The 284,819-nt window shown below is 37.3% G+C and overlaps 7 protein-coding genes and 1 pseudogene across 17 annotated transcripts; 4 read left to right on the forward strand and 4 right to left on the reverse strand.

Annotated features, from left to right (window-relative positions):
• The first annotated feature begins 14,226 nt into the window (after positions 1–14,226).
• LOC135781564 (progranulin) lies at positions 14,227–31,576 on the forward strand. 2 transcript variants are annotated; one of them, XM_065292129.1, is made up of 5 exons: positions 14,227–14,319; positions 18,799–18,975; positions 19,062–19,199; positions 19,311–19,440; positions 20,087–20,659. In XM_065292129.1, the coding sequence occupies exons 2-5, from the start codon at positions 18,799–18,801 to the stop codon at positions 20,098–20,100; spliced, it is 459 nt and encodes a 152-aa protein (XP_065148201.1). In that variant the 5' UTR covers positions 14,227–14,319; the 3' UTR covers positions 20,101–20,659. The 2 variants fall into 2 exon arrangements, with proteins under 2 accessions (XP_065148201.1, XP_065148211.1); XM_065292139.2 differs by lacking the exons at positions 19,311–19,440; positions 20,087–20,659 and adding an exon at positions 30,951–31,576.
• clxn (calaxin) lies at positions 21,175–22,811 on the forward strand. The gene is made up of 6 exons (XM_065292117.2): positions 21,175–21,282; positions 21,478–21,633; positions 22,021–22,125; positions 22,219–22,370; positions 22,474–22,578; positions 22,675–22,811. Exons 1-6 carry the CDS (start codon positions 21,216–21,218, stop codon positions 22,726–22,728), a joined length of 639 nt encoding a protein of 212 aa, XP_065148189.1. The 5' UTR covers positions 21,175–21,215; the 3' UTR covers positions 22,729–22,811.
• rbm48 (RNA binding motif protein 48) lies at positions 22,801–24,506 on the reverse strand. The gene is made up of 5 exons (XM_065292105.2): positions 24,349–24,506; positions 23,998–24,188; positions 23,767–23,912; positions 23,009–23,556; positions 22,801–22,912 (listed from the first exon to the last, which is right to left on the reverse strand). Exons 1-5 carry the CDS (start codon positions 24,472–24,474, stop codon positions 22,841–22,843), a joined length of 1,083 nt encoding a protein of 360 aa, XP_065148177.1. The 5' UTR covers positions 24,475–24,506; the 3' UTR covers positions 22,801–22,840.
• LOC135781572 (progranulin-like) lies at positions 24,796–83,471 on the forward strand. Its single transcript, XM_073812796.1, has 5 exons — positions 24,796–24,978; positions 80,795–80,889; positions 81,564–81,740; positions 81,839–81,976; positions 82,733–83,471. Exons 3-5 carry the CDS (start codon positions 81,564–81,566, stop codon positions 82,871–82,873), a joined length of 456 nt encoding a protein of 151 aa, XP_073668897.1. The 5' UTR covers positions 24,796–24,978; positions 80,795–80,889; the 3' UTR covers positions 82,874–83,471.
• LOC135773669 (zinc finger MYM-type protein 4-like) lies at positions 39,249–46,548 on the forward strand (annotated as a pseudogene).
• A 145-nt stretch (positions 83,472–83,616) lies between the features above and the next one.
• LOC135781515 (zinc finger MYM-type protein 4) lies at positions 83,617–111,820 on the reverse strand. Of its 3 annotated transcripts, none has more exons than XM_065292077.1 (28): positions 111,439–111,820; positions 100,992–101,124; positions 99,549–99,965; positions 99,077–99,114; positions 98,842–98,970; positions 97,689–97,764; positions 97,236–97,443; positions 97,016–97,145; positions 96,694–96,909; positions 96,449–96,602; positions 96,233–96,348; positions 95,914–96,132; positions 94,499–94,649; positions 94,211–94,386; positions 90,188–90,344; positions 89,947–90,063; positions 89,806–89,864; positions 89,586–89,700; positions 89,337–89,446; positions 89,059–89,230; positions 88,777–88,980; positions 88,353–88,465; positions 88,106–88,253; positions 87,258–87,409; positions 86,944–87,049; positions 85,466–85,705; positions 85,263–85,386; positions 83,617–85,122 (listed from the first exon to the last, which is right to left on the reverse strand). In XM_065292077.1, exons 1-28 carry the CDS (start codon positions 111,757–111,759, stop codon positions 84,915–84,917), a joined length of 4,509 nt encoding a protein of 1,502 aa, XP_065148149.1. In that variant the 5' UTR covers positions 111,760–111,820; the 3' UTR covers positions 83,617–84,914. The 3 variants fall into 3 exon arrangements, with proteins under 3 accessions (XP_065148149.1, XP_073668896.1, XP_065148164.1); XM_073812795.1 differs by lacking the exon at positions 111,439–111,820 and adding an exon at positions 103,850–104,228; XM_065292092.2 differs by lacking the exon at positions 111,439–111,820 and adding an exon at positions 102,427–102,799.
• Positions 111,821–114,682: 2,862 nt separating this feature from the next.
• Positions 114,683–147,160, reverse strand: LOC135781509 (zinc finger MYM-type protein 4-like). 7 transcript variants are annotated; one of them, XM_073812789.1, is made up of 28 exons: positions 146,325–147,160; positions 145,137–145,326; positions 132,747–132,966; positions 132,563–132,609; positions 132,306–132,470; positions 132,143–132,209; positions 131,820–132,045; positions 129,735–129,861; positions 128,797–129,012; positions 128,533–128,683; positions 123,096–123,211; positions 122,791–123,012; positions 122,516–122,666; positions 122,235–122,410; positions 120,714–120,882; positions 120,483–120,635; positions 119,969–120,006; positions 119,669–119,816; positions 119,473–119,579; positions 119,044–119,215; positions 118,742–118,948; positions 117,155–117,264; positions 116,490–116,643; positions 116,202–116,353; positions 115,960–116,074; positions 115,641–115,880; positions 115,432–115,558; positions 114,683–115,344 (listed from the first exon to the last, which is right to left on the reverse strand). In XM_073812789.1, exons 1-28 carry the CDS (start codon positions 147,143–147,145, stop codon positions 115,137–115,139), a joined length of 4,995 nt encoding a protein of 1,664 aa, XP_073668890.1. In that variant the 5' UTR covers positions 147,146–147,160; the 3' UTR covers positions 114,683–115,136. The 7 variants fall into 7 exon arrangements, with proteins under 7 accessions (XP_073668890.1, XP_073668893.1, XP_073668894.1 ...); XM_073812792.1 differs by lacking the exons at positions 145,137–145,326; positions 146,325–147,160 and adding exons at positions 145,580–145,817; positions 146,079–146,161; XM_073812793.1 differs by lacking the exon at positions 146,325–147,160 and adding an exon at positions 145,580–145,718.
• A 3,893-nt stretch (positions 147,161–151,053) lies between these two features.
• sfpq (splicing factor proline/glutamine-rich) lies at positions 151,054–183,124 on the reverse strand. Of its 2 annotated transcripts, XR_010545187.1 has the most exons (12): positions 182,374–183,124; positions 181,698–181,886; positions 181,285–181,586; positions 181,088–181,183; positions 176,221–176,417; positions 176,038–176,122; positions 175,847–175,961; positions 175,714–175,762; positions 175,496–175,602; positions 151,996–152,048; positions 151,811–151,885; positions 151,054–151,150 (listed from the first exon to the last, which is right to left on the reverse strand). XR_010545187.1 is itself a non-coding variant. In XM_065292260.1 (10 exons), the coding sequence occupies exons 1-10, from the start codon at positions 182,965–182,967 to the stop codon at positions 170,039–170,041; spliced, it is 1,845 nt and encodes a 614-aa protein (XP_065148332.1). In that variant the 5' UTR covers positions 182,968–183,124; the 3' UTR covers positions 167,904–170,038. The 2 variants fall into 2 exon arrangements, 1 of the variants encoding a protein (XP_065148332.1); XM_065292260.1 differs by lacking the exons at positions 151,054–151,150; positions 151,811–151,885; positions 151,996–152,048 and adding an exon at positions 167,904–170,149.
• Between the last annotated feature and the right edge of the window lie 101,695 nt (positions 183,125–284,819).

Consider the following 284,819-nt stretch of genomic DNA (forward strand, 5'->3'; position numbering starts at 1 on the left):
AAACGGCTATGGTTTTTGGAGAGATTGTGGACACAAGCAAATATTTTTCAAAATGAGGCTGGTCTATGTCAATGCTGGTTAAACCAACAATGTATTGATAATGTAGCAATCACACTTTTTTTTTACAATTGATTGAATTTGTTCAAAGTTATCAGTATTTAGGTTCTATTGACAATAAGTTAAATTTTGAAATGAATATACAGACTGCGTAAGACAGTGGTTCTCAAGGACTTTGCTGCCGTACCGTGGCTGCAGCAGGCGCAATGATATTACGCAGCGCCCGAAAATAGTCCCCTTGGTGTCTTTCAATAGCAGGGGACTATTTTCGAGGAACTGCGTAATATCATTGCGCCTGCTGCAGGGTCAAGCTTTAAATAGGAAAATTATTGAAACTCTTTAGTTATTTTTGGGCGCGATGCTAATGGTCTAATCGGATTCAATGGATTATGCTAAGCTATGCTAAAAGTGCTAGCACCAGACCCGGAGAATGGCTAAAAATCTAATTTAAGTTTAACTAGGGAGCTGAAAATTGAGTGTTCCCTTAACCCTTTAAGTGACGCAGCCCTGTTTGAGTGGGGGGTGGTGAACAGGTGATGTATACCTTCAAATTAATATAACTCTGGCATTGTTTTAGTCTAGAAGCCAAATTTTGGTCTTGTTTTAAAGAATACACTTTCACGTTTTTTACGGAAATCTCTGGAGGTGAAAATATATATATTTTTAAAGCAGTTTACATTTATTTGTAATAAATAAAAAATGCAATATATTATTTTTAAAACATTATCAAAAAACTGAGGTTTGTGTTGGTTTGCTGCGGTTTGCTGCATACTCTTATCACAAATGAATAAATTACAGTTACTGCATTATTATTAGGCTACTGCTAAAAGGTTTTGAAATATGAAAACTACATTCTTAGACGTTTCCAACAATATATAGTTTGTCGTGATAGATTAACATTTACATGAAAAATATTGAAGAAAACTTAGGTGTCCCGCTCACGGGACAGCGACAGTTAACGGGTTTAGGGGACTTGTGGTGTAAGTAGAAATTGCTCATTCTCCACAGCAAATTCACCAGGGCTGGTGGTACCCATATGTACACCAGCAGTGTACATTTAAAACTGGTAATTTTGCTGTGTAAGTTAAAAACAACAGTTCATTATGTAAGGTCTCTATACACCACTGGAAATATAGTTATGTAAATTATATTGCATTTCTGTCAATAAATGGTACACAATGCATCTTTAATATAGTCAGGATATCAGTGACTTTTTTATAAGGAATAAATTAAATCTATTTTATTTGTTGTGTGCCTCTTTCAAAGTGGTGAAAAGTTGCATTAAGGGTCTTTGTACAGAGTCCCCTTAGTGATGTTAAATAGATATAACTTTTCATATTTTCTCTGTGCTGTAACTTAATATAAAAGGAAAAGATGTATCTTGAGGTATTATTGATATTGTATAGTTGTCTGTCCTATATGTGATACATGTGTGCTATGTGGTAATTTCCATGCTGTCAAACAAATTGCCCCTAAGGGGACAATGAAAGGTTGAAGTCTGAAAGTCTAACTCAAATGGAGAATGTTCACTATGATGATCTTACAGAGATACTCTTACAGAGAATGCTGTTTCTGGGGTCTAAGACACTGGTAAGACAAGGTTTTACAAACTTTTTTGTCTTATGTATGACCACAGCTCCACCAATAAGATTTAAGTACCTCTTCACTGACGAAAACATATTACCTCAGGTGAAAAAGTAGTACACCTCCATAGTGTACTTAAAGTGCTTTATTTTCACACATTAATTTTGTAATTAACATACTAAAAATTCATCTTTAGTAATTCTTAAGATGTTCTTAAGAATATCTAAGTGTACTTCAATGTGATATTTTAAGACACCATAAATATGAACTAAAATGTGCTAAAAATGTATTTAAAAAAAATGAATTTAGGGACCACAACTTTGTATAAAAGTGTTACCTAAATAATTTTTTTTAATACAGAGATAGTATGTTAAAAGTGCATTTTGGTTCATATTCATGGTGTCTCAAAATACCACAGTGAAGTAGACTTAGATAATTACTTAAGATAAATTTTTAGTATTTTAAGTACACTATGGAAGTGTTTCCCCTGGGACATGTTTTATAACTTATATAACACTTGATATTCAGCATTAATACTATTTATTTGTTTTCTTTCTAGACATCGATATGAAAAAAGCGATATGTTTTATCTTTTTGTTGATAAAACAATAGCAAATATTTTTTGCAAAAAAGAAAAAACTAAACCTTCCCCAGTATGCCCTGGAAATACATTTGGTAAATTATTGTATTTGAGAACAGATCTAGCATCAAGAAGAACCGTTTGGACAAAAAGGTGTTAAGGACAGATGCCTGGTCTTCACACTCGTTCTTTGTCTCTGAAGGAAGACTGGAGCAGACCAAACAACAATGACATCATTCTAGATCATAATGTGGCACTTCACTAACTCTCCAGCAAGCTCAGTTCTGCAGAGCGGCAGCCCAGATATTTCAGTCCTAAAACACTTTAGGGAACTGTAAAAGTATACGACTAGCTTTAAAGGTTACAGATATGCAAGCGAGAAAACCGAAAGTTAGGAAAAATCTGTGCAACATTCACGAGCTTTTATTCTGAATCTTAAGATCCAAATGTTTTAGGCACAAATCAGGCAACTTTTTGAGAAGTCCTCATTGGAGTGAGCTTGGCGCTATAGTACATAGCTGAGTGCAGGATTTGACATCCTTGATTTCCTGTCACTGGCAGTCACATGCCGAGTGTGTGGGCGAGATACTGTAGCTGAGTGAAAGTGGAATGCGTTAAAGAGGCGAGGCAGAACTGCAGACTCGCTCTTTCTTTCACACACACATAAAAGTACAGTTTTGACTGTCTTAGCCACTGCAAAGTCAAGAATGTGAGGATGTTTTCAGGCAGAGCTGTGCAACAAGTCATCAGGGCTGGGCAGGCTGAGGCCAAGTACTTAGAGAATGAAAGAAATGCCTTTCATGAGATTAGCAAGTCTAAGAAAAAGAAATCACACATGCACGTTTTACTTGTACCATTGTGTATTTATTGTTACTGTACACACATAAACATGCAAAATATATGCACACGTTTGCACAAAAAAAATGGTGTTTGACAACCATAAAATTAAGGGGCTCTGCAAACTTGCCATGCATGGGAACTTAATCTAGGGAATTTTGAAAATATTCCAAATTAGACATTTAGGGCTCTATCTTACACCCGGCGCAATGCAGCGCAATGCGCGACGCAAGTGTCTTTCGCTAGTTTCCACCCTAATTTTCACGTTTAGCGCCGCGTTGTTTAAATAGCAAATGCATTTGCGCCCCCTTTTGCGCCCATGGGCGTTCTGGTCTGAAAATGAGGTGTGTTCAGGCGCATTGTTGGCGCGTTGCTATTTTGAGGCAACTAAAATAGACTACGCCATTGACCAACAAAAACCTGGTCTAAAGTCTAAAGTCAATGGCGCAATGTGTTTTATGTTATTTAAAGAGCGCATTAGTAAAATGCGCCTATAAACGGGAGGACAACGCGGGTTTGCTTATCACAAAGTAGGCTACATGAATGCGCAGCAGCACAAAAATGCTTTTAAATATGAAAGATTAAAGGATTGAATGTAAAAGATTATTATTGAGTCTCTTGGACATATTTATAAATGAGGACTGATTATGAGACGTTAAGGCGCAAAGAGCTGCTTCACCAGCCTGGTAAGTAAATAAATGCTTTGCTTTGAACAAATGCGTCTGTTTTTAAATGTTTTTTTTAATGCTACCTCACGGATTTATTGTATATAATGTACCTGTGGATATGGTGAGATGAGAAACATTTGTAAGTAATGCTTAAAAAACTCTTTGCTAAAAAAACGCTGTCCAAAGTGCTGAAACGTGAGGAGAGCCGTTTGTAATTTCTTTATCTCCTGTTTGTTACAAATAAAGTATTTTTAGAGTACAAACCTTTTCTTACATACTTGTAAATTATGTTTTGATGATATTGGATAGCCATACATTTAAAGCAATTACAAGCCTGCTTTTTACTTCCATGACTAAAAGAAAACGGGTTTTAAAGGTTTTAATAAAAAATAACAATTTCAATACAAGTGAAAAACAACACAATTATTTAACATTAATCTTAAACTGGGGATCGTCTTCCTCCGCTTAGTTTTTCAGTTTACAAAGTCCGTCATTTAAATAGGGATTAGACATAGCGCCAGCGCAACTTGCTTTTAAAGGGGATGAGAGCTGTGACTCTCATTGGTTTACTGCACGTTACGCCCAAAATACTCCCATTACAAAAGGACCTACCCTTTTCGACCATGCGCTCGGCGCAAAAACAATTTTTCCCGTCGTTAAATTAGCAAAAGTGGATTCGGACACGCCCATTTAGACGTTGCGCTGTGCGCTTTAGACAATGCGCTTAGATCGTTAAAATAGAGCCCTTAATGGGAATTTATGTGAAAATGTGGTCATTTATTTAAACTTAAATTTATATAACTCCACAAGCCGTGGATTTATATTTTACAATGGTAAAATGTTGTTGCACCACTGTAAAAAAAACTGCAGCATATATGTCAAATCAACATATATTTTTATGCTACTTTAACTTAAAAAATAAATTAAACAACTAGTTGTATACATTATGGGGTGGTTTCCCGGACAGGGATTAGTTTAAACCAGGACTAGGTCTTAGTTTAATTACAAAATATAACTAGTTTTAACAAACATGCCTTACTAAAAACATACTTGTGTGCATTTTGAGGCAAAACAAATGGCACTGGTGTATTTTAAGATATGTCAGTGCAAGTTGTTTTCAGTTTGGACAGCTCTTACATTTATTTTAGTCTAGGACTAGTCTAATCCCTGTCCCGGAAACCGCCCCTAAGTCAACTTTTTAGGTCAAAACTTAAAATAGTACGTTGAATTAACTTGCTAAACCAAGTTGTTTCAAGCAGCATTTTATACAGTGCACAGTACACAAGTTACTGAAGGGCCATTGAGGCCACACCCCCTGCATGTACTTGCATTCTTCCATAACATGCACAAAATAATGTCAAAATGTCCACGTATATGTATTCACTTAAATGACATAAATTTGTTTAAAACATGCTTATGCTGTGTGTAAGCTATGTGACCGAGGAATGTGCAGGGCAGAATGCAACTGAAATTGCATTAAAGCTCCCCTAACCTAAAAAATGCACTTTTACATGTGTTTCTAGCAAAAATGAGTCACCAGTGTGTGTGCAGAAACATCCTGTTATTATACAAATCCATCTATTCTTTTTTTGTGTAATCTCCTTTGAACCGCAGCAGTCACACAAAACAGGCTGTTTGGGATCCTCTATCAATGTGATGTCACATTGATTACGCCATAAACATATCCGCTCACAGACTCCGCCTTATGAGCGCGTAGATCAACCTTTTGCCAGAGACACGTGTTTTAATTTAGTCCAAAGCACATGTGTAAGCACTTTACCCCCTACTTTGCATACGGGGAGGGGAACAGAAGCTTTTTTGCATTAAAAGAGACACACAAAAAAGCGTTTTTCATTGCAGCCACAAATGGCCATGTTCCATAGCATATAATGAAAGATCTGTGGCGTATTTCAAGCTAAACATTCAACACATTCTGGGGATAATTTTAAATCTAGTTGTTTTTAACTAAATCATGCTGCAAGATTTTTTTAAACTACATCATTTAAGTTCACTGTTATAGGCAACTCGGCAATTTTTTCATATTCCCAGTTTGCTTCCATTAATTTCAGTAAATATATGCACGCACGCACGCACGCACGCACGCACGCACACACACACACACACACACACACACACACATATGAATGTGTGGGTTGGTCTATGTGGTTTATGAGGACATGAATAGTGTATAATGACATGTTTATTATGCTATAAAGGTGGTTTACGGGGACACAGACAGTGTCCCCATAAACGGAAAAGCTAAAAAAACATACTAAATGGTAGTTTTTCATAGATTAAAGACTGGCAACAGGTTTTTGTGACATTGGGGTTAGGGACTGGGGTAGGTAAGGGGAATAGAATATAACAGTTTGGACAGTATAAAATGCATTGCGTCTATGGAGATGTCCCCGTAAACCACATACACCAACATGTGTGTGTGTGTGTGTGTGTGTGTGTGTGTATATATATATTCACATTCATATATATATATATGATATATATATATATATATATATATATATTAATTATATATTAATTTCAATTAATATATATATATATATATATATATATATATATATATATATATATATATATATATATATATATATATATATATATATATATATATTAATTGAAATTAATATATATATATATATATATATATATATATATATATATATATATATATATATATATATATATATATATATATATATATATATATATTAATTGAAATTAATATATAACTGTTACTTCCCATGGAAAAATCCAGCCATGAAAATTTGCTAAAATTTGCAACCCTACATAAAACATTAAAATATTTTTGTCATAATTTAAAATAATGTACAGTATATTTTGTTTTATGTATGCTAAACGTTTTGTTGTGATATCGTTAATATTGTGATTGTTTAAAACTCCCTTTTTAAGGTGTTCAAAACATTGTCACTGGTTTGTTATTTATTATAATATAACATTCATATTCATACATTTTTAAGTGTCCTTATGGCTCGTTATACACTGTGCGATTTTAAATAGTCCTTTAGGATTGTTGCTTGCCAGACTGTGCGATCAAGATCGTAGTTAAGTCCATGTCACACTGTTTGATCTCAGTTTCCATCAATGTCAGATTGTACGAGTTTAAAGACTTTGGACGTACGCAAATAAACACGTTTGTAGTTTTACATCATTGATCGGCGACGACTGGATGAACACACGCTGAAGCGAAGGCTAGCAAACCGAAACAACATCTAGCGTTTTTTTTTTCATGACTTGTCTTAAGCATAAAAAGTAGAAAAAACTAAATAGATGAGTACCTGGCATGTATATTTCCACGCACATGTCCATCTGGCTCTTTTCGACGTTTGTCTGCGTTGGGTTGTTGTTGTTGTTGCACTAATTGCGTCATCGGGTTCTATGCTTCTATTGGTTCTTGATCTGGTGGTTGTCGTAGGGAGATGTCACACAGCAGGATTGTGTCTCAAAATTTCTGACACTGCCACAATTTTGTCGGAGGATAATTTTGATCGCAACGGTCATTAATCGGCTGTCTGTGAACATGTCAACTAAAGATGGTAAATTTTAGCCTAGGATTCTAGGAATCTTTTAAGATTTGAAAATTTGTCCCAGACAGCTAAATTGTGGCTAAAATCTCATAGGTGTGCACCAGGCTTTAAGTGTACAAATACTCTGAGACAAAGTGATGTATTTGTAAGATGACTAAAAGCATGAAGTCTCCTCCCATTTCCCACATTCCCCTTGCACTGTCTTTATGTTGTTTCTCTGTTGCATTTTGAAATCGAAATATGTGTAGTAAAACATTTTTGAAACCCAGCATTGTCTTAAAGAAAATAACATCAGTCCCTTCACTTGGCGGCCATCTTGGAAATACCTGGAAGCTATTTTTTATTTATTTACTTCAATGGAGAAGATTGCATTTCAGCCAAATTTCTAACCATGACAAAATCATGAATGTCTTTAGCTTAAATCAATGTACATTATTTAAAAAATATATATTAATTGAATAAATAAATAATGCATATATTTATACCCCACAGACCATTACTAAAGAAACTTAGTAAATGCGACACCTTTATAGCAAACATTCAGCATCCACTGTATATACGGTGCAGGGCAGCATGCTCTTCCACATCAAGGAGTGAACTGGTCGAAAGATTATCTCATGGTCTCACATGTTGCAGCAGAGAATCGTGCCGTTTTTGGGAGGGAACCAACCCGGTGACTAAAAACGTGCCAACCAGATTGCTTGACTGCAATGATAATAGAAATGAGCGGAGCCTTAGCCGCAAGTATGAGGTACAGTGAGGGTTCGAGTCTTGATGTGTGTCGACAGCCATAAATTTTGTCCTCTACAACACTAGTTGTTGACTAGTGACATGTTCTTCCTCAGCTTTCTCACCACCTGAACATTAAGACATGAAGTGCACAGACCTGATTGGCATCTTAACCTGCATGATCCATGTGTGTGGGCTCATGGAATGTAACAGGCGGTTTATGGGCTCAACATAGTTTTAAAGCAAACACAAGTACAAACACAACTGCCTCGTCCCAATTTTCATAATTACAATATGCCATAAAAGTATGCACTGTTTTTGTTATGGAAAATATTTGGTGCATAGGAAAAGAACAAGTAGCTTACTTGGACAAAAGTTTTATTAAATCAGCTTCGGGTACTTTAAAGTATTCATTTCATATAGCCTACTATTGTATTTAGGATTGAAAGTATGCGATCTGGGTTGCAGGAAATCATTCTGCTCACTCATCTTGATATCTTTATTTGACTGAGTAAGATTAAAATAAAATGGACGCACTGTATGCATCACTTATGACTTCTGATCTATTTCTATTTGATTACATATGGCAACATATTTTCATGCCTCTCATATCACTCAACAATCTTGCAACTCCACATGGTATTAAAGGGGGGGTTTAATGGTATTTCAAGCATTCTGACTTATTAACACAGTTATAGAGTTGTTTCCTCATGCTAAATGTAGGCAAAGTGTCAAAAATGCAGTTGGGCGTGTTTCAGAGTATTTCTGTGCCGAATGCACTTCGCCAGGGTTCGTACAAGTTTCGGCTAATTTTTTTCGATTACGGTTCTAACTGACGTTTCAGGGGTTTTCGATACGTATCACTTCTTTATATGGGCTTCCGCCGGAAAACTTCCCCTGGAAAACCCCGCCCAGTCGTCAGTCAGCGGGAGACGCTAGAGCTTGCTAACAGCTTATCACGCCACTCAGCTTTGTTTAATTTCAAAAGTCAACAATGGCACAACAAGAAGTGTGTTTTTGGATGTAAGGAGAAGACATCCAGCCTTATGGAAACAATGGATATAGTTTATTATCCGGATTAGCAGCGGAGTTTTGCGTGTGTGTGTTTGATGCGGTGGATTTTCATGACGAGTTACACGCGGTAAGTAAGACTTCTGTATTATGTTGGAAATAGGCGCGTGTATATTATATAAATGACACGAACATGTAGTGAATCATAAGTTAAAACAGTGTTGTATAGTGTTGCATGACTCGTACTCGCTCCTCCCGTGTTATAACTCCTCCTTCTTCATTTTTTCGTACGTTATCGGAAAGATTCGGTAAAGCTAATCTTTCTTTTATAAATCTGATTAAACTAAAGAATCTTCAGAGATATAAAGGATGTCATACTACTCCATAGGTACTCCAGATTAATATCAGAAATGCAGAAACAGCGTGTGTTACGTGAGCTTTAAAACATGTATACAAACATAAACAGTCAGATTGTGTGATGTAACAGTCAGCAATACCTCATATTCGGTGAGGTGGGTTCAGACCGAGAGACTGGCTGTGCAGTGTCACAGATGGTCTTGGCTCAGCCTGTGTCTTTCCATCCTGTACAGTGTTATCACAGAGGCCCAATGCTTACGAAGCCATCCAAGCATGGGATAAAGTGTGCAGGTGTGTCGTAAAACAGACTCGCATGTATAAACTGATTTAGATACAAACAGTCACACATTTTAACATGTGCCTCTTTGTTACTGTACAGGAGATTGTCTTACAGTTTCTCTCTAAACTTCACACACAGTCTGTTTTAACTGTTAGCAGCAGGCCTGTGCAGTGATTCAATGTCGCCATCTTGAGGTTGATTGTTATACACACAAACCAAAGACATGAGCTAGACAAATTGGCTAAGAGCTTGCTTAAAAGATGCCAGTTCATAGAGCGTACCAAAGTGTTGTACATTTTAAAAGAATATGAAAATTTAAAATTGTCTTTTGGGGTGAAAAGGTGTATAGGGAGAAGCAGTATAGAGATAGATGGACGTGTTGATTGACAGCTTCTAGAAGATATGGACATCAGTTTCTCATAGTAAGTGACTGGTTGAAGAAGGGTGTATGTAAGGGATAATCCACGGCTAGCCATGCATTAAAGGGTTTTAATGCACGACGTAGAGGCGAAGAACCACCCGACGCGTAGCGGAGGGTGGTTGCCTCTGCGAAGTGCATTAAACCCTTTAATGCATGGCTAGCCGTGGATTATCCCGCTTATACCTTGGTTAATTGCCAAGTACCCCAAATGCCCCAACTGCCCTATTCTGCCCAAATGCCACATTCTGCCCCAAATGCCCAATTCTACCCCAAATGCCCTAACTACCCCATTCTGCCCCAACTACCCCATTCTGCCCCATCTGCCCAATTCTACCCCAAATGCCCCATTCTGCCCCAAATGCCCCATCTGCCCAATTCTACCCCAAATGCCCTAACTACCCCATTCTGCCCCAACTACCCCATTCTGCCCCATCTGCCCAATTCTACCCCAAATGCCCCATTCTGCCCCAAATGCCCCATCTGCCCAATTCTACCCCAAATGCCCTAACTACCCTATTCTGCCCCAAATGCCCCATCTGCCCCAAACACCCAATTCTGCCCCAACTGCCCTAAATTCCCCATCTGCCCCAAATGCCCCATCTGCCCCATTCTGCCCCAACTGCCCCATTCTGCTCCAAATGCCCTTACTACCCTAAATGCCCCAACTGCCCCATTCTGCTCCATCTGCCCCAAACACCCAATTCTACCCCAAATGCCCTAACTACCCTATTCTGCCCCAAATGCCCCATCTGTCCCAATCTGCCCCAAACACCCAATTCTGACCCAACTGCCCTAAATGCCCCATTCTGCCCCACATGCCCTGTCTGCCCCAACTGCCCAATTCTGCTCCAAATGCCCTAACTACCCTAAATGCCCCAACTGCTCCATTCTGCTCCATCTGCCCCAAACACCCAATTCTGCCCCAACTGCCCTAAATGCACCATCTGCCCTAAATGCCCAATTCTGCCCCAAATAACTTAACTACCCTAAATGCCCCATTTGCCCCAAATAACTCAACTGCCCCAACTGCAGCTCCATCTATTACTCTCTGACTAGGCTTTCTCAAGCCAACATAAAGTTTGTTCACAAACTTTAACCTCATCTAGTTTCTAACTGTAATCAAACTGTCTGGAACTACCTGTGCATTAAACGGTTTTAATGCACACCTTCCAGCCAATCAGAATCGAGGATTTAAACAGACCATGGTATAAAAAGAGAATATACGTTCCTATTACATAACAACATGAACATAGAGTTTAAAACAATCACACTATCACACATGTTAGCCGGAGTGCCCTTGTGCTCCACCAGAGGGCACCCCACACATCTAATTTATTGTAATCTACATTTCCGACATACCGTCACTCAGCCTCATTATTGTTTAACCACATTCAATTGTAGCGCAATATTCTTGTTAACTACGTTTATTTAAACCCCATTTATGCAGTAGCAAAGTCTTGCTAGTGTTTCTGTTTACCTGTGTTTTTAAATTTAGCCTGTTTATGGATTATGACTTTGTATTTCCACAAACAAAAATTGTGTTAAGTAAGTTAAGTTAGCACTAAAAAGTGTCTCACTGGCTTGTTGTAATCATAGGGGAACCATTTTTAATACTAAACAGAACCTATATAGAACATGTTTAGCACCTCTGTGAACAATCATTATATGCTATGTTGAACCATAAATTCCCATAATTGGTTTCCCTATTTGGGCACACTTTTTATGGTGTGAATTGAATCCTTAACCCGTCTTTGAGCAGACTGTGATACACTATCAAATTTTTATATTTGTAGCCCAGACAGGGTCATCTTGTTTTCACCTTGTGTTTGTGATTTGTGGCCTTAAATTTGACTTTCTCTGGGGCTAAAATATTTTTTCAGTGGCTATGCAGGTCATAAGTTGTATTATACAAATTATTATGCATGTGACAATTTTGTTTATTTTTCCAATACAGTCAGTAAGTTTAGAACTTTTATTTTAGTTTTAACAGTTATATGTGGATGTTATTCTATTTATTGAAATTAAAATGTTCAAAGATACTTTAATACTTTGAAAAATCTGCAGTTCCAAATTATTAAGCAAGTTGTAATTCTCCTACAATATGGGTGTGAAAAAAGATCTTTCGGAAGACAAAAAGGGTGCCTTATTTTAAAAAAAGCAAATTACTATAACAATTTATATTTGGTGGATCTAAACAAAAATTTTGAACTATTATACGATTTACGAGTGATTCACAGTACAGAAAGATTTTACTAAGGCTTTTAAAATATATTTTTTTAGGAAAATACTTGGAAAAGCATCAATACAAAGCCACAGTTAAGAAGGAAACATGTAATTAAACCTGTTGGAATCCCCAAAACTCCTTTAATATGGGATCCTTCAGTGCATAGCTGTTTTTATATCCCTCCCCCAAACCAAAACTTGCAAAAATTAAAGATTTGCTGTGAGCTCAGAATACAAGGAGACTATTTTCACACAGTTTTATTCATTGACATGCCATAATATACTGAATAATTTAGATGAATACCATTCTTGAATAGCCACTATATTCAAACAAGACTGTAACATTAGGGAGAGGTGGCAGAGTAATGATTTGGGCTGGAATATTTTATTCATGTTTATATCATATTACCAAAGAGGGTGGAGAAGTGGTTTATTTATACATTCTTCTCTCTTCACTGCTGATGAGTGTATTAACACTTCCTGTTCTGCAGCACCTGTGCCTTTTGTTATCAGACAGTAACCACAAACAAATTGCTATTGATTGGAAGTGGAGAACTGATGCTAACACCAGCATTACAGACAGATGTTATTTTGAAAGATATGATTAAATACACAGGCCAAAATTTCAATTTTAATATCACACTTGGTGTAGCATCTGGAACCAAGGCTTCATTACACCAAATCTTAAAGGCCAAGACAAATTTAACTCTTCAGCTTTTGAATCCGGCATGAGGGGCTTTTACTTTAGTTGATCCATTGTTGTGGCATTGGTGAAAAATCATATATTGTTAAAAGTAAAAGTTTTATCAACTTAAAAAATTACTTCAATTGGTAACGCCTAAATTTTTTTTTTCAACTTAAATTTTCTCACTTTAAGTGAAAATTTTAAGTTGAAAATGTTTAAATATTTTAGGTGGTGCCAATTGAAGTAATTTTTTAGTAGTTTTTTTCACCTTAAACTTTTCCCTTGAAGTTTATACAATTTTATTTTTTACCAATTAAAGTAAGTTTTTAAATGGAGCAGCTTTCACTCTTTACACTGTATGACATAATCAATTCAATGTAAACTGTACATGCACATGTCAAACCGGTCCTTAAACTTATACCTGCCTTTGGCAGTTGCGAGTCAGGCTTGTAGTCACCAGTTTGATTCTCAAGACAGGCAGGAAACGACTGAGGTGCTCTTAAAGGAAAACACCCCCATTTTTCAATATTTTACTATGTTCTTACCTCGACTTAGATGAATTAACACATACATGTTTTGTGTTACTTTGGATTAAAGGCTGTTACTACATGACAAATATGAAAAGAAGAAGTCGTTTGTGATCAAAAAACAGGTTTAACTCTATATTTGGGTTTTGTTTCTCCACCATTTGTGTATAAGACTGACAATTTAAGGCATAAATCATTAGAGCATAAAGTTAAATGTGCAGCATCAATATGCTTCCGTTGATAAAAAGTCCAAATTTACATCTTTATTGATAAATGTCCAAATTCTCAGTCAAAAAAAGAAGTGAAAGTTTTATGTGAAAGTAAAAGTGGTTATGCAGTATTTCATGCATTTATAAAACTGTTGCATAATCACAGAGTAGAAATAGGCAAATTAATTATGCTAAATCTTAATTTGTTAGTCAATTCAACATTCTCACTCTTTTCAGATTTTATAAAGAAACAATAATTAACAACAACAAGTAATACACACAAAAACAATGAACACATACAGACATATGTGGATCAATAAAATAAAATTATATATATATGAGTGTGGATTGAATCTAACAATAAGTTAACAAATTAGCACACAAAAGATTCAAAAACTTGTACATTTATACAGGAAACCTTTATCTAAAGTATAAATCATTGGTAAAATGTAAATGAATAGACTTCTTCATACAGTGGGAGGTGTCACATGCATGAATATATGAGTCAGTTGGAGTCACTGTATAACTTGGCAGAGAAGACAGCAGCACATTGGGATCCGCAGAAGAGGAGATTCACTTAAGTGCAAGGTAAATTCTTTAATAGCACAGAGTGTTTCATTTTTAAATGTACTTAAGTCAATTTTTTCCAAAATGTGTACTTAATCAGAGTTTTTGTTTGGCAAACTTTTACTTCACTTCATGCTGATGCATAACACTGTACATTTTACTCTACTATCAAGTTGTTGTTTTTTTTACCTTTATTACTTAAATTAAAATCTAGTACTAAGTCATACTTTTATTTGAGTAAAGTACTTAAAGGTGACCAAGAATGTTAAACTGTATTTACCTCATCATAGCTGAATTATTAGAGCTCTGTAGCCTATATGGTAATGACATATCGTGAGCCTCAAACAGTAATGTTTCCTCATTCTTATGTAAATCTTGTGCATTCAAAAGTCCACTCAAAAACAGGCCAATCTCAACATAACACCGACAGTGACGTACGTTAACCGTTGAGATGTACGCTCCCAACATTTCTACATACCATATTCTAGTTTTGCAGGTATTGAAAAAAAAAACAAGCAAGGGGGTAATTGGCATAACATGGATATTGTCAGGAATTGGCAAGACAAGAACCCAGGCGAAGACAACAATGAAAAAAAATGAACTTTTATTAACAAAACAGGAAAAAACAAAACCCACGAGGGGGTAAAAGGTAATACAAACAAGATAAATTAAACACTGACTAGACTTACAACAAAAGGAAACACAGGACACTTACTGGACTAATATAAATGTACAAAGACTTGACTAGGATTTTAACAACAGGACAAAGTACTCACAGGTAGATTTAGACAACGCACAAGCACAGAACAAAGAGCACAGGTAGATTAAATAGAGAGAACTAATGAGGGGAACAGCTGAAAATAATAACAGGTAAGGGATCGTGTAAAAAGTGACGAGACACAGGAAATACGTGGTCTTATAAAACAATCCCAAAACCACGTCTCCCACATAAAACATTGTACTGTCAGGACTCTGCCATACTAGAACTAGATATATACAACAAGACAATAAACAGGCAGAATCCTGACAGATATTATTCTTATATTCCAGGCACAACCGGATACCGGAGCAATTCAATCTAAAGTTGTTAGTTTACTCTGGCCATTTCGCAGACAGTTTTTTAAACCTGAGACAAAATAAAGCAGGCTCAGCATTTGATACTGAAAAAGTGTGCAATATGGCCATTACAACCTCCTTTTTATTTTATTACCACATCCATTCATTAAGGAAAGGCAAGGCAAGGCAAGGCAAGGCAAGTTTATTTGTATAGCACATTTCATACACAGAGATCATTCAAAGTGCTTCACATAGAAATGAGAAAACAATGTATAAGAGAAAAAAGTATGTAGAAATAAGAGACACAAAAAATCAAAGATAAATGAATTTAAAATATCAATTAAAAGAAAATAAATGTGATTTAAATAAAAACTATTTAAATTTGTGAAAAAGAATAAAACAGGAATGAAAGTATAAAACAGTTAAAAAAAGAATAAAAACAAGAAAAATAAAAACATTATAATAGTGCATATAAAATATAGCGCAATCAGTCCAGACGCAGCATAGTGCTCATTCAGTAAATGCATAGCTAAACAGATGTGTTTTGAGTCTGGATTTGAATGTGACTACTGTTGGAGCACATCTGATCTCCTCTGGAAGCTGGGTCCAGCTGCGACTGGCATAATAGCTAAAAGCTGACTCTCCTTGTTTTGAGTGAACCCTTGGTGTTTCTAGCTGATGTGATCCTAATGATCTGAGTGATCTGTTGGGTTTATATTCAATGAGCATATCTGCAATGTATTGAGGTCCTTGTCCATTGAGGGATTTATATACCATTAATTATACTTTAAAATCAATATGTAACTGGTAGCCAGTGTAGAGACCTGAGGACTGGTGTGATATGTTCATATTTTCTGGTTGGAGCTGTCTAATGGTCTTTTTGGGAAGGCCAGTGAGGAGGCCATTACAATAATCCACCCTGCTGGATATGAAAGCATGCACAAGTTTCTCTAAGTCTTGTCTGGAAACAAAGCATCTAATTCTTGCGATATTTTTGAGACGATAATATGCTGATTTAGTTATTGCTTTCACGTGACTACTGAAACTAAGGTCAGACTCCAGAATCACACCAAGATTCCTGACTTGATTTTTAGTTTTTTGACCCCTAGCGTCAAGGTATGTCTTCACCTTGAGCACTTCATCTTTGTTTCCAAACGCAATGACTTCAGTTTTCTCTCTGTTTAACTGAAGAACGTTTTGGCACAACTGTTAACTTCATCAATGCATTTGCACAGGGAGTCAATGGGGCTGTAGTCATTAGGGGATAGAGCTAAGTAGATCTGAGTCTCGTCTGCATAACTGTGATAGGCAATTTGGTTCTCTCTCATTATTTGGCTTAGTGGGAGCATATGCTCGAACTGATATATTTTGTTGCCCCAAGGACAACATTTTTCTAAATAAAACCTAAACCCATCCCAAACCCCAACCCTAACCATAACCAAACCCTAAAATCAGAGGGACATGATAAGTGAAAAACAGTGGTCTAGAAACAGCTAATACTGGTTGTAAGCTTAAACTTAAAACAAACTGTAAACTTATTTCTGAAATCTGATTGGTTGATTGAAATGTTGTCCCAGGGTCAACATAATGTTGGCCTGAGGACATCAACCACTTGGCAAAATCAGGAGAGCTGGGAGGCTATACAGGTTGAACAGGAGTGGTACAAATATTGAGCCTTGCGGGACTCCACATGTCATGGATGTCCACTCAGATTTATGGCCACCTATACTCAATTCAATTTTCAATTTCAATTTAAAGAACTTTATTGGCATGATTGTGTCACTTACAATATTGCCAAAGCATTATACATAAAACAAGAAACATACAATAACACAATATTAACAAACATTAAGGTGCAATTAAGCTAAGGTGCTGGGTGATGGATGAAGTACTACTGCAAAATAAAAATAGAATCAGAGGATATTTACAATATAAAGTAAACTTTGAAATATAAACATAATATTATGTATTATGTTATTATGTATACTCACATAATAACCTCTCTCTTCTAAGTATGACCTGAACCATTTTAGGACCATCCCAGAAAGCCCGACCCAGTTTTCCAGCCTGTCAAGAAGTATGTTGTGATCGACAGTGTCAAAAGTTTGCCTGTGTTTGTATTGAGGCGAATATCCTTTATTATCTTTATGAGCGGTGTCTCTGTACTGTGATGTGGTCGGAAACCAGATTGAAAAATGTCAAAGTAACCATTAGAAATTAAGAATTTGTTCAGCTGATTGAAAACAGCTTTTTCAATGATCTTCTTGCCTATGAAAGGAAGATTTGAGATTGGTCTGTAGTTGCTCAATACAATGTTATCCAGGTTGCTCTTTTTCAGGAGGGGCTTAACAACTGCAGTTTTAAAGGACTTTGGAAAAGTCTCAGAGATAAGTGATGAATTTACCACTTCTAGGAGATCTGCTTCTAAACAGTTAAAGACACTTTTGAAAAAAATATGTTGGGAGTGTGTCAAGGGCGCAGGTTGATGTTTTAAGATGCGTATTGTTTCTTCCAAAATTTTACCATCAACTGCTTCGAAATCAGACATCGTAACTACTTTCTGATGTTGTGGTCTGACTTGTCTGAGGATCAGACAAGGATGTGCTGATCACCTTTCTGATATTATATTATTAATTTTCTCAGAGAAGAAGGAAGCAAACTCACTGAATTTGCTGTCTGAGAGCATTTCACTTGGAATGTGACTTGCGGGGGTTGTTAGTCTCTCTATAGTAGCAAAAAGAGTGCGTGTGTTGTTTATGTTGCTGTTTATAATATCTGAAAAGAAAGTCTGTTTAGCTTTGCCTAGTTCCAGATTGAAAGCACAAAGGCTGTCTTTATAGATATTATAATGGACTACATGTTTTGTCTTCCTGCAATACTGCATTATTGCCACAAGGAAATGTGCATATGTCAAGTCGGAAAAGTACTTTTCCACGTCAAAGGATGTGTTTTATAAATCTGAGCGTTGGAGTGGATTTGAGCATACACACGGTCAAATCTGTGCGTAAAACGCTTTATAAATGAGGCCCCTGATACTTGAGAAATATATAATAAAGTAAAAATACTTGAGTACTTTTTGCCTCTGGTTATCTTTATTGACTGTAGACTTTGTCACATTACTTATTATGTCATCAGCTTGTTTATAAAATGGTTATATACAGTTGAAGAAAAAAACATAAGCCCCCTTGGTAAATACGAGTAAAGGATGCTGTGAAAATAAATCTACGATATTTTTCCTTTTAAGCTCAAAAGGAGATATATTGTAGATTTATTTTCACAGCATTCTTTGCTCATATTTACCAAGGGGGCTAATATTTTTGTCTTCAATTGTAGTAAGAAATTGATGTATAGTGTTCTTTTGTTCTTATCTCTTATAATCTCACTTAATATTATATTACATTACACTACACTACATTATAATATCTTCCATGTTTTAACATTCAGATGGTTCCAGTGTTGATGTTTCTAATGGCAGTGCTGGTAGCAGCAGATGATCTCTCAGCTCCAGCAGGATCTGCCTCTCCCTCAGTGGTGTACTGTGATTCTTTTACTTATTGTCCTGATGGGACAACATGCTGTCGGAATCTATATGGGCATTGGTTTTGCTGTCCATTTGCTATGGTAAACAGATTACAACAATGGTTTTACTATTTCATAGTGTTTATTGTTAACATTTTATGATTGTTTTATTCTCCACACATCTTCAGGGTCAGTGCTGCAGGGATGGTGTACATTGTTGCCGTCATGGCTATCACTGTGATTCAACATCAACCAGGTGTTTGATGGGGTGGTTGAATCTGCCAACTTCCGTCCAAACAGCCTCCAAAGCAATCCAGAAAACTGAGGTGTGTTATCAAAACTCTATAACCTTATAATATAATGCCACTTAGCATTATGTCACATATGTATTAATATAAACTGTATAGGTTCAACAATATGCCATTATTTTTTTCCAGTTTGTGCTGATGGATGAAGCTGATAGATGGGAGAATCAGGTTGAGTCTGTACAGTGTGATGTGAATGTCTACTGTCCAGTAGAGATGGTCTGCTGCCAAACACCAACTGGCCAATGGGGCTGCTGCAAGGGTAAAGCACACTAATTTGATTTAGTGTTATGTCTGTAGTTCTCAAATGTTTTCTACATGAGGGCTTCCGTGTGTATGATGCATCTATAGACATAAATAGAGACCACATTGACCTGTTGCTGCAATGTTCCAACATATAAAAGTGAAAAGGGTAGCTGTTTTCTGGATTAAAGGCAATACAATGTACATTTCTTAACCAATTTTATAGCTTTACAAATTAGTATAAAAGTATAAAAACTTCTCTTCAGTTACCTATAATCTCGATAGTAAGACATGCAAAATTGTTCACTGTCATGATGAAAACGTGTCAAGCAGTGATTGTCTTACTTTCTTGGTTAACAATTACTGAATCATGTCATGAATCGAGTCAGGGGCCAATGTGGCATCTGTGATCTATTGGTGCATTTATTTGTGTCCCCCAAAACATATCAAACAGGAAAAATATTAATTTATACAATTCTGTAATATTAGTTATGTTGGTTGGTAGCCTTTTTTTATTATAACGCATTATAATAAATTCTGTAGTTAAATCTGTGGCCCCTTCGGCGACATCTGGTGGCCACCATTGGCTTTGGTTTAATTGTGAAGGTGTTTTCATTAAATGAATGGAAAATAATTGAAAGATAATTTATATTCTGTCTTTATAGGGTCAATGCTATAATGACAACAAACAACTTGTGGATTCATCTGTTACCAAAGACTGCCCGAATCTTTGCTTACTCTTCGCTGATGCTCTATATCGGTCTTTAAATATCCTATATGAAATATATATAGTTCCTATATATTTCATTTTTATATATTTGCTTGAAACATTTGTCTGTTGAGCTGCTTTGCTACAATGCAAACTTTAAACAAATGTAAACTGTTATACCGTATCCAATTAGATCTAATAGACGCAATGTTCTGTAATGTAATAAATACTAAGAAAAATGCGTTGTCAATTCAATTATTGAACGTCTGTTTGCCTATGTGAATGTGTGTTGTGTCTTCATGCGATCATCCATCTATTTGTGTATGCTCGAGGATCTAGAGGAGATACAACTACCGTAAATTACGGACAAATCTCGCGAGATGTTGGGTTTAGGGTTAAGTTTGGGATAAGATGAAAAACAGCGGTTCAAGGTTTTACACCGATATTACCCTTGCAATTTACTCTTGGGCAATATTTTTAAGAATGTATCTTCCTTATGTTCATTTTGTAATAAAGAATATGAATCTTTGTATTTGTTTTTTCATTGCACATTCTCAAAATCATTTTGGTCAGATGTTACTATTTTAGTTTTCCTATGCTGTAAAAAAATATAGAAATTTCAGAGACTATTATCTTTATTCAGATTTTTATTCTAAGGACATTAATCTTGAAAACAATATTTTTCTGGGATGTCTTCTAGGCAAGTTTCATATTCATAAAGCCAGAACCATTCATTCTAAACCTAATTTAAGAATGTTTGCCATCGACATTAAGTCCCTTTTTGACAGTATGACAAAGCCTTTGAATTCAAAAGCTCAAAAAACATTTAATATACCTTATTCTGTAGTAAAGTGTTTGATTGTATTGCGTATGTTCTGTAAATTGTGATGTCCGTCTACCCACTCTTATCTGTTTATTTTTGTTTTATAATTGCTGTTTTTTCGACTATTTTCAACAATAAAAAAATAATTAAAGCAGCGTTCATTCGGCAAGATTTTGGCTGTAGCTACGCACCGACGCATAGCTCCGCCCCATCCCCGTTTCTATAGCAACATTAAACGAAGAGGGTGTAAAGCAGACAGAAAATGTCGGCAATGAACAAAAAACTAATTCAAAACCTTGCCGAAGCGTTATGCAAACAATTCAAACACTGTAAGTATCTAAAACCTATTTGTAAATTCAATTAATGACGGGTTATGTTTTTAAAAACAGTTTGATAGCAGTTAACAGAGCTGTGTCCTTTAAAAACTCAAAGTTTTTTTCATTACCATTAATGAACACCCCATAACATTAGGGTGAGGTGTTCTTTTTTCAGTTATTTGATGCATATAGGTCCATGTTTTGTAGTCAACACAGAGGAGGCGGAGTGTTTGATCAGATTGTTCAATGATCTTTTGGAAGAGCAGTCAGAGAGAAGAGCTGCTCATGGACTCGACCGGGTCAAGTTTAGAAATATACTGCACAACACATTTGACATGACTGACGACATGATGATGGATAGAGGTACATTTCTAATTCGGATTAATAAAAACATCTGTTTACACATCTGATACACCCTTTGATATTATTTAGATTTTTTACATTGCACATGTTTACACAATCCACAAGACACCATAACAACCCAGTTCAAATGTTTAAATAGGCTTGATGTGTCACATCCGGACAGTCACAAATAGTCTCGTTTTGTTAAATTGTCCATTGGTCTTCAGAAAAACCATCCAGGTCCTGCACATACTTTTTAGCACTTTCTGAATCAAGCGTATGCAAACTTTTGAACTGCATGGGTTATTTTTGTACTTTCAGTTATTATTGTAAACATCCGTTATGTCAAAAAGACACCAACTGTAAGGTTCTTTTTTAAACTAACATATTAACCACTGGTACTTTCAGTGTTTCGTTCATTTGACAAGGACAATGACAGCTATGTAAGTGTCAAAGAATGGGTGCAAGGTCTGTCTGTCCTCCTGCGAGGGACACTGGATGAAAAAATAAAACGTAAGTTATCTGCATTTACAATTAAAGCAATGATCAGAATGGCTACAGTATGCACATAAAATCACATAACATCATGTTTCATGTAACAATTAGACTGTTTTGACGTATATGATCTGAATGGTGATGGATACATCTCACGAGAAGAGATGTTTCACATGCTGAAAGACAGTCTCATTAGACAACCCACTGAAGAGGATCCAGATGAGGGGGTTAAGGATCTCGTAGAGATTGCATTAAAGAAAATGGTATTCATAACTTTCACGTTTTGCAATATTATTTTAGGATAATAATGTAGAGCATTGTTTTATCATTATATATACACACGCCATACAAATGTCTTTTATTCAGGACTACGACCATGATGGGAGAGTTTCGTATGCTGATTTTAAAAAGGCAGTCAGAGATGAAAATCTTTTACTGGAGGCTTTTGGCAACTGCCTTCCAGATGCAAAGGTACTTCAAAAAAACTCAAAAGGAGCAACTATTTGTAGAAAAAAATAATTTATTACCTTTTTGAATGACAGACTCTGTTTTTTTTTTTTTTTGCAGACTATACAAGTATTCGAGGGACGTGTATTCCAGAAATCAAATGAATTACACTGAATTATCCACATAAAACAATCTGGGCAATTTGACAAGCAATATGTGTGTTTGAAACAAATAATGAATAAAATATGAAGTGAAAGACTTTAATGGACAGAAAACTGTGATCGTCTTAAATTCTTCTGCGTGGCTTTGCAGTGGTGCCCTTGCCTTGTACAGGTTTGATTTCTGGTGTAGATGAAACCTAAAAAGAAACATGATCATATCAATGTATTACAAAATGTCCATGTACAAAATGTGTATAAAATCTTTACATATACAATAAAAATTAATTACTAACCTTTGTCATTGTTTGACGGATCAAACTGGCGGTTACATTTAGTGAATCATCTTCCATGTCCAACTTGGGCATCTCTGGTAGTTTTGGACCAATTATTGGGGCATTTTTGTCTGTTTCATTAAAAAGTAATGTTTCATCTTCTGATTTTCTTTTTCTGCTTTCTAAATGTGTAGTCCTTGGCATAAATCTAACAGATGGTAACAAGTTCTTATGCTTTTGGCTCAGATCTCTGTTTTGATTACTTGAAGATGAGCAGGGCGTAATGCGTTTCAAATTATTTGGAACGGGAGGGATGAAACTGTGCAGCGAACCCATCTTGTCCTCTGTAGGTAATATCCTTTCAGGTCTCTGAAATTGTAATGGATGTTTAAATTCGTTACACCGATGAAGATCCTCCATAGCTGGTGGAGGCAAACAGGGAAAGTCAAAATTTACATTTTCCTCTCTGGCCTTTTTATAGTCTTTCTGGACCTGAGGTGCTTCAGCTGCAGACATTTCTGTCCGTAAAGTTTCTGTGCTTTCGTCCGGTTGCTGTTCATGTTGCTTTGCTGCAAACAAAACACATCTGTATCAAACCTATAGCAGGTCATGTTTAAAAGACACACATATCAGTTTATAAAGTGAAACATACAACTTGGGGATCTTAATTTTAGGAACTGACAGGTCCCCCATTAACTTACATCAAGTGAAAAAAAAACTTTTTGAAATAAATTTAAATCTTTCATCACAGGCTTGACTAATAATATACCAAAGCATACCATCTTTCTGTATGACTCTGTTCACATATCTCCTCCTATCCTGTAGCTTCTGCCTAGTTTCTTCTACAGTTTCATACTCAGGGGCATAACAGACATGCAGTTGCCCTCCAAAAAAGCTCTTTTCATCCGTATGCCGCTTAGCTGTCCTGCAAAATAACACATTGCAACATAAGTATAAGCCACAAGAGCTTAATTTACACCGTTACAGGACATCGTGTAGTCCATCCTCACCTTGCACTTGTAAGCTTTTGATATTTAAATAAGTAGACTTCAGTGAATTGCTCTGCTGGATATTCATCAAGCGCCCTGTATTCTCCAATCCCTCCATAGAGAGCAAAGAGTTGCACGAGCTCTGTCATCACTCCGATAGCAGGAACACCTTGAACTAATAGGTACCGAGACTCCAAGTTTATGGTGTATACCTGAAAGCAGAAATTTAGATTTAGGCTATGCTATTTAGATTTGGTTGACTGTGACTAAACATTTAGCAACCTGACAGCAATTTTGGTTTAAGTAAGCTAATGCGGGAGATAATTTACAAAAACTACCACAATTTGCAAGAACAAAGAGTTAAAAACGCACCTTTACAGCTTTAAGTCGTCGTCCCTCTCGGTATTTTGGACGGGTAAAAGCAACCTTTTTTTGTTCATGGTGTTTATATACTTTTTGCGTGTCCCAAACAGACGGGTTAGCAACCGAACGGTCCATTTGTTTTGTGAAGTCAGCCGTCAACTAAGCGAGCGACTAAGAATTCGGTTGAGAGATTTTCAAAATACAAGTCTCTGTTTTTATTTTACCTTGATGAGATCGTTTGTTTTTGTGATAATTTAAAAATGAAAAAGTTGATGAATAAATTAATGATTAAGTAAAACATACGCGTTTGTAATTTAATTTATTATGAAATAAATATTTATTATTGAAATAAACATTTGAAACGCATTCCTCGGATGCCGCAGGGATGACGTATTTTTATGCACATGACGTCACCGTCGTCGAGCGGGACTGCGGTTACGCCCACTGAGGGCAAAACAGAGCGGCAGCATCTTAGTAGTGTGACGACGGTGAAAACGCGTCGAAATGGGAAAAAAGTTGTTGTGCGATAGACTGTACTAAAAGATTAACAAGAATTCAGAGCTATCGTTTTACAGACTGACAAAAAACACAGAAAGGAGAAGTAAATTGATAGTTCATTCCAACGTCCACAGACCACAGGTGGGTTGACAAGTTGCTAAGGTCACTATCAAGCAGAGCTTTTACTTTCTACTTAAACTTATTTTTTTAAGTATTTGTATTTTATCCGTGTTTTTCTTTGGAAAACATACAAGACCCTAATAAAGCACAATGGCTGATTTTCATAGCGGCTGCTGCAAAAATGGCAGTAAAACTGACTATTATCAGCTGAAATTGAATGTAGTTTAACCTGATAGCAGTGGTGCACTGTAGAACATTGTACTGAAATGTAGATATAAGCCTATAAAGACCAAAGACGTTTAGATTTAGAACAGCAGTGTTTAGATGGTATATCCAAAAATGTGTTATTATGAAAGAAGTGTTTGCCATTTGATGCAAATGCTTGATTCTGACATGTGTTTTTGGCATTTTGAATGCAGTGTTGCATTTTTAAAGAGATGTGAGCTACTTTGCATTTTGTGTGTGCAGTTTTGAGAATTGTGTGTAGAGTTTTGAAAAAAGGAGACTTAGTTTTGAAAACGTGTGTAAGCAATTGGTAAAAACTGTAATAAGTGGTTAAACATTGCTAAAGTTCTCATTCTCCATGAAACATTTTCTACTGCTTTAAAAGATAAGCCTTTTAACCTTAGGACCATTTTCTCACTTATCTTGGTGTGTAAGGGACTTTGCTAACCTTGGGTATACAGAGTTTAGCATGGAAAGATTGAAAGATTGCTCTATTGCATTATTACAATATCAATTACCGTTATATTGTTTGTATGATTATATTTGTTTTATTTTTTATTATTCTTTCTTTTTCATTTAAATTTTTTTATATTATTTATTTATTCATTGTGTTAAAAATGTAAATGAGCATTCAACTTGTACACTGTGGATGGATATTTTGGATTTGCAAAACTCCCTGTTAATGTCAAAACTTGCAATAAAAAATTAACATAAATAAAAAAGCTGATTCATTCAGTAATGAAATGCTGCCATGTTTTGCTTTCATATGAAGCGTTTAGATGCCGTTAAATGCCACCTGCTTCAAAGATGAGATAATGATATTAACCAAATGCTCGATCTTGGTATATACGTTCATCAAATACTTTCACTTCAAATCTGCATAATTCCTTGTTTCAAGAGAAGCACAATAGTTCTGGTTATGGCTTTAGTGGCTTTGGTTATTTTCTTGTTGGCACGATACATTGCACAATTGCGGTCACGCCAAAGAAAAGGTTAAAATGGAAAAACAACTCATGTGTTATTGCTTAACTTTATCATATGATATAAACTGAAAATAAAATGTTTTCCCTGTATTCAATTGAATTGCATTCTTGCTACATTTTAATATGTATATGTATAGATATGTATATGTATATGTGCATGTCCTCTTTTGGATCTTAAAAAAATGCTTCCAGCCCGGATTTCTAAATCTCTACATTCTCCATAAGAGGTGGACAGTACTCAAGTAAATTTTCTTTATAATGCTATATTTCTTTATCTATTTCTATGGCTATTTCTTTATAAGAGTGTTTGTCTTGGGAAAACTTACTTCACTAAAGCATGGCTAGCATATTATATTGTTTATTCCTCTGTTGCATATAATATTTTAATTTTATACCTAATAATTACATGAAAATTTTATGCTTTCATACCATCACTCAAGTATGTTTCAACATGTCCTTAAATATTAAATGTAAAACAAAAACTTGTTTTTATGAAATGAAGTGCAGTAACGGAAGAAAAAATACTTGAGTTCTCTCCACCTTTACTTTGACTTTAAAAAAAAAAAAAACGATGCAAAGCTTGTCAAAACATTTAGCCCATCATTTGTCTGGTTGTCAGGTCAAATATGTGTTCGAACCTATGTGCATCATGTGTCATGTCAAAATAAGTGCCTGCTGCAGACACTTTTAAAAGACTCGGAAGAGAAGCTTGCTGAATTCACAGTGAAACACAATTTTATTGTAGAAGCATTGTTGATTTTGTTTAAAATACATACAAATAAAATTAATGCATATTTTCAATGGTGAAAGATAAATATCATTTTTTCACAAAAATTAAACAAAATAAATGTAATACCATCTTTTTAATACAGTGGAATACTGAAATAAGGTTGTTATTAAATCATAGTATTCAACCATAATTTCATAATTTTAAGCACACGCTCTTATTGGGGGCTGAGCCCCCTTAAAATGAAAAGCCTAGAATTGTCACTGGTAAATTATTTTGTGAGATCAGGCAAAACAGAAGATGCTGTTACATCCACTGCGTCTATCCATCTGCCTCCTGGCCCCTTTATTATTTTTTTAAAAAACTAAAATAAGGTCACCATAGATGAATTGCAATTGTTCAACTACAATATTTTAAATAAATATTTTAACATTGCACGCATAGGGAATAGAGATAGTGGGAGGTGCCACATGTCAACATTTTATTACTTACTTCTGAGTATTAACAATAACCGCATTTAAAAAGTTATTTATTATTGGGGTTTGGGTTAGGATGTCATTTTTATATAACACAAAAAAGTTGTTCTAACCTTAAAAGAAAGCGAAAATGGTAAAAAAGAAACCAATAAATAAAACAACAAAAAAGGTGCGGCGTTTGAGTGAATGGGAAGGACTGGCGTATCATATACACGCCAAAGTGAAATTTGGCATAATTATCTACTTCTGCTATTTATTCGCAACTCCATAACATTCTGTACAACAGCAAAGAAAGAACCATGGGAAAGTTTTGATTGCACATCAAAGCAGCACGAGTTACTGAATCATTGATTTGGAAATGATAAATCTCGTGCAATCGTTGTGGTAAAGGTTGATTTGTTCCTTTGCAAAATACATTGCAAAATTACAGTCACACTGAAGAAGAGCTAGAAATGGGGAAATGGCTCTCTTGCACATCTACTATTGCTTAATTTTATCATAAGTTAAAAACACGATCAGGGATTTTTTGCCCCTATATCTAATAATATACGGAACAATATAAATATATACAATGTTTATAGTTGCATATTTAATAATATTATAATATGCAATCTACATAAATAAAATATATAAATGGGCATTTAAGGTTTACTGGCTAACTAACTTTACCCGATGTTGTTTTTTCTTCAAATTTTTTTTTATTTAGCATTGTGCACAAAACGTTTCCACATTTTTATTGAAAAGTAAAATGAAAGATTAATTAAGCGCACTGTTGAAATTTAATTAATTTGCCATAGATAAAATGCAATGGTTCAAATAGAATCCTATATTTAAAAAATGAGGAATAAAGTGTTACTAAATTGTAAGACTTCCTATAGTGGGAGGTACCACATGTATGAATTTAAAAGTTGATGGACACCAAGAAAACAGGACATTGTGATCCAGAGAAGAGGAGATTGACTTTAAGAACAAGGTAAATATTTATCTTGTGCAGTTATCTATTATTCACTATTATTCACTAACATATCTTTTGTCATATCAGTGCTATTGTTTTGTCTCAAGCTGCAAACCAGTATTTTTTGTAAGGTATGTTTGTAAAAACTTCTTAAATGTCCTAATATAACTTAGGCCTATAGTACTGGATTAGTCTAAACCTTTTCTGGGAACCTCATGCCCCCACATGTTCACACAGGTGATGCAAATTTTAACATAATCTCTTCTTGTCTCATTGTTTTCGATTCAGATGGTTCCAGTGTTAATGTTTCTCATGGCAGTGCTGGTGGCAGCAGATGATCTCTCAGCTCCAGCAGGGTCTGCCTCTCCCTCAGTGGTGTACTGTGATTCTTTTACTTATTGTCCTGATGGGACAACATGCTGTCAGACTCCATTTGGGCAGTGGGTCTGCTGTCCATATGTTATGGTAAACAGATTACAGCTAAGGTGTAATTATTTTATTTTCTAGTTTATTGTTAGAAGTTTAATGATTAGAAGTGTTTTATTCTCCACACATCTTTAGGGTCAGTGCTGCAGTGATGGTTTTCATTGCTGCCCTTATGGTTTACACTGCGATCCAACATCAACCTATTGTTTGAGGGGATGGTTGAAACGACCATCTTCTGTCCAGCCGGCATCCAAAGCAACCCAGAAAACCCAGGTGTGTTATTATTAGTACTTTATTGGGCAGTTTCCTGGACAGAACTGTAAAAAAATGCAACATGAAGTTAAAACGACTTGGTCTTGCATGGTCAATTCAACCTGCTATGTTTTGACCTCTGATAAGTTGACATAATTTGTTAACATAATTGTTAAAATGACCAAAATGCTGAATTTTTTACAGTCTATTACACTGTAAAAGTTAAAGTTGGATCTACTTAAACAAATGACTTTAATTGGTAACACTTACAAAATGTAAGCTTTTTACAACTTAAAATTTACACTTATGTGTTTACAATTGAAGTAATTGTTTAAGTTAATCCAACTTTCCCTTTTACAGTGTACATTTAAGTAGCTTTTACAAACAAATCTTACAAAAAACAATACTGGTATGCATCTTGAGATGAAACAATGGTACTAATATATGTGTTAAAATAATCACTACAAGGTGTTTTTAAATTAAGGCAGCTTTAAGTCTTGGACTAGGATAAGCCCTGTCTGGAAAAACGCGCTTATAACTTCATAGTAACCCATGCATTTATAATATACAAGCAATACACATGCTTCAGTGTTTATTTGATATTATGAATTTTGTAGATTTACTCTGATGGATGTTTTTATTTGCACTGCATCTTAAAAGGAACACATAGTTTTATGACAATAAAATAACAGTATAAGTTTACATATTTATTTACAAATGCTGTTATTTTCAAATAATTCAATTTAAATGTATTTATACAATAAAGATACATAAATGTCATCCTTTATAAAGGTTATAAATAATATGTGCAATGTATGTACAGATATGAGATATGATGCATCCTTTAGGTACAAATAGGTACATTTTGAAAAGGCTTTTGCATCGTTTTCTGAGGGTGTAGAGCTTTTAATAATTGTTGCAAAGCAGCTTTAGAGAAAACACATTGTAAAACAGACAAAAAGAATCAAAATAGTAGTATATTTAAGATACTAGGACTGTCAGATTAACAACAATATTACCATAAAGCAGTCTCCCAGCAGTGTTGGGGAAAGTTACTGTTAAAAGTTATGAATTACAATATTAAGTTACTTCCCAAAAAAGTAACTAATTGCGTTACTTTTTAGTTACTTTTGCTTTCTTGGCCGAGGCTTGATCTCTTTCAGGATTTGAAGGTGTTTTTTAAGATCGCAAAAATGTCAAGCTCTGGCCTGCCATCTACGTTTATGACTCAAACTGTTCCTGTTCAGGCGCAAGTACATAATTCTATGTTAATATGTTCAGTTTAATTCAGTGCATTATTTTATTTTTAAATTGAATGAGTTAAACTGAAAAGTAACCCGCATTACTTTTTTTAAAAATAACTAAAATATTAATGTGTACATTTATAAAGTAATACGTTACTTTACTTGTTACTTCAGAAAAGTTATATTATTACGTAATGCGCGTTGCTTGTAATGCGTTACCCCCAGCAAGCAAGCCAAAGGAAACAGTGGCAAGGAGCAAAACTGCCATGAATGATGTTTAAGTGTACAAAAGCACTGTTGTTAGATGTCTACTGATTGGTAATATATTCCTGAGATCATTTTTTGTGGTTTAAAAATACATGATACAGTAAAACCTTTTTTAATGTATATTATCTGTCCCTTATAGTGAACAACAGGTCTTGTTTAATCACAGAATGTAATGACGATCATTATTCATTTTGGATTTAATTTTTATATCATAAAATAGCAACAGTTAGATGTCATATGACATTTCATCACAGTTTGGCAGTGTAACGGGTGTTTTAAACATTGAGCAAGCCTAAAGGAAACAGTAGATGTCATATGACTTTGTGTAGCCTATTTCAGTGTATGTCTCACTTTATTAAAATGAACAAAAAGTACACAGAATCAAACACTGTCATATTTTCTGTATAGGTTTAACAATATGCCATTATTATTTTCCAGTTTGTGCTGATGGATGAAGCTGATAGATGGCAGAATCAGGTTGAGTCTGTACAGTGTGATGTGAGAGTCTCCTGTCCCGTAGGGATGGTCTGCTGCAAAACACCAACTGGCCAATGGGGCTGCTGCAGCAGTCAAGCAAACTAATTTGATTTAGTTTATGTCTGAGGTTCTCAAACCTTTTTAACATCAGGGGCCTCATTTATAAAATGCGGCGAAGAAACCATCTTACATTTTATCTTACGATCATACAAAAATGCTTATGTGTGATTCATAAACCGAACGTACGCACAGAAAACGCGCGTACCCCTTTCTTTCAGATGTTAAATCTATTAATCGCAAATGAGCAGTTTTAAAACCCTTTTCGAGCTGCAAGAATGGCTTATATTTCCAAAAACCTGCAGCAATCAGACAAGCAAAAGTGCGTATGTCTGCTCAGACCCTGACGTGGCGCTAAGAACTTTTCCATGACATCTTTTTTTTAAAGATGTAAAATAAACATTAAATAAATTTGGTGTGCCCAATATTTACAAATGTGAAGTTTTAGATCAAAATACCATATAGATAATTTATTATAGCATGTTAAAATTGCTGTAAAAAATAATTATAATAAAAATGATTTTTTTGTCTATGTGGCTGCATCTTTGTGTCCCCCGAAAAAAAACTTTATGACACCAATCTCTATTATAAAATTTTAACCAAAAATTTATTTTGTCTCTAACATTTTTCTTCTGGTTACACATAAATTCTGTATTTCACTAAATGTCAAAAATCTGAGGGTCAATGCTGTAATGGCATTAAACAACTTTTGACCTGTTACCAAAGACAAGAGTCAAAATGTAGTCTACTTCACCTTTCGTCGATGATATATTACATTTTTATATTTTCCTGCACCTCTTTGTGTTCAATGTAGAGCTGATTCTGCAACAATGATGCAAAATTGTGAGAAGCACAACAGAAATAATTTTGAATTGAATTATATCCAAAAAGATTTAATAAACACAATAAAATGTAATAAATTGGAAAAAAAATGCTTTGCCAACTAATTTTGCATACAGTTGTATTTTCTAAATGTGTTTGTGTCTTATATTTATCCATCTGTGAATGCTCAAGTATTTACATAACATGACATATTTCCACCTCTCACTACACGACTCCAACTTTAAACAGAGAGGTTGTTAAAGCAGGCAAAAATGTAAGCAATGAACAAAACGTTTAGAACGGTTTTCAAAAAATAAGACAAAGACGGACATTTGTAGATTTGTTTTTGGTCTTGTTTTGAAATGTAAAGTTATCAACAGTTGATCATTTCAGAAACTCATTCCATCTATCTGGACATCTAGCAAAGTTTCTGATATAAAAATAAAACAAACATTTTACATACTCAAAATAGTGTTTGAAATGAACAAGACCCATCAGTCATTCTCCGTTAACGTGTTTTTACACCGGTCCTGCCAATGTCTTCAGTGTTTCAATGTATTACCAATACTCAATGGCATTAAAATATTTGGGTGTAATGATGCACCACACAACCTCTAGCATTGTGCTCTAAGCCCTTATACACCTTCACAAACATCATCATCATCATCATCATCATCTGACAGAATCTCCATATTTATATAAAAAACATTGCTATATGTTAAGTATAAAGTGAACGCACTCTTAAAATTATAACACTTGAAGAATACACAAGAAAAACTATTTGCTTCTTTCAACCACCAGAATCGAAATCAATGCCAACATAGGATCATCCAGGAGAAATCTTTCCCCGACACATCTCTACTACTTTACAGTCATTTACACCCCGTTCACACTGCCAGCGACTAGCAGCGGCAGAGCGACATGGTTCATTCATTCCATTGAAAGTTTGGCTACTTCCTGTGCCAGTGACCGTTGGTGGCCTGTTTCTCAGTCCGAGTCACTGTCAAAATCTGATTCGAGGAGCGATGTGTCTTCCTGCAGGTGCAGCTGTCTGACTGTGAGGATGCGTGTGAGCATGATCTCCAGAGCCTCATCGCTCAGTGACGATGTGGAGAACCATGTGGGGCTGCTTGGCACGCAGGAGCGTTCAGGGTTCAGATAAAACACGTTTGTGTGATGTCTTACACCGGGTGGGCTGAAAAGAGGGACAAACGGTATAAAACCTTTGACAGGTGAACAAAGCTGCTGTTGGTTAAAATGTGATAAAACAGAGACAAGAGAGCAGAAATGGACCATTTACATATGAAAAGTGTGAAAAAGAACCATATTTTTATTTTACTACTTGTCAATGTTTTATTCCTGATTGAAAATATGTTACTGGAATATAATCTTAACCAAGAGCTTTCAGTATTTTCTCATTAACTTCGAATAAAGCTGTAATAACAGCAAACTTTATTAACATACCATTTCGAGACATAAAACTCGTACAGCCGAACCGGACAGCGGAAAGGATTCTGGGTATTCTTTCTCTTCCCTTTCATCTTCTTTCTTCCTCTTTTTTGCTGGAACGCTCTCTGCTTAGGACAAAACAAGTATTTAGTAATACAATCAACAACATGTATTGATACCATAACTGACAAACTAACCACTAACCTATGCTTGTGTCCTCTTTGTGGGGATAAAAACTTAAATAGACCACACTGATGCTGCCCTGGTCACGACAGGAACGCTTGAAGTGGCCAAAAGAGAGGCGACGGTGTTGCTCTACAGTTTTGTAGTTGAAGTACTTGGTGAAGAAATAAAGCAGCGTATTCAGCAGCACGTCAAGTGAGAAAGCCCCCAACTGTTTACAGTCCCACAGGTACTCCTCCTCTATCCGAGAATAAACAGAACCTGCGGAAACACACAAGGTGCACCACAATTCTTATACTTTTGCACACATAACTCTACACAATTGTGCAGTATAATCAGTGGAACAACACTTTTACAACAACCAAAGTGGTTTGATATATACATGATATTACATGACAGCATTCCCAAAATGCAGGCATCTGCCTCCGAAAAGCAAGACGGCATGTGAATATTGCACTGTCTGTCTGCGCTATGCTGTGTAATTAATCTATTATAAATAAAAAGGATGTAAAGTGGCATCTATTGCATCAACTTCCATTATTTCCTAGGGATATTTGGTGCCAGTTTATCAGGAAGTTGCAATTGTTGTCTTTTATGGCGCTTTTGCATTGTATAGTACCCAACGGTTTTGGTCAGGTCAGCTTTTACCCGATCCTTTTTTCGTACCACCTCGGTTGGGGTTCCAACCAACCCGAGCTGATACCAAAACGTGACACAAAAACACTGTAGATCACTGATTGGTCTGAGAGAATCGTCACTACCAGCGTCATCGCTATAATGTTAAAGATTAGCTTTACCTTCATGCTCGAGTAAACATGTTGTCATCTGTGCTTTACTGTAAGGTCCCAAACTCCCTTTTAGCGATGAAAAACATCCACAGGTTGAGAATCAGGAATACCCAGCACCATAACAGTTTTTTTTCCAGACTTGCAGTTTGTGGGGGGCAGATTCACTACGCGCACTTCTGCATTTTTTCCTTTATGCAACTTTCGACTGACGCCACAGGTGTTTGTATAGAAACTGTCATGTGAGACAGAGGTAGTGATAAACGTGATGTGCAAACATCTATTTGTGGTGGTTAATTTAAATTTTGTGGCAGACTGAGAAACAAATGAATGCATGGAAATGTATAGCATTCCAACAACAAAGCAGTAGGCAGCACAAATATAACGACACGCCTATAATTCCTCACACTGCAAAGTGTTACTAAACTCGATAGAAAAGCTAACCCAGCCAAAGTGAGGTGAGCTGACCTGACCCGACCTAAACCATGGGGTACTACGCAATGGAAAAGCCCCATTAGACACGCTCGATGTCAATAATGAATAAATATAATTTTGTGCAGATTTTTAAACATAGGTAGTGCTTGATCAGACTGCTTCACTTTACTCTACAAGTATTTTCTTTCAGATCTTTCTTTTTTTAAACGGCTTACCACTGGGCAAAAGAATTGGCGTCTGTTATGTCTTCATGTAAGAAAGCAAGCACAGAAGTATATTCCTCATAGAAACTTTAATGTAACTAATAACTGTAAGGAACAAGTAGCATCACATGTGTACACAAGCACAACATTCTCTCTACTTCTTCTTCACTCTTTTCTCTCATGTAAATCTCTATCAAGAAGCTTGAGTGCCATCTAGTGGTGCATTAAAGTAAGGACATCACATATTCCCCTCTTAGTTAAATTAATTATTTCTACAACCAACAATAGGCATGAAACAGAATTAAAGAACATTGAATCTGTAATGTATCAACAATTTCAAGTATATATGAAGTTTTACTAAACTGACATGAAATGGATGCAAAGCAGCAATTATGATAATAAACCATATGAACAAAACTATGCAGTACTTAAATGTGAGTGTGTTTCAAAAGACCATGTCAGTTTCTGTGACTAATAGACATAGTCCTTTAGCCAACCTGGCTCACGTCTTTGACGTTTCTCTCGTGAGCAAGCATCAGAAGATACTGACAATGGAACCTGAGAAGGACTTAAGTTCTCAGCAGCAGTGGTCAGTCCATTATCCTGTGCATTAGCCGGTACAGGTGCAAGACACGATGCATGCCACTTCTTTCCGTCATCCAAAAGGTAGGTGTATGGGCCAACCTTTTTCCTGACCTTAACTGGAGGAGTGAATTTTGGATGAGCTTTTGGCACATGTACTGGCTTTTTAATGCGCACTCTATCCCCTCGATGGAAGGAAAAATGACGTACCCGATGCTTGTGGGCAAAGCGAGCTTTCATGACATCCTGACGTGCCGCAACACGTTTCTGCAGCTGTTCAGGCTCATGAGCATAGGGTGCAGGACTCAGGACATTGAGACTGGTACGCATTTTCCTGCCATGAAGTAATTCGAAGGGGGAAACTCCTGTCACAGCATGGGGTGTAGCACGATAAATCTGCAGGAAATCAGTCACTGTTGTTTTCCATGGTGCTGATTGGAGGATTGCCGATTGAATTGTACTTTTAAGAACTCTGTGGAAGCGTTCAATGGCTCCATTTGCAGAAGGGTGATACACTGATGTGCGAATGTGCTTAATGTCTCTCTCTTTTAGGAAAGCAGCGAACTCTGGCGAAGCAAACTGAGGCCCATTATCACTTACCAAAGTGGTCGGATTGCCATGTCTACTGAAGACAGAAGTAAGAAATGCAATCACCTGTTTTGTTGCAATAGTTGCAGTGAAAGCTACCTCGGGCCATTTGCTATAATAATCAGTGAGTGTCAGAGCGTATCGGCAGTCCCAGACAGCAGTCTCAAAAGGGCCCACAATGTCTATTGCCAGTTTTTCCCAAGGTGCAGAGGGTAAAGGAACAGGCTGGAGTGGAACAGCAGAGGCTTTTGCTGTTTTATCCAGAGAAAGGCATAACTGACAGGTAGAAATTTTGTTTTCCACAAGTGTGTCCATTTTGGGCCACCAATACATTTCACGCAGGCGTTGTTTCGTTCTAACAATTCCCTGATGGCCTTCATGTGCAATGCATACTAAGGACTCACGCAGTTCCGCAGGTACCACCAATCGAGACTCTCTGAACACAAAATCATCTTGCACACTGAACTCATGTCTTAGTTTGTAATATGGGCATAGAACAGGATCCAAAGTAGCAGAAGATGGAGGCCAGCCACGCACCATTTGTGTGCGCAGAGCAGATAGTTCAGGGCAACGAGCAGATGCAGCAGCAAAATCCTTCTGAGATATGGCAGTCGGGCCAGTGGCTAGTAAAGCAACAAACTCGGGCTCTGTATCTGACTCAGCATCTGAAGTAACAGGCAAGGGCAGGCGTGACAAACAATCTGCTGTATAATTTTCTGATCCAGCACGATACTCAACTAAGTAGTTAAAACAAAGCAACCGAGCAGCCCACCGGGCTATGCGCATACCAGCTCTATCAGTCCCTTTTGTGGTCAGCAGCGTCGTTAAGGCTTGATGGTCAGTCCGCAGAGTAAATTTGCGACCCCACAAGTAGGTCCTCCACTTCTCCACTGCCCAAACACATGCAAGAGACTCCTTTTCAACAGTGGAGTATTTCTGTTCAGCTGGGGTAAGTGTTCTAGATGCAAAAGCGACAGTGCGTTCTTGACCATCAGTGCAGACTTGTGAGAAGACAGCGCCTAATCCGTAAGCAGACGCATCAGTAGAGATGACCACTGGCAGCTCTGGGTCAAACAATGCAAGAGCAGGACTATGTACAAGTAGCTTTTTTATTTCAGCCAAGCTTTGTTCAGCTTCATCCGACCAGCAAAATCCACTCTCATTTTTAAGGCATGCACGCAGGGGCATCACTACAGAAGCAAAATTGGGAATGAATTTGTTGTACCATGAGAGGAGACCCAGCAGAGAACGCAGCTGTACAGCATCTGATGGTGCAGGTGCATCAACTATTGCAGAGAGATGTTCCTGGTCCAGCTGAATACCTTGTGATGTCACCACATGTCCTAAAAACTTCAAGCTTTGCTTTCTGAATTGACATTTAGACTCATTCAACAGCAACCCAGCATCTTTGAGACGTTGCAGCACATTCTCTAGCGCCTGATCATGCTCCTGTGGTGTGCGTCCCCACACGATGATGTCATCTAGATAATTTGCAACGTTCTGGAGTCCTTTTAGAATGACAACCATCATCTTCTGGAATGCAGATGGCGCTGATGCCAAACCATAAGGTACCCTGCAGAACCTGAAGAGACCCTCATGTGTAATGAATGCAGTAAGGTCCCGGCTGTCTTCATGAAGAGGTACCTGATGGTATGCACTTTCCAAGTCTATCGTTGAAAATACAGTCGCACCTTGCAGTAATGTCATCATCTCCTCCATATGTGGCAATGGATAGCTGTCTACTATAACTGCCTTGTTGGGCCCTCGCAAATCCACACACATGCGAATCCCTCCCATTTTCTTTTGGACCACAACAATAGGAGAAACCCATGGAGAGGAGTCAATCCTTTCAATTACGCCTGCATGCAAGAGCCGATCCAGTTCTGCAGAAACAGCATCTCTCACAGAGAAAGGTAAGCGACGCAGTTTGTGTCTGACAGGGGGGACAGAGTCAGAAATATTAACCTTGTGTGTAAAATTTTTTACACAGCCCATTGCAGGGCGCTGTGATGTAAGAGTGGAAAGGGAACAGACTGAAGCAGATTGTGGCGGCGGCAGCACAGTGTGACCATCAAATCGAAGCTTGAGCCCTTTAATCAGGTCCATGCCTAGCAAAGCTGTGCCATTTTCCACGACAAAGAAGTGTGCAGGACAGGTAAGGCCATATTTAGTTACAGATGCAGGCAAACATCCTAGTACAGAAATTGGCTCTTGTAGATAAGTTACTAAGCGGGCAGTAGGAGGTTTTAACGGCACAGAGCGAAAATGCTGGTCATACAATTGTTTCGGCATGATGGACACTGACGAGCCAGAGTCAACTGTGAGTTGCAGAGACACAGGTGTAGTAGCAGGTGTGGCCGTTATGGTTACATCACACATTAATCGGTCACTTGGTCCAGGTAGGTACAGAATACAGACTTCTGGTAATTCAATTGAATGAACTGAACGAGTAGGAGCAGAACGGCAAACTCTTGCAAAATGTCCAGTCTTATTACAATTCTTACATTTAGCAGATACAGCAGGGCAGTTCTGTGCGTTTGCCAGATGTCGAGCAGAGCCACAGCGGAAGCATGTCCGAGCTGTCGGAGCAGAAGCTGAGTGCTTTGTAGAGGTATGTGCTTTGGCTTTCGGACGCTGTCGTCCAGATGCAGAAGTGGTATGTATGGCTTGAACTGGAGCAGAGGTGCTTGTAGACATCGATTTTGCCTGTGCATCAGCGGCCTCTAGCTGTGTTGCAATTGTAATAGCGGTCTCCAGTGTCAATTTAGATTCTACTAATAATCTTTCACGAATGCGAGGGTTAGCAATGTTTTCAACTAACTGGTCACGCAGCATGTCATCCAGATTATCAGCAAATTCACAAGTTGTAGCCAAATCTCTTAATGCAGCTATGTATTGCACCACAGTTTCATCAGTCCTCTGTACACGTTTCCTGAAGGCATGTCTTTCCACAACCACATTTCTTTTTGGAATGAAGTGCTCTTCCAATGCTTTAATAGCATCTGCCAGATTGTCACCAGTATTAGGCAATGTATAAAACAGTCTCTGACCTTCAGTTCCAAGACAATGAAGAAGCAATGCACGTTTTCTGGCTTCCGGCCAGGAATCTCCAGTTGCATTAATTACTAACATATAGTTCTGAAACATCTTCAGCCATGTTACAAGAGGTATTGCAGGCTCACCGGGGCAAGGCAAAAAAGGATTTGGAAAAGGAGCACTTACAGATGCCATCTTCAGGTAATCTTGCAAAAAAAAACGTCCTCGTCGCCAATTTTGTTATGTCTTCATGTAAGAAAGCAAGCACAGAAGTATATTCCTCATAGAAACTTTAATGTAACTAATAACTGTAAGGAACAAGTAGCATCACATGTGTACACAAGCACAACATTCTCTCTACTTCTTCTTCACTCTTTTCTCTCATGTAAATCTCTATCAAGAAGCTTGAGTGCCATCTAGTGGTGCATTAAAGTAAGGACATCACAGCGTCCATCCTTTGAGAATGTCAGTCATATCCTGGCAGAATTTGACATCTGCGAATATGTTCTCCATCCGATCATTCTCAAACAGATGCTGCAGACATTGATGACAGCAAGGATGAAATGAAAAACAACAAAGCATTACTAGTGGTAAAAACTATAGTTTGACATTTCTAGTTTGGTACCAATTGGTATTACTGGTACAATTATTAATGAAATCACTGTGAGCAACTGTGCGTGTGTGGCATCTTTGTTTTAGAGATAAAAGATGCTATCAGGGCTGTATTTCTCTCCATTGGGTCGACGGACCTCAGCAATGAACCTGCAAAGGCCGTAGCTCAACTCGGCAGTGCTACACTTTAACAAGTCCTCTTTCAGTCTCATGCTTCGTACTGAGAATGAGAAAGAAAAATGCTGGGTGAGCCCTAGTATAGATTAATCCATATACAAGTTGATCCACACAAGTTAATCTATACACAGGTGGGGGGAGGGGCCATTTGGGATCAGGGAGAACATGCCACTGCGCCACCTGATAAAAATACATTCCTTGAATCCAGTAAGTCATTGTCAAATGCAACATTTAACTCTTTCCCCACCAGAAAATTAAAAAGTTTCCAGCCAGCTGCAGCATTTTTCATGATTTTCACAAAAGTTTTATGTTCTTCTTAAAATATATAAACATACAATATATCAAATGAAAGAACAGCCCCTCTGCTTTCAAAAAAAAAAAAACTTACATTCTACCTTCATTTGTTCTCTTTTTATCACCTCTCAAATATGGGTAGGTTTCTTAAAAACACCAAATTTAGATAATTCCATTTTTGTGAAGGACTTTTGATAGAGATCAGATTTAGAGCGATCCTCAAAACTTACATGGACATACAGATGTTTGCGCCCTAGGGCGATACTTCCGGGTTTTATAAGTCAGTGGTTCTTAAACTGTGGGCCGCAAGATGGTGCCAGGGGGGCCCCAGTTTTATGACATTTTATAAAATAAATTAATAAAAATAAATAAATAAGGCTACTAACAAACAGCACTACTTTGTATAATTTAATATGTTTTGTTTAATTCAAATGTTGCGTTTTAGAACACATTTGTCATTACTTTTCCTTTAGTGGGGCCGCGAAGGAAAGCTCCGTACACACTGGGGGCCGAACGTTGAAAAAGTTTGAGAACCACTGACTGTTATAAGTTCCAGAAGGATATCCTGGTGGATAATAGCAGTATTGCTGAAAGCCAGAAATACTTGTCATTGGCAGATGTTTTCTCTTAATTGACGAGTTTGTGTCTTATAATCATCCATGTGTGAATGCTTGAGTATTTAACATTACATATTTCCATTCCACCCCTCATTACATGACTCAAACTTTAAACAGAGAGGTTGGTAAAGCAGGCAGAAAATGTCAGCAATGAACAAAACATTATGCAAACAAGTTGAACAATTTGCTGTGCTTTCCCTCAATTTTTTTATTATTTTAGAACGGTTTAAAACTCCTACAGAAAATACAGTTTTTCTCAATTGCTTAAATATTAAACCCTATTGTCTGAACCAAATGCTCAGTTGCCTGAACCCGCTGATTGAATCAATCACTCTTTTGGCAAAACCATAAGCACTTTTCACCTGTTTAGACACAATATGCCAACACATTTTCATTGTGATGCACCCGTGCTGCATAATGGTGAGCACAGGTGACAAAAGTCAAACACAATTACAGTTTTTTTTACGATTGCTTACACACAAAACCTTTTCATGTTGCACGATTTTTGAAACCTTTCTGTGAAATGTTCTGTGCGTTATTGAGGTGGAACATCAACTGGCCTATTTCTTCTATTAGAAAGAACTGAAGCTAGTCCAGAGAGAAATTACAGTTTTTCTGAAATGCTAAAACACATTTTTTGAAACCATCACTCTTTTTCTCAAAACCTTAAACACAAATCCCAATTTCAAACAAAATTTACAGAACCCTTGACTCTTCCAGCAAAATCAAACAATTCCTTCAAAACCATTTCACTTGTACTCAAAATCAAACTAAGCTTTCATATCATACACACATAAATCTATAATATAAAACACCAAAGCAGCCATTAGACACTACCTTAAAAAATGGAAAACACAACATCCAGGAGATCTGCTTACAGAAAAATAAATATTTATTGTACATAACAACACACTTGACAAATACTCTTAAAAATCTCTATTACTGTAATCACAAGTGTAGTTCAGTGAATATAGTGAATACTTTACTGTAAGTACTGCAAGTAATAGTAAGTTTTCAAAATGACTGTAAGCAGCACTTGTATTTTGTAAAAAGTCAGCAATCCAAATGCAAATTTTGCCAATTGCATTGTCTCTGGTGTCCTGTTCTTCATCATACTCTTCATCTGTCTCTCAGACTGTTTCCAATTCACACAATTGGTAAAAAATACCATTAGATAAAAGTGTGTAGAATTTTGAGTTGTTGTGTTTACTCGATGATAACTGTGTTGTAGTTGTGTTCAACTTTTGCCTGCCTGTGTTTAGCATTTATAAAACAAGTGCATTGCAGTGTGAAATGTGTGTTTTAGTGAGAAGTTTGTGTTTAGAATTTTGCAAAAAGAGTGCATGATTTGACAAATGTGTTAAGGCCACTATCAATTTGGTTTAGATATTGGGGTTTGGTGTTTTAGCAATTCAGAAAAACTGTAAATTCCAATCTTTATTTTTGATGTGCTGTATTACGCTGTGTTATGCTGTGATTTCTAAAGGAATAATAAAAATATAATAAATATATTTGCTGATACAAATACAACACAATTAAACACTGTTAATTATCTGAACATATATTCACGAAAGGTTTAAACTTACAGGTTTAAAATTGTGTTTGACTTTTGTCACCTGTGCTCACCATTATGCAGCACGGGTGCATCACAATGAAAATGTGTTGGCATATTGTGTCTAAACAGGTGAAAAGTGCTTATGGTTTTGCCAAAAGAGTGATTGATTCAATCAGCGGGTTCAGGCAACTGAGCATTTGGTTCAGACAATAGGGTTTAGTATTTAAGCAATTGAGAAAAACTGTATTTTCTGTAGGAGTTTTAAACCGTTCTAAAATAATAAAAAAAATTGAGGGAAAGCACAGCAAATTGTTCAACTTGTTTGCATAATGTTTTGTTCATTGCTGACATTTTCTGCCTGCTTTACCAACCTCTCTGTTTAAAGTTTGAGTCATGTAATGAGGGGTGGAATGGAAATATGTAATGTTAAATACTCAAGCATTCACACATGGATGATTATAAGACACAAACTCGTCAATTAAGAGAAAACATCTGCCAATGACAAGTATTTCTGGCTTTCAGCAATACTGCTATTATCCACCAGGATATCCTTCTGGAACTTATAACAGTCAGTGGTTCTCAAACTTTTTCAACGTTCGGCCCCCAGTGTGTACGGAGCTTTCCTTCGCGGCCCCACTAAAGGAAAAGTAATGACAAATGTGTTCTAAAACGCAACATTTGAATTAAACAAAACATATTAAATTATACAAAGTAGTGCTGTTTGTTAGTAGCCTTATTTATTTATTTTTATTAATTTATTTTATAAAATGTCATAAAACTGGGGCCCCCCTGGCACCATCTTGCGGCCCACAGTTTAAGAACCACTGACTTATAAAACCCGGAAGTATCGCCCTAGGGCGCAAACATCTGTATGTCCATGTAAGTTTTGAGGATCGCTCTAAATCTGATCTCTATCAAAAGTTCTTCACAAAAATTGAATTATCTAAATTTGGTGTTTTTAAGAAACCTACCCATATTTGAGAGGTGATAAAAATAGAACTAATGAAGGTAGAATGTAAGTTTTTTTTTTTTTTTTTGAAAGCAGAGGGGCTGTTCTTTCATTTGATATATTGTATGTTTATATATTTTAAGAAGAACATTAATCTTTTGTGAAAATCATGAAAAATGCTGCAGCTGGCTGGAAACTTTTTAATTTTCTGGTGGGGAAAGAGTTAAATGTTGCATTTGACAATGACTTACTGGATTCAAGGAATGTATTTTTATCAGGTGGCGCAGTGGCATGTTCTCCCTGATCCCAAATGGCCCCTCCCCCCACCTGTGTATAGATTAACTTGTGTGGATCAACTTGTATATGGATTAATCTATCCTAGGGCTCACCCAGCATTTTTCTTTCTCATTCTCAGTACGAAGCATGAGACTGAAAGAGGACTTGTTAAAGTGTAAAACTGCAGAGTTGAGCTACGGCCTTTGCAGGTTCATTGCTGAGGTCCGTCGACCCAATGGAGAGAAATACAGCCCTGATAGCATCTTTTATCTCTAAAACAAAGATGCCACACACGCACAGTTGCTCACAGTGATTTCATTAATAATTGTACCAGTAATACCAATTGGTACCAAACTAGAAATGTCAAACTATAGTTTTTACCACTAGTAATGCTTTGTTGTTCTTCATTTTATTCTTGCTGTCATCAATGTCTGCAGCATCTGTTTGAGAATGATCGGATGGAGAATATATTCGCAGATGTCAGATTCTGTCAGGATATGACTGACGTGCTCAAAGGATGGACGCCAACTCTTTTGCCCAGTGATAAGCCTTTTAAAAAATGAAAGATCTGAAAGAAAATACTTGTAGAGTAAAGTGAAGCAGTCTGATCAAGCACTACCTATGTTTTAAAATCTGCACAAAATTATATTTATTCATTATTGACATCGAGCGTGTCTAATGGCGCTTTTCCATTGCATAGTACCCCACGGTTTAGGTCGGGTCAGGTCAGCTCACCTCACTTTGGCTGGGTTAGCTTTTCTATCGAGTTTAGTAACACTTTGGAGTGTGAGGAATTATAGGCGTGTCGTTATATTTGCGCTGCCTACTGCTTTGTTGTTGGAATGCTATACATTTCCATGCATTCATTTGTTTCTCAGTCTGCCACAAAATTAAAATTAACCACCACAAATAGATGTTTGCACATCACGTTTATCACTACCTCTGTCTCACATGACAGTTTCTATACAAACACCTGTGGCGTCAGTCGAAAGTTGCATTAAAACACATATGCGGACGTGCGCGTAGTGAATCTGCCCCCCACAAACTGCAAGTCTGGAAAAAATACTGTTATGGTGCTGGGTATTCCTGATTCTCAACCTGTGGATGTTTTTCATCGCTAAAAGGAAGTTTGGGAACTTAGAGCAAAGCACAGATGACAACATGTTTACTCGAGACAGCGCAAGCTAGCATGAAGGTAAAGCTAATCTTTAACATTATAGCGATGACGCTGGTAGTGACGATTCTCTCAGACCAATCAGTGATCTACAGTGTTTTTGTGTCACGTTTTGGTATCAGCTCGGGTTGCTTGGAACCCCAACCGAGGTGGTACGAAAAAAGGATCGGGTAAAAGCTGACCTGAACCAAACCGTTGGGTACTATACAATGCAAAAGCGCCATAAAAGACAACAATTGCAACTTCCTGATAAACTGGCACCAAATATCCCTAGGAAATAATGGAAGTTGATGCAATAGATGCCACTATACATCCTTTTTATATATAATAGATTAATTACACAGCATAGCGTAGACACACAGTGCAATATTCACATGCCGTCTTGCTTTTCGGAGGCAGATGCCTGCATTTTGGTAATGCTGTCATGTAATATCATGTATATATCAACCACCAAAAGTGTTGTTCCACTGATTATACTGCACAATTGTGTAGAGTTATGTGTGCAAAAGTATAAGAATTGTTGTGCACCTTGTGTGTTTCTGCAGGTTCTGTTTATTCTCGGATAGAGGAGGAGTACCTGTGGGACTGTAAACAGTTGGGGGCTTTCTCACTTGACGTGCTGCTGAATACGCTGCTTTATTTCTTCACCAAGTACTTCAACTACAAAACTGTAGAGCAACACCGTCGCCTCTCTTTTGGCCACTTCAAGCGTTCCTGTCGTGACCAGGGCAGCATCAGTGTGGTCTATTTAAGTTTTTATCCCCACAAAGAGGACACAAGCATAGGTGGGTGGTTAGTTGTCAGTTATGGTATCAGTACGTGTTGTTGTTGATTTGTGTTACTAAATGCATGTTTTGTCCTAAGCAGATAGCGTTCCAGCAAAAAAGAGGAAGAAAGAAGATGAAAGGGGAAAGGTGCTAAGGATAAGAGAGAATACCCAGAACCCCTTCTGCTGTCCGGTTCGGCTGTATGAGTTTTATGTCTCGAAATGGTATGTTAATAAAGTTTGCTGTTATTACAGCTTTATTCGAAGTTAATGAGAAAATACTGAAAGCTCTTGGTTAAGATTTTATTCCTCCAAAATATTTTTATCAGGATTAAAACTGTGACAAGTAGTAAAATAAAAAGTGGTTCCTTTTCACGCTTTTCATATGTGATTGGTAAATTTCTGCTTTGTTGTCTCTGTTGTTAGTTTCATCACATTTTAATCAACAGCAGCTTTGTTTACCTGTCAAAGGTTTTATACCGTTTGTTCATCTTTTCAGCCCACCCGATGTAAGACATCACACAAACGTGTTTTATCTGAACCCTGAACGCTCCTGCGTGCCAAGCAGCCCCACATGGTTCTCCACATCGTCACTGAGCGATGAGGCTCTGGAGATCATGCTCACACGCATCCTCACAGTCAGACAGCTGCACCTGCAGGAAGACACATCGCTCCTCGAATCAGATTTTGACAGTGACTCGGACTGAAAAACAGGCCACCAATGGTCACTGGCACAGGAAGTAGCCAAACTTTCAATGGAATGAATGAACCATGTCGCTCTGCCGCTGCTAGTCGCTGGCAGTGTGAACGGGGTGTAAATGACTGTAAAGTAGTAGAGATGTGTCGGGGAAAGATTTCTCCTGGATGATCCTATGTTGGCATTGATTTCGATTCTGGTGGTTAAAAGAAGCAAATAGTTTTTCTTGTGTATTCTTCAAGTGTTATAATTTTAAGAGTGCGTTCACTTTATACTTAACCTAGCAATGTTTTTTTTATATATGGAGATTCTGTCAGATGATGATGATGATGATGATGATGATGATGTTTGTGAAGGTGTATAAGGGCTTAGAGCACAATGCTAGAGGTTGTGTGGTGCATCATTACACCCAAATATTTTAATGCCATTGAGTATTGGTAATACATTGAAACACTGAAGACATTGGCAGGACCGGTGTAAAAACATGTTAACGGAGAACGAGTGAAGGGTCTTGTTCATTTCAAACACTATTTTGAGTATGTAAAATGTTTGTTTTATTTTTATATCAGAAACTTTGCTAGATGTCCAGATAGATGGAATGAGTTTCTGAAATGATCAACTGTTGATAACTTTACATTTCAAAACAAGACCAAAAACAAATCTACAAATGTCTGTCTTTGTCTTATTTTCTTTGTAAACCGTTCTAAACGTTTTGTTCATTTCTTACATTTTCTGCCTGCTTTAACAACCTCTCTGTTTAAAGTTGGAATCGTGTAATGAGAGGTTAAAAAATGTAATGTTATGTAAATAATCGAGCATTCACAGATGGATAAATATAAGACAAACACATTTAGAAAATACAACTGTATGCAAAATTAGTTGACAAAGCATTTTTTCCAGTTTATTGCATTATATTGTGTTTATTAAATCTTTTTGGATATAATTCAATTCAACAGATTTCTGTTGTGCTTCTCACAATTTTGCATCATTGTTGCAAAATCAGCTCTACATTGAACACAGAGAGGTGCAGGAAAGATATAAAAATGTAATATATCATCGACGAAAAGTAAAGAGGCCTACTTTTTGACTCTGTCTTTGATAACAGGTCACAAATTGTTTATATGTCATTATAACATTGACCCTCAGATTTATGACATTTAGTGAAATACAGAATTTATTAATTCTGTGTAACCAGAAGAAAAATGTTAGAGACAAAATACGTTTTTGGTTAAAATTAAAATTTTATTATAGTGATTGGTGTCATATAGAGTAAATATTGGGCACACCAAATTTATTTTATCTTTAAAAAAATTCCCCTTTAATATCAACATGGTTATGGTAGATAACATGTATTTGTACTCCCTATAGATCGTAAACCAGTAAAATTGATGATTAAAAAATAAATGTAAATGTGTTTTAATCCAGAAAAATTAGTCTATTTACTTGATCTCATCGATATGGTGATACTGTCTGTTGGCACATCACAGCAACATGCCAAAGCAGTCATCAATGTGGTCTCTATTTATGTCTATGGATGCATCCTACACACAGGGGCCTCATTTATAAAGCGTGCGTACTGTACGCACAGATTTGATCGTAAAGTGTGCGTACCCAAAATCCACGGCATGACATGGAAAGGTTTTTAGCGCCACGTCAGGGTCTGAGCAGACATACCCACTTTTGCTTGTCCGATTGCTGCAGGTTTTTGAAAATATAAGCCATTCTAGCTGCTCGAAAGGGTTTAAACATTTACAGGTGCTCTTTTATATGTGAATGACATTAATTAGGCGTCGTTTAAAGGCGGAGATCTGAAACTGCTCAGCTGCGCACAAGTTCAAGATCATTTGCGATTAATAGATTTAACATCTGAAAGAAAGGGGTACGCGCGTTTTCTGTGTGTATGTTCGGTTTATGAATCACACGTACGCATTTTTGTATGATCGTACGATCAAATGTAGGGTGGTTTCTATGCAGCATTTTATAAATGAGGCCCCTGTTGTTGAAAAGGTTTGAGAACCACAGACATAAACTAAATCAAATTAGTTTGTTTGACCGCTGCAGCAGCCCCATTGGCCAGTCTGTGTTTTGCAGCAGACCATCTCTACGGGACAGTAGACATTCACATCACACTTTACAGACTCAACCTGATTCTGCGATCTAGCTTTATCCAGCCGCACAATCTGAAAAATAATAATGGCATATTGTTAAACCTACAGAATAGAGAAGATATGACAGTGTTTGATTCTGTGTACTTTTTGTTCATTTTACACTGAAATAAACAAAAGTCATATGACATCACAGTTTACTTTAGGCTTGCTCAATGTTTAAAACACCTGTTTCACTGCCAAACTGTGACATCTAAGTGTTGCTATTTTATGATATAAAATGCTTGTATACTATGAATGGTTTTATACCATGAAGTTATAGGAGTGGTTTTGTGGACAGGACTTATCCTAGTCAAAGATTTAAAGCTGCCTTAATTGAAAAACACCTTGTAGTGATTATTTTAACACATATATTAGTAGTACCATTGTTTTATCTCAAGATGCATACCAGTATTGTTTTTTGTAAGGTTTGTTTGTAAAAGCTACTTAAATGCACACTGTTAAAGGGAAAGTTGGATTAATTTAATTGGAAACACCTAAGTGTAAATTTTAAGTTGTAAAAAGCTTACATTTTGTAAGTGTTACCAATTGAAGTCATTTGTTTAAGTAGATCCAACTTTAACTTTTACAGTGTAATAGACTGTAAAAAATGCAGCATTTTGGTCAAATCAACATTTTCATGTTACTTTAACTTAACAAATTAAATTATGTAACAAATTAAGTTATGTCAACTTATTAGAGGTCAAAACATAAAATAGTAGGTTGAAGTTGTTTTAACTTGTTTTTTTTACAGTTCTGTCCTGGAAATCGCCCAATACTAATAATAACACACCTGGGTTTTCTGGGTTGCTTTGGATGCCAGCTGGATAGAAGATGGTCGTTTCAACCATCCACTCAAACAAAAGGTTGATGTTGAATCGCAGTTAAAACCATTAGGGCAGCAATGAAAACCATCACTGCAGCACTGACCCTAAAGATGTGTGGAGAATAAAACACTTCTAATCATTAAACTTTTAACAAAAAATTACACCTTTACTGTAATCTGTTTACCATAGCATATTCACAGCAAGTCCAATGCCCAAGTGGAGTCCGACAGCATTTTTGCCCATAAGAACAATAAGTAAAAAAATCACAGTACACCACTGAGGGAGAGCCAGACCCTGCTGGAGCTGAGAGACCATCTGCTGCCACCAGCACTGCCATGAGAAACATTAACAGTGGAGCCATCTGAATTGAAAACAATGAGACAAGGAGAAATTATGTAATGCAATAGAAAATTAAAATTTGCAGCACCTGCGTGAACATGTGGGGGCATGAGGGTCCCAGAAAGGGTTAAGACTACTCCAGTACTAGGCCTAATTTATATTAGGACATTTAAAGGGACACTTCACCCATTTGCATTAAGCTTTGTATAGTTAGAACCCCAGACATGTTTTTGAATGGTCGTGCATCATTTCCTCAGTTGCTGCTGAGACAGGAGAAATACAGATTTCAGTGTTGCACTTCCTTCTTTCAATGATGTAAAAATCATAATTTTCCAAATGGGTGAAGTGTCCCTTTAAATGTCCTAATATAACTTAGGCGTAGTACTGGAGACGTCTTAACCCTTATATCTTTGTTGAGGGGGTGAGACTACAAACACCCCTTTTCTCGGTCAAATAGGCACCAAATTCTAAATGTATGTTACATTTCGACTACAAATTTGACCCGCTTTCAATAAAGATTAATGTTTCTATGGGTGAAATGCTCCTTTAAGTAGTTTTTACAAACATACCTTACAAAAAAAAAATACTGGTTTGCAGCTTGAGACAAAACAATGGCATTGATATGACATAAGATATGTTAGTGAATAATAGTGAATAATAGATAACTGAACACTCTATGCTACAGATAAATATTTACCTTGTTCTTAAAGTCAATCTCCTCTTCTCTGGATCACAATGTCCTGTTGTCTTTGTGTCCATCAACTTTTAAATTCATACATGTGGCTCCTCCCACTATAGGAAGTCTTACAATTTCGTAACACTTTATTGCTCATTGTTAAAATATATGATTCTATTTGAACCAATGCATTTTATCTATGGCAAATTAATTACATTTCAACAGTGTGCTTAACAATTAATCTTTCATTTTACTTTTCAATAAAAATTTGGAAACGTTTTGTGCACAAAATATAATTTTTTTAACAAAACACTACATCGGGGAAAGTTAGTTAGCCAGTAAACCTTAAAAGCCCATTTATATGTTTTATTTATGTAGATTGCATAATATAATATTTTATATATTTATATTGTACCGTATATTAGATATAGGGGCAAAAAACCCTGATTGTGTTTTTAACTTATTATAAAATTAAGCAATAGAAGTTGAGCAAGAGAGCCATTTACCCATTTTTAGCTCTTCTTCAGTGTGACTGTAATTGTGCAATGTAATTTGCAAACAAGCAAACAAACAAACAAACAAACCATTCACTCATATCCAGAACTATTGCACAAGTTTTCTCATTTCCAAATTTTAAGTAAGTCAATGATTCATTAACTCGTGCTGCTTTGATGTGCAATCAAAACTTTGCCATGTTAGTCACGGTTCTATGCTGTTGTACAGAATTTTACGGGTTTGCAGAAACAAACAATTAGAAATGATAATGAATGCATATTTGGGGTGCTCCAAACTCAGAATACCCCCCCCCCCCACACACACACACACACACTTGACAGGTACCAGCTGAGAGTGAGGCGATGGGGTGGCAAGGATGCTGCAAAACTGACACAGGACAGATGTTAGGGACAGCTTTTTCTAAAGACCTCCTCGATTAGTTGGGATTACATGATTATTACAGCTATACTGTTTTGGGGATGCAATAAATAACTATTCAAATTTAGTTATTGTTAAAACTCAGAAGGAAAAAATAAAATGTTAGCATGTGGCACCTTCCACTATCTCTATTCCCCGTGCGCAATGTTTAAATATTCATTTATAGGAGTGTAGTTAAACAATTGCTATTTATCTAGGGTGACCATATTTTAGTTTTAAAAAAGAGAATTAAGGGGCCAGGAAGCAGATGGATAGACGCAGTGAATGTAACAGCATCGTCTGTTTTGCCTGATCTCACAAAATAATTTACCAGTGACAATTCTAGGCTTTTCATTTTAAGGGAGCTCAGCCCCCAATAAGAGCGTGCCGTGTGCTTAAAATTATGAAATTATGGTTGAATACTATGATTTTATACTAACCTTATTTCAGTATTCCACTGTATTAAAAAGATGATATTACATTTGTGTACATTTACTTTTGTGTAATTTTTGTGAAATACAAAAAAGGAGATTTTTCACCAGGGAAAATATGCATTAATTTAATTTTAAAGTATTGTAAACAAAAACAACAATGCTTCTGACAATAAAACTGTGTTTGGTAGTTCAGTGCGAATTCAGAAAGCTTCTCTTCCGAGAGGGGCGAATTCAAAATATGTGTTCAGTGCGTCATGTAAATCTATGCGCATCATACATCATGTCAAAATATGTGCAATAAAGCTCAAGTGTCTTTTTTGTCATAAACCCCTTCAAAGTGTCTACAGCAGGCACGTATTTTGACATGACGCGTAGGTTAATGTGATATACATATTTTGACATGACAAGTCAGACAAATGATGGGCTAAATATGTTATGATGAGCTTTTTTTTAAGTCAAGGTAAAGGTGGACAGTACTCAAGTATTTTTATCTGTACCTTATATACCTAACCTACATTTCAGAAAAACAAGTTTTTGTTTTATATTTAATATTTAAGGACATGATGAAACATACTTGAGTGAAAGTGTGAAAGCATAAAATGTTCATGTAATTAGGTAGCCTATAAAATGAAATGTAATATGAAATAGAGGAATAAACACTTTAATATGCTATCCATGCTTTAGAATGTAGTGAAGTAAAAGTTTTATAGAAGAAATATAGAAATAGATAAAGAAATACAGAATGATAAAGAAAATGTACTTGATAAAAACATCTGAGTACTGTCCACCTCTTAAAGAGGATGTAGAGATTTAGAAATCCTGGCTGGAAGCATTTTTTAAGATCCAAAAAGAAGACATGCCCGGGGAAAAGAGGACGTATATGGTCATTCTAATTTATTAATGACAAATCAAATTTCATCATTGTATATTTAATTAATATTATATTATTTATATCCATTTACACAGACCTCTATACATATTACAGTTTTTTTCGATTGCTAAGACACATTTCTTGAAAGCTGCTCTCCTTTTCTCTTAACTGTGAACACAAAACCCAATTTTCAAGCTACATTCACAAAACCTCAGACTCTTCTTGCAAAACCAAACTTTTACCTCAAAACAGTTCAATCTGTGCTCAAAACTGAACTATGTTGTCAAATCGTGCCCCGAGTCAATCAAAATTAAAAACACTACGATACAGTCACTAAACACTACGTAGAAAAATAGAAAACACAATGCTCAGGACATGAAGCTGGAGAAATACAGTTTTTTACGATTGCTTACACACTATAATTAAAATTTCCCCACAATTAGCAAAACCTTACACTCAAAGAGCAAAACACATGGCTGGATTTGCACAACTGTAGCACATTGTCAGCTTTACACTATTTGCAAAACATTACACACAGTGATTTGCAAAACACTAAACACACTTGTATACATTAAACACAGAAGCCTATCAGGATGTCACTTCCTTGCAATTCCAAAGCACTGACTGTCAAATGACCTAACTTATGAGCCAATCTGTTAAACACAGCCATCAGGTGCACAAACACACTATTGCTAAATTATAGACACACCAATCAGGTTTAAGCACTATAAAAATGCAGCAGGTCCTGCATGAATTCATATGTATTGATGAGACAGGGTTCAAAATCACAAAAGCAAGAAGAAGAGACAGAAATATCATTGTCCACCGGGCTATAATCAATGTCCCAGGGCAGTTTAAAAGTAACACCACCCTTCGAGCTGGTTCTCCTTCATTATCATTATGCCAAAATGGGCCCTTAGAACACACCTCACAACACACCTCACATTCTCTCATTTTTGGACAGATTGCACCACATTGTCACAGCAGGTATGAAATGCACCAGATAAAACACACTGTCATCTGGGACAATGTGTCATTTAGCTTTGGTCCAGAACTGGTTTCAACACCATCCACAGTTGACAGTACTATATCTTCCACCATCCTCATTGTTTCTAAACCATATCGAAGAGTTTTTCTCTGCATGGCAGTGGAAGGTTTATGATCTCCAGACTCAGGTACCCCTCATTCAGCCCATGGAGGATGCCTGTGACCAAGTTGACACTGTAGCTGTGCAAGGATGGATTCAACATTCAAGATAGTTCTTCCCACTTGTCTTGCTAATGAGGATATGGCTTGTGATGTTGATGAAATTCTCTGGCCAGATCCAGCCAGGCGAAGAGATAATGTATAGTATCCCCTGGTCACCAGCATACCAACACCAAAACACATTATATGCTGGTCTTGCTGGTATGACCATGAGCATGGGATGCTGGTGCTGGTATGCTGATGACCACCAGCACCAAAACACAACATGGTATTGCTGGTATGCTGGTTTTTCGAGCATGAATGACCGTAGTATTTTCTGTACAATATGGTCAGTTTTTTTCAGATAATTTTTTATGTTTGTTGTTATTTACTGTACTTGTAACCTGTACTGGATACAGTATTTTATTTTTGTCTGTTGTTTGCTGAGCTAACAGTGTCATGCACACTACTGTAGTAGCATGACAACTGGGACTCTCCATGTTGACTGATTTGGAGAGAAATCAATTATATTTTCCTCTGCAATATTGGTCTTGTGTAGTGTTTGGTAAACTATTGTATAGTTGCACTTTCTCTTTGTACTTCATTTGCAGTACTCTAATCAATAAGAATTAGAGTTGCTAAAAGTGTTTTAGGTTAGCAACAGCAGTGTGTAACTGGTTCAAAAAAATGAAATGTCTTATGAAATGTGTGTTTTTCTTATGGTAACAAAATATTGTTTTTTTTTTTGGAAGATGTGTATAGTTTTGACAAAAGTGTTCCATTTTGCAAATGATCTGAAGTGTTGTGTAGGGTTGTGTTAATTGTGTGTAGTGTTTTGACAAACCGGGCCCTGTTTTCAAAATTGTGCTTAAGCAGTTGTAAAAAACTGTAAATGTTTATTGTTCACTGTAAGTTGCAAAAAAAAAACAAAAAACTGTACATTGAGCCCTTGTAAAAAAAGGACAAAACAGAAATCTTGTGCAGATAATGGTCAATCACAGTAGCTCTGATTTCATCAGATATTACTGTTCTTTGTCTTTGCTGACCTCCCCGACCTCCTCTCAAACAAACTATTCCTCTCAGATTTCTATCTATTGTAAGGCCTCACAAACCAGTGCTCTCTGACTGGTTGTATTTGTTCCCTCACATCATTAGACACAAGTGTGATCAATTTTGAGTTGTTGTGTTCAAGTGGTGACACTTGTGCTTTACAGTTTTTTATGATGGCTTACACACAAAATCTTTTCATGTCACACAATTTTTGAAACCTCTCACTCAAGGTGCAAAAATACATGCCAAACCTTCAAAACCATAAGCTATTTCTCAGCCTTTGACTCAGTTTTCAATTGCATAAAACGTCTCGGTCACGTATGTAACCCACGTTCCCTGAAGGAAGGGAACGGAGACATCACGTCGTGACCGACGAATTGGGAACTTGCTTAGAGAGAACAATCTGCTTCGTTTACTACTAAAACGCCAATGAACTTGGCATTGAGATATTTGCATAATGCTGGCGCCGCCCGGCCAGGTGTGTATATAAGCAGCAGGTGCAAATATGGAAATTAGCTTCATTTCGCTGAGAAAGCCGGAAAGTGTGACCGGCCGTAAACAGCAGGGAGCAGACCTGTGGCGACGGGACGGGACATACGTAACCGAGACGTTCCCTTTCAGTCGGTCACTACGACGTCATAATCGTGACTGACGAAATGGGAATCCCCTTCCAACACGCCACTGAGGGCTGACCTCTTCCAGTGTCTGTGTAAAGCCCTCCGGATCCACTTAAGGAGAATTAGGTTTTAAGGCAGAAGGCCGGGCACTAGATGTTCCTTTAACCCCACAGTACTGCCAGCGACTGGGAAGCGCCCTATCTGAGCGGGATAGGAACGCTGCGGAAGCCCCCCCCCCGTTAAGGGCTGATGGTGGGCGAAAGTCAACCGTAGTTGAGGTAAAAAGACAGCCGTGGCTGTGTAAGCAAAGCAGTGCTCTGCTGAGGGAAACGTGGGCTAGTAGGATTAACCCCACAGAAAAATACTCACAAAGGAACATGGTGGGACGCAATGTGGATGCCCGAGCCAAACACATAGGTTAGCGAGGATGCAGCTAGTGAGAGGCTGACAGCGGATGCTCCGCAACATCAGGCTGCCAGGGCAGCGGAGGAAGAACAAATCAAACCATTACGCATTTTTGTTCTGATGGCCTTCCATACTGACACTTATTGTGAAGCACCAGTCGAAGGCTGCAAGCCGACTTGCGAGTCTGTTCTCCGTGCTCCCCCTGATGAGGAAAGAACACGAGAGGAGACAGGCTCGATACGAACACTGTAAAATCTAATGAACATATTAGGTGTCGCCCAACCAGCAGCTCTGCAGATGTCTGTTAGCGAGGAACCACGAGCGAGAGCCCAAGATGAAGCAACACTCCTAGTGGAGTGCGCTCTCAAATTAAATGGACAAGGAATGCCCTGCAGATTATAAGCCAGGGCGATAGTATCAACTATCCAATGAGACATCCTCTGCTTAGTGAGAGCTTTCCCTCTCTGCTGACCTCCATAACAGACAAAGAGCTGGTCTGAGGTCCTGAGGTTTTGCGTGCGATCTGTAGATGGATGCATATAAATCACATACAACTTAGTAGCGTTACTGAGTGAACTTCTTTTATTTACTAAACCCGCATACATGTGTAACCCACACCGCTTCTGGGTCCCCGCATACGTCACTGCTTACGAACCATGACGGGGGTCACTACAACCATAAATATGATCTACATCCCCCTCCTTAAAGATAGATACATTTTAATAACTAATATGAACATTAACTTGAAACCAAGTTATCAGTAATTCAACAGAAGATTTAAACAGCTACCAATACACAACAGTGTATAAGCTGATAAGCTTTAGATATATAACGTAGTCTTTGGAGAGTTAGGCTTTGATATCCTGCCTGACCGGGTGATAACCAGAGGTGGTTCCTGCAGCTGTTCTGTTTGTGGCTGTTCCACATTAGGCTGGGGCTCCATTGGGGGTTCAGTATTGTCCATAACCTGGACCTCTGTTGCTGCTGGTGGTGTATATCGTTCAGGTGTTTGTAAGAGGTGGCGTCTGTTTCTCACATACGTAGCTTCTCCAGCCTGAACCTGGTAACTGTTTGGCTGCGATGCTCTCCCTATAACTGTTGCCAATCTATCATATCCCCTGTTTGTCTGCAATCTCACCGTCTGTCCTGCATGCAAGGAAGTCAAAGGCTTAGCTGATCTGTCATAACATGACTTCCCCTTTTTTCTGGCATGTGTTAAGTCTTCCTTAACCTGTGTTTCCACCTTTGGAATATACATTGCTTTGGTCATAGGAATGAGGGTCTTGGTACGTCTAGAAAGCAGGCGTTGGGCTGGTGAGGGCAGCCCATCTCTTGGAATGTTGCTTAAACTTAATAGTGCTGCATACACATCTGTTCCATCTCGTGCACACTTTTCTAGCAGGTGTTTGGCTGAGCGTACAGCCCGCTCAGCTAGCCCATTAGACTGGGGGTAGTGAGGGCTGCTGGTGATGTGACGGAAGTCCCATGTGCTGGCAAAGTCCAGAAACTCCTTGCTTGTGAAGTATGCTGCGTTGTCGGTCATTAGCTGCTGAGGGGCTCCATGAGTGGCAAAGTGGCTTTAACCTGGTTACTATGGTCACACTGGTCATGTTTGGGAGCTGGTCTATTTCAAACCAGCCCGAGTATGAGTCCACAAGCACTAAGTGTTCTTTCCCCCCCACTCAAAAACATCAGCTGCTGTAAAGGCCCATGGTAAGTCTGGTACATCATTTAATTGAAGGGGTTCCTTTGTTTGGTGCGGCTTGAGGGCATTACAAGGAGCACATTTGGAGATGTCATGTTCAATGTCCTGGTATATGGTGGGCCAGAACATGGTCTCTCTGGCCCTGCGCTTTGTTGCTGCTAACCCCGGGTGACCTTGATGCAGCTGTTTAACATAGTAGTGTTGCAGCGAGTGGGGAATGACGAATCGCTGACCACGTAACACCAGTCCATTGTTCAGTGTGAGTTCATCTCGCATGGCATAGAATGGCCTTAAATCGCTTGGCAGCTTTTTTGATGAATCAGGCCATCCCACTGCAATGATCTCAGTTAAACGCTTACAGACGTGGTCTGCCTGTGTTTCTCGTCGTAGTTCCTCAATTCTCCTGGAAGATAAAACTTCCACCGTCATCACATCATAGTCCTCACAGGTGTCTGCCAGGTCAGTGAGGGGTAGGTGTGCACGTGAAAGAGCGTCGGCTAGATATAACTCTTTGCCTTTTTTGTAGACGACTTGGAGGTTATACCCAAGGCCGCCTTAATGCACGGGCTTACCTGGGCTGAAGCCCAGGGGCCTCCCAAGTTCAGGGGCCTCCCATATTCACGTTCATGATGAGCTGAAAATGTCATATTGTTTTGTAACTTGTTAGGTTTTCTGTCAATCACTCTAAATGCACGTTCCATGGCTGCTGATTGGTCCGTAGTAACTTACCGTGAAATAAAATATCAGACGTAACGGATTTTCCGCGTAGCCTAATGCAATTAAGTGCGCGTTGTCAACTTGGCATTCCTGCATGTTAGACTGAGTGTGACAGAGAAACCGGAAATAATCCATCAACAAATGAAAGAGTAATTTCGGAAATTTCATAATAAGCACTAGTGAGGTGCAGGTCTCTCTCTCTCTTTCGCGCGCGCGCTCGCTCTCTCTGTGCTCGTGGAGCTGAGTTTCTGGCATGCAGAAGTCTCTCTAAACGTGCGCAAGAAACTGTGCCGCCAAATAAAGAATGGAGTTCCCGCACATAATGCTGTTAGTTGTTATAAAGTTTAAGTTTACTCGCGTTTATATCAGTGACGCGTGCGCACCTGTAGCGATGTAGTTTGACGCGGCATTAGCTCACAGTACACACATCTGTTGGTTTAGAAAGACGAGAAAGAGACGCAACGGTAAAGGTGCAAGTCTAAGAAAGAAAAGAGCGACAAGACCATCTCAAATGATCATCCCCTGATCGCACCATTCATATTTATAATCTCCTTATCTAAAGATCTTATATACAGGTATGTTCCCTGTCTGTTTTGTGCATATTCATACGTGTTCGTTTTACATGCATATGCATAAATACTAAATACAATGCATACTATTTCTTCAATAGCCTAAATAAATAACAAACAAGATTCTGTCTATAAACACTTATCTTTTGTTATCATTAATGCATTTAACAAGATTCTGTCTATAAAGACTTCTCTTTTGTTAACATTAATGCATTTTCACTTTAAAACTAACTTTACTTCTTATATTGTTAAAACTGTGGTTAGCATTTAGTTAGTGAGTGGGAGTTTTCTGCAATTTTGTATATTCCAAAAACTATATAAACATAGAGCTTATAAACATTCTCTCACACATTTTGGTTTTATTTTCACCACAAGTTGCTGCGTGTGGTTGTTAAATAAAGTGTCTTGTGTTTATGCTTAAGTGGGCTCAGTGATATGTTAATAATGATATTATGGTGTTTTCTGGGTCAAAGAGGGAAAACTCACTGTTGTATGTCTTGAAAGAAACTAATGCATTTTGTGATGTAGATTACCTAGATATTACACTTTTTTTATTAAATGAGACTATAAATTGAGGGTATGGGGGGCCTCTAAAACCTCTCAGCCCCAGGGCCTCACATTAGGTTAAGGCGGCCCTGGTTATACCGCTGCAGCTTAAGCCTCATTATCTGAAGGCGGGCAGCGGCCTTATGTAATGGTTTCTTCAGAATGGTGATGAGGGGCTGATGATCTGTTTCGACGACCACCGGACGCCCATATATGTAGTCATGGAACTTCAGACAAGCATAAACTAAGGCCAGCAGCTCCTTTTCTATTTGCGCATAATGTGACTCAGTCTCTGTGAGCGCTCTGGAGGCAAATGCAACAGGCTTGTTATTTTGGAGGCAAACAGCACCCAGGCCGTGTTGAGAAGCATCCGCAGATAGCACCACTGGCTGATGCACATCGAAGTACTGTAGTACCGGAGGACTTATGAGGAGCTCTTTAAGTTTGGTGAACGCTGCCATGTGGTGTGCTTGCCAGCTCCATGGCACTACCTGCAGGAGGAGCTGACGCAGTGGTGCTGTGATTTCACTGTACCCTGGGATAAATTTCGATAGTAATTTGTCATGCCCAGGAACCGTTGGATACCATGTTTGTCCTCTGGGGTTGGCATGGAACGGACTGCCTCTGTCTTCGTAGGGTCAGGCTTTATGCCCTGGTCAGTCAGTAGATGGCCCACATATGACACCTCAGACACCCGGAAACGGCACTTATCAGGGTTTAGCTTCAGCTTTATGGCCCGTATTCTGTTCATGACTTGTCTGAGGCGCATATCATGTTCTTCTATTGTGCTACCCCAGACCAGGATGTCATCGACAATGATCGCGCACGGTTGGCCTTCAAAGAGCTGCTCCATGCACCTTTGGAAAACTTCACTGCCCGTAGATATTCCATAGGGCATTCGGAGGAAAGCATATCGTCCCACTTGGGTCATAAAGGTGGTCAGCTTTGATGACTCCTCACTAAGTGGCACCTGCCAGAATCCACACTTTGCATCCAGGATGCTAAACACCTTGGCTCCTGGCATGTCAGCTATGACCTGTTCTATTGTCTTCATAGGGTGATGTGGCCTAAGGAGGGCTTTATTGAGGTACACAGGATCGATACAGAGTCTTACAGCACCATCTTTTTTAAAGGCAGCCACCATGGACGACACCCACTCAGTGGGCTCCTGAACAGGTTTGATAACTCCCAGCTCAGTCAATTCCCCTAACGAAACAAAAATATATTGCAGTATATGGGAAAATATCATGCAATATATTAGGCAACATATTCCCATATATGGGATTTAATATTTATATTTTCCAATATATTGAAATATATGCATACACCATACATGTATATATGATACAAAATATATTGCAAACAAGACCAAAAAGGGCACTATATTTTTATACTATATTTTTTAAATGTAATAGTTTGTCTTTATATGTATGTATGTATGTATGTATGTATGTATGTGTGTGTATATATATATATAAATATATATACATACATACATACATATATATATATATATACATTTATAGAAAATATATTGCAAACAAGATCATATATATTTAGGCGTCAGAGCACGTAGCTCACAATGCTCAAGTAGGAAGCTGAGATCCAGGCGCAAAGAGAGGACAGGATGCATAACAGACACCAGCAACAAGGAGGCTGATAGATAGGTCCTGACCTATGATCCTGACCCACACTCCTAATCAATAGGTGGCGGTAATGCACCTAAAAGTTGTTTGCCAACTGCCAGTAAAACTCAAGAAGAAGAAGAAGGGGGCTGACGTCAGCAGGCTACCCAAGGAAACTTTAAGCTTTACAAGGTACATCGTTTTCAGAGCTGTTGCTTTACAGTTTTTATTGCATATCTGCTAGGAAAGATTTTTGTGAACAAGAGGGGCAGCAGGAGGAAGTAGAGAGTAATCCTTGTTGTTCTGCTCCACAGATGCTGTCTTACAACAGTTTCAGCCAAGGAAGCTGATGTCAGAAAATCCATCAACAGTAGAATCTGCGAGCTAAGACCCCAGGTGAAGAGCCAAGGCATGGTTATATAAGTCGTTTAAATCAGTGAAGAACCAAGATGGACTCCTAACCATAACGAACTGTTCTTTTGACAATTTATTTCTTTGCTTTTCCACGGTTCCCAAAACTTCTTGAAAGTTTGTTTATTATTTATTTATTCATTATTGTCTGTGCATTTTGTTTATAGATATTGTCTTTATATTGTATAACGGCACTGCTGAAAGTTTGAAATGGACATTGATAATTTGAGTTGCTTTATATTTTGTATATTTTTAGTTTAATGGCACTCTTTTAAAATGTAATTTATGTAAATGCAATGCAACACATTTATGTAATGTAATGTAAAGCCAACCAACCACATTTCCTTTGACTGACCATATGCAAAACCTTTTGTGGTTTTAATAGGCCTGTGTAGCTCTGTACCTCTAATTGGGTTTAGTATCTGTGCCTGATTAAAAGAAAATTAAGGTGGCTTTTGAAAGATTACCCATCAATCTGTGTTAATATGTTGTGTAAATGTTTATATTGCAGGTTGCATATTTAAGTATTTATATATTTTATATGTTTCATGTACATATACTGTATATATCCCCATATATGTTCATATATTGGATGTGCATGTTCTCATATATGTACACATATTGTGCATACATTTATAATAAATATGTACATATTTTCAATCTAATTTCACATATATTTAAAATGTATTCCACAATATATCGAACACATATCTACATATATTTAATATATATAGTAGTCAACATTTGAAGTGGATCAAAAACATTCATCAAAGTTGTCCTAAGACAAGAACGGGTACTGGGTATTGGTTTTAAGACAACTTTTAGGAAAGGTTTTGATCGACTTCAAATGTTGACTAGTGTATTTCCATATAGTTGTACATATATTTGTAATATATTCTACCATATAATAAACATACATGCGACACTATATCTGTACATATATTGTTAATACATGTTCCCATATATGTACATATATTTCACATATTTCCCAATTTAATTTTACATATATTTAAAATGTATTCCACAATATATCGAACACATATCTACATATATTTCATGTATTTTCCATATAATTTTACACACGCCCGCCGACAGGGGGGGACAAACGGGTCTGTTGTCCCGGGCCCAGGGTGGGGGAGGGGGCCCAGAGGGGGGCCCAGAACTGGAACCTATGGAATAATTGATAAAAAATAAAGAAAATATTTGATTCATTTGATTTGAAGTTCAGTACGCTCAAAATGTCCTGTCAGACTCAGCACAAGTCCGGTGCTCAGAAAATAAAAGAAAAGAAGAAAATATAGGCCTTATAGAGTAAAATAGAATTTCTAATTATCCCCATTAGGAATCTGTGACCGCAGATATAATCACTGCATCGCGTGTGTTTAGAAGATTGTTCTGTTTGCTGTGAGGTTTTTATGAGAGAAAGCACAAACTATTTAATATTTAATTTGTAAAACTTGATTTTGAAATAAAACTTACCGCGGAGAAGAGAATGAATTCGCTATCGTCTCTATTGCTAAGTGACGCGACAATTATTTATTATTTCAAATCCGTTTACAAGATAAATATACATGGTGTTGTTAAACAGATGAAATTATCTTGATATAGGCTACATTCATTATGAGAAGCCTTTTCTTTTTACTGTTACACTGTAGACAGTAACATATGTAATTTATATAAAACTCTATGGTCGTGACAGCACATTGTCCATTATCTGTTGGTTCATGTTGGTCCAGTTTAATTCAGGGTAATCCTTTAATAAAATGTAATTATAAAATATGTTATTGTTTTGTAATATTCACAGCGCACATGCTCTCAGATCGTTTTAAAACATTTTTAATTATTCTGCAAAATTCCGCATAGATTTTGCAAAAGAAATCCGCAGAAATAGCAAAAAATAACTCCTTACACAGATTCCTTACACAGCTGTACTACTCTTGCAGCAATTAAAGCAGTTCAGATTTGTTTTAAATGGCAAAATAGTTATATTTCTTTTTTATTTACATTTTAGAGTATTTTTGTTTGTTCCAACAAGCGGTTCGCAGCCGACAGCAAGTTGACGACATGTTTGATGGATTGAACTCTCAAATCAACACTTCACTTGTCTATAATAACAACTATATAAAATATATATTTTCAGCATATCACAGTGTTAGTTTAAACGTTTATTATCAACACACACTATTTTTAAAAAGCGGAGGCAGGTTGCTCTGCTGCTCGCAGCTGCAACGGGTGCAGAAATAAAAAAATGAAAAGGGCTATAGCTACAAAACGAAACGAAATAAACATGAAACGATTAAACATGCAACCTGCCTTATCTTACAACTTCGCTATGCATATATATATGTATTATAGATTATGTCTTGGATGCTGTTTGCATAGATTATGCGCAGTATCCAAGGTTTTAATCTAGTCCCCTATTAATATTTTTCCAGGTGCACTGAAGGTCCTGCTGTTAAATACGCAACAGCTGCATTGTAAATGTGTGGCTGGGTGTGCTTATAGCGGACTCGTGCTATAGGTTAAAAGTCTTACTACGTTTGTTTTGCAATCATCGTCTGTCAAAATGTTATTTTAATTAAATTGAAAAATATAAAAAGATGGAGAAGCCTAAATAAGCCCGAGGTCCGCCCGCGTATCAGCTGTGACGTTAAAATTGGCCGAAACCCGACCTGAGGGGTGTAAAAAGGTCGGGTCGGGCTTGGGCTGAAATGCAGGGCTCTACCCTCAGTCGCATTCATTGAGAAAAATGTAATGCATGCTCATCATGAAAGCTCTTTACAAAATAATATCCCTCTGGGCTTTTGGTTCAAAGGCGTGCATGTTTGGAGAAATATTGATTGAGTTTATATGTTTACTTAAATTTTCTAAAGAGAGGAGTAATATTTATTCAATTTTTAGTCCAAACACGGCATAATATTAGCTGAAGTTGTTTTACTGATATTTCCAATAGTCTGTTCATAATTCATACGTGATTATGATATTTTGTTTAAGTATACAGCGTCACTGAAAAAAATGATTCATTGAATTTAATCAGTTTTTTTTTTTAAGGTAAGTGGTTGCAATCAATTTATTTAAGCTACATTTAAACAAAAGTTTTATATTTTATTTTACTTTACTAATCTTTTTGTTTAAATGTAGCTTAAAAAAATTGATTGCAACCACTTACCTTAAAAAGTTTATTAAATTCAATAAATCATTTTTTTCAGTGTACTACATTTAAAGGTGCAGTGTGTAAATTTTAGAAGCATCTAGTGGTGAAGTTGCAAATTGCATCCAACGGCCTAATCCACTGCTCACCCCTCGCTTTTGAAACGCATAGAGAAGCTACAGTAAAACATGTCATCGTCAGAGACAACTTAGTAAAAAAAGTTTGTCCATTAAAGGTTTCTGTAGAAACATGGTGGCACAAAATGGCGACCTCCACGTAAGGGGACCCTCTGTGTATGTAGATAAAAACGTCTCATTCGAATGTAATAAAAACATAACGGTTCATTATAAAAAGGTCTTTATACACCCCTGATAATATAGTTTTGTATATTATTTTGCATTTCTGTCAAGAGATCCTTCTAAAAATTACAAACTGCACCTTTAACTAAATGTTTTATACAATGTATAATATGCAATATTTGTGGGTCCTGAATCTGATAATGCCAAATGTCTTGTTACCAGTAAAAAGTAAGGGGTGGGGGGCCCTCTAAGATTATCTTGTCCCGGGCCCAGGCAAGACTGTCAGCTGGCCTGATTTTACATATACTTTAAATATATTCCACCATATAATAAACATACATGTGACACTATATCTGTACATTGTTAATACATTTTCGCATATAAATTGAAATACAATATTGCGGATATTTATAAATATAATATTGCATATATTTTTAAATATATAAACACATATATTACATTTAATGTACAATATATTGAAAGCGGCAATAATTTGTATATTTTGCAATATACTGCAATATATTACACATACATAGAATATATGTACCAGCAATATATTATTCCATGTATTACCAATATATAATATATTGGAAAATTGAAAGTAAAGTAATATATTGCAATATATTACAATATATTTCGAGCGGTATATTGCTGAATATATTTTCCTTTCATAAGGGTCTGTGAAGCTCCTTGATAATTTTGTCCTTCATTGCCAATGGCACTCTTCTGGGAGCACATATTGTGGGGTGCACAGAAGGGTCCAGCCGCATGTGATACACCACAGGCAGTTTGCCTTCAGTACTGCAATCAAATAGATCTTTAAACTCTGTGAGCTCGGGTGCTCCCTGCTGGAGGTCATGCACGTTCTGACCCAGATGCACAAAGCCCAGTTTGACACTGTCTCTGAGACCCAATAGTGGTTTTACATTATTTTCCACAACGTGGAACTGTAGCGTTCCGCATGTGAAGTTTACATAGGTGACACCTAAAGTCTTTATGATCTGACCTCCGTAAGCTACAAGGTTGACAGTCTGATTGTGGGCATCTGGATCGATGTGCTGGAGAACATCTCTGGACAGTACATTGCAACGTGCTCCAGTGTCAATCTTCACCTTAAGTTGCTTCCCTGTTTTAGAAGTGGACAGCATAGTGAATATCTCTCCTTTATCAGCTGGCATTTCCAGACTTTCACAGTAAAATACATCTGCTGCTTCATCTGCAATCTGTGCATTAAGTTCACTTATCCTGTGTGTCTGTTCCCCTCTGCGAGCAGGGTTAAGTGCTCTGTTTGACTGGAATGGGCCTTGTACCTGCTTGTTGTAGGCACGTGCTTTGCTTGATCTGCAGCATTTAGAGAAGTGATTCCGTTTTCCACATGCATTACAGCGCTTGTTGTAAGCTGGGCAACTGCTGCGGTCAGATGAGTGCTGACCAACACAGTTCATGCATGTGAAGTATCCCTTACGAAAGGAAAATATATTTACCAATTTATTACTTGAAATATATTGTAACATATTGCAATATATTATTTTACTTTCCATTTTCCAATATATTATAAATTGGCAATACATGGAATAATATATTGATGGTACATATATTCTATATATGTGGAATATATTGCAGTATATTGCAAAATATACAAATTATTGCCACTTTCAATATATTATACATGGATATAATATATGTGTTTATATATTTAAAAATATATGCAATATTATATTTTGATTTATATGCGAAAATATATTAACAATATATGTAGATATATAGTTTCACATATATGTTTACTATATGGTAGAATATATTTCAAATATATGTAAAATTATATGGAAATGTACATTAAATATATGTAGATATGTGTTCAATATATTGTGGAATACATTTTAAATATATGTAAAATAAGATGGGAAATATATGTGCATATATGGGAATGTGTATTAAAAATATATGTACAGATATAGTGTCACATGTATGTTTACTATATGGTAGAATATATTTCAAATATATGTACAACTATATGGAAATATATATGTAGATATGTGTTTGATATATTGTGGAATACATTTTGCATATATTTAAAATTAGATGGAAATATATGTACATATTTATTGTAAATGTATGCACAATATGTGTACATATATGAGAACATGCACATACAATGTATGAATATTTTTGGGATATATACAGTATATGTACATGAAACATCTAAAATATATAAATACTTAAATATGCAACCTGCAATATACAAACATTTACACCACATATTAACACAGACTGATGGGTAATCTATCAAAAGCCACCTTTATTTTCTTTTAATCATGCACAGATACTAAACCCAATTTGAGGTACAGAGCTCTATAGGCCTATTAAAACCACAAGAGGTTACATTACATAAATGTGTTGCATTGCATTTACATAAATTACATTTTAAAAGAGTGCCATTAAACAAAAAATATACAAAATATAAATTAAAGCAACTTAAATTACCAATGTCCATTTCAAAATTTCAGCAGTGCCATTGTACAATATAAAGACAATATCAATAAAGACAATATCAATAAACAAAATGCACAGACAATAATGAACAAATAAATAATAAACAAACTTTCAAGAAGTTTTGGGAACCGTGAAAAAGCAAAAAAAAAAAAAAATTGCCAAAAGAACAGTCCATTATCCTGGTTAGGAGTCCACCTTGGATCTTCACTGATGTAAACCACGTACATACCCATGCTTTTGCTCTTCACCTGGTGTCTTAATGCCATTAGCTCGCAGATTCTACTGTTGATAGATTTTCTGACATCAGCTTCCTTGGCCTTATAGGAAACTGTTTTAAAACAGCATCTGTGGAGCAGAACAACAAGTTGTTCACAAAAATCTCTCAGAGATGCAATAACAACTGGAAAGCACCAGCTCTGAAAACTTATATACCTTTTAAAACTTGAAGTTTCCTTGGGTAGCCTGCTGACATCAGCCTTCTTCTTCTTGAGTTTTACTGGCAGTTGGCAAACAACTTTTAGTGGCATTACCGCCACCTACTGATTAGGAGTGTGGGTCAGGAGGATCATAGGTCAGGACCTATCTATCAGCCTCTTCTTCTTCTTCTTCTACTCAAGTTTAATGGCAGTTGGCAAACCAAACTTAAATGGTGCATTCCCGCCACCTACTGGATTGGAGTGTGGATAACGTTATGGTAGTAGTGACCTAAATCCTGTTAATTAAAAAAGTATCTTTTAAGAAATTAAATATTCCTTCAAATACTTTAACCTGCTTTGGGCAATCACCTAATAATGCTTGCATAGACACAACGTTCATTTCCAACTCACTTAATGCTTGAAATAACTTAAATCTTTCTCTATCATACGCCTCACATTTTAATAATACATGTTCAACTGTTTCCATATTTTCTGAGCCACATTTTTCACAATACCCAGTCTGGTGTTTCCCAATTCTGAACATACTTTGATTTAATAAACAATGGCCAATGCGCATTCTTGAAATTAAAACATCCTTCTTCCTGTTTCCAATGCTTCTTCTTTCCAAACCTACTGTTCTTTGAATGTTGTATAAATGTCTACCCTTATTTCCACTGTCCCACTCCTTCTGCCATTTATTCCTAATTTCCTTACCAATTATACTTTTTATCTCAGTCTTACTTAATGCAATTTTAATATCAACTTCTGAAAATTGTATGGCCTGTTTAGCTAAACTATCCACCTCTTCATTTCCCGTCACCCCCATATGAGCTGGTATCCAAAGGAAAGAAATACTGATTCCCAATTGTCTGATTCTGAAAAGACTTTGTAGTATTTCATAAATTAAATCCTGTCTAGCAGTAGAAATACCACTTGCTATACTTTCAATTGCAGATAAAGAGTCTGTGCATATAACAGATCTGATTGGTTGAACTTCTTCAATCCACTGCAATGCTAATATAATTGCTATTAATTCTGCTGTAAATACTGAGATGTGATCTGATGTTCTTTTCAAAATGTTGACTTTAAATAGAGGTATAAATACTGCTGCAGATGTTGTACCAGAATCTGGATCTTTTGATCCATCAGTATATATCTGGATGGCACTATAATATACATGATCTATGTAATCTTGTACTGTTATGCTATCCAGGATTTTCTCCTCATTATGTTTGTCTTTGTGTAACTGCATATCAATAGAGGGCATAGGAAAAAACCAAGGAGGAATTGCTGGCAGCACCACACTAGAAGCAATATTAAAAACACTAATCCCTATGTCTCTAGCCTCCTCATTGATAAACCATCCAAAACTTGTTAGTTTTTTCTGGCTATATTCCCAACATTCCCTTAAAACATTCTTAACTGGATGGTTCTCCAACTGACCTTTTATGTTTGCCCAATATCTCATTCTCAATTTTATCCTTCTCATTCCTAGTGGCATAACCCCCATCTCAACATTAAGTGCTGACACTGGTGATGATCTAATTGCTCCACAACATATCCTTAATGCTTGATTCTGAATTGCCTCAATCTTATCCAGTTGAGTTTTTGAGGCAGAACTATAGACCATGCTACCATAATCTATAGCTGCTCCAATAAGTGCCACATAAATACTTTTGAGCGATTTCCGATATGCTCCCCATTCAGCTCCAGCTAAACATCTCATTATATTTATCACCTTTTTACATTTATCAATTATTCTCTGTATATGTACACTAAAATTCAATTTTGAGTCCATCCATACTCCTAAAAACACAACAACTGACTTCTGCTCCAACATTTCATTATACATTTTAATATTTATAGTAGGGTTAGTTTTCTTTTTTGAAAAACAAATGACTTGTGTTTTTGCCATAGAGAGCCTAAAGCCCCATTTGTTTGCCCAGTTTTCTATCAGATTAACAGCATTTTGAACCTTTTCTTGTACAAACTTAACATTCCTACCTCTTTTCCATATTGCAGCATCATCTGCATATAAGGATTTTCCTATCCCAGGTTCTATCTGAGAAAAAATGTCATTTATCATCAAATTAAACAAAATAGGACTACTGACACTCCCTTGAGGAGTTCCATTTTCAATTTGGTAAGTATTAGAATATGCACTTCCCACTCTGACTTGAATAGTTCTATTTAACAAAAAGTTCATAATCCAGTTATACATTTTACCATTTATTCCCATCATATCCAACTTAATTAAAAGTCCCTCCTTCCACAACATATCATATGCCTTTTCCACATCCAGAAATACACCTACCACAACTTCTTTATTAATCTGAGCCTTTCTTATGTCAGCTTCCAAACACAGAACAGAATCCATTGTGTTTCTCCCTTTTCTGAACCCACTTTGAAAAGGGGAGAAAATATCCCTCCTCTCAATAACATAAACCAGCCTGCTCATTACCATACGTTCCATAATTTTGCATAAATTTGAAGTTAGAGCTATAGGCCTATAATTACTGGGTTGCGTATGATCTTTTCCTGGTTTTGCTACTGGGATAATTACTCCATGTTTCCATTCCATTGGAAGCTTTCCTGAATTCCATACCTTATTATACATATTTAAAATGACAAATAATGAGGGATCCGATAAATGCTTAATCATTTCATAACATATCTCATCCCTACCCGGAGAGGTTTGTTTGGTGCCAGCAATTGCTCTTTTTAACTCAAACAAAGTTAATTCATAATCCAATGGATCTCCAGTTGATTCCTTAACTTGCAATATATGTGGATTTTTCCTCACACTCTGTTCCCTTATCCTCAACATGTCATTTGATAAATTTTCATTACTATGTACTTTCACAAATGTTTGTGCTAGTATCTCTGCCTTCCTACTATCAGCCACAACTACTTCCTTATTATGCATTATCGTTGGAATACAATTTTTTCTTTGTTTTCCTCCCATCTTTCTGATCATATTCCAAACCTCATTGATTTCAATATTTCCCCCAATATTATTGCAGAACTCTCTCCAATAATTTCTCTTTGCTGTCCTGATAACCCTCCTTACACCTGCCTGAGCTTTTTTATAAACAATAAAATCATCATAGCTAAAAGATCTTCTTACTATTTTAAGTGATTTGTTTCTTACTTTTATTGCCACACTACATTCCTCATTCCACCACGGAACAATTTTCCTCCTACTACAAGCCTTCTTTCTGCCAAACACTTCTTCTGCTGTGCTCCTAAGAACCTCACTGATTTTTGTATTTAAAACATCAATATCTTCCAAGACATCCACATTAATATCAGCCATTTTATTTTGGCATATCTCACTATACAACTCCCAATTCTCATATTTAAAATTCCATCTAGGGATTCTTTCCATAACTGTTTTTATTAAGTCTACTCCAACTGTACTACACACAGGAAAATGATCACTTCCAATAGTACTTTCATTCAATACCTTCCAATCACATCTTCGAGCTAAATTTTCTGATACTAATGTCAAATCTAACACAGAATATTTGCATTTAGATAAATTAACTCTTGTGTAGCTTCCATCATTAATGCATACAAGCTCTCCCCAATCAAGCATATCTTCTATAATCAATCCATTATTATCAGTACTAGAACTCCCCCATAGAGTACTGTGTGCATTAAAATCACCACACCACACCATTTTAAAATTCCCAACTCCTCCAATATTAACCATCATATCCTTAGTTAGCTTATCACATGGATTATAAAAATTTATTAACCTAATACTCTGATTTCCTTCCCATACCTCCACTACCACAGCCTCATACTCATTATTTTCTTCCACTTTCCTAAACCCTATACCTTGTTTAATAAAAGTTGCTACTCCACCACCATTTCCTTTATTCCTGTCTTTCCTAATTGATTCATATCCATTAATCAAAAAATTTAACTGAGGTTTAAGCCACGTTTCTTGAACACATATAATATCTGGGGACACTTCACAATTTGCTATAAAATGCTTAAATTCTTGCCCATTCGCAATTAAACTTCTTGCATTCCACTGCAAGATTACAAAAACCATTATGAGCCCCCACATGATGTCTGACTGTTTGTTGCTTGGATCAAGAGTCTCTCATTAATCATCTCAACTGATATGTTTTTTAATTCCAAATATTTTTCTGCAGCTCTAATGATTATCTTAATCCTTTCGGATCTACTTTCAGTCTGTGCTGAACAATTCACCACTTCTGCCACAAAAGCTATGAATGACACTTTATCTTCAATCAATTCAATAATTTTTCTTGGTGTTGGCACTTTACTTGGTTGTGGTTGCATCCTCACAGGGATCTCCTCAGCTATACTTACTTTGGGGGTTTGCTTTACTTTTTTAACTGCTTCAGCAAAGGATATTCCTTCTTCCCTTCTCACACTTTGAACCTTAATTGCATCTTTCCTTGCCACACACCCTCCATAAGCTGCACTGTGTTCTCCCCCACAATTACAGCATTTTGGGGTTTTATCTTGTCCACATTTACCATACTCATGATCACCTCCACATCTTGCACATCTTTGCTTGCCTCTACATACAGCAGCCACATGCCCGTATCTTTGACATTTGAAACACCTTACTGGAGGAGGAATGTACACTCTAACTCCATAGCTGACAAATCCCAAATATACTCTTTCTGGTAATTTGGACTCATCAAAGACCAACATAACTGAAAGACTGTCCATTTTCTCATTGTTTCTGAAACATTTCAAGCGTCTTACTTCCTTAACTGTTGCTCCCTTTACATTTCTTTTAATCATCTCATCTGAAACATCCAAAGGGATTCCAGTTATTACACCTCTCATCCAATTTCTTTCTTCAGGAATTGAGCATTCTACTTTATGACCAATCATTGATTTAAGTCCCAAAGTTGCTTTTTGTTGCCTGCTATCTTTACAAAACAACAACAATCTTCCATCCTTTAAAGTTTTAATATTCTCTACAATCCCTACACTTTCTTTAATTGCTTTTGTTAGTTTTAAAGGGTTGATGTTACTCACAGAGTCGGTAGCGAACTTTATCATAACTTTATACTCCTTCTTCTTCCTTTGTGCCAGTTGACTCCCCTTGTCACTTTCCGAGTCAGACATTAAATCACGACTTTTCTTCCTTTTCTTTGTTTTGACTACATTCCACCCTAAACTTGAATTTCCCCCACTATCTTCCTCAAACCTATCCTCCTCCATTTCCGGATCACTACCGGAATCTACGTCAGTTCCTACCATCCGTACACCAGTCACAAACCAGCCGTTTGCCAACCGCCGTCCATCTATCAGCCTCCTTGTTGCTGGTGTCTGTTATGCATCCTGTCCTCTCTTCGCGCCTGAATCTCAGCTTCCTACTCGAGCATTTTATATATATATATATATATATATATATATATATATATATATATATATATATATATATATATATATATATATATATATATATATATATATATATATATAATATAGTGCCCTTTTTGTTCTTGATTGCAATATATTTTGTATCATATATAAATGTATGTTTCATGCATATATTGCAATATATCAAAGCATATAAAGACAAACTATTACATGTAAAAAATACAGTGCCCTTTCTGTTCTTGATTGCAATATATTTTGTCTCATATATACATGTATGGTTTATGCATATATTGCAATATATCAAAGCATATAAAGACAAACTATTACATGTAAAAAATATAGTGCCCTTTTTGTTCTTGAATGCAATATATTTTGTCTCATATATACATGTATGGTCTATGCATATATTGCAATATATCAAAGCATATAAAGACAAACTATTACATGTAAAAATATAGTGCCCTTTTTGTTCTTGATTGCAATATATTTTGTATCACATATACATGTATGTTTCATGCATATATTTCAATATATTGGAAAATATAAATATTAAATCCCATATATGGGAATATGTTGCCTAATATATTACATGATTTTTTCTAATATACTGCAATATATTTTTGTTTCGTAAGGGACCTCTTACAAACACCTGAACGATATACACCACCGGCAGCAACAGAGGTCCAGGTTATGGACAATACTGAACCCCCAATGGAGCCCCAGCCTAATGTGGAACAGCAACAAACAGAACAGCTGCAGGAACCACCTCTGGTTATCACCCGGTCAGGCAGGATATCAAAGCCTAACTCTCTGTACAAAGACTACGTTACGTAGATATCCTTATGCTTATCAGCTTATACACTGTTGTGTAGTGGTAGCTGTTTAAATCTTCTGTTGAATTACTGATAACTTGGTTTCAAGTTAATGTTCATATTAGTTATTAAAATGTATCTATCTTTAAGGAGGGGGATGTAGATCATATTTATGGTTGTTGTGACCCCCGTCATGGTTCGTAAGCAGTGACGTATGCGGGGACCCAGAAGCGGTGTGGGTTACACATGTATGCAGGTTTAGTAAATAAAAGAAGTTCACTCAGTTACGCTACTAAGTTGTATGTGATTTATATGCATCCATCTACAGATCGCACGCAAAGCCTCAGGACCTCAGACCAGCTCTTTGTCTGTTATGGAGGTCAGCAGAGAGGGAAAGCTCTCACTAAGCAGAGGATGTCTCATTGGATAGTTGATACTATCGCCCTGGCTTATAATCTGCAGGGCATTCCTTGTCCATTTAATTTGAGAGCGCACTCCACTAGGAGTGTTGCTTCATCTTGGGCTCTCGCCCGTGGTTCCTCGCTAACAGACATCTGCAGAGCTGCTGGTTGGGCGACACCTAATACGTTCATTAGATTTTACAGTGTTCGTATCGAGCCTGTCTCCTCTTGTGTTCTTTCCTCATCAGGGGGAGCACGGAGAACAGACTCGCAAGTCGGCTTGCAGCCTCCGACTGGTGCTTCACAATAAGTGTCAGTATGGCAGGCCATCAGGAAAAAATGCGTAATGGTTTGATTTGTTCTTCCTCCGCTGCCCTGGCAGCCTGATGTTGCGGAGCATCCGCTGTCAGCCTCTCACTAGCTGCATCCTCGCTAACCTATGTGTTTGGCTCGGGCATCCACATTGCGTCCCACCATGTTCCTTTGTGAGTATTTTTCTGTGGGGTTAATCCTTCTAGCCCACGTTTCCCTCAGCAGAGCACTGCTTTGCTAACACAGCCACGGCTGTCTTTTTACCTCAACTACGGTTGACTTTCGCCCACCATCAGCCCTTAACGGGGCGGTGGCTTCCGAGTCGCTTCCCAGTCGTTGGCAGTACTGTGGGGTTAAAGTAACATCTAGTGCCCGGCCTTCTGCCTTAAAACCTAATTCTCCTTCTCCTTAAGTGGAACCGGAGGGCTTTACACAGACACTGGAAGAGGTCAGCCCTCAGTGGCTTATTGGAAGGGGATTCCCAATTCGTCGGTCACGACGTGACGTCGTAGTGACCGACTGAAAGAGAACGTCTCGTCTTGGCAGAGGCGCACCTTGTCAACAGGCAAGGCAGGCAACTGCTTGGAGCCCCGAGCCACTAGAGGGCCCCCGAGTTTGTTTCTCGGATGGCCAGCTACACCTGGTAGATGACCATAGATACTCAACATGACTGCATATCAAAATTCCGATTGGATGGAATGTTGATTGACATTGACTTAGCCCAGTCAAACTCCAACCCAGGTGGATAACTTGCCAGTTTCGAAAATGAACGTAGCGAATGGGTGACTTTGTATCATTCAGTCGTGCTGTCGCAGTTGATCCGTACGGATCACGACCCACGGTTTGGCTTGCGATTGCCAGATTAATACGCAAATTTAAATAGGAAAAGTTTATCATTTGCACGTGTTTGAAAGGCTTGCAAATGCTAACACTCAAGTGATTTAAAACAATTTAACCGCAAAAAGGCGCTAAAGTGAGCAGCCTCGTACCCACATGTGGTTTAATGTGTCCGGTCCAGCTCCAGTCAGGCACGTGCCCAAGTGTAAATCTTGTGTGCCCCGGTGTAAATCTCAAGTTTAAATTTCAGCAGTTAACTAGTGCAATCCTTTACAAAGACAATCGCGGCAAAAACGGATCTATATGCAATGTAGTTACCAATCAGTCGCAATGACGCGTACATGCACATATTCATGTCCGCGCGCGTCTTTGCGTTCATTCGCGCACAACCACATTCAAAAGACGCCACGCGAGTGAGTTAGCTTATGAAAACATGACGAGACTAAAGGAAGTTTCTAAATAACAATGCAAATCCTATTTTGACTCGATCATTACTGGCTTCTGTAGATGGACATCAGAAATGTTTTGTGCAAAGCAGGGAAAGGGAAGAAGAAAGGAGAGATGATGAGTTTGAGGGAGGTAAGACAAACTACATCCTCACCCAGTCAGGTCTCAAACATTAGAGGAAAAGTCTCAGGAAAACCTCTGTCAAGTCTATAGAATTGCATTGTTGCTGAGAAAATCCACAGATGTATGTGTTATACTATTCTGTATTTTCAGATATGAAATTAATATTTAGTTTACTAATATTTAACTCTATAACACTAACTTACATAACAGTTAGCAGTAACTTTAATGAGATTATTTAGTATAGCAGTCATAAAATGACTGGTTTCTTAAAATATTCTTGTAAAAATAAGTTATTAATCATTGCTATCATTGTATAATGTAGAAAATATTTCTCTGCTGTCATTATTTCCAAACATGTTAATAATGTTAGGTATGATGAAGATTACACTTGTATATATGTATCTTTCGCAATAACTGTTGCTCTGTAGAATAGTGGGTTAAGCAAAGGACATTGTATAGAAGTTTTGCACACTTCTTGCACACAGGGAATTTTCTGCTTGGGGCCCCCATAGACCCTAGAATCGCCTCTGCGTCTTGGTTATGTATGTCACGTCCCTTTGCCACAGGTCTGCTCCCTGCTGTTTACGGCCGATCACACTTTCCGGCTTTCTCAGCGAAATGAAGCTAATTTCCATATTTGCACCTGCTGCTTATATACACACCTGGCCGGGCGGCGCCAGCATTATGCAAATATCTCAATGCCAAGTTCATTGGCGTTTTAGTAGTAAACGAAGCAGATTGTTCTCTCTAAGCAAGTTCCCAATTCGTCGGTCACGACGTGATGTCTCCGTTCCCTTCCTTCAGGGAACGTGGGTTACATACGTGACCGAGACGTTTTATGCAATTGAAAACTGAGTCAAAGGCTGAGAAATAGCTTATGGTTTTGAAGATTTGGCATGGTTTTTTGCACCTTGAGTGAGAGGTTTCAAAAATTGTGTGACATGAAAAGATTTTGTGTGTAAGCCATCATAAAAAACTGTAAAGCACAAGTGTCACCACTTGAACACAACAACTCAAAATTGATCACACTTGTGTCTAATGATGTGAGGGAACAAATACAACCAGTCAGAGAGCACTGGTTTGTGAGGCCTTACAATAGATAGAAATCTGAGAGGAATAGTTTGTTTGAGAGGAGGTCGGGGAGGTCAGCAACGACAAAGAACAGTAATATCTGATAAAATCAGAGCTACTGTGATTGACCATTATCTGCACAAGATTTCTGTTTTGTCCTTTTTTACAAGGGCTCAATGTACAGTTTTTTGTTATTTTTTGCAACTTACAGTGAACAATAAACATTTACAGTTTTTTACAACTGCTTAAGCACAATTTTGAAAACAGGGCCCGGTTTGTCAAAACACTACACACAATTAACACAACCCTACACAAAACTTCAGATCATTTGCAAAATGGAACACTTTTGTCAAAACTATACACATCTTCAAAAAAAAAAAAAACAATATTTTGTTACCATAAGAAAAACACACATTTCATAAGACATTTCATTTTTTTGAACCAGTTACACACTGCTGTTGCTAACCTAAAACACTTTTAGCAACTCTAATTCTTATTGATTAGAGTACTGCAAATGAAGTACAAAGAGAAAGTGCAACTATACAATAGTTTACCAAACACTACACAAGACCAATATTGCAGAGGAAAATATAATTGATTTCTCTCCAAATCAGTCAACATGGAGAATGTCCCAGTTGTCATGCTACTACACTGTTAGCTCAGCAAACAACAGACAAAAATAAAATACTGTATCCAGTACAGGTTACAAGTACAGTAAATAACAACAAACATAAAAAATTATCTGAAAAAAACTGACCATATTGTACAGAAAACACTACGGTCATCCATGCTCGAAAAACCAGCATACCAGCAATACCATGTTGTGTTTTGGTGCTGGTGGTCATCAGCATACCAGCACCAGCATCCCATGCTCATGGTCATACCAGCAAGACCAGCATATAATGTGTTTTGGTGTTGGTATGCTGGTGACCAGGGGATACTATACATTATCTCTTCGCCTGGCTGGATCTGGCCAGAGAATTTCATCAACATCACAAGCCATATCCTCATTAGCAAGACAAGTGGGAAGAACTATCTTGAATGTTGAATCCATCCTTGCACAGCTACAGTGTCAACTTGGTCACAGGCATCCTCCATGGGCTGAATGAGGGGTACCTGAGTCTGGAGATCATAAACCTTCCACTGCCATGCAGAGAAAAACTCTTCGATATGGTTTAGAAACAATGAGGATGGTGGAAGATATAGTACTGTCAACTGTGGATGGTGTTGAAACCAGTTCTGGACCAAAGCTAAATGACACATTGTCCCAGATGACAGTGTGTTTTATCTGGTGCATTTCATACCTGCTGTGACAATGTGGTGCAATCTGTCCAAAAATGAGAGAATGTGAGGTGTGTTGTGAGGTGTGTTCTAAGGGCCCATTTTGGCATAATGATAATGAAGGAGAACCAGCTCGAAGGGTGGTGTTACTTTTAAACTGCCCTGGGACATTGATTATAGCCCGGTGGACAATGATATTTCTGTCTCTTCTTCTTGCTTTTGTGATTTTGAACCCTGTCTCATCAATACATATGAATTCATGCAGGACCTGCTGCATTTTTATAGTGCTTAAACCTGATTGGTGTGTCTATAATTTAGCAATAGTGTGTTTGTGCACCTGATGGCTGTGTTTAACAGATTGGCTCATAAGTTAGGTCATTTGACAGTCAGTGCTTTGGAATTGCAAGGAAGTGACATCCTGATAGGCTTCTGTGTTTAATGTATACAAGTGTGTTTAGTGTTTTGCAAATCACTGTGTGTAATGTTTTGCAAATAGTGTAAAGCTGACAATGTGCTACAGTTGTGCAAATCCAGCCATGTGTTTTGCTCTTTGAGTGTAAGGTTTTGCTAATTGTGGGGAAATTTTAATTATAGTGTGTAAGCAATCGTAAAAAACTGTATTTCTCCAGCTTCATGTCCTGAGCATTGTGTTTTCTATTTTTCTACGTAGTGTTTAGTGACTGTATCGTAGTGTTTTTAATTTTGATTGACTCGGGGCACGATTTGACAACATAGTTCAGTTTTGAGCACAGATTGAACTGTTTTGAGGTGAAAGTTTGGTTTTGCAAGAAGAGTCTGAGGTTTTGTGAATGTAGCTTGAAAATTGAGTTTTGTGTTCACAGTTAAGAGAAAAGGAGAGCAGCTTTCAAGAAATGTGTTTTAGCAATCGAGAAAAAACTGTAATATGTATAGAGGTGTGTGTAAATTAATATAAATAATATAATATTATTTAAATATACAATGATGAAATTTGATTTGTCATTAATAAATTAGAATGACCATATACGTCCTCTTTTCCCCGGGCATGTCTTCTTTTTGGATCTTAAAAAATGCTTCCAGCCAGGATTTCTAAATCTCTACATCCTCTTTAAGAGGTGGACAGTACTCAGATGTTTTTATCAAGTACATTTTCTTTATCATTCTGTATTTCTTTATCTATTTCTATATTTCTTCTATAAAACTTTTACTTCACTACATTCTAAAGCATGGATAGCATATTAAAGTGTTTATTCCTCTATTTCATATTACATTTCATTTTATAGGCTACCTAATTACATGAACATTTTATGCTTTCACACTTTCACTCAAGTATGTTTCATCATGTCCTTAAATATTAAATATAAAACAAAAACTTGTTTTTCTGAAATGTAGGTAAGGTATATAAGGTACAGATAAAAATACTTGAGTACTGTCCACCTTTACCTTGACTTAAAAAAAAAGCTCATCATAACGTATTTAGCCCATCATTTGTCTGACTTGTCATGTCAAAATATGTGTTCGGTACATCACATTAACCTACGCGTCATGTCAAAATACGTGCCTGCTGTAGACACTTTGAAGGAGTTTATGAAAAAAAAGACACTTGAGCATTATTGCACATATTTTGACATGATCTATGATGCGCATAGATTTACATGTTGCACTGAACACATATTTTGAATTCTCCCCTCTCGGAAGAGAAGCTTTCTGAATTCGCACTGAACTACCAAACACAGTTTTATTGTCAGAAGCATTGTTGTTCGCCTCACTCTCAGCTGGTACCTGTCAAGTGTGTGTGTGTGTGGGGGGGGATTCCGAGTTTGGAGCACCCCAAATATGCATTCATTATCATTTCTAATTGTTTGTTTCTGCAAACCCGTAAAATTCTGTACAACAGCATAGAACCGTGACTAATGGGAAAGTTTTGATTGCACATCAAAGCAGCACGAGTTAATGAATCATTGACTAATTAAAATTTGGAAATGAGAAAACTTGTGCAATAGTTCTGGTTATGAGTGAATGGTTTGTTTGTTTGTTTGTTTGCTTGTTTGCAAATTACATTGCACAATTACAGTCACGCTGAAGAAGAGCTAAAAATGGGTAAATGGCTCTCTTGCTCAACTACTATTGCTTAATTTGATAATAGTTAAAAACACAATCAGGGTTTTTTTTCCCCTATATCTAATATACGGTACAATATAAATATATACAATGTTTATAGTTGCATATTTAATAATATTATATTATGCAATCTACATAAATAAAACATATAAATGGGCTTTTAAGGTTTACTGGCTAACACACCGATGTAGTGTTTTGTTAAAAAAAAATATATTTAGCATTGTGCACAAAATGTTTCCAAATTTTTATTGAAAAGTAAAATGAAAGATTAATTGTTAAGCGCACTGTTGAAATGTAATTAATTTGCCATAGATAAAATGCATTGGTTCAAATAGAATCATATATTTTAACAATGAGCAATAAAGTGTTACTAAATTGTAAGACTTCCTATAGTGGGAGGAGCCACATGTATGAATTTAAAAGTTGATGGACACAAAGACAACAGGACATTGTGATCCAGAGAAGAGGAGATTCACTTTAAGAACAAGGTAAATATTTATCTGTAGCATAGAGTGTTTAGTTATCTATTATTCACTATTATTCACTAACATATCTTATGTCATATCAATGCCATTGTTTTGTCTCAAGCTGCAAACCAGTATTTTTTTGTAAGGTATGTTTGTAAAAACTACTTAAAGGAGCATTTGACCGGTAGAAACATTAATCTTTATTGAAAGCGGGTCAAATTTGTAGTCGAAATGTAACATACATTTAGAATTTGGTGCCTATTTGACCGAGAAAAGGGGTGTTTGTAGTCTCACCCCCTCAACAAAGATACAGTATAAGGGTTGAGACGTCTCCAGTAGGCCTAAGTTATATTAGGACATTTAAAGGGACACTTCACCCATTTGCAAAATTATGATTTTTACATCATTGAAAGAAGGAAGTGCAACTCTGAAATCTGTATTTCTCCAGTCTCAGCAGCAACTGAGGAAATGATGCACGACCATTCAAAAACATGTCTGGGGTTCTAACTATACAAAGCTTAATGCAAATGGGTGAAGTGTCCCTTTAAATGTCCTAATATAACTTAGGCCTAGTACTGGAGTAGTCTTAACCCTTTCTGGGACCCTCATGCCCCCACATGTTCACGCAGGTGCTGCAAATTTTAATTTTCTATTGCATTACATAATTTCTCCTTGTCTCATTGTTTTCAATTCAGATGGCTCCACTGTTAATGTTTCTCATGGCAGTGCTGGTGGCAGCAGATGGTCTCTCAGCTCCAGCAGGGTCTGCCTCTCTCTCAGTGGTGTACTGTGATTTGTTAACTTATTGTCTTGATGGGGAAAAATGCTGTCGGACTCCACTTGGGCAGTGGACTTGCTGTGAATATGCTATGGTAAACAGATTACAGTAAAGGTGTAATTTTTTCATTTTCTATGTTTTTTTGTTAAAAGTTTAATGATTAGAAGTGTTTTATTCTCCACACATCTTTAGGGTCAGTGCTGCAGTGATGGTTTTCATTGCTGCCCTAATGGTTTTAACTGCGATTCAACATCAACCTTTTGTTTGAGTGGATGGTTGAAACGACCATCTTCTTTCCAGCTGGCATCCAAAGCAACCCAGAAAACCCAGGTGTGTTATTATTAGTATTGGGCGATTTCCAGGACAGAACTGTAAAAAAAAAACAAGTTAAAACAACTTCAACCTACTATTTTATGTTTTGACCTCTAATAAGTTGACATAACTTAATTTGTTACATAATTTAATTTGTTAAGTTAAAGTAACATGAAAATGTTGATTTGACCAAAATGCTGCATTTTTAACAGTGTATTACACTGTAAAAAGTTATAGTTGGATCTACTTAAACAAATGACTTCAATTGGTAACACTTACAAAATGTAAGCTTTTTACAACTTAAAATTTACACTTAGGTGTTTCCAATTAAATGAATCCAACTTTCCCTTTTACAGTGTACATTTAAGTAGCTTTTACAAACAAACCTTACAAAAAACAATACTGGTATGCATCTTGAGATAAAACAATGGTACTACTAATATATGTGTTAAAATAATCACTACAAGGTGTTTTTCAATTAAGGCAGCTTTAAGTCTTTAGGATAAGCCCTGTCCAGAAAACCACTCCTATAACTTCATGGTATAAAACCATTCATAGTATACAAGCATTTTATATCATAAAATAGCAACACTCAGATGTCACAGTTTGGCAGTGAAACAGGTGTTTTAAACATTGAGCAAGCCTAAAGTAAACTGTGATGTCATATGACTTTTGTTTATTTCAGTGTAAAATGAACAAAAAGTACACAGAATCAAACACTGTCATATCTTCTCTATTCTGTAGGTTTAACAATATGCCATTATTATTTTCCAGATTGTGCGGCTGGATAAAGCTAGATCGCAGAATCAGGTTGAGTCTGTAAAGTGTGATGTGAATGTCTACTGTCCAGTAGAGATGGTCTGCTGCAAAACACAGACTGGCCAATGGGGCTGCTGCAGCGGTCAAGCAAACTAATTTGATTTAGTTTATGTCTGTGGTTCTCAAACCTTTTCAACAACAGGGGCCTCATTTATAAAATGCTGCATAGAAACCACCCTACATTTGATCGTACGATCATACAAAAATGCGTACGTGTGATTCATAAACCGAACATACACACAGAAAACGTGCGTACCCCTTTCTTTCAGATGTTAAATCTATTAATCGCAAATGATCTTGAACTTGTGCGCAGCTGAGCAGTTTCAGATCTCCGCCTTTAAACGACGCCTAATTAATGTCATTGACATATAAAAGAGCACCTGTAAATGTTTAAACCCTTTCGAGCAGCTAGAATGGCTTATATTTTCAAAAACCTGCAGCAATCGGACAAGCAAAAGTGGGTATGTCTGCTCAGATCCTGACGTGGCGCTAAAAACTTTTCCATGTCATGCCGTGGATTTTTGTGTACGCACACTTTACGATCAAATCTGTGCGTACAGTACGCACGCTTTATAAATGAGGCCCCTGGTGTGTATGCATCCATAGACATAAATAGAGACCACATTGATGACTGCTTTGGCATGTTGCTGTGATGTGCCAACAGACAGTATCACCATATCGATGAGATGAAGTAAATAGAATAATTTTTCTGGATTAAAACACATTTACATTTATTTTTTAATCATCAATTTTACTGGTTTACGATCTATAGGGAGTACAAATACATGTAATCTACCATAACCATGTTGATATTAAAGGGGAATTTTTTTAAAGATGTAAAATAAATAAAATAAATTTGGTGTGCCCAATATTTACTCTATATGACACCAATCACTATAATAAAATTTTAATTTGAACCAAAAACGTATTTTGTCTCTAACATTTTTCTTCTGGTTACACAGAATTAATAAATTCTGTATTTCACTAAATGTCATAAATCTGAGGGTCAATGTTATAATGACATATAAACAATTTGTGACCTGTTATCAAAGACAGAGTCAAAAAGTAGGCCTCTTTACTTTTCGTCGATGATATATTACATTTTTATATCTTTCCTGCACCTCTCTGTGTTCAATGTAGAGCTGATTTTGCAACAATGATGCAAAATTGTGAGAAGCACAACAGAAATCTGTTGAATTGAATTATATCCAAAAAGATTTAATAAACACAATATAATGCAATAAACTGGAAAAAATGCTTTGCCAACTAATTTTGCATACAGTTGTATTTTCTAAATGTGTTTGTGTCTTATATTTATCCATCTGTGAATGCTCAAGTATTTACATAACATGACATATTTCCACCTCTCACTACACGACTCCAACTTTAAACAGAGAGGTTATTAAAGCAGGCAAAAATGTAAGCAATGAACAAAACGTTTAGAACGGTTTACAAAGAAAATAAGACAAAGACAGACATTTGTAGATTTGTTTTTGGTCTTGTTTTGAAATGTAAAGTTATCAACGGTTGATCATTTCAGAAACTCATTCCATCTATCTGGACATCTAGCAAAGTTTCTGATATAAAAATAAAACAAACATTTTACATACTCAAAATAGTGTTTGAAATGAACAAGACCCATCAGTCATTCTCCGTTAACATGTTTTTACACCGGTCCTGCCAATGTCTTCAGTGTTTCAATGTATTACCAATACTCAATGGCATTAAAATATTTGGGTGTTATGATGCACCACACAACCTCTAGCATTGTGCTCTAAGCCCTTATACACCTTCACAATCATCATCATCATCATCATCATCATCATCATCATCTGACAGAATCTCCATATATAAAAAAAACATTGCTAGGTTAAGTATAAAGTGAACGCACTCTTAAAATTATAACACTTGAAGAATACACAAGAAAAACTATTTGCTTCTTTCAACCACCAGAATCGAAATCAATGCCAAAAATAGGATCATCCAGGAGAAATCTTTCCCTGACACATCTCTACTTTACAGTCATTTACACCCCGTTCACACTGCCAGCGACTAGCAGCGGCAGAGCGACATGGTTCATTCATCCCAGTGAAAGTTTGGCTACTTCCTGTGCCAGTGACCATTGGTGGCCTGTTTTTCAGTCCGAGTCACTGTCAAAATCTGATTCGAGGAGCGATGTGTCTTCCTGCAGGTGCAGCTGTCTGACTGTGAGGATGCGTGTGAGCATGATCTCCAGAGCCTCATCGCTCAGTGACGATGTGGAGAACCATGTGGGGCTGCTTGGCACGCAGGAGCGTTCAGGGTTCAGATAAAACACGTTTGTGTGATGTCTTACACCGGGTGGGCTGAAAAGAAGGACAAACGGTATAAAACCTTTGACAGGTAAACAAAGCTGCTGCAGGAATAAAATCTTAACCAAGAGCTTTCAGTATTTTCTCATTAACTTCGAATAAAGCTGTAATAACAGCAAACTTTATTAACATACCATTTCGAGACATAAAACTCATACAGCCGAACCGGACAGCGGAAGGGATTCTGGGTATTCTCTCTTATCCTTAGCACCTTTCCCCTTTCATCTTCTTTCCTCCTCTTTTTTGCTGGAACGCTATCTGCTCAGGACAAAACAAGTATTTAGTAATACAATCAACAACATGTATTGATACCATAACTGACAAACTAACCACTAACCTATGCTTGTGTCCTCTTTGTGGGGATAAAAACTTAAATAGACCACACTGATGCTGCCCTGGTCACGACAGGAACGCTTGAAGTGGCCAAAAGAGAGGCGACGGTGTTGCTCTACAGTTTTGTAGTTGAAGTACTTGGTGAAGAAATAAAGCAGCGTGTTCAGCAGCACGCCAGGTGAGAAAGCCCCCAACTGTTTACAGTCCCACAGGTACTCCTCCTCTATCCGAGAATAAACAGAACCTGCGGAAACACACAAGGTGCACCACAATTCTTATACTTTTGCACACAATTTTTACATAACTCTACACAATTTTGTAGTATAAACAGTGTAACAACACTTTTACATCAACCAAAGCGGTTTGATATATACATAATCTTACATGACTGCATTTCCAAAAAGCAGGCATCTGCCTCTGAAAACCAAGACAGCATGACTGTAATTATTGCACTGTTTGTCTGCACTATGCTGTGCAATTAATTTATTATATACAAAAAAGAAAGACTTATAGCGCCATCTATCGCATCAACGTCCATTATTTCCTAGGGATATTTGGTGCCAGTTTATCAGGAAGTTACAATTGTGCTCTTTTATGGTGCTTTTCCATTGCATAGTACCCCACGGTTTGCGTCGGGTCAGCTTACTTTTGGGGGCTTTTCACTGGGTACATTATGTAGTACCCGATACTTTTTTAGTACCACCTCAGTTGGGGTTCCAAGCGAGCCGAGCTGATACCAAAAAGTGACGTGAAAACACTGTAGATCACTGATTGGTCTGAGAGAATCGTCACTATTAGCGTCACTGCTATAATGTAAAAGATTAGCTTTACCTTCATGCTAGCTTGCAATGTCTCAAGTAAATCTGTTGTCATCTGTGCTTTGCTGTAAGTTCCCAAACTTCCTTTTAGCGATGGAAACATCCACAGGTTGAGAATCAGGAACACCATACAGGTTTGCATTTTGTGGCGGCACGACGCGCACATCTGCATTAATGCTTAAATGCGGCTCAGCAGAGCACGTCTACTGACGCCACCGTTGTTTGTACAGAAACTGTCATGTGAGACAGAGGTAGTGATAAACGCGATGTACAAACATTTATTTGTAGTGGTCACTTTTAATTTTGTGGCAGACTGAGAAATAAATGAATGTATGGGGATACCAACAACGCTCTCACTTGTATGATGTCTTAGCAGTAGGCAGCGCAAATACACGCCTATAATCCCTCCCACTATGAAGTGTTACTAAACTCGATAGAAAAGCTAACCCAGCCAAAGTGAGGTGAGCTGACCTGACCCGACCTAAACCATGGGGTACTACGCAATGGAAAAGTGATTAGACTCGCTCGATGTAAACAGTGAAAAATGTTTATTCAAAAATGTTTTATGCGAAAATATAATTTTGTGCCTAGCTACCAACTTGATCAGACTGCTTTACCCTACAAGTATGTTTTTTTCAGATCTTTCTTTTTTTAAACGGCTTACCACTGGGCAAAAGAGTTGGCGTCCATCCTTTGAGAATGTCAGTCATATCCTGGCAGAATTTGACATCTGCGAATATATTCTCCATCCGATCATTCTCAAACAGGTGCTGCAGACATTGATGACAGCAAGGATAAAATGAAGAACAACAAAGCATTGCTAGTGGTAAAAACTATAGTTTGACATTTTTTGTTTGATACCAATTGGTATTACAAACAAAATTTCCAAAACACTGCAGATTAAACTAAGATAGAAGCATTTAACAGAAAAATGAAATCACTGTGAGCAACTGTGTGTGTGTGGTAACTTTGTTTTACCTGTTGAATCCCCAAGCAGAGATAAAAGATGCTATCAGGGCTGTATTTCTCTCCATTGGGTCGACGGACCTCAGCGATGAACCTGCAAAGGCCGTAGCTCAACTCGGCAGTGCTACACTTTAACAAGTCCTCTTTCAGTCTCATGCTTCGTACTGAGAATGAGAAAGAAAAATGATGGTGTGAGCCCTAGTATAGATTAATCCATATACAAGTTGATCCACACAAGTTAAGTTTCATGATTTTCACAAGAGTTTAATGCCTTCCAGAAAACGTTCTTCTTTAAATATATAAACATACAATATATCAAATGAAAGAACAGACCCTCTGCTTAAAAAAAGTAAGACTTCATTAGTTCTCTTTTATCAACTCTCAAATATGGGTAGGTTTCTTCAAAAACACAAAATTTTAAGCAAAAAGCTATGATAATTGCATTTTTGTAAAGGACTTTTGATAGAGATCAGATTCAGAGCACCTAGGGCAGGAGTGGGGAACCCTGGGTCCTGGAGGGCCACTGTCCTGCAGAGTTTAGTTCCAACCCTAATCAAACACACCTGAATTTCATTTCCAAGTGATCCTGAAGGCTTTAATTAGATTTTTCAGGTGTGTTTAATTAGGGTTGGAACTAAACTGTGCAGGACAATGGCCCTCCAGGACCAGGGTTCCCCACCCCTGACCTAGGGCGATACTTCCGGGTTTTATAAGTTGGGGAGCACCTGGTGGATAACAGCGGTATTGCGGAAAGCCGGAAATACTCGTCATTGATGTGTTTTCTCTTATTTGACAAGTTAACTTGGCTGGGAAAGAGTTAAGCATTGTAAAAATGCTGAACGAAAATCAGTGCGACTTACAGCCATATCTCGGAGTCTCCAAGTGGAGTTGGGTGTTTCTCCAGCGAACCCAGTTCATCCAGGCACTGACACCATACTTGTGTTGCAGTTTGGAGAGGTTAGTTGGGCCGGCTGATGTGTCTTTCACTGCTGCTGCACACTTACTGACCTACATACAAACAAAATACAAGTTTAAGAGTCAAAATGATGATGTACAAGATGTACATCAATGACCACCCCAAAAATACTTCGCTTTAGGTTTGCATACCCGTTTCTTTTGAGTGTAGCCTCCTTCACTGACTTTCCTGCGAGGTCTCCGTTTGACCAAATCTGATATCTGCTGCTCCTGTTGTGTTTCCTCTTTTAAAAACACAGTGCTTTCTAAAATGAAATGAATGAGAGATATGATAAAAAAATATAATACATTTTATACTACGGGGTTGTTGAATGCTTCACTCTGATTGGTTGAGAAATGTTTCACAGGTATGCATAATTTTTCGATAAACACACACCTGACATGTCAAATGTCTCAAAATAACCACCAGAGGAATGTTTGTGGTAACCATGGTATAAGAGGAATAAATGACTGAATTATTTGAAATTATTTAAAAAAAGAATGCACTCCCATCTTTTTTTTTTGAAGATGTATACATAATGTATACATGTGACACATGACTTCTGAGAGCTCTTACCGACTGGAAAATCAGCCTCTAGATCCATCTGTGGCTCTTCTTTTGGGGTGGAGATAAGGGTCAGTGTAGCAGATTTAGATGGAGGCTTTTCAAGCTCTGTGGTTTGATTCAATGTCTGGGCAGAAGAGACCGAATCCTCTTCCCAACTTAAACTGCTGGACAAATCTTCCAAATCAAGGTCGTCCATTATGTTACCAGCCTGGTCTGAGGAGCAAAACAAAGCATGTGACCTAAAGTCAAATATTTACACACATCTGAACATTCATTATACAACCTATTTACCATTAGATGTGATTTGTTTCTCCTTTTCTGTATCCTCAGCCACCATCTCAGCCATCATGATGAGATCCGCCTCCAGAGGATTTTCAGGGATCTTTTCTTTGATTTCCTGGATGGTCTTCAAAATGCTTTCAGTATTGTCCAGAGTTGTGGGGAAAAACAAGGGTACCGGAACCTACAAAGAGACACAGTTCTCAAAACCTGCTATCTGGCATACATTTAGTAGCAGATTTGCAAGTATTACAGCAAAGATGATGAAGTGTATAGGAGAAGAGACGTACTGGTAGTGGTAACCCCACAGACTGAGGAACGTACTGCGTGTAGAGGTTCATGGGAACTGGCACATACACAGGGACTGGCACAGGAAGCACTATCACTTTCGGAGTTTCATCTGCAGGACACAAGATAAGAGAGATCTATAATGAGCTCAACTGGCACTGGTGTCATTTCAACCTCACTGAAAAAAATGTCTACTGTATAACAACCAATCCCGAGCAATACCAGAAAATCAAACAAAAGCTGTTTAGTACCACTTTGCGTCTCAGCGTCACGGGTGTTGGGTTTACATGACGCTGCTTTGTTCTTGCGCTTTTGGATTCGGGGTGGCGGGGCAGAAGTGCTCACTGTGCATTTCTGTTTATTGACCTGAGAAAAAAGATTGCACCATTTACAGGTGAAGTATCACAGTTGTATAAAAAGATCAGTAGCTGATTTCTAATTTCAATGTATTAGGACAACAAACATATTTACATTTTTTTCTGGAAAACTCTCATCGTCTGAAACCTCTACAGTAATGGATGGAACGGAGTCTGAAACAAGACAGAATGTGTGTAATTTGAGCAAGATATTATTCATACACATTATGTCAATGCTTTCAAACAGGTTAGTCACCATCTAGATCTGGACTTTGTCCATTGGCTGCATCCGAGAGTAATGTATCATTGGCAGAGATGGGTGTCCTGGCCTCTTTGATGCCCTTATGGACTGCAGAGGATGCTAAGGTTGCACCTGTGGAAACATCAGTGGCTTCCTAAGAAAATGTCCTTACATGTGTTTAGAGAGACATTTTTGACAACGAATGCTCATGTTTTGCTGTCATAAAGACATGCACTGAATCTACATGAGGACATACCTCGTGCAGGCAGAGATTTCTTTTCAGCTTTAGTGACGCCCTGCAGACTGCAGAAAAACATCAAACAACGCAGGCAGCAGAAATGCTTCATCTCACCCAGCCATTTCACCGTTTCAGTCATCTTCTTGGCCTGCCTGCACATTGCACACTTCATTTCCTGTTAGAATTAGGCAGCATAAATACTTAATATTAGATGAAGCCACACCCACTTCATAATATGCAAGGTGTGATGCACATCAGAACTACGAAGAGCCATGTACTAGAGGTCTTCACAAGTCCACTTAGATCCAAAAACCAGAGGTCCGATCCGAGACCAGAACGGGTATGGGTCTTTTTGTGATTGTTGCGAGCCAAAATCCTTGATCTTTCGGCACGTTTTCTTAAAAAAGCGATGGAACATGCATGATATTTATGTAATATATGCTATAAAAAAACTGCAGGAACTTGCAAAAACTGTTTGCAGCTTTTCATTGATGTTCAGGTCGCATAAATACGTCACTTCCTAACATTCCCACAACAACAGGGGACATGGCTGCGCATAAGGGGTGTGACGAGATCTCGTGCGACGCGAGATTAAATGTGTTTCGTGAGATTACATGTGTCTCGATGTGTTTCTCAAATAAAAGACTGCATCCTTCGGAGGTCGCATTTTTAAGGTGCATTTACTTCATCGCTGTCTTATTAGAGACTATTAACAATTATAAAGTTTACAAATTATTTAGTTAATTTCAAATAGTTGTAATAAGCTCACGACTTGCGAATGTAATGCTCAGTTAATGATCTGAAATAAACCTTGATGACGTATGCAGCCTGCATATGCGACCTCCGGAGGATGAGGCTTTCTGTTTGACCCTTTTACAGTGCATGCATTATATTTTTTTTTTACTGCGTTTGCTTTTTTGTTTGGGCTTCCAATAATGTTCGTTTGTGAACTCGTGTGAAGTCTGAGACGCGTTGTGTTTGTCTGTTGATCAGTGTCAGATGTGTCTCAGCAGATTAAACCCTCACACAGAGTTTACATGATTTAATGTCTGCATGTTCTTGCTCAAAATATAACAGTGGCTGTATCATTTCTAGTGTAAAGAAATGGACATATTGTGGTAATGTAACCATGAGGGAAAGGAGGAATGGTAAGAAGGCGCAAGCAGGCAGCAGGATAGCTTCTTCACGTGAGTTTTATTTGCAAAACTTTTGCAGTCCAATTAAACATCTGTGGCCATACTCAAAAGAAAATTAACATTTTAAAATAAAAAAAAGATAAAAGATAATGGAAAAGAAAAAGTAATTCAATAATCAGAATATGCCATTGTTCTTTTAACTAAGAACAAAGCCCATGTTGCTACTTTACAGCAAACAGACATTCGGCTAACTCACTAGCCCCCAACCTCTTTTTCCAAAGGCTGCAAGCCCCTGTCTTATATAGAGAGGTTTCCCACGTCTAATTACCAGACCGCACCAACTGCATACCCCATTTTACCCACCAGTAAATTAATAAATAAATGTATGCAGAAGGGGGAGAAACTCACATTATATTATAACAGAATATTTATAAAGCATACAATTAACACATTTACATCAAACTAAAGTTATAAATAAAATTTATAACGGTAAAGAAAAACTGCCCGAAACATTAACAAATAATAGTCCCGTCCGGAACTTTAAATGTACATTCATACGAGCACACGACCCCTTAGTACGGGTGTAGGCAAGTTCGGTCCTACAGAGCCGCAGTCCTGCAGAGTTTAGTTCCAACCCTAATCAAACACACCTGAACAAGCTAATCAATATCTTTAGGATTTAGACATCAGGTTAGATTATCAGTGCTTAGGCTAAAATATGCAGGACTGCGCTTGGGTTGTTGCGGTGACAGAATTTTCCCACCGGTTAATCAGCGCGTGACAAACCCGGTGTTACCGGTTTCACCGGGTGGGAGGGGCTTATAAATGGACAGAAGTGCGCATTTTACTTTCACTTTTGAATTAGATTCAACTGTTGTTTAAATCCAGCGCTTGCGTACGCTGCGTTAAATCGCGTATGAATTTGCGTGTAAATCCGAGTGCAACAGCTGGTTTAAGTGCTTGAGTCAATGTGCGCAGGTACTTCTGACAGAAACCTGCCAGTCCCAAGCAGAGCAACCGGCTATTCCTCCATAAAGCGCTGCTTGAATGATGGGTTTATTATTATTCTTAATGAAAAACACAACAACAAAACGATCTCGCCTACATTAAACATCATATATGTATCTTTTAACAAAAACGAGTAAGCACGCGGCTTCTGCCATCGTCTGCTTGCCGCAGTCTGAGGAATTAATGAAATCTGACACCCACAGCCGCTGCTCTGTGACGTGACGCGCGTTCAGCTCCGCTGGATTCAGACAGAAGACGCATTCAGTTGTAAGTGTTTGCTCTCTCTAACGAAACTAAATGATTTAATTACAAGAAAATATCAAAACGACGGTGAAAGACGGTGTCGCGGTGGGCAAGTGATCAAACCGGTGAGAGGCTGAAGCACCGGTAATCACCGTTTCACCGACTATCGCAACAAGCCTAGACTGCGGCTCTCTAGGACCGAACTTGCCTACCCCTGCCTTAGTAGGACGCACAGCACACCCGGAAGCGGATGGCTACAACGCACACACGCCACGGAGGCTGCGACAGGAAAACCAAACATAACACAAATCAATAAATGGTAATGTAAAACTAAACGTGTGTTTTGTCATTAATGTCCGAAAAGTTTTAGAGTTATTTGTATTGAAGTGCGTTGTGATATTTGCGGTTATGTGCACCTAACCACAACTATACACCACCGCATCTCCGTGCGTCATAAACATAAAACTTAACAAGGATGATGATGTCACATAAAGCGGACGATGTCACATAACGTTTCATCGTCACACATATATTAAATATTAATATGGATTTAAACATTGTTTGGCTAAAAATAAGCGTTTCTCTGCGTCTAAAGTGAAAGTGAAGATAGCGTCCGCGAGACGAGTCCACTATCACCCCCTGCAGGCATTTGTTATAATACATACATAATGCTTTTTACTTACAGGCCACAAATGTAATGTGTTTGTTAATGTTGTTTAATGTAACTTGGTTTAAATACTTTATTCAAACCAATTATTATTGCATCTTTATTATGTAATTTTAAATGCTACTGCTCACTTGGGTCTATTTTTATTACCTCAAAATAACAAATTACTTCACTATCAGTTAGCAAAATAATTGTTAGGGCCAGTCCTTGATTAGTTAAAAGTTTTAAAAATAATGTGATTTCAGTTTCTTATTCATTTATTTTATCATTGAGGGTTTCTTAAAAAGTGTAAAAATATCGTCTCGTCTCGTTCTCGTGAACCCAATCTCGTGTTTCGTCTCGTCTCATGGATTAGGTGTCTCGTCACACCCCTACTGCGCATGTGTGAAGTAAATGCAACATTTTTCAACTTTCTGCTAAGATATATATGACTTTTTGCTGCAAAAATGCGGATTATGATATCATGCGAGCAGAAATCTGCAATTTATGCGGCGAAAGTGCGGTGTATAAAAAAAATGCGTCACCCACATAAATATGGGGACTTTGGCAGATTATGCATTGAACATGCGATCGTATAATCACGTTTTTCTGGAGGGACTGTCTGACTGGTGCAAGCAGGCTGGTGACTGCACACGTCGATGCGCTTACTTTCAGATCCAGTAGGGTAAAAAGACGAACTCGGGTCTAATTTTGTCTGGTTTTTCCTTGGGTTGGGTCTTTTGTTAAAAAAAAAAAAATGTATGCAAGTCTCGTTCGGGTAAAAAGTGATTAGAGTCAAAAAGGATTAATTTGTGTGTTTTACTAACATATGATTTTAATTTAAAGTTATTGATGTTTTGCTTTGTTCCATGTACAACACTGTGGACAACATTTGTTGTATTAATTTGTGTTTTAAAAATAAATTTCTTTGGAACCGAAAAGACCTCTACCATGTACCGTATCCGATGTTTTTATACAAAACAAAATAACAGAAACAGAAAAAATTACCTGACGGACCACTGAGGTGTATTTCATCAAGCATTGCTTTCCGCAAAACTCCTCCTCCTTATCTTTAAAAACCCCGGTCACTAGATTCTTAGAGGCAGCGTCACAGTAGAAGCAGTCACGACAGTGCTTCATCCCCCAGTCCTTCACCAGGTTTTCCTCAAAGAGTAACTTGCATTCTGTACAAACAAACAAAAAACAAAACAATTTTGTATGAATCTACTCAACAAGCATCTGGAAGAGTGAAAAAGAGACAAATAAAATAATCTTAATTATTTTCAAAGCACTTACTCTGCCCGCAGAAAGTTCGGTCAACTTTGTTTATCCTTTTCACAATTTTCACAGCTTTAACGTTCTTGCAGTATTCGCAGCGAGCCATGATTTTGTTTGCTTTTTCAAACTCCTTGACACAAGAGTTGTGACAGAAAACGTACATTTTTTTCTGAAAGATGGGATAAATATGCTCTATAAGTTTCCAGGCTCGAGTGTACTGGTTCAAAAAGTTCAAGCTTAAATGTTCACTGAAAAAAGTGATTATTAAAAAAGGAGATTTGGGGGGAAAACCATAGATATGTATAATAAAGGCTAGATGTCTTACAGCAGAGTCTCTAACATCATCATCTGGCGGCCATCTTACCTCAGACAGCTCGCTCACTTGTAGCATTGTGTTTTAATGGTGCACGTGGTTTTAAATGACCAGATCTTGCTCAATTTTCTACAGTTTTTCAAATGGTTTGATTTCTTACAAACGTTATCAACGTGGCTATAATTTTGGATGCTTTAACATGTTTCATAAAAATGATCCATAAGCATGCAGTGTCATAAATACATCTCTGACGTTCATAACAAACCAAACCGTTTGAAAATCAGTAGAAAATTGAGCAAGTTATGGTCATTTAAAAGTACATGCACCATTTAAACACAATCCTCCATTGGCCAGCAACGCGGGAAAGACACCTAGCCTTTATTATACATATCTATGGGAAAAACAGTCAATATGCTAACATTGTTCAAACAGCTAAAGTGTTTAAAGCTGCAATCCAAATGTTTGCCTCTCTATTGCCATCTCTGTTTGAAAGAATAAATTAAGATGAGTAAATGATGGGATATTTTAATTTTTTCTGTGAACAATTTTTTTAAGAATAAACTACAAATGCTTCACCCTGTGCAGCACACACGTGAAAGAGCAGACAGGTACTTACAAATGTGACATAATCACACAAAGGTAAACGACTGTAAAATCCCAACTGCTCAAATGATAAATCATAATTATAAGCTTACCGATGCGAATCAGGGTATGGTAAAAAAAAAAAATTTGTAGAAAAGTTACGGATTGCAGCTTTAAAAGAATAGTTCACCCAAAAATTAAATTCTGTCATCATTTACTCACGTTGTTACAAACCCACATACATTTCTTTGTTCTGATGAACACGAGCAAGATATTTTGAGAAATGTTTGTAACAAAATCATTCGTGGACCCCATTCACTTCCATAGTAGGAGAAAATAATACTATGGAAGTGAATGGGGTCCACGAACGGTTTGCTAACAAACATTTCTCAAAATATCTTGCTTTGTGTTCATCAGAACAAAGACATGTATACAGGTGTGTAACAACATGAGAGTAAGTAAACAATGACAAAATTTTCATTTTTTGGTGAACTATCCCTTTAAATATCTCATTGATCTGTCTAGTAAACAAAAGCACCTCGAACTCCAGAAGCTGTGGCTTGTGTATGAATGACAGTAGACATTGAGCACAAGGGAGTCTGGTGACCGACTGATCGGGGCTACTAGAGGAGCCGTTCTTCACCGATGAGCTGGACCCGGCAGGGGCAGGTTTGGGTGCAGGTGGTGTCAGTGTAGGTGCGCTTTTTTTTGTTGAGGCATTTGTTTCCTTGCAAGATTTTGACTTGTTTAACGATGCCTAAACCAAAGCAAAACAAAGTCATACAGTAAGTAATAATCACCGTTATATTCTGACAAAGCATTTTAAATCAGAAAGATCACACCGGACTGAACTCTACCTGATGACACACTACACAGGAAAAAGAGCAGAAGTTCTGAACGGTTCCATTAGAAAAGGCTTGATGATACTGCGGTTCTGTAATCATCTTGCAGTTTTTGCATTCCACGGCAGTGTCTGTAATTCCCAAATTTCACACATATTATCTCTTAAATTAAAAAATAACTTTAACAATTCAGTTCAACTACATCTGTGTGTGTAAAAGTGGTTGTGTTACCTGAAGTAGCAGCCGTTTGGACTTTTTTACTCGCCACGGCACAGGACGCAGAGCAGAAAAATTCTTTGACGCCCTCCAAATTCAAACTGTTCACCATTTCTGCAGCCGGGCGGGTGGTACTACACATCTTGCAGGCGACACTTTGAAGACGCCTCTACATGTGAAGACCCATTTAAGCAGTTTATTTGTTTTTTGTTGAAAAGCAGACAACACCTTTAGTGTAATATTATTTGCAAACATATTACCTTTCTGTAGACTGTGAGGCAATTCTGGGTGCAGAACTTGAAAGCATTGCCCTCTACCAATAGCGTGGGACACGAACCGTTGGTGCTATTGCAGTACCCACCACAGTTCATACAGGAGCTCATAGTCAGATTATTGGAAGAGCGAAACTTGTTAAAACAGCTGTCGCTGCACAGCTTAAGGATGGAGCCCTTGTATGTCACCTCATGAACATGAATCTAAAAGAAATGACGTAGAGATCTTATAGGCAGTCACATATCTGAAACTTATCAACAACTAATACAAGGTTTCTAACAAAGCACACATACATTAAATGTCACTTACCACACCTGTCCTCTGACACACGCTGCACCTGAAGTTAAAAGCATTAATGCATGTCTGACTGCAGAACTCCTTTACACTTCCTGACTCATCCACTGGGGCAAAAAGCACATCCTTCGGGTCCAAAATCTCTCTGTAGGAAGTACAACGTATAGTGTTGGCTTACCATTGGCTTTTCAGTTTGTTCAGGGAGTTGAATTACAGGATGTTTTCTTAGGCTTACTTTAGGCAGTGGTGACATGTTTTCTTCTTGACCACAATAGCAGAGGTGACGCAGAGACACTGAAGTGAGCAGTAGATTTTAGGAGAGCCTCTGCGCTGGAAGACCGTCTGTCCTTTCAGTATGATTTTTTTACAGCCTGCACATGACAGACCAACAGGCTTGAAAGGGTTTTTTCTGGGAATGGAGACTGTGGCAGTGGCTAAAGCTCCTGTGGCATTAAGAAGATAACAATAAGAGGTTAAAAGGAACAGTGCACTTGTAATGCTGTACAGAATATTTGCATATATTGTGTGTAATGTCAATGAAATGCAAAAAAATTTAACGATCTCACAATATGGGAAAGAAATTATCCACAAAAATCTTAAATTAAGTCTTTGGTGGGTGATTTAAGCTACTAAACAACTTAAGGGGACAATAGAGGGATAAGACAAGTAAGTGGTAGATTGATCATACCAACAGATGTGGATTTTCTTCTCAGAGACAATGCCGCATGGATATTCATATCATTATCAGGCGTCTTGTTAAAGTCCTGGAAATTTTAACACATTGAAATCAGGGTATGTAAGCAAAGAAGAGACATAGGAAAGTTTTGCCAGGTGTGTGTTTTTATTTTTTTATCAAAGTTGAAATGTTTGATCCATTACCACTCCAAAATAAGCATAAAATGCATGTTAACTCATTCCCCGCAAGCCATTTTTTTTTAAAGTTGCCCGCCAGCATTTTTTTGTGATTTTCACAAAAGTTTTACAAAATGCCTTCCAGGAAATTTTTCTTCTAAAAATATATAAATATGAAAATAAATTAAATGAAAGAACAGACCCTCTGCTTTCAAACAAACAATAAACAAATAAAACGAGAAAAAACGTTCATCCAATCTATATTTTTTCTCTGCTTATAAACTCTTAAATATGGGTATTTTTCTTAAACTTTTTTTTTAATAAAAAGCTGAAATAATTGCATATTTTTTTAAGCAATTTTGTTAGACATCAGATTCAGAACAATTATCAAAACATACAGAGTTTAAAATTAGTAAATAATTTTTTACTTCAGTTTTTTAAATAAATTGGGTAAGTGGGTTAGATAATCGCAGTATTACAGATTAACATAAAACCCTCATCAGGAAAAGTTTTTTATGCAAATGTTTTCTATTAATTGACAAGATAACTCAATGGCGGGGAAAGAGTTAACAGTCAAACGTGCAACCACGTTTTCAAAATGTGTTAAACTAAGTGTTAAATAGACAGTTTCTTAAATGTGTGAACTATTATCAGGTAAACAATGTAGGGAATCACCCGAAAAGGAAAATTATGTCATTCACTCACCCTCATGTTGTTAAAAACCTGTATAGATGTCTTTATTCTGCTGAACACGAAGGAATATTGTAATAAAGCAGAAGCACCATTGACTTCCATAGTAGGAAAAATACTACTATGGAAGTCAATGGTGCTCAAAACGGTTTGGTAACAAACATTGCTCAAAATATCTTTCTTGGTGTTCTGCAGTACAAAGAAATAAATACAGGTTTGTAACAACATGAGGGTGAGTAAATGACAGAATTTACATTTTTGGGCGAACTATCCCTTTAACACTATCACCTATATATCACCTTTTTCTTCATTTTTCCTACTGTTGTCTTAGGAGCCTTCCGACACTCATCATCTATTGGTTCATCCTTGATCTTCACAGGTGGATCAACGGCAGGCTTTCTCTTGAGTTTTAATGCTGGCTTCGTTTGCTGAATAAAAGTGAAAGGGAAGGTTGATTGCCCCATGGATGAACAAAAATGACAGTTGAAAGCAAATAATATAGAGATGAAGGTAAAACACAGATACTTTACTCACCGTTCCAGATGAGTTCATCCTGTCCTTGTCATCGTTGTCTGTCAGTGTTTCCATGAAACAGGAAAGGGTGCAAGACATGTTTAAATAATAAAAATACAGCCCAAACAAGCAGTATAAGATATAGCAACATATAATTATGGGGAGGCCCTCAATAAAATCTCACAACTAGGACTCTGTAGTCTGACACTGAAATAAAAATAAACTAAGTGATCCACAAAACATCCTTTGCTCATTGTGATGTGTTCCAAGATGTAGATCAGGGGTAGGTGTCCTGCTAGTTTAATCCTAATCAAACACACCTGAAGCAGCTAATTAAGGTCTTAGTAAGCATACTAGAAATTTCCAGGCATGTGTGATGAGGCAAGTTGAAGCTAAACTCTGCAAGACACCTTAAGTGTGTAATTTGCTTGTAACATTATGTTGTACCTGGTTAAAACAATATCCTATAATGAAATCATCAGTGTGAACCTACCTGCATTTTGTGGCTCGTCCACCTCTATCCTGCCACTGTACTCTCCAGCGTAGTCGTCATCATCAATCGGCATTTCGTTTGTGAAGTCCTCGACTTTAGCGATCACCAGCTCTTCTGAACACTCTGCTGTATCATCTGCGTTTATCTCAGTCTCCTCATTCATTTCTTGATCTGTTTCTTTGTCCTTTCCTGGCCCACTTGACATACCTATGAGTTTATCTTGATGTAGTCTTGAATCTACATCCTCCTGCTTCATCTCCTTCTGGAGCTTCAAGTGATACCCTTGCATGAGGCTGTCTTGAGGGTCTGGCATCTTCATCCCTGACTCCGTGGAGTCCTCACTGTCCAAAGAAAAACCTGCTGCAGAACCCAGAGGTGATATGGCCTCTGTAGATTGCGCGGAGGCAGACATCCATCCTAAATGAAAAAAGCAAATCATCCATTACACAGCTTTCAAAAATAAAACTGGTAAGCTACTTTTTAAACGCACACAAAAAAATCAGATGGCAATGGTGGCTAAAATAATCTTGATATTACAGTACAGGAAACTTTTCCTGTAATATACTTTCTGATAATAATGAATTACCACCTCTACCAAGTTTTTTAGAGATGAACCGGATATTATTGTAAAACATTTGGTTAGACGGACCTGGTGTCACCCTCTGTGAAGCATCATCGTTTTATGCCTATTACTTAGAGCGGGTACACACTAGGGATGTGCGAGACTAGTCCACTGAACGGTACGACAGCTGCTGCACACTAGGAATGTGCAAGACTAGTGGACTAAACGGTACAGCAGCTGCTGTACACTAGTGATGTGCGAGACTAGTAGACTAAACCAGTAGTTTCCAACCTTTTTCACTTCAAACCTCTCTAGTTGCGCACAACAATATTTGAAGGCCCCTCGCTCACTCAATTGTTTCCAAATAAAATTAACTAGAGCTTAGAATGACTAGACAGATGTATATTTGCTACTAAAATTGCCAATTTTTTTTCTTATTTTAATGCTCGTTTTGTCCGTTTTTAATAAATCTTGAGGCCCCCTGGTTGGGAAACACTGGACTAAATGATACAGCAGCTGCTACACTAGGTATCTGCGAGACTAAATGGTACCGCTGCAAATAGCCGACACCTAAAACACTAGTCGACTACACAAATAAAATACAAATACTCAACTGTTTAAATTACTGTCATTTTAATTTTGAATGAAGACATTAAAGTGAAATATTTTAAATACATCATAAATTATTTTTAATCGGAAACTAACGAAATCTTATGATCGCATGCATTTTCTTTATTTTCAGTAGTCAGTCAAAAAAAAAAAAAAAAAATGCAGATACGAATGCTTATAAACATCTGAAGATATGTAACAGCAGCAGTTGGTTGCAGTATAAAAAGTGTAATTTGCCAAACATCGAAAGACGGATCAATATGGTGACATACCGTATTGTTGTAGAACGGCTCCTGAACTCACAGTAACATAACCAAAATCCCTTTGGTCTTCTGGAGAAGCAATATAATCCATGCTGACATCACATTGCTCTTCATTTTGTAGTTCAGTGTCTGCTGGTCGAACCTATATAGCAGGAAATATAACAGTGAGTTAGTATTAACAGATTAAAGCATGATAGTGGCGTAATGGCAAAAGTGCAGTTTATTAATGACATAGCAAGACACTGCACATTTAGTTCGGTGCATCAGTCCAACTAACATTTTTAATCTACAAGTTAACAGCACAATGGGGGAGAAAGGGCAAATTGGGCCTCTGAAGTAGATTAACTTGATGGTTCTGGTTTGGATGTGTTATGATCAAAATGAGTACATTTGCTTCGTTGAATTCAACTGAGGAACATCAAAAATGTCTAACACCTTCATGTCTTCACTGTCATCATCTACAGATTTGGTGTCCTCAGGGAATTGGACAGATCACTTACAGTCTCCTAAAACAGTGTTTCTCAACCAAGGGGACCTTAATAAGACTTTGAGATGAAATTATTTAAAATAAAACAATTTCAACTTGCAATTCACTCAATAACACTTTCAGTGTTAAGCTGACTATAAAAAAAACATTGGTTATTTTGGTCATTGGTAATCAATAAGTCTTGTAGCCTATTCATCATCACTTTAAGCCTGTTATGTTTCACAGTCAGACTTTGAGAGCGGGTCATTTCATTTTTGGGTGAACTATGATTTATTCACCCTCAAGCCATCCTCGATGTATATGATTATCAGACAAACACAATTAGAGTTATATTAGAAAATGTCCTGCCTGTTCCAAGCTTTATAATGCTAGTAAATGGTGCTTCTTGATTTAACCTAAAAAGTCCATTCATCCTTCACTGAAGTATGCCACATGGCTTCAGGGGGTTAATAAAGGCTGAGGGGCAATCGATGTGATTTTGTAAGAAAAAGGTCAATATTTTTAACCTTACAAACTTAAATAATTCGCTTCCGGTAGCAATCGACGCACGTTCACGAGAAAGTAAACGTTTATGTAACTTATTAATTTGTAAATATTTGTCTAATTTGCACAGACATAGATAAATATTTATTAAAAATGTTTTAGGCATCACGTGTGAAGTTTCTTAATAAATAATCTTATACATGCTTTATACAGCATGCTAATAAATGTTACTGATTTTTATTTTTTACAATACTGTGATGCTTTTGTCACATGCAAGTTAAGCTTTTCCCATCAAGACAACACTACTGTAACATTATGAAATATCAACATCAAAACAATAAAATACAGTATAACGTTTAAATAAAAATGAAATGCTAATATAAACAATTGTTTAACAACTTAACATAACAATCCAGACTAACGTTACAGTATATACACCATGCAGTATATTCAATATATATACTGTAACGTAACCTGATTTGACTGAGACAGCAGCACAGGTACAGGCACAGCAGTCGATTTTAGAAGTCGTCTTGGCTTTCCCTTCTTTGGCTCGTAATCATCGGAGCTGAAATGTTCACTGCACAGCCTGGATGTCTCGATTTTTTTCCATGGTGTATTTAGATCCCAACCAATAGCGAGAAGCCATAACTCCAACCGCTCCGGATCATTTACAGGAAATGTGTGGAATGTTAACGGTGTATCTCCCTCAGATGTCCGGGCACGTAATCTTAAGACTTTACTTAAGTTTAAGCATCCCGGGTAGACGCAAGAGCGAACCATTTTAAGCTAAATAGAGATGAGTCCGTATAGCTAAACAACTCACTTTGCGCGAATTTCTTCTTCTTTTAATGTAGCACCAACCTGATGTTACGGTGCATTATCGCCACCTGCTGTACAGAATGTAAACAAGAATTTGTTTCACACAAAAAATCTAGATTTTTCTAATCAGTCCTGTTCTTTTTAAATAATGAATCAAACTGTCACTCATAAGTGATTACATTCTTAAGGTTTAGGTCTTCGACTCCCTAGTTATTTTTAAATATAGATTTTTTTCTTACAAAAATCGCATCGATCAGAAGGCCTTTATTAACCCCCTGAAGACTTGTGGATTACTTCTGTCAATGATGGATAGACTTTTGGGGCTTAGTTATGTAAAATCACTTGTAGTACATGTAACACAGCATATATGTGCATTTTTGAAGATGAAATATTTAAATAATTTTTTTTTACATTTTTTTTAACACAAAAAAGCATAATTTGCATAAAATTCCACTTATTTAGCTGGTCAAAAATGTTACTTACAGATATTTGGGAGCGTACTGGACGCAGAGCATAATATGTCCTAGTTGTTGAGGTATTTGTCTGATTCTGGACTTGTGAGCACTAAACAAAGTTTATTATGAGCATCTTTAAACTGTCTAGTGCAGTGGTGCCTGAAGAAGTGGGTACTCTTATGACCCATTTTTAAGCGCCCTGTATAATAAACAGTGACATGTAAAACTAGTCTTACATTTTTTTTTAACTCCAAAATAGATCAGTGTCGTCAGACATTTGCTGCCTGACGACTTAGCGTAAGGATTTTTATGAAATTTATATTTTTTTCATTTATGTATAAAAGTTAGAAGTGAGTATACTCCGTATACCCTGCACTAAACCACTGGTTCTTGTTTTACTGGTGTTGACTGAAACATTAGCAAAAAATTCACCTGCTCCCTGAACACTCAAGTCTGCTTCATTATGTGTTGCTAGGGGCACTTAATTTTTATGAGACGGATGCTGAAGAAACACTACAGTTTGATGCGTTTTTTAAATAATAGAAGACATTTCTAATAAATAAAAATTCCCATGTAATGAAACACACTGACAAAAAAAGCACATTGAAAACATGCATGACCTCTTCTTTCTTTAAAAACGTTATGGGCACAGCCGACGCTTTCAGAAAACGACGCCGTCCTTTTTCGGAGTGGTGGAAATCATCCTCAAAAAAGTGATCGCTGCACACTCTTTTCTCTGTCAGAGAATGTGTGGATGTGTTGATATCCATGTGTAGCGCGATGAACCACAGCCTCAGTCTCTCAGGATTGTGTGTTGGAAATCTGTGAGAACTCCGGTCACTCCGGATACCAAGCGGAAGTAATCCTTTTCTTTTCAACAAATTGCCACATCCAGGGTATGCACACGTACGTACCATTTTAACAATAAACGATCACAAAGACATTTATTCGTGTTTTTCAACACACAACTTCTGGACGATCCTTCTTCTTTAGATTGTATGGGGGGTTGCGAAACAACTTCATATGTGTGCATACCGCCACCTAGTGTTTTGAAAGACTATACTCAATGCACCCCTGAATCCTATTATACCCAGTATTCCTAATAATATTTCTCACATTTATTTGTATTTCTGTTTTTTTGACCGTCATTTACTAAGATGGTTATTGTAAATTCCTGATTCCCTGATGCTTGTGATTCCTCCTTAAAACTCCATTATTATTTTTCATATGCCTTACATAAGATATTCTTTACAGTCTCCTCCATTGAACAGGCATCACATAATCCTGTGTTATGTTTCCCTATCATGTGTAAGGTGTGGTTTAGATTTCAATGATCTGGGGGGTATTGCACAAAAGTAGAATTAAGAAAGTCAGGATAACAGAAAAGGCCCAGCTTGACCTAATTTAATCGGCACATCCTGGCTTAGTCTGTTGCACGTTTGGTGAGCCAGGATGAGAATGTGCAGCTTTGTCAAGCCAGGTGTAGCTAGCTAGGATAAGTGCACGTTCACGGCATTCTTAGAAAGACCACAGGATCAATCACAGAATCACTTATGCAAAAATTCATCATGAAGGGTAACTGCAAGCACTTAAAAGGGGTCATTTCACAAGACTTTCAAATTGGAGTGATGTGAGCAGAACGCTTAGTGTGAGTTCCTAAAAGATAGTTTTTCACTATGGGAAATGCATGGAATCATGCCTTCTGAAATTAATTTACTTTCATACAGGATAATACACAATCCCATGCTGCAAAAAGCACCACAGACTATTTTTAAACATCAACTCTGCGATAAAATACTAGCATCTCCAAGTTAAAAAAGACAGAAGCATAGACTTACAAGTTTAATGAATAGGAGAGTTAAAGTCATGTCAAAAATATGTTCATATTTTATTCTGTAACTTGGGATAAATGCATTATTTGATTTACATTGTGTTTTTTTGTTGAAAAAAGATCTGTGCATGCAGCACATTTGACACATATCTGTTTTTTGGATAATTTTAGCCCACTGATTTCTTTTAAAGTGCAGTTTGCATAAATAATAATTTGGAAAAGCATAATTATCATATTTTTCAAAGTAAAAGTGTCTTGACATTTTTATTTCATTTTTTTATAACATCCACTCTGTCATAACTGTAGGGGTTAAAATACAATTTGTAAACTTACTAACTGTATAGTAAAAATTAGAAGAAAAAAAAGGACGTGTACATAATTAATATCTATCCATCCATCTCATTAATATCCAGTAGGATTGACCGATAAGTCACTAGGATTAATTTTAGCCAGAGCAGGCTAGCTGCAAAGAGTAAATATTCATAGTAACTTAATGTAAATAATTTAGGTTTAGGGTTGTTTTTGTGCAATATCCCTCTGTTCGTAGACGTGTTACAATAACTTGTTCTCTTCTGCTTAAGCTGTGAATTATTTTGCTCTTATTTATGGTTCTTTGAATCTTGTAATAGTGCTGACCTGTATGACATAAGTACCAATCTCTCTGCTTCTTATTGCACATTTTTTAAATAAAATGTTTTCCTTCTTATCTACTGAGTGAAATATTTATGCTTAGTTACATTTATCTTTAATGATTCTTTGGCTATTTTGTCATCCTCCTCATGACCTTGAATACCCACAGGAAGTCTTACACAAAGTAGCTCAAATAGCAGCGCCCACAGATTTATCTCAAAAAGAAGGAGGACATGTTGTGATATCATATGTAAAGTCACAGCGTGTACAAATAACAAGGTCATATGAGACACAGACATCTTTTAACCGTATACATACTGGGAACTATATTCTCAGAAGGCGAAGCACTGCTACCTGCGCGGAGTGATTAGCGCGACACTTGAAAAGCACTGTTGTTACTTCCGTCAACAAAACCAACGTGGCTATCTAGGTAGTAGCGAATGTGACTGGTTATCATGGCTAACTTTGAGGAATTGTCTGAGGATTTTTACTTGGCATCAAACCAAGAGGTGAAGGCTAGGCTACAGTCCCGAGTTACCTCTAGCACCGCTCGTTTGTTCCTTTTTTTTTTTTTTTTCGCTCGTTTGTTCCTGTGGCGATAGAGCGCGTTCGTGATGACACACTAATAACTAACATTACATAAAGCTCGGGCAGAGTTGTATAGACCAATTTCGTGTTTGCAAACAGAGATGACGTTTTTTGTGGGCGGAGCCAAACTGGTTGCAGAAAATGAGTGCTCTGCAGTAGGGTTGTGAAGTGTTTTAGCATTAAACCGTGATTTTTATGGATCCGGTGTTCTGTCGAAGTCTGATTCCCCTATGTTTCCCTTTAGTGCAATGTTTTTTATAGCGTTTTAATCACGTTACGTTTATTTTTTAGATAGATAAAAAGTTTAAATGGCTTGGCTACTGATATGCATGTATGTAATGTATATGTAGGGGTGTGCCGGTTTCAGAATTGGTGATGACGGTTATGACGTGAGTCAAATGTGACGGTTCATAACATAACCGTCTGTGGGGGGCGTTTTGCTCGTTTAAATGCTTGTGGATTGACGCGAAAGTGTCATTTTACCATAAAATCATGAATGTGATGCCAAGTGTGTTTTTAACAGTAATGACTTTAAGCAATTTAACAGAAAGCAATGAAATATTTAAAAACACAATGTTGACAGAAGACTGCGCTGTCACTCTCTGCTCAGAATAAATGAATCCGAGCTCTCTCATCTATTTTGATAATCTTCAGAGAAACAGATTTAATTGTGTCTATATCTGTCATTACATGGACCAGAATGTGGGTTAAAAAGCGTCTTGAAGAGGTTTTGCTCATAAATGCATGTAAAGTAAAGTAATATGAACTTGAGATTTTTATACTGTTACTAAACTGCACAGTATGCGCAGCAAACGCAGCCGACAATGGCCACGCGCGGCAAACGCTCTCCACATACAGTACGCGCTGTTCAGTGCTCACACTTGCGAAGTAAACCGGCGTTTGAATAAACAAGACACTGATTAGCTACTTACTCTACGTTTATTTAAAATTAACAGCAAGACAAGCAGTGAATGTGCTTTCAGGAGAGTTAGTAGATTAGCATGGGAGAATTTGAACTTGAAAAGCGGAGTGTACTGACGTCTTTCCGCGGTTAAAACAACATTCCTTCTTATGGTCATTCATGTTTATTTGATGCTATAAATTAACTAGAAGGAAGAGATGATTTGAAAGGTGAGACTTTGTTTAATATGTTTAATCTCAAAAGTAACCGAAAAGTAACCTGGTCTGTCCTGTATGTCAGCACGTTGTCAGTGTCTGCTCCGCTCTGTATTTTTCACTGCGTGAGAACATGGTGGGGCGTATAACACAGACTGTTAACAATTGTTTTAAATAGTATTTAAAAATTCTGTATGATACATTTTTTTTTATATATTTTAATAACACGGTTTTGCCGGTTATAGAGTTCTAATGACGGTGTTCAACTATAACCGTCGGTCTCACGGTTATATAATGACCGTCACAGCCCTATGTATATGTATTGTTCTTTATTGGTAAATCAATTATTTTTACAGTCTGAATCGCTAAAAGTACATTTAAAAGCAATACTATCATGTATTATATATAATAGCGTTTATTAAATATTTCATAATTTTCCTGTTTTCTATTATTTCTTCCTTAATAAATTATAATTGTAACGTGATAAAAACGCTATAAGAAACACATGGAGGGAACAGACTTCAACAGAACACCGGACATCTTCTCTACTTATTTTCTATTCTAATTATTAAAAGATTTCCAGATGATTTCCTCGCTCCATTCTGTCCATTTAAGGGCTTATTGTAATCATAAACACCTACGTTTATCTTCAAATGATGTCTTTGACGATGGTATTCTATAAAAATGAAAGCCATCTTTTTTTGGCGTTCTTATTCTGACAATTAACAGCACAACCGGACATTTTCTAGTGAGTTATCTTGCTCTTTTCACTCGTGTCTAATTCATTTCCACTGTTTTTCTGCAACCGCATTGCGCGCGCAGCTTGCAGTGACGTAACTGTGACGTCTACTCTAAATTGGTCTTAAGTTTACAAACATTGCAGGGTGCGCGCGCATCCAGGGGGCAGAAAGCCCGATTGGTGAGCTGATCCGCTACTGCAACAACCTTAATTATTGAAGCGTTCTTTATTGTTTGTATATAAATAAGACTTGATTTTAGTTGGATCTGTTTTTCTGTCTTTATTTTTGCAGTTTTACTGTGATACATGTATGAATTATAATGTTATAATTATAATGCTAGTAACGTAATAGTCGCATCTACTGGTATGTTAACATCAGGCACCCAGCACTGACTCTGTTGGTACTATTTTCCACGCAACAATTCCTTGGCATTTTGACTTACAGACACCGCTACTAGCATACAACACAATGCACTTCTCTTCTTTCTGCCCCTCGGTTGCGCGCGCAACCAGTTAGTGACGTCGCCGTGCAACCCGTCTATAGTACTTATGTATACTTTCTACATAAAAGTACATTTTTAATTATTCGTATTTTATTAGTGTTTTTCTTTGGAAAACATACATTCCCAAACAAACATTATCATGATTTTTACTCAACTACATTTCATAGTTTCAAGTTTTTGGTTTATATTTAATATTTAAGTACATTAAACATCTAGTAATTTTTTGTACTTTTACTGAAGTAAAAATTATTTCGAATTTTATGTAATTAGGCATTAAATCAATTTTAATATGCAATATATAATGAATACACAGTATGATTTTATGCTTTAGAATGTAGTAGGGGTGTGCCGGTTTCAGAATTGGTGATGACGGTTATGACGTGAGTCAAATGTGACGGTTCATAACATAACCGTCTGTGGGGGGCGTTTTGCTCGTTTAAATGCTTGTGGATTGACGCGAAAGTGTCATTTTACCATAAAATCATGAATGTGATGCCAAGTGTGTTTTTAACAGTAATGACTTTAAGCAATTTAACAGAAAGCAATGAAATATTTAAAAACACAATGTTGACAGAAGACTGCGCTGTCACTCTCTGCTCAGAATAAATGAATCCGAGCTCTCTCATCTATTTTGATAATCTTCAGAGAAACAGATTTAATTGTGTCTATATCTGTCATTACATGGACCAGAATGTGGGTTAAAAAGCGTCTTGAAGAGGTTTTGCTCATAAATGCATGTAAAGTAAAGTAATATGAACTTGAGATTTTTATACTGTTACTAAACTGCACAGTATGCGCAGCAAACGCAGCCGACAATGGCCACGCGCGGCAAACGCTCTCCACATACAGTACGCGCTGTTCAGTGCTCACACTTGCGAAGTAAACCGGCGTTTGAATAAACAAGACACTGATTAGCTACTTACTCTACGTTTATTTAAAATTAACAGCAAGACAAGCAGTGAATGTGCTTTCAGGAGAGTTAGTAGATTAGCATGGGAGAATTTGAACTTGAAAAGCGGAGTGTACTGACGTCTTTCCGCGGTTAAAACAACATTCCTTCTTATGGTCATTCATGTTTATTTGATGCTATAAATTAACTAGAAGGAAGAGATGATTTGAAAGGTGAGACTTTGTTTAATATGTTTAATCTCAAAAGTAACCGAAAAGTAACCTGGTCTGTCCTGTATGTCAGCACGTTGTCAGTGTCTGCTCCGCTCTGTATTTTTCACTGCGTGAGAACATGGTGGGGCGTATAACACAGACTGTTAACAATTGTTTTAAATAGTATTTAAAAATTCTGTATGATACATTTTTTTTTATATATTTTAATAACACGGTTTTGCCGGTTATAGAGTTCTAATGACGGTGTTCAACTATAACCGTCGGTCTCACGGTTATATAATGACCGTCACAGCCCTAGAATGTAGTTAACATTTATTAGTAAAAAGTAATTTTTTCCCCAAAACAAACACTCTAATAAAGCACAGATGACTGGAAATTTTAACTAAAATACTTCAAGTATTATACACCTCGGAACAACTGCAATAGTAGTGACCACCCTATTCATGCAAGTGTGTCGCTAACGTTACATTAAATTAAGGTAATGGCACTGTACTGTTACAGTAGACTAGTCATCTAAAAACATAACGGAACACTTACCGCAGCCGCTCCACTTTGTCCTCTCTGTACTAGCAATGATGGAATGGCCGTATCCTTCAGCACACGTTTCTTTGTTTGCATTTTTAGAAAATAGTCGTCATCGGTGAAATGTTCTGAGCAAACACGATGGCCCTTGATGGAGGCTACAGGTGTGTGTGGATCTACATCCAGAGCAAGTAGCCATTGATTCATAATGTCAGCGTTTTTGGTTGGAATTCTATGAAACATCATTGTATTGCCTGGTCTCCCCTGTTTATTGTTACAACTCTTCACAATACAATAAACACCCATGATTGTAATCCATTTACTATCTAGCAATTGCCGACTCTATTACTCGTCTCGAACTCTGGGCGAACTCTCTGCTCCTCACCACGGGGCTTCTTCTTGAGTCTTGCGAGCAAATCACTCCGCCCAAGTAGTAGCAGCGCAGGAATATAGTTCTCAGTACGTACGGTTAAAAGATGGCTGTGTGTCTCTTATAACCTTGTTATTTGTACACGCTGTGACTATACAAATCACACATATAAATAGGAAAATTTTGGCGTTATTTTGTCACTTATTGGGAGAAGTATGCTAGCTGGAGCCATTTACTTCCAGCCTTTGTGCTAAGCTAGGATAGCGGTGGGTGCGTCAGTGTTTCGGGACGCACGGAGATGAAAAGGGTATGTATGGACTTATCTTACTTTTTTGTTGTTTCTTGTAACATTTATTAGTTTCTATTTGGTATTGTTATTCTTTACACAACAAGTCATTATGTGTTTGTTAAGTGATGTTTATGTACAGGACTTATTTTACTTTTTTGTTGTTTCTTGTTACATTTATTAGTTTCAATTTTGTATTGTTATTCTCTACACAACAAGTCCTAATGTGTTTAAGTGATGTGTATGTACAATACGGAACAAATTGAGTATTGCATTTATTTGAAACGGGACCATAGACTGTAAAAAAGTACGGGGCGCATTATTTCTTTATTAACGGGACAGGTGGCACCCTGTCTATCCTCGTAGTAAAATATTCTGGGTTCCTGTTGAAATTTCCAGCTGGGTGCCCGTCCTCCAGCATGCCAAAATAATTTATCTGATTAATGCGAACAGTTGAAATAGTCAGCGAGTCAACATCATATTAAAGTATAGCAATACATACCTCACTGCGCTGCCCAACATACATAGGAACAGCTGATGCTTTCAGAACTCGTCTGATCTTTCCCTTGTCTGGTACGTAATCCTCAGGAGAAAAATGTTCGCTGCACAACCTCGAGTTAAATATTTTTTGGAGGGGTGTATTTACATCCCAGTTAAGAGCGAGCAGCCACAGATTCAATCGCTGACGATCATGTAAAGGAAATTTGTGAAATATTAATTTGCCATCTCCCGTTGATGTCAACGCACGTAATCGTATGACTTTGTTTAAATTATAGCATCCCGGATAGGCACAGGTACGCACCATTTTAAAACGCATACACATTTATAGTACAGCCAAAATAATAAGACACCCCTGCTGAAAACCACATTAACAGTTATGCCTTTTTCACCATAGAAACTTCTTCTTCCTGTTAAGTTTATTGACGGTCGGCAAGCCTGCTTTTGCGCATTACTGTCACCTACTGAACTGGAGTGTGTGGAAGAAAAAAAAAAATTAAAAATGTGTATACTTGTGTCCTCAAGTACATAAGGTATCCATTTAATGCTGTATGACCTAATCTGATTCTTCTCAATCCCCTATTATTATTCCGTCTTTCCCTTTGATTTATGTATAGCTGTTAGCCTATCTCCTCATCCCACTTATTTTTTACAAGATTCAATTACAGCTTTAAAGGGATAGTCCACCCAAAAATGAAAATTCTGTCATAATTTACTCACTCTTATGTTGTTACAAACCTGTATACATTTCTTTGTTCTAATGAACACGAAGGGGGATATTTTGAGGGATTTCTGTTACCAAACCAATCATTAGCCCCATTCAACTTTCATGGTATTCTTTTTCCTGCTATGGAAGTGAACGATTTGGTTACAAAAATTCCTCAAAATTTCTTCCTTCGTGTTCATCAGAACAAAGAAATGTATACAGGTTTGTAACAACACAAGAGTGAGTAAATGATGACTGAATTTTTTTAGGTCGAACTATACCTTTTAAGAAACTATTTTTGCTTCTGCTTTGCTGATTTGTAGGTCAAAGTCTGTCATTTATATTCACTTTGGTCTTATGGAATAGTTAACCCAAAAATGAAAAAGAAAAACAATTTTTACTCACCCTCAAGTTATCCTAGGTGTAAACCTATACTGTATATGATTTTCTTCGTTCAACTAAACAAGAGATATATTAAATAACATCCTGGCTCTTTTTAGCTTTATAATAGTGTTGGATGATGCCCCATTTTTAAAGCTCAAAAAGCGCATCCATCCATCAAAACTAATCCATGCAATTATTAAACATCTTCTGAGGCAAAGAGATGGATTTCTGTACCGTTAGGTCAGAGGTCAGCCTCCTGACCTCAAATTTCTCACATACAGCCATATTTTTAAAGCTTAAAATATTAATGTATCTCCTTGCCTTGGAGGATATTTAATAACTATGGATTAATTTTTGATGGATGGATGCATTTTTTTTGGAGCTTTAAAAATAGGGCAAAATCCAATAGCTGAAAAGAAGCAGAATATCATTTAATAACTCCCATTGTGTTCGGCTGAAAGAAGAAAGTCACATACACCTATGATGGCTTGAGGGCGGGTAAAATATGGGCTAGTTTTCATCTTTTCTTTAGTATGCTTATCTGCTATTTCTCCACCTTCTAATTGGACATGTACCATGACCCATAGAAATAAAACAACAATGACTATGTAGTCTAGATATGCATTGCATTATTTCAGTCCTAAACTACTTCTTTCTTGGATTTTTACAACCATGTCATTTTCCAATAGGTGTGGACACCAAAAAGATATCTTGGCTATTACTGTGGGTTCACACCAGATGCGAGTTCAACTATTTGCGCGAGTAGATTACATCAAAGTCAATGCAAAGACGCGTTCAGACACGTCCTCGCGTGCGTCGATGCGAATGGCGCGATATGGGCGTCGCGTTTGCCGCGAAAACACGTGCTATTCGCCTCAAACGCGTCTTTGCCCAAGTTGAAAATATTCAACTCGAGCGAAAAATTTGCATATGCACGAAGTTAAATCCCGCGAGTAATCAATAGTGAGCAACATGATGCTACGCATTTGGGGTGTAGCCTACATAGCTTTACTGTGGGTTTACACCAGGCGCGAGTTCAATGATTTGCGCGAGTAGACTGCATAGAAAGTCAATACAAAGATGCAATCAGACGCGTCCTCGCGTGGAGCGATGCGAATGACGCGATATGGACGGCGCGTTTACCGCGAAAACACGCGCTATTCGCCTCAAACGCGTCTTCATCTAAGTTGAAAATATTCAACTCGAGCGAAAAATTCGCATATGCACGAAGTTAAATCCAGCGAGTAATATAGAGCGAGTAATGAGATGCCCCGCGTTTGGTGTGTATGTAGCATTAGTCTATCTGCTACATGTTGCGTTTATACCAGCCGCAGTAGGGGAGGCAAAAACACGCTATTCGTGCATAGTTGGACGCTTGAACATTTGAGTTCACTTGCTTCATTCGCGAGTGAAATTCTAGTCATTCGAGAAAAATCACACTAAAACTCGCGTCTTGGGAGGGGCTTCTGCGACTCAGCGGAGACTCCGCTCGCTTCCTGTAATCACTACTACAGCAAGGTCCTGATTGGTTAACGTGGCGGGGAAATCCGCCGAAGTTCATATTTTTCAACTTGTGCGTTTCCCGCGGCAACGCTCAATTCGCACGGAACGCGCCACGCATACTGCAGGATAATAATCCGTGTGTAATCGCGTCTTTGCATTGACTTAACATGTAAATCGCCCGCGCTTGCCGCCTCTACCGCGGCTGGTGTAAACACAGCATAAAGAATTTCCTTAAAAGGTGGCATTATCTGCCAGAATACTGTACTGCACATAAAGACATTTTCTGATGTATTATTTTTACATTAAAATGAGCCTGGATGCTTTTATATTGCACAGCTAGCAAGTATTTTTTAAGCCCACCAGATACATATGAGGAGCTCAGATGCAAAATCCTCTAAAATGCCATCTCCATCAAAAATGAGATACTGATATTAACTGAATGCCCTCGGCACGTACTATACGTTCTTCAATACGTAAACTTAAAATCCATTTAATCCCGACCTCAGGTCATTCACAAATACCAGTTTGTTGGCAGAATCCACCAAGAGTCTTTTAAATGCTCATTTACAAGCAAACAAGTCAACAAAGAGGGTTTTGCATCTGAGCTCTTCATATGTTGCCTTAAAACAAGACCCTTTTAAACAAATAGAAGACATTTACATTTGTGTGGTCTTTATTAATCCATAAACTAATCCAGAGTTATCCATAGTAGATGACACAGAAGAAACCCTGGAGTTGAATGGCTGTCAAACGACAATAAATCCCTCAATACTTCATTTACTCCTTAATGAAAAGTGAGCAAATCCTCCAGCAAACATCAGTTTCAGAATGATGCTTCCATAGACTTAGTGTTTCAGAATAATAAAAAAGTTACAGAGAAAGCCGTGTAATATAACACTGCACAAAGTTTAGTAGCTATGGCCCATACAACATCAGTTTTTACTGACATTGTCACACAAGCATTTCTCAAATATAGTTTGAAATCATGCTTTGACCACTGAAAGAAATAATATATGTACAGCCTTGTAACTACCAAGGAATCAAACATGGAGAAATCTTCCGCTGACACACCTCCACTGCTTTACAGTCTTTATATGTGCGCTTGTTTCTCAGTCCGAGTCGCTGTCAGATTCTGATTCGGGGGGCGGCTGGTCTTCTTGCAGGTGCAGGTCTCTGACCGTGAGGATGCGTGTGAGCATGCCCTCTAGAGCCTCATCGCTCAGTGAGGATGTGGAGAACCACATTGGACTGCATGGCACGCAGGAGCGTTCAGGGTTCAAGTAAAAATGGGAGATGCTCTGTCTCACGCTGGGAGAACTAGGAGAGATAGATAGTATGAAATGTGTGATATGTATATAATAAAATATAAACGAAAATATATATGCATAAGACACGTTGACGTACCACTTTGAGAGATAAAACTCGTAAAGCCTGACTGGACAGCGAAGGGGATTCTTAGTATTCTCTTTAATCTCTAGCACAGATTCCCTGTCATCTTCATCCTCTTTCCTCTTCTTTGCCGGGACACCATCTTAGTTAAACAACATAAACAACCAGTAACGCAACAAGCACAAAAATACAGTCATGCTGTGAAAATATAACTGATGACTTACCCTCGTTTACCTCCTCTTTGGGTGGGTAGAAACGCAAACAGCCCTCTTTGCCACTACCTTTATTCCGAGAGCAGCGTATGACGTGGCCGAAGGAAAGGCGACGGTGTTGCTCTACCGTTTTGTAGTTGAAGTACTTGGTGAAGAAATAAAGCAGCGTGTTTAGCAGCACGCCAGGTGAGAAAGCCCCCAACTGTTTACAGTCCCACAGGTACTCCTCCTCTATCCGAGAATGAACGTAACCTGTAAAAACACAGTGATTGATTAAAACACATACCGGGCAAAAATCACTGCAGGAAGGACAAAGCTTCGATTTGCTCACCGCTGGGTAAAATAGTTGGTTTCCACTCCTTAAGCAAACAAGTCACATCCTGGCAGAATCTGGTGTAGCAAACGTCTGCAAAAATGTTCTCCATCCGTTCATTTTCAAACAGATGCTGCACACATGGATGACAACAAGGCCAAATTAAACAAACTACATACAATGTAATGAAAATAAAGTATGACCGGTAGAAAAAACATTTAGTTTGACATTTCATGTGTGTGTGCTATCTTTGGTTTTACCTGTTGGATGCCCAAGCAGAGATAAAAGATGCTATCAGGGCTGTATTTCTCTCCATTGGGTCGACGGACCTCAGCTATGAACTTGCAAAGGCCGTAGCTCAACTCGGCAGTGCTACACTTTAACAAGTCCTCTTTTAGCGTCATGCTTCGTGCTGAAAATGAGGAAGAGAAAATGCAGTTTAACATCTTAGGGGAACACACTTTGATATTAATTAATCATTCAGTTCCAGAAAAACACAGTCTGATGAAAACACATTTCTTATTTGGAATAAAATGAATGAGACTCACAGCCAAATTTAGGAGTCTGCATGTTAGGCTGGCTGTTTCTCCAGTGTACCCAGTCCTTCCAGGCACTGACGCCATACTCGTGTTGCAGTTTGGAGAGGTTAGTCAGGGTGTCTGGAGCTGATGTGGCCGCTACCGATGCCACAGACTTACGGGCCTACATGGAAACAATACACATGCAGTCACTGCCATCCAGCTTTCCAATGCATTTGTCATATTGACAGTATGAAGATACTGGATTATTCCCTTTTCAGGGCTACTCGATTATGGGCAAAATGATAGTCAAGATTATTTTGGTGTAAATCATAATTTAACACTTTGAAAACATGCATTTATTTAAACTTTTTAATACGCAAGTGTTGCAAAAGGCTACAAGTGTCAAAGCAGTGGTGCCTTCGAAGTGCCTTACAAAAAACACATCGGTCCTGCAGCATGCAATTTATATTTTACTCGCCCAATAATTGTTTCTTGTTTTGTAATTGTAACATGTACTGCTTCACATTGCACTTCACACTAACAATGGTTTATATCTCTCTAGCACAATGAAAACTAATAAGCAAAGTATGTTTATTAAAACAAATATTTCAACTGGTATTTCACCCATATTTTGTGTTTGGACATTTTGATGGAAGGTCAGAAGTTATTCTACTTTAGATGTCCATCCATACCCGTTTCTTTTGAGGGAATCCATCACGGGCCTTTCTGCGAGGTCTCCGTTTGACACCACTTGACACTTCCGGCTCCTGTTGTGTTTTCCCTCTCAAAAGTTCAATGTTCTCTGCAATTGTAAAGAAAATACATGTGTGAAATTGATCAATTATTGATTAGTTGGTATTTGACGTCACATGCTCCCGCATTACCCTAGTTTTGGAGAGGAGATACGCGTCTGCTTCACACAGCACAACTTGCTTGAATAAAAACACATGGCGAGTGGTAGTGTGGAGCACAGAGTAATGCGAGTCACATGACGACAGTAAATAGCGCAATGATTGACAATACGATGATGGAGGCAAAAGCGCAAAAGTATTTTTTGTTCATTTATCGATAATAAATTATAATAAAAAAAGTTACATTTATCCCTTAAATATAAGCGAGTTTGTCTTTGTTTTGTTGTTGTTTGGTAATGAACCACAAACAAAGCATCTGTTTTAGGTTACGTTTACATGGAAACGATCTGAAAAAACAACGCAAAAGTGGCGTTGCGTTATCACTTTTTATTCCGTGTTTATATGAGCATTTTGAGGGGGAAATCTGATTGCATATGGTGAAGCACAAGTGTGTGATATTCGATTTAGTATGCACTCCGACGTATGGAAATAATCCGACATGTTTGTTGTCATTTTCCTGAAACGGCGCATGCCTGGCTGTGACGTAAACGCGTACGCGACGAGAGCCACCGTGAGCAGACTTTTGCGTTTTTACCCTTTAGACGGGAATGTGACTTTTTAACCCCTAGAAACGCCGTCGCCGTGTAAACGAAAGGCACATCCGATAAAAATGTTCACCCTTGAGCGTTCTCGTGTAAACAGGCCCTAACAGTAAGGGAAAAATCCAGGTCATTTGTTTCTTCCTGTTACAATGCAGGTATATCACTTTCATATCATCTGGCTTATTTGTTTTGTTTATAATAAATAATGTTAATACATATCAAGGTATAAAGTTGAAGATTAAGATACATTTATTAAATGGTGGGATTTCCTCACCAGCAAAATACAACTCCACATGTTTTGTTTGTTTATATTTGACACTTAAAGATGTTTTACTATTTTAAAACTTTTTTATTTTAGGCTTAATGTCACAAATCACAAATAAAAAACACTGATCATCACTCAGTCCTGACGTCATCTGTACTATAATGTTTGCTTCTTAAGCTCAAACTGCCGTAAAAACACACTTTTAGGTTGTTTCATCTACTGCGCATATACACAGGCTGGCAAGCACCTCATCCGACTGTATACAGCCCCACCCCCAGAAAATTGTCAGTCTTTATTGACTAATGATTGGTTCTTTTAACTGAAAGGCGCCAGAGCGGCCATATTTAATAGGAATTCTCAATATTGTTATATCCTGCATTTTCATGAGTGCACCTCTTAACATCAAGGCCCTGAATTTTGAAGCAAAAAAAAATCTAATTGAACATGTTTCGTTTTTTTCCTATTAAACAAAATAAATAAATAAATAAATAATCATCTGATTAATTGACTATGAAATAATCATTAGTTCCAGCGGGACAAAAAAACTCAGGCATTTCTTACCAACTGGGTAATCAGCCTCCAGGTCCTTCTGTGGCTCTTCTGTTGGGGTGGGGATGAGAGTCAGTGTAACAGGGTTAACTGACTGAGTTTTCTCGACCTCTGGGGGTTGATCCCATGTCTGGGCAGAAGAGACAGAATCCTCTTCCCAACTAAGATTGCTGGATAAAGCTTCAAAATCAAAATCGTCCACTAAGGTACCAGCCTGGTCTGAAAAACAAAACTCAAGAGTTTTAAATATATGCATGCATGCATGAAAAAACACAGTTTAACTTTAATCTTTCCATGATTATCCCATAATTTACCACTAGGTGTGGTGTGCTTGTCCCTCTCTGCATCCTCCGCCACCATCTCAGCCATCATGATGAGATCAGCCTCAAGGGGATCATTAGGGATCTTCTCTTTAATTTCCTGGATGGTCTGCACAATACTCTCAGCACTGTCCAGAGTTGTGGGAAAAAACAAGGGCACTGGAATCTACACAGAGAGACCACATTAACATTATGTCACAATATAAAACTACACTAAGCATGTCTTGTAGGAGTTAACCTAAGGGGTGTTAATCTATTGGTTGCCAATGCTATGGATTTATATTCAATTCACAAGCAAAACACATCTACTTTTACACAAAAGATATCATCTGAGAACTCCAACCAGACATCATGGACCTACAGTCAAATACTACTAAAGGTGTCTGAATCGAAAGTATTTAAAACTTAGGGATTTATACGCACTGGTAGCGGTAACCCGAAAGGCTCTGGTGTGTATTGGGTGTAGAGATTCATGGGTACTGGTACATAAACTGGTACTGGAACAGGTATCACCATGAAATGAGGTAAATCTGTCAGACAAAAATACAAATGCAATGAAAAATCAAGTATACATTCGACACCCATTAAAAATTAGATCTGGAGCAGTGCTGGGAAGTACCTGTTTGTGTGTCCGCATCACAGGAATTTGGTTTACAGGACGTGCCTTTGTTTTGGGTTAAGGGTTTACACAGTAAAGCCTTGTTTTTAAGGATTTTGGGTGGCGGGGCAGGAGTCTTCATGGCATCTGTCTGTGTACTCGCCGAAAGCTGGAGGACACAGCAGAAAGCAACAGTTTATTTCTGACTTAACTAAAAAAACACTCCCTTTCCCTAGCCAAATTTTCCTGAGAGGTTAATGACAATTATTAATTTTATTTATTTTTAAACAGTGGGTGCAAATCATTTCTTAACACACTTACATGTCCTTTAACTTTTGCAGTTGCAGCTGGAACAGATGCTGAATGAAGAAAGAAAACATCTCAGATGTTAATCATACATCTAATATCTTGCTGCTATAAAGCGTTTAAAGATAACTTCACCCCAAAATGACCCCCCGTCATTTAAGATTTTTATGTTTGTCCTTCTTCAGCCAAACACAGTTGGGGTTATTAAATAACATCCTGGCTCTTTCTTGCTTTTAATCGGAAGCTCTCAAAGCGAATCAATCCATCATAAAAAAATCCAACAATCCAAAAATATTCATTGGGTTAATATAAAGTCTTCTGAAGCGAAACATTCGGTTTGTGAGAAAAACAATTAATATTTTGAATAGTCACATACTGGGAGTCAATTTAGACAAAACCATTAACAAAATGAAGATACGTTATTCATGAAACAGAAGTTTATTCCTTTTGGGGAAACCACATTTCTGTAGTAATGTTTAAATTAGCAATGTTTCGCAGACAATAAAACTTGTATTAAGAGGTTAGTCACCTTGCAGAGTGGTGTTTCCCACGGCACCTGGCTGTCCATTAGTTGCACCTGACAGTGATATAACTTTGGCAATGACTGGTGTGGCGTCTTTACTACCCACTGGTGTGAGATTAACAGTATTTTGAGGCAATACAGATACTACTGGAGGCGTCCCTGAGAAAAGAATAATATCAAAATATAAGACACAGCAAATAGTGCTAAAGACACTCAAAAGTCTTTAAGAGGACATACCCGGTGCAGGCAGAATTTTGTTTGCAGCTTTAGTGACTGTCCCGGTGGTGCCCTGCAGACTGCAGAAGAACATCAGACACTGCAGGGTGCAGAAATGCTTAATCTCACCCAGCCAATTCACAGTCTCAGTCATCTTCTTGGCCTGCTTGCACATTGTGCACTTGACTTCCTGTTAGAATGTGCAGCGGGGAACAATGTTACATAGGGGTCAAAAATTAACCAGAGCTCATGGAAACAAGGACACAAAATGTAACAAAATCACCTCATATAAGCTAAGAGTTAAGAGTTAACACCAAAATCAGTATTGTATCAGGTCAGTTTTAAAAAGTTAATTTTATGCAAAATCCAATATCCGCCGTGTTATTCTGTCATCTTTTCTCCCTTTATCCCAAAACACCATGAACGCCACTCCTTTTCTGCAGAATTCAATAAATCTGCTCAATAAATCACAGCGCACCATTCCACGCACAGTAAACAACAATGGCAGCGCGTTGAATACACACAGAATCCTAGTTTTCCTCATCTTGTACTTTGTGATCAACAAACAAACAAAACAAAATAATACTTTTGATGTCATTGATAAACCTGTGGTGGTTTTCTGTGATGGGGAAGAAACGTAAGCCATCAAAATCAAATAAATTACGTGCCGGCTATTGCTTGTTCTCCCGACAGCATCAAGCTTCTGTCATGCTAACACATTGACCCCAGAGGATCTTATGAAAAACTTTCCATTATTTTACTCAAAGTCACCTTAAATCGAGCAGAACCAAAACATTTTACAGCTGATCGCTGTCAAAAAAGTTCAGCGACGACGTCCCAAATATAAACGCAGCAATGACAGTGTTCTTAATATGACAAAGTAAGTGTTTTGATTCATGCCATTAATGTTTATTTTTTAATCAGTTTATACCACTAGTCAACTTAATGAATATAACAAATAGCAAAGATGAATGCACATATATATTTTGATTCAATAGATTTTAGCATTTTGGCAAAAAAAATTATTTATTGCATTTTGTGGAAAAAAATCATCAGTTTTTATATTAAATCTTTAAAAATCAAATTATGGATTGGAATTTTTTTATGTTATTATAACCTAAAGATACCGAAAATAGTGTTTTCATCTTGTCAATTTCTTGGTTGTTTTTACTGAAATTAGTTATTCATTATTATTTACTGAAATTAGTTATTCAATATTATTTTGGAACAAAATATATTGTTTAATTGTGGAAAAATGGCCTTGTAGCAAATCTTTATGTTATTGTACCTTTTATTTGTCAGATAACTAAATGTTTATAAATATAATAAACACTATTTAATAATAGTTTTATAAAAAGAAAAGTGAAACACAAGCAAAACAGCCCAAAAAACCTCCAGAAAAATTTCATTTATTGTTAACGTACTGTGACACTATTGGTTAAATATTAATTTATATAAACCCATATGCAAATATTGACATAGGTTCAAAGCCATGTTGGAGGCCATGTACACAGTTTTGTGAAATAAAGAAGTAGTTATTACCTGACGCAGAATCAAGTTGTATTGCGCCAAGCATGCATTTCCACAAAACTCTTCCTGCATTTTGCCAACAAAACTAGTTACTAAAGTCTGAGCCGAGCCGGTACAGTAGCGACAGTTGCGACAATGTTTCTTTCCCCAGCGCTTGACCAGGTCATGCATGTAGAGTAACCTACATCCTGTATAGAAAACAAACAACTCGTGTTTCAACTGTAGTTACAAAACAAGTACTAAAACAAATCTCGTACTTAAGTTAATTCAGATATTAGGCTTTTAGTGCTTACCCTCACTGCAGAAAGACCGGTCAATCTTGTTGATCCTTTTCACCTCTTTGATAACCTTATCTATCTTACAATATTCACAGCGAGCCATGATGTTGTTGATCTTTTTAAACTCCTCGACACAGGAGCCACCACAGAAAGCATACATTTTTCTCTGGAAGAACAGATAAAACGTGTCACAAGCATCTGTATAGAGAATAACACAATTAACTTTATGAGCAGGCACTAGTTTAGTAATCACTAGGAATACGGTTTCATTGATCACTGAACAACATTACCTTGTACTCCAGTAGATCTGGCTTGTGGTAGAACGACTGTAGACATTGGGCGCAGGGGATTTTGGTGACTGTTTGCACCGGTGCATTAGTCTTCTTTGAAGAGCTGGGCTCAGGTTTTGATGCAGGTTTGGGGGTGGCAGCAGGTATTGGGGTAGGTAGGCTGTTACTTGTAGATGTTACAGTGTTTACCTGGTTTTGAGATCCTTTCTTACTGAGAGCCTCCTAAAGCGAAACACAAAGAATAAATTATTACCAAAAAGCTCAATATTTATGAATAGTAAAATATTTTGAATCTGAAAATCTACCTGAAATGACACTACACAGGAAAAGGAACAGAAGTTCTGAATGGTGCCATCAGACATGGCTAGATGATACTGAGGCGCCTGTTTCTTCTTGCAGCTGTTGCACTCCACTGCAGCACCTTGTTTGCATACAGATAATTAAGACATTATGTATGACAAGAAACTCAGTGAGGTATTTAAAGATACGCTAGGTAAGATGAAAAAGACCTTTAAAGGGTACCTTGACTATAAAGACTAGGGATGGGCACGAGTACTCGATTGCTCCAGTACTCGAACGTGGCATCGATGATCGATCACGAAAACGATGATCATGTGGGTTTATTTATTTATTGTGGTTATGGCGGCATATGGATGTCTGGTTAGCGTTACAAGCGCCTGTGGTAGTAAAGACTGGGGATTCGTGTTTGACGTCGTGTTGAGCTACCCAGACCGGCGTATGACATATTACCATGCATGATTCAAAAACAAACAGATAATTCTGTGCACCGGCCACGCGGGAACCAGCCGATCTGCGCAATGCGCGGCAACCAGGCGATCTCGCCGATCCCGTGAAGCCGAACACACCTCACATCACTGAGGCATTATGGTTTAAAAGGATGCCATGATTTTCGGAAATACAAGCAGTCAGGTGCAAAATGTACAGCGCCGTCAAAAGTTCAATGGATTATCATCTTATATTTAAACATCAAATGCCAAGAGATACCAGAGAGCCATACCAGCATTAACATTACATCTTGACTGAGAACAGGTAAGGGGACGACACGACACAGCTAATCGCTAAAATGATAGCAAAAGAATTAAAGCTGGTTAATGTTATGAAGCTTGTGTGATGTTATGGTGCACGTCCACAACGGGAGTTAAACTTTCTGTACATAACTTAGTTGAAGTCATGCATTTTGTGCAGATATATGTTGTATAATCCATTTATGTTGTATAAAAGCTTAATATTATGTAGAGTGCATCATATAGAAAGTGCTTCAGTTTGTGTTTATTAACCCTTTGGTTTCACTTCATCACGCAGCTTTTCCTGTTAGAGGTTTCTGTTAAAAACATTTAATTAATTAAGAATCTATGTGTTCATTGTTCTGTCAATAGTTTCTTCAAAATTAAGATTTATTTGAGTGTTTTTAATAAAAATATTTTTATTTTCACCATGATGTATACGCCCCATCCCTTTGATTGCCCCGCCCCCAGTTAATCGAGTACTCGTTCTTCAGACCTATGGAATCATCGAAAAGAAAAAATGAGAGAAATGCCCATCCCTAATAAAGACTAAAAAAAATTAGCATTTGCCTTCTACTACTAAAATCCATTTATAGAAACGCAAACTATTTTTATTCCTTAAAAAAAATAATTCAACATGTAATTCACATTTTAAGCTGTGAAGGCCGCCATTGTGTTTCGTGCATAGCACATTATGAGTAGGTGATACAAAGGAGGATTAGAGCCAAGATATATAGAAAATGAAAACATCTCAAAGTCATTATAATACGAGACTTAACTAGTAGTTTTTGAGAAAAAGTCAGCCATGGTGGAAACTATCTGCCCTCATAAGGGTGCCCAGGATCAATTATGATAATTATCATAATGTCAATTTTTACTACATCATCAAATCGCAGGAAGTAAGCTGTTGCCTACAATCCATGTGTTTGTTGTAGTCCAAGAAAAGAGATTTACGTTGGAGACGATAACTTGCGTCATTGTTTACTTTGGTGTTTGTACCTTTTGCATATCGTAAACATGTACTAATACACACTTACACACCAAAGGAAATGTAAACTCGTGAATCGGACAATAGGTGCTGTTTAAGGTTATATCCTAAAGTGGGATCGTAGGGTTACTTACCACAAAGATTAAAGTTGAAGGAGGCACCAGTTCTTGTTCTGTGCGGTGCCATCATCCTGCTCCTCATCAAGTGCTGTCACAAAAGCCGATGTCACCTCTTCTACTTTTACTTCCAGCAATGCCTTCTTACCATATGACTAAAATGTTATTCTTCCTGGAAGGTTTTGTGGAAGGCAGAGATACTTTTGGTAACGATTGCCGTCTTGACCCCAGGCATTCAGGACAACATGATGACTTTATGAAGTCCAACACTTTCTGATCTCCTACACATATACTCCCCTTCCAGAAGTCATTACATCTCTTGGGCAACATACTTAATTCTCCTATAGGCGCATACGCGACCTACGTGTACAATGTACGCAGGGTTTAACAGTACATTCACATCTTCTGATGACAAAATTTGCGCCACATGCACTGTACGCAGACCGTCACGTACAAGTAAAGAATGGACTACATTTCGGCCTTAAGGCTACCAAGGCAGACCGCAGTATCTGTGGTGTCACAGCCTGTAGGACGCAGTAACATCACTTGCTGTGGTTCGCTTTGGTATTGACTTAGATTTTGAAGTTTGTGCAATTTTGAACGTCTCATTTCCCTGAAACGGGGCAAAATTGAGACTTAAGGGCGATTTATAGTCGTGCGTAGGTCCTACGGCGTAGCAGCGACGGCATAGGTTCCGCGACGATTTTCATTTATACTTGTGCATCGCCGTCCACGACGACGTGCAAACACGTGAAACCGCTGGTTGGCAGTAATCACGCGTGTAACCACAGTAGCAGAAGAAGTCGTCACAGAAGAAGAAACTAAGCAAGTTAACCCACAAACGAAGAAGAAATAGCAACTTGTTGTGTATAATTTGAGAAGACCAGCAATGATGGAAGTAAATAAACAGCGACTTATGTTGCAGTTTGAGTTAAATCACTCCTCAACTTGGCTCATCTTTGTTTTCACCGTCTCAAACGGAAATACCTATGACGCAGTTTTTTTACCTGACGGGAGGGGTTCTGGTGGACCAATCACAGAGCTTGCGGTCCGCGTAGAGCCGACGCGCTGTTAGAAATTTTGTGAGGTGCGCGTCAGGCTACGCAGTGCTACGCACAGGCTACGGATAGATAAATTGCCCTTTAGTCAATAGACAGAACAGATGTCACAAAGCCCATTTCAAGCCTTTATTAAATTTCGACCGAATGTGTATAGTTACTGTGCTTTGATGCCATGTTTTGTAAAGTAAATAAAATGGCAGCCTCAGAGTGAAAATATGTTTCAAAACTGACATAAGAAGGTTTTTAATTTCACATTCATATACCGTATTTTCCGCACTATAAGGCGCACCAGATTATAAGGCGCAACTTCAATTAATGACCTATTTTGAACTGTTTTCATATAAAGGGCGCAACAGATTATAAGGCGCATAGAATAGAAGATACTGCAGTCAAATGTTTGACTTGGTTTGCCTAAAGGTACATTCACATTATAAGCGACTTTGTCGCTGTGTGTCACTCATCTCTTTCAAAAGAGGCGTTTCTATATCTAGTTGTCATAAACAAATGAGTAACGTCCACTCCAGAATGTCTCTCATAATTTGCATAAAGTTAAACATTTCTCAACTTTGTTGTACGACTGGACACGCCCATCCAGCCGTCAACGGACACTGTCGATCGTGTCGCCGGATGCTGCCGAGCATCCATTTAAATAAATGAGTTTGTGTCGCTCTGGTACTGCTAGTCGCTTATAATGCTAATGTACCTTTATGCATCCACTAGATGGAGCTGTGCTAAAGGGAAAAGTCGACAAAACAGTCAGATAAAGTCAATCTTTATTAAGCGTTCTGACAACTCCGTTCACTCCATGGTAATGTTGTTTAAATATTGATGTGCATATTAACAATATCTCCCTCCCTTGCTCAAAACTTGGAAGGAAACTTTTCCCTAATTCATTAAACGCGTAGTAAAAGAAACAGTCTGATACCAAAAAAATCAAACGTTTATGCATAACTCAAATTGTTCAGTTACGTATAACACGTAAAGCTAATTTTTTCAGTTCATTCCCCGTCCACGAATCCCTCAAATTCTTCTTCTTCAGTGTCCGAATTGAACAGTTGGGCGACTACAGCATCCAAACTGCCCGGTTCCCTCTCGTCATCATCCGAGTCAGTATTGCTGCTGTTGCCTTGCAGTTCAGAGATTATTCCTGCCTTCGTGAAAGCTCGGATCACAGTTGAGGCTGATATATCAGCCCAGGCATCCATGATCCATTGGCAGATAGTGACGTAAGTCGCCCGGCGCCGTCTCCCTGTCTTTGTGAGCGCTTGTTCACCTTCTGTCATCCACTGCTCCCACCTAGCTCGCAGTCTAGCTTTGAATGCCCTGTTGACACCAATATCTAATGGCTGGAGTTCTTTAGTTAATCCACCCGGAATGACGGCAAGCTCCGAATAAGTATGCTTCACTTGTTTTTTGACAGCATCGGTGATATGAGCATGCATGGAGTCGTAGATCAATAGGGATGGAGCTGTGTGGAAAAAGCCACCCTGTCTCTTGACATAAATTTCTCTCAGCCACTCACTCATCTTTTCCTCATCCATCCATCCCTTCGGGTTAGCTTTGATGACGACGCCAGCTGGAAAGTTTTCTTTTGGCAAGGTCTTCCTCTTAAAAATGATCATGGGTGGAAGTTTCTGGCCATTAGCCTGGCAGGCGAGAACTACAGTGAAGGATGACTTCTCATTCCCTGTGGTGCGTGCAGACAACGCACTGGTCCCTGTTTTATCCACAGTGCGGTTCATGGGAATATCAAAGGTGAGTGGAACCTCGTCCATGTTGGTGATGTGCTCGGGCTGGATCTTCTTTTCAGTGATCATCTTTTTGCAGTATGCGCGGAAAGTGAGCAGCTTTTCTTGGTAATCTTTTGGCAGTTGCTGCGAGACGGTAGTTTGTGTGCGGATGGAGAGATTATGTCTTTTCATAAAACGAAAGCACCAAGAAGGACCGCCTTGAAATTCATCGATGTTCATGTCACGTGCTAGTGCTGTTGCCTTCATTCGAATAGTGACTGTAGAGACGCTTCTACTTGCTGCTCTCTGTTCAACAACCCACTGTTCGAGTTTGTCCTCCAACTGTGGCCATCTCGCTTTGTTCCCTCTGAAACTCTGCTTAGTCTTTTTTACTTGGCGCAGGTCATCTTCTTGCTTCCTCCATTTACGTACCATTGATTCATTAATGTTGAATTTCCTTGCTGCTGCTCTATTCCCATATTCTACTGCGTGACCGACAGCCTTGAGCTTGAACTCTGCGTTGTAAGCGTGTCTCTTGAAAGGTGCCATTTTGGGGTCTTTATACACACACAAGTGGTGTGGGACTGTGAGAAAGCACAGTACCTGTATTTGACTACGGTAGCCGTAATGCTGCAAGCGCTGCAGTTTTCATACTGAATTTTTTTTTATATGCATATAAGGCGCTCCGGTTTATAAGGAGCACTGTCGTAAATTAAAGGTTTTTAAGTGCACCTTATAGTGTGGAAAATACAGTAATCAATCCCAGGTGTTTATAGTCAGGGTACTTTTTAAGAATGCAGTTTATTGTTGAATTTGTGTTACCTGAGGAACTGACAGCCTGGACTTTATTAGCTGTGACACAGGAGGCGGAGCAGAAGAGCTCTCTAATCCCCTCGATGTTTGGACTGTCCACCATATCTCCGGTCGGGCGCACGTTAAGACACATCTTGCAGGCGACATTCTTTTGACTCTTCTAGAATCAAAAACCAATTCATTTATAAATTACTTTTAATTATGATATTTATAGATAGAAATGTCAGTGTTGTTATACCAATAGTATTTATTTTTAATTCGCAAGGATATTACCTTTAGAAAGGTTGTGAGACAGTTTTGGGTGCAGAACTTGGCAGCGGTGCCCTCTATCAGTAGAGTGGGACATGACATGTCCGTGCTGTTGCAGAAGCCACTGCAGTTCATGCAGGAGTTCATGGTTAGTTTACTGGTAGTGCGGAACTTGCTGAAGCAGACTTCACTACACAGCTTCTGGATGGAGCCCATGATGTTCACTTGGTGAGTATAACTCTAAAGAAAGGGCATTTCAAAACAGATACAGGCTGGTCAAACATTTGGAAACACCTACTCATTCCTTATTAATATTTTTTCCACATTATAGAATAATAGTAGACTCATCAAAACTATGGCATAACACAAATGTAACTAAGCATTATGTTGGGACTAAATAATTTTATAATTCTGATTTGCACAGATGTCAGCCTTTTCCTAGAGTTTGCAAATTCATACTTCATCTTCTTGAGGTCTAACGGTACATTTACACGGGGCAACAGCGTTAATGCATCTCATTTACTTTTACTGTGTGACGTCATGCGTTGCCAAACTCAATTGTGGATACATCAACATCGCAGCAGAAGTTGAACATTTCTCAACTTTAAGTGCCAACGCATGCGTCAGCCAATCAAATCGCCTTATGCAACCAAGTGCGAGCCAGCCAATTACGTTTATGCAAGACCGGAGCATGTTTTGTGCCACTGTGATTGGCTGTTGGCCATGCTTCACACAAGCCTCCCATCAAGCATTAACGCTTTCGCCCTGTGTAAATGTACCGTCAATGTTGGCATATAGCATTAACTAGTATATAACTAGTCACAACTTTGAGTAAACATATTGATTGAGTAAATTTACAGCATTTTTTTTTGGGTGAACTATGCCTTTGACAATTTTATTCTAATCTCTTTCCACAGAGCACAAATAAATATTCTGCATCAAGGATGGAGATGGTCACTTACCACACCAGTCTTCTGACATACACTGCACATGAAGGTAGACGTATTAAGGCATTTGTGACTGCAGAACTCCTTCATACCCCCTGATGTGTCTGGGGCGTTGAGCACTTCCTTTAGGTCAACAATTTCTCTGTAGTGAAGAAGTGTAAACTGAAATTGATGGATTTCGGTGGAGGACACAGTGAACAAAAATGAAAAAGAAAAAATGTTTCTAAAAAGACAAATCATGATCTGGTATACGGAACCCTTTTTGTCATTCGATCTAGATTGCAGTCTGAATAAAATGTAAAAAGGGGGAATCACTGTAAACTCTTCTAAACATTTTGTTGTGAAACTAGCTTAAGTAAAGTTACAGTGGGGCTATTGAATAATGGTTCCGAAAACACGGATACAGGGGTCAGATGCAAGACTAAAATGTAGGATCCTACCACTGATCTAAATAAATGACTGGATTGGCATAGAATGCTTAACGTAACAGCGTGAGGCCATCTTGGTATACCCAACCGGCAGAGGGCGTCATTGACTTCCATTCAAAATCATGTTTTAAATTCACAGCGTATCAGTCACGCAAGATTATTTTTAGGATATGTGTACGTAAATTAACTGTTAATTCTGGTGTTATTTGCAATGTTTATGTTTTAATCATGCAGGAAAATGGATTTATAAAAAAACGTTAAGGTGAGTGTGTCTGCTGCGTTCTGTTAATGACACGGGTATCAATAAAGTTTTTTTTTTTACATTCAGCTACACGGTCAGCGTTATTTCTCTAAATAAGTTTAGGTAACTTGTAAGTTTAGACAACATAAAACCAGCAAATTATTGCATGCACATACGGTACAAACTATGATTATTTATTTAGATTTCAGAATGCGCACGTTTGTCATTAATACTAAATATGCTGCGGTGTGTCCGCTGATCTGATACTGTAATGAAGATGAATGTATAATAACTGATTAAAAACTAAAATGTACAACTTTCAGTAAATAACTATGTACATGATTAGGACGTTTATGTTGTAATAATGTACAGGGTAACTTCACATATAAAAACGAAGACTAGTAAAGTGATGTTTTATCATTAAAATCTGATCGCGTCCATTGATTTAATAGAATGTTTGGATATACCAACATTGTGGCGCGGTGGCTTCACAGTTGTGACGTCATGCGCAATCCAGTCATTTATATAGATCAGTGGATCCTACTCATTAAGTCACATCATATTAAGATTAGGGATGCACAGAATTTTCGGAATCCGAAATTATTTGGCTGAAAAGAGCAAAAAACTTAATTTTCGATGTTTGGCCGAACAAGTGAAAGCAGAATAAACTTTTACAGAACAATGGAGGTCTTTGATGACTCGATCAAATAGCAACCAGTGGAGAGATGCGCAAATGCAACAAACATGTTTGTGAAAGCATTTTAAAGTGTCAGAGAAAGACGCAAAAACATACAGCACTACAAATTTCATTTATCATTTAAAATCAAGACATCCTGAACACTATGCAGCATATGTGAAAGACACGGCGGCAGCGATCCGGGGTATTTGTATGCTGAATCCACACGCACAGAGAACGGGAGACTTTAGTACTCTACTACAGCAACTGCAGTATGTAATAAAAACTTCCTAGAACCACTAAAGTCCTACAATGACAAACACGCTTATTAAACAAGATATAAAACGTTTATTAACAATTAGCTTTTTGTTCGGCCGCTTTGTTAAGCGCTTTTTTCTCTGTCATCTCCTGTCAATCTTGCCGCAGTCTTTCACTCTCTCCCTTTGCTTGTGCTTGACGTGTCGTGACTGTTAGCTTTGGTGGTACCTTTTTTAAGTCACAAATATGCGACTGTATGGCTCGAGTGGTTAAACAAGCATCCCTTACTAATTCTAATATGACCAAAGGCGCAGTGATACAAACGGTAAAGTGACAATACAGGTAAAATATTGCTAAGCCAATCAGATTCGAAAACCAGAAAAATCTGTTGCATAAAACTGTATAAATCAGTTTGAGTAAATATGTAATGTAAATGGTATGATCACTTAAAAAAAAACTAAATATTTTGAAAATTAAGGCATTTTCCCCAGGCTTACTTGTGGCAGCAGTGACATGTTTTCTTCTGAGGTACCTTGACCACCAAATTAGAAGCAGTACAGAGACACTGAGGTGAGCAGTAGAGTTTCGAACAGCCTTTGCGCTGGAAAGCTGTCTGGCCCTTTAGCAGAACTTTCTTACAGCCCGTGCAGACGACACCAATTGGAAAGGCAGGAGCCAGTGGAGGAAGGGGGGCTACTGGACCTGGGGTGGCAACTGGGGCTCCTGAGACAAAAAGACAATGTAAATACCAATTTTAAACCCTCAAACTATTCACCTTACGGAGTAAATCTTAATAAATTTATTCCAAAAGATACCATACCATCTGACTTCCCTCCCACAGTAAACACAGCGCTGATTTTCAATTCATCTGGTTTTTGGTTGAAGTCCTTAAAGAAAAAAAATATAGTAATTAAATGACCACTTTCAATTTTTGCTAACTATTATTATAACCCCTTTATTTTAAAAAGCTTAAAATAACTTACAGCTGAAGTGTCAGGCTCATCCTTAACGTTTCCTATGGGCTGCTGTGGTGTTGATGCTTTCTCATACTCTTCATCCATTGGTTCATCCTTGATATTCACAGGCAGTGGGACAGTGGGCTGGGCCGCTTGAGATTTTGTTTCACCTTTTAACACTGGCCGTGGGTTCTAGACATTAGGTACAGAAGTTCATTAATGCAGGAATGAACAAATAAACACTTGAATTCAAAACTTCAATAAAATTGTAATATTGTTCTTACCGTTCCAGCAGGCACCTCCGCTTTTATTTCTTTATCTGGCTTTTTACCTATCAAGTAAATTGATAAATTACAATTCATATAGATCTATTTGTGGTATCACACACAATATCAACTTCCAAAGCAGGTTAACATCTAATCTCAATTGGAAAGAAAATTTTAAAGCAATCTAGCAAAATAAACCTACCTGCATTTTCAGGTTTATCCACCGCTTTCTTCTCACTGTGATCTATGGTCGGGTCAACATCCACTGGTATTTCATCCCCCAAGTCCTCGACTTTAGCGATGACTAGTTGCTCTGAACACTCTGCCGTGTCCTCCATGTTCATTGCCGCCTCTTCTTGGATGTTCTGATGCTCATCCATCAGGCCCTCCTGATGGTCCATCACACGTACCTCAGTGGCGTTCTGCATAAAAGACAATTAAAAGCCTTTGTACATTTTATAAGTTTCCCTCCGGAGACAGAGATCAACTAAGACAGAAGCAGCATCCAAAATTGTGGATATCCTGCACTTGTTTAATTTAACCACAGGAAAATGTTTTCCCCTGGTTCAGCTTTAGGTGTTGATGTGAGATTCTGTAGCTCAACGGGTAAAGCTTTGCATTAGCAATAAAAGGTCATGGGTTTGATCTTGTAAAGACTTGCATACATTGTAATACAATACATTGTAAGCTGGTCACCACTGGGAAGGCTACAGAAGTAACAAGGTAAAATTGTGGATAAAAGAATCTGCTCAAATAATTAAAGTCAGCATCACGAGCATCTTCTACAATATGTCAAAATAGTTCCCGTTTTGACTTTTTGTAGTTTTGTTGCACTCTTACATCAAGAAACTGCTGTTGATAACAGAAAGTCATCTCTCGGACCGAAGCCAACATACAAATAATGTTAGCCAACCGTATTGTAGATTGTTGTACAATTTCCTATAAAAATGTATTTAAGCATCATGTATTAAGATTAAACTTAGACACCTTTACTATAAGCCTCTACCTCAAATGTTGGTGTTTGCTAGCATTAACCAAATAAACATAGCACCAGAATTATTTAAAAAACTTACATTTCTGTATCGGATTATTGGCACAGCTCCATCCTTTAAATACAACTTGGATGCAAGTCCAGCTTCGTATTGACCCAGGTTTGTAAAACAGTCCGGCAAAAAGTGTTTGCCACACACAAGCAAGTTTTTGCTCACTATTTCTGGGACATTTCCCTCAAATATAAAATCTAACCATTTTGCTTTTGTTTCCTCTGAGGCTGGGATACGGTGTAAGGAACCATGTGTGGCATTACAGCCCAACACAGAGCAATTTACATGCCAAGTTCGCTTCATTCTCCAGCGCTTGCTAAAACTAAGTGTACCTAACTTCCCTACCCCCGTACCAAACGGGTAAAAAGAGGGCGGTCTACAGCCACATAAGGAGACTACGTATATTGCTTGGAGGTGATCCTGTTCAGATAGATAGCTGCAAATTGAAACCGCTCGCTGGACTACACAAGCTGGGTCTCATTTCGAAGGCTGCATCCTTCGGAGGTTGTTTGTCGGTCATATACGTCATCAAGGTTCTCTAATTTTAGGAAAAAACATAATAAAATTATAATTTAGTCCTTTATACCTCGTATGAAATAAGAGTAGTTTCATTCTTACTCAGAAACTTAACGGTCACTTTCTGAAACAAGACCAGAAATAATAAACTGTGATGATGTACGAGGCTAAAAACTTAAAAATGTAATATAACCTCCCGTTTAAAACTTAAATTACTGGATTATTTATTTTAAGGTTATAATTAAATGACTTTGCACAGAATAGACAATCAATCTACTCTGATGCATAAAACCTGCTGACCATAGCTGTGTTCAAGGGCTGCGACCTTCTAAGGATGGTAACAGTCTCAGAAATTCATGAAGAGAACTGAAATGAGACTGTCTAACCTTCGGAGGACTCATAATTTGCATCACCCTGCTACACGCGCCTGCCAGCAGGACACATTTATCTTGGGATGTCCTCGGCCCTTGCAGGATCATTCGTTCTATCCTTAACAACGCAGAGAAATAAGGACGCATTTTAAGGCTTCATTCTAAGCATCCTTTGAATTTGGACAGCCTTACTAGCCTCAAGTCGCGCTGCTGTGACGCAATTGGTCTTAAGGGGGTCGCACACCGGACGCGCAGCTCAGCATCTACTTCAAAATGCTAAATATATGACAGGAGCCAATGTTAGTCAGTAATGATGAGACAAATATGATGTTATTTAATGTTAAACTATGTGAGTGGCACTCTGTGGTGCGACAGGATTTGAGCAACTTCCTGAGTCGTAGCTAGGCGCTGCGGACATGCGGCACCGGTGTGCTTCCACTCCGCACACTTTAACTTTATAGAAAACAATGTGTTCCGATTTTTTTAGAACGGATGCGACCCCCTTTAGAATACGTTCCTAGAAATTCGCAGTCTTCGAATTGGGACACAGATTATATCTCTCAAAATTTGCTTTCACAAAGATAGCATAGTGCAAACATTAATCTGCCGGGCTCTTTTACAAAATCTCTACAAAGGGACTAAGCTGATTCATGCAAAGGTACAAGAAAAACCAATACACTGACAGATTTTATTTCACTAAGGTGTTTTTAAATATTTTAAAGGGATATCTTACCCAAAAATTTAAATTACCCCATGATGTACTTGCCCTCAAGCCATCCTCAATGAATGAGATAATTTTTTTTTCAGACAAACACAATCAGGGTTATTAGGAAATAGATGCGATTTTCTAAAAAAAATAAATATATATAAAAAACTATCTCTGGAACGAGTGTCTGTCATTAATGGAAGCTTAATATTTTAGCTTGTGAAGTTGTAAATATTTATATTTCTTCTAATTCTTAAAAAATTGCATCAATTGCCCTAAGAAAGCATTTTATAACCCCCTGAAGCCATGACGTAGATTTCGTCTGTGAAGGATGGATAGACTTTTTTGGGTTTCAAATCAGAAGCACCCTTAACTACCATTATAAAGCTTTGAACAGCCAGGATATTTTCTAATATATCGTAAAACTTCAAATAATAGCCCAGGCTTTTATTTTCCCAACCTGTCGTCACACTAGGCGTCTAAAAGAGACAGGCGGCGTCTATAAGAGACAGGCTTTTAATTTAATTGTTCAAGCATGACAGCAGGAGGTTAACACATATTACGTTTTATTTATAATTTGAATGTGTTTAACAAATTGGTTTGTGTAAGAATAACATTCAATTAAATTATTGGCAGCAAAAATAAAGCATAAAAACGAAACATGTGACAGCAATGGGCAAAACAATATACTGGTAAGTTAACGGTAATATCCTCCGAGCATATGAACTTGTTGCCCGAAACACATCAACAAGAAAAAATAAAGCTTAGGCTACCCAGCAAAACAAATGCAATCATGTAATAGAAAATGACTCTATTCATCACTATTATCATCATCAATGCAAGCTTCAACAACAAGTTCATTGGTGAATTCCTCCTTCTCGTCGCTCTCATCAACTTCTACCTCTCCGGCCTCCGCTAACTCTGCCTGCCTTGCTTGTACTAACAGCTCCCGCCCAGATGCGCAGGGCTCTCCCACTTTGAAACAATGGATAAGGTGATCCTCGCTTCCATCAGAAGCTACTGTCAGGCCACATACCGAGGACAAGGATCCCAAAGTTAATTAAATATATTACCGGTTTCTCTCTCTCTCTCTCTCTCTCTCTCTCTCTCTCTCACACACACGCACTGTGCACAAGCAGCCGCTCCGTATCCAGCCTTTCCCACGCTCACACACACGCACGCGCGCGCACTACGCACAAGCATACCTTGAAGAATTTTTTCAGCAGCTCCGTATCCAGCTTTTCCCATGCTTGAAGTACCCAGGCAACCAACAAGCGGCGAGCTGGAGCCCTCATATTTCCTCCAGCGGTGTACTCTTTGTCCACATCCCCTGCCATCCAGTTGTCATAGGACTCATGCAGGCTGGCTTTGAATGGTTGGTTCCATACGACGTCAGGGGCCTGTATGTAGTTTGTACAGCCACCGGGTATCACTGCTGTGGTTATGTTGTAGCCCCTTTTGAGTTCAGCTTTGGTTGCTGCGCTGATATGACAGCGATATGAATCCCAGATGAGGAGACGAGGGGCGAAGTTGAGCTTTCCCACCACTCTCTGAAGCCAGTCTGCAGTCAGCTCTTCATTCATCCATCCATTTTTGGACGTGGCGATCACAACACCAGTGATATTTTGCATCGATTTCACCTCCTTGATCCCCCCTTTGAAGACAATGTAAGGTTTCAATTTGGTCCCGTCTGCTTTCGCAGCCAACACCACAGTTAAGTGGCTTTTCTCATGGCCTGTGGTTTTCAGTGAAACACTGCGTGTACCTTTTGCATCCACCGTTGTAGAGCCCACCATATCAAACCACACCGCTGTTTCATCCATGGCTATAATGTTTTTCGGCTGAATTTTCTTTGCCTTAATAATCCGCCTTGTATATGTGACAAAATTCACCAGTTTTTCAGGAAAGTGCCTTGCGTCTTTCTGGGCAACAGTTGTGCGTCTTCTGACCGAAGATATATTGCGCTTCAGGAATTTATCCAGCCAGCCAGCGCTCGCAGTAAAACTCTCCTCATCCCTTCCATCACTCACTGTTGCATACACTTCTTTTGCTTTGGCCCTGATCATCTTGCGTGAGACTCTGAGATGCTTTGCCCGCATGCTGTGAATCCACTCGCACACGCTCACCTCTAGCTCTTCACTGACCTTCTTCCTCCCTCCACCTCGCACTCTGGCCCTTTTGTCGTCTTCCTCAGACAGACGTTGCAGTTCAGCTTTATTTTTACGCCATTCTCGCACTCTCTTTGGATCAACCGAAAAATGTCTTGCCGCCTCTTCTCCCGAATTTTGTTCGGCAAATTTGACAACCTTCAGCTTAAATGTCAAATCATACTTTTTTCTTTTTGTCGCCATTGAGATAATTTAGAAAAACTTTAGACTTTAAAATTCAAGAAACTAATGACCTGACGATGAACCTTGCTGTGTTGTTATAGTGATGAGTAACGGAACGATTGTGTCCGTCACGTGACATCTACCGGTAATCAAAACTTTAGCATGTGCAATCTGCACCATAGAACTGGCTTAAACAGACGATCTGACAGAGATTAAATACAACCCAAAACTAAAAAAAGACCAGGCGTTTATTTACCCAAACCTGTCGTCACACCAGGCGTCTAAAAGAGACAGGCATCTATTTGGGACTCGGCTATTATTTGAAGTTTTATGGTAACTCCGATTGTGTTCACCTGAAAAAAAAATGACATACACCAAGAATAGCTTGAGGGTAAGTAAATCATGTGGTAATTTTTTTATTTTGAGTTAACTATTTCTTTAACTAGAGATGCTGGTTGACCGGCCAGAGACCGGGATGGCCTAAGCGCCCTTTGTCAAGATATGTTTTAATTAAATGCCCTTTTGTGAAGGACTGCTTAATCTAACTATTAGTAAAATAATGAATAATAATTTAACCATAATCAAAATGATCCACATGACGACCTATTGACCATTCACCAGACCATTTCATTCGGGACAATCCCTTGCTTATGCGCTCTTACTATGGCACGCTACAGGAGGATATCCTTACGTCGCCATTGTGGCATTAAGTCAAGCGGTATGCTTGTTACTTATTGGGCCGGTTTCCAGAACGGGGATTAGACTAGTCCAAGACTAAAAAAAAAATTAAGAGCTAAAATACATCAGTACTCTTTGTTTTGCCTCAAAATGCACACATTAATGTTTTTAGTAAGGCATGTTTGTTAAAACTAGTTATATTTCCCAATTAAACTAAGCCTAGTCCTGGTTTAAGATAATCCCTGTCCCGAAAACTGCCCCATAATTATTTTAAAAGAACGACGGTAACAGAGCATGCACAGCTTTTGTTTAAATTGATGTGTGTAACCTCTCTAGAAAGTTTGATGTAAGTAACTTAACTTCTACACACAGCATACAATATAAACAATGGTGCATTTACAGACCCGGCACCATGGCGGGGCAAAGCGAGGTTTTAAACATTTGTTTCTTAAATGCAACTCTATTAATGTCGCTGTCACTATCATCCTAAAAGCGAAGTGCGAAGATAAATCAGACTCTTATTAATAAAGCTGAACATCAAGGCTGCCTTCTGGGCTATCAACTCCAGCAGGGCAGAGAGACAAGGATAGAGTCTGTTTGCTATTAGAGTAGTCCAGTCAATCTTTGGATTGTTTCTTTGGAAGAAAAAAAAAAGAAAAAATCAAAAAGCCATCCAGGACAATAGACAGCACAGAGAGTAACAAATCAGGAAGTGCCATCAATGCCGAAAGGAGATCCATACATAGAGTGGAGACACAAAGAAAAAATTCAGCCCCCCTAGAGTTAGCAACTAAGTTGTACAGTTTTGGAATCCATTCAGCCGATCTCCAGGTCAGCCGGTACCATTTTTAGCATAGCTTAACATAATTAATTGAATCTGATTAGACCATTAGCATCGCGCTCAAAAATGACAAAATTATCGGTATTGTTTCAATCCTATTTAAAACTTGACTCTTCTGTAGTCGCATCATGTACGAAGGCCGTAAAAGATTAATAGTTGATAAAAGTGATATGATTAAGAACTACACTTTCATTCCGCCGTAATAATCAAGAAACTTTGCTGCCGTAACATGGGTGCAGCGAGCGCAATGATATTACGCAAGCCCGAAAATAGGCATAGACATAACCAACGTGACAAACTGCTTGTGCAGGGAGCGTGCCTTGCAACCATGGAAACATTTGTGGGAGACAATTCAGAAGATATTTATTTGGCGCAGATCCTGAACCGTATCTATTTTAACCGAAACACACTGAAGAGGAGCTTTTCGAACGTGAAAGACAAGAAAGTGTGGCAGAACATATTGTAGTAAAATATACCCTATAGTTGTAAAAAACTTAGTACAGTATTGGTAATTTCTATTACTATAGTTGTTATGTTATCACAGCAACAATATAATTATTTACCACAATAAATTAATTCACGTGCAATACTATTTTATGGTTCAAAAACACTATACTATACTATTTACTATAAATTACTATAGTATTTTTTCACCTGGATGTGTAATACGTATTTGGCTTGCAATGAATGGGGCTATCACATTTGTGTTAATCAAGTCTTTGCTAATAACCTTGCCCCTCCTGCCTATTATTAGTATAAAAACTGACAATTGGCTGAGTTAAACAGGGAAGGGGACTGTGAATTTACAAGATTCAAACATGCTCTCAAGACTCCGAGCACAGAACGTAACATCACTAGTAGTGCTGTGACAGATCGCAGTTGTTCCGTGATCTGTACGAATCACAACCCACGGTTCGGCTCGCATGCGATTCGCGGCTTAATACGCAAATTTAAATAGGGCAAGTTTATCATTTGCACGTGTTTTTAAAAGGCTTGCAAATGTTAACATTCAAGTGATTTTAAACAATTTAACAGCAAAAAGAGGCTAAAGTGAGCAGCTGTTCCGGTCCAGCTTTAGTCAGATGTGATCAACCCTATGCACTTCAAAGATCAGAACACTTGATGTGTAAACTATAGTGAGAGTTGTGCATACTGTAGTCCACTAAATTACATTTGAGGAATACTGCACTGAAAACAACGTAACATTTTTATGTGGACCGAGTGTTTATGCTGCACCGTTTGGCATTTGCCCTCCGTCTGCCTGTGCGCACGCAGGTTAAAAGTGCACACACGAAGAGACGCGTTTCAAAGAGCAAGCAAACATAAAATCTTTTTACATACAAACAAAATGATCTTCACAGTATTCTTTTTCTAATAAAAACATTTGTTTGTGTCTTAAATTTATGTATAGATTACAGTCAGAAACCAGTCTGTGCTTATTTGGCCTTAAAGAGACAGTAACCTCAATTAACCTACTTAGGTCTGTGTCCTTAATGTTAATCAAACAACCCAAGACAAAGAGAAAATCACGTCTGAAGCTCTAAAAAATAATAATTATATTTAATGGTAATTTAATGGTAATAATTTTAGACCTTACTTAATGTGCAACTTTGTTCTTTTTTATAAATGTTTGTAATTTCTTTATTTGTTATTAGATTTTTCCCACCTTTTTTTTGCTGATCCGAAAAATTCAGTGCCTCAAAAACCGTAATGTGATCCGAACCGTGAGTTTTGTGATCCGTCACACCCCTAATCACTAGTATTTTGTATCATAGAAAGACTACGAACTACAACACAACTACTAACGTTATATACTATATAAGCCAAACGAAGCACTCTTTAATTTTACTAACTAATGACAACAGCAGTGCTGTTTCAATCTGGTCATTCAAGATAACTAAAAATAATAATGTTATACTTACAGCCATGGGTGATGATACACTTGCTTCTGTCTGTACTCTGAAGACTGTTGGGATGGCCGTATCCTTTAGACGCCGTACCGTGGTATGGGTAACATGGTTTATGTTTTCCATATAGTCATCGGGTACAAAATGCTTTGAGCAAACACGCCATTTCTTAATTAATTCTACCGGTGTTAAGAGATCTATGTTCAGCGCAAGCAACCATTGATACATTTGTATTCCTTTCGTTGGTATTCTGTGAAACATGATGGTAGAGTACACCTTCGACTTACTATCACAGTGCTTTACAACGCAGAGAACCATGGCTAATCACAAAGGTAAATCCACTTCCTAATTTGCTGACTGGAACACACAAACTTAGTGCCGGTCACATCGAAAGTTACCTAGCTAAGGACTATTTTTTCAGGACGCTGCAGCGTTTATTGGCCTGCTGCACCCATGTTACGGCAGCAAAGTTCCTTGATTATGGAATGAGAATATAGTTCCTAGCCATATCGGCCTTGAAAATGGCAACTTTTAATTTTCCGTCGGTCTTAGTACACAATATTTCTACAGAAGAGTTTTAAATAGGACAAATATCCAAACTCTTTGGTCATTTTTGAGCACGATGCTAATAGTCTAATCAGATTCAATGGATCATGCTAAGATATGCTAAAAGTGGTACTGAAAGGCCCGGAGGTCGGCTGAATGGATTCCAAAACGGTTAAACTCAAGATGTTTAACTCTAAGAGAGCTGGAAAATGAGCCTATTTTCATAAAAGGGAGCGTTCCTTTAAAGATATCCCCTTTCCAACATGTGTTTCATTGTTCTTAAAAAATACTGCTCATTACTGTTCACAAAGCTGTTATCTCTTCCTTTTATTTTAATCCTAATTAGAGATCGACCGATACAGATCTATTAAAACCGATACCAATTATTTAGGTGCTTATGTGCCTGATAACCGATATGCTGAACCGATTTTTATTTACTGTTATAATACCGTTTTCAACAAAATTACTAAAACAATACTGAACTAAACAAACCCTTATAATGATAATCACTCTCTCTTTGCATACAATTGTAATAAATAGGGGTCTGAAAGAGTGAAGAATAATATTAATTTAATAAATAATAACACTGGAATAATACATTGTCAGAAAAGTAAAAACCAAAACAGCTTATATGTCATTGAATTTCTTAACTGGTATTTAATGCTAGAATAATTCACATTTTGTTGCTATAGATTATGAAATGGCTGTTGACAAAGCACGGCTTATCTATGCTTTAACTCACGCATTAATAAATAACTAATATCCACACACATTTGTTTTGATGTTTTTACCAAAATAATGTTTATCTGGTAAATGTTAATATAACTTCGGGTAAATCTTGTTAGAAGTTAGCTACATGTGGTGGCTGTGCTTCAGCCTTCAACCCGGTAAGTGAACAGCTATATGAACTTAATTTTACGAGGCTACTAATAAGCATAAATAACAAACAATTTTTTTTATTTAATTCAGCATTTTTCATTCCATTCATTCATGGCTGTTTTATTCATGTAAAGCTACGTCGTTATTGGGACAGGATTTGATGGATCCGTTTACCTGACTCTGTAAGTCTGTCTCTAATTCTTAGCCAAGCTGCATACATTGCATATCAAGCATTTATAACACATCTCATCTGTGCATTAATGTCTGTTATGTTAAATAAATTGATTAATTAAAGCAAAGTAAGATATTAATAAGATTTAATGAACTTGCGTCATATGTTGTTGTTGTTGTTAGCTCCTCTCCTCAGATGCTGTGACGAAATGGCGTCCAACGCACAATTCTCGAAACGGCCACAAGCTGGCGGCATTTATCGGTCAATCCGATATTACAAAACCGATATCCGATAATGGGAAAATGCTTAAATATCTGGGAAAATATCAGGAAACAGATTTATCGGTCGATCTCTAATCAGAATTATATTTTTCCGCAAATTATTACACCTGCCATAATAAAAAAGTAGAGCCACAAACATTTAACTTGCCATTAAAAGAGCTGTAGCCTTCTGATGTGCTTTAAAGTTTTGTAGTAATTTAGTTGTTTTCGTCATTTTATTATTATAATATGTTTATTTGATATTCGTTATATTAATAATGTTTCAGTTTTAAATTTACTTTTGCTTCGATTTATTTCCAGTTATTCAATTCTTTAATTAAACTAATTTCAATCACTTAGTTTTTGCAGGAGACGACAGCCCTGATTAATAAAATCTGATTTATCTTCCCATGATGATAATAATGACAGCGACATTACAAATGTGTGATTAACATTTAAGGAACGAATGTTTAAAAACTTGCAGGCTGAAACATTAATTAATTAATTAAAGGAAAAGCCAATGTTGCTTAATTCCGCTGCGCCGCTTTTCATTTGCGCGCTGAATCCTTCACCTGAGATTAGGTAAGAGATAACGCCATTAATTCACGATTATCGGGCTTATTAAGATTGTTAGGTGATGTGTATGAAGTCGAATGTGTATAATACAGGCAATAATCTAGGTAGCCATAATAAATAAATGAAAAGAAGCAGGAAATCAGTCAAGATAAGGTATAGCGTGAAGCCCCCCAAGGGATTAAAATAGCCCCCCCCCGTTATGCCATCCTGGCGCTGGGCCTGTGCATACTTGTTCACTTCATTCGTCCTGTTTGGGGAAAAAAGATTCACAGACTTTGAGGCTTCTGGTCTTCATGTTACTTAACTAACAACTTAAGTAGAGTGCTATACAAATAGTTTTCATAACACTAGTAGTAAGGGCTCATACTGATTTTCAAATTCTCTGAATTATCATCATAATGGCTGTTTTTATTATCTTTTAATCATTAAAAAAATAATAAATTCAGAACAGGATTAAAATATAATTACATTTTAAATATGACAACAAAATAAATCCACAACAGCCTGTAATTAATAATATCTTATAGTCACAATGTAATGTGTGTGTGTGTGTGTGTGTGTGTTTATTATAGATTTTTCTACAATGAAGAAAACATATTACACTTAAAAAAAATTATATTTCGTTTTGTTTTTCATTTGTTTTGTGTGTGTGTGTGTGTCAGCTAGGAATGTTCCATGTGCCTTTTAATACTTTGAGCACCTTCCCCTCCTAAGGTCTCTGCACGGCCCTGCTGCACCTGACATGCAACCTCAAAATAATAAATCTTAATTTAGTTTATTTAAGGTAATAACGCGCTTAACTGATGCATATTCTAATCCTTCGAAACGCTATGGTGTCCGGGTCATTCTATTGTCCTAACAGAGTTATTCAATAAGCATCGAAAACACGAAATACTCCATTATGCGTTTTAAATATGAAGTTGTAGTTAAACGTTTGTCGAAAAGCAACCGCATAAATGTGAAAGTCTACAATGCATGCACAGCTTTACAGCGAATCTCTGCACAGATAATAAACAACACGCGGGCCACTCTTTATAACAGTTTAAATACTCACTTTAAGATCTTTTGGTCTTCTGACAACGTTCCCTCGCGCAGAACAGCGTACACACAACTAATATGATGCACGATTGAGCACTAAGGTGTTAAAACATTTAAAAGCACGAATTAGTGAATAACTGGGACGGTTTCGCTTAGCAAGAACTACCGCGAAAGCACTTCCTCTCAGTGCCTGTTGCAATGCATTATGGGAGACGATTACCACAACGCGCGCATTACTGCGCATGCGTGGTATACACGCATATGCTATACAGATACGTAGTACACACATTTTTTAATTAGAATTTGAGCTTGTTTATTATATAAATTATATAAAAATTACAAAACATGTGAAAGAAATGCTTTTAAGATGAATCACGTGTTTCCTCACTTTTGTAAGTTGCTTGGATAAAAGTGTCGGCCAAATCAATTAGATGTATATTTAACAGATATATTCTATGGCAAGGTTTTATAAAATAAACACACAGCAACACAATAATTATATTAATATTAGAAATGTTTAGTGATATTAAAATATTTTTAGTTCTACAGAAACAACAAACTGGTTGCCAAGCAACACAGACGCAAGCATGCTTAGATTTATGTAGATTCCTCTGCCCACCACAATTGTTGTTGAACCTCTCTTTGGTGGACAAGGAGGAGTTTTTGACTCTGTACAGGTGAACTTTAATTATGCGATGCCAAAGCCCAACTTTTTTTATCGTATCTTACTTGCAGGGACGATTCACGTGAATGCACTGTCAATAACACGTTTCCTGTTGCTGCTGGGCGAGCATCAGAGAGTTTATGGACAGTGCTTCTCAGACAGTGGTTGGTGTAGATCGTCTTAGTGTCAGCTGCTCTGCAAATCCGTGGCAACATAGAGCCAAGAAAGTTCAACCCCATGGGCTCTTTAGTATACCTAACGTCAGAAGAAAGACAAATTTGCCTGTTGCATTTAAAAATAATGTCCACGCGCAGGGGAGACCGGGTATGGTTGTAACACTTTTTTCTTCTGCACCTAAAACTCCCTTTTTTTGGCTACATGTCTGAAACTTGTAGGCAAAGTACCCACATTTGTCTACTAGAAATGGCAACAATTTAAATTTCTCCAACTATATCACAGACTTTTTGAGAGGATGACAAACACAAGGTGGTCCTTTGTTACAACCTACCTGCTGCCTGGTGAAGACCTTATGATGTCCGTAGTATCCTACACGAGGAAGGTCGCTCGATCCCTGGTCTTTCAGTGCTTTATATTTCCACCAATATCTGTTTAAGGTGACATGGCAGATTCCGTGGGATTTCGCCACTGACCTGATAGACTTCCCTTTACTAATTTCCTCTGCTGCTCTTTTTAAAAGACTTGCATCGACTCCACGATCTGTTTTTCTCACCCAAGTTTTAGGCATTCTGTAGAATTATTAAAATCAGAAAAATGTTCTTATTTGTATGTAAGGGGATGGTTCTAACACGTTCCAAACACGTGTTACAACCTACCCCACCACTGTCACCCATTGTTTAGCTAGCTGTATTAGCATGGTGCTAATAGCAGGAGGTTGATACACCATTCTTTACTGGAGAAACTAAAGTTTGACCCGATATAACTAATACAACATTATCTACAACAGTAGTAGTACTAAACAAAATATTATCTTTTTTTTACTTTCTTACATCAGAATTAGATTTTCTGCTGTAGCTTCAGGAGAGACGACAACACAGACGGCAATACCTCCATGCGGATCATAAAGGAAGTCTGAGAAAACTCACATGACTCCTATCTTATCCCTGATTCGTGGAATTGGTACTGTTACAACTCTCCCCGTGTTACAACATATTGGTCTCCCCTACATTGTAACAAAAACTGACTTGACAGAACTGAGCATTATGCAACAAATAATCGAATGCAGCTAAACTTACCAGTCATTTTTGCTGTAGTTTGTCCGCTTTGGATGGAGATAAAAGGCAGGTGGATCAGGCGGCAGCAACGACAGGTATTTCTCCAAAGAAGCGACAGGACACAACGGATTACCAGGTTGCTCAAACATAAACACCCCTAGGCAATTTTTGTTTATTTCCCCAGCAGCATCTTTGTAGTCTTTTGTGCATTCGCTGAGTGTCGCATACTTCCGACCCTTCTCGTCCTTGTGGATGATAAATGAGCCGGGCTTCAGTTGGCGGTTGCTCTTTTTAGCCTTGCGTCCCATATGCAGCTGCACATCAAACCAGACTTTGTTGACAAGACCCTCGGGTGTATTTGGATTTAGTACCGGGGAGTGCCTGATTTTGTTATAGTCCGCCTCTGTTAACGCAGGATGATGGGATGTTTTGTCACGTCCTTCTCGTCTAAGTTTCTTTATTACTCCAACGAATACCTTGTTGCTGGAAGTGAACTCGGGATCTTTCAACAGACACCAGGATCGGTTGATCGGTGGATCATTCATGTATCTGTTGAGCCCTGAACGTAGGCAAGCATAACTGCTGAAACCGTACGGTTCACCTTTCGCGGTTTTAACGGTGGCATAAAACTGTCGAAGAGCCTGGTTTAGTTCACTTTTGGTTGTAGTGTTAAAATCAATAGCCAGATTTTTCTCCTCACACCAGGTCTGAAAACAGCGAACAGACCACATAGTCTGTTTGATAGTCCCAATTTCATTTCTTGACTTTTCCAGCTCTTCAATTTCCTTTTCATCAATTTCGCCGTGTCTTTGTTTTTTATCTTCTTTATCTGTCCTGTCCATCTCTGTTATGCACTCATCAACGCTACACATTAAATCAGAATTCACAACAAAATCTGACATTTTGATGCAGTTTTATCAGCGCAGAAATACTGATAGCAGAATGGCTGCCAAGCAACACACGCAGACAAAGCAACACACAGACGCTTAATGCTCATGTAATGAGGTCACGGGTATAGCCAACGTTTATACAGTAATTTACATAAGGGATAATCCACGGCTAGCCATGCATTAAAGGATTTTAATGCACGACGAAGAGGCGAAGAACCACCCGATGCGTAGTGGAGGATTATCCAGCTTATACCTTGGTTATTTGCCAAGTTAAAAACAAGTTAAAGCTACACTAAATGTTTACAGTGTAATTTTTTAACAGACAGGTAAAAATGACGGTCATTTTCTTAAGTTAAGGCTCGCACTCCTCCGTCCGCTTTAAGTAGCGCCATATATTGCTTTTATTTAAATGAATTATCAGATTTATCTCATTGTTTAAAGAGAGAGACAGAGAAGGACCCGAGAGAGAGAGAAGGAGAGAAAGAGAGTGAATGTGAAAGTGCCGGTCCTGTTTCGAGTGGATGAACGACTGAAACTTTTTTGGAAACGTTATTTTAAGGTAAAAAAAAAAAACCCTCTATGGTGTTGCTTAACCGACCATCAAGGACTGGATCCGTTTTATTTTCTACCACAAACCCTAAATGTGCCTTTAAAGGAAAACATCACAGTTTTTCAATATTTTACTTCCCTCAACTTAGACAAATTACTTCATACCTCTATTTTCTCAACGAGTGCACACTTAATCATTGTACTGCGCAGCATAGCCAAGCCCCATTCATTCCTTAGGATCCAAACAAGGTTGAATTTAGAAGCCACAAAACACTTGACGGAAGTTTGAGGGAGAGGGGGAGTTGTTAGGAGTAGCCTAATGATGTTACTGGGCACGAGGTAGAAGTGCTGCAAACCAAGTGCTCTTCCGCCATACAAAATAGTTCTCATTTATTATCCGCTTTAAAAATCGCCACTTTTTATTTTGTGCTACCAAACTTACTCGTGTAACTACTCATGTAACAGTCTTTAAATAGGGAAAACATGGAAGTGTTTGGTGGCTTCTAAATTCATCCCTGTTTGGATCCTAATGAATGAATGGGGCTAGGCTAAATGCTAACATATTCACAATGCGCTGTACAACGATTAAGTGCACGCATTGAATAAAGATAGGTATGTATTAATTCATTTAAGTTGAGGGAAGAACATTGTAAAATATTGAAAAACTGTGGCGTTTTTCTTTAACCCACACATTTAGAAATTATTTCTCAAACATAATTAACTCACAATAATTACAATTTGTACATAAATGACTTCTTCACTGCAAGGATGGTAATATATTTTAAAGCACAGTATATTTGAACATTATTGGTTTATTATAATGCCACAATTATAACATATACTTATTCAACTGACAGTCTGTACATTTAAGTCACACGTCAAAGACAAATTTAAAGCACCCAGCGTTGCAAAGATTCTGTCAAAAAGCTATTGACAAGATGTTACTTGGACAGCATCACTTAGCAGTAATCCTGCTATATCAGACTGTTTGATGATCTTTGGATCTTGCTGTAGTTTAAGAGTGGTGATTTTGTTATCCAAGTCATCCATAAAACCCTCATCAACTGACTCGCTGTCTCCGCCTTCTTCTCCAACGCTCTCTGCAGGAAGAAAAACATGCAACTCCTTACGGGATGCTGTAGGGGGTAATGGTTTGGATGCGAGGCAAGTCTTTCCTCTGACAGATAAAGTTTCATGGTTGACCGGCTGTCTATGGTGTCTCACTAATGGCTGTAAGTTTCTGCGCTCTGTGGTTTGTCTCTGACCACGAGGAACCTTTGAAATAGGTCTCAGAGGTTGAGAGAAATGCATGTACACTTGATGGTAGCTCTGAGGGGGCATCTTTGTTTTTTCAGGACTCTTGCAAGATGGAAAAGATGTGGTGTGCTTTTGTAATGGAGGACAGCTGTTTCTTGAAAAATCCCCAAACAATGCCCAGTGCCTTGGTTTAAACAAGGATGGCTCAGTGATACTGTGCAAGAAGAAAGAAAACCCCAAACAGGTCATTTAGAAAATGTAAAGGAACATTTTTATTTCCTGAAAATGAAAAATCTTGTTTACTGTTGTACTGAAGAACCAATGTCATCTACATCATGGATGTCCAGAGGGTAATTTAATAGTAAATTAAAAATTTGCCATCTCTGTACGTCCTCACAATAAAAATACATGTGTTCAACTGAAAAAAAATATACATAAATAAAAAAAATTTAGGAATTAGAAAATTTGACATTTTAATTACCGGGGGACTGTTAATCTTAAAGACTCTGTTCCTTAGTCACAGACAATGTTGATAACCTTACAACATGATCCCTAGGTATCGACTTACCTGAGAGGCACTGCGGTGGTCCTAGCATGTGATAATCTGGGCAGTGATGGGAGCCTGAAATCCTCTCTGCTGGAATTAAGTGGGAGCATGGAGCTGGAGAGCATGTACGTTTCGCCCATGGTTTGTTGACTTTGCATTGCCCACTTAAATTTTGCAGGTTTCATGTCTAATCCAGGAGATTTACTGACTGACCTATGCACGTCTCGACGGCACCAGACTGACTGTATGAACCCTCTGGGGGTGCATGTGTCCCAGTGATCAATAATTTATGAGCATTAAAAACACATGAAGTGCGCCCATTGGTTGCACACCACCGAATTCTCCCTCCCAGTGTTCCCCTTTCATTTTGATGTCACCTTAACAGCTATAAGAGACTTGAAATTCATAAACCTTTGTTTAACACTTTATACTGAAATTATAAAAATCTAGAATGTGTGTTGTATTACTTTATTTGATAAACGAAAAACTTTAATATCCTATAACCCAAAGCTGTCTCTTTATAATAATTTTGAATTGTTTACACTAACCTTGTTACAAATGTTTTAAACTTAAGGACGTAATATTTTCATTTAATTAGACTTCATTTACAAGTATTTCCACAGTGGTTTATCAAAATCTATATCTATATCTATCTATCTATATATCATTTTTTTAGACATTTGCCTTGGCTGCAGTTTTCTTTCCGTCAGCCAATAGGATGCAACAGTAATAAAACAAGAGAAACACAGCACCTTGACCTTAATTGGTATAGGGCAGCTACCCAGGTACTACTTGGTTACATGTTTAAAAACAAACAAACCAACACTGGATATAAAGATATTTGCCCAGTAGTGTAATAAGCAGATAACAAGAACACTTATATTCAAATCAGTATATCTAAAGCAGGGATCACAATATATAATTGTTTCCAGATCTAATATGGCCATTGTGAAACATTAATTCTATGATCGTAGCTCCTAAACTGAGATCCGTGGTCATACAGTGAGAGATTCAAAGATGGTGTGCAATTATTTTCTTACAGTATCGGAAATTTATGATCATCCTACAAATTACACCCAATAAAAACGTAACATGCAATTATCAATGCAACTAAAGGTTAAGGGCTAAAAGGTAAATTTGTTTTTCTGCGTTAACTCTTCTTTTGTGAAGACACTGGTGAATATATAGCAAGAGTCATAAATATTCAGTAGCATTACATGCAAGCATCCTGTGCAAAAGTGGCATTTACGATTCACCTTGCTTTATTTACAACTTGTGTATCCTGATGACGTTTACTAACTTGCGTCGTGGTCTATGAAAGTAGGTGTCCTCATCGTAAAGTCTACGTACATGTCCTACCCAAACTTATTAGATCCATGTCCATCACGGTGTGATCCGTCATGATGATTTTATAATATGGCAGAAATCACCATATGTAGCAGGCTGCAAGATCAGAACTAGTACATAGGTTTAAACCAGAAAACAAAACAATCCACACAAACAGATCTTAACGTATCATCAGTTTATTTAGTAAAAAAAATGATGCATCGAATGCTGTACTCTGGACTTCCCAGTCGCCACACCATGTCTGTTGAACTCCAGGACTAAACAAGACATACAAAAGAAAACAGGGTCATCAATAATTGTTTTCATAATGTATTATCCACAGTAGCAGTTTCTCACACATTACTGAATATCAAAATCAAGACAAACAAAGTATACTAATAAAATAAAACTATGCTTTTATATTCAAGGTTTTAACTTGTATTTACTCTTTCCCCACCATTTGATGATTTAACTCGTCAATTGAGAAAACATTTTCCTGCATCATTGACATCGGTCAATGATGCTTGCTATGCTTCTCAATGAATTACAGTAAAATGCCGCTACAAATGCCAAAGTGCGCTTGCGTGCAGAAACTTAATATGGGCCGCAGAAGAACCACCATTTACACACGCATCTCCAGGAAATTGCTTAGGCATATATTTATATTGCTGTTCCTCAAACCTTTTCAAGTATTTTCATGATAATAAAGAATATGTATAATGATTATGTTTGATGAGTTATGTTATAAACGACTCAAACTAACAGTGATTGCAGATTGATAAGGACTTCCTATTGATCAAAAGCCATTGTACATGAAAAAGCTGTGAATAATATCGTTGGTGCGATTTAAAATAGATACCGGACAGGTATTATTAGTGTGTATTGGCATTTATCATCCCATCCTTAATCTTAATAACATAAAATGATTTTCCACATACCTGTAGATTATCATCCACTCTACAGGAATATCCAGTGCCAAACAAGCAGCACAGAAAACAGTTTTGTCTGTTGACCTAAAAGATCAAAAACATTTAACTCAAAAGAAAAAAAAACACCTGTGTGGTAAACATAGCAAACACGAAGAGATAAACAGGTTATTTGGAAGTGTGAAGTGGATGCTTACCTTTATCGTACACTGCAGAAAACCTTTCAGCCTCCTTCAATCACCCAAGGCCCCTGCAGTAAGAAAAGACAGTGAGCATCTATATGGTAACAGTGTACTCAATCCAACATTCCTGCTTTAAAACCGAACTGATGCAAGCTTTTATTTAAACAATGGACTAGTAATGTAATGCACAAGTAAATAATCGTTTCCCCTTCATGTGTGTGGTATTTATATACCATGTTTGTTTATATCTATAATGCATGTTGAGCTGTTATATAAAGGAAATATTTCACACCAATAATAATGTTTTTTTTTTCTTACTTGACATAACATGCATCACACATGGCATATTCAGGTTAAAAGGAAATATATGAACATATACTGATGATTATGGCCAAAGGGCCAGCTCTTCTTTAGCTCCATGTTATTCAAACACTACAGTGTATCTGTTATGGCTGCTGTACAACTCAGTAGCTGACCAGGCAGTGACAGAGATGCTGATCTTCATACAGACAACGGCACCAAAACACAATACTCGATCTCTAAAGTGTAGTTCATATGAAGTAGATATTGGGTTAAGCCTCTCCAGAGGCAGTCATGATGTCACAATAGTGGTTCTGGCATCACACTTCAGAAATCTAGCCCAAGGTGAATGGATCACAGTGCAGATAAATGAGACATACACCCAGACAGTCAAAAACTGATCCAGTATTATACAAATGTATAGCCTGTTGGAAAAGGCATGTACAAGCACACCATTTAAGGCACCATGAAGTGTCTCTAGTAACATGGCTGCATTACGTATGACTGCAATCCTTAATACTGCATAAGGTCCACAGTGGATTTGGGAATAGATTTGGCACTTGAGTAAAGAACCACCCAGAGTATTTCCCACCCCGGTACGCATACAGAAGCTAGGAAAGAGTGGAGGCAGCAATTCTGCAAATGTCCAAATAGACATGACGCAAACAAACCGATTGAATGCCAGGTTTGAGGGTTTTTTCCAAGGAAAGATCAACTATAAAAACATTGTTGCAACATAGTTTGTTTCAATTTGTACAGATAATGAGAAGCACTAGAGAGATTTGACAACAAATGCGTAGCAAGGTCTTAAATCTCTGCATTAAAAGACTTAAAGTCTGTATAAAGTCATTTCAGATAATTGTTTCTAAACACATGATAAATGTTAGAAACACGTTGTAAAGACTGAACTATGCAGTGCTGATTTATGGAGTAACACCTCCATTTTTGTGTTCAGGATTATATTGGTGGGGCTAAATGATGGCTCGATAACACAACTGTAGACACCAAGCAAGGCCTCGCCCCAAATCGCAATCGCAAGAGTCCATTCAGGTTGTAGCGGCATTTGAAAGTTGTAAGATGGAAGCTTTGCGTGAGCAAGCCTGGTTTCAGCGCCAACAGCGGAAACGACCCCAGCGTTTGAAAGCAGATAATCCTGCCTTTTTCCATGATTTTGTTAACTTATTTTATTTTCCGTTTTAATTATGGTTTCACAAACTGAAAACACATTTAATATCGGACTTTACACAGACTTTAACTGTTTTCTTACCTCATTCAGTATCTAGTACACTCTGCTATAATGGAAACTGGTATGTCAACGACAAAGATCACCTATTATACACACATTTTATTTAAAAGTTAAATTGTAATTTCATGGACTTCTAGCAGTTGAACTTGGTACCGCAGTCTAAATTCAAAATATTGGGAGACTTTTCCCCCTTTTGGGTTGCCAGACATAGAGGAGCACAACTGAAAATGCAAAGCACAAGGTTTATCTGCAAATTAAAAACCCGCTCATTTCGGCAGTTGCGTCCATGTTAGGGCTGAAACGATTTGTCGACATTGTTGACTCGAGAATAAATTATATATCAAAATATCTTTGTTTTTTTTAAGAGAACAGAATATTTAAACAATGCTTAGAAAGCATGCGTGTGTAATTTGAGTTGGACAGAAATCCAAAAACTTGAGAGAATGACGTGCTCAAAGTTCATTAAACAACTATTTCAAATGCTGAAGTGATTTTCTTTTCTTTTTTATTTATTAGTTAAAATATGTATAACTTAATGTTTTAACTGATTGAAAAGCCGAATAGTCGTTCAAAACGTACTGATTAGTCGATTAATCGGTCTAGTAATCGATAGATTAGTCGATTATCAAAATAATCGTTTGTTGCAGCCCTAGTCCATGTATGGGCTACTACCCTCTCATTTAAGCAACTGTGAAGACTGGCAACCAAGCTGTCAAAATACACTATTGGGTAAATTGGCAGTGGGCAGGATCCCACAGACCACATTTCATAAATAACGCACTACAGCATTTTTTTCCACAGAAAAAGATATGTAACATTTGCATGTTTCCTAAATATCTATGAATAGATGTCTTTTTCTTATTCAGTAGTCAAAAACCAACATACAGCTCCTTTAAAGCTGAAATCCATACATTTACCAATCACAGTCTCAGTTTTAAACAAAACTGCAGGTTACTCTGTGTGCTTTATTTTATGAAACAACTAACAGTGTGCAGATCTTTTTTTCGAGAAACAACTGACATTTCCCACAAAATCTGACCTGATACGCTTAATTTATTCATTATTACAACCATTGTAAGTCAGGGCAAGATAAGGAGAGTGCTCTGAACACTGACGATTATGTACTTGCTGAATAACTGACTTTGTTTTTAACCCCCCCCAAAAAGTTATGATTTGCTGCTTTGAAGAAAGGATTAAATATCCTTGTTAAAATTGATCTCGAAACCTCTTTAAAATCCCTCACAAGAAGGAATTTTACTTAAGCTCAAATAATATGAAGACATAATGGAAACTATATCATTGAAACATAGCTGACGTTCCTACACAATTTGCTACAACTATTTCCAACGTCACTGCAAATGTAGCAATCATTCTTGGAGGTCTGTTCTGAGTACAAAACTGTGTAGCGAGTGTACACAAAAACATCAGGAATGAGATTCATAGAGCATGAATAAGCACCATCATAAAGCAAACTAAAAAGCTTGATCTGAAATATATACAGATTTACCTTAATCCTTGAAGCACTTTTGGTCTTTTGTGTTTTCGTGATTCCATACAGACAAAAATATTTCCACCTTGTATTCCAAGCCCACAAAAATGCCACCACCCCGTCACAAGTTATTTTTTCTTAACAGTACAGTACCTAAATACATAATGCCTGGTGTGGAAAAACATTGTAGAGAAGCTGAAGAAACACACATTTGGAGCCAGAGAACCACAGACATTTCAAGTATTGCGTCTTTGCAACGTCTTTACAAAACAGCAACGTGTTCTGCACTGTGAATCCATTATCAGAGGTGTGATGCCAGAACCCTGTTAACATTTTCCGCACAAGAGATGAGTCACATAAAATAGTAGTTTTGGTTGATTTTCATGGAACAGAAGACAAGGTGTCACTTACCTTTTTTGGTGATATACAAGCATACCTCTTGATGTAAACAAGTCCAGGCTCAACTGATCCACTGATCTGCAGAACTACTCATCCTCAATGTAATCAACTGCTGGAGTCTCAAATGTGGAGTAGTGGTTGAGCTTGACACTGTCCCCTAATGCTTAACTACCACCATTCACTCAATACAGATTACAGATTCAGAGACAATCTCTTGTCATTTGCTAAAATCCCAGGAGCCTGATAAATGCATAATTCCATTCAATTCAAAGGGCAAAAAAACCCTGCACCATCAAGTTATCGGGTTACCCAATGTATACTGAAATTCAAGTCCCCAGTGTAAATATAAGCATGTGTCAAAGAATTGACAATATAAAGTTACTCGAGCATACTCATTAGCATACTGTGCAAATGTTAGACAAATGGGTTTAGAACATTTCTGAATTTTTATATTTAAAGAGATAGCTCATCCAAAAATTACCATCATGTTATTTGAACCACCAGTGTCTCTCTTTAGAACATAAACACACATTATTATGGGTTGTTTTTGGTTTTCTGGTTACTAGAGCTGCAACTAACTATTTTTGTAATCAAATTAATTGAACAATTGAATATTTAACTAATCAGATAAAAACCTATTCAATTAGATTTTTTTACCTATAGGAAATTAAACCCTAAATCTGATTGTTTATGTGCAGAAGTGTACTTTATACTAATACTGTACTAATGTACTAATAATTTTTTTGCCTTAAACTAAATAGTTTGTGTGGTTTAAAAATAGATAACGTTTTAAATGTCAAAATATTAAACAACAAAAACACAAACAAAAACCTGCGGTTGTGTTCTGAAGACCTAAAGAAACTGAGGGATCAAAAAACAAGAGGATGAGTAAATAATGACAAAGTTTTTGTGTTTGTGGGTGAACTATGTCTTAAAGTAATAGTCTACTCATTTTCAATATTAAACTATGTTATTACCTTAACTAAGAATTGTTGATACATCCCTCCGTCATCTGTGTGCGTGCACGCAAGCGCTGGAGCGCGCTGCGACACTTTAATAGCATTTAGCTTAGCCCCATTAATTCAATGGTATCAAACAGAGATAAAGTTAGAAGTGAACAAACACATCAACGTTTTTCCTATTTAAGACGAGTAGTTATACGAGCAAGTTTGGTGGTACAAAATAAAACATAGCGCTTTTCTAAGCGGATTTAAAAGAGGAACTATATTGTATGGCGTAATAGCACTTTTGGGAGTACTTCAACTCGCCTGAAAAGTCCGCTCCCCTTCTCCCTCTCATAATGGGAGAGGGAGGGTGTTACTGCGCCGAGTCGAAGTACTCCCATAAGTGCTATTACGCCATACAATATAGTTCCTCTTTTAAATCCGCTTAGAAAAGCGCTACGTTTTATTTTGTACCAACAATTTTGTACAGATGTATCAACAATTCTTAGTTAAGGTAATAACATAGTTTAATATTGAAAATGAGTAGACTATTCCTTTAAAGTGAACTTGTCCATTAAATGTGGTCTGAGGTTAATTTGCAATTTCTATACTATATACCTATACCCCCTCCCCCAGTTTTACTCTAATATGTAGTTAAAACAATAGCTAATGTGTGGGAAAATTAACAAAAATTACAGTTGTTGAAATGCAAGACTCGTCAGATTGTTAAGTAATCATGCGCTGTGCACTTACCAAGTCTGAAGATGTTGTCCTTGAAAACTGAAGTCAATTTATTTTTCCTAACTTTGCATTACTAAGTGTTTTAGTCTGGTAAGAGTGCACTCTTCTCAGAAATATAAGGCTCTTGTATTTAGAAAGCTTTTGTATTTAATTTATTTGCGGGCATTTCAAAACTGGTCTGCGGCATTTCAATTTTGCAAACAAACAAAGATTCTACTTGAACCTGTGGGCTATGGCAAGAGTGAATATTTCAGATTATCACAATTTTAAGCAACATTGTCTACATAGATACTTTTAGATACTCCTTAGAGATTTTGAGAGAAAAAAAGGCTATTAACTGGCGTATTTTGCTTATAAATTGGTAAACATGAATATTTGAAATAATAGATCCTCTGACTGGACAAAGCCTTTTTATATCACTGTTCTTCTCATTTAAGTTTTTCGGAGTGTTATTTTGCAAGTGTTGACTCAGACTTCACCACTCCTCCACTACATTTATACATATGGTAGAAACTAGCATTCAGGGCTTAATATAATTGGTATAATTTTTAGATATTAATATTAACTACGCCACCAAATTGGACATCCAGCTTTAGTTGTTTCAAGTGGGTTGTCGCTAGGGATGTTAACAATCAATCTTCAATTAATTGTCGATAAGAAGTAAATCGATAAAACTTAATGATTGTCGAAAAAGCAAGCCAGTTGTGCGGTGCCTGCGCCAACCACATACCGCCCGTGAAAAAAAATTAAACGAGTGCGCAGAAGTTAAACTAGCCATGATCACATTGACGCTCAATGCCAAACACACACCTGAGCTTTTTAACATCATGCGAGACGAGGCTGGCTGCTAACGCAACAAAATGGCATCCGCAGAGGATCTGATAGGGTCTGATACAGAAAATGTGAATATGAAGCAAAGACCCTCTTCAATGAAGCCTGCAAGATTAGCATAGCAATGCTGCTATACACAGGGAAGGAGACCACAGGGAAGGAGACCAGAAGCCATTTTTAATTAACAGATTAAAATGTAATCTTAAATTCTAGCAAGAAACTAAAATGTAAACTGTAAATGACTGTCGTTACACTCTAAAATCCCGCAACATATATAATTGATCATCATTATTGACTGGCTGAGGAGCTACACATGATTAATTTTCTAATGGAAGGTTGAAAATCTTCATAAGGATCTTTGCTGAAAGTACCCCGCAGGTCTAAGCTGAGGTGACAACGTGAAAAGTGCCCTTGTGTGCGTCTTGGATATAATAACAAGAAAAATAACACTTGATAATGAAACTTATTTTGTCATGGACTTTCATGCGACCGTGCAGAGTGCCCATATGAGGCGGAGTAATACTGTGTCTATTAGTCATTATATTTCATTACGAGATTATCAAAACACCAACTAGTTAACTTCTGGTCTGTATAAAGTTTTCCAGCTAGTTTAGTTTAATGACTAAACTTAGCCTGGGTGTCAGCCGATCTTAGCCCCTGCCCACCACATTTTGAAGAGAGGAAGATCGGTCTGGGGTTTTTCCGTTGAGGAGCTACTATGCGAGTCCCAAAGCTGGTCGAACCAATCAAATTGTGAGGGCGGGCTTTATACAATGATGGACAGATGTTTAACAGTAACGTAATCAACCGCGTCACCAAAGAGCGCGTGTGTTGAATCTGTTTAGAACGAAATGGCTGCCGCTGGAGAATTCAGATGTGTGGATTCTGACATTGAGTCTGTTCTAAAAGAAATCAACAGAGCATTGATTTTAAAAGAGGGACAGAGAAACGCGAGCAAGGCATTTGTTTATGTTTTTGCCGTCTTTTCTACAGGATTCAGCAAAAGTTGGTCGCACTTATGGAGGACAAAGTTAAAGAAGCAACTGAAATGAGTGTCACGGCGATGTAACTCTGCGTGCACGACGAGATGGATATAATTAGCGGTCGTTGCCAGCTTCTTTTCGGAACCCCGGAATCGTGACTGCTGAATAAGTGGAGGGACATGCTCCAGTATTTTTCAAGCCAACGTAACGTTAATGGATATCGTCGTGGATAAAGTTCATCTAACGTACAAATGGTAAGATATAGTCTTACTGTATGACTTAGTAAATACTTAATGTTGTGATATAAATGAAATGTTGTAAACATAGTAGGTGTTGATGTACATTCGCTAACTCAGACTTAGTATAATCACAACGATGTTAGTGTCATTGTAGCGAAATAACTAGCAGTTCGGTCAGGCTACAAAAGACGACATTTCAACATACGTTACACACTCTGTTGCTCTGATTGGTCGTAGGTCTATCCAATTGAGTGCAGAGGCATTTTTCGGTTGAGACACGCCTCATAATTATAGCTCAATGGAGCAGTATCAGACTCAAATTCTGACTAGAATTGAGTATGACAACGTCAGGCTAGACTAAACTGACCTTTGGAACAAATACCTTGTAAAAAAATAAAATTATTTCAATTTCCTTAAGAGAGCAGACGATCGAGCATTGATCACTGTTGAGTGAGAGGTTAAGCAGCCAGGCAAGTATTCAAGGATCTGTAGCTAACATTGTATATATTAACTTAACACAGTAATGTTAGCTCAGTGTAGTTGTTGATAGAGTTTTAGCTATGATTTAAACTAAGGTAATTTACTTATTTAACTGGTTATCAGACATAATCTGCTCTCGAGACCCTGTTGGTATTGTTTTTTTTTTTTGCGGTAGTCTACCAGAAATTATGTTTGGGACACAAAAGCTGTTTGTTAATGTTTTGCTGCTGAAACCATCTATACTGTTACACTTTACATAATTTACGTAAGTATACTTAACTTAAAGAGCTGAAAGATTTCAGAGTTTTATTTGAAAAAACTTTTTCCATTTTATTCAAATCGAGATGGGAGATGATAGATGAATCTGTTTGTTTGAGAATCGATCCCTAAATACAGCAAAACATTGCAAAAGTGCCTGCGAAGTGTGAACGTAGGTTATACGTTTAGCTAGCACAATTTATACCCTTATATACCCTTAATATATATAATGCATAATTTCACAGATGCTTATATACAATCAGGGTTATTATCATAAATAAAAACGAATCAAGACAACTGACGATTAGTTAAAAAACTTATACAAAAGCGAAAGTAAAACTAATCTGCAACTATAATGTGGACTTGCAAAATGAAAAATTTAGAAAAACAAAACAGTGAATGGTTTTAGATCGGCAGTTGAATACAGAGGGACTAATGCTACAGAATCATAAATAAGCAGATGTTGCTGGATCATTAATGGGTGGCAGATTTATGTCCATCATAAGTCCTGACATGCACAACAACAAATTAAAAGCAGTGGTGCTGGGACAGGTGATGGCTAAGGTAGTAGGTAGAAAGAGACGGGGTCCAATATGGGATCTTTTTTAATACAATTTTGCTTCAAATAACAGCAAGTGCATGGTGATCAGAAGTGATGATCGCCTTTGTGGGACTTTATTAAGGGAGAGGTAATCCACCAATCTTGAAGGTGCATCAGTGAATGACATTATGAAATCTGTTTGCGAGTTTCTTGATCGTCATCAGTGTGTAAAGTTCAGGGCAGGATAAGAAGCAAACAAACCTACCTTGTTTTTTTATAAATCCTCTTAATTCTTTCTTTATTTTCAACATTTCCGAATTTGGAAAGGTGTATGTTAACTTTTGACCACCACTGTATATGCATTCATATACCATGATATTACGCTATAGACTAAAACAATACTTAAACTTAATTAAAACAAAGTAAAAACAAAATCTATTACTGCTAAAAAACTATTCATGAACAAAAAATAACTAAAACTAAACTGAATAAAAAAAGAAAAATATTTAAAACTTATTTAAAAAATATTTTATTTCTTGATACATTGCCCACCCTTATCCAAGTATCTCAGTTTCTCTGTATAATAGGTAAATACTGTAGTTAAATTTATGCTACTTCAACACAGATCAAGTTGTCTCTCGTTTCTTTCAAGGAGGTCGTTACAAGGAATTTCTCAATCTGGTAGTCAAACAATGAATATCATCCACTCCAGTAATTGACGAGAGACGGATGAAGTGAACTCCACTGCTTCGCTCTCATTGGTATTAGTTCATCATTTGCATAAAGTGAAACTTTTCTCAACTTTGTTGCTTCGCTGGACATGCCCCATCTGGTTACCAACGATCATTGTTGTTCATGTTGCTGAAAATCACCAAGGTTCCATTAAAATGAATGCGATCATGTCGCTCTGCTACTGTTAGTTGCTGGTAGTATTAACGGCCCATAAGGCTCTGCAAAAGCAGCAAATGCTTGTATCTGAGAACAGAAAATGATCAGGGCCTACTAGACTAGGAATTCGCCAATTCTGCCACTTTGCATTGAAGCCTTTTTACTGCAGTAGTTGAGCAATAGGAAAAAATATTTAGGCCCATTTATTTGCTCAAATGTACCATCATATGTCCTCTTACACACTGTCATGATTAATTATTTGTTAACACTGACAATCTTGTGAATTGTAAATCATTTTAATAATAGCTCTTTAAATTAATTTATTGTAAATAAAAATACAGTAGTATCAGATTATCCGATACTCAGAATTCTATTATCAAAATCATATTGATAATGGATAAAGTGGTGCATCCCTATACTAAACACATATTGAGATATTAGCCAAATCATGCAAAAGCGATATAGAGAGTGATGATTCACCACCAGATCTCTCAGGAATCATATTAGGACACATGAATATATGGATTTTAAGCATACCAGGGTACAGGTCAGCACATCAGTGAATGTGTGATGAGGTGACACATCTCTGTTAGACACAGGAGAAACTGGACAAAATATTTGAAGTCTTCGGTGCAATTTTAGTCATTGCAACACTGAAGATTATAGGTTCAAGTGAGCAAAGCTTGATAAGTGAAGAGAAGTTCAAACAAGAAGGAAGCTTGTTCTGTCAAAAACCACTCAATGGTTAGACAGCTTCATAATGGATAATTCATCCTGTGCTGGTCAGACTCCGGCAGACTTGTCTAAGAGATGGAGCAAAAATGAAATACACAATGCTATATATTCGCCACACAAAAGGAATAGATCTTATGGTCCAATGTGCCGCAATGTATCCCACAAATGCAACAACAAAGTGCGGTCAGAGATCTCTTGGTTCCTTGATGTGAATGCAAGCCTGCACAGAATTTCAGCCTGCAGCTTAAAGGAAAAGTTCACCCCGAAAAAAAAACAAGAACATATTTTACTCACTTTCAAGCCATTCTAGGTGTCTATGACTTTCTTTAGGCTGAACATAATCAGAATTATATTATATAAGGTCCTGATCTTATTATATAAGGTTCTTATTACCCTTTTAATGGCAATGTATTTCCCCATTTTTAAAACCCATCCATCAAAAACTAATCCATATGGTTATTAAATGCCTTCTGAAGCGAAGCAATGGGTTTTCAAGAAAAATATATATGTTTTAACTATATAAATGACAGTCACATGCGTTTTCACAACCGAGTCCAGAAAAAAAAAATATTGCAGTAAACCACCAATGACTACTGAAAAAATAAAGTCAAGCAAATCAAGAATGGCTTTAAGGCGAGTAAAATAAAGGCCAATTTTCATTTTAGGGTGAACGGTTTCTTAAATCAATAATAAATACATAAAATTGTAAATCTATTCATGCTTATTTTTTTTGAAACTAACACTGTACTGATAACCATGCAATGTAAATAACTAACCTATAAAAAATTACTTTGCTTTGGCATGCAAATTCTCAAAAGATTAACTTTCATAAAAAACAGCAAGATCACACTTCATGACCTTGTGGTGCACACGGGAAAAAGATTGTTAATAATGCTAAGTTCTAAAAGATGTCATTGGCACAGATTGAACTCATTTAAATACAAATTTCTGCAAACAATCTAATCTACGATTGCATGTTCCCATAATCGTTTGCATATTTGATTTAGTCATGCTGAGGCGCCGTAATGTTAGCTAGCAATTTTAACGCTGACTAGCTCAGGTTCTCATCTTATTCCGTTACACTGATAGCTTCGTTGCGTGACATAGGTTATGGTGTCATGGAGGTCTGGGCCTCGATCTTGGTGTAGAAGAGAATGTTTGAAAAGGACGCTTTCTTTCCTTTCACATGGCTTACAATTGCTGCCTCACCCATGTTGGAGATGTCAAAATATTTTAGACAAAATTTGCATGTACTGCAGCTTTCGTTTCCATTTTGGGATCCTTGCCCTGCATTCCAGTTCGTTTTTTATGACCTTCCCTCGGTAACTTCTCTCGTTCACTCGGATGTACATCATTTCTTACGTTGTACGAGTGCCCACTACTGTTGGAACACTTGAAGTGGGTTCAAATGGATCACCCTAAGCCCTTGATCACATGGAAAGTGGAAACCGCCCCCTCCATCATTTGAACTGTGCAAAGCGCGAGCTGCTGAAGTGACATCACAATCGTGTTGCATTGTGGTATATTGAGCTGCCTGAAGTGTACATATGAAGTAGATTCGCTCCCTGTGTCAAAATCAAGGTAGCGAGGGTCGGTCCATACAAACTTCCCTCGTCCACTTGACGAAGTGGAACGCACTTCAAAATGGCGACAGGGATTCCCCCGAGAGGAAGTGTTTAGGGAAGTTTGCGAGTGCGTGTCTTAAATTGGAGTGAAACACAACCCTAGCCAGCCAGTCTTTATATTCAGGAGTATCAAGGCAGCCATCATAAAACTTATATTTTAGGAAACTGAATAGGCCAATAGTCTGGAAATCCATATTTTCTTATTTCCATACTAATCCAGACTTGGAAAATACTTAAATTCCATACTTTTTCAAAACCCATAGGAACCCTGAATTACACTTATACTGTATTCACACCGGCTGCGTGGCGTGTCTGTTGCGTGTCTTTCGCATGTCAGCTGCGTGGCGTTTTCTATGCACTTGCTTACCAGAAGCGTTTCTGATGCAGCGCTACTGCTGCTACCCTATGTATGTTCTAGGGATGGGCATGAGTACTCGATTGCTCGAGTACTCGAACATAGAATCGATGATCGATCATGAAAACAATGATCATGTGGGTTTATTTATTTATTATAGATATGGCGGCATTTGGATGGCTGGTTAGCATTACACGCGCATCTGATAAAGACTGGGTCTGGATATGCGTGTTTGACGTTGTGTCGAGCTACGCAGACCGGCGTATGACATCAGTTACGTTATCATGCGTGATTCAAAAACAAACGGCCCGGCAGCAACCCGCCGATCGCGCAATGCGCGGCAGCCCACCGATCTCGTGAAGCAACCCGCCGATCCGCGCAATGCACGGCAGCCGCCGATCCCGTGAAGCCAGCACCTCACATCACTTAGGGACTATGGTTTAAAAGGATGCCGTGATTTTCGGAAATACCGTCAGTCACGTGCAAAATGTACAGTGCCGTCAAAAGTTGAATGGGTTATCATCTCATATTTAAACATCAAATATCAAGAGATACCAGAGAGCCATACGATCATTACATCTTGACAGAGAACAGGTAAGGGACGACGACACAGCTAATCGCTAAAATGATAGCAAAAGACTTAAAGCTGGTTAATGTTATAAAGCTTGAGCATTGACTGGACGTGTTTAAAAGCGCTGTTTATGATGCACATCCACAAAGAGAGTTAAACTTTCTGTACATAACTTAGTTGAAAACTTAGTTGAAGTCTTGCATTTTATGCAGATAGATGCACGTTGTACATTTGTGTTGTATAAACGCTTAATATTATGTAGAGTGCGTCATATAGAAAGCGCTTCGGTTTGTGTTTATTAACTTAACCCTTTAGTTTCACTTCATCACGCACCTATTCCTGTAAGAGGTTTCTGTTAAAAACATTTAATTCATAAAATCTAGTATGTGTTCATTGTTCTGTCACAGTTCATAGTTCAAAATTAAGTTTTATTTGAGTGTTTTTAATAAAAATATTTTCATTTTCACTGACGTGTATGCTCCGCCCCTTTGATTGCCCCACCCCCAGTTAATAGAGTACTCGTTCTTCAGACCTATGGATTAATCGAAATGAAAAAATGACCTAAATGCACATCCCTAGTTGTTCCCTATTGATAAACTGACCTGACGCTTCCAAGACGCTTGCGTGTGGCGTGAAAAATAGGCGTCGGTCCTATTCCTAGCATGCACGCGTTTTTGGCGCAGCTCGATGTGCGTGTCATGCAGGCGGTGTGCAAGGTCAAGCCTGCTAACATGGAAGCCTAAATAAAAAACGGACATGCCACGCAGCTGAGACACTCACGCCACGCATCCGGTGTGAATCGGCTGTTCGTCTTACATAGCCTGACATATACTTTGTTAACATTAGTGTGGTTTTAATTTTAAAATGCAGAACTTTTATTATTGTCATGCCTGGCATAAACAGGTTTGTAAACAGACTTTCGTAAACACTGCCGACTTTTTAGTTGGAAAAGTCTGGGGTTGCGCTGCAGTGTCAATGGACCCAGCCAGACACTTGTGTAAACCAACACATGCGCACCCACATTCGCTCCCTGATTGGGTGTTCTGTATTCTTTCATGATTCATCAAGCCCCTACCATATGACCATTAGACTATGGAAAGATGGCTAGCTGCAACAACCATCTAACCAATGACATGCAGATGGAACTACAGGGTTTGCAGTGTTTCAGGTGTTCAAATGCTCCTAGAGGGCACAAATTATGCAAAAAACTGGACATAAACGTTTCTTGGCAGCGTTTAAACACAACCACCCTATAATAATACAAATCAAAGCGGTCTCATTAGACATGCCGTTGCTTGGGTGTTAATGTGACACCCACACTGATAAAGCCCTGCCCATAACCACCGACTAACTGATTAATTTGACCCAAAAAGCTTTTCTAAATGTATTGGTTAGCACGCTGTAGAGCTAATGCATCTCAAGATATTAAGGCAGTTATAAATTGAAAATGCACTAGTCTAAACTGGGAAATAATCAACTTCTATGTTTAACACTGTAGCGCCTTCTGAGCAAAAGCCATCTGACTAACATGCATAGTCAGTTCCCTTCATGATATGTTTGTAAAGCTGAAAGAAAAGATGTGCGAATAAGAATAAGGAGCTTTCTTTACCTTTCTCAAACAAAACTTCATATCTTGCCACAAATCTCACAACTGCATACCAAGCAGCTAGTTCTTCCTCTTCAGTGCTTATTCAAGCATGTCCTGATGGACTGATAAAGACTTGAGTACCCTGTCTTGTGGTTGTTGTGGAAAGCCAGCCAATCAGACTGTAGCTTGAAATTCTAAAGTATTGCCATTCATATACAAGTCCATGTGCATGACATCTGATGCTGAGAATATTTGTATTTAAATGGCCAAAATCCATAACAGTTCCGAACTCGTAGATATTTTGAAAGTCACCAACAAACCTGTCAAGGAAAAATGTATAGACAACCAGTACAACAGATAATAATACATGAAGAGCTTAGATGCAAAACCCTCCAAGCATGTCTTACATGTATTGAATTATGATAAAAATCCTTATTTACAGAAAAAAGTGAATTCTGCAAAAAAGTCTTGCAAAAAACATAATCCATGCTGAAAGCATTTGGTTAATATCATGATCTCATTTTTGATGGAGGTGGCATTTAGAGCCTTTTGCATCTGAGCTCCTCACATTTTTCTCAATGTATGTGTAAAAACGCAAAATTGTGAAATTACCTTTCTTAGCTCCGTTCTTGACATCAAGACTAAACTGATTGCAGACTTAATGGGATTTGAATCACAAAATACCATAGATATCATCAGAAACAACAGTAAAGTCAACATTACACATTATATATCTATCAAATTAGTCTAGCAATAATATTGATAGCTCCAAGTAAAATGTAAATTAATATATTTAAATGTTTAATGTAACCAAAAGTTGTCACCATAATTGCTAAAAGCTGCTTTAGGGTAGCTATTATTAAATTACAATTTAAATTAAATAAACTCTAGCCTGTCCACAGGTAAATGATCCAGATGGATTACTGGTTATGGGGCAGATTCCTGGACAGGACAAGGCCTTAGTAATATTTGGACATTCAATTAGTTTTAGTTTACTGCAAAAAGCAATACTGGTATGCATTTTGGGACAAAACAATGGCACTGATAAATGATATGATATGCACTGATAAGATATGTCAATACAAGTTGTTTTAAAAATTAAGGCAGCTCAAACATGCATTTTAATCAGGGACTAGGATAAACCCTGTCCAGGAAACCACCACAATGTTGTAAATAACACACGATCAGTCTAGAAGAAACCCGGATTCACTTCCTCAATATATCGTCAGGAATGACTAGGACTGAATTGTGTGTTTGTATCTTTATCTTCTGTTTTTTTAAGGTCACCTACATCTTTGGATGGCCTTAGAGTGAATAAAAATCAAAGTTACTTAATTATTTTGTAAATTTTAAAAAATGAATGAAATTTGCAAAAAATTTCTGCTAAACTGATGCACTTATTTTTTTATTTAGATCACTGTATTTAAATGAATGTTATCTGTGAGAATAAATCTAGTGTACACTAGATAGAAAACTTGCTTCAAATACTAATTTTTCTAACTGAGAAACAAATCTTAGTCCTAGATGAGTTAAAAATTTGTAAAGCATTAACTGGAGGAAAATGTTAACCGCTTAAGTACGTTCTCAACATGAGACATAAACCTATGTAAATATCTGTGTCCATTACTACACAATATACCATAGGTGAAAACTGTTTTTGTCCTATTCAACAAATAGGTTGAATACATAATAACCCTTGCTGCAAAACAGTGTCATTGTTCTCAAATACGACATTTTAATACCAAGAAAAGAACTTAGTTACAGAATAATGTGACTTCACACTTACATTAATGACTTTCCACATTTAAGTTCATAACAGTAATGAGACTAGAATTAGTCATGTGGATGGGCAGCACATTAAATTTCGTCTCTTCTGTGCATGCCAAAAATTGAATAACTTGACCGCCATTGGATATAAAGTAACTTGCATGGCTCTGATAAAATTTTGTTTAAAATTTGCATGTAAACATGTTAAATTTATGGAGACAAAAATGATTTCTTAAGAAAAAAATTATCCCACATCACATTTCTGTGCAATTTAAACATTGAATTCTTTGTTCTAATATATACAATTTTTCAGTTGCATTTTAGTTTAAAGTATTGCAATGTTGGACACTGTAGAAAATCGCCATAGTCCAATACAGTGCACAACAAATGCTACTAAAATTGTTACAAAATATGTTACTGTTGACAATTGTGAATATGACAACTGTACAAGGGTTTGAAACATTGAATAGCTTAAAGTTTCACCCTTTTGTCATAGCATTATGCTTATATAAGCTTATGTACACAAGGCAAAAATATTTCATTGGAATATCAAAAGATGTAAAATTATTCCAATTTAGTTGGACAACTTTGTAAAAGCAAGGATGTGCAAAAGTCTATTGATGTACTGTCTATTGATGTACTGTTGTAGAAAAAAATTCAAGTGTCTTGAATTAAATTTTAGACAAACTGAACTTTTTGATTAACGTTTGTCTGCAGCACAATTAAAGTATGCAACTGAATCCATAAGAAGGCGCTTTAAAGACCAAGTTTCAGAAAACCAAAAACTAATTTCATTGGCTACAGCGCTACTCAGATCTCTTCGGTTATTCAAAAACGTAATCTAAGTAGGGGAAAAGTTCTTAAAAATTCCTCCCCAGCAAAGCAAAAAACCTTAGCAGCCAATATATTATGGGTTTTTAAAAGAAATTTGCATTTCAGGAATATTTATTGCAAAAAAAAGAACGGACAACAATGCTTGAAAGTGACCAATCAACCCCGAGATGCTGTGGTTGAGATGATGTCCAAAACTGAAAAACGTTTCTTGCACCAAGTGCAAGAGGTTTTAAATGTAAACCTTTTTTTTTTTTAATCAGTAGACGGTAATGTTAATAAAGTGTATGGGAGGGTATGTATATAAAATAAATATTAGAAATATAAGATTTAAAATTCCAAATAGTGAAATGCCACAAGAATGCGGCATGATAAAAAAATGGGTAGATTAAAGGCAGGGGAAGTTTTTCCGGTTGCTTAACGTTGGAATGTCATTACAAAAGTATGGCAAATTAAAATGTTAAAATCTAAAAGCTATTCTATGTCCAATGGTTATGTACACACTATGCAGAGTTTCTAAATGCGGTTGTCACTACCTGCATTTTGCAGGAGTTAATTCGGTTGCAAGTCCTGTAAATTACTGTAAACTGTGCATGTACAAAACAGGATTAAGCATTAAAAGGTGAAGTGACAACCTAACTAATATGCAGTGTGTACGAGACCTCTGTATACCAAACGAATTACATATATAAACTAATTAAATTTAGCAGTTACATTTTTTTAGATGGATGACAAGATATTTCTTGCCAAAATAAAGTTTTATTTAAAATAAAAGGATGTTCAGGTCTTTGAAACTAGCAAAAACCAGAAACAGCAACCTTTAAATTGATCAGATATCTGAGTTTGCAAATTAAAATTGTGCCAACAACACCGGAGTGGGGTTTAGGAATAACAACTGTACTCTTTATTGAAAACTTACATGCATTACTGTAAATGTAAATGGCAAAGAACACAGCCATAAAGATAGCTGAACAACTCACAATATTCACCAGTATAAACACAAGTAACATGACAAGATGTAGAGTAGTAGTAAGAGAAAAATTACATATTGGTAGCACTAAGCTAGTGCCAACTTGAGCCATTTTATTGTTAAACCTATTAAGAATACAAAATAAAAGTAGAAAGAAAAAAGGAGTCTTCAGGATAAAATTGCAAGAAAATTCTTGAAACTTAAATACATCATTCTTAACTGCAGAACTGAGCCTCTGGAATTCCACATCACACAAAATCTGCTTTAAAGTGCCAGATCAGAAGCGTGGCTTCTTGGCAGGTCCATCAAATTCCTCACGGACCCTGCCATATCCTGGGTTTCCAGCACCCATGCCCCTTGGGCCACCTTGTTGGAAACGCTCATTGCGCTACATGTATCATCAGTTATATATGAGTTGGGGGAGGGGGATTTTAATTTTGTTGAAATTGTGAAGTTTCCATTGGTAGGGGAGAAAATCAAGAGTGGTCAATAAGTTCCATGAGTTCATATTATGATCAAAGCGTTTTTAAAAGTGGGGGTCCAAGGAAAACAATCGGTGAAACAGTTCCAACACGCAGATCCACGGGTGCCACAGGTGACATAGAAAAAGGAAGAGAGGGTAATGTATTCATTAGTCATATCCCATTACATTGCATTCTATTAGCGCAGCTATGATAAATACTACAGTACACAGATCTGGACGATTTTTGCATGGAAGATTTAGAAGTGTAAAGGGGACAAAGCTTGTGACGTTTTACTGTTTGATCCCAGAAAGTAACATTAATGGCAATGAGTCTGACTTTTACTGTGAAACCCTTTTATTACTGTGAAACTATATTTATAATCTTGGTAATTAGCCAAGATGACTAAATGGAATTAAGACTTACGTTAGTCTTATTTTAAAACAAATTGTTTGGTATTTTGCATGCTGACGGGATTAATTACTTTTAAGGCTTACATTCATGTGTGTGAAATACATATTTTATTCAAACATGATATTTTAATACTATACATTTTTAACACTTTATTCTTTAGTTTGCCAATTAGAAACTGGCTCTGCCTTTGAGCAGACAAAGAAATTAAAGTCTTCTATGATCATATCCAAGTCAGATGATAAGTTTTATAAAATATAACAAATCTGAAACATGGGTGTGATACTTTGAGGATGGAAAGTCACAAACAACCCATGTACACCTGGTATTAAGATGTGTTTTGGTCAAAGGAATCACAAGTGGATGAGACATGTTGTTCACACCTGGTGTTTAAACGGTCTCTCTTGCCACTTTCTACCGCTTCGGTCTTGATTACTTAGAGGCTGTTTACACTTGGTATTAAGATGTGTTTTCATCGATCGGATCACAAGTGGACGAGAGAGACACATTACGTTTACACCTTAAATCAGTCTCTTTTGTCCACTTTCGACCGCTTCTGTCCTGAATACTGTGAGGGGGCGGTCTGTGAGACGGTGGGCGAGTCTCTCTGCTCTCATTCAAACGCGAGCGGGAGTAATTATGAGTTTATATGGACGCAAACTAATATTATGTCGGAGTCCGCTGCTTGTTTATCAAGTAAACATGCTGCACAGTGTTTTGTACGTTTATATGTTGGAGCTTTCTCTCAATTTTCAGCGCAATTGATGAAATAGGATCGCGCAACTTTCACGCTTTCAAAACGAAACTACGGAGAACACCCGCAGTAGTTTTATCAATGAAAGGCTAAAAATAACGCTGTTCACCGTATGTTCACGCCAGAAGTCAAAAAAGATGTAAAACTTGTGTTTAATACCTCAGAGTAGATAAGTGGGCGGAGAGAAGGCGGTCGCGTGTGGCTGTTCGAACACATTCAACCACATTTGCGTTCCACAACTCCAAAGCGATCCGATCGAAAGTGGTTTCGACTACCTCTGGATGTAGTTGAAAGTGGTCGAAAGTGGACGCGTTCAAAACGTTTTGAACACCGTTTACACCTGGCATTAACGTCGTCCACTTGTGATCCGATTGACGAAAAACGCATGTTTATGCCAAGTGTAAACAGCCTCTTAGAGGGGATGGTCTATGGGCGAGTTGTTATAACAGGAGCAGGAAAAATAATGCACACTAATATAATGTGAGAGAACCACTGTGTGTGTTATTATATTAATATGGTCAACAACATTTTGTACATGTATGAGCTTTCTCTGATATTTCAGAGCGATTGATAAAATAAGCTTGCACAACTTTTCTACACTCGCAAAATGAACACATTTGACCACTTGAACACATTCGACCACTTTCTACAACACAAAAGCAATTTGGTTGAATGCGTTTTCAGTATTCTCTGAATGTGGTCGAAAGTGGATGAGATCAAAATGTTTTAGACTTGTTAACACCTGTATTTAGCATCGACCATTTGCGTTTTGGTAGGTCAAATTGCACCTTAATACCAGGTGTAAACTGTCCAAAAATGACAACGGAGTTTGACTGAAGAACTGTTGCGACTACTGTTAACTAATATAGTGTTTTATATAAGAATTACTATTAGAGATGCACCAAAATTTTTGCCACAGAAACCTCCGTTTATTTAAAAATGTTTACTTTCATGCTACAAAGGAGACTACTTGACCAGATCAAATAATAGAAGCATCGTGAAGAAGCAGGGCTCACATAAAAAGTTAGCACCAGGATTTGTAATTTACATGAAGTGATAAAATCTTAGGATTATAAATAACAGCCAAAGTGCCGATGAATATTGTGGTCAAAATAAAAGCACAGTTTCATTTGTTTTCCAGTTGTGCAAGAAACAGATGCAGTTTAAACGGTACCCTGAATATAAATGCATTTATGGTTTAAGAGATTAACGCTGGAATTTGCTATATGAATGTGAAAATAAGATTATAACAAATGGCATAGTTTAATAAACTTTCACTCAGAGGCCGCTCTTTTTTATAAACACACAACTGCAAATGGCTCCTATTAAAAAACATTCCATCAATACTACAACGCGGTAAAACTAAAATGATGTGAAACTGAAGATGAGAGTTTTAAAATGCACAAAGTAGATGGCAGTATGTTTTCTTGACATCTGAATGCCATTAAAAATACAACGTTTCCTGTTCAGACTTTCAATGTGAACCGGAGAGCGACATAAATTATGAACAATACAGAAAACATGATGATGATCAAAATAAAGATGATCTGCGAGACAAGAAGGTTCTTATATGAAAAACTATAGCAGATGCCACCATATTTAATATAGTAAACAGATGTAATATTTGGCGACAACCATTACGTCATCGACCCAGCATGCACCACCTGTGAAACATAATGGCGGCCTCCATAGGTTATAATGATGATTGCATGTTGGAGTTTTGAAGTAAAAAACATTTTCTATCAAGTATTTCAGCAGAAGGCAAAAACAGATGTATTTATAGACATGGTACCCTTTAAAGCAAAACATATTTGCATCCACAACTGTCCTAGCAGCAAAAAACCTTCAGAAAACTTGCAACAAATTACAAAAATGTATGTTATAATTTAATTAAAATGAGTTTAAATGTAAAAGTTTTTTTAGGCTTATTTAATTGTGCACTTTGTTAGTTGTCTAGATATTCTAGATAAATCTAGATATTTTGGTTTTGGGCAAGAATTTTACTGTCAGTGCATCACTAATTGCTGTAACATTTCCTAACATTTTTCTGCTACAGACACTTGATGCACATCTAAATCTTTTAGGTCAATATGGACTGCATTTGCCAAACCTGAAAAAAGGCCGAACCCCACAACACCCAAGCAGACAACAGTTGGTTGCCTTTTTGAAAAGCTTTGATTTAAAAAAAAAAAGAATTGTGTGACGTGTGTAGCACAGCCATTATTGTTAATGAGGTCAATTCTGATGTGGACTAAGTTATCATCACTTTTAACATTAACTGAACATACTTTTTTTACTTTGTTTCAGTAAAAATAAATCAAATTTAATTGGCTAAAAATTAATAAATCTAGATAAAACACTTAAATAATATTTTGTAAGATTTTTTTTTTATTTACTGAAGTAGTTCAAATCCTGTTATAATCCACAACCGGGATAAGATTCAAATTCGGCTATGTGTCCACCAAAGCATTTTTCCTGAGGCCAGCATACTTAGTTTTTTTTACAATGGACGTGGTTTTATTGTTTTTTTTATGCTCAACACTGAGCCCTTTGCATTTTTTCCCAGTCACCACGAGTTGAAAAGTTTTAATCTTTGGACAGTTGAGTAAAAAATTACTGATCACAGCATTTTAGCCAATCACTGTTCAGGAAGAGTGACACAAATACCACACTAACCAACCCGCAAATACTACTTGCACAAGCGTATGACTGTGTGGACAATGACTGGTAAACAAAAGTTAATATTTCTATATCAAAGTACACACTCTAACCTTAACCAAATATCAATATTTGTTGATAAAACAAATGGTCTGAAAATTAACATGGCTGGCATTTTCACAAAAGTAAAATGCTTTGGTAAACGCAATAGCTTTTAGACACTAAAATACATCAAAACAACTTTTTAAACAGATACAGATGATTAAATTTAGATGTAGCTTGATGAAGAGCTAAACATATATTGTACATACTGTCCCTAATTACAATGCCTGTGATTCTGGCACGAGTAGTCCACCTAACAATGACACACATAAAAGTTTAACAAAAAATAAAAAAGCATAAAAAAAGCAATTGCTTATGCTGCTGTTATGAGAACTTCAATGCACCCTACAGCTTTCCAAGAATACGCTAAGTTGTGGTAATAATCAGAGTCTCTGTGTAGTTGCATCAAAGAAACAATGCAGTACATATTTAAAGACAAACGTTTTAAAACTAAGGAAATCACTTGAAAGTAGAAATTCAGGTAAGTATACCACAACAGACATACAGTGTCTCTGTGGAGTGCCATGCAGTTTGCAACAGCGACAGTCCAAGGAAGAAACTGCCAACATTTCCTCACAGCGAACAGGGTCAAGCCCAACTCCATTTTTGCCAACCATAATTACTTCAATTTAAATATGGGTGCCAGCCAACATCAGCTCCTCAAAAGTTCAGCCATGTAACACTTACAGTATTGTAACTTTATTGAAAATTTTGTGAACAAGCTGCTTTGAAGTCCATCTGCACTAAAAGCCTCTTTTCTACGAACTACAAAAAAGTAACTGAAAAGAAAAGTGATCCACACATAGAAACAGCACTTTCACATGGGCACTGCTGCAGCTAATATGACTGGAGGGGGTTGTAAAAGTGCAATGACAAAAGTGGTTTACTACAAAAACAAGCACCGTATTTCAACGTATTGTTCCACCACATATTAAAAATCACACAGACTTTGTCTTTATAAAGATGCCATATTGAGAATTCCAAATGCAAACATTGCATAAATGTGCCCATCTCAATTAAGACAGGACTTACAAAAAACTGCTGTAAGCAAACAGTTGCACATTTCCTAGGCTTTAGTACAGATAGACTTGCAAAGCAACCAGAGAAGAAGTGGTAAGGGAGGCTGAGCTTGAGTGCTGACTTTATAGGTGCTAATAGTTGGTGGCAAAATCATTATTTCATAGGTGATCAACATAAGGTCCACAGACAAGCTTCCAAATACAACCTAACTTTTAAAACATCAACCTTAATTCGATGCAACAAATGGCCGCAGTTCTTATGAACCACAAGAGTCACACAAAACACACACACACCATCCACTCGCTCTTTCATCTCAGAAATACATTACCATTTCGCTGGACGCCATGCCCCCTGGTGATGTTCCCGCCAATCCTTGTGCTTCAAAATTCATTCCTGACAACTGGAACTTCTGGCTAGCTGATCCAAATGGCATATCTTCATATTTTAAAGAGAACAGAGGATAACATTATTTCTCAATACTAATCCAGAGGTAACAACTTAATCACTCTCAATTTTCTGAGATAGAAGATCTAATATGCATTGTACCTGCCAAACCCATGCCTCCACCGGAATTCATTCTCATCTCCCTGTCTCTCTGTAGAAATCCAAAAAAGCAAGTTAAGTTTTGTTTTAAATGTTTTATCAAGGTGTAATTTTAATATCGGTTTGCATTACTTACGTTGTCCATATAACCGCCCATTCTGTAAGATTCCTCACGTTTACGCCTCATCTGTTCCTCGAGCTCCCTCTGTCGCAACATCTCTTCCTCTCTCCTGCGGCGTTCCTCCTCTTGTCTTTGGACAAGAACATTCAGACAGTCAAAATATGAATTAAGAAAAGAGAACTACCATCAAAACTCGACAAACATACCTGAGCTGCATCTCTTTACGCTTCTGCATCTCTTGACTGTGCATCTCTTCCATGCGTCGGAGCTCTTCTTGACGTCTAAGAAGGTCTATTGAAAAACAAGATTACATTAATACAGGTTTTTTGTTACAATGATAAACCCGAGAGCAAAAACTTGTGTTGATTCAATTGTAGGATTATACTTGCCCTGTCTGAGCATGTTCGCCTGATGCTCGTGATAGGCATCTTCCATCTCTGCTTCCAGCTTCTCACGCGCTTCACGAATGTTTTTCTCCACCTGCTGCCTTTGTTGTTTCTCCATCTCATCGAGAGACTTCCAGCGCTGAGAGTATTCGAACTCAAAGGTGCCAGGGCGGGCAAACCGTGGAGGGTTTTCCCGTTCCCTAAAGGAGAAACATTCTCATTAAGATTTACACCTTCATGACAAACTGTACATCTAAGGCCCCGTTTACACTAGAGCATTTGTTTTAAAACGAAAATGATTCATGTCTATACTGCAATTTCAAAAAAAAAAAGATCTCCATTCTTTACATTATACATGACCATAAATGCATAAAACCTGACCACTCATTCATACTGGGCAGTGATGCGCGGGTTGATCTGAAATGAGCGGGTGCCTGCGGTCACCCTCGGTTACGAGTCATCCAAAAATATTTATACATTTAAACAATTACTACTTTAAAAAAAATAAATGCGGGCCAGGGAGTGGGTCGGGTACACTTATTTTTTTTGTGGTCCAAGTTGCAGGCGGCTTAGTTGAAAACGGTCGCTGATATCACTGATACTGGGTATTAAGCCGCCTTTCCACTGCACACGACATACGGAAACGACAGTCGGAGTTCTCCCCCTAGTGGCTGTCGTAATGAAGTTTCAGTTAATCATATATGGGAGGGAAGATCATTCCAGCGCAAGAGGCTTCATTCTAATATATTTACCATGGTGGAATAAATAGCATTAGGGATGTTAATAAATAATTGACAAAACTTGGCAATGGTTGAAAAAGCAAGGTCATGCACGTGACCTGCACAACACACATACAGCAGGGAAAACAAAAATGGAAGTAAGCGCACAGGAGTTAAACTAGCCATGATCATAACGATGCTTGATGCCAAGCACACACCTGGGCTTTTTAACATCATGCGAGGCGAGACTGGCTGCCAGCGCAATGAAATTGCATCCGCAGTGGATCTAATAGGGTCCGATACAGAAAATGCAAATACGATTAGCCTACTGAAAACAAAGACCCTATTCAGGGAAGCCTGCAAGCTTAGCATAAAAACAAGGGATGCTCCTGAAGCCTTTTTCACTGCACACGACAAACGTTAAGCCGGAAGTCATTCATTTCCTTTGGAGATTCTCAAAGGGGCTGTGTGAGGTTTTTCGGATCTGTTTTGACCATTGGATACATAAAAAAATTTGAACTTGTGCGACTAAACCGCATGCGATATGCCGGAAGTGATGCATTTCATTGTATTCCAATCACAAACTGTGTGTGAGGTGAAAATGATTAATCCTGTTTAACTATTAGTAACAATTGATTCCTAAATTAGATTACTGATAAGTATTATTATTCATTTAATTTGTGTATGTTATCATTTTAATCTTGTCTTCATATGTTCTTTCCAAAAACTATTGGCAATTGGTCATATATGCATAGCTGTTTATTTTTTCATTAATTTGCATCCATTTATTTATTCAACCATGGTAAACATAAGAATGAAGCCTCTTGTGTTGGAATGAGCTTCTCTCCCATATACGGTTAAACTGAAACTTCATTACGACAGCCACTAGGGGGCGAACTCCGACTGTCGTTTCCGTATGTCAGTTGCCTAGAGCAATGCCCGCCCATTGGCCATTTTTTTGTCGGGGGGCATGAGTGCAGCTAATCAGTGCAGGAGGCTGTAGACACTGCGGAAAGAACTTGCTAACTGGACCTGCTTTGCAATGATTTTGATTTGCAATCGAGCTGGACACTGCAATACAAGATTTTATCATGCGTTTCGGGCAGTTGAGAGGGCTGGCATTTGCACGTCATAAGACATGCCATTTCAAAAACACAAGACATTTTATAAAACGGTTAGTTTCAAACCTTGATTCTGATTGGTCAATAGCTGTGGTTTATTCATGTTAACACACAGATATGACCGCTTCCCCCAACGGTTCTATTCATCACTGCGCCCTTAGCAACACCCTTAGCAACCACACATATCAGTTTGTTGTTTTTATTTGAGCTTTCACTAATATTACACATTTGAACGTGGTTGTTCACGGTCAGGGACTACGTGTTTTTAGCAGAAGGAATCATTTTATTGATTTAACTTCATGTAAGTTAAACTAATACTTTTTTACTTAAATATTGTGTGGTAACTTTTATAAAAGCAAGTTAGTAGAGGTTAAAGGGAATAAGTAACACCTGAAGGGGTTGCTCCGCTTCCTGCAACGACCTTCACTTGTTACTTATTTACGATATAGCACAGCCTCTCTTACCATATAGAAGCAATAACTTAATCAAAAAACATTAAATTATACAATGTAGTGCTGTTGGTTAGTAGCCTTATTTTTTTTTAGGTTTAATTACACAGAATTTATAATAAATATATTTATATTATAAGATTGAGAACTACTGGTTTACACAGTTTACATTAAAGAGCCATGGTTTATTTGCCAAGCTAGGCAATATCGCATTTCGCAGAACAAATCACCTGCTATAATGAATGTGATATTGCCTACGGGCTGGCTGTGTAATAAATGCCGCTCCATCTAAAAGCAGGTGATGGCAATTTACTACTAATCATGGAACTGGCTTTACTGATGAGATGTGCATGATAATTGCATGCAATGTAGTGTGCATCCCTAGCCCAGAGTTTTCAAACTAAAACATGGTCTACAGCGTTTACAAGGGTCGAAAACTCCTGAGTAGTGTGTATGACAGACATAACCTGGCAAAAGTAATGTGTCTTAAAACAAAAAGAATCCAAGAATGTAAGAGAAGTTAACATCTGCTACAGCTGCCAAAACACCACCCCCAAACCAACTGACTATCACACCATCTGTCCATCTCAATTTACATGATAAACACACTACAAACCTTTGAAAACATCACAATTAAGTTTATATTGATCAATGTCTATTGACAGGGTTCCTACAGGTTTCTTCAAGTTAAATTCAAGTCTTTTTAAGACCATTTATATAAAAAATTAATACCCATTTCACGTCCCTACCAGCAAAGAAAAACTAAAATCCTTGAACTTGTGTTCATTTATTTTTCCGATGTGAAATGGGTAAAAAGATGATAAGCCAAGCAGGTGTGAAAAAAAAAATTTCAGTAGGCCACAAGAAAGTTTGCCAAACAACGTTAAGTTGTTAAGGAATTTCTGAGATTTTCTTTGATTTTTCCCGCTTCTACTTTGCCTGTTGCTGTGTTGTGTTGCAGTCTATGGTTGTGGTGATCTTCATTTACTGAAGGCATCACGTGTTCGCAGTATTTTGTACTGTGACCCGGGACTGTGTTGCGTTCTCAATTATTGGATCCGCCACTCTTTATTTATACTACTTTATTAAACAAACAGAGATGCAAACACATGTATGTTCAAAAAAGAGAAAGGTAATCTAAGCCCTTGCACCCAGGCAAATATCCAGATACTTAGGCTACATTGCCACCGACCCCTGCCATCCCTACCAAACTAGGTATATAGAGTAAAATGAAATTCGAAAATCAAAAGATGCCGACATTAATTTGGAATATTCAACTTCATTTTTTTATGTTAAACCAAAACTCTTATTGAACTATCTAGCACTTCTTCTTGCTTTACTCCTTCTTCCTCTTCTTCCTGGCCACCTCCTGCAACGTAACCAGGGCCTTCCATCTGGCTGCATTCATTTATATTAATTTCACATAATATTTAATAAACCCAATCATAAATGAACAAAGCTGACAATGTTTGTCAAAGCATCACAAAACACTTTACTGTTTTTACACTGACATATCAAGCAATACTTGTGTAGATGACCCCTTTTATCAAACTCTTTTGAATACAATAATATGTATAGTATATTAATGATAGAAAGTGCAGGTCTAGAGATTATAAATGTAATTGGTGTGTTATGGTTTATGTAGTTTTCTTTCCTTTTTTAGATAGAGCAGAAGCAGTAAAAGTGCCTCTTTTAATTCCTCTCTTGCAGATTAAAAGAGCTTTATCCACTTATTATTTTAGATTCAAAAGTCTACTTGCTGTCCCAGTGTTTGGTGACTTTATATTAGAGCTTTGCGTTTTTTATATCTAGAGTCAGCTTGAGCTTTGCTCGTGCAATGGGCTTGACATTTACATTTCTTTTTTGCTACTATCTCTGTGATCTTTGAGCAAACTTTTTAGATATAAAAAGATGGTTCATTAATAATAATATTATTAAACAAAGGGACGGAAAAAGAAACTGCAGAGCGTGTTCGTGACTTTCAAACCAAGCCAGTTGTTATCGCAATAGAAACGGAGGCACGCAGCTTGAAACTGCACGTGAACTTTAGCGCTGACTGACTCTGATCACGGCCGTTTTCCGATCGCCTCGGGTTTTACACATAATGTTAATCGGACCCGGTCCTCCGTGAAAACCTCTATGCATACAACTCTGCTAAAGTTCAGAAACATGTGACGCTGAACTCGCTTCATGTCGCACCCAATTCATCGAGAAACAGCAGACTCATCGGGAGAGACACGATGTGCTCGCAACCAAAATGCCATTAATAATGAAAAGCCGCAGGCGCCGAAAAGCGATGTGTTTGCATCCCTGATTTAATCAAAATGTGGTTGACAAAGAAACTTTTAAGGAAAAATACAATATGGAGAAGTTACATACAGCACAATTTTTAAGACCAAGACATCAAAATTTAAGACTTTTTTAAGTCTTTTAAGGTATTATTTCCAAATTCATAAATTCAATGCTTTTAAGGCTTTTTAAGACCCCGCGGGAACCCTGATTGAGAATTAAATATTGATGCTTTATTTTACAAGAGACTAAGATTAACAACCGATAAAAAAAGTAATAATTTAGAACTTACTTTTGATAAGTGGGGTTCTTCTGGGCAAGCTTCTCTGGCAAACCATCCTCATCATCATACTGCTCTAACAATTCAACAACCACTGGTCGAGGTGACCTAACAAAAAACAAATAATAGCAAGAAAACATTTATCAAATGTATCTTGCGAAACCAAATTGCTCATTTGTCACATTACATAATAAAGACCGTCAACGTACGTTGTAAGAAGGAACACTCCATCATTACACCGATCAATGGCCTTCCGAGCTGCAGGTTTGGAAGAGAATTCCACAATTCCTTTGCCTGTGGAACGTCCACGATCATCTACAATAACTATGGCTCTTTCCACAACTCCAAATTGAGAGAAGGCCTCTTCTAAGAGCTCATTTGAGACAAAGGGAGACAAATTGCGCACAGACAGTGCAGCAGAGTGAGTGGCAAAACGAACTCTGAGTGGTCTGCCTTTCATCGGAGTATCATCCAGTTCAGCTTTCGCAATCTCAGCAATGGCACGGGATTCCTATAAACAAAAAGATTGAATAAGTCTTCACGTAATTTACATTAAGATGTGAGCATTTACATGAACCAGTTACGAAGAAGTTTGAGAGGAAAACACAAAAAAAAATCTTACCAGCCTGATGAAGCCAAAACCTTTGCTTTGACTGATGTAGATTTCACTGGGTTCCCCAAACTTTGCAAACATTTTCCTGAAATCTGTTTCAGTGATGTCGTTGGGCAGGTTACCAATAAACAATCGGCAACGTTGAGTATAGGTTTTCTCCCCAGGCTTGCGCAGTAGAGACAGTGTTGCCTTTAGCTCCTAAAATAAGAGCAGTTGACAAATTAATATAAATTTTCAGGTCATAACATTAAACGAATAATCTTTCACAAAATTATTACCCAGTCAGTCATTGCTTTACAAACTTTCGATTAAAAAAAATGCCAAAGAATGGGGATCAATTGAGTCGACGTCTCGCTTATTCCAAAAACAACCTTGCTTCAGATGCAAAGGTTTGCGCAAAATAAACATAACGCTACTTTGACTAACAAGGCCCACTAAACAATTAAAATAACGTTACCAGTAAAAATAATACAGATACACGTTTAAAGTTCACTAATCTTATAATTTATCTCATATTCACACGGGAAAAAGACAGCATCAAAACACCAACATGGGTTCATCTATTGTTCCAAGTGTCTACAAAATGGCGGATGTGCCTCAGCAACGCCACGCTACCGAGCAATGTTCATTTTAATTACAATATTTGGTAACTTTTCTCATCTTAAATTACCGTAGTTTATTTTACCTGAGATTGAGGGACGTCATCGTTAATTTTTGGATTTTGTTTCGTCTGCTCTGGCTCTTTTAAAGGAGTAGGTGGTTTCTGGCCATTCCCCATTCCAGCTTTAGGTTGATTAACGTTAAGTTTCGGTTGATTAACGTTAAGTTTCGGTTGATTAACGTTAAGTTTTGGTTGATTAACGTTAACTTTTGGTTGGTTCTGTGGAGAACCGATGTCTGGGTTCTTGACGTTGGCGTTATTTTGGGGCGGCGGAGACTGGACCTTCGGTGTAACGTTAGCGGTGCTTGCAGCCTGCGGCGTCGACGGGCCTTTGTTGTTAACGTTACTCTGTTGGGCCGTGCCTTGAACTTGGGCCGGTGGTGACTGAATCGCAGGCTTATTCTGTGCGGGTTCCTGTGGCTTCTGCGGCGTAGAGGCTTGATTTGGTTGATATCCCGTGTTTGGTCTGTTCCCACCACCCATATGGCCCCCACGGTTTTGGAAAGGCTGCTGGTTTTGATTCCTAAAGAATGGGTTTCCCATCCCACCGCGCATCCCGAATCCTCCGCGGCCTCGTTGCTGGAATCCTCCGCGGTTACGGGACCGATCACGAGACATGATCACGAAGTAGCTTACTGGAAAAATATTGAAGAATTTACGAAAGCGATAGATACTATTAAAAACGCGATGTGGTCAAGAATTGCCGTTAAATTCCGTCGAAGAGTGTTTCACCTTCACCCTCACGATCGGATTTGTAAAATGGCCGTTCGGTAGTGGGACGGATGATAGAAATGGGAAGGCGAATGAGCTCACGAGACTCCGCCCCAAACAAAATCTTTACAGTTCGAAAGAATTGTGGCGCGCTCTAGTGGCGCGTGACAGTTTAACAACACTGAGTGACGTGACTACTAAAAAATAATGTGCGTTTTACTTATTCAGTAGTATTTTATAAAAAAAGTAATCATGGTTTTATTATATTGTAGAAAAGGGAAGTAACAATGTTTTTGGTGGATTCATTACCATTTGCTTTACCATAGTTTTACTACAAATATGAGGTTAAACTACGTTCCCTTACGAAAGGAAAATATATTTACCAATATATTACTTGAAATATATTGTAATATATTGCAATATATTATTTTACTTTCCATTTTCCAATATATTATATATTGGCAATACATGGAATAATATATTGATGGTACATATATTCTATATATGTGTAATATATTGCAGTATATTGCAAAATATACAAATTATTGCCGCTTTCAATATGTTGTACATTAAATATAATATATGTGTTTATATATTTAAAAATATATGCAATATTATATCTATAAATATCCGCAGTATTGTATTTTGATTTATATGCGGAAATGTATTAACAATATATATATACAGATATAGTGTCACATGTATGTTTACTATATGGTTGAATATATTTCAAATATATGTAAAATTATATGGAAAATGCATGAAATATATGTAGATATGTGTTCGATATATTGTGGAATACATTTTAAATATATTTAAAATTAGATGGGAAATATGTGAAATATATGTGCATATATGGGAACATGTATAAACAATATATGTACAGATATAGTGTCGCATGTATGTTTACTATATGGTAGAATATATTTCAAATATATGTATAAGTATATGGAAATATACGTAGATATGTGGTCGATATATTGTGGAATACATTTTAAATATATGTAAAATTAGATTGAAAATATGTACATATTTATTGTAAATGTATGCACAATATGTGTACATATATGAGAACATGCACATACAATGTATGAACATATATGGGGATATATACAGTATATGTACATGAAACATATAAAATATATAAATACTTAAATATGCAAGTTGCAATATACAAACATTTACACCACATATTAACACAGATTGATGGGTAATCTTTCAAAAGCCACCTTAATTTTCTTTTAATCAGGCACAGATACTAAACCCAATTAGAGGTACAGAGCTACACAGGCCTATTAAAACCACAAGAGGTTTTGCATATGGTCAGTCAAAGGAAATGTGGTTGGCTTTACATTACATTACATAAATGTGTTGCATTGCATTTACATAAATTCCATTTTAAAAGAGTGCCATTAAACAAAAAATATACAAAATATAAATTAAAGCAACTCAAATTACTACTGTCCATTTCAAAATTTCAGCAGTGCCGTTATACAATATAAAGACAATATCTATAAACAAAATGCACAGACAATAATGAATAAATAAATAATTAACAAACTTTCAAGACATTTTGGGAACCGTGGAAAAGCAAATAAATAAATTGCCAAAAGAACAGTTCGTTATGTTAGGAGTCCATCTTGGTTCTTCACTGATTTAAACAACTTATATAACCATGCTTTTGCTGGTGTCTTAGCTCGCAGATTCTACTGTTGATGGATTTTCTGACATCAGCTTCCTTGGCCGTAGGAAACTGTTTTAAGACAGCATCTGTGAAGCAGAACGACAAGGATTACCCTACTGAAAAATTCAGCTAAGACCAACAAAAACTGCTGAGCTGGTTTTAGCTGGTCTCCCAGCTTGGTTTTAGCTGGTATTGCTAGCAAGCTGGTCTAGCTGTGACCCACCAGCTTGACCAGCTTTGCCAGGCTGGAAGGACCAGCTTAGACCAGCTACTGCCACCTTAAACCAGCTAAAACCAGCTACCAGCTTATGCTGGTCTTCGCTGGATTTTTCAGTACTCTCCCCCTCCTCCTTCAGCCCCTCTTGTTCACAAAAATCTCTCCTAGCAGAGATGCAATAAAAACTGGAAAGCACCAGCTCTGAAAACTATGTACCTTGTAAAGCTTGAAGTTTCCTTGGGTAGCCTGCTGACATCAGCCTCCTCCTTCTTCTTCTTGAGTTTTACTGGCAGTTGGCAAACAACTTTTAGGTGCATTACAGCCACCTACTGATTAGGAGTGTGGGTCAGGATCATAGGTCAGGACCTTTCTACAGTATCACCCTCCTTGTTGCTGGTGTCTGTTATGCATACTGTCCTCTCTTCTCACCTGAATCTCATCTTCCTACTCGAGCAATGCGAGCTACGTGCTCTGAAGCATATATATATATATATATATATATATATATATATATATATATATATATATATATATATATATATATATATATATATATATGATCTTGTTTGAAATATATTTTCTTTTATATTGCAATATATTAAAGCATATAAAGACAAACTTTTACATGTAAAAATATAGTGCCCTTTTTGGTCTTGATTGCAATATATTTTGTATCATATATGTATGGTCTATGCATATATTTCAATATATTGGAAAATATGAATATTAAATCCCATATATGGGAATATGTTGCCTAATATATTACATGATATTTTCCAATATACTGCAATATATTTTTGTTTCGTAAGGGTTACCTGTAGTGAGAACTAATACGTTTGTGGTTATTCAAAAGCAGTTGCAAAAACGGCATCAATTAATTCACTAGTGACAAAATGTTCATAAATTTGATCTTTTGCCTGTGATCTTGAGCTTTATACAATTTCTTTTCATTTTTTTTTCTTGCGAATAAATGTGGAATGTTTTTAATAACTAAATAACAAGTTTTGTACTAATCTAGTGGTACATTTGAATAGATATTAACATTACATTTTTCTTTACACTAGAGGTCACCACAGGTCCATAAAAATTATTCTACATTGTTGGATTTTTAACACTCAAGGTAAACTTTTCATTTCATCATTTACTTTTTTTTACTAAAATAAAATTCTTAAGCATAGTACAGAAATAATATATCATACATGAACCAGGGATGATCATCCATATTTTTTTTTACTAAACAGCATTTCTCATTTGTGCACTCTAGAAGTGGTGCTAAACAGCACCAAAAGTGGTTAACTGGCTCAAAACATAGGGAACCTACAGCAGGCATTAATGTATTTATGAATTAACGTGATATGGATTCATGTTGAAAGAAAGATTTTATGAAATCTAAACTTAAGCCAAATTAACATTTTATTATGTTTTCATAATAAAATTGAATTTTCCATGAGATACTAGAAGACACTTTTAAAATAAAGGCAACGTTTATTGTAATTCTTGCCTTTTAAAATGGAAAGCGTGCGATTGGTTGTTACTAATGAGTTATGCCATGAAACATTTGATTGCATCTGAGAAAATCAAACAAATATGATTACCGTCATTAGTAACTGATACTGGAATAAATATATGTTAAACACATACACAAATTAATCTGTTTTGAACACTTGTTTGTGCTCAGTGCGCTCATGAGCTTTCTACTAGTAACTCCGACATGATGTGAACACAATTGTTGTGCTTCAGAGCAAAACCACTTCATTTTCAACCAAGGTTTTAACTCATTTAAAATCACAGCACTGTCTATTAATTGCATTTTGATTTTCATTCATTATGATAGTGTGGTAAGCAAAACAACAACAACAACAACAACAACAACAACAACAACAAAACGTAGTTTAACTCATTATTATGGGTTACATTGTCTGAACAATCCAAATATCTTGACACATCTTTTTAGTTGGCCCGAGGCTAAAATGCCCTTAAGCTCTTCCACTTAAGGTTTTCTAGCTGTTCTCCTGAACTGAATTGTTGTTGACCCTTAATGTAACAACTAAAATGTCTGCTTTAATTGTATTGTCATGCTCCTTGCATTCATTCTGATCATCACTGTCAGTACATTTCAGCAAGATTCACATACAATCTAAAAATGCTGGGTTATTTTCAATCAACGTTGAATCAAAGTCGACAAGCTCAGACAGAAAATGGGTATATTTGGATTAAAACAACCCAGCATTTTGGCTTGAAACAACCAAGCATAGGTTAAATTACAACACAATATGCTAGGTTTGTCCCTATTTTTATTTTTTTTTAAATGAAATACGCTTCAACTCTACATACTCTCTAAGTAGGCCTAACCTACAATACTGACATTTTAAAATATAATATGGACATTTCAGGTTTATATAAATGTATATACATTTTGAATACCCTGCCCCAAAGCAATTATACACATTTATAAGTGGTTTAGCTCCCATTAGTGTAAGTGCATTCATGGTTACTCTGTCATATGACCAGTAAGAACATGTAATGTATAACAGAGATCACCCCAACATACATTAATGGACATTATTTGCACAATTTCATAAGAGTGTTCGGACTTAATGCACTAAAAATATGCTTAATTGACCCATTATCCTCATCTTTACATTTTCTTGTCATTAAACCATTCTTTTTCTGCATGCCTTTAACAAAATATATTCTCAACTGAGTTAGCAACCAGAAATGTTGAAGGTCTGAGCCATCATTTAATTCAAGATAAAGATGAAATTGTTTTTGGTGGTCACTCAAAAATATATTTTTAAATATAATAAAATTTTAAATGTAATTATATATGTATTTCAAAATATTAAAAAAATTGACAAAAATATATATACTGAAATATATTTTGAAAAATGTATTAATATATTTGAAAGCATTTCAATTTACGTCGCATTGGAAGAAAAACATTTTACAAACCTGTAATCATAATAGGTTTGAAAAGATTCAAATTAAATATATTTTCAACTGCAAAATATACTTATAATTTTATATTTTATACTTATACATTCTATAATTATACATTTTATACCAACTTTGATATTTTGGCCAGCAACCATATATTTTTGCCATATGTGTTATAAAATTAGAAATGTATTTGTTGCCCATGAAAAACATTTTGAAATATATGCTAGATTAAAACTGAATATATTTTATAAATTCAAAAATATATTTAATTAAGCTTTACTTTCTACAAAATGTATTTAGCATATATATTAAAAATATTTTTGGCCAAAGAAATATATATTTTTTGCCATATTGGCTCAAAATCACCATCTTGTCCCACACTCAACGAGGATGTTAGAGGGCCCTCATAATCAGACCAGAAGCAAACTGTTCTCTCAGAAACACAGTATAACACACAGAGACGGTACCTTTTAAAAAGAGTCTAAATATGTCCCATTTATATATTATGCACCATGGAGGTGCCAATATGTACCTCTAAGGTACCAATGCTTTTTTGAGTTATAATGTGCACATTTTATGTACAAAAGTTTACTTTTAAAGAGGTACTGCCACAGTAACAACTTTTTTACCTTCTGTTCCTTTTTTCTGAGCGTGTGTATCATCCTTTGATGATAGCCATAACTTTTATTTCAGCCACATGATGGCTCTAGTGTTGCACCACTGAGGAAAGATTTGGAGCCAGATATATCGAAGCCTGTAGTGCATGCTAAAATTATAGATTCAACTGCAAGGTGACACTAAATGAATTTAGCATGTATAATGCTACAGAGAGATACACTTTATCTTACTCTTTTAGGGGCTGTTCATACCTGGTATTAAGATGACGTTTCTTCGATCAGATCACAAGTGGACGAGAGAGACACATTCATGTTTAAACCTTGTATTTTAATCCATCTCTTTAGTCCACTTCTGATTCGTGATTACTTTGAGGGGATGGTCTGTGGAGACTGTAGGCAAATCCCTCTGCTGTCGTTTAAATGCGAGCAGGAGAAATGGCATGTTTAAATTGACGCAAACTATAATTGACTAGTTAATTTACTGATAACAATTTTAACTTGGCTGTAGGTCTTTATCTTTACATAATACAATTCTTTGTATGAATTTCTTTGTGTACTACATGGATTTCATTTGTTACAAAAATATGGGACGAAAAATAGTTAAATTTGTTGAAATCTTGAAATTTAGTTTACATTTAGATTACTGTTAAATATATAGATGTGTCATCGGACGCACACGCGTTGCCACAGTTAACTTTAAGTCTGTGTTTGTGGCTAAACTGACCTATGGAGCAAATATCTTGTAGAAAATTAAAATGTTTGGGTTTCCAAAAGACAAGAGGAGATGGCGAGCATGGATCACCGCTGTGTGAAGAGAAGTTTGACAGTCAGGCAAGAATTGAAGGATCTGTAGCTAAAATAATATACATTCATTTTACAGTAATTTTAGCTCAGTTTAGTAGTTGATACTGTTTAGCTATGTTTTGAACTAAGCTAATTTACTAAAGCTTATTTACGTTATTTATTTAGCAGAAATTTATTCTTTGCGCAAGTCTACTAGAAGTTACTACAAAAGCTATTTAGTTAAGCCAGTGCTCCCCCCTATCGGATAATTTATTTTAGTCCTTTCCTTTTTCCTTCCGTAAACATGGCGTCATCCCAAGAAATGTGAAAAGGTGTGAACAAAGGACATGTTGTACGGGGCGTTTCTTTAAGCTCTTTGACATGAGGGTTTTATACAGATCAACATTCACAACAACAAATGTGTGCAAACTGGAATAAAACAATCTTTCTCCAGAGCAAATAGGAAGTATTTAGACATTTTTCCATGTATTTTCCTTAATCTGTTAGAGAAAAGGGCTAAACAGATTGGCTGTACAAACGAAGATGCAAGGGTAACGCAAGGGTGTCGGTTTAAAAAAATAGCGGATCTGTCTGGACAAATTGCAGATTCAATAAAAATTTGTATGTTTACCGCAAAATGCGTTTCCACGTAGGCCGGCTTAAAACTGTTGATCTGCTTAATGACTTTATAATATATACGTTAATTCCATTTTATTTCGGCTGGTTTTCATTCCGGCTTCTCATCGTTAAAAATAACCTATCCAGATAAATCGTGCCATCGGGATATAGTGAATTTGATTGGTTGGATGAGAAGTATAAACATATACCTTCCAACACCCTATTGGTTTGTACGTGATCCATCGCACCTGCACATGACACAAATCAAGTCACACTCCAGCAAGGAGGACATAGTCAGTGTTGGGGTCGTTACTCAAAAAGATTATTACTTAAAACTTATCATCTCTCCACTACTGGCTCATTTATCAAATGAACCATCCGGGATGATATAGCACCACTATAGCACCATGGTTCTATATAGCACAATATGGTTCTACACAGGTACTCCATAGGTGCTATACACTCACCTAAAAGATTATTAGGAACACCTGTTTAATTTCTCGTTAATGCAATTATCTAATCAACCAATCACATGGCAGTTGCTTCAATGCATTTAGGGGTGTGGTCCTGGTCAAGACAATCTCCTGAACTACAAACTGAATGTCAAAATGGGAAAGAAAGGTGATTTAAGCAACTTTGAGCGTGTCATGGTTGTTGGTGCCAGATGGGCCGGTCTAAGTATTTCACAATCTGATCAGTTACTGGGATTTTCACCAACAACCATTTCTGGGGTTTACAAAGAATGGTGTGAAAAGGGAAAAACATCCAGTATGCAGCAGTCCTGTGGGTGAAATACCTTGTTGATGCTAGAGGTCAGAGAATGGGCTGTCTGATTCAAGCTGATAGAAGACCAACTTTGACTGAAATAACCACTCGTTACAATCGAGGTATGCACTAAAGCATTTGTGAAGCCACAACACGCACAATGTTGAGGCGGATGGGCTACAACAGCAGAAGACCCCACCGGGTACCACTCATCTCCAACAAATAGGAAAAAGAGGCTACAATTTGCACGAGCTCACCAAAATTGGACAGTTGAAGACTGGAGGCCCCTTAGTGCCAACTGGCCATCGTTTAAATGCCACAGCTTACCTGGGCATTGTTTCTGACCATGTTCATCCCTTGATGACCACATGTACCCATGTTCTGATGGCTACTTCCAGCAGGATAATGCACCATGTCACAAAGCTCGAATAATTTCAAATTGGTTTCGTGAACATGACAATGAGTTCACTGTACTAAAATGGCCCCCACAGTCACCAGATCTCAACCCAATAGAGCATCTTTGGGATGTGGTGGAACGGGAGCTTCGTGCCCTGGATGTGCATCCCACAAATCTCCATCAACTGCAAGATGCTATCCTATCAATATGGGCCAACATTTCTAAAGAATGCTTTCAGCACCTTGTTGAATCAATGCCACATAGAATTAAGGCAGTTCTGAAGGCGAAAGGGGGTCAAACACAGTATTAGTATGGTATTCCTAATAATCCTTTAGAGGAGTGTATAGTGTATTAGTATCTATACTACTAATTGAGTAATGAATGTGAATACTTTTGACACCAGTGCTTTAGAACTTCAGCAAACAGTCTCATATCTCAATTAAGCTTTGATTTATGAAACCACACTCACAGATGGCATATATATGGCTAATCTATCTTACTGAGAGATATATAAAGTATAGAGTCAGATGTCGATAATAATGTGCTGATTGAAGGTCATTTGTTTGTGTCCACCCACAGTCCACAAGTGTGCCCACCACCAAGTGAGTATCTTTAGAGACAAAGACCAGATGCTCAGGCTGAATGATGGGTGCATTATCCTCAAGATCATGGGTCCATTGTTGGTGGATCAAAGTGCAATTTATTCGTGCAGTTGAATAACGCAACATGACCCTTAAGTGAGTCAATTATGGGATAAAAGGGAGCGGGCAGAGAATGATAACAAAAGATCAGAGCATTCATTACATCGAGAGTCATCTAACCTTGGATATTTACTGTAGAATACACAAATGCTAAGAGAGCTGGACATCTTACTATGTCTTTAATTATTTTATTACACATTAAAGGTCACGTTCTGACAAGATCCTGCATATTAATCATTATGTACTATGGTGGACTATATAAATGTGATTTACTCCCAGTGAGCATTTTAATGAGTGCGCTAAAATGAGTCAAAGAATAATTTCAATGCTGCTCTTTTGGAGCTCTGCTCATAAAATGTGCACACAGAAGCATGATGCTAATGCACACTTAGAAAAGGTTGAAGACGGGAAGATTAAAGTGGTTTTGATCACCATGTTTGTTTCTTGATGTGCGTATCCACCCCAGAGAAAATAATGAAACATCTGGCTCAAGGGTAGTTATCCTACATTTCCATCTGCCTACAAAGTTTTACATACTTAATTCGGATTGAAATACTTCACCAACCCACTTTCTCTAAGTGAAAAGTTGCTGTGTGGTCTCTTTGTTGAATTCAGATTAGAAATGAAAATTATAATCAATCAGGGATTGTTGCTTCAGAAGTTTAGTCCACAAACGTGTCAGTTTTTTTATGCCGCAAACTCTTCTTAATCAGTTTATTTAAACATGTATCATGCACAACACATTCAATATGACTAATTTAATGCATAACACTTGTTTTTGACATTATTATATCATTATTATAGTATGTATATAGTGGAGCCAACAATGCCTGACTCTTTTTACAAAAGACTCTTTTAAGCAAACATGGTTATCTAAATATAATTTAGTACATTAAAACATCACTGTTTAAAGTTTTTACCAGCCTTTGTATGGTAGCCTATATTCATGTTTGGCAAAAAGCAGTGTTCCTCTGTTTGTCTATGTTTTATATGTTTGTCTACATGTAATCCTTAAATTGTACTGAAATGAGCTGTTTTCCTTGAGGCCTGATCCTCCAATAGCACTTTTTGATAAGTTGTGTCAACCCAGTGCATGCCAGGTTTGTGCTGTGAATCTGAATTAAAAGTGAATTAAAGAATAGAAATGAAAAGAGGTTGCGTGTCTTGCCATGTTATTAGTCTATCGGTTGCATTATAGTGGGCTCTAGCTCTATTGTGTTTGGTATGTGTACCATAATTTACCCGACTTTTACAAGATCATTTTTCTATGTTTATGATTCTGACAGTGATTGTTATTGAAAAGTCTTCACTGTGCCTATTCAAAGCTCGAGGGCCAACACATAACTTCTAGATTTATAAGCAGCAATAAACTACATTTTAACATTTTACTGCCTAGTCATACTTCTGTTATTTTGATGAAAGTAACACAAAAGTAATGCAAAAGTAGTGTAACTCATTAAAGTTCAGAGAAAGTAACATTGTAATGTAACTCATCACTTCATTACTTATTAATTAAGCGCTACTTTACTCGGCTCAAAACTTGGGTTTGAGTCATGGTTTAGTGAGTAGTGAATTCTTAAAATAGGAAAACATAGACTACTTACAGGCTGTATGTCAGAAGCTGGCAGAATTATGATAATGACTGTCGTGTTCAAGTCAACAGGCCCAGGAAGTAAACTGTTGCCTATAATCTGTGTGTTTGTTGTTTTCCAAGAAAAGAGATTTACAATGGAAACGATAACTCGCTCCATCGTTTAACGTTACTTTGAGATTTGTTCCTTTTGCGTATCGTTAACATGTTCTAGTACATACTCCCACATCAAAGGAAATGTGAAATCGTGAATCAAATAATTGGTGCTCTTTAAAGATGGAAGGGGATATACCTAAGACCTAAAGATTTTGACATTAAAGGAATAGTCCATTTTCTTCAAAGAAAAATCCAGATAATTTTGTCATCCAAAATGTCTTTCTTTTTTCAGTCGAGAAGAAATTATGTTTTTTTAAAGAAAAACATTGCAGGATTTTTCTCATTTTAATAGACTTTAATAGACACCAACAATTAATACTTAACTCAACACTTTACAGTTTTTTTTCAATGGAGTTTCAAAGGACTATAAACGATCCCAAATGAGGCATAAGGGTCTTATCTAGCAAAATGATTGTCATTTTTGACAATAAAAATAACAAATATACACTTTTAAACCACAATTTATCGTCTAGATCCGGTCGTGATGCGCCAGCGTGACCCCACGCAATACATCATGACGTCAAGAGGTCACAGAGGACGAACGCGAAACTCTGCCCCAGTGTTTACAAGTGTTGAGAAAGAGGACCGTTCCGACGTTGTTGTATGTTGAATGATACTAATTAATGTCTTTGTGTCAGTTTATTGTTTAAAATGGTCCGCAAATGTGCGTTTTATGTATGTAACAAGTGACCTCCCTACGTCACTACGCATTTACGTTAGGTCGCGCTGGACCGACCTAGACAAAGAGTTGTAGTTTAAAGTGCATATTTTTTATTTTTCTTGTCAAAAATGACAATCCTTTCGCTAGATAAGACCCTTATACCTCGTTTGGGATTGTTTATAGTCCCTTGAAACTCCATTGAAAAAAACTGTTAAGTGTTGAGTTAAGTATTAAATGTTGGTGTCTATAAAAGTCCATTAAAATGAGAAAAATTCTGCAATGTTTTTCTCAAAAAAACATCATTTCTTCTCGACTGAACAAAGAAAGACATCAACATTTTGGATGACATGGTGGTGAGTAAATTATCTGGATTTTTCTTTTAAGAAAATTGACTATTCCTTTAAGTCATGAAGCATTAATTGAAAGAGTGTATAACCAATCACAGTTCAAACAGTGAAGATGGTTATACTGTTGGTTCGAACCAAGGGTACACAGATGCTGTTAAAAATAGGTATACCTTGTAATGCATTGTAACTCGCTTTGGATGAAACCATCTGCCAATTGCACAAATGTCAATGGTTGCCTTACATCCCAATCAGTTGACTTGTCCTATGTGGGCAGTGCTACTTGTGCATTTAGGCTGTAAGGATTATCAGGAATAGGGCCAATGAGACTTCAGTTTAGATTAAAGCACATATTTAAGATGTCTCAACTGAAAATAACTTGCACTGACAAATCTGAAAATATTTGGGGCAGTACCCTTAAAAAAAAGGTCCTAATATGTACCGTTTAGGTACAAATATTTATCTTTGAACTGCCAATATTAGGGGTGTCATGATTCTCCAAATCCTTAATTCGATTACATTTTTGATTCAATTCTTGTTTTTAATAGTTTTTGAAAGCACAAAAAAATGCTATGCCATTTTTAGACTAGACTTTTATGAAATATAATATCTGACCTTGAACCCGGAGATGCCCTGTCATGTTAGTCGTGCTGTCATCTTTCTTTCAGATGAACATTCCTGTCAGTATTTTGCACCTTAAAAATTCACTTTTATTACCGTCAGACAAGATTGTGAGACTATACCCCAATAAGTCATGTTTAAATTAATCAACTGAAATAAGTTGTTGTGAAATTTAAACAATTCAGCTTTGTAATTCAAAGTTCTAGGTTGTGACTTAATTTCAATCGATTTTGATTGAAAATCGAAATCATGACACCCTTAGCCAGTATGTAACTAAAAGTACTAACATGCACTCTTTGGTGTACCTTTTTGAAAGGGTACTGTCCCAGTGACAACTTTTGTACCTTTATTTCTAAGAAGGCAGATGTAACATGTCTAGTTCCCTGTCTTAAAAACAACAACACACTTCTTACATCTCTACTAGTATTTGCTATGTTAAAAATATGCTTGTGTCTTGGTTTACAGCTCACAAATAGCAAAAATCCTTTCTTTGTAAAAATGGCGCTAACTAGGAAATAAACTTTTCTTATGATTTCATTATAATCACCTAATAATAGTAAAAACTAATTTAGTGCTAAATGCCTGAAAGTTTCAAATCTTTGGTTACCCTGATGAGGTGAGAAGATGTGGGGCTGAAAACATAACACAACAAAGTTAACACTGATATCTTATCATTTCACTTCTTTCTGATAACACTACATCATCTCTTGGCTTAAAATGGGATATTGACAAGAGGTATGACCACTGATTCTGAACAATATTTATCCACAAATTTTATAGTTTAATCTGAATCCAAAGAAAGTAGCCCAAATTAGCTAAATTAATGCCAGGAACAGTTATCATGACTTTAGTGATGTGATCTGCAATATTGCTTTTAGATGAAATCTTACCTCACATCAGATTTCATTGTGGTGCTGCTACTGCTGTAAGAAGGATCATTTATCAGCTAAAATCTGATATTGTTAACCAATCCCCAGACCAAATTTTAAGGCTGTCTGATGAAAAACAAATAGAGAACGTGTCTCTGATATTTATTTACTGCAGACATGTTGACCTTAATGTATTTTCCTTCTCTTCCTTTTAACCTTACACTTTTTTGCACTGCAGATTTTATAAACTGTATATGCTATGGATACAAAATGTTTTCTTTTAGTTGAGATGATGTTGCAGCAAAAGCACGAATCAAAATTGATCACTTGGGACAGAGTGTGTTTCAGACTGGTGGAGTTTGATTTAAGTTGGTTTTCCATTCATTTTTTGTCCACCAAGAGATATACTGTTCCTTATCTTGAGATGTAAAAGTCTCTCTCTCTTTCTCTCTCTCTCTCTCTCTCTCTCTCTCTCTCTCTCTTTCTCTACAGGACTTCACTGGATGCTTAATGACCCTGCATCTTTTTTCAACCCCTCAGTTGGGCTACAAAATGAATGAAACCAAATATCAAACAGTGCAGTCCAGAACTACTCAATAACAAAATCCTTTGATCTATAACTCCGGCACTTAAAGCTGGGGTGTGTATTTTCTGCATCATGTCTATGGCACCAAAAAGAATAGCAGAAATAATAAAGGAGATTTTCAGTAAGAATGAATAGTGCTATTTATTTACACATGCTGTCTGCATTGTCCCATTTGTCACTGGGCGGCCATACCTCAAGCCATTTTTCATCCAAGACTGCTGTGTTGGGAATTGGGATGGCCGCATGCCTAGACCAAAAATAAATGTTTTCATAATGCCACAGAAATTAGACACATTACCACAATATTTGACCTAAAGAACCTTTCTGAGCTGTTGGAAAAGTAATGAAAATTTAATTTGAATAATATTCTCTCTCAAATGATCCAATAATTTATATCCAAACTATCAGCATCTTCAATTGAATGCTGATTGCATCATTGACCCTCTAGCACTCCATCACTGGATAATCTGACTTGGCTGATTTCACGTTGGACATTTAAGGGCCACACTGATTCAGTAAAAGATTTGTGGTGATGGAGATTCAGTACCACAAGTTTTATTCTCTCTCTGAGCTGTTGTGCTATGATGAAAATTAGGATTTTTGACCATGACTGTGACAACCCTTTTTTCTACATACATTCATAATGTAAAGAACATTCTGATAATATAACCTTGATATCTTTAATATTGACTGAGAATGACTATGTCAAAGATTGAAATCAAACTTTGAAACTCCTAATCCTAATCCAAGACTTTAACCTGGATTTCACAGACGGTGTCACATTTGGTCACTTACAGAAAACGAATGCCAAAACAAGGCAAAATCTTATCTTTTGTCTCAGACTTTAAGCAATGGCAATGAACAAAATGGTCATACTTTTAGGTTCTTGTGCTCTTAGATGTCTTGGTCTGCCCTGTCCAATGAAAATAAATGCTGCATATTCAGTTTATTAAAACCTGCAGCTCACCGTAGTAAACTGATTTTGGACACACCGCTGGATGACACATATTAAAGTCTACTGTTCACTGGAATTGAAATTGCACTGAGTGTAAAATCTCATTTCCGTTCATCCGCCTCAGTCCACTGGATGCACTACGTTTCAAGTTCATGCAAAGCATATGATAATGATTTTCAAGCGGCAGATATTTGATTATACATTCAGAAATTATTCCATAATTTAAGCCTAATGCGTGACTAATAGCATCTTTCTCTATTTCTATCACCATGGCTTTTTATAGTCCGCTATTGCGGATTTCAGGAGTTTGTTACAAGTTTAGGAAATGGAGAGGGAAAAAGCAACCAAAAGATGGAATTCATGCTGTCGTTCAGCCAAAGGAAGTTTTAATTGGTGCCCTGGGGAAAAAGCACTCTTTACATTTGCAAATTTCTGCCTTTGTAGAGGAGTCGAAGAGTTGAGCGCCCATCGGGGAAGAGAAACAGTTATGTTGACAAAAAGTTAAAAGAGCTTAGATGGAATAAACTGAATGTATTTGTTTGCAAGTTCATTATGAGATTGGAAAAATGCTGTAAATGTTATAGCATAAGGTGTTGTTGCTTTTTGAAAATGGCACTTTTATTTTTGTTTTTACTGTATATCATGCAGTAAAAAATTTGTCAGGAAGTGCCACCGTGACTGAACGAGATGAAGAACCAGGATGTACATTTCAAAATGTACATCAAGGAAAGTACATGAAGTGAAACAACAATGGCTTACGGAGGGAAGATTGACAGACAGACATTACACACAAGTAATTACCTGCCATTTCACATTTCGCTTTTCAGTAAAATCCTTGAAAGGTCACCAATGACATTTGTGAATGTACAAAAATTGCATTAAATGTGCATGCTTGAAGAAGTATAGTGAATTTGCTTTTGCCCTTTGGGTATAAAATGCAAACCTTGCAGAACACATGTAAAGCTTTAGCTGGTGAATAATTGTGATTATGGGACATCCCACTCAGCTCAAATTATAAAAAATATAATATTGAAAATATTTAATAAATATTTAAGTTGAAACATCATGGTATATCATCGCAGTTTTTGAATCAGTGTACACAAATCTGATATTTACAGTGGATTGTCATCACTTTTGCATCTTTTCTTTAAATAAATCGATTGTTTGACCTCGAATTAATAAATGCCTGAATAGTGTAATGCGTAATAAAATACAATTAATCCTGGCGGTTTAAATTGAAAATCTTATCTCAGTACATGTCACCATAGCAAAATGATACACCAAAATATCATTTTATACCCTAAAATATTAAGTTTCACCTGCTGCCGGTAGAGGCGCTTATTTACTAAATGCATCTATTGGTCGTATTTGGTGAAATGGACAAACGACCAAAGCAGTCGTATGGGTTGGAGGAAATGTTGCATATATAAGGTTAAATGGGCCTGAAATTTCTTGTACGTAACCTAACACCTCAAATATGTCATTGAATTCTTTTACTCAGCTCCTGACAGAAAATGTAATTCAGTCCTCATGAAAAAGTGTGTATGGCTGATGTTATTGATGGTTAAGGCTTTCAGCTTTTTAAACTTTTCGTTTTCTACCTTGCAGAGCAGAGTTAAAACGATGAGAACACATTTGATTGAAGCAATTACTTTGACGATCATATTCAGGAAGAACTCATAAAACTGTACCCAAATCCACTATATTCCTATAACAGATTCTTATTTGAATAAAAAAAGTTAAAAAAAAGTGCAGTACAGTAAAAATAACTAAACAAACTTAGCATAGCTCACAAAAAATAAACATTGTCATCATTTACTCACCCTCATGTTGTCCAAAACCTGAATGATTTTTTATTTTTATTTTGTTGAACACAGAATACTGTAAGTTGTTTTTAAAACTAATAGTAAACACACAGGTGATGGTACCTACTACTTTTCCTACTACGGAAGTTAATGGTGGTTACCATCATTTATCAAAACATCTTTTATTGTGTTCGACAGAATGAGGAAACTCATACAGGTTTAGAAGAGCACGAGGATGAGGTGATAGTGACAGAATGTTCATTTTTTGGTGAACAATCCCCTTAATAAGCAAAAACTTATACAACAAGATAACTGGGGTAAAAGATCCTAATTTTAGTACCCCTTCCTTTGGTTTTTACATTGTAGAGATGATCCAGTTATAATGAATTAAATTCATTTTTCTAACCTATTGGTAATTTAATTGTTAGTAAGCTTTCTTAGATTTATGTATAAAACTAAAAAATGAATTGCTTGCCAATATACCCTGCTGAAAAAAACAGCATACCAGCAAGACCAGCATATGTTGTGTTTTGGTGCTGGTTTGCTAGTGAACACCAGCTAAACCAGCATCAAAACAGCATCAGCACCAGCATTAGCACCAGCTAAACCAGCAACAAACCAGCATTAGCACCAGCTAAACCAGCATTAGCACCAGCATCCCATGCTGGTCATACCAGCATATGTTGTGTTTTGGTGCTGGTATGCTGTGACCACCAGCTAAACCAGCATAGACCAGCATAATTCCCATGCTGGTTTGATGCTGGTTTTTTCAGCAGGGTAAGGTAAGAAAAATAACCCAAATTCTACTTATTTACTCTTAAGAACCATTGTGTCCTGTTCTTCCTGTGTTTTTGAAGCTTTGATTGTGTTTACAGTGCACAATATAACATGTGTTCATGAGTGGTATAAAGTTCCTCCTTCAGAAATACGTATCAAGGTTCTAATTGTGTAGTTTGTTTAGTGTGTTGTGATTCGATAGCAGCTTAGCTTGCTCTTAGCTTAGCTGGCGACTGACATATTCCTGTGGGCAGAGTTTAGTCAAAAAACTGTTGTCATTAAAGCAGGAAGTAACCAGCCGTTCGCTGTAGGCTTTGAAATGTGAATTCTGTTAAAGGGGCAGTGAATTTGTCGATTTTATTGTTTTATACTGTTGTCTGATGTCTACTTATGATGTTCGCATGGTTTTAAAAACATCAAAAGCAATAAGTAATACGTTATTTTGTAACATGGATTAGGTTCTGTCTGGAGAAATGGTTTGTTTGAAGGGGCGGGCCGCATTGAAGACCTGGACTTAAACGCCCACTGCTATGATTAGACAGCTTCATTCCCTGTCATTACATGTGGGGAAATGTTTTAAAAACATTCATGTGTAAAAATAGCAGCTGAACACATTTATGTTTGAGCCACAAAAGATTCTGGGTGCTAAAGATGATACACATAAATGACAATACGTATAGTAAAGTAGAAACAAAACTTTAAACTCGCTTCCTTTACTCTTCCTTATCACTAACTTTGTATATTTCTACCGTTAAATTACAATCGTATTGTTAAAGGGATACTTCACCGATTTAGCATTCAGCTTTGTATCTGTAGAAACCTGGCAGTATTACTGAATGACCATGTTTCCCTCCATCATTTCCCCCTGAGAGGAGAGATATCTGCATTTTGGTTCTGCAAAAAAGTCCTCCGACGATTTTTGCATCATCGGAGGACTTTTTTGCAGAAACAAAATGCAGATATCTCTCCTCTCAGGGGGAAATGATGGAGGGAAACATGGTCATTCAGTAATACTGCCGGGTTTCTACAGATACAAAGCTGAATGCTAAATCGGTGAAGTATCCCTTTAAGTGTTGTACCTTTATTAATCGTTTAATGTTTTTAGTAAATTAAAACGTCAAACATACGTGTTTAGAGACGGATGTTACAACAGGACATATCAAGCAATCTCTTCTAACAAAGCAACAGTGAAACGCAGTAACTTAAATAAAGTAAAATGTTTTACTTACTGCTGTTGATTTTTGTCAGATCCAATATTAGTAGTTCTTTTAATCACAGTCTCTCTGCAAATCCAGCATCGACTTCTTTACAAATGAATCCCCGGTACATAAAGTAAACAAACACTCCCCACGCGAGCTGGAACTTCTTTCAAAAACAAACTTTATCCACGCATTCCTAATGTTATGTTCCGAGCCTCCGTTAAGGTTATACAGCGTCTTTGATCTTCCCATAGACGGTTCTTCCACAACCGAAAATGTGTTTCCATGATTACTCTATCATAACAGATCACCGCGTCAAAATAAAAGTCTCTCAGTGAAAATGTATTTAAAAGTAATTTTGGTTACATTTGGCAATCTTTAAAGACATGTTTACTGATTGTTGAGACACACGTGTGTCACGCGAAGATGTGGGTGGGGCTACAAAAGTGGTCATTGTATTTGGGTTTGGGGAGGTGCTTCAATTCTACTTTGACGTCATATTTCTCTGAATTCCTCACTCGGTCGTAATACTGGCTTGGTGCCAAAACTGTTATATTTCAGTAGCACAGGCGTTTTCAGTTCTGAAACTTGCAGGATGTTCATTTAATTATGATGACCTCTTATATAACAAATTATCAAGTTAAATTTGAGTATTTGATTCACCGCTCCTTTAAGAAATTTTTTTTTTGCAGTGTTTGCGTCTTTTGTTATTTGTAAGCAGAAAGCAAATTCCATAGCTTATGATTTGCTTTGTGGGCACACATGCATGTGTATAATTCTTTTGTTCTGTGTCGGCATCCTAAATCTTGAGCCATAAGCACATTTGCATAATTCCTCTATGCAACTGTCACCTTTGATTACACTGAATTCTTCTTATTTAGCCTGCGGCCATGTACAAATCCCATTAGTCACAATTTAGTATATATATATTTTTTTTCTTTGCCCCTTATTAGTGTTCAGTTGGTGAGAATGGCACATTTCTCTTTATTTCTGCACAGAAAGCCCTATTGTAAGGAACATAATTCTTAGCACGTCACCTGTGCTTTAGTCGAGCTGTGTCAGAAACAAATCATATGGACACTTCTTGTCTGCTGTTACTAGGGACTGTCAGATAGACCCCCAGTCATTTAGAGTGAACATGAGTGAATTTATTTACTGAATATAATCATTTACCAACCTGCTGTTCAGGATTTGATAGAGCCACATGATGTTTGTCTGCTGATTTGTGTTCCTGCATCAAATAACAGTAACTTTGAAATACTTGGCCTAATTCATAAAATATTATCCAATGTTACAAAGTAACTAAATGCATTGAAGCAACTGCCATGTGATTGGTTGATTAGATAATTGCATTAAGGAGAAATGTAACAGGTGTTCCTAATAATCCTTTAGGTGAGTCTAATTGTTTATGTAATTTATTCTGACCCAGTGCCTATAGATACGAATCTTACAATAAGATGCAAAGGTTATGGAAATCATTCAGGCTGCTGCTGCTGTAATGAGCCGCCAAGAGATCAGTTCAATATTTTAAAATCAGATTCATGTCTTCAGCCCATCGTTATCCTTTCTTCCCATCAGTGACTCTCTTTGATGCAGAGGCTGAATGTGTTGCTCCGTACTGCTTTAATAAAGCTTGTGTACTCGACAGAACTGCTCTGCTCCATGGGGTGAGCGATGAGGAAGAACATAGATTCTTACCTTTGCTCTGGCTGGGTGTTTGCGGGTCTTGCCAGCTCACCACTGACTTATGCTGACAGGCTGTTTGTCAAAATGTCTAAATATTTAGCGAGCTGTGGAATATATGAACCCTTGGAATGAAAGAGCTGACAGCCTGGTGTTTCTCTGTGTTTTGTTATAACCTGATTTGAACCCGGTGCTGTGCAACCCTCCGAAAGTGACCTTGCGCGTTTAAACTAGGACAGAACAAATGGCATCGTATACCAAGACATTGTGTGCTGCTGATTGCATCTCTTGGCAGTGATTAATAGCTTATTTTTGTACCTCAGTACTTTGAGATATGCTATACTACGGTAGAAAACTTTTTCTTTCATGTAACTTACATTGTAATTTTACATAAATAACACAATGCTATACTTACTAAGCTACAGGAACCCATAGAGTTGAATGCATTATTTTGTTTTCATTGGAGTGCCTTAAGAATTAGACAAGAAACTGAAGTGAAATATTTGCCTGGAGCAATTGCAAAAAAACATATATGATGTCTTTGTATTAATATTGTGTGGTTAGTCTGACATCATTATTTTCTTTTAAATTGTGTGCATATCTTTTTGCCATATTTGAAAGTAAATAGGATTACTACAAAGAGTTCTTATAAAATCTAATCTAATACTATAAGGACTTTATTAGATTTATCCTTACAATTTACCAATTGTTATAAGATTTGCCAATGATTAAGAGACCTGTATGATCAATCATTTCTGTCCAAAGTATTATTGCTATCACTTGTTTTCAGTAAGTGGCAACCCTGCATCTTAATAATATAAGGTATTATAAAGTATGCATATGATAATGCTACATGGTAAATGCTTTGTTAGAGGTTTAGATCAAATGACACAAATAGGCAGCTATTTTGCGCTGCCACGGTAGAAAAAAGGTGACTGAAAAAAGACACTGTTTCGCAGAGACAAACAAACGAAGCTTGAAATGAGAAGAGCGCTGTTTTGCATTAGCAAGCCCCCTCTCGGTATTACCAGGCACATGTTGCTTTGGCACGGTAACACGATTTACCAAACTATGGAGAACAACTGCATTCCTTTAGCATTCCCATTCCAGCCTGATCCTTTTAATTCAGTTTACCAGTCTACACGGTCTGGCATTGTGCTGGAACATCTGGATTCCAGTATGAAATAAACAACTTGCTCTTGATAATCTTTATATACAGTTGCCTAGAAAAGTGTACATGCACCTGCTTCCAGCATCTGGAAAATGCTAAAATTTCAAAAAAGAAGAGGAATGTTTTTAATTTACAAGTTATTTCATATTAGAAATGCAAACAGAAAACTGCACAATATTATCTGGACAATTGATGACAGTTTCTTTGTTATTTTTTTTTAAATAGTTGTTTAAGGTTTCTTGTTTGTCCTGAAATAAATAAAAACTATTTTCAGGCACAAGTGTCGAAAGCTAACTCATATGTGGTTCTTGCACAGAACATATATTGGAGAACTTGTGGGCAGGAGCTGGAGAAAATAAAACATTTTTGTCGAAGTCTTTTGTAAATGCTGAAGACCCCCCTTCACCCCTCATTTAAAAACAAACTCATCGGATCTAGAAGTATCACAAGGATGACCTATTTTGGATCAAAAACAGCTCATTTTGCCGAAAGGTGACAAGTTTGCACCCCTGATTTCCTCCTAAAGCATGCAAACTGAAACAAAGTTTCTCTGACAATGGGCATTTTCTAGATGAGTCCACATAACTGTCCACCGAGATATTTCTATATTCCCCCTTATATATTACAGTTTTTCTCAGTCGTTTTGGTACATTTCATCATGCTATCATCATAGCATACTTCAGGGGCGGAGTGGGACCCAAAAATCTACCGGGAAATTTCATAGACCACCAGCCCTCCATGGTCAAAAAAAATAAGCAAATGCTGAAATCTAAAATTACAATAAAATGACTGCACAACATGAAATACGAAGTGTAATAACTATTATTTAAAAGATCTTAAAGTCAACAACAGTTCCCTAGTTTTAGGTAAGATTAAGCTTACTATGGTTGCCAAGCAGTTGCTTATAAATTATTAAGCCTGTTTGGAGAGAGATGTTTCTCTCTCCAAATGTCAGTCATCGTGTGATAACGAAAATATAACGCAACTTACATGTTCTGAGCAGGTGTTGTCAGTGAACAGGCTGTAAACTGTTGGCTAAGTTACAGACACTCGTGAATAACTGATGCTGATTATCTGGGAAACATTCTCTAACAGCAGTCAAGTTGTCATTGTTTGTGTCAAAGTTGTGCATTTGTTGTAACATTAAAACAGGAGATCAGACTTAGGCTACTCTGTGCTGCTCAAAGTGATGCTCGGAGCTCCATTCCTCGATGGGTGTGCGAGGCTATGCTTTTTTATTGGTTGTTGCGTTAAATCTTAACCAGATACAACAGTGCTATTTTCTGATTGGCTATTGTGAAGCCTCTTTCTTTTCTTTTTTTTGATTGGCTGATAGAACTCCAGGGGAGACGGGCTTGATAGAGAGAGCGGTGCGGCCAGATACATTTTGAGCGCTGAAGCATATTAAATATATGATAAATAGTTTTTAGTGTGGCCGGAGTGCACGACTAAAGACTGAAAGCACGGCTATTATCAGACCAGCCCTCGCAGCCTTAAAACACTACCGGCCCACCGGGAAAAGTCCCGACTCTCCCGATTGCCACTCCGCCCCTGGCATACTTCTTTACAGTACATGCAAAATGGTTCAACAAATTCTCATAACATGTCAAGCATATTTTTATACATTTCCATTAGACTTTTTCCTAAATCTGTCCTGAATTTGTTAATTTGTCTTTCTTTAAGGATGTCAGGAGGTGTAGGAAGACTGTACTGTAATTGCATGTACTGTTTCCCCTAAGGATATTGTCCTATGTTCGCATTTCTACTTTTTTTTTCTTTGTACTATGCAGTGCTGTCTTTTCCTTGTATCGCAATGACATGGTCTGTAAACAAATTACAGTACAAACAGTAAAAGCGTAAAATGTGAATCTTGTCCAGTCTCTTGCAATCAAACTCCTACATCCACTAAGGTGTAACCTACGTACAATTTACAATCATTTCTTGCCATTAAAACTTTAGCAATTTGACTGTTTTATCCGTACACAATGACACAAGGACTTGATGGCACTGACATGTTCAATGACAGATATTTATTTTTGAGAGATGAACTAAGGATTTTGAGCAAGACATTGGCTTTTGCAGGTGATCAATGGTGTTTTGCTATTTGTACGAATTGTTTTGAGAAATGCACTTACTGTTTTGCAAATGTCGAGGATGATTGGAGAAAAAAAGAGACTGAGAAAAACTTCAATAACATGTACAATTTGAAAAGATCATTTTAACCTTGTGTCTTTAGATTTTCTACTGTATGTTTTTACTCTATGGTTCTACCTGGTGCTCCTTTGATTCAAAGAATAATGAAAACCAAATTCTTGGATGTGCAATATAAAAAATTAAAATGTGAAAAGAAAAATACTAAAACAAAAAGGAACTCACTGTCTATGTCTATGAAAAAGTAAAAATGTGTGCTACTGTAAAATGTCTGTCCAAACATTAGATGAGGCAAAATCTTAGTGCAGATGGAAAAGTTTAATAGAATCCAATAAACATAAATCATGGCATAAAGACGATGACAAAACAAGAAACATGAACAAAAGTGACCGTCGCATAACATGAAGACAGCATATACATACATCCAATAACCAACAAAAGACAATGGAAACATGAGGGTTATATATACAGACAGTAAACCAATGAGAACATGATACATCAGGGAACAGAGAAACAAGAGACAACATGGCAAGAGATGACTTAAAAACAAAAGATGCTAACTAGAACTTCAAAAGTAAAAGACATGAACAAGACAAGAAAAAACAGAACCCTTACAGGTAGTTTAGGCGAGAACAAACAACTCATATTGGATCCATGATCTTAAAAATTCAAGTTTGGTTGTGGTCTGGTTGTATTGTAATTTGGTTATCTAAATTAATCAAGAGTAACTTATTTTTTATGTGACTAGCAGAGCACATTTTCAACTAGTGTTACTGCTACTCTATGTATTATGCAAAACAAGCATTATTTTCAAGTTTCCAGGTTAAATTATTTATAAACAGATTGTACACATTTGTTAAAATGTTTTACTGGGCACCTATTTAGAGAGCGTCATGCCTATATAGCCATTTTCACACAGACATTACGGAAAATACTAAGAAAATTCAGTTTCTGAGTTTGCTGACATTTCTAGTCGTGAATGTTGATCTGCTTGGAAATCCCTCATTTTACAAAGCATGAACCATAACTTCATAACTTTGTCTTCACTAAGGCATACCCCATTACGGCACTGTGTTTGCATCTTGTTCACACAGAAGGTTTTTCCGGGAATGTTATGGGAATGTTACTACACTGTAAACAATTCTTTGCCGCCTTACATTTTTTTAAATCAACTCAGATTTACAAGTAATTTAAACTTATTAGCTATATTATTTATCTTGATTAGAGGTAAGTTGTTATAACTACAGATGAGTTGTCATAACTTATAACATATAGTTGAAAAAAGTCAAATTTATTTTATAAGTTGTAGCAACTCAACCCTTGTCAAGATAAATAATACTTCAACAAAAAAATTTAAGGCAGAAAATATTTTTTTATAATGAAGGTCCTCTTTCTGGGAGCGATCCCAGAACATTTACAGGACGTTTTTGCGTTCACACAAACGTCTGTCTGCACTGTAAAAAATGATTTGTTGACCCAACTTGACTTGGTCAAGTCATCTTATTGCATTGACCCAGTTAAGTTTAGCCAACATTAGGAGTAAAGTTAACTCAACTTATATGTATTTGTTGAAATAACTTGCAGTAAATTGGGCCAACGTACCATATCAATTAATAAGCAATTAGATTTTTTTGTTAAGTAAACTTAAAAACATATTGGTTTAACTTAATTTTTCATGTTTTCACAACCATTAACAAAGTCTAATTGACATAAAATAGTGAGTTTTCCCTCAACATCACAACTTAACTTTTTGAGTTTATTAGACTTCATTGTTTTCTTTGACAAGAAGTTCTAGATATCTGCCTGAAACCAGATTTTTTTAAATGAAATCAACACAACTGCAAAATTGAAACTCTCAGCATTTATTTTTCCTTGCAAAGATATGAAAACATTACACGAAAAATACTCACATATATTCAGCTCACATAAGCACATGCAAACTTCTTTATGCACAGACCCATTCTTAGAGAATAGTATCAGATATTTTCATTGCAGGAACAACTGTACATGAAGAATTCACTATAAGCTGTGTTTAACAACTTCAAATAAAAGTCTTCAATTCCTAATCAAATGTCAGACATGACAAGGAAAGAGAAGCAGGACAAGGTAACAAGAACACAGTCTGTTTAAAAAAATTCTATAATACCAATGTTAAAATATACACCTCACAAAAACACGTGCAAACTTCTCTATGCACTAGGGCTGCACAATAAATCGCATGTGATTGTCACGCGCATCTTGTAAGTAATGCCGGTTCCTTGATTAGTAGTAAATCACCATCCGCTGCTTTCAGATGGAGCGGCATTTACTACACAGAGCTGTAGTTCACTGACATTTGGGGCAATTTCGCATTTATTATCGCGAACGTATCGCCTGCGATATGGCCCAGATTGTCAGTGAACTACGGCTCTGTGTAGTAAATGCCGCTCCATCTGAAAGCAGCTGATGGCGATTTACTACTAATCCAGGAACTGACGAGATGTGTGTGGTATCGCATGCGATTTATCGTGCAGCCCTACTATGCACAGAACCATTTAAGAGCCAAAATAGTACAAATAACTCCTTGTCATTATCAGATATTTTCCTAACAGCTTATAGTGAATTATTCATGTACAGTTGTTCCTGTGTTTAACAACTTCAAATAAAACAGTGTCTTTAATTCCCAATCAAATGACAAACATGACAAGGAAAGAGGAAGCAGAACAAGGTAACAAGTAAACAGTCTGTTTAAAAATTTTTTAAGAATACCAATGTTACACTTAAAGCGATACACCATCGTTTTGTCATATTAAACTATGTTATTACTTTAACTTTAAGAAGAGTCAATACATACCTCTATCATCTTAGTGCGTGCACTTAAGAACTGTGGCGTGTGGCGACACTTTGATAGCACTTAGCTTAGCCCAGTTCATTCAATGGTACCAAACAGAGATAAAGTTAGAAATGACCAAACACATTGTTTTCCCTATTTAACACGAGAACTTATACGATTAAATATGGTGGCACAAAATAAAACATGGTGCTTTTAAAAGCAGGTTAAAAAGGGTAACTATATTGTATGGTGGAATAGCACTTTTGGGAGTACTTCGACTAGCCTGAAAAATCTGCTCCCCTTCTCCCTCTCATAATGATTATAGTTACCCTTTTAAACCCACTTTTAAAAGCGCCACATTTTATTTTGTTCCACCATATTTGATCGTATATCTACTCGTATTAAATAGGGAAAACGTTGATGTGCTTGATCATTTCTAACTTTATCTCTGTTTGGTACCATTGAATGAACTGGGCTAAGCTAAATTCTATCAAAGTGTCACCACACGCCACAGTTCTTAAGTGCATGCACTAAGATGATAGAGGTATGTATTGACTCTTCTTAGTTAAAAGGATAGTTCACTTTGAAATAAAATTTTGATATGTTTTAGCTTACCTCAGGGGCATCCAAGATGTAGGTGTCTTTGTTTCCGCGGTACTTTCACTTTTGATATTTTTAGGTCAAACCGTTGTTGTCTGTCAGTCATATAATGCAGGTCTATGGTCACTTACTAAACGTTACTTCAAAGAGCATGCACAGAGAAGTCCAAATTAAACAACTGTCCATCGTAAGTACACATTGATGGCCTAAGACACGAAACGAGCAGTTTGTGTTAGAAAACGAACACTATTTATATTGTTTTTGCCCCTTGTACACAACCACGTCTGTGCTTAGTCTGCACATGCGCCGGAAGAGATATCCTGGATGAGTTTGCGCGAGCATACGTAATTGTTTTCTTTCACGTCGGTTTAAACATCCCGGATAAGCGCAAATCAGTACAATTTCTATTAACTGTCTTACCTACAATCTCTGTTCTGTGTAAACAATGAGTGACGTACACGTGCGAGAGATCACTTCCGGCGCATGCGCAGACTAAGCACAGATGTGGTTGTGTACAAGGGGCAAAAACAATATAAATAGTGTTCGTTTTCTCACACAAACCGCTCGTTTCGTGTCTAAGGCCATCAATGTGTACTTACGATGGACAGTTGCTTAATTTGGACTTCTCTGTGAATGCTCTTTGAGGTAATGTTTACCTCATAGACCTGCATTATATGACTGACAGACAAGAACGGTTTGACCTAAAAACATCAAAAGTGAAACTACCACGGAAACAAAGACACCTACATCTTGGATGCCCTTGAGGTAAGCTAAAACATATCAAAACTTAATTTCAAAGTGAACTATTGCTTTAAGGTAATAACAGTTTAATATGACAAAACGATGGAGTATCCCTTTAAAACAATAATATCTAAAATAACAATGGTCTTAAACTTTAAAACAGTGTAACAATGTAAGTGCTTATAGTAGCAAGGAGAAGAAAAGAGTTTCTTATCTCAGCAACTTGCTCTTCAAAGAGTGAACTCTTGCAGGGCAAGAGTGTGATCCAACTCCAATGAACAGGCGTTGTATCACTTCAAAAGTGAATTTTAATTCCTTTGGAAAGTCAAGGTTTAATGCGTACACCAGGCCCATCAGGTTCAGAAAAGCATTAGGTATGTCACTCAGGTGACGCATCACCACTTCTTCCTCAATCACCAGGGCAACGTCATTGTAGAATTCTGGGAGAGGCTCCATCACATTTTCCACAACCACTAGGACTCCGATCACCACGCCCTTGATCACATCCTTTTCACGGTCACTGGGCTTTGTAGAATGAAAACAAAATTACTATTACTTATAACCAATTTCACAAACAATTTAAAGTCCCCAGACCCCTGCAAATTAAGAGATCTAATGTTCAATTTTCCCTCGTTTTGCCTTAAAGGTTTCAGCTTACCTCACATATCTTCATGAATTTAGAAGGAGTCTCTCGCATGTATCACGGCAGCCCAAGCAATGCTGCAGTCCTCATCCTTGGGTTTGTTGTCTGTAAAATATATGATGGTTAAAGTACCTCATTTATTGGTTCAATCCTTTGTTTTTCTTTTAATTTATCCTTTCACCCCCTCCCTCTGTCTTGAAAAATAAAAACATTAATTTCAAATATGTACACTTTTTGCATGCTTTTGTTGTAAATAATTTACCAGTGATGTGGTACAACAGTTGTTTGTTACCTTTTGTTCAGCACCAAAATAAGATTTAATAGTAGATGTAACCAGCTGATGTCACTTAAACCAGGAGTGTCTAAGGCTGGTTCACACTGGGCTCGTTTGCTGTGATCTGAACTCCTAGCCCGATTGTTCCCGACCCCGGCAGCATTGGTCTGATTTCACACTCAACTGATTTCTGTCAAACCCTGGTGCGTTATTACGTTATCACAAACGTGCATGAAGCATAATAGAAAACAGATTCCACACGCTATGCGCGAACACACTGAAGGCTCACTATCGCTCGTATCCAAGGTAAATCATCAACACTATCATCCCTTACATGTATTATATTTAACTAAATACATCATAATAAGCTAAAACGCATGCGCGGGTCACATTACTTCCTGAACAAGTGCGCACGCGGCACGGTTTGAGTGCAACCGAACAAAGACCACTTCCTCCAGGTAGTCTTGGCTTCGGTACCCCAGTGCACACCCAAGTCCACATGACAAAATCATACTGTGACACTGTCATGTGGACTCGGATGTGCACTGTTTCAGGAAGAAATGTGACCTGCACATCCGTTTTAGCTTATTATGATGCATTTAGTTAAATATAATACATGTAAGGGATGATAGTGTTGATGATTTACCTTGGATACGAGTGAGAATGAGCCTTCAGTGTGTTTGTGCATAGCATGTGGAACCAGGACAACAAATCTAAAAATCCACTGCCTCCTTAAAAGAGTTAATTTGCAAGCAGCAGAAGCCCACATTATATGACACACAGACACACACACAGCACCGAATTAATAAAAAAAGCTATATATTAACCCGTGTTGTTTTCTATCATGTGTCATGCACGTTTGTGATGACGTAATAACGCACCAGGGTTCGATCGAAATCGAATCCATTTTAGTTTGAAACCAGACCAACGCTGCGGGGTCACCGGGAACAATCGCGTTTGGGCTATATGCCACAAAGTAAACCATGATCAGACAGAACAAATTCAGTCACTTTGTGCAATTAAAGGTAATTACATCAATGTAGTGCACTTTAAGAGTAAAAATAAGTGACATAGATCTATGAGGAATTTAAAAATCTTTGGTTGCATATATGCATGGTAATAATAGGGCACACAAATGAGATTCACCATTGGTCAAAACATGTTTATAGAATAATAAGTGGTAGCATTTAATACAGATTTATTATTTATCACTGAACATCAAGCAACCTTAGCACCCTAAATTTGAAGTGGATACTGCAACATTAAAGTTTATCATTCAAATGATGATGTGACTTTGCCTTTTCAGACAATCAGGAATTTAGTCAAGTCAATTTGTTTTTTGCATTAATCTTTTGGCAAAGCATAACAGTCAAGAGCTACGCGTTTCACACACACATGCAGGCAAACAAGATCTACGAGTGTGTCATTACTATTCTGTAATCGCACGCGTTAACGCAAACACGAAAATTAGATTCACAAACCATCAGCGAATGTGTGTTTTTGTCAGGATTATGTGGGATCTGATTCATGTGGATGCGCGCGTTAACGCATGCGCGTAGAGAATATTATAATGCAAGCAAAACGTTTTGACACAAATGCAACTTTATATTGATATCGTGAGACAGCATTTGAAATGCAAGCACCTGCTTCTCTTAATTTCTTCTAAAATGCTGCCTGTCTCTGCCTATTCCTTCTATCCATGCCCAGTGCGCCACTTATTTAAGTGCTTTATCAATTAGGTCATATCTTTCCTGTTCTTTATAAACTTACTTTCCATCCTGCGGATTCCTTGCTACGTGACATCTCCGGTCTCCGCACGGTACCTGCAGCTGGATCTCTCAACCACACTTTAAAGACCCGCCCCATTCTACTTCTGATTGGCTAGTTTAGTTTGGTTGAGAGTAAAATATGTGTTCCTCTCATCCTATTTGTGGGTGAACGCATGAACGCGAAATTATATTAATATATCAACGTTATATATATTGTTTTAATTCGCGGCCAACGCCGCACGCCGGAGATCCGGCACGGTGCCTGAAAACTTTAAACCATGCGAAAAAGCTATTTTGGGCCATTTTACACCAATTAACATGCTAAAAAGTAACTGTACATGTTTTTATCTATTTACCAACATTAACTTACACTAGTCAAAGACGACTTCTCTTTCTGCTCACGTCTCGACAACAGCTCGGTGTCTAACACTGTGTGTGGCTCCTGATTAACGTTAACTTACCAATCAAGTTGTCTTAAATTAATACGCAAACGAAACAAGCCTATTTTTTTACATGAAAGAAAGAACAAATCGGAGTATACTTACTATAAAAATCCATCTGTAGTCGTTCAAATAAGAGCTCCTTCGTCGTCTTTTTTCTCCCGTCAGCAACTCCTGTAGTGATCTCGTCCTCTCGTGCAGAAAATGGCGATGGCGCCTCTTGTTCAAATTCGTTAAAGTAGTACGTCATTATGACGTAGAGATTCTGGCACATGCGCATGAGGCAAAAAAATTGAAAGAACCTATGTTTTGTTGTTATATGAACACCTTATTTTAAGTTTTCAATTTCCCTTCAAGTTGAGGTTGTTATAACTCATCCTTCTGTGTAGTGAGACACTGCAAGTTGACAGGACATGATTTTACTTGTCCACCTGGCTAAAACTCAAAATCACTTTTTACAGTGTGGCAATTTTATGGGTATTTTCTAGGACCAATGTGCTGTGTGAATGAGGTATATGCTCCCTGGGACACACTGGGATAGGCTCCAGCATGTACATGGAAAAGATGTTGAGGTTTTTGTCGACTGCATGTGACTACTTACTGTAATTCTTTTAGAATGTAATTGTTAGCGTGTGTGAATTAGGATTTCAGCACCCACAACTGAAATCAATCTATTATGGATGGCTTTAACTAAAGTAGGTGACTTCGTCTAAACCTTTACCTCTTTAATGAAGTTAAAAGGTACGAATGAAAAAGTAACCTATTGGAGTGAGTGCCCTGACTGGCTTGATTGTTGAAGCAGGCAAATACAGCATGAGGTATTAGACAATGCTCAGACAAAGCACAGGGAGAACTTTACATAAAGTACATTGTTTAGGTCATCAAACATACGTTACAGTTCAACGTACTCTTAAAAATCAGTCAAAGATTCTTAAAATAACAATTACTTATTACCTTTCTATAGTCTGTATAACTTGTTGAGCAGAAAAGCTGTTAAAGCTGACAGTGAACCTTCACCAGTGAAATCTTTATTTTTAAGAGTGTGTTCATTTGATTTGCCCTGCTACCATTCACCCTGCCCAAATTAGAATAAGATCACGCTTGGTACCACCTGCTCAGTATTGTCAAAGCTTCTTACAGTCTAAGCCTGTTTTATGGAGATATTTCCATACCTTTGATCACCCAACACCCCTACTGAACATAGCTCCTTTTTTTCTAATATCCAAACTCCAGTCAGCAGTTAACAATGTTCATTTAACAATTACTTTAGATGGAATTAGAAATAAGAGAGTCTTTGATGTGCTAATGTGAGCACACCATTCTCTCGTGAGATAGGAATGCTCTTCATTCTGTTGATAAATGAAGGAGGATTGTGAAGATGACAGTGGGGTGGGACTCAGCACAGAAGTAAGCAGATATCAGAGTCCCCGCAGGCCATGAAAGAGTTCCTCCATGTCTTCCTCATCCCTGCCCTCCTCTGCCGTTGGAGGTGTCTAGATTGTCTTGTATTTCTTTCCTTTCTTCCATTCTCAAGCAGCAGTTCTCTGTGTATATAAAGTAATTATTTACCATCTATGAATTTCAAAGAAAATCATGTCTGCTGTCGCCTTAATTTTGCCATTGCGGCTGTAGCTGGCCAGACTGGCGATGGTGTAGTTACAGATCTTTCCTGTAGTGGTGCTAAAGAGCTTCACTGAATGAAAACTGCAGCAGTATTTTTACATCAATACCCAAAGTTGAGCAGATGTCAAGGTGAATTAAGACTATTTAAAACCTGCAGAAACCCGATAGGTTGTAAGCTTATATCTCATAATAAATGTCCAAAGACTTATACTGAAAAAAATTATGTTATTTGCTGTATCCACTTGTGTTGGATTTTGACATCAGATCGACGTTGGATTTTGAATTCAGATCACTGTTGGAATTTGACGTCAGGCCAAAGTTCGGGCTTGACGTCAGGCTAACGTTGGTCTTGACATCAGATCAGGCCAATGTTGGATTTTGACATCAATACCCAATTTTGAGCAGATGTCAAGGTGACGTGTCGGATCAACGTCAGATTCTGATATCAGATCCTGACGTTGAATCCACATCGGATTTTGACGTCGGATCAAGATGTCAGATCACCGTCTGATTTTAACATTGGATTTTGACATCAGATCATCGTTGGATCCTGACGTCGGATCAACATCGGATTTTGACACCGGATCAAGATGTCGGATGAACGTCTGATTTTAACATTGGATTTTGACAACGGATCATCGTTGGATCCTGACGCCGGATCAACATCGGATTTTGACGCCGGATCAAGATGTCGGATCAACGTCAGATTTTAACATTGGATTTTGACGTCGGATCATCGTTGGATCCTGACGTCGGATTAACATTGGATTTTGACGTCGGATCAAGATGTCGGATCAAGATGTCGGATCAACGTCTGATTTTAACATTGTATTTTGACATCAGATCATCGTTGGATCCTGACGTCGGATTAACATTGGATTTTGACGTCGGATCAAGATGTCGGATCAAGATGTCGGATCAAGATGTCGGATCAAGATGTCGGATCAACGTTTGATTTTAACATTGTATTTTGACATCAGATCATCGTTGGATCCTGACGTCGGATCAACATCGGATTTTGACACCGGATCAAGATGTCGGTTCAACGTCAGATTTTAACATTGGATTTTGACGTCGGATCATCGTTGGATCCTGACTTCGGATTAACATCGGATTTTGACGTCGGATCAACATCGGATTTTGATGTCGGATCAAGATGTCGGATCAATGTCAGGCAACATTGGATTTTGACGTCAATATCCAATTTTGAGCAGATGTCAAGGTGAATTAAGACTAGTATTTAATATCTGCAGAAACCCTTTGAAGGTTGTAAGCTAATATTTCATAATAAATGTCCACAGATTTATACTGAATAAAAGTATGTTGTCAAGATTGGATCCTGACGTCAAATCAATGTTGGATTTTGATGCTGGGCCACCCCCCTGTACACGGCCCTGCTAAAGATTGCACGAAGTACCCTTACAGACAACAACATGTAAGCAATACAAACGAAAAAGAAAAATAGAAACTGAAAATCCTGGTTGTTTAAAATACTTTTCAAAGACTGTAAGTGCAACTCCAGCAACAGATAAACTAAAACAAGATAATATCAACATAAAACATTTAGGCTACTGTAACATCCCTTCACAGCCAAATCTTGTCATGACAACCGGCAATAAACAGATTTTTAAATGATGTGATAGTGCCCATGAGTTAACCAACTAAGACTAAAATATTAATTAAAACGGGGTAAATGTAAAAAAGCTCTTACCTTCTGTCTATGTACAGTTTTTACTGCACAATTTGCCATATTCAAAAATAGCACAAATAATGAATAACGTACAGTTCAGTGTGACTGCCCTACAATTCCTAGTGGAAGGACATGCTTATTTATCAACAGATAACAATTCATATTACTTCTGGAATAATGCAATATGCATCTAGCTCGAGTGTGGGGGAGAACCGTGAGTCTTTTTAAATGTTAGAACAAAAAAGGATTTTAATTGCGAAAACACAAAGACCTACACCACCCACAATCTTTAAGTGAGATGACGATTGTTCAGCAGCGGTCATCATGCGACCTCCTGCAGGGGGAACCCCACTATCATAAGTTGTGTTAGACTCCAAGCTGTGCTGCAAGAACGACAGGCGGATGACTTCAATATACTGCGAGGGCAATTCCAGAAATAATACGGAAGAGTTTGCTTTTGAATCGCTCTTTTACAAAACTTTGATGTCATCCACCTGTCTGTTCCTGTGGTGTATCATAAAGTCGAAAACACGTGTGAATGATCACTATTAGTACTATACCAACATTCAGATATGTTCTTCTAAAAATATTTTAAATTATCTTTAATAAGGATCTGTGTAGCCTGTTTTGTGCAAATGCTAAACGCAAAGTCGCCCCTGCTGGATAGCATGCAGAAAGAGATTTTAAATACTTGTCACCAGGAGGGGGTGATACTAGAATAAAGCCCACCTTTCATCCTGATGCATCTAGTGTGTGATAATTTGCATAATGTGTACTACAGAAATTAAGTCTTTAAATGTGTGTATTTGGCTTTAGACAGCAGTGTTAGCTTAAAGGTAATAGTAAATGGTTTTTAGTGTGAGGATTGGCTGGACAGATGAACCCAAACGCAACGATGTCGGGGGAAAACAGAAAACACTTTATTTTTTAACAAACAAAAACCCACGAGGGGGTAAACAACATGAAACATGAACTTCACAAATAACACTGAGACTTTAACTAGGCGTCTTGACTAGACACAAACACCAAACATGGGAACAGAACACAATGAACCTGCATAGAACTAAAAGATACACTAACATTAAATAGAATGAACAAAACAAGATAACGAGCGGGGTACAGGTGATGGGAATAAGTAATAATTAACAATAAGCAGGCGGACGAGGGGGCGGGGACAAATGACAAGACACCGGAGGCGCATGCCAAACACAAAAACAAGGCATGAACCTCCACACAAGGCCAGGGACTGCCAGAACTCTGCCACCATGACAAAATACAAATTTAACAAGACTTCAAGGCAGAGTCCTGACAGTAGCCCTCCCTCAAAGGACGCCACCTGGCGTCCAAAAAGGGAACACACAAGACAAGAGAACATGACATAATTAACATGACAATACTAGAACACATCAGACTAAAACTTAACAAACAAGAGGTGCCAAAAACAAGATAAAACAAAACTAAATCAAACACACATAAGTCCACAAGATACTAACACAGGACAGTCCACGGGGGTTTGGGGCGAGGACGCAGCTGGGACTGCGCGGGCTGCGCGGGACAGGTCGGCGGCACGGGCTCTGTCGGCGGCTCCGGCAGTGGCTGCGCGGGCTCCGGCTCTGGCTGCGCGGACTGCGCGGGCTCCGGCTCTGGCTGCGCGGACTGCGCGGGCTCCGGCTCTGGCTGCGCGGACTGCGCGGGCTCCGGCTCTGGCTGCGCGGACTGCGCGGGCTCCGGCTCTGGCTGCGCGGACTGCGCGGGCTCCGGCTCTGGCGGCGCGGACTGCGCGGGCTCCGGCTCGGTGGGCGGCGCGGACTGCGCGGGCTCCGGCTCGGTGGGCGGCGCGGACTGCGCGGGCTCCGGCTCGGTGGGCGGCGCGGACTGCGCGGGCTCCGGCTCGGTGGGCGGCGCGGACTGCGCGGGCTCCGGCTCGGTGGGCGGCGCGGACTGCGCGGGCTCCGGCTCGGTGGGCGGCGCGGACTGCGCGTGCTCCGGCTCGGTGGGCGGCGCGGACTGCGCGGGCTCCGGCTCGGTGGGCGGCGCGGACTGCGCGGGCTCGGTGGGCGGCGCGGACTGCGCGGGCTCGGTGGGCGGCGCGGACTGCGCGGGCTCGGTGGGCGGCGCGGGCTCGGTGGGCGGCGCGGACTCAGCCAGCCCCAGAGGAAACCACACAGCGGCCAAGCCGGAGATTGGGCCGAAAGAGGCCGCCAACTCCCCAAGGTCTGGATCCGAATTTACAGCGGCCCTCCACAGCTCGGAGAAGAACCGGTCACGGACCCCTCTGGTAAGCCACTCCGGGAGAGGACGCACCACGACCGGCAACAAGACAAAAACGGGGGCGGCAGCTGACCCCGACACCGTCGCTGGGTTCAATGTTGGCAGGTTCATTCTGTGAGGATTGGCTGGACAGATGAACCCAAACGCAACGATGTCGGGGGAAAACAGAAAACACTTTATTTTTTAACAAACAAAAACCCACGAGGGGGTAAACAACATGAAACATGAACTTCACAAATAACACTGAGACTTTAACTAGGCGTCTTGACTAGACACAAACACCAAACATGGGAACAGAACACAATGAACCTGCATAGAACTAAAAGATACACTAACATTAAATAGAATGAACAAAACAAGATAACGAGCGGGGTACAGGTGATGGGAATAAGTAATAATTAACAATAAGCAGGCGGACGAGGGGGCGGGGACAAATGACAAGACACCGGAGGCGCATGCCAAACACAAAAACAAGGCATGAACCTCCACACAAGGCCAGGGACTGCCAGAACTCTGCCACCATGACAAAATACAAATTTAACAAGACTTCAAGGCAGAGTCCTGACATTTAGCTCTGTATGATTTTGGATCATGGTGATTGTATGTGCTTTGTAGTATTTGGTTTAACAGCAAAACATATTATTTGTCTCTAAATGTGTATTTAGGCCAATTTTGCATTAATTTTTGCTTTTTTATGCACTGACAAAAATCTAAGGGTATACACATTACCAAGGATAGTCATTTCCAAGGATAGTCCTGCTGATCTTTGAGTTATTATAAAGGCAAAGCAAATTAATCTCTTTACTGAAAACCCTACAGAATTTATCCACTTGAGGTTGAGTATGTATGACATAATATTCATAATTTGGATGAACTGTATCTTTGAATCTGAGGTGTCAAACCCTGCTTCTGTATTGGACCACTGCACCGCAGTTAATTACTTGCCTTTACACACGTGCATGTGTTTTAATTTACCTCCAAACAAATCCCTAATGAGCTCATTTGGGTTATTGATGAGGTTTGGAGCTAAATTCCTGGAGATGGGCTTTCCACCTCTGCTATCCATGAACTTTGTGTGGCTTAAAGGTTAAATGTCTGACCCATCACATTAAGTAAATAATATTTTGCGGGTGAACTTTATTCTAAAACCAGTCTCTAAAAACCTTACTGTTACTCTGTGCTGTCTGCGTGGGAGTGCATACTGAAAGGTGACAGATGAAGTGTTTCTCATACTGCAGGAGATGATAAAGACAGAAGAAATAATAAATCTTGCATAAGGCTTTAGCTTGTCTATAATTAAGTCGAGCTTTATGCTTTCTGATGTCTTCCTTCTATATCCCAGGGCATTATTGTCACTAATGAAAAACCTGTTGATAGTACCGTTTTGACAGTACTTTTTGGAATACAACGTTAGATAAGTTCATCCTAATTACTGCATACGTGTTTTTTTTTTAAACCTTTACTAGAAAAATATACTGCAGTGTGGGTAAAGATGCTACAACTACTTTATACACACTGGCCTCTATTTTATTTGAAAATTAGGTTTATTTTGTTTTTGCATTTTGTCTATTGTTAAGAACATTGTTTAAACAAGCTTTCAAAGCTTTTACAAAGATTTCAATATTTTATGACATTACACTAAGCTAAAATTAACAATTTTGTGAATTCAAAGACCGCCGACAAAGCTGAAGATTTTAGGTCACTGATTTTCAGGAATGGTTTGCAATAGTTTGGTTTGAAAGAATGGATGGAACAGACTAAATGCATTTATTACAGAAGACATACAAAGCAGGACGAGCAGTTGTATTAATCTTAAATTTTCACTTTTTCAGGAGAAAAAATATGCTACATTCTTGTTGTCATGCATTACAGTAAATATACATTATGAACTATACATGCTATTATAAGTGTCAAGATAATTATCATCATGAGATGATACAATATCTAAAAGTTATTTTGAAGGTATTTAAAAATAACAATGCATTACTGAACAGTACTGCTTACAGTATGCCAGTCTATCAATAGGATTGAAAATGAATGTGATTTCTTTAACCCTTAAATGCATATCTTAAATGCATATCTTTAGAGATCCAAAATGTCTGTCAATTCTGTTATTCTGGAAATATTTCGACTTTATGTTCATAATTGTAACTTTATTTTCAAAAATGTTTGACTATTCTCATAATTTTCACTTTATTCTGAAAACATTTTGACTTTATTCTAATAATAATGGATTTATTCTCAAAATGTTTTGACTATTCTCAAAATTGTATTTATTTATTTTCTAGGTGGCACTAAAACATCTGTAAATACAAATACTATACAACACAGAAAAATAAACATCACATAACTTAAATCTGGAATATTTTCTGTATTCTGGGAAATCGTACAAGCGGTTCTTGTAAAGCTTGTTTATGAAGATGTAAACACTGGCAAATAATTTTTTAAACAAAACAGTTAAAGTTATTAACAATCAACTTCTGGATGAATGGACACTGAAACTTCTACGTTTTTTTAAAACCATTTAAAACATTTTACTACTGGTGTCGGCTTAAAATTGTGTTGTACAGGGTCATAATGTCACCAAAAATAAAACAAGTGTGCACAGAATTCAATATAGTAAAACATATTACCCGTATACTTTTTTGTTTTTTTATTTATAACATAAAATATTTATACTGTAGCCTAAAGTACACAAGCAATTAGTCTTATAACATATTTATTTGTAATAGTGTGTAAATGTCCCTCTGAGCTTCAGCTTCTGTGCCACCTGTGCAGTGTTAAGAGAAAGGACCACCACTGGATTCAATACACACTATTTGAGTACTTTTTAAAGAGCTACTTTACTCACACTACATTAAAAATATAACTATAGTTTGGAAAATTGTTGTATATTAAAGAGAATAGCGCAGTTCACTTCACAACTAAAGATACAATGAACGATATCGTTTGGATCACCTTTTTTTTCACTGGATGAACGATAAACCATTGACAGCCAATCAAATCTATTTGAACTTCAATTGCACGCTCATTTGAAATGACAGATGTTACTTTGGAGAAGCTTATTGCTGAGGTCCATAACATAAAATTATCCAGCGCTGCTGCAGTAACTGTGAAATTGACTACGTAATGTTTTTAATTCCAGTACAATGACTACGTCAAAAGATATTACATTACACAAACTACTAGCTTCACTGTTTAGAGTTAGGTGGAACGCAGCGTGTAGAGAACATCTTCTGGTTACCAGCAACAAGAACAGTATATTTACATATCCAGTGACAAGTAAACAATTGCAAAAGTTTTTATTACAAAAATATGTAATATTAGTTAACGCCATTAAAGAAAAGTGATTTGTGTAAGTACTGCGCTTGAGCGAAGTTATCGCTATTGTGCGGTGATGCTATTATAGTTATAGGTGACATTATTATCGTTAGCTATAATGTGAACAACCCTTAACAGTACTTTACTTGAGTATGACTTTTCAGTACTCTTTCCCCCCTGCTCTAGTGTTTCTCTTTGTCTAAAGAGGCTTAGGAGCTCAGATGCAAAAGCCTCTAAATGCCACCTCCGTCAAAAATGAGATAATGAAATTAACAGAATACTCTCGGCACATATTATACATACATAAAATACTTGTACTTCGAATCTGCATAATCCTGGCCTTAGGCCATTCAGAAATACTGGTTTGTTGGCAGAATCATTAAAGAGTCTAAAACAAATTCTAATTTACAAGAAAACATGGAGGGTTTTGCATCTGAGCTCTATAATTTTTCCCATCCACCTTTGCTGAAACTTACAAACCAAAGATTGAGCAGACACACACCCTGTATTAAATAGCCTACACAGAGCTCTCAGTTGGGTCTGCCCTGAATTTCCTGTCGTGTTGTGATTCTATCTTGATGACATGTCAAGGATAAAGGTGTTTTTTTCAGAAGAACAGGCTTGTTTTCGGTTTGTTGCTGTGCAGCCAACAGTGGTTGGTCGATACAGAAGTCAGACCCTTGGTATCTTTTGTCGATCAGTGGCTTGTTTGATATCTCTGATGTCAAGCGTAATGAATCTTCTAACCTAATCGGTTTTATTCCGTTAATTAGAGTTTAGGGAGGGAGTGGATCAGATGGCATGGACCTTTGCAATGCACATGCTTTCTTGATGTCTGATAAACTCTGCTGGGTTGTTTCAACCCACGACTGGGTCAAATATGAACCAACCCGACTGTTGGGTCACATATGGACATTTTCTAAGTTCATTTAAACCAAGAGTTTGGCTTATCCATATTTTACAAAGATATTGTGTAACAAGATTGTGCACTGTATTACTATTAATATAGGGGACAATGCAGCGTTCAATATGGTCGCTCTGGTGCCGGAAGTCCCACCTTTCAGTTAAAGGAACAAATCATCAATCGATAATGACTGACATTTCTTTGGGGCATGGCATCTATACACTATAAAAATACTTTGCTGCCTTAAAATTTTTTGTTGAATCAACTTGGATTTACAAGTCATTTCATCTTACTATTATTTATCTTGACTAGAGATTAGTTGTTATAACTACAGGTGCAGGGGAGTTGTTATAACTTATAAATTTAAGTTGACTTTTCTCAACTATATTTGAGTTGTGACTCATCTTTGTTGACATGACTTGTAAATCTGAGTTGATTTAACAAAAAAATTTAAGGCAGCAAAGTCTTTTTTACAGTGTAGAGAGTAGCTTGAAGTGTTTTTTTTACCGATGTGCATTCGGAGTTGCTAAAGCAACCTAGAAAAAAATATGTTTTTACTGCAATTTAAAGGTGCAATGTGTAACGTTTAGAAGGATCTAATGACAGAAATACAATATAATATACATAACTTTATTATCAGTGGAGTATAAAAACCTTAAATATTGAACTGTTATGTGTTTATTACCTTAAAATTAGCCATTTTTATATACATACAATGCAGGTCCCCTTACATGGAAGAAGCCATTTTTTGCCATTATATTTTTATAGTAGCCCTAAATGGACAAGCTGCTCAAAAGAGCATGTTTTGTCACTACTGTATTTTGTCGTAGACGACAACAAGTTTGTCCTGTGGCAGCTACCGTAGCTTCTCTGTGCGTTTTGGTGAACGGTGGACTGAGCCGTTGGTTGCAATTCACAATCTCACTGCTAGATGCCGCAAAAATCAACACACTGCACATTTAAACTTAAGAAACAAGGTCCAGCTAATATCAGGTTTAATTTTTGGTAAAAAATATGTTTAATTGTGATATTAGCACATGATTTTAGAGATATCTGTCCTTCCTCATTCAAGTAGATAGGACTAGTCTTGCATGACTGAAATAACTGCGTCCATGGCCGACTATTGGCACAACTTGCTCAAAGGGATTTTGGTTGAAACAACCCAGCATTCTTTTCAAGTGTGCAATAAAATGCACTTTCTGAAGAATTCCCAAAAAGTGTAAAATTGTCATATCTGAAATAATATCTTGTTTTAATGCAGCTTACCCAATGCAACAGCATCATATGGTAACAGCAGACAATGGTAATTATTCACTTTTCGGCTTTGGCCCTTTTGAAACCTGCATGATTCATAATTGTAACTGGCTGGTCTGATTATAACAATCCACACTTCATCTTTAAGAGGCTGTGTGATGTGTGCAGGGCCGTCTTCTGAAATCTAATAAATATATCAGATAAAGACAAGAAAATAATATTACTCTGTTTGGCTTATGAAAGCACTGACTGTGTGTGATGTTAATGACATCTAAGCTTTGACTGGAAATCATAATGAGTTTAATTCAATCATCCAGAGCTCACACTGTCACTCTTTTTCAGAGGCTTTGACTTCAGTCAAAAATACATTCATATATAATGCAAGAACAAACAGTGAAACATGTAGTATAAGAACATGCAAAGCAAAAAAAGCTGCTCAGTTAGGCTACAATTTACTTCCGGTTCACATAAAAAAAATGTTTTTACATTTTAAATTCAATTCAGTTCAAATCATAAAAAATTACATAATGACTATAATGCTTATTTTTCTACACTAAAATAGATATTCATGCATTACCACACACAAAATTGTGGGATATCACAAGCAGTAAAGGACAAATCTAATGCTTTCAAAAACCTGCCGGATAAAGGCATCTTGGTGGACAGGATGTTATGCAAACACTGGATTAGATGGCCTTGACACATTACTGCCACTGTGTGCTTCCTGCGGCGTCAACATTTTTCCGAATTTAGACACAGTAATGAATATGGGTGAAATGTGATCAAAGTGGCATTCACCGTGGAATAATGTCAGATCCAAACAGGGAAGTCTGAGTATTTCAGATCCCCTGCACATCTCCTGGAATTGTAACACAGCCTCTAGAGTTCCCTGAGAATATTGAGGAAAAAACAAAGAATGTCCAGGATAAAAGATTGTTGTTGTCGAGTGAGGTCAAAGGCCCCAGGTGGTTGCAGCTGACAGGAATGTGACAGCAAATAAAATGTAGATAGTTGTATGTAGAAAAGCAGATTTGAATGTGTTGTACCTTGACCTGCATGGGCAGTACCAGCAGGGCATCACACTCCTGTCAGCTAGAAATAGGATATTGCAGTGGGTTCATGCATGCTCACCAAAATTAGACTGTTGAATATTTAGGAAATGTTGCCTGTTTTGAAACATTCAGGCAGCAGCATCACGATAGCTGGGACTGAAATTGGTGTAAACAATAGAAATCCACAGTTATAGTCAGTCTTGGTATGGTTGAAGTTCTGGATTGGGCTGGTGGTGATGCCCGACACAATAGTGTAAGGACATTTTTGGGACACATTTAATATCCTAATTGAGCATTAGATGCCACAGGCTAGCAGGATAACATGTACACTCACAAAGCACACATCATTTTATACTGGTTCCACAAATAGGACATCATTGAGAATTGTTGACTGCTTCTAGAGTCAGCAGCTCTCAGTCGAGTATAAAAAGCGCCTTTCAGATATATTGGTAGTTTCACAGCGCCAACAAATCCATAGCAACTGTGTGATGCAATACTGTCAATTCAAACAAGAGTCTCTAAGGAATATTTGTAAAATGCCTGCTGACCCCATTTGCAGTAACTACGCCCTGCAGTACATAAAAGATGCTGTCCATTTTAATTGAGAAATATGTAAATGATTTGCAGTCACTGTCGCACATTTTCTGTCTTGGCTTACCTCTGATATGTTTTATCTCATGTGAGTTCATTAATTCAGTCAGTGTACACTTTAAGTTCAATGCAGCCTTGCACGTTCACCATGTGAGCAAATCAAGCAAAAGCAGAATATAAAGTGGCTTTTAATAAATTCCCCACCCTATAAATATTCATCCCTCTCCTGATCTGGGAAAATCTATCTGACAACAATCTATGGTAAAACCTCATAGGCTGTCATTTATATGCTTCTATCACCACCCGGGAATAATTAAGGCCTATTTCATAAGAAATATTGGAGAAAGCAGCTATCCACTTTGTATGATTATATGAATATATGTGTGCACTTGCTGCTATCAAAGTAAATATTTAACCAGAAGAGCATGAAATATCCTTCTTGTATGGAACTAGGAATAATTTACTCAATAATCTTCCCCAGCATCCACATGTCGAATATCCATGACCGGATTGAGGCTCCTGGTGGGTGATACCATCAGAATAATGTGAATGATCTAACAAAAAGATGCACTGTTCGTAATTCTGCATATTTGCCAAGCGGCTACGGTGCATTATGAAGAGAAATATGCGCAATTTGAAGCCATAACAAATAAATACGACACGTTTTGAAAAGAGATGGACATGTTTTGGTGGATGCTCTCGGGGAACACTAAATTGCTTCCATTATTTTCTTGAAGATGTAATGAATGCAGGGGGGCAGATTTGGAACGTCCAGTAATGCGTTTTAATATTCGCTGTCGTACATCATTTAGTACATCATCATGGTGTCTTCACAGGGTGCTACATCACTGCTAGAATTTACATAACACACCATTATAGGTACAATAAATGGAAAAGTTTATTTTATTTTGATTTACTGTTGTGCCCAAAACATTTGAGATATCTAAATCCCTTTATGTTGTTTTTTGTTCTACTTTGGATCATGAATTTCTTTGTGAGATTTGTCTGACACCGATATGATCTCTTATTAATACAGTACACCGAGAAATAGATGTTACATTTCATAGACTTGATGAAGGTGATGACACCTTGACAAGATTAATTTATGCAATTCATTAATTGTCGTCCAATTACACCCATGTCAAGCTTAACACGTCTCAAATTGAAGAGTACATGGCCTTCTTGCTGGAATTAATCCTTTAATGATATGTCAATAAAAGTGCAGAAGTCATGTGATCCAGATCAGCATGAGAGCGGAGGTGATGGATGATGGATGAGCACACTAGTGGAAGATTTTAACTCAGACACACACGCACACTCGGATTCAAATACTGCATGGGTATTACTGTAACTACACTGCTAAGAAGTTTTTGAAGTCTAATCAAATTGGCAAAAGTTAGTTTAACTTACAATTTTACATTTTGACTACACTTTAACTTAAAATATTAAGATAAACTATTTCAACTTGTTTTTAGGTTAGTATAGTATAATTATAAAAACAAATTTCTTTGTAAATTGTCACACTGCCTGTGAAATCCAGGCTAAAATCTCAATCTAATAATAAGATTTGGAGCATCAAAGTTTGATTTCAATCATTGATTTCAATCTTTGGCCTTACTCATGCCAGTGTTGTATTCGAGACCAGCTCATTCGAGTCCGAGTCAAGACCGAGTCCAGAGTGGGTTGAGTCTGTGTCAAGACCGAGTCCAGAGAGCATTGAGTCTGAGTCAAGACCGAGACCACATAAGACTTTTGCACAACTGTATATTTGAAAATGTAAATAAATAAATAAATGTTATTATGGTATTGTGTAAATGATTTTCACCAACCACATAATAATTTCTCTTCTAAGATATAAATCAAGAATAAAATGTAAATAGTACAGAAATATATTAAGACTAAATTTACAATACTGTGCTGACTCGTTCGATATATGTGTAGCGCCACCATCTTATCATGTTGGGTAACAGCGGCTTATCTAATGCTTAAATCTCACTGGACGGGTGCGTTTTATTGCACTGCCATGAGGTAAATCTGGCAGTGCAAAAACCTCCTCAGGTCTGACCGTCTGACCTCGCGCCAGTCTGATGCGCGCAAAAAATCACCAATCACTGTTCGTGTCAATCTTACATCAGTTTAAAGAACAGTAATATATATTTTAAAAGGGACTCTTGTGGACTCGACAATAAGTCAGATTTCAAATGTATATGAGTCGAGACCGAGACAAAATGCTCACAAGTCCATGGCAAGACCAAGACCAATAAAATATAGTCCCGAGACCGAGTCCAAGACCGAGTCCAAGACCAAGACACTGACTTTTTCAAAGAATTGTCTTTACATTACGTAGAAAGATTTTAGAAAACAGTAAACCCCCCACCAAAAAAAAAAACTGTATAGGCAGGGTCAGAATTGTAGAATCATAAGTTTATATGTTCAAGTGTAGGGAAAAAAAGAAAATTTAAGGCAGCCAAAATGTTTTAGTGTAAAAATACTTTTAGGAAAATGATTTCATAACACGTTTTATGTTCACTGTGATTTGTAACACATGTCGACTGGGCCCAACAAACATTTTTTTAAATGTCACAAATATTTTGCACACTTTGCTGGGTTGTGTCATTATGGATTTGGTAAATATGGACATTTTTTATTTGATTTGTCCATATTTTACCCAAGGATGAGTTAAAACAAACAACACAGCATTTCTTGTTTTTGGGGTACTAACTAAATATCATAGAGACTGCTTATTTTACTTTGTTTATAAATTATCATTGGTATCAAAAAGATCCTAAAATACATGTGGATATTAATACAATTAAAGGAAAACACCACTGTTTTCAATATTTTACTATGTTCTTACCTCAACTAAGATGAATTAATACCTATCTTTTCAATGCGTGCACTTTTAATCTTTGTACAGTGCCTCGTGAATGTGTTAGCATTTAGCCTAGCCCCATTCATTCCTATGGCTTCAAACAGGGAGTGGACTATCAAAATAAAGTGTAACCGAATTTAGAAGCCACCAAACACTTCCATGTTTTCCCTATTTAATGACTGTTACATGAGTAGTTAGATGAGTAAGTATGGTGGCACAAAATAAAACTTTTGTTTGGAGCCATGGGAATGAATGGGGCTAGGCTAAATGCTGACACATTCACAAAAGTGCTGTACAAAGATTAAAAGTGCACGCACTGAAAAAAGATAGGTATGTATTAATTAATCTAAGTTGAGGTAAAAACATAGTAAAGTATTGAAAAACGATAGTGTTTTCCTTTAAACAATAAAGATATAGTAAAAAAGCCTGTAAAAATTACTATTTAACACAGTGGCGGCTCATCCGAGGGGCGCTAATTCAAAATATGTGTTCGGAGTGTCATGTGTGTTGCTTGCGTTTTCAAAATATGTGTTTGTTGCATCATGTGAACCATGTGCATCACATGTCTTGTCAAAATAAGTGCCTGCTGCACACGCGTCAAAATGTTTATGATAAAAGAGACGCTCACGTTCACAAAATATGCGCATGACACTCCCTTAACAGTAAACTCTGATTACGCATAAGATTATACGAGTATCTGGCAAACGTGAGCGTCTCTTTTATCATAAATCCTTTAGACGCGTCTGCAGCAGGCACTTATTTTGACAAGACACGTTATGTGCACGATCTCTCGAAGTGCACATATTTTGAAAAAAGGAACATCACACATGACGGGCTACATACATGTTGATACTTGACGAACTTCACATCGAGCACCCTCGAAAAAAAGTCACCGGCTGCCACTGATTTAACAAATAAAAAACTAAGTAATAACACAACCTGCTGATAACTGCAAAGATGCGTTTTTTATAAATGTACCTAAAATTTGAGTGAACTGCATTATTTTAAAAGTAAACTTTTTTACTGACTTTTTATTATTATCTACTAACTTTAATTCTTACATTTTCAGACTTGAATCTGTCAGTATTCAGCACACATCTGTCCCAGCTGCCCATTCCTCCTCTCATAGCTGAACCTTCTCTCCTCAGGCACTGATCTTAATAGCAATCCTGTCCACTGGGATTTTACCTCAGACCGAACTCTCCAAAACAGCAGTGCATTCAGGAATAAATACCACCCTTTTCCACCAGCTCTCAGCAGTGGAGCTGCCATCTTGTCAAGACCCCCAAAATGAGCACCCACCCAGGAGCACGGACCTCTATGGAGCTCCACAAATAGACTACTTGTCCTGCGGTGTTATAAGCTGGAGTTTCTCTCTCCATATTTTTAGAGGTGCAAACAGTTACATGAGGTGACAATAAAGCCAAGAATTCTTACAGTTTGGCCCAATAATGGGTAAATGAGAGTTTCATAAAGGTCATCCTGTTGATAATGAGTTGGTAAACTTTGTAATGAGGACTATTCACAGACTGTGATTATTCTATTCACGCTAAGCTCTGTTAGATACATACACGTTTCATATATTACAATATTCATGTTAGTGTTGTTTCTATGCTGCCTTCCAGCGCTCACAGCTTTGACACTCAAACAATACAGCATAATGAATATACAAATGGGTCGCTCATTTGCAAACGTCACTTTTGAATGGCTTGTTTTGAAAACGAATGAATGCACAGAATGATGCATTTTGTCCAATGCATGCTGGTGAAGTTTATAATTAATTGCAAAATGCTAATTACTTTAAATTGTAATGTAATCACTTCAACAATGACTTTAACTAAAGCAATTATTTGAATTAGAGTGATGTCTGCGGAGGAGTTTGTACAATATTTGCTTCAATGCCCTTCTCTCAGGTTAGATTAAACTACAAAAAAATTGGTGTAAATAAACAAATCACTAAACTTTCAGGCAGAGGTGGGTAGTAACGAATTACATTTACTTCGTTACATGTACTTGAGTACATTTTTTGGGTAACTAGTACTTTTAGAGCAGTGGCGGCTCGTGACTCCTCATCCGAGGGGCGCGAATTCAAAATAAGTGTTCGGAGTATCATGTGCAGAGCCGGCCCAGCCACTAAACGACACTTGCAATTGCAAAGGGCCTCGTGGCCAGCAGAGGGCCCCCTAAAGTCACTTAGCTAGTGGTTGAAAAAAATCATTCATCAAAAGTAACATAAAATAAATATAAATATTCATTATTATTATTATGGCAATGTTAAAAAGGCTGTTACTTGTTATTAAAGTTATTATGAAAGTTCGCTAATAAGATCTCTTTCTTGCCGAGACTGATTGACACACAGCATCCAGCGCAGCAGCCAATCAGTGCCCGCGATCTATGTGCAGGCGAGCATCCCGCCCACAGAACGCAATGTTGAGTTGAGCCGGATCGCTGATACAGACGCAAACTTTTGCTGTTGCTTTAAGGACAATTTCTTTAATGTTATGCGTGTTTGTGCGTAAATGCGAAGTAAGTGGATCTTATTTGACTTCGGTAATGACCAAACCTGTGTTCTGTTTGACTTCTCTTTCTTATATTTGCCATCATAACGTGAATTGGTTTATTAAGCTTAATAATTAATATTTAAACGGTTTAACGTGGTAAATTAATTCTGTTACGCTTATATTTCACGTATGCCATTGTCATTTCTACATATTTATGTCATTAGTGTAATTATATTGTTAAACGTCTGAATTTAAAGTGTTTTATGTGTAAGAGTAAACAAACTCATGCGCATATGCGTGGTACATGTCCAGACAGCGCACCGTTGTTAAACCACCTGCTAGCCTTTGCAAAAGTGTATAATGTCACTGTTCAGTGTTTAATATTTAAACTATAGCAATGCATATGACATACAGTAGCCAGCTTTGTTAGATTAATGTTATGAATGCAATGTTAATTGTTAATCTTCAATTATTAATATTATTTGCAAGTGAATTGTTATTATCCACAAACCTATGTTTGTGTCAGATTTAGCTCATCTCAAACAAGAATGTTAGGTACTATTAACCTTGTTTGTTGGGTTTTAGATATTATTGTTAATTTTGTTTATTTGAAAAATTTAAACATTTAAGTGTTATATTTATTATTTTATATAATATTTTAATTAAATGTTATTCTATTTACTCTATTTCATTTTAATTATATATAGGCTGTTGTTTGTGCCTCTTAATCTCTGGTGTCAATTAAAAATGTTTCTTTGATGGTCAGTGAAAATCACTTTTATCAGTCTTTTTATTCAGCAAGTTCATCAGTGTGTGTTTGTTGCACTGCGCTGCCATTCAGTTCAGTCAGTGGTATCTTATTTTTCTGTTAGACATCAAACAAGGAACTCAAATCAAGAACTCAAGGGGGCAGTTTCCCTGAAAGGAATTAAACTAGTCCTAGACTAAAATAAAAGTAGGCTAAGAGCTGTCCAAACTGAAAAAAGCTTGCACTGACATATCTTAAAATACACCAGTGCCCTTTGTTTTGCCTCAAAATCCACACAAATAATGTTTTTAGTAAGGCATTTTTGTTAAAATTAGTTATGTTTTCTAATTAAACTAAGGCCGAGTCCTGTTTTAAGATATTCCCTGTCCGGGACCACCCCAAGGTCTTTTATTGTCATTCTGTAGGCTACATGTTGCCACATAAGAACGAAATACGTACTCAGGACCAGCAAAAAAGATCATTAACATACAGTATACATAGAATAATTAAAACATAATTTAATAGACACATTTAAAAAAAATAACATATTAGATATCATATGTGCAGTATAGTCATAAGGTAGTCATTGCTTTTCTTTAGGCCTTACTTAAACCGGTCAAAGGGCCCCCGACTAAATTTTGCTTAGGGCCCCCAAAGGTCTAGGGCCGGCTCTGATCATGTGTGTGGTTCCCTTTTCCATAATATGTGTCCTGCATGTTTAGAGATCATGTGTGCATCACGTGTTTTGTCAAAATAAGTGCCTGCTGCACACGCATAAAAACCGTTTATGATAAAAGAGACGCTCATGTTCCAAAAGACACTCCCTTAACATTAAACTCTGATTACGCATGAGATTATGCGAGTATCTGGCAAACGCGAGCGTCTCTTTTATCATAAACCCTTTGACGCGTCTGCAGCAGGCACTTATTTTGGCAGGACACGTGATGCACATACGATCTCTCAAAACCCAGAACACATATTTTGAAATTACGTACCACACACATGACGGGCTACATACATGTTGTGACGAACTTCGCATCGTGCGCCCTCAGAAAAAGAAGTCACCGGCCGCCACTGTTTTAGAGTAAATTTAAGGATAGGTACTTTTTACTCTTACTCAAGTACATTTCTAGTGAAAAAACTGTACTTTTACTTCGCTACATTCGGCGGCGTTACTGCGCTACTTTCAAATGGTAATAATTAATGAATATATATTTCTTTAAGTTTATAGGGAGTGTTTGAAAGTTTCGCGAGACAGGCTGCGTCACCCTTTAGCGCGCGCGACCGCGCGTAGATGATAGGAGAAGCAGATGAGGGCGCGTGTACGTTGTGCGAGATATCGGAGGAAGATCATGCATGGCGGCTTCAAGTTCGATCTATGATTTCACTCCAAGAGGTCAAAAAGAATAGTTTCATAATGCGATGCATGCTTTGCTCAATAAACGAGCTGACATCTCAGCGTACAGGAATTCAAGATCCAACCTGAAGTAAGTGTCAGTAATGTCTATTTGAACACTAATGGTCATTTCACACACTGTCCGAGTTCTTTTGCCATATGCACTCTTGTGCAAGCGATGACAAAACCTAGTGTAAGTTAAACCATACAAACAGCACGTTCACATCTGCACATTTCCATATCTTTTCCCCACAACTAAAACAAACTGAACACCATACTGTAAGGACGTCTTGCATTTATATACAAATCCGGATACCTCACTAATGTGTAGAAAATACATTCAAATAAAAACGGGATTGTATTTTATTTAAATCCTTCCTAAAGAATGAATGATTAAAATAAAAGAATAAAGTTTGATTTTAAAGAAATGTGCATTATATATTATAATACATGTAGAGTTGATTTGCACAAACAGATAAGTTCCATATGAAATTCTAAAATTATCATTTTTATTAAGCTCGTGTTTATGTTCAGTAATTGCACTTTAATGACAATGAAAATAACCTATTCATATAAAAACATAACAAACAGACACACACGTTCTTTTTTGTTTACTGTTTGCATGTTTAAAGGCAGATGCTGACTAGTTTGTGTTGTGAACATGAAAATAAATACAGAGTTAACCGTCAGAAAAACATCTGTGTGTGTGTTTGAGATATTTTCTCAAATGACACGTTATGTGATGTTTATGTACCCATTGCAGGACTGAGATAGGCTGCTTTACTTATAAGCAGAACAATGAGACTTTTAAGGAGAGGTTTGTGAAAACCCTCCAAGTAGTCTGAAATTCAGTGCTTTTGCGCTACTTCTCTATCAGATCGGAAGTAACGAGTAACTAACTACTTGAGTAGTTTTTTCATCTAATACTTTTTTACTCTTACTCAAGTAAATAATTAGATTGATACTTTTACGCTTACTTGAGTACATTTTTGTATAAGTACTTGTACTTTTACTTGAGTACAGATTTTGGGTACTCTACCCACCTCTGCTTTCAGGGTATTAATTGAACAAAATTATTTGGAATAAAGGAAACCACAGTATTAGAAAATCTGAGTTTTATTGGACAATAAAAACAAGGTCACAGGTATAAAGCTTTAGTATTTAAAACTGTTGATCCTCTTTTGTGTTTTTTCTTAATTAACGCAAAGTACGGACTTGCGTTCTTGTGGAGATCGGTCTTGCCAGGCAACTTTGGATGAACGAACTCAGAAGGTCGCGAGAACACAGATTGCACTTGTGAGAATTAAGATTGTTTTGCAATGGGCTTAAGGCGATTTCAGCGCGCAAGTTTGCACTCGATGCATCTTTGATATCAAGAACACATTCGGATATTTTTATGCGTCCTCTGTACTTGCCTTCTTGAGAATTGGGATTGAACTTTGACGGTTAATGATGACGTACAGCGAGGACAAAAGGGCGCAAGATTGCTGAAGAACGCATATTGAGAAACAGCCTTTGTTCTGGGCAGTGTCTTTATAAACTTTGCATATGTCTGAGTTTTTTTACCAAACCTTCTTTTCTTTTCAAAGCACTTTACTTCAAACAGACCAAAATTGAATGCATCTTTACTTAATTTAATGCATACTGTAAAATGTTTGAATAAAGAGCCAAGAGAATAAAAATACCAATATGAACCCCTGAGATACTACTATAAACTTTTAAAGTGTAAAGCTGTAGTTTTGACCATTTTTTTTTGGGACAGTGAATTTAACTAAAACATTAACATCAACAACTCCACACTCTTAGATCGATAGAGAAAGTGACAAACAAACGCAACCAATGGAAAACACTTATCTTTTGACCTCACTAAATTTTTAATGATTTAGATAGATTTAAATAAATTTTTTCCTTTTAAAAGCTATTATACTGTGTACACTTTATGACCCAAATTATTGTCCATTGTAGGTTAATGCAGAAATTGAGGGAGTGTTATGAGGCACAACCATTTAAAGGTGAATTGTGTAACTTTAAGACGGATCTTTTGACAGAAATGCAAAACTATATTATCAGGGATCATTTCATTAAAATGCACCGTATTGTTTTTATTACCTCAGATGATCTATTTTTATGCAGCCTATTTACGGGTGCCCATGCATTTTTACTGCCATATTTCTACCTTAGCCCTAAATGGACAAACTGTTTTATAAATCATGTTTTGTCTATAGACGTGTTTGTTCTGTGGCGGCTACCGTAGCTTCACTATACGTTTCAAAATGGAGGGGTGAGCTGTGTACTAAGCCATTGGTTGCAATTCACAGTCTCCCCACTAGATGCCACTCAAATTCTACGCAGTGGACCTTTAACTTATGCATTTAAAGAGAAGGATGTGGTGCGCATGTGATGTCCCTCGGGACTTTGAGAGTTAAGATTTTAACACAGGCTCTTACACTTGGTTGATAAAGCATCTCCTGAAAAAGGCTGGAAAAAGCATTAATTTACCAGCCTGTTGCCATGAAACCCAAAGGAGACTGGCGAGGGCAGAAACACTCTGGGACTGTCACATGTCAAGATTTCATGTCTGGCTTGTTTCAGTAGAACAGTTCAGTCAAGGCTTTCATTTATAAACTCATCAGCATTATGGGGGAATAACCTTATAAGACTATCAATTTATTCAGTTCTTTTATAACTTAAAATTCATTTTAAAGGCTCTAAGGGAGAAAAAAATTCAATGAATACCAAATCATTTTGTGGTGTGTTTCTAGGAATATATAAACATTTTCTCAATTTCATGTTTGACTGAATCGTGTATAAGCAGTGTTGACAAACAATGTTTAATAATGAGACGCTTTTATTATGAACACACCAGACATTCACAACATTCACATGTTGTAATTTTATATTTTTATACTTTCTAACATGTTAAACATGATAAACAGCATAAAACATTTTGTAGGCAAACCTGAAAAGCTAAATCCCCATTTTACAAAACCGGTTTAATGTAAGCTCTGACTTACTTGATCTCAATTTAACTGCTGTTTCAATATTGCCAACAACAGCAATATATCAAGAGAACAATGTAACAAAGAACTAAACAATAAGTATTGACAGTGCTATCCATAATTCAGCTTGCCAAAGGCTTCATTACAGGGCGCAGTGATAAAAAAAGATGAAAAGCAACGGGGAGGGGGCACTATCAAATTTTTGCAGTATGATAAACTGTAAACTACCTTATGCCATCTAACGAAAACCCTTGTTTTGAGAGACAGCACATGGTTTTGTTTTCTAAGTAATTCCAACTTCCCCCCAAAATTGCTTTTTTGTAAAAACAAAAACCCGCAATAACCAGTAACTGCTGGGTTCAGGTCCCTTGCAATGCATCTAATGATACAATGTGTATCCTGAATGCACTGTAGGTCACTTTGGAGTTATGTCTGCTCAATGCATAAAAGTGTATAGCATGATGCTGGCAATGCCAAGGTCATAGGCTTGACTCGCAGGGAATGCACAATGTGATAAAATATACCTTGAATGCACTGTGGATGAAAGCATCTGCCAAATGCATAAATGTAAAATGGCCAGAGGGACACCATTATTACTTCAATAAATTCTATTACAATGTGTGTTAAAGAAGTCACATTACGATTCCAGACGTGTAGAGACATGGAGGCAATTGATAAGGTGTTTAAGTAGCCGCACAGTGCAATTCAAAAAAATGTTTCACTACACTGCAAAGTCCCCAAAAGGAGAATTAAGAATGAAAATGTCTCCAGTACCACCTCTCACGAAGGTAATATGAGGGCCTGTTTGTAAAAGAGGGCTAATCTGATTTAAATGTCATTTATTTAACAGAATCAGTACTTAAAGGTCTTCCAAATTCAGGTGTACACACATAAACTACCCAGCAGATAAATATTTTATAAATACCAGTGGCTCGAAGATGCTCTACAGAGTCCTGCGGTCTCTTAAAGATACACAGTAGGGCATCCGAATAAGAGTTTAGTCGATGCTGTGTTATCCAAATACAGTTTATAGAAAAACACAACTGTGTCTTTATGTCTTTGTGTTTGACTTTCAGGCTGACCCACTTTCATATTTAAACAGTTGTAAAATTACATGTTACATAAGACACTCACCTAAAGGATTATAAGGAACAACTGTTCAAATTCTCATTAATGCAATTATCTAATCAACCAATCACATGGCAGTTGCTTCAATGCATTTAGGGGTGTGGTCCTGGTCAAGAAAATCTCCTGAACTCCAAACTAAATGTCAAAATGGGAAAGAAACGTGATTTAAGCAATTTTGAGTGTGGCATGGTTGTTGGGGCCAGATGGACGGTCTGAGTATTTTACAAACTGATCAGTTACTGGGATTTTCCTGCACGGCCATTTCTAGGGTTTACAAAGAATGGTGTGAAAAGGGAAAAACATCCAGTATGCAGCAGTGCTGTTGGTGAAAATGCCTTGTTGATGCTAGAGGTCAGAGGAGAATGGGCCGACTGATCCAAGCTGATAGAAGAGCAACTTTGACTGAAATAACCACTCGTTACAACCGAGGTATGCAGCAAAGCATTTGTGAAGCCACAACACACACAACCTTGAGGCGGATGGGCTACAACAGCAGAAGACCCCACTGACCACTCATCTCCAAAACAAATAGGAAAAAGAGGCAAACATTTGCAGGAGCTCACCAAAATTGGACAGTTGAAGACTGGAAAAATGTTGCCTGGTCTGATGAGTCTCGATTTCTATTGAGACATTCAGATGGTAGAGTCAGAATTTGGCGTAAACAGAATGAGAACATGGATCCATCATGTCTTGTTACCACTGTGCAGTCTGGTGATGATGGTTTAATGGTATTGGGATGTTTTCTTGGCACACTTTAGGCCCCATAGTGCCAATTGGGCATCGTTTAAATGCCACAGCCTACCTGAGCATTGTTTCTGACCATGTCAATCCCTTTATGACCACCATGTACCCATCCTCTGATGGGTACTTCCAGCAGGATAATGCACCATGTCACAAAGCTCAAATCATTTCAAATTGGTTTCTTGAACATGACAATAAGTTCACTGTACTAAAATGGCCTCCACAGTCACCAGATTTCAACCCAATAGAGCATCTTTGGGATGTGGTGGAACGGGAGCTTTGTGCCCTGGATGTGCATCCCACAAATCTCCATCAACTGCAAGATGCTATCCTATCAATATGGGCCAACATTTCTAAAGAATGCTTTCAGCACCTTGTTGAATCAAATCCATGTAGAAATACGGCAGTTCTGAAGGCGAAAGAGGAGAGAGAGAGACCCAATTTGCTTTGACCAATTTGTTTTGAGTCAGCTCACTATCATCTCTTAACATAAACTTTTCACATCTGCTTGTTCTTGTTCATATTCGTCTCAACTGTGTATGGCTTTATTTTTTGTACTTCTGTACACTTCTTAACATCTTATTTATTTTATTTATGGAGTTCAAGTGCTCGAGAAGAGATGTGAGAAGTGGGCATGAGGTTGTCAGACCAAGATAAAGCAACACGAGTACAAGCCTCTAGGCATGAACCATTGAAATCCAGCAAGGGAATACTGCCCTTTCATCTTCATTTGAACTCTTTAAACGTTCCTTTAACATGCAAATCTGTGAGATTCAGTTGAAGGTCAGGCTTTATCTGATGAATAAAGATTTAAATAATACATAAAATAGAAAAGGTGGACTGAGAAAACACGGATTTGTGTAGCTAATGAATCATTTTTTAATGCTTATTTCTCACATAGGTGATGAATTATATAGTGATATTAACGCTTAATGTCTGCATTATTTTTGTTGTATTTGTACTATCCAAGGTGAAATAGAAATACACTTCCATAGTGTACTTAAAGTGCTCTATTCTCACACTCATTTTTGGATAGGAAAAAATTGCTTGGAGTTTATTGTGTATTGGATCAAATTGAACGAAACCCCTCTCTTTTGGTGATTTTAAGAGTCAGACACCGTGCCAGCAGATTAAGGCTATGCCCCGCCAGCCGAGATGTCACTCCCACTGACTGTTGATCGTGAAATCTCACCCTCTTCTGTTGGAGGTCTGTCACACTCACCAATTAAGAATGGAAGGGGGGTGACAGATTAAACGACCACCGCTGACATTTCTTGCAGATTCCCTGTCACGTACCACCCCGTTTTGGCAGTAAATCAATGTGAAGCTCCCCGAAATAATAACAAGAGTACTTGTTAAGTAAAACTATTGTAATAAACCAAATTAGTATGCAACTGAAAGTGTTGCTTCTCATTGCAAACTACATCCATGGTATTGCCATTGTCCTTTGATTTTGGTGTTCTTTGACTTAGAAAACAGCAATACAAGAATGCTTATGCGTTTTCGGACTTTGAATTTGTCTTAAATGTTCAGTGTGAAAAGAAGCTCATGGTTCTTGCTGAGCAAGAACTGACCAATTTGATCAGATATGTGACCCTGGACCACAAAACAAGTCATAAGGGTATTTTTCTGAATAAATAAGCTTTCCATTGATGTATTGTGTTTTATTGGTTTGTTAGGATATGACCAATTTGGCAACTATTGGAAAATCTGGAATACGAGGGTGCAAAAAAAAAACTATATATTGAGAAAATCACATTTAAAGTTGTCCAAATGAAGTCATTAGCAAGTGCATCCATATATTTATGGTAGGAAATTATTGAACATGATCTTTACATAATATCCTAATGATTTTTACAATAAATAAAAAACAATTGTAATTTTGACCAATAAAATTTGGCTTTTGCTACAAATATATTTGTGCTACCTTAATGTAGCTTAATACTAATAATCGGCTGTCATATGGGCTATAGTGGGACATGGATTGGCACACAGTGATACTATTCATTTAGCTCTTCAGTTCATTCAGTCGTTGGTTTACTTTAATCTTACATGTAACATTTGCAATGTCTAAAGCAACATTTAAATTGAATGTTCAGTGCATTTGCCTTGTACAGCATGCAATCTGAAACTTGTTACCCTTAGACGCTTCATGAAGTGCATTTAAATAGGGAAATGAATGTGTTCTCTCATCTTAGATGCTGTTGAGCTGATAACCCTCATCATCATATTATAAGGACTCTTTTATGTGTATTTTAGAGACTGTGGGAACTACATCCCTTATCACATTTGCATACAGGGAAACTCGACCTGGGGGAGCAGATGTGCTCACACACCCCTGGTGCCCATAAACACACCACTACACAAGATTTTAATGGGTTTTCCAACATCTTTGAGGCAACTTTTGTGTTTTAATCGATTCAAATCCTCAGTAATTATTTGATTTGTATAGTTTTATTATTATAACTATTATTATTATTAGTTGTAATATTTATTCTATTTAGTGTATTGATTATTGTATTTTACATAATTTACATTTAAGCAGTTGGTAAATGCTTTGATCTAATAATGTGTGCCTTGCAATGCATTTAGGTCTAAATTAATCCTTGTGTGTCCTGGAAATCGATCCAAAAACTTGTAAAGCAGTGCTGTACCAAGTCAGCTATAGGACTTCAAACCAGTATTAAAGATGCCTTGCATTCGGAGTAGTTTGAACAGAGACTTTGACTCACCAATATACACATCATGATTTAGTTTAGCAGACTTTAGACGGCAGTGTCTTTCTGTGCATTCATTTAAATCCAATGCATTTCTAAACAGTAGATTAGGAAAACCATCCACTACAATGGAATAACTATTAGCACAGTCAAGTCAGGTCAAGCTTCATTGTCATTCATCCATGTTCAGCTATTACAGTACACATTGAAACGAAACAACTTTGTTTCCAAAGACCAAGGTGCATACAACAACACATAACTGCAAGAACTACACAGAGCAAGTTCAAAGATGCTCATTGGTCACTAAGGCCACAATGGTCTATCCTAAAAAAAGGTTTCGTTTTTATTGTATGCATGATACAACACTTTGCATCAACTGGCATTGTGTGAAAGTGCTTTGTACATTAAAAAAGAAAGAAAGAAAGTCACCAACTAAGCAGTTTGGTCAGATATATTATTGTCAGAGGTTTCCAAAGATGAACTGGGGCTGAGAGATGTCACCACAAACACAGACAAACTTAAAGGAATATTCCATTTTCTTAAAAGAAAAATCCAGATAATTTACTCACCACCATGTCATCCAAAATGTTGATGTCTTTCTTTGTTCAGTCGAGAAGAAATTATGTTTTTTGAGGAAAACATTCCAGGATTTTTCTCATTTTAATGGACTTTAATAGAGCCCAACATTTAATACTTAACTCAACACTTAACAGTTTTTATCAACGGAGTTTCAAAGGACTCTAAACGATCCCAAACGAGGCATAAGGGTCTTATCTAGCGAAACGATTGTCATTTTTGGCAAGAAAAATAAAAACTATTCTCTTTTAAACCACAACTTTTCGTCTAGGTCCGGTCTAGCGTGACCTAACGTAAATGCGTAGTGACGTAGGGAGGTCACGTGTTACATATATAAAACGCACATTTGCGGACCATTGTAAACAATAAACTGACACAAAGACATTAATTAGTATCATTCAACATACAACGTAGGAACGGTCCTCTTTCAAGACGCTTGTAAACACTGGGGCGGAGTTTCGCGTGCCTTGCATTCGGAGTAGTTTGAACAGAGACTTTGACTCACCAATATACACATCATGATTTAGTTTAGCAGACTTTAGACGGCAGTGTCTTTCTGTGCATTCATTTAAATCCAATGCATTTCTAAACAGTAGATTAGGAAAACCATCCACTGCAATGGAATAACTATTAGCACAGTCAAGTCAGGTCAAGCTTCATTGTCATTCATCCATGTTCAGCTATTACAGTACACATTGAAACGAAACAACTTTGTTTCCAAAGACCAAGGTGCATACAACAACACATAACTGCAAGAACTACACAGAGCAAGTTCAAAGATGCTCATTGGTCACTAAGGCCACAATGGTCTATCCTAAAAAAAGGTTTCGTTTTTATTGTATGCATGATACAACACTTTGCATCAACTGGCATTGTGTGAAAGTGCTTTGTACATTAAAAAAGAAAGAAAGAAAGTCACCAACTAAGCAGTTTGGTCAGATATATTATTGTCAGAGGTTTCCAAAGATGAACTGGGGCTGAGAGATGTCACCACAAACACAGACAAACTTAAAGGAATATTCCATTTTCTTAAAAGAAAAATCCAGATAATTTACTCACCACCATGTCATCCAAAATGTTGATGTCTTTCTTTGTTCAGTCGAGAAGAAATTATGTTTTTTGAGGAAAACATTCCAGGATTTTTCTCATTTTAATGGACTTTAATAGAGCCCAACATTTAATACTTAACTCAACACTTAACAGTTTTTATCAACGGAGTTTCAAAGGACTATAAACGATCCCAAACGAGGCATAAGGGTCTTATCTAGCGAAACGATTGTCATTTTTGGCAAGAAAAATAAAAACTATTCTCTTTTAAACCACAACTTTTCGTCTAGGTCCGGTCTAGCGTGACCTAACGTAAATGCGTAGTGACGTAGGGAGGTCACGTGTTACATATATAAAACGCACATTTGCGGACCATTGTAAACAATAAACTGACACAAAGACATTAATTAGTATCATTCAACATACAACGTAGGAACGGTCCTCTTTCAAGACGCTTGTAAACACTGGGGCGGAGTTTCGCGTTCGTTCTCTGTGACCTCTTGACGTCATGACGTATTGTGTGGGGTCACGCTGACGCATCACGACCGGATTTAGACGAGAAGTTGTGCTTTACAAGTGTATATTTTTTATTTTTCTTGCCAAAAATGACAATCGTTTTGCTAGATAAGACCCTTATGCCTCGTTTGGAATCGTTTATAGTCCTTTGAAACTCTGTTGAAAAAAACTGTTAGGTGTTGAGTTAAGTATTAAATGTTGAGCTCTATTAAAGTCCATTAAAATGAGAAAAATCCTGCAATGTTTTCCTCAAAAAACATAATTTCTTCTGGACTGAACAAAGAAAGACATCAACATTTTGGATGACATGGCGGTGAGTAAATTATCTGGATTTTTCTTTTAAGAAAATGGACTATTCCTTTAATGTTTAGTTACTGTAGTTCCTAATATTTTTGTATTGGACCAAGGTGCTACATACAACACAGAACTGCAAGAACTACACCAAACTATTACACAAAATATTTTTTTACATGATGAACAGGGATTATACTATGTTAGTAGCCATCACGGACACATAAACCAAAAGAGATTATTTTTTATAGAGCCGAACTAACGGTCATGCTAACGTTCTCTTAAGAGCTTTTTGTTCCAGCACATTGGTTTCAAAGAGCAGAAGCATGTTGCCCCCGTTGCTGTCCACATTGCAGGTTGCTATTTTAAAATACTCAAATCAATTGTAAAATCCCCCATAACAAATTAATAAGAGGTATCATTCTCATATATATATATTAGGGCCGGGACTTTAACGCGTTAATTAAGATTAATTAATTACACAAAAAATAACGCGTTAAACATTTTAACGCATTTTAATCGCACTTATTAACGGAGTCATTCGTAAATGCTGCAGACCCTGTTTTAGTTCGAGAACTCCGGAGTTGTGCTGCAGTTTAAATAAAAGTAGACGGAACCTAAACGAACAGCTGATTTTAACGGGACAACGCATCAGTTTCAAAGTAAAAATTATTTATTCTGGTAAATGGAGGTTTGCAACGGAGGTTTTGCCCAATAAACATCTACCAACAAACTACAGATTATTTTAACATGTATCCTAATGTCTGTTATATGTTAATGTTTGAGTATTGCTGGGTTTAAATATTGTTGTAATGTTGTTTTGTTTCAATTTAATTAGCTTATTGCGAGTTTAATTTAAGTTTTGTTTGCTACTTTAAAATGAATTTCGTTTCAAATAATTTGTCTACTAATTATAAACAATGTTTTGTTGTTAGGTTTTGTGAATATAAATTAAAAAGAACATTAAAAGCAACACCGTGCATCTCATTGATGCATATGCTACCGAATGCCAAAACATGCAATGAGTAGCCTATATCACTTAAAAATCAGCTTGGCAGTCCCCAGAAATTACATTTACACGCGCATTTAGAGCATATAGCAGCACGTTTGATTTGCGGTGTGCTTAAGACTTTCAAAAATCAACTTCATATTAATTTTAATAGGCTACTTTGACGGAGGACACGCACAGAGAATAGCGACGGCAGGTAAAGGAAAAAAGTTAAATGGTGTTTTTCTGACGAATAGAGTCAGTTTGTAAGAACATTTTTAAATGGACTATAAGATCATCAATATGAACTCTGAACAATGAACTATTATAAACATAACAGCAAGAAAACCTGAAGAGGATCTTGCAACATTAAAGAAACAAGCATTTATGTAGGCTAAAGCTATATATCACCTCTTATTTTTTAATTTTGTTAAGTTTCAATGGTAAGACTAAAAGCGCGTACATTACGCAGCGCTTTTCACATCTGAATCCCACTTAAGAAAACTATAAACGATGTGCAACTTAAAAATGTGCATAATATATTTTTTATATTTTAATTTTAATATAGGCTATATAGTATATTATGTTTTGTTGTTTTTATACGTGAGGTGGGGGATCCGCGCAAATAGGTACCGGAACACAGACAGTCAAAACAACACATGTTGATTCTGGGACAACAAACTGCGTCATCCTGGAATCCACCCATCTCTGTGTTATTATTGAAACAACACATTTTGTGTTACTTTTAACACAACATGTTTTATACTTGAACACAAAATCAACACAAAATGACACATAATGTCTTAAAATTACACATAATGTGTTAAAAGCTTACCGCACAATGATGTGTATAAAATTAACACATCATTTCTAAGAATGTATACTAAAAATCCATGTAAAAAAATTACTTCTTAATGTTCTCAGGTCAAATATTTATATGTGATTAAAATGCGATTAATTTAGATTAATTAATTACAAAGCCTCTAATTAATTAGATTAATTTTTTTAATCGAGTCCCGGCCCTAAATATATATATATATATAAAACCGGCCTATTTTGGAACTGCTATTACACAAGAACGTTCTTGCAGCGATCCAAAAAACCAGCTTTTTAATGATTTTGAAAGCCTCTGTCTTTGTCCATTTTATTATAACCCCCTCCATTGTTTGTCAAAGAGCTAAGAGATCATGTAGTACAAATATTACCTGTCCGCTGCTGTAGAGTAAAACAATCATTACAGGGAAATATGTTTGCCTTGTGCTCACTCTCATCTGTGCTGTCATGAATCCATGTGGCTCCACCTCCTTAACGGGACAGCATATTTGCAGATTAACCCTGTGTAAATGTTTCAGACCTATACTCTGAAACCATAGGTTTTAAACTGGAGACACAAAACTCACGGTCCTCTTGTAGTCGCAGTATTGTTGTGTATTGATGTGGTACGTTATGAGGTGCTTAAAGGAATACTCCACTTTCATGAAAAAAATGTCTGATATTTTACTCACCCCATGTCATCCAAAATGTCAATATTTTTCTTTGTTTAGTCGAGTTTTTTTTTGAAGAAAACACTGCAAGATTTTTCTCAATTTAACAGACTTTATTGGACCTCAACAGTTTACAGTTTAAATGCAGTTTGACTCTAAACTGAGGCATGAGGGTCTAATCTAGCAAAACGATTGTCATATTCCGCAAGAAAAATAAAATGCAAGCCACAGCTTCTTGTCTTGCACTAGCCCTGTGACGTGCCAGCGCAACCTTACATAATGCATAATCATGTTGAAAGGTCACACATGATGTATGCGCAGCTTCTGCCCCAGTGTTTACAAATGTGGAGAAAGAGGACCGTTCCGAAGTTGTTGTAGGTGGAATGATGCTAATTAATGTCTTTGTGTCAGTTTATTGTTTAAAATTATCCGCAAATATGCGTTTCACATATGTGACGCGTGACCTTTCGACGTGATTATTCAATACGTAAGGTCGTGCTGGCATCACATGCCTAGTGCAAGATAAAAAGTTGTGGTTTAAAATTGCTTATTTTTTATTTTAACTGCATTGAAACAGTTTTTCATATTACAATGGTGACATGATTGGAAGTCACTTTGGGTGAAAGCATATGCTAAATGACCACGAGGAAGCAAGGGCAACACTGGGTAACATGCTGGTAAATTTACATAAATTAATGCAGACAAATACATTTATGTGCATGGGGCAGATGCTTTTATCCAAAGTAAGTTACAGTGCAACGGTTTCATTTTATCAGTGCATTACCTTGGCATTGCTAGCATCATGCTCCTCCAGTGTGAGCTGAAGAATCAAAAAAAAAATGTGCCAGAAGAAAACAATGAGTTTTCTGTAGGTTGAGAAGTATCACAGACTCTTTAACACAGAAATTACTTAAAATACACAGATAATGTGTCCAGGAATCTGTGCATGCATTCACACACATCCCGTAAAGATCCCATAAAGACACATCTTAAATTTGCTAATCAGAAACCACATTTGTGCATTTTTCCATTCGATCATAAACTAGCACAGTGCGTGCTGTTCCTTTAAGCTGGCAAATAATTTTTTCAGCTTCAGTCTGAATTGTGAGGAGCTCCATGATCTTTGCTTATTTCCAGTTTTCAGAAATGTTTGTGCAGATCATGAACATTGATCTGCATAATAATCAATTCGAGGACATGTTTGCGGGAACAATTCAGGCACTGAATATGGCAATTTCCTGGGATCAGCATGCTGCAAGTTTTGCAAGATAATTTTGCCTTGTTAGAACTTGTAAGAACTTGTTAAAAAAATTTTTTTAAGTGACTGAGAATACAGTAAAACAGTAAAACTGTTTCATTTGGTAACATCAGTGCATTTTGCATATTTGTTACAATGCAGCATCAAAAACCTCACTGCGCCATTGAAAACAGATGCTGAGCTTTGGTCATCACAGGACTGGCTGAGCATTTGATCGTGAAGTTATCTTTTACAGGAAAAAGCATGCAAGAAGATGTTCTGGAATTGTTTCGTTATGTCTTAATATTCACAGTACGCCTCTGTCTCTTAGATGAAAGTGAATGGGCAATTTGCTCGTATGTGTTTGGTGCAAAAAGAGAAATATACTGATGACATTTACCGCGGTGCTTTTGTAACACGTTAATATGAGCTCTCCGATCTTGCAAACAACACTCCTGTCCTCTATGATTAATCTCACAGCCTGTTTGTCATGGTAACAGCAGCTCTCCGGCCTGCTCCGGTCTCCATTAGCAGACTTTAATCTAGGTGTGATCAAGACCCATCCAGTCCTTTTAAATGACGTGTAAGTTCTTCAGACAAACTGAAATAGCTTCGTGCGGCCGTGCTGTCAGCTTTGGTTTGGGTAGGAAGATGGGTAATTTTTTTGTGGTTTAGTGCTAAGAGCCTCTGTGATGTCTTCATCACAACATTGAGAAACGCTTCTCTCATGTGTATGTGAGGCTGGGTAATGTGATCCTTCTGGTTTTCTCCATTTTTCTCAGAATCATTCAAATGATCCATTAAGAGATAAACAATGCAAAGAGTTTGTCTGCTATAAATCACTGCTTTCTTAAACGTATTCTTCTTGCCAGAGGATGATGGGGTTTTCCTTTAAGCTTCCTGGCATTTACCATTTTTAAAACACTATTTATACATTAAGTTTTTGAACATGGTTTGTATAAGCTGTACACTGTAATAAGATAATATATATATGTGTGCATGCGTGTAATTTTAATAAAGCTTACATTTTTTAGGTGTTGAAGTCTAACCCTAAGTAGATCCAACTTTCACTTTTTTATAGTGTACTTTTTCCAACAACATACATTTTGTCCCGGAAAAATGTCTCAAAATGTGATGTTAAACTGAAGTGTTTTATTTCATTTTAATGTCACCGAACAAATAAAATATATGATTTATGTGAAGTTGATTAATTACATTATAATCATCCTTTTTGGTGTCTGCTTGATATCCTGTGTATCTACATTTTCAGAAAAAAAGTTACTGTACCTGTTAAAAAAATACAGGTTTGGACCTGAAAAGTTAACATTAGTCTCTCAAGGGTAGGTACTGGTGCCAACTATATATAAGATCTTTTTTGGGTACTGCCTCAGTGACAGCTGGGTTACATATTTTTACATATTTCTTTCTTTCTTTTTATTTATTTATTTCTTTCAGTCGGTTTTCATGACAATAACGGTACGTTTGTATTGCCAAAGCATGCAGCTGGGCTGCATACAAATAGTACAAATAAAACTGACAAAGTTTAGTGCAAAATTAAAAGTGAAATAGTAAGTTATCTCATTCCCCGCCATCTCATTATCTTTTTTTTTTTTTTAAGTTGCCCGCCAGCATTTTTTTATGATTTTTACAAAAGTTTCACAAAATTCCTTCCAGGAAAATTATATAAATAAAAAATATATATAAAAATACAAGTATATCAAATGAAAGAACAGACCCTCTGCTTTAAAAAAAGATTTAAAAAAAACAAAACGGAAAAAATCATCCTATCTATATTTTTTCTCTGCTTATAAACTCTTAAATATAGGTATTTTTCTTTAAAAAAAAATTTCTAGCAAAAAGCTGAAATAATTGCGTTTTTGTGAAGGAATTTTGTTAGATATCAGATTCAGAACGATTATCAAAACATACATAGAGTTTAAAATTAGTAAATAACGTTTTGGCTTCAGTTTTTCATAAATTGGGTAAGTGCGCCATAGTGGATAATCGCGGTATTGCAGATCAACATAAAAATTCATCAGGAACACATTGTTTTTAATGCTATTTTTTTCTTTTAATTGACAAGATAAGTCGTCAATGGTGGGGAAAGACTTAAAGAAATAAAATAAAAGAATAAGAACAAAAGCTATACTGTATAACAGAATAAAGCACTAACATTCGTTAAGTATCTACATATAATGGAGACATTAGTCCCTTTCACACATACAGTCTTTACTGGTAATTTACTGGTAAATTGCAGTTAACATGTCATGTGTAAACAGAACCTTTCCGGTAAATCAGTGCTCCCAATTTACCAGTAAGACAGGTTGTAAGATTAACGGTAATTTGCCGGTAAGCGCTGTGTGTGAACGAAAAATATAGCATTACCGGCATTTAGATGACGTCAGACCGCGCTGACAGATCGGGCGGGCCAATCAGAAAGTTTTTTATACAGGTGACGCGGTTTTCCCCAGACTACGGACATTTCCACACACACCAAACATCCACATTTCTTCACCAAAGTTGTTTAAAACAGCTTACCATCTAATTGCCAAATTGCCGACGTCCTTAGCACACCATCTGTGAAGCCTAATGTGCAAACGCGCAAGTTCCGTTTGACGCCGCCTAACGCAATGTTGTTTGGTCACGAGCAACTTCGCGACCGCTTGCCACAGATGTGAAAACAACAAAATACGGACCGTGGATATTAAGTCATAACCCGCCGTTTACAAATACGACACGGACGGAGCTCGCCGGCCGCGCGCCACAGGTAACTTCCGCTTTTTCTCCGAGTTTACCGGTATTTTGATACTGATGTGTGAATGATGTCTTACTGGTAAAAAGACGGAACGTCACTGCATGTGTGAACAGCACATTTTTGTATTTACTGGTAAATTCATTCTGGTAAATTCATGGTAATTTACCAGAATTACTGTGTGAAAGAGGCTATTAAGTCAGTCTCTCATCTGAACTTATGGCTTCTCTCTCTCTCTCTCTCTCTCTCTCTCTCTCTCTCTCTCTCTCTCTCTCTCTCTCTCTCTCTCTCTCTCTCTCCTTACTCTGCTGCATGGCATAGCTGGTGGGTAGGACAGCTTGCGGCGAACCTGTCAAGTGACTAATGGCTCCCAAGTAGGAAAAGAGGAGCAGAAACAGCTTTTCACACAATTAATAAGGGGCAGAGAGACATATGCATTTACTACTAACCAGAGGTGTCAAGTAACGAAGTACAAATACTTCGTTACCTTACTTAAGTAGCTATTTTGGGTATCTATACTTTACTGGAGTAATTATTTTTCAGACGACTTTTTACTTCTACTCCTTACATTTTCACGCAATTATCTGTACTTTCTACTCCTTACATTTTAAAAATCGCCTCGTTACTTCTATTATTTCGGCTTGTTTGCTTTTTTTACATTACGGCTTGTCATCGTTAAAAAAACCTATCTTGATAAATTGCATCATCCAGATAAATGCGATTGTGGTTGGATGAGAAGTATAAACATACACCATTCCGACTCTCTATTGGTTTGTACGCAATCCCCGCCCCCATCTGACTGCAGATGATCAAAAGTTTGTTTCTCTAGCGCTGCACAGAGAAACATAAAAGAACCGCGAGAGCGATTAGAAAGCATGCGGAGCAGTTTCCTCTCGCGATGCTTTGATATCATCCGCCATCCGTTTGTACAGTAACAGAACGCGGCTTTCTGTCTTCAAATGGAAAAGTACGAAATAAAACTCGCGCATCACTTTCAGGTCAGTTCACATTCACAAGCCTGTGTAAATATATAGCTGTCTGCTGACACCAACTCATCTGTGTGATTTAAATAGTGTAACAATACCAATTTATATCAGGTAACTTCAGTTGTTCAACTTAAATGACATTGTGCTGCGTTGCGTTTTGAAGCATGGCAAAGATATCTATGCTAAAGACATCTGTTGTTTTGTATATGCTTATAACTACCCTAAATTTTATTTGCATTAACAAAACCTACTTAGCTGAATGCTTGAGTGTTAAATCAATCAAACACATAACATACATACCAACTTTTGCTTTTGTTAATAGACATCAGCTGTTTCCTTAAACCTGACATTTTGAATTTACTTACAAGAAAGACATTTAGTAATTCTCCTTAATTGCTTGGATTTATACTGACTAAAGTAAAGTATACTAAAGTCCATTAGCTACACAAGTACAGATACAGGAATATAGGCTATAATATATAATTGCATATTTGTATAATTGTAGTTTGTGTCAAAATACAATTTTAAATGATAACAATAATATCATATTTCTATTCTCACACATGCTATAGTTGTGTGAGATTTTGATGTTTTTTAACTAAAGAGGGCACCACTGTAGAAGTTTTGCCAGCAGCGGCCCTGCTCTGAAGTTTGACTTTTTGCACCATTACAATATTTATAGGCAACTAGTCATCATATCTTCCTCTCTATGGAACACATGTTAATGCTCAGTAGTACACATATTTGGTTCTTTAATGCAGTGGTTATCAAACCTTTTTTTTTCGCCTCCCTTGTGTACAGTGGATTCCTTCACGACCCCCCAAAGAAAATGTATGACATAAACATTCTAAAACTTACAATTTGAATTAAACAAAACATATTAAATTATACAATGTATTGCTTTTGTTTAGTAGCCTTATTTTTTGAGGTTTAATTACACAGAATTTATAGTAAAGTAATGTATTTCATAAAATATTGTAAAACTGGGGCCCCTGGCACCATCTCGCGGCCCCCAGTTTGAGAACCACTGCTTTAATGTATTTGTTTGCATTGTATTAAAATGCGTTCATTTTTAATGGGCATATACCGTATGTGGTTGAAACAGATAGCCTAGTGCAGGGGTAGGCAACATGGAGTGTTGATGTCCTGCAATGTTTAGCTCCAGGTCTAAACAAGCAGACCTGAACAAACTAATAAAGGTCTAAAAAGTCACCTGAAACTACAGGTAGCCAAGGTTTTATATGGGTTGGAGCTAAAATCTGTAGGACATCGGCACTCCAGGACTGATGTTGCCTACCCCTGGCCCTAGTGCATCCCAATTTTTTTAACATTAACATTTTTAATATAACACAATAGTTATTATATCCTTTAGAAACATGTTTTAGAGGAGATAGGGTAGTGCACAAAAGGCCCCTGTGGCGCGGCCTAGGCTTTTTTCTGAATGAAATTTTTTCCTTACATTACTTTTACTTTTATACTTTAAGTAGTTTTGAAACCAGTACTTTTTCACTTTTACTTGAGTAAAAAGCTTGAGTTGATACTTCAACTTCTACAAAAGTCTTTTTAAACCCTAGTATCTATACTTCTACTTGAGTAATGAATATGAATACTTTTGACACCACTGCTACTAACAGCCATTTTGACCCCTGTGCATAACCACAACTAGCACATAATTTGTTCAATTATCTGAAATGTCTGGAAACATGGCATAACGAACCCAGGGGCCCTTTCATATTTACAAGCAGATGATATAAAATGGCATTGTGTCTGTTTTAGTGTTCGTTCAGTTGTGTTTGGGTGCTCAACTGTGTCCTGAAATATCTGAAACATGCTGTGCTGGGAAACATTTTTAGCTGAATAATTTATAATTAAGCGTGTAAACACATGAAACTAAGATGTTGTGGGGACCAGTGGACCAGTGGGGACCTAGAATGAGTTTCACCTTTCACCCCATTAGTTTCACCCCATTAGCAGAGGTCCTGGTTAGACCTACTAGAATAGCAATGTTTTCAAACATCAATATAATACAGGATGTCCATATGGCTTCAAACATAAAATTCATTTCCTGAGTGGCCAAATAGTGTTGCTTTTTTTACAAATGTTTATATGCAGCACTTGCACAACCTCATTTTGGCCAGGACACGGTTCTTTTGCATGCTCTAGAGTATCCGGCTCATCCTAATCTATATTTTATTGATGTAAGAAACAGGTCAAACCTATGAATTCGAGCATAACTCCATATATATTTACTGCATATATGGTTATTTGATTTTTCAGATCAGATTCATTTAATAACAATATTCTGTTTACATTAGCTCAAACCTAATCCCAGGATGACCTTAATCATATTATGGGGAGCATGTAAATATACAGAAAGTGTCTGGTTATATTACAGTGTTAATATAGGTTTGTGGAAAAGCAAAGGAGACTTTCTTTAAAATGAATATTGTTAAGGGCCTGTGGAATGTACACTGGCAAAATAAGGGTAAAAACAGGTCACGGAAAGCTAAACAATTATTATAGCTAAAAGTAATAAAATATGGAGACAGAAATATATTTGTATTTAATTTGTTCTGTTTGAAGAACATTAAGACAATGAATGTTTTTTTTTAGTGGAGCTGTGCTTAAAAAACGTTATAAAACTGACCTTAGCAAGACTGCAGGACTTTAAAACTTAAAGTATTTGCCTTGCTCAAGGACCAAACAATGAACAATTAAAATGAAATGATAGTGATGATGTACTGCTCAAAGAATGGAAATCTAAAAATGATCATCAAGTCTAAATTGCTTGACTTCAATGCAATAATCACACAAAAATTAAAGCTAAAGGATTAGAACAAAGAAAATTTAGACAATCAAGAGGTTTATGTGAGGATGATTCTTTTAAAGTCCTGCAAAGGAGCGGGAAAGTAGAGAGCTAAGAGATTAAAACTATAAATATATTTTTTTTAAGGATCAAAGAGACTGTTTAGCACAGACTGCTCAAGAGAACAGCAGAATTGAATTGTTGGAAAGAAGTTATTAATATTTTATATAGTTATTTATGTTTAAATATCTCAAAGGGGTTCTGTGTGTTACAGAGATTCTGCTGAACTTGATATATGCTATAATTCTGTTTTTGAGATCTTAAGTTCTGCAAAGTTTTTTGGATGTACAAATGTAAAGTAAATCCCAACAGGGTAAGCAGATATCACCCATTTTTTGCAATAACAAAATGGCTGGATGTATTGTACATTTTCTCACTTATTACACGGCTAATTGCCACATGAGTTAATATATGTGCATGAAATATTGATTTACTGTATGTTATTAGCTTATTTGAAAATTCAGCAGTTTTGTCAAATCAACATATATTTTTGCTTTAACTTTTAAAAAATAGTTGAAGTTATTTAGTTATGTCAACTATTCACAGGTCAAAGCTCAAAATAGTATGTTGAATTGAACTTTATGCTCCATTTTCTTTTACAGTGTAGCAGCTTTAAGCCAATTTACATTCAAGTTTAAAGTTCAAATTAGATAAAAATGCATTTGTTTTAATCAAATTTTGCATACAATTTTATATTTATTATTAAAGTAAAACTATTTAGCACTGGTTCACATAACCCATGTGGGGGAATTGTCTGTTACATAAGCCTGCCCGTGCAAACCATATCCATTTTGCTGCCGTTCCCTAAACTACAACTTATAAAATGAAGTTGACTTATTCTCCAGTCAAGATAAATAATAATATGTTAAAATGACTTAAATAAAAAAATTAAGGCAGCGAAGATTTTTTTTACAATGCAGGTAAAATAGCCCGTGTTACACTATGTTTTCCCCCAGCCAGGGGGCGGGCAAGGCTGTGTGTTCCTACCATAAACCTCATTCACACAGCACTTTGGTCACAGAAAATACCCGAAAAATTGCCAGAGAAGCCTCTGTGTGAACGCAAACACTTCCAGTAAATCTTCTGGGATCGTTGCCGGAAAGAGGACCTAGTAAGATACCCGGAAAACCCTCTGTGTGAACAAGAAGCCGAACAATGCCATAATGGGCGTTTTGTAGTGAGGACGCGCGTGTCATCACAACAATAAAGTTATGTTTCAATGGAATTATCTCATCTTTTTGCTCAAAAATTTGTGTTTTTGAAGAAACCTACCCATATTTGAGAGGTAATAAAAAGAGAACTGATGAAGGTAGGATGAAACTCTTTATTTTTTTGAAAGCAGAGGGTCTGTTCTTTTATTTGATATATTGTTTGTTTATATATTTAAATAAGAACATTTTCTGGAAGGCATAAAACTTTTGTGAAAATCATGAAAAATGCTGGCACATGGCTGGCAGGTTTTTTAAAATGCTGGCGGGGAAAGAGTTAATATGTGAGCTTTCCATTTAAGAGCATCCAGGGTGGCTCTGTGTCCCGCCCACTTTTATGATTGACAGTAATGTTATAAGTACACTTTAGGTAACATAATAAAACAATGAAAAACGTCATGACCCCTTTATCATTATAACGGTCAATACCTATAGCTGAATCACAGTCATGCTAATATGCAATACAACAGTCTTGCTTTTAAAAAACATTATAAAACGTTAACACCAAAAGCGTAGATTAGTAACTTTAATTGTTCCACATCATGACTAACACACTTCAGCAATCTCAATCATCAGCACTCTTGAAACCTCACTTGTCAAATCATATTAGAGGACAGTCATTAACTACTAAATGATTTCCATCTTATTTCCGGTAATCTTTTGTGAGAAAGCAGCTTGTGTCACAGCATATGCTTCCAATGCACTTGATGCTTTTATAAGGGCTGTGACTCATGGTTGCTACTGGCCCTCATTGTTTATCAAGCTGAGATGCCCTTTATGTTCTGTACTCTCCTCCCTCTCTGTTTCTCTGCCCTACAGGATCCTCCCACAGCCAACAAGTGCCAAACAATTATGCAAATCACCCACGATACCTGCAGGCCCGAGAGGCTCTGTGAATCCGCCGTGAGAGCACATGCAGAGGAGGTATCTCATTTCTCTTGCTATACGCTTGCTCAGTGAGACATGGAAGAGAGCACAAGACTCATTTGGACTGAGGGAGAAGCCAGAATCTGCCACCCAGCTCATGGAACAGACAAATTTTCTTTCCGACAATAACATTTTTTTTCTAATGAACATCCCACATGAAAATGTTAAGTCATCATCACAGATGTGTGTATTGGTGGAGCATCGGGTTAGAGGCGCAGAAGTTCATGGGTTTGATCTCCCGGAAACACACATACTGATAAAATGGGTTCTTTGGGTTCAGTGTCAGCAGATGTCATTTTAAGCTGTTGAATATCATATCAGCATATCCCTAATTTCATCATGGTTGTCCGAGCTGTTAGGAGAGCATTAGCTCCCAACTCTTACACAAGATACCATTTGCTTCTTACGTGTTTGAAAGTAGGTAAAAGCATTAATGGAAGAGAAAAAACATACTGTATTATATATGCATTTCTCTTTCCATTAGTTTGGCTATACATCTCTTTTATACTGTGAAAGTAGTGAATCACAGAAGTCTGAAACTGTAGATACCATAGTTTTCATAGATACCTTCGCCTTGGACCCCCAATTTGCTAAATCCTCAACTGTGGGTAACATACTTATGCCGCAATAGTTAGCCTGTCTGGAACCAAGCTGATTTAAACCACATCTCTGTGTGACACTTGCATTACATGTGAACGGCCCCTACACTAATAGGATTTTGTTTCTCTCTCCCTGTCTCGTCCTCGACCCCGAGGAGTCTAAGCAGCATGCATGCTTTTCCTAATAGAAAAGTTACAGAAATATTAAATGATCCTACCACGGCTTCACACTGACTGAGCTTCTCATCCATTGTTGTTACGCATGTGTGCCTCCCTTTCTGTTTGAAGCAATTACATCTGCTTGCATTAAAGGTGTCCCCATTGCCTGTGACAATGTGTCAGAGATGGTGGAAGGGGTTGGAAGAGGGTTGACATGGGGTTTGTCATCTAGGAATATGTGACACCATTCTGTCACACAGCTTCTGCATCTGGTCTACAGTAGATGCTTGCCTTTAAATCGCACTGCCACAAACACAATAACAGGCATACACTGTACCACATTACTTACATTTAAGCAACCACCTCGGCTTACTTTGATTTTGCCATTTTTATGGCATTTGCTCCTTTTATCCTGCAGGCTGGTTCATTACTATGTAATAGACTTGTTGTAATAGCTTTAGCAAACCGGAGGACAGAATCTCTGGAGTCATGATATTGTTGCAAAAGAGTCAACTTAATTTGGCCTTTTGAAGCGTTTAGTTAATACGTGGCCTTGTGAATGAATTCCTTTGAGGCGGAAGGTGAATGCTTTGAGAATATAACACCACTTCTCTTTTCTTTATACAGTACATTCCTACACCCTAGCCACATGTTATACATGTACATACTGTATAATGGCAATTTATAAAGGACTTTGTGTATGGCACATGGTGACACAGGATAAAGAATGGAAATTATGTCCTCCATCCTGCAGAGTTTTAGTTTCGTTATTGGCAAATGCATAAAATACTTCACTCTATTATTATTGTTATTTTAAACCCATGCTGGGTTAATATTGGACAGAACACATGCTGGGTTAAAAATTACTCAATGTTGGATTGTTGTTATGCAACCATGGGTTATAATAACCAAGCAGTTGCGTTAAAACAACCCAGCATTGGGTCAACATTTACCCAGCATGTGTTAAAAAATAACACAAACATTTTGAGAGTGTTGGTGGTAGCAGAGAAGATATTTACTATCAGTGTTACCCATCTAGGTTAATGAACAATGTAATAAATGTATGATGGGGTTACTGTCAAGATTAGGCCGAGGTGTGTCAAGAACTTGTTCAGGGCTCCCACGAATCCTTAAAATCAGGGGTCTCAAACTCAAATTGGCTTGGGGCCATTTCTGAGCTTGACATTTAATCGGAGGGCCGCAAAGCTATTTCAAAGGTAAAAAAGTACAATATTTTAGTAAATTGACTGTTAAAATTAGGGATGTCCCGATCCGATCACGTGATCGGAAATCGGCCCCGATCACGTGGTTTCAGACTCGATCGGGATCGGACGTTACCTCCCGATCAGGACTCGGATACATATGCAGGGTTTAAAATCCATTAAGTTCTCGCTCTGCTCCGCGCCAGTGTACGCGCTGCGCTGGTGCGTGTGAACTGAAGAGAATAGGCTTGTTCGACTTCATCCGGCTGCCGGTTCTTGTGGTGCTGCATGACGTCAAAGTTCCGCGAGAACGATGTAAAAGCAAACTCCTCCGTATGATTTCGCGGATCACTCTCGCGGTAGTTTGACGTCACCAGGGTGTCGAGTGTTGCGGCGCCGCATGAAGTCGAACAAGCCTATTGACGTGCTTTCATTCATAGGCTTCACACTCGTGCGCGCAAGGAACCCACGACAAAACCGCGTTTTTACCGCTCATTTAAACGACGCGTTGATCGTTATTGTCAACATGTGCTCAGACGCAGCTCCGCGTCTCACTCAGAACCTCAAGAACGCGCATTCGCGCAGGATCATTTGACATGACTGTAGAGATGAGCGAGAGAGAGAGAAAGAGAGGTAAGAATGGTGCCCATGTCGAAAAAACTTAATAGAAGTCTAGAAACAAAGTATTAAAGTATGTATAGCCATGTCACTCATCTCATTACAAAATGTTAACTAGATAACTGGATACAACTGATTGTATAGTTTAATAAAATAATGTATTTTGATTATACAAATAAATTACAACCTAACTATAGTGATTGTTTAACTAACTGCTGACCAGCTTAGGGAATCTCTATGGCTAATTTATAAGATATATTGCTGAATCAGTATGTTGTTTTTCTTGTTAATTGAGTCTTTTTGGGTAGCCTATCTTATGCCTAGAATGAGTCAAGGAGGTTAAGTCTTATAACTTCATTCAAAGTTTGATCAATTGTGCATAATGACATGTGCACCAAATGCATATAGGGTGTCAGACTCATAGATTTGCATAATTTAAAGTTCAGGTTTTAAAGTTTGGGTCAACATGTGGCACAGCTTTAAAACTGAATCTTATAAAATCCTATCAGAGATACAAAATGTCATTGAAACACACCCAGTTGCTTTGCTGTCATCAGGATTAAACATGTTACCCCTCGAACCCTCCCTCCCAACAGAGCCTCCCCACAAAACAAACCCCAATTTAACCCCTGAACATATATACTATATATTCATTATTTTTTAACACATCTGTAGTTATGCGCTGGCACAGAGTTAGACTCTTTTGACTCCACACAGAAACAGCAATGCGTGCGGCATGACATAAGGAGCATCCTGGTTCTGTTTTTTCGCTCTTTATTCTTTTTTTTATGTATTATAGAAGTATCGGATCGGGACTCGGTATCGGCAGATACTCAAAATCAAATGACTCGGACTCGGACTCGAGGGCAAAAAAACCTGATCGGGACATCCCTAGTTAAAATTCTATTATTTAATGTATAATAAAAGCAGTGTTTTTTATCTTTTAAATATACATTATTTTATATAAGTAAATCATTTCTTAACCTTTTTTTTAATAACTAAGGCCTATTAAAACCTTGCACTAATACATTTATAAACTATTATAATCAATTACCATCAGTACGGGTTTGTATTTTGATTTATTTTGGATTGTTTACAGTCATAGTATTGATTTATTATGTTCCATCTTTGTTATTCCACAGTTTTAATGAATTTGCATTTATATGTGGAAAAATATGAATAAGTGAAAGTGATCCTAAAACTTCTGAATGGGTAGTCAATGTTACATAAGCTAGTTAAACAGAAAAAAAATATAATACTGCTAGGTGTAATTGCATAGCAAGCTACATAATAATATATTATACTTCATTAATATATAGCAGTATACAATACATACTTTTATCCTCTGTATGTTTCTCCTCATCGTTCCTCTTTTAACCTGGGCACTTTGATGGCAATTTTTCTTATCTGTAGTTTATGTGTTGCATTACATCTACTGCTCTGCCTCATATTATGCGGTGTCTCCATTAGAAGCTGTGATTTTTTGTTGATGTGAGCCCCACCGCAGCTCTTCTCTGAGTAACAGCTGATACCCGGAAGTAACAAATCTTCTCTGGACAAACACTACAAAGTCCCGACCAGATTAACTGATCGCATGGTGACAATAGCCTCTTTCACACAGTAATTCTGGTAAATTACCATGAATTTACCAGAATGAATTTACCAGTAAATACAAAAATGTGCTGTTCACACATGCAGTGACGTTCCGTCTTTTTACCAGTAAGACATCATTCACACATCAGTATCAAAATACCGGTAAACTCGGAGAGAAAGCGGAAGTTACCTGTGGCGCGCGGCCGGCGAGCTCCGTCCGTGTCGTATTTGTAAACGGCGGGGTTATGACTTAATATCCACGGTCCGTATTTTGTTGTTTTCACATCTGTGGCAAGCGGTCGCGAAGTTGCTCGTGACCAAACAACATTGCGTTAGGCGGCGTCAAACGGAACCTGTGTTTGCACATTAGGCTTCACCGAGGGTGTGCTAAGGACGTCGGCAATTTGGCAATTAGATGGTAAGCTGTTTTAAACAACTTTGGTGAAGAAATGTGGATGTTAACTTCAGGTGTGCTCTACTTTTAAGCAACATGTGTGTGGAAACGTCCGTAGTCTGGGGGAAACCGCGTCACCTGTATAAAAAACTTTCTGATTGGCCCGCCCGATCTGTCAGCGCGGTCTGACGTCATCTAAATGCCGGTAATGCTATATTTTTCGTTCACACACAGCGCTTACCGGCAAATTACCGTTAATCTTACAACCTGTCTTACTGGTAAATTGGGAGCACTGATTTACCGGAAAGGTTCTGTTCACACATGACATGTTAAATGCAATTTACCAGTAAATTACCAGTAAAGACTGTATGTGTGAAAGGGACTAATGATATGATTGACGCGAGGTTCAGATGAGGAAATAAAGTCCGATCACGCATTCCGTTATCCTCGCAATCACGGAGCGCGCGCGGCTCATGGCTGCATAGCAACGGGTGACGCGACCCACGCCACGGAACGCAACTTCCGCTCCCGAGCACTTTAGAAAGAAACGCATTGACTCGTTTTAACGCGCGTTGTTAGACGCGACATGTGAACGAACCCTTAAACGTTTAAATTAAAAATGAAATGAATATGAAACAAAGTGAATAAAAATCTTTCTGTGGGCCAGATTATGTTATATTTTTGAAAGGTGCCGCGGGCCGCAGAGAGGGGGAGGGCGGGCCGCAAATGGCCCGCGGGCCGGGAGTTTGAGACCACTGCTTAAAATCCTTGAAAGTTGGTGAATCTGGGAAAAAATTCAAGGCCCTGGGAAGTTTTGAAAATAAACATACAGTTGTGGCCAAAAATATTAGCACCCTTGGTAAATATGATCAAATAAGGCTGTGAAAATTCATCTGCATTGTTAATCCTTTTGATTTTTTATTAACAAAATTCAAAAAAATTTATTATTTTATTGAATAATAAGAATTTAAAATTGGGGGAAATATGATTATGAAAAAAATGTTTTTCTCTAATACACATTGTCCACAATTATTGGCACCCTTTTATTCAATACTATTTAAAACCTCAGTTTAACAGGTCTAAATTTTCTCCTATAATGCCTGGTGAGGTAAGAAAACACATGACAAGAGATCAGAGACCATTCCTACATCCAGAATCACTCCAGGCCTTTTAGATTCCCAGCTCCATGTTGGTGCTTCTCCTCTTCAGTCCACTCCTCTCATTTTCTGTGGGGTTCAGGTCAGAAGAGTGGAATGGCTTTGGCAGAAGCTTGGTTTTGGGCCCAGTGACCCATTTTTGTGTTGTTTTTGAGGTTTGTGTTTTGGTTATTGTACAGTTAGAGGATCCAAACATGGCCCATTATAAGAATTCTAACAGAGTCAGTCACCTACTGATTTTTTATCTGTTGGTATTGATAGAATCCATGATGCCATGTATTTTAACAAGATGTCCAGAACCTCCAGCAGAAATATAGGCCCACAACATCAAAAACACAGCAGTATATTTCATTGTACACATGGGGTACTTTTTTTCTCTGTGTTTACCAAACCCATCTTGAGTGTTTGCTGCTAAAAGCTCATTTTTTAGTTTCATCTGACCATAGAAGCCATTCCCATTTAAAGTTTCAGTCATGACTGATAACTGAATATGCTTTAGTTTGTTTTTGAATGAGCTAGGAGAATTTTTCTTGTAACCCTCCCAAACAACATGTGTTGATGTAGGTTCTGTTTGACAATTTTTTAAAAGGTTTTCTGAACCAGAGGCTCAACAATTTTCTGCAATTCTTCAGCTGTGACCCTAGGAGAGTCTTTAGCTACTCAAACTCTCCTTCTCACCGCACATTGGGACCATATAAGCATAAGTCCTCTTTCAGGCAGTTTTGTAACATTTTCTGATGGTTGGAAATTCTTAATTATTGCCCTGATGATGAAAATGGTCATTTTCACTGCTCTAGCTCTTTTCTTAAAGCCACTTTACCAATTTGTGTAGCTCAATTATCTTTTGCTGCACATCAGAAATATATTCTTTGGTTTTTCTCATTGTGAGTGATGATTAAGGGAATTTAGGCTTTGTTTCCCCCCCTCTTTATATTTCTGTGAAACAGAAGCCAGAGCTGAATGATTTTGTGTTTACAATCATGCTGAAGTTATCAAAATTGTGAATATAAATGGAAATATACTTCAGACATATTTTACCAATAAGAATTTATAGGGGGGCTAATAATTCTGTCCAACGAGTATTTGAGAAAAACATTCATTTCATAATGATATTTCCCCTCCATTTTAAATTCTTATTATCCAGTGAAAGGATACATTTTTGTAAATTTTTAAAAAGAAAAATCAAAAGGATTAACAATGCAGATGAATTTTTTACAGCCTTATTTGATCATATTTACCAAGGGGGCCAATATTTTTGGCCACGACTGTACATAGATACAGGCAATTAAAAGTGCTTGAATATATTTTGTGCAAGAAGTTTTCTGTGAAAAAAATCTATATTTTTCCCTGTGTAGTGTAGGATAACAAAATAAAATGTGCTAAACTGTTCGCTTTAAATGCTATATATCTACTTTATGTGAATGTTGATTCATACCAACATGTTTTTTTGCATAGTTGTGTTTAACAAATGGAAACGTCTCAAGTTACGTATGTAACTGTCTCCTGAGAAGGGAACAAGACGCTGCGTATCCCTTGCCATACTTCCTGTGTCCCTGTAACGCCGTCTTTGCCAATATTTCAGATAGCGATATAATTCCTGACTCCCGCATCACCCTGTCTTTGTCGTTAAGCCGCACCATTGGTTAAATTTGATATACACATTCAGATGCACTTACCCCTGGAGGCATCCCCAAAGTTTCACCGCAGCGACGCAGCGTGAGTTCCCTTGAAAGGGAACTATAACAATGTATCTTAAAAGGTAATACGATGTAACCTTGCTCTCACTTGAAATGTGTCCCCACATTTAGTCCTTGAATTTGAAGTTAACTAAGGTGTGGGAACCCTGCTTGTTATTTTTAGCAAGCATAGTGGCAACTTCCAGAAGGGACAGTGAAGCCAAGACTTGCACAGCCTTGCAAAATATAGTGTATTTGACTCGTACATGTACACAGACGTTTGACGCATGCACATTGTTACAAAATGCAGTGCATCTCCTGGGCTACATAACACATTGTCCTGTAGGCACAAACGCAATCTACGCATACCATGTAGGCCAGGTTGATAACGAAAATTGTGTCACCACTGTACGTGGACTCTCGCATATGCGTTAAAAATTGACCTTTCTTCCGCCTTAATTAATGATCAAAATACATCTGTATGTTTTAGTCTGGTGTGTTTAATTAAAGTTAAATTGCAAGGACAGCATAAATTGCTTGGGCTTGATGCATGTTTGCATGCATATTAGGGGTGTGCAGTATGGCGATATTTGATCAGGGTAATCAGATGTGATAAATCAAAGTCCCACCATAACCCCTTTAGGGATTAAATGTCTTTTCCCCATTTGTTACTTATTGAGGGACTGTTTAGAGAAGCAGAATTTATTTGTCGTGTAAAAACAAGAGTGGCATAGTGATCAAAGATGGCAATCACGAGCGACGCCACTCCATCTGTTTCTCACCTGCTGTGTAAATCACCCTCATGCTGTATCTTTCTCCACTTTGATTGCTGATATATTTGGCCAGTTTGTGCTCTGCCAGCTACTTGAGATGCAACAAAGCAAGAATATTGCAAATGTGCCAGTGAAGGACAAAAAACAACAAACAGATAAACAAGAAAACTTGTCAAATGATTTCTAGTTCCAATTAAACCCAATAGCAGTAAGGCTGTCATGCTGCAGTATTTGTTTTCATCAGCTTGGAAAGAAATAACAAGATAGATAAGAATGATTTAAATTTCTCAACATCACTGGTATACAGCCAATGTTTTATGGTCTAAGTAAGGTTGATAAGTACAGTGATGCAGTATTAAAGACATTGGAGCAGGTGCAATAAATGCTTTTTATCCCCCTTTAGCCTAAGCATTCAAAAATTGATTATCTTGGAAAACCATCTGCACAGGCTATTAATTCAGCCTACTGATAATAAATGAGAGGCACGCTTACATACCTATGCAAAATTTGGCAGAAAAAAACCCAAACACTGCTTTTTGTCATTCCTGTTTTGCATTGGGACTAAATACCTGTTGTTTGCGTTCGCCCTACGGTCTGCTTTTGGAGATTGGGCGTAAAATTGCTTGTTTGGAGCCACATTAGAGGTTGTTCTACACCTTTACCGAATACAAGAAAGTCTCAATTGATTTGTTTTAATGGCTCTAATTTACATTTGAATAATTAATTAAACAGCCCCCAATAACTCATGCATGCCCAGTAATTGTTTCACCACTGTTTGACTGCTTCATTAAGGTCAAAGTCAACTTTGCTTCTTTATTCAGAGAGCAAGTACTAATCTGGGCTTTTCCAAATGCAATGCTTTAAATGCTTTCTCTGAAAAGACTTGCAGTTGCACAGATGATGGGAAAATAATTTGATCCCAATCATAGGAAACTGCACCACGGCAACCGCAGCAGACAAATCAGTGCCTCCATAATCACTGTCAGGATGCCCCGACCTTTCCAAGCAAGTTCTTTAATTAACCTTTCGGACCGCTTCCACTATTTAATTACCTATCGGCATCCGCTCATATTATGACAGATCAAGCATTGATTGTCTTTGTAATTAGTCACACTTAAATAAATGTATTCATTAGGATATCTTCTCCGAATGCCGTTCCCCCGTTCCTTCTCCACGCCCATATTTGGCACCATGGCCTCATCAGAAATGACCTCGTAATGGAGTTTCTTCCATCTATCAAGCTGTACGGGGTTATTTTCATTTCAAGAGCAGCTGCGACTGTGCAAAATCAAGTCTCCCCCCGATCTCTGACTCATCCGTAGACTTCCTCTCTCTCCCGTGCATAACTCCACCAGCAGTTAGATCAGCTTTAACCTGCCGCTCCTCTCTATATTTAAACATTAATCAGATGCCATAATCATTTTTGCAGCGTGGGTCTGCTGAAAGTGTCTCTGTGAAAAGGCACTCTGAGGTCATGGGGACCAGACGAGGTGGTTAAGATGTGCGAATGATATGAGAATGTATGCGTTGGTCGATTGGAGATGTCGTGCGCGTCCGCTGTGATGAATTTTAATGAATGCTTACCTTTAAAACTACGTGGAAACGAATCAAGTCTGTGTCTATTCCCTATTGGCTGACAATGAAGTGCACCTCCTGATAATGTTGTTTACTGTCTGCTTCATATAAGGAACCAAATCAGATAATGTCAGAAACATACATGAAAATTTTGTATTGGATTTGCACATTCCCTATTGGCAGACGTTGCTTCGGCACTCTTTAAATGGGAAAAGTGCACTCGACTACACTGTGTGAGTCTGGATGTACGCCAGGTTATAACTTTCTTCTCCATTATGATGAATTACTGCTGCCTTGATCAATAAAAATGTACACAAACATCTATTTTTAATAAAATTCTATTTACTGCTTGCTTCTCATGTGTGCCATTTTAGTGTTTCTGGCACCTGGTTAAATTGTATTGCAGTGGTATTATTTCGTAAGTGTATTGTGTATTGTGGTAAGTGAATGAGATTTGTGTTTTTTTGTACGATTGTTTAGTTAGTTTATACCGAGTGTGACGAATCATCAAAATTGCATGTCTCAAACATCATTATGCTTGATCCTTTATCACATCCCTAAAGAATGTTGTGACATATATTTGCGACCGATTTTAAAGCTTCACCCTTTAAAAATAAAAGTGGTCTGGGCTGATCTGTTTTGGCTGCGTGCCATCTGCTGGGTCTGGCTTTCATTGTCGTCACAGCGCAAAATAACAATAATCAGTGATGGAACGGCTTATTTTTCTGCAGGCAATAAGAGGCCGTAGTTCATTTAAATGCACTGGAGTTTGTCACATAAATGACCTCGCTGCAATTTCCCCAGTGTGATTTCAGCTCAGTATAGTCACAATGGCTTCCCACCTGATCCCTGAGAGAGAGAGAGAGAGAGAGAGAGAGAGAGAGAGAGAGAGAGAGAGAGAGAGAGAGAGAGAGATGGGAAATAGGCTAGGTGCACTGGCTATCTGTCTGTTCCCTTCTTTTACCACCTCTCTTCTTCTCCAGGCCCCTCAATCCTGCTTTTCTGATCTCTGTTTGTCTCCCCATTCTCTCTCCTTGTGGGTAATTTGGATTTCTTACCTGGTCTCATTCATCTCAATTTTGCATTTGCGGAGACAAAAGACAGAACTGAGACACATCTCTCTCTCGTTCCTCACTAGTCATAGATCACAATCACCCTTTAATGTCAATAAACACATTCTTTAGAGAAGTAAAAAAAAATGTTTGATTTAACATGTGCTATTTATTTACAGTATACAAGAACAAAAAAAGTCATCTTTATCATTGTTGTTTTTTATCACACATGCCCATATCCAGTCATATGTCTATTGGATGCAATTCATATCAAGTATACACTGTTAACTTACAATTATGTTTGCAAAGACATTTGAGAATAGTAAGGGAATTTAAAGTTTGTCAATTAAAATGTTTAGAAATTATACTTTGTCCCATAGGCGGAGTCTTGTGTTTGTATTGAGGTGTGTTGAGTCATTCAATATCATCCAGCATAACTTTTAATCATCCTTGACTGAACTTTGTTGCTATACTATGTTTCCTGTGACCACATGTATACTTTAAGTTTTTACTTTTAAGTTTTTGTTTGTGATTTTATATAAAATATATAGTTTAGGGCCTACTATATGTGACCCTGGACTACAAAACCGGGTCAGCCTTATGAAATTGATATAATTAGGCATCACCTGAAAATGGAATAAATAAGCTTTTCATTGATGTATGCTTTGTCATTAGGGCTGGGCATAAAAATAGATTTTTCGATTAATCGTTTTTTTTTTTAAACATGGTCAATTCTCAAAGGCCACAGATTGATTTAAAAAAAAATGAAATAACCTGATCCTGTTTGATCAAGGAATGCGACTTTTCTGACTTTTGTCAGCATACATTTTTCATCTTGCATGAAACTTTTCTTGTACTTAACATAATTGTATGCATTTGAAAATTAGAGATGTGTTCTGTTTTAATGTACCCAATTGTAACTAAAATCAAGGAGTTTAATATACAGGTTTGTGGCTCTTAATTTCTTTTTATGAATTACCCACTTGTAAACTTATCTTCACTGTTCTTTTTTTATAATTATAGTATTTGTATTAAATCTATATTTATTGAGTCAAACGAGAATCGGTCATAAAACTCGATCTGAAAATCGATTTGATAGCTTGTGAATCGAAATGGAATCGATCTGGAACATCTGAATCGATACCCAGCCCTATTTGTCATGCAATATTTGGCCGAGATACAACTTTGAAAATCTGGAATCTGAAGGTGACAAAAAAAAATCGAAATCATGAGAAAATCGCTTTTAAAGAGCACATCATTTTCTTTGGTGTGTAAGTGTGTATTATTACATGCTAACGGTATGCAAAAGTTACATACCCCAAAATAAAGTTATCGTATTTAATGTGAATTTCTTTTCTTAGACTACAACAAACACATGGATTGTAGACAACAGTTTACTTCCTGGGATTGGTGTTGTAGACAAGACTGACATTATCATAATTCCTCCCGCTTTGGACTTACAGCCTGTAAGTTAACTCCTTTTATACCACGGGGGCTGTTGAATGCTTTATTCTGATTGGCTGAAAAATGTTCCATGGGTGTTGATTATTTGTCTGTAAACCGCACACCTCTGCTTCGCTTCTACCGCATTACCACATTAGGTGTGCATTATTTTCTTATAATTCAGTGGCCCGTCATCAATTATTCCTTACATAGCAACAGAATCTCTCAAACATGGTAAGGAGCGTCAAGCTTCTGGCTGACTTCAGAGGTATTCAGGCCAATCACAATGTACAGATTAGCTGGCCAATCAGGGACACAGGGTTTTCTGTGGGTTTTAGGAAGAGAGTGAAATCTGAAGCTACAAAAATGTACGGTATGTGGAAAATAATGTGTTTTTTAACCATAAACCATGATAACACATTGCATAATACCAAATACACAAAATAACATTGTTTTTACCAATGAAATAGGTGCTCTTTAGTTGTCCAAATGATGTCCTTAGCAACACATATTACTAATGATGCAATTATTTATATATAACAAGACTATACTTCTAGCTTAATTGGTTAATTAGGTGTTGAGCTGCTGTGTGACAGAGATGTGGACATGGCCACGCGGGTTCAGGATTTGCTGGAGTTCCTGCATGAGAAACAACAGGAACTGGATGTGGCTGCAGAGCAGCACCGCAGACACCTGGAGCAGTGTGTGCAGCTGTGCCACCTGCAGGCTGAAGTCAAGTAGGTGTGACATAATCTCTCTTTCTTTCTTTCTTTGTCTTTACCACAATTTGAATTTTTTTATAAAATAGCTTGCAAATGCTCACCATGTCAATAGCACCATCACTAGATGTCTGTCTGTCTATCTGTCTAACCCTGACCTGTCCTTTTGTGTGTCTGCTGCAGGTTTTGGGTTTGATTCGTAATGGCGAGTGAACGCAGGACGGCCAGCTCGCTTGAAGAAGCCGAGCAGCTGCAGAGAGAGCACGAGCTCATTTTCTTAAAGACTCTCAGCACTTACCTGGAAAAGTTCAAAACATAATTATTGTAAACATGCATTAGTCCTAGAGTATCCCCGTATACACATGCATGCGCGTACACAGGGACAGAAAGCTTCTTATAGTGTAGCATATTATTTGATGCTTTCATTTATACAACATATCTGTTTTTCTACAGCTTTAGGAAAAACTATACGTTGTATGTTTGAGAGTTTTTTTATTAAAGTTTGCTAGTTAATGTTTATTATTTTATTATTATTAGTAATAAATACGGTTATCAGTCCTAAGCATTGACTGTGTCAATGTAGTCTTTTCATCATGTGCTCCAACACAGACAGTCTGTTTCCTTTTCCTGTCTTCATTAATCAAGATCCGATCCAGGATAACACCAGGTCTTCTGTAGCTGGATCACTAATAACAACCTAAAGGAACAAAGGCTGCCTATCAGAACAGTCTTTTCATTTCCACATGCTGTATACTTTTGTATGAATAGCTAGAGTAGTTGAGGTGTATAGGCAGTGGTGAAGTTTTTATTTAGAATGATGGGACTTAAGTTCAAATCCTGACCTTGCATATCAATTTTACAAGGAATATAAGCGTCACCTTAAATGTCCGTGGTATTGAAAAGAGCAGTTTTGAAGTTTCTAGTGAAATCAGCATGGGGAGATGATGACAGAATTTTCAGTTTGTTGCAAAATGATCTGCAGTGTGTACAACTCGGCTTGACCTTATAAATGTAGACATGACATGAAGTTAAAAAAACACCAACACTGTAAAAATGCAGTAGTTTTGCAGCTATTTGCCAGTAACTTACCGTAGATTTAAATGTATGTTATTAACTGGCAAGTCTTTGCCTTTACATAATACAATTATAAAATGATAGCCTCATGCAAAGCATTCTGGGAACCACAAATGCTCATCAACCTTTTCGTTTTTTCCCTTCAGATTTTGGTTCCTGAATGCTTTGCATAAGAGCTGTTATTTTAGTTTTACTCTCTAAAGATAAAGACTTGGTAATGTTTAATGTTCATTTAACTTTGAACAAACTGTTGCCAGTAAATAATTTTTAACAGTAAAAGCTAAGCTCCAACTAGGGTCATTTAAACTTTTAATGCCTATACAGTATGACACCATTACTGTGAGTAGTCTACACACCAATATGAACCAATGCCCAGGCCTCAGCATCTTGGGCCACCGAGAACATAAGCATAAACTACACACAGAGATCATAACATAAGTCACTGAAGTATAAAAGTTTTAAAAATTGCAGCTGACTCTATGTGAAAATGCCAAATATAATGCTCTCTTTGCAAGAGCAAAGACTGAATGCTTCTCCAAAGAGGAAACAAATCTGCATTCGTCAGTACTACAAATAGGTCATTCTAAATAGGTATTGGACATACAGTCTAGCAAGAATCATGGTTGAAACAAAATCAGTTTGTGGCTTTGCATGGGCAATTCCTTTTAAAAGGACTAAACTCAAACATTGAATTAATCTCGTGGAAATTCTGCTTATTTAAATATTTATTGTTACTAACACCAGTGCCTTAGCATGATATTAAAAACACAGGCTAATAAAGTGCACATATGTTGTATCTAGCTTTTGGCATTAACAGACTGGACCATTTTGTACTTTCAACATTGACAAATTTTTCATTATTTATCTGTATTTTCAAAAAATAATATGATGACCTATAAGTAAAATAATAAAAAGTACCATACAGCTGGTGATTGACTGATATCAGTCATTAATAATTATAATAATAATAAAAAACAAGATAGTTGGAGAAGAGTCTCAATTTGATCTTTATACTGTAGGGGTGTGCGGAGGCAAAAACTAACACGGTTAGTTGTAACACGGACCGTTTACACTAAAATTCTATTTTTTCAAGGTAAGTGGTTGCAATCAATTTATTTAAGCTACATTTAAACAAAAGTTTGTTTTCTAATTTTTTTTTTTGTTTAAATGTAGCTTAAATAAATCGATAAATTGAATGAATCATTTATTTCAACATTGAGCGATTAGTTTTTTTCCGTTTCGTTTTCATGCTGCCAAAAGACCTCATCCGCAAATTTATGGAAAAGTATAATGTTTTTCCATATATTTATTGATGAAAAGGCGTTTTGGTGGCATGTAAGTAAATATTTTCATGTTTTTTATTTCGGTTTCTGAGTTGGGTGTGTAAGATACCAAATCCAATGCTATGTCATCTTAATAAGTTGTTGACTAAAACATAATATCATTTTAAAATATGTCTGCAGCTCTTAGCAACTTTTTTGACAGACTTGAAAATATTTTGACCCAGCGTGGTTAATTGTAATGCTGTGTTATGGCCGATTCACACGGTACGCGGCAACCGCGAGTGTTTAGTTCTTTTTCAATAGGAGACTTGCGGAAAGCGGCAAAACGGGGGCGGTTACAGAGGTGAAGCGGAGTTGGTCCACACGCCTTGCTCGTGCACCCAAAATCCTATTCCTTCTCCGGACATGGTACTTCATGACAGGCGCCTTTGAAGATAAACATATTTGCACTAAATGCTGCACAAAACGCTTCCAATACAAGAGAAAAGCTGAAGCCGCGCGGCGATTTTGCCGCTTACCGCGTACCATGTGAACCGGCCATTACAACTAACCCCTCAGCACTTACGATATGAAAACAGCTAACATTAGCGTAATTCTTGCCGTTGTTTTAAATAGGCTACACATGAATGATCGCTGGCTGCCAACAAAACAAATGTGCCTGTCTTATCAAAAATTGTGTGTCGAATTTATTTTTGTTCATATCTTTAATATTGATTGAATAAGGTCACGTCAAAGATTGAAATCATAATGAATGGCTAAAATCAGACAATGATGCTCATTATCTCAGAATTTGATTTTAAGACTTTATTATAGTTTTTACAAACTAGGTCACATATAATTTTTTTGTCACAATTGTGCTGCTTTTCTCAAATATTTAGACATTTGTATCCATTTATAATTAAACTATGGTTAAATAAGGGATGAATTGTGTAGATACCTGTCTATTATAGACAGATATATAAACAATATCCACTTCAAGTATATAGACAAAATAGTATTGAAATATTTGCCTGCAAACGTAATTTTTAGCAAGTGTTACAACTAACCCCCTGCCTGTTACAATTAACCCCACCTATGGGGTAAGTTGTAACGTTTGCACATCTGTCACGTTTGGTGTAATTGTCCAAGAATGGTAAGAACTAGAAACAAACATCAAATGTTCATTTGTAGCAGTGATGTGTGTGTTGCTTGTGTAAAAACATCATTAATCAAACGCACATTTTTTTTTTATTAGGTTGTGCCCCGCTCTCTGTATAAATCTTTTAATTTTGTTTGCTTGTCAATTAAAAAAGACACGTGTGAAGAAATCACATAGCTTGGCTTTACCAGAGATACATTGCTTTATATTAGAAACAACAAGGGAGTTTATTCCCCAGCTTTCAAACAGAGCTGTCTGAGAGAAAACACAATTTTTGAGGCCTCACTCAGAGCAGCAGGCGTGAGCTTTGCCTGTTTCCTGATCTGCCTCATTATCCCATAATCCCCTGTGGAGTCTGTGATGGAGACGCACTCCTCTTAGGTGAACAATTGAGATGAGCCCAGGACAGAAAATTGTTTTAAATTGGGGGCAAAGGAAACGAAAGAGATATAAGTAGGCAAGAGTTCTCTAGAGGCGGGGCTCTCGCATGGCTGATAGACTTTGCAGGAGAGAGACGTTCGGTCTCGCAGGAGAACAGTGAACGAAACTCTTTAGGGAGGAAGTGGCATGAAAGAGACATTTAAAAGCAACAGACGCAAGAGGACTGACATTTTCTGTCCTTAGGGGGATGTAGAGATTAAAAAAGAAAGAAGGAGGAAAATGGGAGGAGATGAAAGGGGAAAGGTGGATTACGATAAACCTTTGAGAGTCACCGATGTTTGTCGTATTTGTGAAGGCACTGTGACTTTTGTCTAATGTGGTGCAAAAGTTTTGGTGGAAGGGTCGACTGGTCATGTTTGTGTATGTGCGGCTGGAGGTTTATTTGGTGGTGGGATGATAAGAAGGAAGGACTGTTTCTTCATTTGTGAGTCTTGGTGTACCTTGAAGCTTTGCATAAAAATGCACTTGCATACATTTATAAATCCATCTATATTTATATTCATTTTACCAGGTGAATTGGAAAAGATCAGAGACAAACAAACGTAACACATACTAACATTATCTGTAATAAACGCAGCTGTCAACACTGTATTTCAAAAGCAGTTGAATGTAGCGTTGTCATACTTGGAACGCCATCTTTACATGTAACCATATTCTTGCCAGTGTAATGATATAATCCACATTTGACCAAAATTGAGTTTAAATGGACATACGTGCATATTTTACAGTAACAGTGGTCGATACGCGTTCTTCCGATCATTAATTAGAATGGCCAAGTCGCGTTTCATATTGACAGATGAATACGCTCAGTTTATTAAATAGCCTACGTCTTAGTTTATTAAATACGCTTAGTTTATTTAATATTATGAAGGGACAATGAATGAATACACTGACATGGTAATGCTAGACAGATACTTTGTTTGCACAGTCCTACCGTAATTTTGTCACTCCTAGACGTACGTCTGGCGTCAGGGGGGAAACGTTTACCTCGATGAAGGAAATTCATTGGCTCACCAGGCTATGTTTATTCGGCTATCCAGTGCTGAGCTTTGATGAAACTTCACGAGACCGGCGAGATGCTTCCACAGGGTGGGAGATACGCGGCGTGATTGACAGCTTTGACACCAAATGGATCTACGTGAAAATCAGGTGAAAAATACGTAACATGATTTCACAACTTTTCATTGGCCATATAGATATGTGAAGCATACTGTATATGGAAATTAACCTGGACATTCAATCCGTCGAAAAATCTCAATTCGGCAAAATGGACATACGTGGTTTTCATTGGACAGCGACAAAATCCTGTACTGTAGCTCAATTGATACAGCATTGCATTAGTACACTGTAAAAAAATGTGACATTTTTGTTAAACCAACATATATTTTTGTTACAATGTACAATGTAAACTTATCACAGGTTTAAATTTAAAATAGAAGGTTGAATTGAACTGCAAAACCAGTGTGTTTCAACTTAATGCTTAACTTTTTTTACAGTGTAGTCGAAAAACAGAAATTGTTTTTCCTATCCCTTAAACCCCTGCGAGAGCATTCACCCAACAAAGAAGATGGAGAGGTGTCGCCATATTCCAAAATGTCTGAGAGTGGTAACGCACCTCTATTCAAATTTAAATACAAAGGGAAAATTGTTGTTACATGTGGTTATATTGCACTTGTTTAACCTCATCCAAGTTAATGGCTTACTTGTTACACTAGCCGTTTCTCAATGTCAAGGATATTTACTTGGCAGCACTAGTCCTTACAAGTCACTTCCATCAGAGGCTAGGCGAGGCTCCTCTTTAGCATTCGAAGAACACGTAAATGGAACAGGCTAGCAAGTGCACGTCATTGCGTATAACATCAATGAAAATGTGTGCATTCGTCCCTGCGCGCATAGGATTGTGGGTGATTTTAGCACGGGAAGAGCACGAAGGATACAAATATGCATCCTTTCCTGTATATGGGATATTTCATGAATAAAGGATTCAGTCCTTGGCTGAAAATCCGAGGATCCTCGACATTGGAACAGTCATTCGACGGACGTCAATGACGTAGCATCCTCGAAATTCTGACTTCCGAGCATCCTTCCTTGACATTGAGAAATGGCTAGTATGGCATGTGATGCAGCAAGATTGCGGATGTAGTGTGTTAAAATTTTATTCACACCATTCCTACTATATAGAATATATCATATTTTAACCATTGGTAGGAACTTCTTCAAATTCAGTAGGTACTATCACAGTATGCGATTTTGGATGCATGGTGAGTACTTACTTTATGAGCAAAGATTCAAATCACATACTTCAGGGAGTTTTTGGACCAGCGGTGCCACTGCCATTGAGATGAATGAGAAGGCTAATAGAAAGTTTTCTCCAGAAATTGTAAAACCTCTTTGGCTGCATTGTGGCAGTGCTTGTCGTTTTCATTTAAAATAAGTGCGAGTGTAATACAAGATCCAAGAGGTTTATTTTACAATAATAACAGGTGTACTCTAACATTTTGACCAGCTCATACATTATCTTGCTTTATACACAGTTAGTTATACCGTTTAGTGGTTATTGTACCAAAATATTTTATACTGTATCTGTTGGACCAATCAGGTTTTACAGTGAGCAGTTGTAACGTTGGACAGGTAGGCAGACAGAGGCAGCACATCCAAGTGCAGCATTTATTAAACATGAAACAAGGTAATCTTTGAAGTTGACGCTACCTGACTAATGCCGAGTTCAGACTGCACGATTTTTTAAGTAGTCGGGTCACAGATCTTTTCATACTGCATGACTATCTGGGGTAGCGTTCAGTCACTGCTGTTTTCACACTGCACATCGGATCGGCGACAGGGGGTTTCACACGGCATGACTTTACCATAGGAAGAATCGGCGACCACTTTGTCCTGGTCCACAAACTACGTCTCACAGCCAAACGCACGCGAGAAGTGACAAGTAAGTGACAAGGAAACAACGCGAAAAGAAGCCCTTTTCTTAACCAAATCCATGCTTGCATATATTATGGGCTGTAACTTCATAACTCCTCCCCAAACTTCCAGCTGTTCTGTATGTTGCTCTCTCATTGGCTGTAGGTCATCACCAATGTTATTTTCAGTCAAAACACATTTCGGCATGATTTTGAATCACAGACAGGTCCATGCCAAATATCTCACGGGCGTAGGCGACTCGTCTGCGATTCTCTCAGATCGCTATTTTGATAATGCACACTGTGTGATTGTCACTTGCGTGCACGAGCACAGATTTGCCTGTGATTTTTAGGCATCCCCTTAGAGCAGTACTTCCCAATCCTGGTCCTTGAGCACCCCCTCCCAAAACAACATGATCTCACAAAGTTCCGTGGCATAGTCACGGAATTTTTGGCTCATTTTTCCGTGGCATTCTCACGGATCTCCGCATATTTCTGTGGCCCTGTCACGGACTTTCTTTTCCGTGGCATTCTCACGGATTGGTTACTCAACTGCTTTTTCCTATTTTCAAACCATTGTCGCTTCGGTTTAGGGTTAGATTTGGCGTTTGCGTTAGTATTTCACTTTAAGTATTGGTTTATACTATTTTTTCTGATGTATTCTTTTATATTTTCTAAACTTTAATCAATTGTCGCCTGGCGTTGGGGTTAGAGTTGGGTTTGGGTAGGGATGTCATTTTATGTAAATCTAACCCTAAACCGAAGCGACAATGTTAAGAAAATAGGACAAAACAGTTGAGTAACCAATCCGTGAGAATGCCACGGAAAAGATAGTCCGTGGCAGGGCCACGGAAATATGCGGAGATCCGTGAGAATGCCACGGAAAAATGAGCCAAAAATTCCGTGACTATGCCACGGAAATTCGTGAGATCAGGTTGCCCAAAAAGTTTAGATGTCTCCTTATTTAACACACCAGATTTAACTCATCAGCTTTTATGAATACATGTTTACCATTTTGAAGGAGGTTGATAAGTTTAATCAAGTGTTTTAAAATAAGGAGACATCTAAAACTTTTTGGGAGGGGGTGCTCAAGGACCAGGATTGGTAAACCTGCCCTAGAGTGTTAATCTTTCGGTTTACAGATTTATTTTGTTGAGAGAGCAGAAGAGGTCAAATGTTTGAAGTGATTAAATGAAAAGTAATAAATTCCAAGGAAAACTTATAAGCTAAAAGGAAGCTGGATTAGGAATCAGTAACCACTGGATGCAAAACCTGAAGCAACGGGTTTGGGATGAGACCCATGAAGAAGTGTTTAGGAAATCAGCTTTAACTCTGTCTCAGACAGTGAAGTTCAAGATGTGCAAAATTCTAATGAAATTGACAAAATAGTGTGAACTCAAAAGCCTTTTCTGACTCTCTTTTCACCCACACAAGCACATCTCTGCCTTTTCCTGAACTTTAAGAATCACTGCACTACCCAATCTCTCATCACATGCTGACCACTTTGTCTTGTCAGGTGCTGCAGTTCTTCTCTGTTCTGTTAGTGTATTGATCACTCCTGTGCTGCCAATACGTTTCTTTGTCAGCCTTGATGTTTATCTATAGCTGCCTGTTTCTAGAGAGGTTTCTAAGAAGACTGTTTCAGACTTATTAGACTGCTATCTCTATGGCAACAGGTGTGTGTGATCTTAGACACAAGTCATTTTCAGCCATGACCTTTTCTTTAAACAAGCTTTAAACCTTTAGTGTGTAGTGTTTAAGAGAAGTTCGGAAAGAGAAAAAGTTATTTTTAATCTCTCAAAAAACTTTTTAAATTCCTTCATTTTACTTTGCCTTAAACCAAGCATTATATCATAGTCTCTATAGTAAAGTAAAATTACAGATGCGAGTTATGAAATATCTAATTTTCTTCTAGACAGCGATTAGATTAAATGGAGAGCAAACTGAAATCTTACTCATGTCTTCTACTTCTCAGATTTTTCTTCTGAAATAAAGCTCATGTAAAGCTCACTGGACTTGAAAGTGTGCATTACAAGTCAATGATTTAAATATGTTCAAATTAATAAATTACTTTTACTGTATATCACAAAATGTCTCATTTTGGAAATACATTTAAGACAAAGTTAATACTTTAATTAAACAACTACATTATAGGAGAACTACATTATGTCTTATGAACTATAAAACAGCAGTGATTCTTTATCCCCTAAGTTTTGATGGGGTGATTTTGAAGCTACTAACAAACCAAGTTCTCGTTAAAAGTTATTTTATAGCATCTTGTTTTTAAAATTATAGACAGTAGGTAAACTTTGGTGTGGTACATGGTGATCTTCATCAGTGTAGTGAGGAAGAGAAGAAAAAAGAAAAATATACGGTGTCAGTGTCAGTGTCATTATCTCATTGTTTGTACAAAAAGCCAAGTGTATTGGTTTGGAAATCCAGGCATGCAATGGTTGATGATCTGTGAAAACGTATAATAGTGTCTCTGTCAGCTTGGCTGTGTCAGAAGATGCTTTAACTCTGAGGTGTGTGTGTCTGTGTGTGTGCGTGTACATATAAACCAATTCCCTCAACTATAATAGATAGTTTGTTTGCCATTGGCTAATTTCCACTATCACACAGATTTTATTTTTAATATTCAGTAGATGTTAAGACCGTAGGACAGTACATTAAACATAATATGCAAAATAATGCGTAATAATGCATATCTATTCATCCTTGCTCACAGGTCAAATAAAACAAGATGTCTTCTCTTACTTCAGTAAATTAAGGTCCATAAACATTTGGAGCAAAGTAACTGGTGGATTTTCATCCTGTTGAACAAAACAACTCAGCACCAGCGCAATTTTAAAACAAATTCTAGGAACAAATCAATATTAAAAATCAACAGGAAAATGGGATTTAGAGATTTTGATGTATGACCAACAAAACCGGGTCCGGAACAAAACTGCCTGGCAGCGGCTCCTGATAATTTTTGTTTTGATTCGGCAGCAGCGTTTGCAGTAAATTGATTTAGCATTTCTGGCAGCCCGTGGAGGAACAGAGTTATCAATTGGCTTTACAGAAGCATGCATCCATCTCACACAGATACAATGTAATTTAATCTATTTCTAAAAATAAACAAAGAATGCCATTTTTTAAATGACAGACTGACAAATGCTCAGTGACTGCTTCCAACACTGCCATGTCGATCTCTCATTTTCAACTTGCTTTGATGAATTCAGCTTGTGTAACAAGGCCTGATGGATTATGGGGGTTGTCTGAGATGGCAATGTTGCCAATTTATCTGATCCTGGATCAGGGGAGGCATCTCTATATTTCTACCAAGTCTGCTAGGGCTGATTTGGAGACGGATTAGAAGAGCTACATCTTGAAAGCTTCATTTTTCACCTCTGGGTTACATCTTCATTTAAAGAAAGCATTGACAGCAAATTTGTGTATCACTGTGATGCACAATGCCACAATAAAGCAGTACCAGGATGAATGCATTGTAGTTGTTCTGGGGTCAGCAGACAAAATAATATGTTCATTCTTGTCCCCTCCCATTTGCACACACACTGTTTATACATTAAGGTGCATTACAATCTAATTACAAGTTGTTTACAAGCCTGGGTATAACATGCATTTCTTGTGACCTGTTTTTGTGTATTCTGAGATGACGTGATGCATAAATCATTTATGTCAGACTTACTGAATGCAGACAGCTGAGTAGGGATGGGCAGTCATCCTACTACAAGCGCAAGAAAGTATACTCAAAATAGTGCATATTTGCATTGATTTGGCAGACACTTTTATCTAAAGCAGCCTACAGTGCATTTAAACTATACATCTTATCAGTTGTATGTCCTCTGTGATTTAAACCCATGACGTTTGCGCTGCTAACACAATGCTCAGCCAATTAAACTACAGCTACTTTGCACAAAGCCATTAAAACTCATAGGGCCCTATCTTGCACCCAGCGCAATTGACTTTGTCAGTGACGCATGTATCATTCGTATTTTGCGCCGGCGCACAGCGGGGTTTTTCCCTCCACAGATGCACGTCAGCAAACTAGGGAATGAACTTGCGTTCCCTGGGCGCTACTAACCAAAAAAAACTAGTCTAAAGTCAGTGGCGCGTTGCGCGTGGTTCATTATGCTATTTTAAGGGCGCATGCTTGACCATAATGTATAGCGTGCACCGCGCATACACTTTGCTTATCTAATCTACACAGATGCAACAGTTATTTTTGCAAATCATAAATTGTTACACTTAAAAATATTAATACACGAGATAAGGGGAATCATAGTGGTGAGCATTGTGGTGATAGTTTTTATTTATTCTCATGCAAATAACGATTAAAATATTTTCATAACTTTGTTGTGTGGCTGTATTACGTTTATTTTATGTAAATAATAGTTAAAATGTTTTCATAAGAAACCTTAATGTATATGAACTTGATTTGTAAGAGTACTTTGGGGTTGGACCTTGCTTGCGTTTCTTGGCTCCGATTTCAAAGCCCCCAAACCCTTTCAGCGGTGAGGGTGGACGCAGCGATGTCCTCTGCTGGCGTCAAGTCCTGAGGCAGATCCACCTCCCGTTTCACGGCGTGCCCGATTTATGCTGGCAAGCGTGGGATTCCCCCGTACAAGGACGTCGGTCTCCTCGGCTGTGAACCGCTCCTGGCGTGCGCCTGGTAAATCCGTCATAATAATAGCAACCCGCCATGGAACTTGCGCCCTTGCGTTTAAAGGGAATGTTGGCTAGCGTTCTGATTGGTTTATTTGACGTTACGCCCAAACCACACCTATGAATAATGAACCTACTTCAGACCTACCCCTTATTGTTTTGCGCCCGGCGCAAGAGTTATTTCTCACGCCGGGAAAATAGCAACAGCGCCCAAGATCCGCCCACAAACTCACTTGCGCGTTGCGCTTCGCACTTGCGTTTCAGATCGTTAAAATAGAGCCCATAGTGTGCTGTGTTAAATGTGTCCGTGCCTTTTTGCCACTTTTGCGCTTTGCATTTTATCACTGCAGGACAACAGGCAAAAGCTTGCACCTGTTTAGTAAATTTACCCCTGTGAGGCCAGCAGAATTATTGTGACATTTCGTTCACTCGCTCTTTTATGCACTACTTTTCACTCGCTCTCATTCTTTAAACTTGTTCTTTTTCTTCTCTCTCTCCTTTCTGTCAGACCCAGCAGAAGCACGAATTTAGCAATCGCCTTCAAAGTGCATTAGTTGCCTAAGGCAACTGTATATTGCTATGCGCCTCATTTTTATTTCTGCGCTCACAGAGGCTGACTCTTTGTCCCACGATCAAAGCGAGGCACGGGGGGGCTGGAGGACATTTAAGATTACAAGCACTCTGGGAGATGATCTGAGCTTCATCCTGCAGTCAATGTGAGGGATTAATAGTCTGTCATGGCAGCCTAACCATGTGATGCTGTCTTACATTAGCTTATTTTTCACAGTTGTATTTCAAGTTTGCAACCCATTTTTCGCATCCTAAAATATTTTAAACCAATTAGACTGCCTAAACAGCTATTTTTTTTCTTTTTGAAATTAAACTGCGTTGGATATTAAGAGCTAGATTTACATACAGCTTGCACCAGCGCAAACCATCATTTTGGCATTAAATAACGATTGTTGTGATTTACTAAAAACGCTTGGTGGATAATTAGCATTGAAAAAGTGTGGTCTAGTTATTTTTTGTGATTGACCTTATTGCATATGCTTTTCTAGGATTTTTCCTTTCAGATGCTAAATTTATGGGAGGAGATTATTTAAATGATTCACTAAGGTTTGCGTGTGTGATATTACTGATATTTGCGCCATATAAAAAGCATGTCTTAAATAATTTTGCGCTTGAAATGGCTGCAATTGTAGCTGATAAGAGGAGGCTTGAAGGCTGAGGATTTTTTCCACATGTAAGAGTTTATTTGTGTGCCAGAAGAACATATTATTCAAAAATATTTTTTGCCAAGCCATGTTATTTTTTATTTGAGTCACAAGAGAAGTCACACAATACCATGTGTTTTAAAACTTTAATTTTTTGTCCTCCACTTTTCAGTGTACTTTGGCTTTGTTAGCTGGGTCTTCACACCCCAAATTTGTATCTGCGATGTCCGTGGTGCTGAAGTCAAATGCGTAGCGTTATCCTGAGGATCAGCTTTGCTTATTTGCACCCCTGAACTAATTTGCGCTGCTCTTGGTAGATTATGTTGGTCATTATGGAAATCAGCTTTTGCACCTTTGTTATTTAATTTGCGCCTTTTTAGTAAATAACTCACAGATATTACCCCTCCCATCGGCGCTATTTTGGAATTGCGCTATTGCGCTAATTTGCCTACTTTAGTAAATCCGGCTCTAAGCCTTAAGTGTCAGTATCCTGTCAGAATCGTGTCTTGAATTATATCTAGTCTTTGTTACAGGGTCCTGGCAGTACCATGTTTTATATGGGAGATGCGTGGTTTTAATATTGATTTATTCTGACCACGCATTTCCCGGGTCTCGTCACTTTTTCCCCGATCTCTTATTTGTGATTTGTTTCAGGTGTTTGTAATTTATTTTGTCCCTATTTAAAGTCCTTGTGTTTGATGTTCCATACTCGTGCGTTTGTCCTTCTTGTGAGTTTTGTGATCATTTATACCTAGTCTAGTTTAGTGTCAGTTAAGTGTCAAGTCTCTTGTTTATTATCAAGTTTAGTCTAGTCCTATTAGTCTTTTGTATTTAAGTCTTGTTTCTTGTTGTTTGCCCCATCGTGGGTTTCAGTTTGGCTGTTTTTGTTTTAAAGGGTTTTTTGATTTTCTACCTCCCGTCTGCACTTGGGTTCATTTTCCGCAATTCCTGACATTAAGTTTTTGGGGAATATCTCTTAGATTAAAGGTCACGTTCTTCCTGATCCTATTTTGAAACCCTAGTTAGTGTGTAATGTTGCTATAATAGCATAAATTATACCTGTAAAATGATAAAGCTCAAAGTTCACTGCCATGCGATATATTTTGTTTAACAGAATTCGCCTTTCAAAGCCTACAGTGAACGTCCGGTTTGGACTACAGCCCTACTTCCTGCTTTAATGACATCAGTAGAACAGTTTTTTGAATAAACTCCGCCCACAGGAATACATCAGTCGCCAGCTAAGCTAACGGCAAGCTAAGCTGCTATTGAATCACAACAAACTAAACAAACTACACAATCAGAACTCGTTACGTATTTCTGAAGGAGGGACTTCACAGAACAAGGAAGACATCAGCCTGTGTTGAGGACACAAAAATAATACGTTTTTTTAACACGTGAAACATGAACACATGTTATATTGTGCACTGTAAACACAATTAAAGCTTAAAAAACACTGAAAGAATGGGACTTTTAAGTTTATTTTTCTTAAGGTATTATTTAAAAAAAAAAAGCATACATCTAATATGCAGTTTATATTTATGTCTAAACAAGAATAACATTGTTTGCTAATGAAGTTTGTTTTCAGAATGTATTATGAATTAAGTATCTTTTAGCTGAATTTAGCTCATCATGTACAGTAAATGTATCTTACTGTAATGAAATTTAAAAAACTACAACAAAAAGTCGATACTGTAATGCATCAAGCGCTTTTATGTGAAAAAAAAATCAATACTTTATTTTTGCCAAGTTTGTTAAAACTTAAAAAGTAAAGCAGCAATAAAAAACAAAATAATAAGACAGCAAAATACAGTAAAGAGTATTAAAGCAGACAATTTTGTCTTCAGTGATTTTATGTCCCTGTGCCGTCATAAAGATTTTATATGATGACAGTCAATATCTTAATGCTTTGTTTGTTGGTTGCCATTTTATAGATTTTTGCTAACAGCCTGCCATTTACCAAACCTGTGGTACTGCATTACAGCATAGTAATCCAAACTTCATTACCTCTGTTACTGCCTGTTGTTCTGAATGCACGGACAGATGGAGACTGATGTGAAAAAACACTTTTAATTTATGTTCCTGCTTTCCACCTGTTTTTGTTTTTCGTGATTGTAAAGTGGTATTTGATTGAAGCCCTCTGAGGTTTGTACCAGCATCAGGCTGATACAGCTTCCAGACATTAAATCTGCCACTGAAATCAGGTGGCAGGTAGCAAGCATGGGCAGAATATATTGGGTTTTTGTTAAAGTTTTGTTAAAATTTTGAATGAAGGAAGCATATCAATGTAGAGGTGTGGATTTTGTGATTTATCATTATTTAATCTACAAGGGCCCTTTTTTTAGGCTGGGCCATTTCATGGACTTTATGGATATATTTTTAAATCATAAAAACTATCATTTATACTTATACAGAATATGTTGATTTCACAACTTTCAATATGAATGTACATAAAATAAATCATTTTGCAATCAAATTTAACTCAAGGAGTGCCCATGGCTGTTTTTACTATATAGTTCACTACAATATATTTATTTTGGACTGTAAATACTCACAGCTCATGTGTATTCAATCAATATACAACACAAGTGGCTTTGTCGAATGTTTCCCTCTTACTGAAGATTTCAGGAAAAACTTCCTATCTTTTACAAGCCAGAATCACTTTACTCACCGGAAACAATTTGTGCTGCAAACGTTTTCATCACACCCACACATGGATGTTTCAGACCTCAAAGCAGGTGTAATTTCTCAAGTCAGACGAAAGAAGAGAGAGAGAGAGGGAGAGAGAGAGGACTAAGAACATGAAAGTCAGAAAT

This window comes from Paramisgurnus dabryanus, chromosome 19, assembly GCF_030506205.2.
Source record: "Paramisgurnus dabryanus chromosome 19, PD_genome_1.1, whole genome shotgun sequence".
Taxonomy (NCBI): Eukaryota; Metazoa; Chordata; class Actinopteri; order Cypriniformes; family Cobitidae; genus Paramisgurnus; species Paramisgurnus dabryanus.

Coding starts and splice junctions, on each gene's coding strand:
- clxn (XM_065292117.2), top strand. CDS start 21,216: ATGTCGGCAATGAACAAAAAACTAATTCAAAACCTTGCCGAAGCGTTA. Junction 21,283..21,477: donor ATGCAAACAATTCAAACACT/GTAAGTATCTAA, acceptor CATGTTTTGTAG/TCAACACAGAGGAGGCGGAG. Junction 21,634..22,020: donor CGACATGATGATGGATAGAG/GTACATTTCTAA, acceptor TGGTACTTTCAG/TGTTTCGTTCATTTGACAAG.
- LOC135781572 (XM_073812796.1), top strand. CDS start 81,564: ATGGCTCCACTGTTAATGTTTCTCATGGCAGTGCTGGTGGCAGCAGAT. Junction 81,741..81,838: donor CTTGCTGTGAATATGCTATG/GTAAACAGATTA, acceptor ACACATCTTTAG/GGTCAGTGCTGCAGTGATGG. Junction 81,977..82,732: donor AAGCAACCCAGAAAACCCAG/GTGTGTTATTAT, acceptor ATTATTTTCCAG/ATTGTGCGGCTGGATAAAGC.
- sfpq (XM_065292260.1), bottom strand. CDS start 182,967: ATGTCTCGTGATCGGTCCCGTAACCGCGGAGGATTCCAGCAACGAGGC. Junction 181,184..181,284: donor GGAGTGTTCCTTCTTACAAC/GTACGTTGACGG, acceptor GTTTTTTGTTAG/GTCACCTCGACCAGTGGTTG. Junction 175,603..175,713: donor TGGAGGCATGGGTTTGGCAG/GTACAATGCATA, acceptor TAAAATATGAAG/ATATGCCATTTGGATCAGCT.
- LOC135781564 (XM_065292139.2), top strand. CDS start 18,799: ATGGTTCCAGTGTTGATGTTTCTAATGGCAGTGCTGGTAGCAGCAGAT. Junction 18,976..19,061: donor TTTGCTGTCCATTTGCTATG/GTAAACAGATTA, acceptor ACACATCTTCAG/GGTCAGTGCTGCAGGGATGG. Junction 19,200..30,950: donor AAGCAATCCAGAAAACTGAG/GTGTGTTATCAA, acceptor ATTATTTTCCAG/TTTGTGCTGATGGATGAAGC.
- LOC135781509 (XM_065292037.2), bottom strand. CDS start 137,531: ATGGCGACAAAAAGAAAAAAGTATGATTTGACATTTAAGCTGAAGGTT. Junction 129,013..129,734: donor TATGTCAGAAGACTGGTGTG/GTAAGTGACCAT, acceptor CCCTTTCTTTAG/AGTTATACTCACCAAGTGAA. Junction 115,559..115,640: donor CAAAGAGGAGGTAAACGAGG/GTAAGTCATCAG, acceptor TGTTTAACTAAG/ATGGTGTCCCGGCAAAGAAG.
- rbm48 (XM_065292105.2), bottom strand. CDS start 24,474: ATGGACCGTTCGGTTGCTAACCCGTCTGTTTGGGACACGCAAAAAGTA. Junction 23,913..23,997: donor CAAAAGCTTACAAGTGCAAG/GTGAGGATGGAC, acceptor GTTATTTTGCAG/GACAGCTAAGCGGCATACGG. Junction 23,557..23,766: donor CAGAGTCATACAGAAAGATG/GTATGCTTTGGT, acceptor TTTTGTTTGCAG/CAAAGCAACATGAACAGCAA.
- LOC135781515 (XM_065292077.1), bottom strand. CDS start 111,759: ATGTGTATGCGTTTTAAAATGGTGCGTACCTGTGCCTATCCGGGATGC. Junction 89,231..89,336: donor CTGTGGGGTTACCACTACCA/GTACGTCTCTTC, acceptor GTCTCTTTGTAG/GTTCCGGTACCCTTGTTTTT. Junction 85,387..85,465: donor CAAAGAGGACACAAGCATAG/GTTAGTGGTTAG, acceptor TGTCCTGAGCAG/ATAGCGTTCCAGCAAAAAAG.